The sequence below is a fragment of the Maniola jurtina genome, chromosome 2 (assembly GCF_905333055.1).
Source record: "Maniola jurtina chromosome 2, ilManJurt1.1, whole genome shotgun sequence".
NCBI lineage: Eukaryota > Metazoa > Arthropoda > Insecta > Lepidoptera > Nymphalidae > Maniola > Maniola jurtina.
In genome coordinates, this window is record NC_060030.1 from 13,006,478 (window position 1) to 13,294,835 (window position 288,358).

The 288,358-nt window shown below is 35.5% G+C and overlaps 5 protein-coding genes, 2 long non-coding RNA genes and 1 other non-coding gene across 23 annotated transcripts; 5 read left to right on the forward strand and 3 right to left on the reverse strand.

Moving 5' to 3' along the window:
• The first annotated feature begins 2,605 nt into the window (after positions 1-2,605).
• Positions 2,606-120,631, forward strand: LOC123876549 (mucin-4-like). Of its 3 annotated transcripts, XM_045922871.1 has the most exons (17): positions 2,606-2,741; positions 106,674-106,878; positions 107,394-107,601; positions 107,814-108,091; positions 108,175-110,898; positions 111,293-111,444; positions 112,125-112,276; positions 112,579-112,625; positions 112,727-112,936; positions 113,440-115,425; positions 116,143-116,238; positions 116,435-116,628; positions 116,737-116,962; positions 117,862-118,154; positions 118,469-118,613; positions 118,811-119,009; positions 119,096-120,631. In XM_045922871.1, exons 1-17 carry the CDS (start codon positions 2,693-2,695, stop codon positions 119,252-119,254), a joined length of 7,323 nt encoding a protein of 2,440 aa, XP_045778827.1. In that variant the 5' UTR covers positions 2,606-2,692; the 3' UTR covers positions 119,255-120,631. The 3 variants fall into 3 exon arrangements, with proteins under 3 accessions (XP_045778827.1, XP_045778812.1, XP_045778819.1); XM_045922856.1 differs by lacking the exons at positions 108,175-110,898; positions 116,737-116,962 and adding an exon at positions 117,360-117,585; XM_045922863.1 differs by lacking the exons at positions 108,175-110,898; positions 116,737-116,962 and adding an exon at positions 117,360-117,585 and having other exon boundaries at positions 112,167-112,276.
• Positions 120,632-120,814: 183 nt separating this feature from the next.
• LOC123872790 (ionotropic receptor 21a) lies at positions 120,815-129,838 on the forward strand. The gene is made up of 10 exons (XM_045917322.1): positions 120,815-120,818; positions 121,129-121,799; positions 122,335-122,531; positions 123,186-123,317; positions 124,296-124,457; positions 125,574-125,815; positions 126,557-126,697; positions 127,253-127,448; positions 128,073-128,271; positions 129,279-129,838. Exons 1-10 carry the CDS (start codon positions 120,815-120,817, stop codon positions 129,816-129,818), a joined length of 2,484 nt encoding a protein of 827 aa, XP_045773278.1. The 3' UTR covers positions 129,819-129,838.
• A 5,282-nt stretch (positions 129,839-135,120) lies between these two features.
• Positions 135,121-223,838, reverse strand: LOC123876561 (myocyte-specific enhancer factor 2). Of its 14 annotated transcripts, none has more exons than XM_045922937.1 (9): positions 223,626-223,838; positions 154,551-154,697; positions 149,902-150,039; positions 148,947-149,012; positions 147,852-148,140; positions 145,691-145,926; positions 144,682-144,809; positions 141,895-142,058; positions 135,121-137,309 (listed from the first exon to the last, which is right to left on the reverse strand). In XM_045922937.1, the coding sequence occupies exons 2-9, from the start codon at positions 154,602-154,604 to the stop codon at positions 137,185-137,187; spliced, it is 1,200 nt and encodes a 399-aa protein (XP_045778893.1). In that variant the 5' UTR covers positions 154,605-154,697; positions 223,626-223,838; the 3' UTR covers positions 135,121-137,184. The 14 variants fall into 14 exon arrangements, with proteins under 14 accessions (XP_045778893.1, XP_045778906.1, XP_045778835.1 ...); XM_045922950.1 differs by having other exon boundaries at positions 135,121-137,321; positions 141,895-142,070; XM_045922879.1 differs by having other exon boundaries at positions 135,121-137,321; positions 141,886-142,070.
• Positions 139,453-140,962, reverse strand: LOC123876659. The gene is made up of 3 exons (XR_006798391.1): positions 140,801-140,962; positions 139,736-140,451; positions 139,453-139,675 (listed from the first exon to the last, which is right to left on the reverse strand). It is a non-coding gene; the product is annotated as an uncharacterized LOC123876659 (long non-coding RNA).
• On the forward strand, positions 143,483-143,554 carry Trnah-gug. The gene has a single exon. It is a non-coding gene; the product is annotated as a tRNA-His (tRNA).
• LOC123876667 lies at positions 201,445-217,312 on the forward strand. The gene is made up of 3 exons (XR_006798395.1): positions 201,445-201,521; positions 211,330-211,338; positions 217,301-217,312. It is a non-coding gene; the product is annotated as an uncharacterized LOC123876667 (long non-coding RNA).
• An 8,309-nt stretch (positions 223,839-232,147) lies between the features above and the next one.
• Positions 232,148-234,734, forward strand: LOC123871778 (juvenile hormone esterase-like). Its single transcript, XM_045915721.1, has 3 exons — positions 232,148-232,341; positions 233,019-234,274; positions 234,362-234,734. The coding sequence occupies exons 1-3, from the start codon at positions 232,150-232,152 to the stop codon at positions 234,732-234,734; spliced, it is 1,821 nt and encodes a 606-aa protein (XP_045771677.1). The 5' UTR covers positions 232,148-232,149.
• A 29,507-nt stretch (positions 234,735-264,241) lies between these two features.
• LOC123872797 lies at positions 264,242-265,788 on the reverse strand. The gene is made up of 2 exons (XM_045917333.1): positions 264,636-265,788; positions 264,242-264,273 (listed from the first exon to the last, which is right to left on the reverse strand). The coding sequence occupies exons 1-2, from the start codon at positions 265,786-265,788 to the stop codon at positions 264,242-264,244; spliced, it is 1,185 nt and encodes a 394-aa protein (XP_045773289.1).
• Positions 265,789-288,358: the final 22,570 nt, after the last annotated feature.

Sequence of the window (288,358 nt, forward strand, 5' to 3'; positions counted from 1 at the left end):
GCGTGGATTTAGGTTTTTAAAAATCCCGTGAGTAATCTTTAATTTTCTGAAGTAAAAAGTTGTCAATTTCCAGAACGTAAGCTATCTCTGTACATACAAATCGGTACAACGGATGGGCTTTTAAGAATCCCATGGGAACTCTTTGATTTTTTCGGGATAAAAGTAGCCTATGCCCACTCTTAGAGTGTAAACTAACTCTGTACCAAATTTCATCAAAATCGGTTAAACTACTGGGCCGTGAAAAGCTAACAGACAGACTGAGATACACTTTCGTATTTATAATATTAGTATGGATAAGTATATATTGCACGTAGTCCGTCGTAGTAACATAGAAAATTAATTTTGATGTGGTATCGATATACCCAAATTCGCCGTCCCAGCCCTAGATGGTGCACACAGTGACAAAATGACTTACGCACACAAAAATAATTGTCACGCGTTTTCAGTTTATTATCGGTCCATAGTTATAATACGTCCATGTAATAAACTAACTGACTAATAATGAATCTGAATTAGTTGATACATTTTGTTGTCAACGGCTCTACAGGTACATTAACTTCCCACTGCGCTAAGAAAAGACATCAACGCGTGACAAGAGTCTACGACTAAATAAAATATTTACTTGCCATAATCTATGTATATCTGATATCAGTGTTGTTTGCTCATTATTTTTTACCCCATTACGGCAAAGCGAAAAGGAAGGGTTATGATTTTAGCATTTAGTTCGTTCTAAGTATGTACGTATGTATGTACCTATGTATGTACGTAAATGTTTGTACCAGATTCTGAGTGTTCCACCGTAGCGCCTAAATTACTGGGCCATTTTATACAAAAAAATCGAACTGACAAATGCTACATCCAAAAAAGTGGGGGTCTCCAAATTTTTTTATTTGCTATTGTATCGAAAAGGAAAATTTCTGACTTCATAAATATAAATATACCTAGTACAATATTAAAATAGAACGAGCGACAGAAAAACAATTTTACTCTATCAATCGCAATCTATTGGAAGTTCGCGGGTTGAAGTCGGGTTTTAGTGCTGTTTATCTTGTATTAATAAGGAGTAGGTATAATGAGTCATTATTAATATTTAATTAATAATTAATAGTATTTAATGTTGCGTTACCCTGCCCGCTGGACCGATGACTTGAAGAAGGTGGCGGGGAGCGGGTGGATGAGGAAGGCGGAGGACCGTGTTTGGTGGCGCGCTCTTGGAAAGGCCTATGTCCAGCAGTGGACGCATACAAGCTGATGGATGGATGGAATGTTGCGTTAAAACACCCAAAAAGAAAATTGTCTATCGTTCATATCATTCCTCTTATTATTATTAAAAATTGTGAAAGCATGATTGTTTGTTGGTTTATTGTCCTTCAATCATGTCACAGAGGAACAGCGGATCGACGTAATTTTTTTAAAACGCTAAATCCATACGGATTTAGTCGTGGGCATAATGTCGCTGACTATGATACATATATTATATTATGTATGTACAGCTTGGAAAATTCCAGCGAAGTCAGAGTAAGTTAATTAATGTGAGATTTGATAATATAAAAAGTAAACTTGAGTTATAGAATCATTGAAAACTTGAGTAATGGCATCCTTAGTATTTAGAAATACGACAAACTACATAAAATTGGACATACTTACTAATGTTATTTCCAAAGCTTTATTTCCGTACCATTGCATTTCTAACGTTTATATTTCACAATTGGAGCGAGCGATTTCCAATCCATTCACTAAAGATAGCGGATTTAAGAAAATTTAACACAACCATGATTGGATATTTCGTAATTCTGCAATTTTAAATTGTTAGAACAATAGTATTAAATTTCAAAATGTATGCTGAATTTCATGGTCATGTTATAATTTGGGAAACATTATTTTCATTGGTATAATTGCGCTGCAATCATCGAAGCTCTACACTTGACGGAGCTTTTTTTGTGATATAAGAATATCTTAAAATTGTTCCTCATGAGTATTATAAATTAGATTGCTTTGGAGATATACGTATTTCCACAATACGTCCAAAACCCTATTTCCCCATCCTCTCGTTTTAACATTTTGCTGCAAACCCTTGCTAGGACTTCGTCTGTTGTGGCGTTTGCTGGCGCGCGTGTTGTGACTTTTTGGAGTGTTTTTTTGTTAGAAGTGGCCGGTTTTTGTGTTCTGCTAGTGTTAATGGTGGTGGAACTGACCAAGGAACTGACTGGGAAGCGCTCTAAAGGGGCGCCGCGTGTATGTCGGCGGGCGCCGGCACAGACGAAGTCCATTCTTATTCATATAGTTTTCCTAACTTGTAAATAACTACAAACTTGACATTGGCTAATCAGTGTAAAGCCAGACGAGAGAAAAAAAACCCTCTACGTGTGTTCAACTATAGCTAACAATTTATTGGAAAGGAATGACTTTGATTTGTCTCATCATGAACATTAATAACACAGTTATTTTCAAGATACTCACAGTTCCGGAACACTTAAAATCGCTTGTAGCTATACCTACAGCCAAAACCCAAACTCCCCATCCTCTCACCCTGACATTTCGCAGCAAACCCTTGCCCCACTACTTACCACGTCCGAGCGCGGAATCGCAATCACTTGCGCGCTGCTCTCCCGCGCGTCGAGTCGTCATGCGTCGGTGGTGAAGTGAAGTGCAGTGTTTTCGTTTACGTATTCGTGATAGTGCTGACTGTAAAATGAAGTCTTTTGGCGCGACTGCGCTGTCTGTGCTTGCTGTTATGACAGGTGAGCGAAAATATTTGGCTACTTGACAAAGTTTTGCGGAAAATTTCAGGAGATTTTTTCAAGTATCATTCAAGGGTTTTATGAGATTTACGGCCAAGTACCATTTAAGGGTTTAAGATATTCAAGAGAATGTCCACAGGTTGTTTTGGCAGCACGGATTTGAATCCTGAGTTTTACTGTCTTACTATTTAGAGCTACTTTTATGAAAATTATTATTAAAATAATCTCATAAGATTCTAAGTTCTCGTAGTTTGTAGCTACGACTGCTACGAGTAAGTTTTCAGAGATTTATTGGTGGAATTTCTTTTGTGAATTTTCTTCATTATCTTCAATATCTTTGAGTAACTACTGATTATTATATGGGGCATTATCGAATGCTAAAATATGAACTATTTAGAAAAGGTAACCCAATGATTTGACGGTGGCATACAATTAGAAAGTTTTCTTTGGCTATTTATTTCCGTAGTTTGAGAGAGTAAATTTTTTTGTCACTATATGATGATTTGTCTATAAGCATTCGATATAAAAATCTTAATTTTTTTTTATACGAATACTAAGAAACCAGTACAGTTCTGGTTGTTGTTGTTAGGTAAAGGAAGGACTGGCCGAAGTAACTATTACCGAGGAGCGTATTATTTATTGCATCAAATAACTGCGGTTGTAATTTTCGTGCTGCGTTTGTTTCGGCCAATTAAATACGGCGAATAGGGAAAAGAAACATGGTTTAATTATTATTCATTATTGCTTTGGATAAAGGAACTTTGTAATGAATTACTTACATTAAAGCAATTATTTTACTACATTGGGATGGTTAAAAACGAGGGATTTAAAAATTAACTTCTCGTGTATTAAAGAAAAATAGTGATATATTTTAAGGAGGTAGATACTTGTTTTTTTTTAATATTTTTTGGCAACATTGATTTTAACGAAAATACAATTTGTTTCAAACAACTACACATCTGGATATTAAAGTATAGGTAAATTAAAAAAAATATTTAACACAATGAGATTGCAAAATTATTATAATACTTACTACAAAATGTTATAAATAAATCGACAAAAAGGTGCAAGTTCAACAGTCCAAATTCATTTTGATCAAACAGTCGAAACTTTCTTCGGGGCTCTTGCGTCATGCCAAGCTTGCAATTCAAAAAACTCTCGTTTGAATATTTAACATAAAGTCACAATGAATACACAACTATAATATGCTATAATATTTCGCAATGTCATTAAATGATAATTGCCGAGATTATGTAAGTTATATAACTGTTTAAGCCTCGAATTTTTCGATTTACGCTTATTTAAAATTATTTAATGAATTAATGTAAAAACTTGTTATGCCTATTATAACTAGGTATTTATATAATGTAGGCATTTAGTCCGGGGTGGTCCGAGTGGCATTTTGTGTTAATTGGTCATAACGAACTTGCCACTGTAATAGGCATTGTGAAATTTATTGTTATAGCGCCAAAAGAAATACACATTCTGTAAAAAATTCCACTCTCTACTTATTACGGTTCATGAGATACAGACCACTGACAGACAGATGGACGGACAGTGGAGGCTTAGTAATAGGGTCCCGCTGGTACCCTACGGTACGGAACCCTAATAATCAGAGGCCCTAATATTAGTTTAACTCATAGACTTACGATTTTTTCGTTTAACTGTAACTTGAAAATTGCGGTTTTCATGGAAAATAATTTGCATACATTACGATTTTTTCTACATTTATCAAAGGTACACTACAAAAACTAATGAAAATACATGAAAACAATATTGAATCAAAATACATTTTCAGTTTCTTAGTCACAATATGGCAGAAATTAATTAATTAATAATTTTTAATTTGGACGCCTAGTATCTACCTTCATAATAAGGTGGGTTCCCAACGACTCACACTGAGTTGTGTAAGATTAGTGTGACTCGTTGGGAACCCAATATGCGGTTATCAAATGACAATAATATAAATTAGTGACGGATTTAGCTCAGTCATGTATCAAAACCTTGACAATTTGCTTGGAAGGCCAATTGCCATTCTCATACAAAATATTTACTGGTTAGCATTTGGACTGCAGATCACGGGGTCCTGGCTTTGATTCCCGAGTCGAGCCAAAAATAGGTATTGAGTTTTTTGCTAAAAAAATCTCAGTTACAGCCCGGAGTTACGAAGTTAACAGTCATCCTCGTGCCTAGTAGAGGACGTAAAGACGTCGGTTCTGCGTCTGATCTCTCTCTGAACGTGTCAAATTTCCGTCCCATCGAGCTATGAGAGCGAGGGAATAGAGAGGGCGCCTATGTTTCGCACTTGTGCACTATAATATCTTCCGCGCAGTTGGCTAATCTCTATGAAGATTTCCGCAGTGGCCAAAATTCGGTGGGAAGGATATTATTATTACTGGCTTTTCTCATTAACTCTAGTGAGTAGTATAAAAGGCCACTTTGTGCGTTTGCCGCATCTACTGTTTGGTCTAGTCCACTCTCTATTTACTAGTAAGGAATACCTCATTAAGGCGTCTTATCTGGAATAATTTGCATCTTAACGATGCCAGTTACTTTTTTATTTTACGCTAACATCTTTTACACTGTTTCCTATTTACTTTAACTTTACTGTAGAAACTAATTATATAATATGTAATTAAAGATGAAACTTATAGGCAGTTAATTTTCCTTAAATTCTTGAAAAGTTATAAAATTTCAGAAATAGTTATAGAATAGTTTAACAATCTCTATCTCAATTTCCTTAGACATTACCTATACGTTTCGTTCTAAGTGAAACTTTAAAAATAAAGTAATTAACTATCTAATACTAATAGACTACATATTATACAACCCAGATCAATTAATAATAACAAAAAACAAAACTTTTAATAGTTAAAGTTATAATATCACCTACTTCGAACATGAGTTCCTATTTGCATTTAATAGTTTATTAGTTAACACCTAACAATGAAAGTATTAAAGTAGCTTTAAAATTACCAATTAACATAACATCGGGTTACATGGTTTATACAAGTGTAAATTTAAATAAAGTGTCAAGTTAAAATTTATAACACCCCCGACAAGTGAAGGTTACGGTAACTAGAAAAGAGCTGATAACTTTCAAACGGCTGAACCGATTTTCTTCAATTATAGCTAAGAACACTCTCGATCAAGCCACCTTTCAAACAAAAAAAACTTAATTAAAATCGGTTCATTAATTTAGGAGCTACGATGCCACAGACAGATACACACGTCAAACTTATAACTCTTCTCTTTTTGGGTCGGGGGTTAAAAAAAGGAACAATATAAAAAATGAAGCAAAGCAGATCTCTATCTTCCTTGAAAAATCAATTATTATATTTCTGTCGCGTTTATATAAGATCCGTTTTAGAAACCGCATTTTATCTAACCCAATGGATTCCGATCACATAGGTACTCTGTACAATTCGACACGCTATTCACTTTCGTTCTAATAAAGTTGACAGTAACATATGGCTGCATGGCGGTACGGGTTTACTTGAATGGGAAAATTGCGCACAAAAAGCTATGTCTTGGGCAATTCAGCGGATATGTCTCCGTTGCATTGTAACGACACGGGTTTTTAAATCATTTACAAGATCAAATTGCGTCAAATCAAATCCACCTGAATTTAGATTAGTATATAAAAATCCCATTGTGTCTTTTTGATTTTCCTGAGTTATATGTAGCCTTGTTCATCTCCGCGATGCAAGCTATCTCTGCTACAATGTCAAATGGATAGACATACCTACCTACTTTCGTAGGTACATATTATTAGTATGAAAGTATCGATTAATTATACAAGTTGACAAAAGGCTCTCTAAATACATGTAGAGCTAATAGTTTTGCATTGAAGTTTATTATTTTAAAATGGGTTGGTATATATACCTACTTAATTAAATAGCCAGGTACTTTTTTTAGATCGAATAGGCACCATTCCACGCGGGCGCTGCTTTTACAATAATTAGATAAGATTATCTTTAAGTTTTATTGTAACATTTAAAATAATTATATCGAATGGCGTAATAATCCTCCATACTAATATTATAAATGCAAAAGTGTGTCTGTCTGTCTGTCTGCTACATTTTCACGGCCCGTGAAACAGTTTAACCGATTCTGACGGGTACAGAGTTAGCTTATATTCCGGGGACGGACATAGGCTACTTTTGATCCCGGAAAATCAAAGAGTTCCCACGGGATTCTAAAGATCCATCCGCTCAACCGGTTTGTATAAAAGGTACCGAGGTAGCTTGCGGCCATGTTATTGACATAGACAACTTTTTATCCCGGAAAAAAATTCAAAAATTTTGATTGATAAAGCGAACATAGAAACATGTAAATAGGCCCTTATAATTAAACGTGAAATTGAATAGGTGCAATTAATTAATTCATTAAAATAGTAGGTATCCATTACCGTCACGCGAAGGTCGCCGTGCCGTGTCGTTATCGGCCAGTGGAAAAACGGCCAAAGTATTTGGAAACCAGTTAATTGTGCTATTGCGGACCAGTAATTGTGATGGCGCAAGTCTGTCACGAGCACTACCGTGAATGTTAATCGGGTGTAACAATGACAATGTATAGCCTTCTAAATGTTTTGATAATCGATTTAGACATTTTAGGGTTCCGAACCCCAAAAGGAAAAACGGAACCCTTATCTATAGAATCGCTTTGTTGTCTATCTGTCCGTCTATATCCGTCTGTCCGTTAGTCCCTCTGTATTTTCAGTTTTCAAAGTAAGGGAAAATATACCCGAGTACGGAACCCTCGGTGCGCGAGTAGACTCGCACTTGGAAAGTTTTTTACTCCGATACAAGTTAGCCCTTGACTTCAATCTCACCTGGTGGTAGGACGATGCAGTCTAAGATGGAAGTGGGCTAACTTGGAAGGGGTATGGTAGTTTCATTAAAGCCATATTCTTGACCAACCCTGATGGCTAGAAACCAAAACTCTAGTTTCTAGGTGCCATTGTACCCGAACTCAGTACAAACCGTGCAACTTTTGCAGTAAATAAGTAAACAAGTTTGAAATGGTTGGGGTCAGGTCATTTTTGCCTATATTTTGAGCACAGGTCTCCTCTACGATGAAAAGGGTAGTAGGCCATAGACCATTTTTGAGAACATTGTGAAGAACTCTCAGTCATGCAAGTTTCCATACGATGATTTCCTTCTTAAAACGCACATAACTCCGAAAAGCTATTTACTAGCTAAAGTGTGATAGGCAACTTACTTTTAAAATCGTTTGTAGTAAATAAAAGAACTTTTTAAATCTACACTCTCACAAAAGAAAAATACTTATATATTTTTAACGATAACCAATAATTTTTCTTAGAAAATCCCAACTGTAAACTAGTACCTACCTATTTAAATCTTTGATAACAGATGATGTTACAACTGTAATCTCTAACATCTAACATAACAGTATCGTTTTTACCTTTACACTTTATAAATAGTATCGTTTGACCTTTGAGTCTATACTTTATGAGTCATACATAATATTTTGTTTTTCTGAGGTCATAACAGGTCAGGATATCTTCATGCCATCAATTTGATCGCTAATGTTTTACGGTCGTAATTTTCGAAGAGGCGTTGAACTATAGAACTGGTTATTAAAGTTTTTACACCCTTATATTGCTTTTGTTTAGGTTTTATTAGACTGTTATTATTTATTGAAAAATGAACAATGACGTCAACTTTGTTGCATGTTGCAAATCAAGTTTTATGTCCTCGAATAATTAGGTAGTTAGGTATTCGGTTTTTTCATACCCTTGTGTAAAGTTAATCTCTAAAACATTAATGTAGGTATTTATGTATGTATATATTACATAGGTAGGTACTAATTAATACTGATTTTAGAGACGAAATGGAACATAGTATTTGGGGCTATAAAAAAATCTTAAATATGTATGTCGATAACCAATTTAACGTTGATTAGGCAAACCACGAAAAAAGTAGCTGCATAGTACACGATAGGTCGAGATGGCAATCGGGTATGAGGCAGTGGGACGCCACGCACACCCGCACGTCACCCGCGCTATCCCGCACCGGATTAGCAAAGGGGCTGTGCGGGTGTACGGGGCGTCTCCGCACCGATTGCCATCTCGAGCTGTCGCGTAACTATACTTGGCAGAGAACTTTCATGCACAGTTGGACAATATTCTAATTTTTCACATAGTAATATGTAGATAACAGAATGTTTTGAAGAAAAGGATGACATTTATCCTTGTCAATAGCTCTACAATGTGCGTTTCATTCTTGGTTTCACTTTTACCGTAGACATTGCAGGCGCAGACATGTTGGCGGGAGCGTCTGTAGGTATAGAACCACCCAGTTGCATACGTACATATATACAATTCACAATATACCAACTATTTATACATAGGTTAGGTACATTTGAGTTTTCGCAAGAATATTTGTCCCGAGGGACCCCATATTTAATGTTTCATAAGTCCTTGAATATAACGTCCACGAATTGACTTACACGCACCCCATAGATCTACTTAGGTACTTCACTTTGGTATACGGTCTCAATTTATAATACAAAATTGTATGCCAAAATTCCTTCGAAATTGTTATTTTGGGTCGAGGTGGTTATTTGTCTGCCCCTATAAATCGATTTTCCGCTTTCCATCTGAAGTTCTTGTCAAGAATCAATCATACAACATAAAAAATCTCACACGAATTTCTTTACCCCTCCATTACCTAACAATCACAACTCTGCAACTCTTTATACATCAACAGTGTAGTCTAGGTAGGTATATTATCTTCACAGCACAATTATCACGGTTATTTTTCAACTAGAGAAGCCACAGAGCAACAGTTACTTCATAGCTTCGGTTGGATTCCGCACGCTATTGTTATGTAAACAATTTCGGAGCCTAATAGATATCAAGACCGCGCATTGTGGCAGAGATTTGCATGCTATTTAGGATTGAAGGCTGACTTTCGTGCGTTTGGGAGGTTGGTAACATACTTAAAAAGGCTTCGTTGGTAGAGGCTTTTATTTTATTCAATATTCCGAAATTGCGACTTAAATTTAATTTGCATTATTTATATTAGGAGTGTTTATATGTATACAAAATAGTATTTATCTGTTTTTCTATCTATTCCTTACATACCTACCTATTATGTTTTCGACGCATTGTTTCTTCGATTGAATTGAAACTTTGTACAGTTGTTGTTAGCACCTGCGTAAAACTTTTTGTTAGCTACCTAGTTACTAATGTTACTAATGTAAAAAATGTTAACTAACAGAAGGTGGTTTTACAATTTGATGCTAGGAATTTATTTTTGAGTACATTTGCGTTTGTGTTAAATTAAATAAGAGTCCAAAATTAACTTGATTGTTGATATTTTATACCTGTTATGTCAGAAATGGCCAAATTTTATGCTTTACTTACTATTTCGACTCGTGAAAAATTAGTCAATTGAAAAATTATTGAAGCTGTAAATTGGTTTCTTCTCAATCTTATTTAAAACTAGACCATCATTATGTACCTAAATGAAGAAATCTGTGGTTCAATCTCCAGGTGGTATTGATACCTAAAAATAATTGCTTAGTCTAATGAAATCATTATATCTTATTTAGGCATATGTTATCAAGCGAGCAAAGTCGTGGGTAAAATCTTAGTGCATTATAATATAAACTCGGCCAAGGCTTCAGTGTTTCACAAACACATTAGTAATTCCGTTCGCATCCACCAGTTTTGTTAGGTTCATACTAGGAACAAAAAGATCTAGGTTTTTGTTACGAATCTAATTGTGGAATGCGTTGCATTTCTAAAAAGACAGTGTTCAAATTCACAAAAATCTGAGGAGGTCTATGTAATATGATGCAGATCTACATGCCTATACCTGTAAAGATGAATGAGACTTTTTGGAGAACCAGAGTGAACGACATAGTTCAACGAATTGTGAAGATGCAGTGTCAATCTTTGATGTTTAGGTCCCAAGATGCGGGATACGGACCTCACACAAGAAAGCGCAGCTTATGCAGACCCCCTACTAGGTGGAAAGGCTACAGTAAACGAGAGATCTATTAAGCTGAGGACATCTTTTGGTTCAAAAAGACGACAACGATAAAAAAATTCATAAAAGCAAGCTAACTCCGGTCTGTAGATAGTTACTGTAAAAGATAGTCAAACCATAATCCCTCTTCTGGTTTGCTATAAGCATAGATATGTATATAAGTGTAACTCATTTAAATTACATCATATTTTGTACAGAAGACTAATCTAAGAATCAAATTTATAAAACCTAAGTTTGCAATAAATGAAATCCTATCTACCTATTTTAAAACACTAGGTATACAGTATAAAATTAAAAGACGAGATGAAAATGCATCGTAATCAAAAAGTTCATTATAAATTGAGACATGTTTGTGAAATGTAACGTTTTGCGACGACGTCTCCGATAAATTTTGTTGTAAATAGTGTTTTTGTAAGCGCTTCTTGAAACCTAATTTTCATACTTTTTGTCATTTTAAACATCTTGCGAGTGATTTTAAAAGAAAAAAACTAAGTCTTGATTATTTCGGATTTACTGAACTTAATTGATATCCCGGTAGTTAAATATTTAAATATTTGATTTATAGAGTGTTACAATGAAAATTTCAACAAAATTTTAACTGGGACGGACATTTGGATAAAAGAAATGCAATAAAATGTGTAGGCATCTAGTTTTTCAGATTCTTTAAAGCTTGTTTTCTATGCAGATAATAACGGACGTGGAGAGTTGATAGCAACTATTTATTTTTAAGCAGATGTCATTTTAATTAATGTACGGAATGTATATTTTAAAGATGACGAGTTTGATCCTTGAACTGACTATAAATAGTCGATTTCAAAATATTTGTATTTGTAATTAACACCTGTTATTTGTGAAGAATGTATAAAATGCAGTTCGTAAGAACGTCGTTAGTGGCATTTACTAGAAATGGAATGTTCATTAGATAAGTAGGTACTTACATCAAATAAAGATATCATAATATAAAAAGCTTGTGAAACTAATGATGCAAAAAATAAATAAATTAGTTTACAAAGGTGTTCATATATTTTGTTTATTTAAATTCATTTTAGAATCACGACTTGAATTGGAATTTGATAGGATACCAGAAGTTCATTTTCATAATTATTAAATTAAGACATAGCTGATTAGTTTCAGTATTTTATTCAAAACGTTTTGACGCAGTTGCAATTTTTTCATACGGACGTAATATTTTAACGGAGCCATTATAGCTGCTAATGGAAACACGCCTGAGCTATTAATTTTATTTATGTACTGCATTGTGGCGCAAAATTAATTAAAAAACATACAATTCAAACTTTTTTATTGTCATTGAGTGAGATTCATATTATAAAACATTAAGATTTTATTTTTACATTTATATTATTTGAATTATCTTGATGTATATATATTATATATATAACATTTTTATGAATGAACTGATTTATTATGATTAGATTATGTTCACTTTTCGAAAAATATTTTTACTTAATAAAATTAGAACATAAACTCAAGCGAAGCTCACGCGTTATTTTTCTTTAATCCTTTAAAAACAATCTGGTATTAATTTAATAACCTTTTCCGTCTTTGATTTTAGCCTTTGCCTAACATTGGGACAGTTCGGGCTAACAATAACAATAATAATTGTGTACCGAATTGATATATTTGGGATTTCATTATAGAACTTTTCGAGGTTTGCAGGTCCCCTACACACGAGCCTGGGGCTCAAAAGCGCAACGTACACTGGCAAAGCCGAGGTGCCATTTTTCTTGATAACAACGTAAACTAAGCCTTATTTACTTTGCCATAAAGGTGACGGCGCGTCCACAAGCGCGCCACAAGTCTGCCGTGTTTTAATTTCAGTAGGTAGGTATATCAATTTCATCGGTATGCCAAAGTACTTAGTTTGGGACATGACGTTGAGTTTAAGTATGAAAAATACTCTCCTCGACTTCGCTCCGTCTGTATACGCTGGCCCTTAGCTCGCTACTGACAACAATGAACGAGTTATTAAATTTAAACTCCAACCTTGTAAACCTTTCAAAAACCCGTTATTGCGTTCTAGTTGTTACAGGTCAGCGGATCGATTTATCTAAATTATGACCCTAATGTTACATAAGAGGTCAAAGGTTACACAATTGTTCACATCTGCATATTGTTAGCCAATTTACCTCCTCACAAGGTTACTAATAGTGGACGAACGTTATTTTAAGTATTGATCACAAATTTATGATTATTGAAAGATGGAAACTTTCGTCATGATTGTGAAAGCATTTCTTAACCCGTGTCTTATGAGTTACGACTGTATGTAATACTGTAACGGTATGGTTTGAGTTATGATTATGGAGTAATAATATGGTTTGTTCAAAAATGCCATACCTATTGAAAGGATTGTAACGTGAGATACTTACCAAAATTTACGCATCCCAAAAAATTGTAGGATATCGTCTAAGATCTTATATTCAAAGGTATCTACGTGTAAAATAATTGAATAATACTATTTTTTCTATTTCTGTTTCTAGTCACAGAGTATGTACAACTAGTATGTACTTGTATTAAGTGCAACATTTATCGAGGTGATCAATGAATCCAATCGATCTACTCGAGCGTACAAATAAAGCATCTTATCCCCATACATTATTTCACGAACATTGTTTACCTAACACCAAACAGAACGTATCCAATTTATTGTATAGTCGTAATGCACTAATTGCTCAGCCTCTGTTACGCCGTAAAGAAATGATGTTACACAATGGACAAAAATGGCGGAATCGCATTTTTGTATTGTTTCACCGTTGCGCACACTTTCACGGTCATGAATGGACTTGGCTTTCTTAAGGAGTTTGTCGCACCAACCGCGGCAGCGGTAGTTTTGACCTCATACGCTAGTGGTCGTGGACTAAATATAACTAAAACTTGATGCTATACTAATTTGGTACAATTAATTCCATAATCGCTATGCTTTCTATTCGATGACATAGCTGAAATTCAAGTTGCAACAAACACACCGTAAATTCAGACAATAAATGAATACTTACCTATCAACAGTGTCGTTTAGGTAGAGGATGGGATGTAATTGAGCTGTGATTTTGGTATTTCTAGTAGATACCGTATTTATTTAGTCAATTTGTTTGATATGGTGCACACGAAAATCCTTCCTAAAATTTTCTTCTTATACTTTTAACCATAGCTTTAATGAAGATTAAGTTGTTTTTCTCACACTTGATTTTAAGTTTTAAACGCAGATCCGTGGTGTACCTGCGCCGTTCGTAAACGTGTTTGGTGTGACTAAGCCTTTACATTGTAGGTACAAGCTTGTTAACCAAATGATGCAATGGCATGGTCATAATTAATTTCATGGCAGTTTTGGGCGACTTTTCCGCAACAGGCGAATTAGTGGTTTGTATTGTGTTTTAATTTGTAAGTGAAACCTTATACCATGACTGATTAGTGAATAGGTAGCTACTAAAGACTTGACTAAAGTAGTGGTGTAAGCAGAAAGCAGATTATGTATACTCAGTAGTCTTCATTATTATCATGATCAACCTATCGATGGCTCACTACTGAGCACGAGTCTCCTCAGCTCTCAGAGTGAGAAGGGTTTTAAGGGAATTTAATAATATTCAAAACGGAAGTTTATTAAATTACTAATTTTATATTATAGCTACCTTCAGATCGGGAACGAACAGTCATTTTCTAGACAAGCATGCTCTACTTTAGGCTACATTATCACTTACCTTCTAGTGTGATTGTTAAAAATAAAGGGCTAGTATAATAAAACACCATGTTATTTACATTAGACGTGAAATGCCGACCGCTATAAAAACACATGGTTAATAAAAAATGGCACAATTAAGTTTTTAACAACTTGTAAACATACGGAAGCTCTTAAGAGATTTTTAAACAGCCAGTAAAGATAACAATAAAATATGATGAAAAGGAAAGTGTCCGCGTATAAAAATGAGCCATTTATAAGAAGGTTTCCCTCTCAAGTCTCAAGAAATTACGTTTGACGCCTAACACCGTAACTATAAGTGCGGCCACACATGTAGAGTTGTTGAATCGGAATCTACACTAATATTGTAAAAATTTAGGCTTGTTGGACCATGGATGAACGAATAAGCGGAATTCAACTTATTATGATTTTCCCCAAATCTCATATGAACCGAATTCTTAATGTTTTACTTGAAATCATTAGGTAGATAAGTAAATTGATTAATTAGTCATTTTTATTTTTTCTGAATTAACGCAAACTAGGCTAAAATAGCAAAAATATCAAAAAAGTGTCTCCCGCCCTAATTTTGACCGATATCCGCCTTATAGTTTATGAACTAATAAAATTAAAAGGCGAAATAGGATCCATTTTTTTTTTAAATTAATGCAGTGATATCGCAGATCTTCTGGTATAATGTTGGAATCCGGTACGTGTGTATCTACTCTAAAATATCGCAAACACTTCCAGTTTGTTCACAAGTGAAACCGCGCAAGCGCATCTACCCACACACGCCCAGGTGTAACGATGTAATTACAATTATTGGCAATGTGTGCGTGAGCTCTCATTTCTGCATAGAGAGACAGGTTGATTGGAACAAAGTACCTACTACCTACTTCATTGTTTTGATGTATGTAATTATTGTTACGTGATATGAATTGGTCCGAATATTTGAATAGATACATTATAATTATTATGTTACATGGCTAGAGAGTGGAGCTGAAAGCCTTTAAATTGGTTATTTCGAACTATTAAAAAAAGTCAGCTCACTCGTATGGCTCTACATAACAAGAAATTTAATGTTAGGCTCAGTGAACATTGAATTGAAATTGAAACAAACTGACGCATTTTTTCTAAAAGGATGTAAAATATATTCTACTTTATCTAAACTATGAAATTTTTGAAAAAAAAAGCCGCGCGTCTATTTGATTGCATTTTGCTGAATTGGTGGCTCACAAAAAGTATGTTTATTTCGTAGTGATAAACTTCAGTTGCAACTTTGCAATATTTTTAAAAAGATGCGTCGGTATGTTTAGAGCCTAACTCGCCTACCATTCAATTATTTTTGCTTGCCTTTGAAAAAACTGTAAATGAAAAATACAGTATGATAAAATACAGTGTTTCTGTAATTGTTTAAGTAATGTGCTATACATAGGCACTTAAAAAGATGAACTCAATTTGATAAGAATTTATACCCTTGAGAGGTGTAATTGTCGGGTAGGTGGACTTTATGCCAACATGACCTTTAATGTACATGGTGATTCAACTGATTAAATCTCTACTGCACAATAACACTTTAGGTACATATTTTTTTGGTCACCAATAAAACAGTGCACAAAAACATTGACATGGGTTCCGTCTACAAAGCACTTGGTATGTTTCGGTAATCAGTGTAAAGTGACATTATTTCTTGTACATTGTAGGCTTGTAGCGACATAATATTGTGGCGTTTATTTCGTAAAGCATAGAGTTTATTTTTAATTGCTAAAACGAATAATTAATTTCTGTACAATATTAATTAGAAAATTCCATTCGTTAATTAAGTGCGACTATGTCCGTTTCTTTAATCAGAAACTATCAATTAGATTTGTCGGCTGTCTTTTTTTTTGAAGTTTAATATATTCCCAAAACTTTGAAACCGAGATTTAGGTTCGGGCTTAGAATTTGGATAATTATGCAAATTCCAATTCTTCGTATTTAAGCATGGCTGTGTTTGTTATCTGATTGTAATCGTAAACGATTTATAAAATCGACCGAATGTATTTTTATCGCTTATCGACGAAGGAAAACATCTTAAACCTGCATAATATCAGGGAAATAGCTTTGAGAAATCCGCAGTCCAACTTGTTTAGCTAATATGAGATTGGAAAATTTTCCATGTTTTAAGGCTTAAGCAAACTCAAAGCGTGATAAAAGCTTATGTTTCAGGACGTCATACAGAATGCGCGTATGCGTTTACGATTTGTAATACAAAGGAACTAACCTAAGCCGTGTATGTTTGATAGGAATGTTCAAAGCTTTAACCGTGATTGTATTTTATACACACAGACATTCGTAATTTTTTATTCTTTGGATGAATATCTATAATCGATTGAAGTGTTAACCATCATTTCACTTTCTTTCTTTTAAGGCTGGATGCACATTGATGACTATCCCCTGAGTGTCTAGCCTCTATAGTGTTCAAAAAAGAAGTGAAAGCTCTGAAGCAACTAAAATGCTCAAATGCTTCCATTAGGACATCCGAGTGGCCCCCGAGCATACCTCTATCGTGATAAATCCATCATTAGCCCAATACTGAGCGCAGGTGTCCTCTCAGAATAATAGTTGAGGTCATAGTCTGCCACGCTGGTCCAGTGTGGATCGGCAGACTTCACACATCTTTGAGAACATTATGGAGAACTCTCAGGCATGCAGGTTTTCTCACGATGTTTTCTCTTCACCGTTGAAGCAAGTGATGATATATTTTAATAGCTTAAAACGCGCACATAACTCAGAAAAGTTAGAGGTGTGTGCCCGGGATTGAACCCCCGACCTCCAAATAGGAGCCCAGTGTCTTAACCACTAAGCTATCACCGCTTTACCTCTATAATAAGCTGCTAAAAATCGTAATTATTGCTCAGGCGAAGGAGCCAATGAGCGTATAGCCTTAAAAAATAAAAGTTTAACAGTTGCAATGCTTTTATTACTTTGTGAAGTATGAAGGAAATCAACTACGATAACTGGACCTCCAAATGTTTAAATTAATCTTAAAAGAAGAGGTCATTTTAAATTAGTCAATGTCATGAAGTAATCAGATGTCTTTGGTTGCATAACTTCGGTGCGAAAGTACATTTCTCCGGTGTATACGAAATGTTCGAAACCCGATTTCTCGCTGACTTTGCATATATGTGGCAAAGTTATGTTTGTTAATGATTCAATTATCTTATGTTATGGAACGGATTGTAGCTTCGTTCGCGTGGAGACAGGTTTTGATAAACCCCGCGAGAATTCTTTGATTTTTCTGGAAAAATTACATCTGTTCTGTTCTGTTAGATTGTTAGTTTGATTGATCGGATAATCTGAAAAAAATAATCCGGTCTTTTACTTAGAAAAAAAATTATTTTCACTAACGACTAATCTATACATACTTTCAGGAAGGTTTTAGTAAGTATATATTACACTTAGTTATCATTATTTTTCCCTCTGATACTTCGATATTCGCACTAACAGCCAACAGAATGGAATAGATATTGTTTTTCGTAGGGACGGATTAAATAGGTAGGTAGGGTATTAGATACTTTTCCTATCTATTAGACCAAGCAGTTGAACAGACCGGTTTTTTTCCAGATTTAATATTTATAACTTTTAAAACTTTTAATATTTATAATATTTTATTAGGATAGTTCTGTGGGAAAAAATGAGTAAACTCCTAATTTAAATTCATAACACAAAAATATATATTTTAAAAATATTATGTACCTGTGAATTTCCATATTTAAAATAAACTTTATCGACTTAGGTCTAAGACAAGCATTAAATTAAAATTAAGCGTTAGATCCCCAGGTATCATCTTTAGAAATATAAATGTAAATCTGGGCATTGAACTTATGAATGGATGTAATAATTATAAATCAATAAATCTAATAATATACATACGCTCTGTTTTTAAAAAAATAACATTGGGTAGCTATGCTGTAACTTTTAGAGAAAAAGACACGAAAAGTCAATGGTACACAAAATCAGGTTCTAACGAATTGTCGAGAAGAAGTAAAGTCCAATGTTTTTGCTATTTAACGCACTTAATACGTAAGTAACTTAGGTAATTATAAGTACTTATTCAGTGCACATACAGTGTCTACCGAAATTAAGACATTGTTTTCGTTGATCTAGTAGACTGTAGTTACATAAAAGTGGGTTGCTGCAGAAAGTGAGTAATCAATTAGAGTTGGTGTGCTATTGCTCTGTTTCGCGATCACACGTTTTTGTTAACATTCTGAACCATAGCGAGGCTGGTAAATAAAGAGTAAAAGTGTGACTTTGTTATTAACAATTTTTCATTATTAACATTTATCTTTTATTATGATCTAGATATCTATAGATCGCACAAAACAAGTAGTCCGATCTGAATACGAGGCGTATGACTGCACATTGTACAAAAAACAGAGCTCAGATAGGCTTGTGTAGGTATTTAATCCTTAGTCTCAGACTTGGGCGCGTTTGGAACCCTTGTAGCTTTAGTTTTAAGTTACGTAATTAATTATCACCACTATATCGTACAAATGTAACAATTTCGACCATCAAAAGGAGTACAATTGTACCTACTTTGGAAATACATATGATTTTGACTTTGACTTTGACTTAGTCGATGCCCTGCGCAAACCATGTTGCAACTTCAGATTGGACCACTCATTTGGCGTGCACTGTGGCAGTAACAAAGCCGATTCGATACCATAACGTGTAGAAACCGAAGAAGGTATAGATCATCCAACCATCGTTGCCCAACTCTAAGCACCGGTTTCCTCTAAGAATGACAAGGCTTAGGCCGTAGTACACTACGCTGGCCAAGTGTAGATTGGGCACACCTTTGAGGGCATTATGGAGAACTCTCAAGCATGCAGGTTTTCTCACGATGTTTTGCTTCATTGTTAAAGCAAGCGATATTTAATTGATTAAAAGAGATGCGTGCCCGAGACTGAAACCCGGGACCTTTCGAAAGGTGGCCAACGACGTCTTGAGCACTAGGTTTTGTTCAGTGAAATGTAATGTCAATAAATGTTTATGTCGTCACATTTCACTATTTCATAACAGGTTCTAAGCTCTCACACTCAGCGCGCGTTTTGACGTTTGATAAAGAGTTGCTGATTTGATAAATTGGTAAAACTGCATTTCTTTGCCTATCTTTGGTCCAACTTCTGTGTGTCGTATGCTTAATCGACTGGACTTAATGGTCGAATCTACTAACCACGAAAACTAGACGGAGCAAATTGAAACCTACCGCAATGTTTATTTAACCTTCCTATTACATAATCATCCTGGTTTCAGCATACAAGCTTCTGCGTTTAGTTAGTTAAGACTTAGACAACCAAATATTTATGAGCTTTCGTTTAAATACTTTGTTAAGTTACCAATGTGGTTAGCATGAGATTTTGCATCTAACCAACGTTGACAAAATTCGAGCGTCGATACATTTCAGCGTTAAAGTAAAGTAGACTATAAAAGGCTTTTTACCTGACAAATTTTCAAGATAGTGTTTGTCCACACATCTACATAATATAATATATCCAAAGAGCGGGTAACTGCGAAATTAGTTTTTGAATTATCGTCAAAAATGTGGGAATCTTCTAGACCTAATGTTTCTAAAGAAGAAAGCGACGTGACGTAGGACCAAAGTTTGTATTTATTTTTTAATTCGCTCTTATGTAGCAAACTTTTTTAGAAACATCAGTTTTTCTAAATTCCCATGTTTTTCCGCGATAACCACTAAAATATTTTTATCGCTGACCGCCACGCTTTTTGGAAATACATCCGATACAATCAGTTCTCGAAAGGAAAACTTTGACAAATTAAAATCGATGGTGCTGAATTTTTGATCTCTGGTCCATTTTACACACATTAAAAAGTATAATTTTTTTTATAAATATGAACGTTTATGGTTATGCAGTCATTTATGCGTGTCCGACTTTCGAATTCTATCAACATTGGTGAGATTTAAATCTCATACTAAGAACACAGACCAAAATATTACGAATAACATAATATGAACTTCTCATTGTTAAATCGTTAATTATATTTTTCTCATTACAGGTACTTAACTCGAATAAACAACAAACAATGCACCCAGGAAGGTAGTGTAAGCGGATATTTGAGTATATTTCACACGTATAAAAAAATATAATGCATTCATTGTGGCCGTTAAGCGTTTGTTTTGAAATCTCTTCAAGAAAATTTTCCCAAGCAAAAGGTTAATAGTTAAAATCATCTTTAGATTACTTGGCGACGTTATTAAGTTGCCTGTGCATTACGTAAACACATTATACCTAGTCTTTTATGGTGGGAAATGTGTCAATTTCGTATGTACCTCCTTTGAATCGAGGTGCTTTTATGCAAAGCAATTAGAATAGCAATACCCGAAGAGCTGGCAGCTACCTCGGACAATGAATTAGTCTAGCCATTCAAAGGGGGAACGCTGCCAGTATCTTCGGAACCTTGCCTAAAGGGATTTCTTTTAATAATTTATTTTAGTTATTATATTATATTTTTTAAGGTTTTTAGTTTTAGGTTCAATTGTTATAATAATTTAGATTTTAGATGTTCTGAAATAAATATTTATATTACAAGCAATTATACAGTTGGTAAAGAATTCTTCTCCTTCATCCTATAAGTCCTAGCATGTTCTCAGTTTTAGAGCATATTTTTCAACATCCCATATTATTTTGACTGACTACTTACTATCAACTTTTGATTCAGTAAATGCGAAGATCGATCCGGCGATCTAAAGGCATCCCAGTTGCAGTACAAAAAAACCTACTTCACCACAAACATTAAAAAATAATTTAAGAGTTATAGGTATAATTGCAGTTCTATAATAATATTTTTTGGAACCGGTGCCAATTAGCCGCACAGTATCTCTACTCTTCATATTATTTTTTGTGACCTTACATTGCCACCTCATTGCCACATCAAACTTGTCTTCAGTTAAAGAAAATCACAGAAGTCGAATTTTGCCAACACTTTGTAAAAAAGATATCACGAATGTCGTGGCTATAAGTAATAGAAGTTAAAAATATTTTTCTCAACATGTCGATATTCGATACGTTTGCATGGTTGTATCATATTAATTTTTATGGCCAATAAATTAGCGGGGATGCGTCAAATGGTTTTGTAACTGTAAAAATAAAGTCAGTGACCACTGTTGAGTGTCCTGTAATATTATGTTTTATTTTGATAATAGTCTCTCTATGATGCAATAATGCAAAGATTAGAGGACAGTTAATACTTTTGTAAACTAATTTATAAGTAACCTTATTTTAATCCAATCATACTTTAGTAATATCATAATAATATATAAAAAAATATAATAATTTGTTTGTTGGTTTTGATGTGATTTTTTGCATGTTAAATAATATTGCATCAAAATAATATATTAGAAACTGTTTTAATCATCAAAACATCCTAACCACTCCTTATAGAGAAATCTGAAATCACGCAAGAATTAAAGTAATTTTTATTCCTGCAAAATAAAAACGTTGAATTTTAATTACACAAAATACACAATTATTAATATTTATAAAAAAACCCATGGAGTATAGGATTTTAATTTGTTCGAAGATAATAATTATTCGCCTGCAAAACAATTACCATGTCACGCATAAAGTAAGTATTTTAACAGGGCTCTCTCCGTCATTTACTCTATACAATCGTAGTTCAATTTCATTTGTCCATGAAATGTAGACATATTCTAGAAACTAATATCTGCGCCTGTGGTGTTTTAGATTTTTCTAAAAATATGAAGTTTTAAAATTACAGGGGCTAAAAGATTTGTATGTGAATTTTTAAGACCGCGTAACTTTGAAACCGAATATTTTAACAGAAATCTGGAAAACCACAGGCATAGATATTAGTTTCTAGAATATGTCTGCAAAATTTCATGGACTTTTGTTGCTTAATCACACTAATATTATAAAGGCGAAAGTTTGTATGTGTGTGTGTGTGTATATGTTTGTTACTCCTTCACGCAAAAACTAATGGACGGATTTGGCTGAAATTTAGAATGGAGATAGATAATATCCCGGATTAGCACATAGGCTACTTTCAAAGAGTTCCCACGGGATTTCAAAAAACCTAAATCCACGCGGGCGAAGTCGCGGGCATCGGCTAGTATTCAAATAAAATTGGGACTACGATTGTATGGAGTAAGTGACGGAGAGAGCCCTGTTAAGACACGTTCGTCATTGCGTACATGCATCTAAGTTTTTCTACCAACACATCAGGGTTATCATGGGCTGCGTAGGCCAAGGTTGAATAGGAGTGTTAAATATACATGTCACATCATGGGTTTGCACAGTTAGACCGGTTATACATATCTTTCTAGGTACCGTCAGCAAATAAATGCTTAGATATACGTGTAATAATTTACATAATTATACTGAAACTACTGTTGCTGTGCAAATCGAGTCATCTGGTAGAGTAATATGCACAGTTAAATTTGTAAGCTTGTACTCTACATTATATGTAAGTACTTGAAAGGAAACATAGGAATAGACTAGAACGCGCACTTTATTTAATTTAGGATTTTACGCTTTATTTATTACAATGAGTTAAGAAAATAGTGTGATATCATCTATAAGGGGTTATTTTATAGACTAATTAAATATATTTCCAATAATTATCACGGTACACGACTATTTATATTGATACAAATAGAACACGTTAAGAGGGGTCTCTCCGTCACTCGATCCATACAAACGTTGTTCCAATTTCATTTGAATATTAAGCAACCAAAGTCCATGAAATTTTGCAGACATATTCTAAAACCTAATATTTATGCCTGTGGTTTTCCAGATTTCCGTTAAAATATTCGGTTTCAAAGTTACGCGGTCTTAAAAATTCACATACAAATCTTTGAGCTGATGTAATTTTGAAACTACATATTTTTAGAAAAATGTAAAACACCACAGGCACAGATATTAGTTTCTAGAATATGTCTGCAAAATTTCATGGACTTTGGTTGCTTAATATTCAAATGAAATTGGAACTACGATTGTATGGAGTAAGTGACGGAGAGAGCCCTGTTAAAGCGTTACCTAAGTTTATAGGTCCTCAATCATAGTTACTGATTTTTATATTTAAATTCTAACATTTTGTTGTTGACGCTACATGTAAAAGTTTATTCATATTCACATCTCGTGCTCCCAGAAACCGGTTTGTTTCGTGTGGGTTAATTTTATGAATTTGGTTAGTTTAAGAACTTCGAATTATCTATTGAAACCACGTCTATCTAATCCATATGAGATTTATATACTTCCTAAGTTTGCAACATGACAAGATATACTAGAAATCTTAGAAAGTTTAATTAATGTAAAAAATAAACAAATCATTCACAACAGAAAACTAAATTGATATAAATAATTGTTTCACTAAAAAGTATTTTACTTAATATTAAAGTAATACAAGAGTGAAGATTTCGAGGTCTCCATGTACCTACTTACCTACTATGCGTTGAGGATGCGATTAAAATTTGGAAAAAAGATAAAGTTATTAAAAATTAAATCTAAGATGCTTAAAAAATCTATGAAGATAATATTCCAACAGAATCTTCACCCAAAATTTGTTTGTACTAGCCATTGTTTAAAAACCATGATCATAATATTTCAATGCTATTGTGGTTACAACAAATGATACTGGGAAAAGCGTAAATCAATGAAATATAATACCTATTGTTTATGTAGTAAAGTCTATGGAATATCTATGATTTAACAGATATGAAGCCTTCGCAGTATGTTAGCGAAGTAGAAAATTAGAAGCTAAATGCCGATTGCAAAACGCTAATGGTACGCAAGTTCGTTTGGAAGAAGCATTTGCGATGATACATCTTGTTGAATTTATTTGTTTACATTAAGTAAATGTTTGTATTGGTAATTGATTCGATCATTGGTTTAAGCTATTGGAACTTGGTAAATAGGTACATATTATTTTGACTGTTTTATGCAGGTTTATAAGAAAACGTTGGTCTATATCTACAGAATTATAATAAATTAAAATAATTTTTTCAGATGGATTTCAAGTGATAACTTCTTTATTTTGGAGTGATTTAAAAAATTGTCATTTTTTAACCCCCGACCCAAAAAGAGGGGTCTTATAGGTTTGATGTGTGTATCTGTGTAAGTATCAGATCTGTCTGTGGCATCGTAGCTCCTAAACGAATAAACCGATTTAAATTTAGTTTTTTTTGTTTGAAAGGTGGCTTGATCGAGAGTGTTCTAAGCTATAATTGAAGAAAATTGGTTCAGCCGTTTGAAAGTTATGAGCTCTTTTCTAGTTTTCTAATAGAGGTTTTTGTGTCGAGGGTTTTTAATTTTTGAGTTATCGCTATAATACAGTGATAAAAATTGTTTCAATTAACTTAATAAATTGTATTACATAGTATAATTTGTTTTCCTCGAATTAATTAAAAATTGTATGGGTTGCGGTTAAATTAAAAACTAGTTAGCCGTGGAGATTTTTAGTTAAGATTTTTGCAGACCGAATAGTTTTCTAGGTTAATCGAATGCAATTTCTGCGAAGATGGTACTTTTATTTTATATATATGGTAAAGTCAAAGCTACGTTGATCGATTTGTCCTCGAGGATTCTTAGAATCATCTGTGCCAAAGAATTCTGTATCTCTCCTTAAATGTACAATGTTTATCGTTCTAACCACCTTTACGGATTATTCACGGTGTTGGCTACTATGAAATTGTATACAACATAATATTATTTTTGACCTTTGATATAATTTTATCGAGTTATTTCGATAATCTTGTCGCACTTGTAACCAATAAAATGAATGAATGTGTCTAAGTGTAATATGAAATTGATAAAATTGATCAAATAGAAGGAGATAATGTCATTTTTAACCCTTGACCCAAAAAGAGGGGTGTTATAAATTTGACGTGTGTATCTGTGTAAGTATCTGTCTATGGCATCGTAGCTCCTAAACTAATGAACCGATTTAGTTTTTATGTTTGAAAGTTGGCTTGATCGAGAGTGTTCTTAGCTATAATCCAAGAAAATCGGTTCCGCCGTTTGAAAGTTATCAGTTCTTTTCTAGTTACTGTAAACTTCACTTGTCGGGGGTGTTATAAATTTTAAATTTACACTTGTAGTATAATAATAATCATAAGCCTATTTGAAAAGTAAGTTAATGCAAAGCATTACCAAAATATACATGACTACTAAAAACGGGTTAAAAAATGCATCAAGATTGCTTTACTTTGATTGTAGTTATTAATTTCTCTACACCGTAACGCGTAGCTTTATCGCCACAACCGACAGTGCAAGTGTAGTGTTCAGTGGGAGGATTGTAATCACCCGATTACTCTCTCACTCGATTACTCTTTCACTATTAGTATTAGCCACAAGTGTAAATTAAAAATTTATAACACCCCCGACAAGTGAAGGTTACAGTAACTAGAAAAGAGTTGATAACTTTCAAACGGCTGAACAGATTTTCTTGGATTGTAGCTAAGAACACTTTCGATCAAGCCACCTTTCAAACAAAACAAAACTAAATTAAAATCGGTTCATTAGTTTAGGAGCTACGATGCCACAGACAGATACACAGATATACACGTCAAAGTTATAACACCCCTCTTTTTGTGTTGGGGGTTAAAAATACACAGTCGCAGCAAGAATACCATACCTACATTCAGCCATTATTGCGATACTAACTTTCGCGTTATGCTCCATAATAGCTTGATCATAATCCTATGGCTGGCATGGCAGTAGGTAAGGACTAAGGAGATTTTTTGGGGTTTTCAAACTATCCTGAAATCCCAGAAATGAAGCGACATAATTTTTGAAAATTACTGTAATCTATTCCGCGTAGGCATTTCTAATTTTATTACTTAAAGGTACTCGTATAAAATATAAACCTGTTCGCTGCATTTTAAAACACGCACATATTTGCTTAATCATAACCTCGTTAATACCTCGTAATAGCATGCGTTACCTACATTAAAATGTCAGTATGATTCAATTAACACTAAACACTACCTAAGGTTAAATAACATGATGATTATATATATTTTGAGACTGCACAGTTGGGTGTCACTTCAACCATAAACTTGCTAAAAACTGATTATCTTTTTAGGGAGTGTAAGTGCGAAAATCCTCAGATTTTGTGAGGATTTTCGTACCTAATTATTATATAGTCATCTATTTACTACGAGATATGAACGAACGGCCTTTACTAATCTGTTAATTAATGTGGTTACCTTTTTCGTAATACTTGAAGGATCATGAATGGCAAATAGTCATTTTTAGCTACATTGTGTTTTTGGGTCTGGTAAATTTTCAATTTTGAATTTTAAAAATTATATTTGCTAAATTGGATAAGAGATAATTGAGAAGTAGAGTAATTAGTATCAATTGAGCTTTTTCGTGAAATGTTGTGTAAAACCTGAAATGAAACGAAAGTAATTCAGTCAGAAAAATTCTGTAGTCAAAGCGTGATCCCACGGACTTGAAGTAGGTAGTAGGTAGGTGATTTAATCAAGATTTATTAATTTTTCAGCCTAAATTTTCTTTTTCAAAAGTTTCAAGGAGATTTTCTTAAATCATATCTACCTAATTATGGACATCTATGCAATTATTACCTACAAGGCATAGCTATGAACTAATGAAGTTTTAATCCACCGTTGCATAACCCTTTGTATGCAAAAGGCACTGTGAAATATTTCCGTGGCATTCATTATGCGCTTGCGCAGTAATAGCAGGGGATCTCCCAGGGGGTAGGAAATATTGTGACATTGCTTCCTACTGAGCGTATTGGTAAAACAGCTGTGAGACTGTCTCTTATTGTCAGTTCCGCACTGCGAGAAAGTAAGATAATCGTTAAATCATTATAGGATCTGAAATGAGTAATTATTATTTTAATGCCCGCCAATTTGATCGTCTAGGTCCGTGGTAGGGAACTCATTGGTTTTCCGGGATAAAGTAGCCTATATCCCCCTCTCCAGATCTTTAATTATACCTACCCATGCAAAAAATCAAGGCAATCCGTTCGCGTTGTTCCGTTGCGCCGTGATTGAAGAACAAACTTACTAATAACCAATATTACTAAATATTTGTGTGGTAATTTCTGCACTAAATTCGACTTCCGTTAGAACGGCTACGCACTGCATCCGATCCGAATCCGTGAAAATACTGATATAAAAAACTCGGACTGAATTCGGATAATATTGCTTACGCACTAATGCGATCTCTGATCCAAATCCAAGCTATTCAGGGAACATCTCTGGTAAAAAATATTTCATTTTTTAACTATATAACTAACTCCTTTTAATTTTGTAGTAATCTGCTTTTTTCTATTTCAGAGCTTTCTATCTTCTATTAGGAATCGGAATATGATATCATTTTGTGTATTAACAACTAAAAGTTGTTAGATAACCTAAAATATATTTGCTTTAATACTAATTTACCTTATTAAAAACCCACATTCATACAAAATGCCCATTTTGTTCGTATGTAAGGAAGCGTAACAAAGTCAATTATTGATCATTGGTATTCGCGTATCACAAATAATAATTATGTGTGCCTACGTGTGAATAAAAAGTAACGTGACAGTTAACTACTAGTGCAGAAAATCGATTATTTATCGATTAATTATTATCTTATTCTTTAGACACAAAATAACTCTTAATAGGTATCTATATTGCAGTATCATCAATATATATTATTATCGTAGTGTTTCATTAGTACAACAATACTTAATCGTTAAAGCAGCAGCAGTGACGGCTGTCGATATTATCGAGACTAATGTTACTAGTTCCTAGATATTATCGACAGAATGGATCGATTGATAGATACTCTATTAGTCGCTTAGTATTGCTATAATAACTAATTACTATTAGCACCAAAGTACACGAAACCTACAGTGGAATTCTGTCTGAACACCTATTTTATTACTCTACCTAGATTGAATAAGTAGCTGATGCCCGCGACATCGTTAGCGTGGTTTTAGATTTTTTTTAATCCCGTGGGAACTCTTTAGTATTCCGGGATAAAAGTAGCCTATGTCAATCTATAGGTCTGTCACTATAATCTCTTTCTCTTTCACTCTATAGGTCAAATCCACTGTCAAATCCAAGCAAAATATCACGTCAATCGGTTTCGCCGTTGAGGTGTGATTGAACAAACAAGCCAACAAACCTTCGAACCAATAAACAAACACACTTCGCATTTATAATAATATGGGTAATATGGGAAACTACTATAATAGCTAATTGTGTCACTATTGAAAGCAATTTTAAAGCACATTAATTCTATCGATATCGATTAGTGGCTAGGGCCTTGCTGCCTATATCGATAGTATCGATTTACCAGCAACACTAACTACACGACTGAAGTTGAAGTGTTCGTGACGACATCAACTGTTCCGTGGTGAATGCATCCTGATCTCGTTTGGTTATGATTGATGCCAATTTCACATGAATGTGTGGAAAGATGCTCATTGAATTTAATCTTCGAGTAGTTTTCTCATACGTTCGGAACTTCTTTTTAGGGTTCCGTACCTCAAAAGGAAAAACGGAACCCTTATAGGACCACTTTATTGTCTGTCTGTCTGTCTGTCTGTCCGTCGTGTCTGTCAAGAAACCTATAGGGTACTTCCCGTTGACCTAGAATCATGAAATTTGGCACGTAGATAGGTCTTATAGCACTAGTACAGGAATAAATCTGAAAACCGCGAATTTGTGGTTGCATCATTAAAAAAAACTTAATGGTGTTTCAATTTTCAAAGTAAGATAACTATACCAAGTGGGATATCATATGAAAGGGAAAAAATACAGGAAATACCTGTACAATATACATTCTAAAACAGATCTTTATATATTTTTATGTACTTATAATAGTTTTTGATTTATCGTGCAAAATGTTGGAAAAATTCCCGAGTACGGAACCCTCAGTGCGCGAGTCTGACTCTCACTTGGCCGGTTTTTTTTAATTTCACACACCCGCCGCTATAAATAGGCACGCACAATGATAAATGCGAAAGTTTTTTCTAATAATAATATAATTATTCGCTCTTGATTTTTAGATGCTCTGGTTGTGAGAGGTGGCACCAGCATACTGATTCGCTAACTCAGTGTCTATAAAATGATAAGTACATTTGATTACAGCCACTGAGGTTATTTGACTATTATTTTTAATCCATTGAAGGTTTTCTACTAAAAGTTATTCTAATATCACTGTGTGAAGCAGCAATGTAGAACCAACCAATGTCAAATGAAGTCGGTGGCTATCATTCACTGAGTTAATGAATCACATCGCAGATTATGTAAAATTTCTAGATATTTAGCAATTTTTGTGCAAGGCGTCATTATAGTCAGGCGCAAGCCTATATAACATAGCTGTATATTTATAAAACATCCCATACAAGAGTCACGATTTTGGCAATGACTGCCAGGCTTCGCGTGATTTTTAACCCCCGACCCAAAAAGAGGGGTGTTATAAGTTTGACGTGTGTATCTGTGTATCTGTGTGTCTGTGTATCTGTGTATCTGTGTATCTGTGTATCTGTCTGTGGCATCGTAGCGCCTAAACGAATGAACCGATTTTAATTTACTTTTTTTTGTTTGAAAGGTGGCTTGATCGAGAGTGTTCTTAGCTATAATCCAAAAAAATTGGTTCAGCCGTTTAAAAGTTATCAGCTATTTTCTAGTATTCTTGTAGAAAAGAAGGTTAGATAACCCTTAGGTTCATAATATTCAAGTGTCAATTGACAAATGTCAAGCTGTCAAGATGGACGTTGCCTAGATATACATAATTATTTATTTGAAAATGATTTGTCGGGGGTGTTGAAAATTTTTAATTTATACTTGTTATATAAGGTTTTATATAGTAGGTTGCGACTCTCGTGTTACAATCGCTAATAAATGTATAAGATAAAAAATAAGCGGACAGAAAACTAATTAACTGAAAACTTAGTTTCGTACTATTTGATTTTAGCTCCCGTTTGAGTAAAATTTCAATTGATGAAATGGAATACTCTACCGATAAAGTATTCTCCGATATTACATCCGGTACATATTTTATCGAATGATATTATATTGATCCATACTTATTAATTCGATTATTTTCCGTTGCTAAAATATACATTGACTATATGAAGTATATCGTTGCAATTAAAACAGATTGCAGTAAAAAAATTATCGTATGTTATTAATAAGTAATTAATTTAACGATTTCCACAAATTAATCTCATTTTATAGACATTTTAGTAAAAAAAATAGTAATCGCAATTTTTTTTACAAGCTATAATATTTATTTTCTCAGCAGTTATGCCATGCTATAGGTATGCCACATTTTTTCTCATATTTAATAACTTAAATATCAATCATTTAATGGATCATACCTAGTATTAATTACAGTGAATGTATCTATTTCGTAACAGATAAATACTAAACTATTACTTACTATAATACACTTAACAGGGCTCTCTCCGTCACTCGCTTCATACAATCGTAGTTCCAATTTCATTTGAATATTAAGCAACCAAAGTCCATGAAATTTTGCAGACATATTTTAGAAACTAATATCCGTGTCTGTGGTGTTTTAGATTTTTCTAAAAATATGTAGTTTTAAAATTACAGGGGCTCAAAGATTTGTATGTAAATTTTTAAGACCGCGTAACTTTGAAACCGAATATTTTAACCTGGAAAACCACAGACATAGATATTAGTTTCTAGAATATGTCTGCAAAATTTCATGGACTTTGGTTGCCTAATATTCAAATGAAATTGGAACTACGTTTGTATGAAGTGAGTGATGGAGAGACCCCTCTTAATTATATTAGATACAACTTAGGTATATATATCTGCAGGTGCACGATATTTACGGAAGAAATCACTATGCGTGCATTTCGCATTCTTCACTATGCAATTGCACGCAATAATAAGTGAATGTACTGTACTATGTGCCAGGTGACTTTGTAATAGTGAAAATTATCCATACCAATTTAATCCCTAACGCTATTAACTTAAGTATTTAATTGGCTTGCTCTTATTTTGTTCTACATAGTCCTTGTTACACATAGTACCTTCGGATTCAGTGTTATAAAAACGAATACAACTAATATTGCTTCAAATGGCTCCTGTTTGTTAACCGTAAGCTATATAGATCGCTTATCTATTCTTAATAGATTACGTTTTGTTCTTTACTTATTACATATCATACATTTTGTGAATAGAGACTCTATCACGTACCATTATGGTTGTTTTTAGATTAAACATCATTCGTTGTGTTCAATAGAAAATCGCTGTAATTGAGGACAGTAAATTATTATTATGACGGAAAATACAAAGAGTATACGTATTACACTAGAAGCGACTTTATAGAACTGTAATGCAACAACCTATTTCAACAAATTAATACAAAACAATATTAAACTATCGCTCTATCTATTTATGAAAACTGCATTAAAATCCGTTGCAAAGTTTAAAAGATCTAAGCGTACATAAATGCCGGAATATTTTTAACCCCCGACCCAAAAAGAGGGGTGTTATAAGTTTGAAGTGTGTATCTGTGTACTTATCTGTCTGTGGCATCGTAGCTCCTAAACGAATGTTTAGTTTTTTTTGTTTGAAAGGTGGCTTGATAGAGAGTGTTCTTAACTGTAATCCAAGAAAATCGGTTCAGCCATTTGAAAGTTATAAGCTCTTTTCTAGTTTTCTTATTATACCGGTTATTACTATCCGACCAATAAAAATTAGCGGCCAGCCAAATTCTAATAACAATGTGTCGGGGGTTTTTTATATTTTGAAAATTTTATAATATAATAATGTACTTTAATAAATGTAATTGATCTTATTCATTACTCATCACGCTTTAAAAATCACTATGTAACCCAAAGGATTGTGGTGTCGTAAAAATGATTAAAATGCCATGATTTCGTAAAGACGATGTAGCACCTCGACACGCGCTACCTCTTGTTACCTAACCATACGATTTAATACTTAGGCATTCGCGCATATTATTATCTTATCCAATCTATACACAAAGAAATAAAATTGAAGCGTCTGTCTGTGCCTTCTAAATGTTGACACAGAATAATATAATAAATAATACTGCCTCTTATGGTTATTTCATTGTCATCGTCATCATCTCAACCCATCACCGGCCCACTACTGAGAACGGGTCTCCTCCCCGTTCTCACCACGCTGACCAAGTGCCGATTTGGAGACTTCACACACCCTTGTAAACATAATAGAGAACTCTCAGGTATGCAGGTTTCCTCACGATGTTTTCCTTCGTCGTTAAAGAAGTAATATTTAATTGCTTAAAACGTACGTAGCTCGTTTTTAACATACACAGCTCAAATGGCTAGGTCTAAACTTTGAAATTTTATAGGTTCCCTATTAACATGAACTCTACGAAGATTCTGGATTTCCTGATCAGAGAACTACGTATTAAAAAAATATATTTGACGATGATAAATAAGCTTTGACTGCGAACTCAGCTGGTTATAAGTGACGGATGATGCAGATAAGATGGAAGCGGATTAACTTGGAAAGGTTATGGTAGTTTTATTAAACCCATCTCTCTTATTCATCACTACACAACATCGTACCGAAACTTTTACGAGTAAATCACTTGACGGCATTGCTGTGCCAGTAGGATGGTAGAAGCCTCCAACTCTGATAAAAGTAATTTTCTCTGATCTGAATTGAAATGTTTCTTTTTCAACTTGTGCTATTCCTAACATAAAAACATTTGTGTTAATAAAGATAAGTTTGTAGAGATAAAAGCGCAAGGAACGTCAGTAAAGTATGCAAATAAGATTTCATCAGTGGCTAACGTTTCGTTAGCAAGTTGCATCTTGAATAAAGGCTTGGGTAGGCACAACGCGAGATAGTGGCGTTGCATGAAGCCAAATAATTAGTGCGACATATACCTCTCAGGTCGCGCATTTTAGACACATCTGCGTAGGGGACCCTACCTTACAAAGTTTTTAAGTTACCTATGAGACAAACTGAAGTCACGTAGCAGTACCTTCCCTCAGATGATTACTTCGGCGAGTGCCTATGTATTCAAGCTATTATTAATTACCAAGCGTGAAGCGACATATCAAAATGCGTTACGTGACCGAAAAAAGGCGTAGCGCTTGGTACATACACGTAGACATCATGTTTTGTTGTGTAGCGCGCTGAAAATGACATCGCGTAACGCACGTTTCAGGGCATTTTTCACAAAAGGTGTTTCTTTCCAAAAATATACTGTGATCTGCAGATTATTCTCACTATTATAATCCCGCAGCGAGAGCTACTGTAATCACAAGTCGACAACGGCGCAAGTTCTATGCGAACTCCGTAGTATAAACTGTGAACTTCTTCACCCAGTTCCTTGTATTACTAGCTACAACTTTCAGGAGCCGCATAGGATACTGTTTGCCCAAGACTTAGGTACATACCCGTCTTCTCTGTACAAGATGCATCATGCAATACACTGGGTCAGAGTCAAATGCCACGGAGAAAATAACTTACGCCCCTTAGTATTAATTTCATAGTGCGTTGATATTTTATGGTCTAACGAGATTAACAAGTGAAGTTCAAAACTGATTATACCATGACTATGCCCTAACTAATATGATTGATGGTGTAGGTACCTATATTACGCGACAGGTCGAGATGGCAATCGCGCTCCATCTTAGACTGCATCATCACTTGCTAGCAGGACTGATTGCAGCCAAGCGCTAGTCTATATAATTTAAAAAAAAAAAACGGGTTATAAGGCTGGGGGACACCTGGTACACCCGCACGTCATCCGCGCTATCCCGCACCGAGTCAAGCTCGGGGGCTGTGCGGGTGTGCTGTGTGTCCCCATCCCCACCCCGATTGCCATGTCGACCTGTCGCGAACTATACATTTGTGGATCATTCGATGTAATAACTCATGATATTCTGCTGCTTAATGATATTAATTTATATGATTAAAATGATGATATAATATCAAGATTTAATTAATTTTAGTGGAATTTACGAAATTTAGAAAAAATATGTAAATTTATGTAAAGTGACTTATTGCAGTGTTATTATAAATCCGGTAATATCTGTCTTCTGAATTCTATATTATCTATACTAATATTATAAAGAGGGAAAATTTGTTTGTTTGAAAAGCGATAAACTCTGAAACTACTCAACCGATTCTAATAATATGTAATCCTTATTTCGAAATTGTTTTGTTAAAAATTCTGTAGGTATTTTGTATGTATATAAGGTGCTAATCTAGACCCTAGACCCTACTGATGCGCGTGGATTTAGGATTTAAAAAATCCCGTAGCAACTCTTTCTTCGGGATTTGCCTTTCGTCAAAATCGGTTAAACGGATGGGCCATTAAAGGATAACAGACGGGCAGATAGACATACAGAAACATCCATACTAATATTATAAATGCGAAAATGTGTCTGTCTGTCTGTCTATCTGATACCTTTTCACGGCCCTACAGATTAACCGATTCTGACGAAAGGTACAGGGTTAGCTTATAATATTCCAGGGACGGACATAGGCTACTTTTATCCCGGAAAATCAAAGAGTTCCCACGGGATTCCTAAAGACCCATCCGCTTAACCGATTTGTATGAAATTTGGTACTGAGGCAAGGTGTCTTGCGTCCCTGTTATTGACATAGGCAACTTTTTATCCTGGAAAATCAAACAGTTCCCACGGGATCTTTAAAACCTAAATCCACGCGGACGAAGTCGTGGGTATCCTTTAGTTATAATATTAGTATGGATTCGTAAGTATTACTGTATTAATAAAGAAGTTAAGTTATGCAAAACCTTTAATTTGATACTGCACTCATATACATAAAATGAATATAAATCCTTCAGATTTACTTCTGTCGGACCAATAAATCATGCAAGCTAATGAAAATGCCAAAAGGTTCCATGTTAACTTCTTTATTACTTTTCTGCATTTTTATTTAAGTCTCTGCAAATTCTGAATGGAAAGGGACAGGGTTAACGAACTTCTAACCATCTCTCTACCTGGGAAAAACTGCCTAAAACCCCTGAGCATATTTTGTACCTATACCTACTATGATGCGGTCATGGTTTATTTTAATAGAGGAAAAATAAAAGAAAAACATCTCACTTGCTTGTTTTGATACATATAAATGTGAACAACAAACTTGGTTTGATAAATTATACAAAACACATGCGAAGGAGGTGAAACCATCAAAAAATTAAATTTCGGAAGAATGAGATGAACGCAGAGTATCATGAGTAGAATTATAGTTTTACTGTAGAGTTTATCTTTCTAAATAGGTATATAAAATGAAAAGATGGTAATGAAGTTTTCACTTCAAGGAGCACTGGAAAACCTGGCTTCAAAAATTAATCTGTATTAACCTCTAGTAACCACGGCACACCTGATTTAGTACCAATATTTTTTGTAGTAAAATGAAACACTCCTATTCAAATCATTCACATTTAAAACTCAGCATTATTTCCTCTTTATGAAAGGTAATCGTAATCTAAAGCGACAGTTCATTCGCCGTGAATTGATCACGGATACTCTGTGGCTTTAATACCTACCTTAATAAAAATAAAAGATTTACACACACAATTTACCTAAAGTCATTTAAGTAATAATTTAAGGGTCTAAATCGATGAGGGTCATCGTCTTAAATTGTAATTTTAGGTTTCAAATTACAGTAATAAATATGAAACTTGTAGCCAAATATTATTGTGTCTTATTAATATTTAAAATATTAATTTAATTGCTGTCCAAAGAAATAATATATCGTATAAATTTTTAATTTACACTTGTTCATGTTATCGCCTTGTTATCGCATCGTCATTGACGCGATTGAAGGGAACTTCTGAAATTATATAAATTTTCAGTACTGCAAAATGATTTATTTACAACATGTCACGTGCAAAGTGGCGCGTGCTTAGTTAAAAATAGATACAAAATATACCTATTACCTGTCTAAATAAAATCAAAAAGTTTTTATATCCAAATAACCGTGTTGATGAACTCTTAATACCTATCCAGTTTTACCCAAAACACGCTTTTCGACCCGCTATATTTGTTTTGTGGACATCATGGCACGCGATTGAGCATCGAAAGTGGTTTTAGAGTCCGATATCACTTTCAATTTTAATGGACCTTGATATTATGTAGTACTTTATTGCGGTTTCGTATATTTTTATGTACACGAGATAAAAAATATATTCCAGTGAATTTATTGGTATATCTACCTTATTATTTTGACGTAGTTAGTGCCCGCGACTTCGTTTGTGTGGATTTAGGTTTTTAAAAATCTAGTTCTAGCAGGAACTCGGAATAAAAAGCAGCCGATGTCACTTTCCAGGTCTTTAACTATACCCATGCAAAAAATCACGTCGATTTTACTGAATACTATTACTATTGGGTACTATTTTAAGTCTTGGGGCTATATAGATCTTTAAAAGTTTACTAACGAAGACTAGATTGCGAATTTACTGAGTGAAACGAAAAGAAAACATAATTAAAATTCACCTGTCTAAGGAAATACCATGTATTGCAGCAAAGGCTATAATTAACAACACTTAAACTGATCTTTATTTTATTAACCGACTTCCAAAAAAGGAGGAGGTTCTCAATTCGTCGGAATCTTTTTTTTTTTTTTTTTAGAGTTAGAAGAAATGTAAAATAAGATTACGTCTTTTACCATCTGAAACGACGGTTCCTGATTAAAGAAATACAGTACCTAAGTATTTATGTGAAAAAATATTTTTTTCGGGTCCATTTAGTCTAATCATTAAAGCGGTTTGTGCCTTAAAAAATTGTCCATCTACTAGCTACAATACTTGCTAATGCCCGCGATTTCGTCCGCGTTGATTTAAGTTGTTTTAAATTATTTCTTTGTTGGTTTTTTGGCTTATTAAATATTCTATGCTCGTTTCCGGGATGCAACTATCAAACCTTAGAATCGGTTAATCGAAATAGTCCGTAAAAGATAATAATAATAGGTATCTCTGTAACAAACAGTCATATCAATCGATTCGCATTTATAATTTAGTTTGGATTTTGCATGAATCAATTCTATTCTAGATACAATATATTGTATGAAATACTAGGTAAAATATTTCCAGTAGATTGCTAACTAACAATTTTAAGGAAATCAGGATATACACAAGGCTGTAGCAATTTTCCGTAATTCCTAAATAATAATCAGGTCTTCCTCTCAGCCTTCATGGTTCTACAGTTATCGGTATTAAATAACGTTATGCTGTAATAAGTAGGTACGTATATATGTACAATTAATTACCTACGTACAGTTATAACTTTTGATGTATGAAATAATTTTAATTACTGCGAAATATGCATCGTTTGGTATAATGAGGATAGTCTTTCAGTACAATATCGGGAAAATTCCACTAGTAGTAGTAACATTTAGAATATTGAAAATAGTTACGATATTTTTGTCAGAAACAGTGTGAGATGGTCTAGTTCCATTCTACTTGAAAGCGCCGCTGATTTCTTGAAGCCATTTGCGAGACCTCTAGAAATAATATGGACCAGAGAAAAATAGAGGTGCATAGTTAAGTGTGCCCTTCTCAGACTTGGGCGCGTTTGGAACCCTCGTAGCTTTAGTTTTAAGTTACCTAACTAATTATCACCAATCGTAAAAATTTAACAATTTCGACCATCAAAAGGAGTACAATTGTACCTATTTTTAACCCCCGACCCAAAAAGAGGGGTGTTATAAGTTTGACGTGTGTATCTGTGTATCTGTGTGTCTGTGTATCTGTGTATCTGTGTATCTGTCTGTGGCATCGTAGCGCCTAAACGAATGAACCGATTTTAATTAACTTTTTTTTGTTTGAAAGGTGGCTTGATCGAGAGTGTTCTTAGCTATAATCCAAAAAAATTGGTTCAGCCGTTTAAAAGTTATCAGCTATTTTCTAGTTTTCTTGTAGAAAAGAAGGTTAGATAACCCTTAGGTTCATAATATTCAAGTGTCAATTGACAAATGTCAAGCTGTCATTTGTCAATTGACATATACTTACATAATTATTTATTTGAAAATGATTTGTCGGGGGTGTTGAAAATTTTTAATTTACACTTGTGAATAAATGATTTTGACTTTGACTTTTTTGACTTTGTGCCATAATACTGCAGGGACTATCACGGTCACTTAGCCAAGAGCGTAACGACAGATAAGAGAAAATAATAAGATATCTCTCTGAAATTAAAACAAATATAGTTTGATAGGCGGTGAATGTTACATTACAAACGAGTGAAAATATAATAACAACAATGTATTGTTACAAGTTAGGACTCCCAAACCTTCACATCCGTTGATGTAACAAAACGAGAGCTTGATTAATTGGGGTATTAATTTCTTACTCTTCTTCCCGCCATCCATTGTGTTCGGCCATCTTGAAATTACTTGACAGACTTGTCATGTAAGTGAAAACAGATTATGTAATAATTTCATTATTTTAAAAAACTTAAGCTATCAGCCTATTTTGAACTTTGTTAACAGGGTTCTCTCCGTCACTCGCTTCATACAATCGTAGTTCCAATTTCATTTGAATATTAAGCAACCAAAGTCCATGAAATTTTGCAGACATATTCTAGAAACTTATATCTGTGTCTGTGGTGTTTTAGATTTTTCTAAAAATATGTAGTTTTAAAATTACAGGGGCTCAAAGATTTGTATGTAAATTTTTAAGACCGCGTAACTTTGAAACCGAATATTTTAGCAGAAATCTGGAAAACCACAGACATAGATAATAGTTTCTAGAATATGTCTGCAAAATTTCATGGACATTGGTTGCTTAATATTCAAATGAAATTGGAACTACGTTTGTATGAAGCGAGTGACGGAGAGACCCCTCTTAAATTCTATCCGATGACGCTGACACACGCTGTTTTCCATATTGAATTTTAGTTGCCGACTCGATTTGAAATTAACGTGTCATCATGAATATTCATACAAGTAGGCATGTAAATTTTCTCGCACTTTCCTACTAAGTATAAGTATAATATAAATACTATAAGTATAATAATTAAAAAGTTTCAAGCATAATTATTGGCTAAGTAGTACCAGAATAGATAGTGGCATAAGTGGAAATTTATCATTGATGAAATTGAAACTACTAATAAAAAGAATAGTTAGCCAACAAGCAAACGTACACCTCATCTGTTTAACCGTGACCCTTTACTAAGCCTATTTAAATATTTATGCATTTCTAACAAAGTAAATTAGACTCGACTGCTTTATATTAGGGTTTGAATTCGTTTGTAGTGAAACAAATGTAATTGTCAATCGATTCGTGCGAGTATTTGTGAAATATATCGCCAGATGGCTAGATTAGGATGTGTTAGGTTTCTGGCATATAAATCTGCATCTGATATGTATCGTTGGATGTATTGTATTGGTTTAGAAGTTCAACTATTCCCTAGATTATCTATATTTCCTAGATTGCTATTTACCTTTTACAGTGTTTATTTATATTTATCAAGTTGTTACTTAGCTTACACCACCGAATACTGAAAAACAAAAATATATCAACATATAATAATAGAACATAAATTAGTGTTTCATAGTATGATATATTTTGAACTAATCTATACTAATTCCTTGTTTGTCGTAAATTGACCGCCGCGCCGTTGCGACAGTGTAATTATTTTTTAATGCCACAATGAAGCATTAAGAGCGATTTCACGTTGTGTAACCACAGTTTAGACTAGACAATAGAGTCACTGTAGTCTGTAGACCAATGCAACAGACTATTGCATAGAAGATGATCCTAGTTACCTATACCTACTTACCTGCCTAAGGCTTAGCCGTAAACACTTAAATATATCGCGGCCGCGCGTTTTTTCTCGCGAAGGCAGAGTTACAGTTCAAAACTTTGATGATGACGTGTCGCCTAGACTCTAACGCAGTAGGTATGCCTTGAGCCTAAGCTAAGGCACAACGTTCACACACAATTTACTTCTTCAGTCTTCAGTCATGAATTAAGAATAAACCAGTCAAGAGTTGAGTGAAGTACACGAATTAGGGCCAAATTATTGTAATCATCAATCAATCAATCAATCAATCATAAAATCCAATACCCATTCACGACTAGGACAAAACAGGTCGATTAAAACAGGTGCCAAATCGATATTGAATTGTCGCACTAAAGAACAGGTTCAACGCCCATCTATTGTGTAACGTTACTGGGTCACTTACAACAGTCGTTACATCTTAATCGGTAACATAATCGGAAGGAACGAATCAGCTACAATCGTTGAATCGATTCTGATGTAAGATTTGTAATTCGACCATTTAAAACAATAATAGGTACGGACTGTGAACATATCAATTCAATAAGAATCCGTCGCTTTTTTATTTTAATTTTGCCAATAAAAGCTCCATCAAATGCTAAAGTTACGATTACTCTTACTCTTAGGCCGAGATTTATAGAGCGCACTTTGACTTAGCATAGACTTAAGACACTGTTAAAATGAGATAGAGTTATGTCACTGGCATAAATCTGTCTCGTTTTAACAGTGTCTTAAGTCTGAGCAAAGTCAAAGTGCGCTCTATAGATCTCAGCCTTAGTATTTGATTTGTTTATTGCTAACAAAATACTTAGCTAAGAAATAGATCTAATACGATAACAATATTATCTACGAAATCACTACGTATAAGAAAGTTGCACGCAAAATAATACTATGTACCTATACCTACATAGGTAGACATAATTAATTATGTATATTACATACCTAAATAATTACCCCTTTAGAGATCATTTTATTTTCCTAAAATAATTTGTTTAATTTTGTAAATGTAATTTAATTTGTTTATCCATTGTGCAAATTGCATGTCAGTTGCCAGCAAATAACTATAATTGGCCAAAATAACTTTATCAAGGTATTTTCGTTTGAATAGTTGTTTATGCTCATCAAATACAGCCAATGTTAACAAAAAAGTACCTACCTAAGTGAAAAACTGTTACAGACAGTGAGCATTTCACAGCATTTGTGAAATAAACCTAGTGGAAACATCACTGTTACATTAAGAGGGCTATCTCCGTCACTCGCTTCATACAATCGTAGTTCCAATTTCATTTGAATATTGAGCAACCAAAGTCCATGAAATTTTGCAGACATATTCTAGAAACTAATATTTCTGTCTGTGGTGTTTTAGATTTTTCTAAAAATATGTAGTTTTCAAATCATAGGGGCTCAAAGATTTGTATGTAAATTTTTAAGACCGCGTAACTTTGAAACCGAATATTTTAACAGAAATCTGGAAACCACAGACATAGATAGGTATTAGTTTCTAGAATATGTCTGCAAAATTTCATGGACTTTGGTTGCTTAATATTCAAATGAAATTGGAACTACGTTTGTATGAAGCGAGTCAGATTGAATCACAGTCACAGAGATCGATGGAGATTTATAATTATTATTTACTTATATATGATAAAGTGGAAATATCTATTTGGTAAAATATGGTAGGCACAGACGTTAATAAAAACACGCACATGATGTTGATAAAATAAAAACATATTGTATGGTTGCCGACGTCCAAATATTAATTTAACTTCATAATATTATGTTAGTCTGCATTAAAAATGTTTCGTAAACTTAAAGTCCGAAAGTAAAACTATAAATACATAATTATTAAAATTGGAGTTTGAGCTTCCTTTCGTTTGTTATCTAAATTGAAACTTGCACTTTTTCAATACTTTTTAATGCACTTACAACAGTGCCTTAAAATATATGAAAAAGTGTCAAAATTAACTCAAATACCTACTCTGAATGCTCAAAAGACAGATAAGTAAAGAAATCGACTGGAGTAGGCTCGGGAACGGAAAATTAAACTTGAAATAAATAAAAATCACATAAATAAAATATCAAAGTTTAAAAAAATATGTTTTAAAACTATTGTTTTTTTTTTAAATTTAATTTTTTTTTATCAGTGATCTTGACCCGTACTATATGTAATTGAAAGCGAAACTAGTTTTTGCTATGGTTTTGATTGAAGCACTTGCTCCGGCCACTTTTGCTACTTTTACTTTTAGTTATAACAACTTTTTTATTTTGTTTCAGGTAATTGCTCGAGATTATAATGTATCCCGACTTACTCGTCTGTATGCTGAAGTCAGTGAATTATCACATTACGAGGAGCAATGGCCCACAAAATTGATTTAACCTGATTAGTATATGAATTCACCAGACGTACAATAAATAATAGCATATTTAAAATTTAATAACAAGAATTTAATAAATTACATTTGACACCATTTGCCACTAATACTTCAATTTAAGAGGGCTCTCTCCGTCACTCGTTTCATACAATCGTAGTTCCAATTTCATTTGAATATTAAGCAACCAAAGTCCATGAAATTTTGCAGACATATTCTAAAAACTAATATCTATGTCTGTGGTTTTCCAGATTTCTGTTAAAATATTTGGTATCAAAGTTACACGGTCTTAAAAAATTTCATACAAATGTTTGAGCCCCTGTAATTTTAAAACTACATATTTTTAGAAAAATCTAAAACACCACAGACACAGATATTAGTTTCTAGAATATGTCTGCAAAATTTCATGGACTTTGGTTGCTCAATATTCAAATGAAATTGGAACTACTATTGTATGAAACGAGTGAAAACGAGTGACGGAGAGAGCCCTGTTAATACGTACATTTCAATTGACATTTACGAATAATACTTTATAGTAGTTATCTGATAAAGATTTACGTATAGTACATAATTCAAGGTTGATTTTTCCCCATGACATTTATGTAATAGTTACTACTAGGCAGCAAATTGTTCTAGTAGCAAACGCAAGGGAAACCAGTAGTTAATATATAATTGAAAAGCCTATTATTTATAATCAAGAGCAAACTGGAATTGCTTCTAGTAGATATAAATAATATGCTTAGGTATTATAATAAATCTAACAAGCAATGCCGACGACTTCATTCTTCTAGGATTAATCTAAGTACTCGACATAATATTATCATTATCCTAGAGCTGCTTGAAAAACTTTATTTCACTAATAGATTTTATCACCCTAGTATCTTATTAAACATACCGATTATTATAAAAACTACATTCTATAAATTCTATTGGCTTGTTCTCACGCATAGGTAAGTTTTATTCAAAGTAGACAGCTACATAATTTTATAAGTCGGATATTAGACAAATATTTTCTATTAAGAAATAAGACTTTATCGCTCTAGGGCTACAAATGAAAACAGCACGTTTCTAGAAGTTGAGAATTAAAAATTCTGTTCTAAATATTATGCGACCCCAAGTTTATCTATGTAATAATGTGTAATGCAAGAAAAGTTAACTTAATTTATTTTCGATGTTTTGAAAGCCCAATGTATTGTATAGTCCGTGAAGGTACCATCTAGTTACAAGTTAGTTATTTAATATTTTATATTTTTCACAATTTATAGAATACCACATTTCATTACTATATTCATACATCAATAATTCAAATATTTATTTAAAAAAAGAGTTTGAAGCAACTGTTGTTGAGCCACTCTTTAAGCACTAAGTTTAACCTTAATCTACTTTAAGCAACATTTACAAATTTTATATCACTCGTGCGTAATATGCATAATAATGCTATTCATTACTTTTTATACACCTACTTACGAATTAATATTACAAAATCTTTTTCGTACATGTTATTCATACATCAATTAAACAAGTAAAATATTTCGAAAGACAGATTTACAGGCGAGTGTGACAGCTAAACTTATTGCAGCCTGTAGCCTTAGTATAAGATTTTATACCTCATCGAGGTTGATAGAATGCGAGCGTCAAAAATTTTAAATGGACTTTTAACTACCTAACTAACTTTTTTACGCTTAATTTTGTCCATACTCTACTGATAAAATCAGAAATGAGGAGAACGTAAGAGAAGCAAAGTGACGTTGTGAACCTGAAATGGCAATCATGGGCAGGGCACACAGTTCGAAAAACTGAAAGACTGTGCGGGTCCCAAGGTGCTAGAATGGCAACTTCGTACCGGAAAGTGCAACATTGGAAGACCTTTCAATAGATGGACAGACGACATCAAATGAGTCTCAGAGAGCCGCTAGATTCAGGTGGCATGTGGAAGTCTCGACAAGAGACTTATGCCCAGCTGTGGGCGTCTGTCAGTTGACAATGATGATCATGATGCATATCGGTGGTACTGAATTCTTGACTTTAAATCATGGGCCTTCAGTCTTTAGGTCCATATTACTCTGACATTATTGTGTTTCGCTGCTCGAATTCTATCAACGTTGGTGTGTTGCAAAATCTCATACTAAGCACATCGTACCAGAGCACTATTTAACCTAGATCTAGATAATAAGCTCATTAACATTTATTGCACGTGCTTAATGACTTCATTAATTATCTACTATTAACACTGTTTTTTTTTTCTTTTTTTACCTACTCTAGTGTAGTAATATTATCATATATACATAAACATATATCATATTAATATACTTAGGAGTTACGCTCTCATAAAGAAAATTAAGTTTATACCTACTTACTAGAGTTTGGGTTAGAAGGTTAATTATCCTCCAATGAAATAATGTCTACATTATCGCATTGGAAAGTGATTTATTTCAGTTACAGGTAATATTATAGTAGCTCTAATCTGTGTAATAACCATCACCTATTCGTACATTTGCAAACGTAAATAAGTTATACAACATTACGGTTTTTTTAAGTTCATTGTCATACCCCTATAAGTAACTATTGCACTTGCCCCGCTTTACAAGTATTGGTGACACTTGTGAAAATACCTGTTCTGCTTGAAAGGAAATACTTGCGACATCTCTGTCTGATTTATTGTGCTATGATTTGGTAGTTGCTGAATAAATCGGTGATAAAAGCTTACATAAATTATATTATGTACATTATACAGGCTGCAAGGTTCAATTATTGAGAAAAAATATACTAGATAATTTTCACGATACAATCAAAAGAGGTATATATTATAAAAACCGTTTTTTTTTTTTTTTAAACCTTAATATTTTTCTTTAGGTGCTTCCACATAATATCACTATAGTGATAAGATCGCCTTTTGTTTGTAAATCTTTCCTGTATTATATTCTTTGTCTATAATACCTAAATCATATTATACAATATTAATCACAATAACTATATTATTACGAGTATCTAACAATTATTTATAAATTAATAAGTGGCTCTTTTTAGCTGTAAAAAGCTTAGACGAGCATCGAAATTGATACTACGCAAAAAAATCGTCCCGAAACATTTCGGAATACATAACTCGTCTATGGCATTGAATTCGATACAACTTTGATTGTATATCTTGCCTCGTCAAAATCTTATATTGTCTGTATAAGATCTTGACTACAACAAAGTAGTGCTCGAGTTTCACAAGTCACTTAAAAATATATAATCCTTTAAGGCATACTTATTACTGCTCCAGTTTGAGCCTTTGGCTTTGGGGTCCCAGGCCTTAGGCAATGGTATCAGATAGCCTGCCTTATGTAACGCGAAACTAGGGCGGTTGCAGAATAAGTATACACTTGTCGCCAGACCACTTGAGAAAGGCGCATACTAGGATATATGAAACTTTCGACCCACTTCTGTCCCAATGCAGTGTTTACGAGTACTTCATAATTTGAAACTCTAGGTTTAACATCAAAGTCTCAGCCACATTGCGACTATCACAATCACCCCCTTGTCAGTTGTCCGATCAACGACGATGAGCGAAAAACGAGTTGGGCTAAAAACTAGAAACGAGTTGGCGAGCACCAAGAAGCGTGTATGTAGTTGAGATAGTTTTGACGATGGGATATGAGCGAGTGCAACTGCCAGGAGAGCGTGTTTTTCTTATAGCTTTTGTTGCTGCGACAAAGTAGGACCGATGACGATTAGCGAAAAACGAGTTGAGCTAAAAACTAGAAACGAATTGGCAAGCACCAAGAAGCGAGTATGTAGTTGAGATAGTTTTGTCGATGGGCTACGAGCTAGTGCAACTGCTAATAGAGCATGTTTTTTTTTGATAGCTTTTGTCACTGCGACAAACTAGTGGAGAGATAGTTTTCGCCGGTAGTGTGCACAGTCAGCGATCAACTATTAATATTTTTATCCCTTTGTATGTTTCTGGAGCGAGAAAATAGTCGATATCTTGTCGCCTATATCTGAGTAATGATTATTTATTATTAATTAAATAGGAAGCCATTTTCATTCAAACAGTCCGTTTATATGAAGGTACACAAACAAACATTTTCCATTTACCAGTTTTCAGTAGTTTGAAATAATTAATTGCCTATATAATAATACCTCCATAAATAATTATAATAGAATAGATAATTTAAATTGGTGATATATTGATGGTACGTCATAACTCATAATAATATAAGGTACCTACCTACTGTGACATTATGAAATTGGCTTTTTAGAAATTGTTATTAAGTAGACAAAGGTTAATTTAGACTGTTAACATACCTGTTTAGGCAGATTTTATGGGCTTGTCCAGACTGTGAGTCATTTTTCATAGACTTTATGGCAGTTTTTAAACGGAACTAGATATTAGGCGTATAATCTTATCATGTTATTAAAAAACCTGTCAAGTGCGAGTTGGACTTCCGCGGAGGGTTCTGCACCATCGTACAAGAAATAACACTTTTTTTGATGTAACCATATTTACGGTTACAAATCTGAAACCGTCATATTTTTCTCTTTACTTGTAACATTGCTACTTGCCAAATTTCTAAATGCTTTAGTTATTCGAATTGAGCATTAAAGCAAAAATAATGAAAAAGTAACATTTTCGATTTCTGCGCAAAAGTTGTAACTAAGTATAAATAAATGAAATAATTACATAAGATTTTTCCCATTTTCTATTTCATTCCGGCGTTCTTCCGCAACAATAAGTACTAACTCCAACTTAGTGATAAAAGTAGCTAATTATCTCACAGATATAGACTCAAACTAAAAGTGGCATCGTTGTAGGCATCCTACACGTTATGAATAATTAAGCTCACAAAGAGTCTATAGAAATGTTAATTGTTTTTATTTTATTTATGTAAAAATATATTACCTCACTAACTTTGCTCTCTGAGGGTCAGATCCCTTGTTGAGGGTCGTGATCTTTTGCTATTGATTTAATTGTAATGGTAGGGATTTTTTGGAATAGTAATGCGGAGGGTTCCCGAGCATAAAGTATTGGGTAATGTTATTTTGGGCAAGCAATTTTTACAATATTAATAAAAATATTGCCAATGATATTATTCTTTACCAAAGGACCGTAAAGAATCAGTAAATTCATGATATCTCCGGAATTCACCCTTCCTTTCCAAAAGTCTTTTTTTAGCATTTCTTCATAATATTAGCATTAACTAAGTAAGTGTTATAAATAGACAACGCCTCAGACTGAATTTACTTTTCTCTTCTACTTTTCTATCTAGTGTTTATGTCAACGATGGTGGTACCTTTATGATGCCCGCGACTTCGTCCGCGTAGATTAAGGTTTTTGGGAATCCCGTGGGAACTCTTTGATTTTCCGGGATAAAAAGTAGCCTATGTCCGTCCCCGGGATTTAAGCTAACTCTGTACCTTTCGTCAGAATTGGTTAAACTGTTGGGCCGTGAAAAGGTAGCAGACAGACAGACACACTTTCGCATTTATAATATTAGTATGGATATGGATTTCATTATATTTCCAGCATTACGTTTAGATAAAAGGTGTCTCTACTATAATCTCTATGTCCACGTAAAATACGCGGTACTCGAGCGAATCGATCCGCTTTCCGCGTCCCCACGTGGAATGTATTTTCACTCTTGTATCTCGACACCACTCTTCCGTGGTCAAAGAAATTATAAGTACCAGCTACTGGTAACTTGTAACGGATACGATTTTCCGCTGTTTGACGTTTATTGTAATATTATTATTTACACTGTTGTTTTACGGTTTTCATACAAGTAAACTAACAAAAGTTTAGGAAAAACTTCCTCTCTGAGATAAACACTTAATTTTGTTACACATCATTTATGTTTTACATATAAAAAAGTGTAAATTAAAATTTATAACACCCCCGACAAGTGAAGGTTAAAGTAATAACTAGTAAAGAGCTGATAACTTTCAAACGGCTGAATTGATTTTCTTGGTTTAAAGCTAAAACACTCTTGATCAAGCCACCTTTCAAACAAAAAACTAAATTGAAATCGGTTTATAAGTTTAGGAGCTACGATGCCACAAACAGATACACAGATACACACGTCAAACTTATGACACCCCACTTTTTGGGTCGGGGGTTAAAAAACAAAATGACGCTTTCGATCAAAATGCAAGTATACGAAACCCATAATAAACTACCATTTTTGATTCACCAAGGTAATTCTTACAACTAGCTATCTGATTTGGGTTAACTAGTACTTCTCACGATACTTTAGATTCTCTTATTTGATACCAATTAACTATATTTGTTTTATGGGAAATACAGAACGTTTGAATTGCGTTTTTACTTTGTGCCATCCTTGGCAGTTCGATCCAACTTTGTACTGACGCATGTATGGTAGGTAACTCCAGTTAAGGAAGTTTCCAAAAGGCTATAAAATATAAAGATAAGTCTATAATGTCACTTGGAGCGCCCACAGACTACTTACAGACAAAAACGTATTATGTACGACGATAAATTAGTCGAATCGGATGGGACATGGATGGGACTTTTATTGATTGTTTTACAGAACCATAGATAAATAAATAAATAAATAAATCTTTATTATCTGAACAGAACATTATTTACAGACTTTGGTGTGAGGTTGGAGATAGTTTTATAAATTGTATGGAAATCAAAGTTTTCTGTAGATAGATATAAAATATGAATCGTATCATTCACGCTTTCCTCCAGATTTCCAATACAACTATAGTTATGGAAGTTGAAACAATTTTTATATATCAATTTTTATCTAGTCGTAGTCCTTTTTTTCGCTGTCAAAAAGTTCCAGCCTCTTTAAAATTGTACTTGGCTGAGTTTTTTGCCAGTTGCCTGATCTTTTCAGTAGAATTTGCTTTTTAAAGTCGTTAGCTTTTAGAAGTAGATACAGAAGAGAATACTCCAGGTATGAAGTTTGCTTATGTACCTACCCTTTATTCTATTTTTGTTTCGGGCAATAAATTTTTTGAACTGAAACAAAAACAAAATGGCTTTAAGCATCAGTTTAATGGACTATTTAAGTCACACGTAATGTTATGTGCTATTATCGACCAATCCTCTAAACTCTAGTCTGTGGAAGCCCTTAGCCCTATAAGGCTCTTATCTTAGACTTCCTATGTTAGGACTAGGTTTTGGTGAGGCGTTTGAATGTGTGCTTCGTGTCATATTGTTATATTGTGTGTCATGTCCGTGCAGCCTGATCGCGGTACAGTATAGGACAGTTCCTTGCCTTTCGGTTGTTTATTGGTTGCAATTTCCCACGCTATGTAAGGGAACTGGGAAGGTTTCTGTGTTAACTTTTTTTGTACTAAGAAATACTGTCTTGTATTTTCTTAACAGAGAAGCAAACTGCAGGGACCCCTGCATGTAGTCCCTATATCTAAAATCACCAAGCCGTCGCCATGGATCGAATCATGTCTCTTGAAAGGATTTTTACACAATTTTAATATACACAATACACATGTATAGGCAGGTTATGCTCATGACTTCATCCACGAGGATTTAGGTTTTTTAAAAATCCCGTGGGAACTCTTTGATTTTCCGAGATAAAAAGTAGCCTATGTCCGTCCCCGGGATATAAGCTAACCCTGTACCTGCCAGAATCGGTGTAACTGACAGACAGAAGAGATTCCTAAAAACCCATCCGCTTAACCGATTTGTATGAAATTTGGTACCGAGGTAGCTTGCGTCCCTGTAATTGACATAGTCATTTCATCCCGGAAAATCAAACAGTTCCCACGGGATCTTTAAAAACCTAAATCCACGCGGACGAAGTCGCGGTCATCCTCTAGTATTAAATAAAATGTAGTTAGTACTTTCTTTCTTTCCGCCGCAACATAGTCACCATTGCAGTACCTCTACCTTTATCGATAATTTGAGCCATGGACCCTATATGTAGGTATGTGTGTGTTATCTATCATCAGATGTCCAATGTTAGAAGCTGCAGCTCTCATTACCCTAAATAACTAGTGGTAACTACGTAACTAATCCATATCAATGTGCCGTTCCCACGTACATAAAAATGTTCTCAACCATGTATGGCCATAACTTTAGGCTAAAGACGGGGACCGCATTGCAACCGTCTTGGTTATTAATTATTCATTTAAGCGTTGCCCATTACACTATACGAACGAGAAGGTACGAGTAAGTTAAATGTTGAGCAATTATCTATAAATTTTGTGCGTTAAATAGGTATTTGGGCTAGTTTAGATTAACTTTTAAAGAGATAAACTTTTAGGATTGAATTTAAGAGTGTATGAAGTAGGTACCTACTTCAGTATCAAATTAGCACTATTAATTATTATTCTTGTCAAAGTGCAAGTACTTATATGTACTTAGAGTAGGTAATAAGGTCCATAGTTTTTTTTTTAAATTTAGAGACATTTTTCGGTAGATTTTTATTCATCAATTGTGAATTATTATGTATGGGAATTATCGGTCATTTTCCCACCATATTGTATGCATTTTGTATGTCCATAGAATTGTGTCTAGTATTAGTAGGCGTTGAACTAATTTAGTACCTATAGAAGGACTATTTCAAACTAACTGATACCGGACATCAAGTTGTGAGCAAAAACTAGTGACCCGTAGTGCGTAGAACTAGGTAGCTGTATGTGCATTGTTCGAGGTGGAATTCCAGCGTCAGGTTTTAATTCTTCAATTAAATATTTATTAAATTAATATTTATAAAATGGTTGAAGCTACGAATGAATTCCACTAACCCGTCCTTTGTCAATATTATTTGTTATTTATGGGAGGTTACTTTAGATTCCATGCGGAAGACATTCAATACAAGTAAGAGCAAAAAGTGAATTAAATACTATAAAATATTATGCTTATGTGAGCTTGAAGCTTACATTATTAATAACTAAATGCCCGCAACTTCGTCCGCTAGGGTTTAGGATTATTAAAAATCCGCGAGAACTCTTTGATATTTTCGGATAAAAGTAACCTACCTAAGTACTTATATCTATTTCAAAGCGAAGCGGTAATAGCCTAGTGGTTAGAACCTCAGCCTTTTTTTCGGGGGTTGGGGGTTCTATACCGGGCACGCACCTCTAACTTCTTGAAGTTATGTGCGTTTTAGCAAATAATATCACTTGCTTTAACGGTGAAGTAAAAATATTGTAATGAAACCTGCATGCCTGAGAGTTCTCCATAACGTTCTGAAAAATGCGTGAAGTCTGCCCATCTACACTGAGTCAGCATGGCGTACTATGGTCTGAAACTCCTCTCATTCTGAGAATGGACCGATATGGATCATGATAATTGTGATGATGATATTCATTTCCGGGATGCAAGCTATCCTTGTGTAAAATGGATAATACCTGCGAATTCATCCACGGGATATTAATTTGCCCAGTAGTTTTCCAGCCTACGCCCGTCCCCAGGTATAAGCTTTCTCTGTGCCTTGCGTCAAAATCAGTTCAGATGGGTCGTGACAAACCATCAGGCAGACAGACACACTTTCATTTATAATATCACAATATCACTAGCTTAATGCCCGCGACTTTTTCCGCAAACCTCTATTTTATCTCCAGGGTTTGAATTTTCAAAATTTATTTCTTAGCCGATGATTAATTTACGTTACATACCTAGCTGTCTGCATGTTCAATTTCAGCCCGATCTGCCCCTGTGCGTCTAGTCAGTCAGATTAGTATGGATTTATACAAAATATGTCTCTGCGATAAAAACAGATAAGGCAATAAATATATTAATAGCAATTGCGAGAAGAATGTCATTATTCGCGTAGCAGGAATTCCGGCGTACTTCATACAACTACACACGAACGATCATTTTTATTGCCGCTTTGAGAGTTTTACTTACCATTGCGTAATGTTTCCGTGGAGAATGGGTACAAAATACTTCATTACAAGGTCATATCGTAAGACCGTAATATACAATTTGATACCTGATTTTCTTTATTGGTCAACTATCGATTTTTACACAATTTGCTATGGCTGTAGAGTCGTAAGTCTAAATGTATTTTGTACAGTCAAAAAGGGAATTATCGAAAAAAAGCTCACCTTTTAGAACTGCTGGAAGAAATCACTCCAGTAGGTAAGTTGTCCTTTGTGCATTTCTGTATAATATGTTTTAGTTTTAACTTAAGTTCAATGAATAAATAAGTAAAGTAAGGGTATACTTTAAGTTGGTAAATAAGTATTATTGTAATTTAATATTGTAAAAAAATATCTGAATTAAAGTTTAAAAATATTCTGAAATTGAAATTCATCCTTTGTATTGAAATTTTAAACTCAATCATAAATTGTACATACCTACCTAAAAGTTAAAACAAATCGATATATTTTATTAAATAGAAATAGTAACACTAATATGATATTAAACAGAATGTGATTGCATTTCGCCGGAAGCTAAGGTCGACGAGGTAACCTTGAGTTGTTATGCATTATAGGTATGCCTTTTCCATCTACAAAATGCGGATAGCTATCGTTAGAGATGCAAGGTCGTATAAATACCGGCTCTATGCAGATCGCTTTATAAGTATTATGTTAACTTGTTTTACTTATATATAACCATCTTTTTTTATGAATTTCAATGAATGAATTTAATGAGTTTAGTGATCACATTAACTGAACACACAGAAAGAAACAGGTAGTTAAGAATTAGGGTACTGAATTTTGCATGCAAAGCCGGTCTTATCACTTGTAAGTTGTAAGTAAGTTGTAAGTTATAGCGATCTCTAATAGACAAACAAACCTGTGGTGAGAGGAATAGGATGAAATTGCTGTGAATATTATCGCTATTTATCTAACGAGCTGATGCGCGCGGCTTCGTCCGCGTGGATTTAAATTTTTCAAACTCCCGCGGGAACTCTTTGATTTTCCGGGATAAAAAGTATATGTTAATCCAGGATATAATCTATCTCCATTCCAAATTTCGTCCAAATCCGTCCAGCCGTTTGTCGTGATTGAGTTACAAACATCCAAACATCTACACTTTTACATTTATAATATTTTATTAAGATTAGGATTATTGAAATATTTGCAGGGTAAATCTAAGTACAGTTTTCAGTAAATTACTTTAATAATTTAATTAATTTTTGATCTTAACTTTAATAGGCAGGAACATCGATTTAGGATTTGGCAGTAACGGCATTACGAACCAGTGGAAAATTATTTTGATAAGTTGTGAAAGTTTATCTGAATAAAAATATATTCTATATTCTATACGAATAGGAACACTTTAAATGGAAACAGTGAACTATGTGAAATTAATATATAAGTATAATAAAAAAGTTATAATATTTTATTTGCCTAAATATTAATAAATGATTGTGACGTTAGTACCTACCTATTAAAATTACGAAAACTAAATCGTGTGTGATCGACGTGTGACATGTGCTAAGCGCATAATGATAAGGCTTCGGTCAATTTAAAGGCCATATCGTGAGTGCAGTGTGCTGATCAATGGTTGTGATAATATGCCACGTTCTGCATACGTCAAATATTATATCGATCATGGTCCTCTGAATGTCATAACAGCTATTTATGACATTCAAATAAAAATCACGCGTAGAATGAACTTTCAAAAACAAATAAATGCAAAAGACCTTATGAAATAACATTATGTGTTCCGATAGCACTCTCTATGGGGTTTGCTAACTCACTAACGTACATGTGTAAAATATTTTATGATAAATTAGTTAATGCTCGGCATGCGTTAAAAATTGCAATGGTACTTGCGCGCTATCTATTGTACGTTGTTAGTACTATGTCAAAAACCTTTCCATAAATTTCCATAGTAACTGTACTGTCATATAATATAATCACTAAGAATATACTTACCTATAAGCATAGGTAACTGATTCCCCCATAATATCATATTTTCTAATTATTATTTTATGTTATTTCTGTATCAAATTTTTTATTTTTATAAAATGTTTCAATTGTATTTTTTGTCATCTTGTAATTTTGTAAGATCTTACACAAGTCTAAACATAAACATGAATTGAATAGCAAAATATGTTTTTATGCAAGTACACATGCATTTAGAATAGTATGTCACAATAATAAGACTCTGTTAACAATTTAGAATATTATGTCACACTGATAAGAGTCATTATTATAATGTGTAGTGAAAATACGGCGCGACAATGTCACGTCGTTGGTTGTAAGGCCGCTTGACGCAAGGGCGAGCGTGTGGAATATGTGAACGCGGCCTACTTCTCCAAATGTCGACACATACCTACTAGTAAAGTTAATGTTTTTGTCTTTGTTTCAGGTAATTGACACCATCGCTGATGTTGACCGGTTGGCCACAAGCACGGTCAATTTTAATGGTAACTAGAGTAGAGACCTTGAGACCTTTCATACAATCTTTGTATGAAAATGTCAAAACAATATTAAAACATTAGGGGTGGTAGTAAGGCCCCTTGAGGGAGGGTGGTCTATGACCATGCGTAGAATATTTGCAATATCTACAGATCTTTAGCCATGAATATTGATACTATACATTAAAAAGCGTATGTCTTCTGTTTGTTTATTAGGTTTTCACACCAAACGGTTTTAATGAAATTTGGTGGGTAGGTATCTATACAAATAATTTGAATTATGGAGAAGTTTACAGAAAACTTTTTATCCTCATTCATCTTCACCAGTATCGCAGGTGAAGCCGCGGGGCACAGCTAGTTTTGATTAAAATTAAATATTGAAATTAGTATTTGGTACAGGTTATTTTTAATGTGTATTTGATGTGTGAAAAAATTTTAGAAACAAACATGGTAAATAACAACAATTGTGATTGTGATTATAATGGATGTAGGTTTTACGGTATCAAGCTACCGAAGTCCAAAATATTGTTGTTTCTCGCTGCGGTCTCGTTGATGGCGGCGGTAGAGAAACGCCCTAACACCAAACCGGAACTTCAGACCGGGACTTATCCCGATGTACCGGGACGTATGGCAGCCCTAATCTAGTCAGATGCGATCTTTTTGATCGTTGTTATAAGTTTATGAGTACTTATGTGACTTTGGCTCATAATTCAAGCCATAATAAAGTAATTTTAACATACCTTATAGTCGCCAATAAATAATTTTAGCAGTAATTTTGGTCGTTACGTTTAAGTGAACTCGTTAAGAGATTTTACCATAACCTTACTTGGTAAAGCGGATGTTATTACATGGGTAGGTAGTGAAATAAAGTTCATTGATACACATTACCTACTGGTTATTTACGCGGAAGCTATACTATGTACATTACATATCATTATTTATATAGCTACAATAAATAAGTAGGTATAGATACGTGATATCAACCTTCAGTGAAGGTCGCTCACCAGTTTCATGACAACCTTTCACCAAACTTTTTTATATCACTAGTATCGGATTAAAGATATATTTTTCCATCAAATACGATACTTGATTTTTATTGATTTACATATTAAGTAATTCAATCTTATATCAGTCATATAGAGTTGCATTTAGAGGATTTTATCACTAACTAAGTATAAATATTGAACCCTGAATACCACCTATTACTTTTGATCACAATATTGGCGGGGGCACTGCCGTGCTCCCTGATATTAGGTACTAATAGATACTGTTATGAAAATCTTGATAATTATAATAATTAACAGTCTAAAGTCTAAACCAATTTTTCCTTTAATCTTTGCTAAAAATAGTATGATAGTAGATAGGTACCTAATTCGTTATCATACCAAAGATTTAGGTATAGTTATTATTTATATTTGTATCTAGTAAATTAAAGTAACGAGTCGAAATATAATATTTTTGTAAATAAAATGGACAGAGTTTTAATGTTGCCTTTATGTATCTTTGGGCTAAAATGCTGTAGTTTTTTAAATTCTCCATATTTTTTATTGAAAAAATTTATTAAAAATTTGATTATACCTCTCAAACGAATAATAGATATATCACTCAAAGTATTTTATTTAAATTAGCATCATATTTAGATACTGTTTTGTTCAATCGCATAAAATGCTTACTTACCTTCATAAAAACATAATATATTAGCATAATACGACCTATTGTTATTTATAGTATACCTATACTCGTACCTGCATAAAAATATATCAAGCATAAGTAATAAATATATCATAATATTATATACCATTGAACAAAATTAATTTATTATCACCTACGATCACACAAATCTTTACGATTACCTACTAAGCTTAGTGTCACATAAAATTAGCTCAGTAATTTTTTATGATGAGCAATCAACGTTGTGGTTTTTAGGGTTCCGTACCCGATTGGTGCCAACGGAGGCCCCATTACTAAGCCTCTGCTTTACGTCTTTTTCCGTCCGTCTGTCAGCGGGCTGTATCTCATGAACCGTAGTGGTGGCGAGTTGAAATTATCACATATTATTATGTATTTCTATTGGCGCTATAACAAAAAAAAAAACAAGTGCGAACAAGGCTCGCGCAGTGAGCGTTCCGTACTCGGGTATTTTACCGACATTTTGCACGATAAATCAAAAACTATTTTGCATAAAAATAAATAAAAATCTGTGTTAGAATGTACAGGTAAAGCCCTTTCATATGTTTCCCCCACTTGGTACAGTTATCTTACTTTGAAAATTGAATAACATTTTTTTTTTAAATGATGTCACCACAAATTCACGGTTTTCAGATTTATTCCTGTATGTGTGCTATAAGACCTACCTACCTGCCAAATTTCATGATTCTAGGACAACGGGAAGTACCCTATACGTTTCTTGACAGACAGACAGACAACAAAGTGATTCTATAAGGGTTCCGTTTTTCCTTTTGAGGTACGGAACCCTAAAAATATCAAAATGGCTGCCGTAAATTTAAAAATATTTAGAAAAGTACTATGGTACCTACTGAACCTTTCGTGTGCGAGTCAGAATCGCACTTGGCCACTTTTTTTGTACTCTTCAGTAGATAAACACATTCATCAAGCTAAACTCATAGCGCGTGGGTATTTCGGCCAGTTGTCTGCAATAACAACTTGAGGCTATAGTGCCGCGTGATAGGTTAAGCCCATTTTGGAGCATGGACAATATTTTGCGATAGATAGGGCATTAGGGTGTTGCGAAATTTAGGTCAATAGTTTAGATCTATAGCTTTCCACTATAATTGTAGGGGCGTTTAACAAACTATAATCTTGCTTAATGTTCTGTAAATATGCTCTTAGGTAAGATTATTATCTTACACAGATTAATGTAGTTCAGTTATTTAGCACAAGTGCAATCAATGCCACAATTCACTTTTTTGTGGTGTTATCATCGATTTAGGGATGTAATTAAGCAGTGGTAGAGATGTGTCGCCCTGGTTGTGCTTAGACTGTCTGGTCCCGAAAATGTCCTGAAAATACCTAGATGAAATTTGACAATTCAAAAGTACATGTAAAAGTTTAATTGAGTAAAAATATTTTGAATTTTTGAATTTGGAAAATTTTGTATGTTCTTAAAGGTTATATTATCGCCGAGCATTTTAAAATGTTACAAGTCTTCTGAATATATTCCAGTTCAATTTTCTTACTAAGTATAAGTTTTTTTTAATAATTAGGTGATGCCCGCGACTTCATCAACGTAGATTTGGGGTTTAAAAACCTCATGAAAATTAAGCAAGTAATCTCTGTGCCTTAAGTTAAAATCGTTTAGTCTGATGAGCCTTCAAAAGCTGACAGAAAAAGAATCTCTAGGCGTCTTCTAGGCAAATACCCGTCTCTATAGGTTGCAATATCATTCTCTATCAGGTATAGTAGCACTAGTTTGTACTCTATGTACTTATTTAAATAAGTAGGTGTATTTACTTATCAAGCACTTACTTAAACAAAACCAAGCAAGATTGATCGTATGTTCAAGTACCTACCATTCAAAAAAAAAACAAGCTAGATTGATAGAGTGCTCAAATTATTCTGAAACAAAAAAAAACTCGTAGGTTTTCATAACACAAAAAAAATATAGAATAGACAATTTTTTAAATAGCGACACTTACCTACCATGCTTCTTGCAATGGGTACCTGTGAATTAAAAACTTGTTATACGAAATTAGGCTCATGCCTTAAACTTTGTATCTGTAAAAAGTGATCCACTTTTTGTTAGTCACTTTGCCCAATGGTCTAAGGAGACTGGGGCTATGCGTGGTATCTGGACCAGTTTTCGCACGTTTCCGCATGGCAACCCTTACAAGGTGTGGCGAAGGCCGACGCCGTTCACTTGGCCGGGCTGCAATTGAAGCATTAAAGGCTTGGACAAGCTCGACGCGAGACAGCAGTGATGTGGGACGGTAACTTGTCCAACAAGACTCCCAGACTTTAGTTAGTTTTACGTAAAAATAATGTGGACGACAGTGGAGTGGATGTCTATGCTTAGTTACTCTCTCATACTTCGCGGGAAACGAAAGGTTGACTAAAGAACTAATCATGCATCCGCCTAGATATCCCCTCGTCACATCTCACATTGTAAGTAGGTACTACCTAATCAATAAATATAAAACAGCCTAAGCTGGTTTATCTAGAAAGTTGAAATTTTGACGGGATCCTTAAATCCTTAATAAAGTCTACCGAAACGAAGTCGTGGAATTCACCTAGTAGATTGATAAATAATAATACTGCGCAGGTTCAAGATCAGGGTTCTTTTTTTCGTAACGCGTAAATTGGAGCTTACGTAGAAGTTGCTACGCAGTCTGGTTAGCTTTGTATGGTTCTTTGCTTTGAAAGTCATATGTACGCGTTTAGTAAAAGATCGTTTCATATTAGTGCCGCAACGCGATTGGTCTGTTTAACCCTTTATTGGAAAATAACCTGCACGTTCAGGTCTAGTGCTATTGTGGTTACCACAAAATAAATCAGTTTTATTTTTTTCGGTCATACTCATATCAGTTTCATTTTTAATAGCTGTGAGGTAGTAGGTTGTTGTGAAAATATCTGCATAAAACTACTTTCTCATGGTTAGAATAACTACGTATTACGTAAAGGTTTATTTTTAATGTGTAGTGATTACAATCTTGCAATTTTTTTTAATTAAAATATATAAGTCAGGTACTGACATATATAGTAGATAAATAAAATTAGATGACATTGTAAAGTAACGAAAAAGTATCAACTTTTTACATAAAGACGACTCCATATAAGTACATCGGACCTACAAGTTATAGCAACAAAAATGCAAAAAGATACTCCGATCAACCAGTTTAACATAAAACAACAAATTGTACAGAACTATGCAGGCACGCAATAAGGAAGACGTGATCAAGAACTGGATTTTATTGAAGACACGCCTAAGTAATCGATTTAATACGCTTTGGAAACCTTTATCGTCTCAACCGTAGCAGGGTGCAAGTGGTCTGTGACCTTAAAATTCTCTATTTTTTTTAATATACATTTTATGGATAGATGTTTTATTTCGATGCGGGACTCGAAAGCGCATATCAGTTGATCACGCTGGTTAAGCAACATAAAAGTTGGTCACTAGATGTGGAACCGCCTTTAAAGATCCGAATTTAGCCAAAGTCTGTTACTACTTAGAAGGAGAACCGCCTTTGGAGATCCGATTTTGGGCCGTGACCTCCATGCCGCGGAGAGCACGCTATTGGTCTCAATTACCATCTGATGATAACTGCAAAAGTGACCGACATACTCGTAAGTCAAAGAATTACCAAGCTGAAGTGGCAATGGACAGGTCATATCTGTCGTAGAACCGACGGCCGATGGGGCAGACGTGGTCTGGAGTGGAGAGTGCGGTAAACGCAGTGTAGGATGATCTCTCTTTGAACTCTTTGATTTTCCAGGATAAAAAGTAGCCTATGTGTTAATCCATGGTATCCCATCCCCCATTCTGCATTCTTTTCAGCCAAGTCCGTCCAGTAGATATAATTTAGTGTGATTTTGTTGTTTTAGTTGGTGTTTCATGTGGGTGTAGGGATTTAAAAACCTAAATCTATGCGGACGTAGTTCCAAGCAAAAAGTAGTCCGTGATTTTTTTGGAGTTATTTTAATAACATGATTGTCACGTCTTAGGTCAAGGCTGATGTCCACATTTTCTAGTTTTCCTCTTACAAAACTCGTAATACATGTGCATTAGTAACTAAATAGGTCTTTGACAGAAATTAATAGGTCAGTGTTCTGATTTGACTTTAAAATTCGTATCCATACTAATATTATAAAGAGGTAAAGATTGTAAGTTTGTTTGTGGGAAAAGTAATCTGGAAAAGAAAAAATTGAAAAAATTTGAAATCACGTCATGCATTGCCAGACATATAGAGTTGTGGCAACCTCTTACTAGACACCCTCAAAGTTTAAGTTTAAGGGAGCTGGCAGGTGGTTACCAATGCAAGACGTGATTTCTAATACTATTCCGACGAAAAAACAAAAAAAATTGACTCTAATGTAAGATTTTTTACACTTTTGTTATCTCGCAAATGTATGTATGTTGTTTTGTTATCTCCCAAAGCCACCATGACCCAAACATCATAGTCACTGTTCGTTCCCAGAGAAACTTTCGGCTTTTATAAAATAACGGATGTCTAGCCCTCGCGGGCTCTTGGTCCATCAGTCATTATGTCATCGCGAGGTTGAACTTTCGCTCCGCGCGTCATTGAACTTGACCGATTAAGCAAGCTTTCAGCTTCGGAACTTCATTATTCAAATGGGTTCTTAAAATTGAGATATCGGATTGTGAATATTAAGAGGTCATAGTTCAGAGATGGGAATATTTTTGGACCGGTTATCGAACGGAAGCTTTTCATTTGCATTGAAAGTTAATACAAGTGAACGACGTTAAACTCGTCTGAGTGATTTTAATTTAAAATTATGCACAAATACTTAAGATTCTTATTAAATACCTATATGTATTCTCAATACTCATAATACAAGAGGTAAGACTAAGAACCTTAGAAGTGAAATATAAAAAGTATTAGATACAACTAAATGATTTATTAAATTGGTACAAAAATTCTCATTTAAAATTGCACTCGCAAGTTTAAAAAAAAATATTGGTAGGTATATAAATATTGATAAATCAAAAGAAAATAATACTTAGTTTTAATTAAATGAGAATAATCTATGTAATTTTTATAAGTTTATTTAGTACCATTAGTATTATTTAATACTAAAATAAATACTAAACCTTTCCCCTTCCTTTTAAATGTTGAAATGATAATAGTCAACAAGTTCTTGAACTTTGTACTCAATTATAATTTTTTACAATTACAAAATCGTACGGGTTCCATTAAATAAACTTATGGTAATTTGATTTGACGTAAGTACATGCCTAGATGAGCATGTAATGTATAGATTTATCCAGTATGGTAAATAAAGTAGACATAAATTAATCAGATGCGTGGGTGCTGATTCGTCCTTGTGTGGTGTGTGTGGGGGCATTATAAGTTATTATGTTACCAATTATTTGTATACAGTAATAATATTTGAACATACTTGAGAGCAGACATTAACTCAAGCCATTTTCTATATAATTAAGTAGTTAAACTGAAATCTCTAGAGATTCCGAAAAATACAAATATCTATCAAAGCGAAAAGCAAGCAGCTTAGTTTCCAAAAGCAAGTGCAAAATCATTAAGGTGTTATTTCTTTCATCCTGTAAAGTTGTTAAAATTTAAATAGTAGAGTAGGTACCTACCGGTTGTCAGTTCACAGTGGCCGAAAAATAAAACTGAATATTTATGTCTAGAACCTAAATAAAATGTTATTCCCACCCAGATGTTAACATATTCTACTCTATGACCATTCAAAAATACATATTGACAAGCCTAAAATGGATTTATTTAAATACCCACTGTTATTATAATCCTACAGAACCAGAACTATGATTCTAACATATTGAATACAAAATAAACATGTCAGTCATAAGTTGATAGAAGATATTTTTTTAAGATGATTGATGTATCAATTACTGAAGTGGATTTATCTTATACGTAAGTAAGGTCGCCAAGCTCGACATGATCCAAATAAATGAAGTTACCAGGAAGTAAAGCAACCCAATGACAATGATATTTCTAAAAATAGTCAAACCAATACTTGGTTTTTTGTAGTTACTTTTTATGTTATTACAATAAACCTTCAAGCATTTTGAAATTTGAATGCAGTAAAAAACATAAACATTATTTACTTTGATTACGTAATAATAAATGTTTAATCAAATCTGAATAATTTAACTACTTATCTAAATACCTGTTTCGTAAAGGCCGAATGCCACTGCCTTAAATAGCTTGAATGATCGTTTCTTTTCTCTATCCACCTTGTCAGACAGCTTGTGTTCCCTATGTTTTTTCTACGCTTCCTAAGCCTTGTAAGAAAATAAGAAGAGACACTCTCGATATTTGATGCAGGAGAAATTTTTGAAAGTATCTTGAAATTAATTTCTAATCAACAATCCCATTTGCGACGACTCGGCATCAAGCAGCGTCCATCCTCAACAGAATATGTAATTTTGTAACCAACAATAACCAATATCTGTATACTATACATATTTGTATTTAAAAAAAAAGAATATTAGCCATGCTAATCATGACTAATACTCCGCTTTCCCCTCCAATTAAGCGTAAAGCTTGTGCCAGGAGTGGGTACGACAATAGTGCAACGGGTGGGATTTGAACCGCCGACCTTTCGGAATTCATTCCACTCCTCAATCGTTGAGCTATCGAGGCTCTACATATTTTTATGATAGATATTTATTGATAGTTGCTATCTCGCTGATATCAAAACAGACTAAGCTAATATAGAATTTAGAATGAAACTTAATATGATAAAGGCGAAAGTTTGTATGTGTGTGTGTGTATGTTTGTTACTCCTTCACGCAAAAACCGCTGAACGGATTTGGCTGAAATTCAGAATGGAGATAGATAGTATCCCGGAAAATCAAAGAGTTCCCACGGGATTCCGAAAAACTTCGTCCGCGTGGATTTAAGTTTTTCGGAAAACTATTTCTAAATTATGAGTGGAAAACTAACTATTGAACTATTTCTAAATTATGAGTGGAGTGGAATGAAACGATTTCTAAATTATTTATTTATCAAAGGCCTCCGCAGGACTTGTCAGTTCATAATATTATTAAGACTTGACATTCGAATTCGTTTCGGTCTAGATATTTGAAAGTTGCGTAAAGGTCAGGCATAAATAGAATAATAGAGCCGACAGTATCACCTTACGCTAATAGTCCAATTCAATGTTTTTTATAAGTAAGCAAGACCTTGCCTCTCGATAGTTTTTTTGGTCTCATTATTCATATATATTTACTTACTAGATAATAATATAGGCTAGGTCTATAGTATTATACGCCACTATTGTGAGAGTCACTAGTTGTTTAATTCGATTTTTAATTATAATTGACTTCGCATATCAACGCAGGCACGTTCAATTTCGCTAATTTATTCATCTTCCGTCTTAGGTAGGTATAACTCCGCACATCAGGAGAGTGGATCCTAATGTTTCTTACGCTACTCGCATTTTTAACTCAGTTCTTGCAGCCCTTTGCAATTTACACCAGATTTAATTCGTTTGTTATCTAACTGTCAGATGTTGATGGCGCGTAAAATTAGAAAATGAAATATTTTTTGTTTTGTACTGCAGAGATCGCCAGCACCTGCTATTATACAACGAGCACGCTAACGAGGCATTGTCTCAACGAACGGAAACTATAGCTCAGTTCCGTCTTATAATTTCGCCTCCAGCACTTAGGGCTGGACCACACAATATGATAATGTTAACATCTGAGATCAGTGATTTTTGAGCATCACATTTCAGTGATTAAGGGTAAAATATTTTCATCGCGCAATTTTTCATGCGTTTGTTTCAGCATGTTTTTTCTCTAGTACTTGCGTTAACTGGGATCGATTCTGGCAACAAAATGACATAATGTTGGTTTTGTTGCTCTTTTGTAACTGGCTGCAATTCAGTGTGGTATTAAAATAACAGATTAACCTCTGCAATCACACCTGATGGTAAATGGTAATACAATATAAGATGTAAGCGTGATTACCTGGAACTGGTGTAATAGTTTATACTAAACTCATACCCGTTCCGTAGTAATTGGTTCAGCAGAATTATACGAAAACGATAAATGGCTTGGCAGCACAGCTTAGTGGATAGGATGGTAAGTGTTGACTAGTCCTGGCCAAAATCTTTCACTAAACTAGATCTATTATACTAAATTCCTCCAGGACCTCTTACTTATAGTTATAAGACCACAGCGCTCACCACTGCATATTTAAGGAGCTCGTCTAAATTGCCGATACTAAAAAGTATCAGTGTGTGCTTTAGCCCTTAATACTTGGCAGTGAATTTCTGCCTATTGTTTGAAAATACATCGACAAGACATGAAGACGCGAGGCATTCAATCACCGTCCCTCCGTCCAAGGTTTAGACAGGGCCGCAGCTTCCTCCAATACTCTTTAGTGGGACAGCACAATGGTTGTGAGCCATTGTTATAGACGGACGCTGCAAACTATTGTGCTTGCTATCTCAATGACATCTCGTACCATCATTCATCTAGCTAGTAGCTTAGATGTCAGGTTTCGTGATACATCCGATTGATATGAGTTTAGATGAAGTGGTTTTGGAGTTGTTTTATTTCGCTAAGGATCTAAGTATCTCAATTTTTTTTTTACTGAGACAAATCTTCTTCTTCTATTTTGCTTTTACATCTATTATGTTCCATCTATTTTAATCTTATGAGCTGTAGCAGTTGTATGTATTGCAATACGATTCGCATGGCGTTTATTGTATGTTGCGTTAATAGTAAGTACTATGTCAGAAACCTTTCCGCAAGTTCCTACTGTACAAACTTTCAACTCAATCGGATGGATAATGCAAAAATGCATAGGTAACGAATAGATAGACCGACAGATAAACATTAATCTATACTAATATTATAAAGAGGAAACCTTTGTATTTTTGTATTTTTGTATGTTTGTATTGAATAGGCTCAAAAACTACTGGACCGATTTCATTACTTACTTACCATTACTTAGAGGGATTCTTCCGAATCCGTATAGGCTATATTTTATCCCGGAAAATAGATAGGATTTTTCGTGGTAGTGAAAATTGTGGAGGAAGGCGTCGAAAAAACTGCCGTACGTTAACGATTCTCGCGAACGCTGCCTAAATGGTTAGAGATGTATGGTTCACTTCTATAGAAAAGTTGTAGAACTCAATAATGCCTACAAAAAAGTCCGCGATAGTATAAACCAAACATTTATATTTTAGCCATTATAACCACTTTTCCATAGAACACCCGTGCGAAGCCGGGGCGAGTCGCTAGTATTAAATAAAATTGTAAACATCTAGAATTTCTCAATTCGAACAAACTGTATCTTGGTCTGCCGCAACATCGCCTGTGGTGAATAATTCAGAGTATACCATACTAAAATACTTTTATTGCAGTTTGAGGTTACCGAATATTTTGTGCAGTTTTATTTTTGCAATGCATCAGTGTCATGCACCGTTGGTATGTCAAAGATGCTCGGAACCTGCGTTCGAAATTATCAAGGGGCATTTAAGTATGTCCTGGATTCCTGGTATTGCAAAATTTCCTGTTTGCCTTAAAAGTCGAAGATACTTTTTGATATTTTTTCCTGGAACGTAGCATTTAGGTGATTGCATTAAATAAATGTATTAATATAGGTACTTCATAAAACAATCCAGGACGGATTGTTTTATGAAAGTATCTCAGCCTTTTACTTTTATATTTACATAACTAAAATGCTGCAAAAAATATTTATCCGCAGAAATTACTCTACTTTTATGTTAAAAACCTAAATCATATTTGTCGTTTATCGCCTTGTGACGATCACCTGTCGCATATTTTGTGTGTTTCTTTTCTCTATCAATACATTTGTTTGTTAAGTTTGTGCTCATATTACAAAACTGCACTGAACCTTTATGAAAATTTGTCAGTGTAAACAATATGCAATAATCCTTTTTTTATTACTGAGTTGGCTTGCGCTTCATGACAGCCATGCTTTGAGGAACAATTGAAAAGAGCAACCGCCGAGTTTCTTGCTGGTTCTTCTCGGTAGGAACGGTATTCCGAACCAGTGGTAAATTATTTGACGATTCAAAAGCACTTGTAAAAGTTTATTTGAATAAAAATCTATTCTATTCTATTCTATTCTAAATAATCATAAGTCTAAGTTGGAGCGCGCTTGCCTAGAATGTGCCTATTCTCTTTTGTCTGAAATGTTGTGCCAACTTGACTTAATACAGTTAAAATAAATAATAAAATAAAATAATAAAAGTTCAATTTTCACGCAGGCTATAAATAAAACTATTGTAAAATTAATTCTAATCAATTTCTAATTAATTCTAATTTCTATCAAGACTATTGTAAAATTAATTCTAATCGTGAGTAGTCCTAAACTAGAACAAGTCATATGACAAATGTCTAAGCACTACATCATTGTGATCTATCGCAAGACATTTGAAAAAACTATTTAGATATAAATTGGAGCAGCACGTTTCGAGTCCAAGAACGTTACGGGCTCTAATAAACCTTTATCAAACAACAATCGCCTGTAATAGACAAAAAGTGCACCGAATAATCATTACATCAAGCTACCTAATAATTTCGTTGTTGTAATCTTTACTTTCACTCAAATCGATGCATCGGCGGCGTTCGGTGCATTCAAAGAACTTTTTTTTTTCAAAGATGGGAGATATGAGATGATACGATGGGAGATGGGAGATAGTGTATGTATAATCCAGTTTCATATGAACCATGACATTATGTAATGAGTTGAATATTACAAAAACTAAGCATCCTTGTCGAATTCCTCAAGATGGCATATTATAATATCTTTATTCGACACTGATGATAGTATTTAGTCTGTACAAGGAAGTATGGTCTACTTTATGCATTAAAAGTACCATTTACATAAATGATTATGGTGTAAATATTTACGACACGGAGCGAAAATTCAAAGGAAGCGAACGCGGAGCGAAAATTTCCCTTGCGGCGTGGCGCAAGACCGTGGCGTGTGGAAATCCCTACAAAAAGTCCCTTTGTCCAGCACTAGACGTCTACTTACTGATTGATAATGATGATCTTCCTAATAATTTTATTTCATATGTCATATTCCTTCATTTATTTAAAATCACTTTTTAGTTACATATTTGCTTTGAACAGATGGTGTGAAAATTTACCTGAGGATCTTTGTGTCGAGAAAGTGCTAAAAAGAAGCCTTCGATCGCGTCTGGTAAAGATATGTGCTAGACCAGGCCAACGCTCACAAAAATACCTAGTGGTAGTATGTAGTTGCATTTTCATATTTATCTTTATGTAGACAAACCATTCGGTTTGTCTACAAAGGTTGTCCATCGCCATTCAACGGGGCAATGCTGCCAGCTTGATGGGCACTTTTGGTCCAGGGGCAACCAGGGGTGGTCTTTTTGACGAAAATTTCTAAAAATATTCGGTTTTGTTTTATTTTTTTTACATGGTTTTCGTTTAAATCTATGTTCGATTGCCAAGTTCCTCTTAGATAGGTACATTACATTCATCAAAAAAAAAAAACAGAACCATTTTGTACTTTACATTAGTTTCATCTAAATCTATATTGGATAACCAAGTTTCTCTTGGATTAATATACTGCGGCCTTGCACCACCTTTATATGGCAAACGAAGTGTTGATAGTAACAGATTGCTTATAGATTCAATAGAGGTCGATTGTTGATCATAAGTTAGTTAAAGATTTAACTTTGTCAGATTAATTTAAGTTCTTTCAACATCAATGAGTTAAATATTGAGAGTACACAAAAGTGATATCATAATTTTAGTTTTATTAAAATTAGTTGATATTATTAGTTTATAGCTTGATAGGCATAATTGAGTTAATTTTCTGTTATCAATTTACACTCTGAATCTGCACTTTAAAATGCTAGTTTATGCTTAGTATGTGGGTAATATAATATTTCCTAGTAATGAGAATTTTACTGCGTGCAAGGAATGTCGATTACCGGGAGATGGTAATCCATTAATGAAGTTAAACTAATCATTTTCCACACTCAAAAGCGAGTCTGCTATAATAAATAAACAACTGATGCAACACGCTGGCCGCAAAACATTCACCAAAGTGCATCGACCCGAATATTTAATATTATGACCCATTGGATGATTTAGAGGCTCTGCGTTTGAACATAATGATACTGTTTTGATAAGATGCTCAATAATCCCTAAAAGCAAAACTGTGTTTTGACAGAGGGTCTTAAAAAGTGGACAGACAAAACAACAACAAGAAAATTGTGATGGAACAAAAGTAAGCATTTTACTTCATTCAATTCATACATGTTTGTTCAACGTTATTTTTAGTTTTATATTTCAAAAAAAGTTTATACCAGATATTATTTCTGCAGAAAATATTTTACCATTTACGTCCTATAGACCAAAATTATCAACTTCTATTTAAAAACAGTCATGTCGACTTTTTTAGATAATGGTCAATTATATCCAAGCTTGTTTATCCTGTATAAGTAAACATTTATCGGTAAATAGTTTTATACAATCAGTCTCTATTTCAATCACGTAGGTATGCCATTTTGCTTTTAATGGCACAAATTCAATATTGCTTCCATTCAATATGTCCTTGTTCAGTATTGCCATTAACCTTGATTCTAATGTTTTTGCTAAGCTTAGTCTACCCTAATATTTGATGTAGATCCTTTTTGTGGTTGGCTAAGTGCTACTTCAAGAATGTGTTAATTTATTCTACAACAGGCTGAGTACAAAACCGACAACCTCAATTTTCCATATCTACCCATAATTAAAATCATAATTCGTAAATGTATTCTTAATATGTTTAAAATTATGTTACTAATATCATCAGGCTATTTAATTGCTGAGTAGGTATGCTAAGGTAATGGGTTCGCGTAACTAATGTGTTTTGCGAAGACACTAATTGTAAGGTTGCGGCCTTTCGCACTTCTAATTAATCGTCTACATCAGTAACTTTAAGAATTTTCAATCCAAGTATCTGCAACATTTTGAACGTGTTATTTTATAGTTTTAATTACGTTTCTGTTTACTGTATCACCGATTTTAAACATCATTTGTTTTTAATTGGCGATTATTATTCGGTTTCAGTCCCGTAGAATTCAGCTCAAATTTTGATGTCTGGAATTGCAATTGATTTTTTTTATATCTGACTACAACATACTCTAAGTTTTTGAAAATGTTAGGCCAATTTAAAATTGCTGTTAAAATTCTCATATCCTCTAATAAAGAAAATCATTATTATGGGTAACAAAATTAATAACTGCTCGATTATTATAATTTTTTTCTATAATCGAATTCCCGTCAGCGATATTGGGTAATTGTCTCATCGATCGTGCCATCATCCGTCGCTCCCGTCAATCAAGATGCAGGTCGATGCACCCAACTGCTTTGCGGCGGACATTGCATCTATTTAACCCTATTGCATCATGTCTTTGATGATATTACGGTCAAATTGATGGATCAAGTTGCTGAAGATGAAAATTCCAGATGCTGACCAATTACAATGATAAAATTACTAGATGAAATAAAACAATAACTCTTATAAATACCACACCAAAAATGACTCATGCAGATCTAGAACGAATAATAAAATTTGCGGGAATACAAATTCCTGCCAACTGTCATAAGACGGGGATATTATTATTTTGCCGGTGATCTCGGAGAGTCTTTTGATGAAAAAGTCTTTCAGTAATTTTAGTCTCTATTCACTCAACAAAACATTTTATATTACATCATAGACGTCATTAAATTCATTGTTCATTACCAATTACTACATAAATTATCCTTATTTCAAAATTCCTGAACTAAATTCTGAGCCAATCAAATGCAGAGCTCAATAAATGATAAAAAATCAGTGTACCATAAAGTTACATAAAAAGATAATCACGATTCAAATTTATTTAATAGTCCAATGCTGCTGTGTAAATCGATATGCCTAGAATGTTGATTTTGTAATACTTACTGGTCAATTCAAATCAGTTCGTTATCGAATGCCATTACGATGTAGGTTCCCTAATCGAGATTTGTAAAATCTGTCAAGTATAAAATACCAAGTGGTTTGCTTTGTTTAGATTTAAGCAATGTAAATGCCACATTGTCTATAACCTTTCCTTAACTTATTTTCATTTAATATTTCGGAATTCCAGTATATGTGAACGCGAAATCGAGAAACGTGATAAGTTTAGATTTTGTACAAACCATGCAGAAACTTGACAATAACTGCACTTTCTTCAAAAATAATGAAAAATTTTAAGTCTTCATTTTTCTGTTTTGTAAAATAAATCTTTTGACAATTTCTTTTTTATAATTCATAGACCTTAGATTTAATCCAAGGTGCATATTATGAGCGCAGATTTAAGAGTTAGGTATTGACCCAATAGATCAAAAAATTTGGAAAAATACCAGGAAAAATTCGTTTGAAAATGCTGAAAAACTTCACCTGGAATTAGATCGACTAAATTAGTTCTAGAAATTGATATTTTAAGTAAAAGGAAACTTTGTTGAACATGAAAACAATGAAAGTACTCTAAAAGATAATCTAGTAAGACTAGCCTCCTTATTTTCTTCTTTTGTGAAAAAGTAAACCAGTTTAAGGTAGGATTTAGCTATTTTGCGCATATTGTTACTCATTAGCAGTCGATTTGTTAATTTCCGTCGTTGCCTTAGGGCCGCGCCGATGGCTATCAACAGCTAAACACTTATTATGTATTCTGGTTGCGACATTGGATATATCCAGTGCAATCATGTGTAAAGGTTTTGTAAGCGTATGCTGGATTATTGGTGAAACAATTTTTAAATGATTAGCTTGGATTTATGATGAGCTATATCGTTAAACAAAATTATGTAAGTAGGTACGTAGGTACTTTTAGAGATCGCCTTGGGGAGATTTAGTAAGCGCTATAATAATTTTGGTATTAAGTATAATTAGGCAAAACTCTTTTCAAGTTTTTTTTAAATAGTTTTTACATTTATGTCCTATATCTTTCTTTTCGGCCATGTTTTTTATAGTTATTGTTTTGTGTATAATATAATCTGTTTCGAATTATTTGAAGCTCTTCATCAGTTTTAAATAAGTATAAACAGTTTTCAAAATGGACAAAAAACGAACCTTGACCTTAGTCTTGTGTATAGAATTATTGTAGAATTTGTTGAAGAAGATCGTCCCTGAAATATAAAAAGATAGGTGTAAGAATCAAAAGCTTTTTTACAAAAAATGTAAGTTCCAAATGGAATAGGTAGAAATGCAACTTAAACAACTTATTAAGACCGGAACAAGTCAGATGCAGCTAACGTTATAAATTAAAAAAAAAAAATTTAAACAGCAAAAACACCATTTAAGCAGTGTTTAATTTTATATCATGTAGTAAAGACCTAGTAAAGTTATAAGTAAGTATCAGTTAGATACCGAAGTAGGTAACCCGTGAAAGTGACAGTAGTTTGATACAACTTTTCCAATGGCAACGTAATATTGAAGGTGAAAACACTGTCTAGCGTGATAGCTCCTCCGACATCCGGTAGGTGGCGCTTGTTCAAGGTCATGCGCATTCTCCGTAAATTGTTGCGACTCGTGTCTTGTGTTGCGTGCATAATAACGAGCGAATTTTGAATTACGACATCGAATTACGAAACTCATGTTAAGCGAATTCTTTAATTCATAATGAGAACAAAGTTTCTTTAACCGTAAATACGAAATAATAGTAGGTAGATATCAACAGAAGGTAGGTCATTTATACTTTTTTGATTATAAGTATTTCCAAATAAATAATGATGTTACTTACTTAGTGCTTTGCTATTAATTTCTACTAAAGTTTTCTAGCCATAATGGCGACGTACATTACAGTCGATAGGAATAATAATAGAAACGGTTTTTTCAATAAAATATTTTTTTATACTTGCCTGCTTACAATAGGAATATTATGTCTAAACCCATGAATTCAGATTAACAAAATTACGTAGGTACAGGTAGTACACAGGTAGGCTGATAGTAGTACATTATAATGTGTTACAATAAGCAATGGACTTTAAGCTTGGAAAATTACAAGCTATTTTAAAGATTTCTTGTTCTTTCTACTTATCAGGTATTAAAATGCTGCAAATTGTAGATAAATAAATTCCTTGAAGAGTGCATAATATACTAGGTACCTAGCTAAAAATATAATGTGCCTAAAGCAATGAGAAATTGTGTAAAATATTTCGATTGGAGAGAATTATAGTTTTTACTGCTTTCAAGTTTTAAAGCGTATACTGAAAATAAACATGGAATGCAGACATTGGGCAAGTTAAGGCTACATGCGTATGAAACCGCAATGATCGTGTAGATTTACTTATATGGACTGGCTGACAGGTAATACATGGTATAGCAACCGAATAGGTACACGTAAAAATCGGTTTCGTTATAATATATTAGGGTATCAAATTATAAGAGTTTAAAATTATAGTAGTTCTATTTGATGTCCACTAAAGTGACGCATGCCTGAAAGTTCTCCATAATATTCTCAAAGGTGTGTTAAGTCTGCCAATGTCAGAAACAAAAGAAGAGAAATGCCAGTCTGCAAAAAAAGGTGTGTTAACTTGGCCAGCGTGGTAGACTATGCCCAAAAGCCTTCTCACTCTGAGTAGTCGGTCATGATGATGAAAGTAATGCACAGTACAAGACCACTGACGGTGAAAGAATTAAAGGTTTTCATTTACCTATTAGTTTTGCCACTCCTAACTGAAAGAGCAACCGCCGAGTTTCTTGCTGGTTCTTCTCGTTAGGAAAGGCATTCTGAACCAGTGGTAGATGCATTTGACGATTCAAAAGTACCTACTTGTAAAAGTTTAATTGAATAAAAATATTTTATTTATTATTTAATAATAATTATAACAGCTTGATAGCATTCTTTCGGGAAAAAACCTAGAGTTATACGATTTGTTATGGTAAACGTTTCTAGCATATTGAGACTGAAACTGATTGCTTAACACAATTAGTGTCTAGATTACGTTGCACTATTAATTATATTTATTATGAGGAACACTGCGTTTACTTACAGGATGTTTGGCTGGTTATGATCTACGGTTATGGTATAAATTACGACAAACGATTAACATTTAGTGTTTATTTCATGTCAATCGGTCCATAAATAAAAAAGTTATGTCAATTTAAAGAATCAAGGCGAACATTTTTAACGTACAGAGTATATTTATGCTGCCCGAAAAGTCACTATTCCACGCGAACGAAGTCGCGGGCACAGCTAGTCTTGCATAAATCTTTTCGTTTCTGTGATTTTAGGCCCGGTTCCTACCGTTTCGAAGCGAAGAGGAGATGACTGTGTTCAGTCGACCAATCAGATTTTTAAAAGATGATAATATGATAATTTTTTCACGTCATCTATTAAGAATCTGACTGGTCAACTGAACACATCTCTTGTACGCTCCGCTTAAGTGGAGACCAGGCCTTAGTCTTCCGCTACAAGTTTAATGAATTGACTATTTTATTAGTTTGCATATTAATGACTTCGATCTTCATTGAAACCACGTGGGTGGAGCCGCGGGCAGGAACTAATATTATGACTACAATATTATTATACCCATATGTTTACGCAATAGACATTAATCAATATAAAGATACATTATTCAAATTGAACTTTAAACTTTTAAAGATTTATAAGCTCTTTTGATTTGATAAGAGGCCATTGAATCTGTGAATTTAAAAAATAATTCTATCAAAAGAGGGAGACTTTTTTGTATTAAATAGGAATCACTATGGCAGGATTTTTAGATTCGTGCTCGGTGATGAGTAAGACAGAAGATAAAAACGCATGAGAGGTATGTGAACCAAGTGTCTTAAAAACTCTTCACTTTAGACATTATAATAACACAGTTGGCTATGAGTAGGTATATTTTCACACTTTAATATTAAGTGTACGATAATTTTATTATTCAGTACCGATCTTACTGTATTATTGTTAAACAATCGCCAAATATCATTAGAAAACGATTTTATAAGCAATTAAGTAGAACTTGTTATTATTAAAATAATATATTGCTCTACCACGCCTCTACAATAATATTTTGGAGGTATGGCGTAACACGAATCAAGGTAAATTATAAATATGTAGTGCGGTTGACCTACCCGTGCCTAAAATGTTTTATCACCTTCTTTTGTCTTGGATACGACTTAAAGCCGCCACTTGCTAATGTGTAATTCCAAAATATATACATATTTTTTGTGGGTATATATAAGCAAACTTACGGTGCTTATCATAATATATAATTGAGACTTTATCACCGCTTCGAAAAGCAGGTTCTACTGAGAAAAGCCAGCAAGAAACTCTATTTTTTTTTTTTTGAAAGTCATTATCATCTCAACCCGTTGTCGTCGCCGGTCCACTACTGAGTAGGTACGTGTCTTCTTTTACTTGTATGAAGTCTACTAATCCACACTTGGCCACGCTGCCGGTCAAGTGTGAATTAGCAGATTTCATACGCCAATGAGAACATTATGAAGAATTCTCAAACATACCGATTTCATCACATATTTTCCTTCATCGTTAAAACAAGTGATATTTATTACTTCCGTGCAACTTTGTCATTAAGCAAGCGGATCAGACACGCTCTGATCCGCTCACTTTAGTAAGTACCTTCTCCAAAACAAACCAAATCGCTATTTTTCCGGTTGTTCATTTGATGCCCTAGGAATTCCACATTACAGGTTATAATTACTATCCATTTTATAGGTATCATACCTGCATATTTTCTATTACTACCTAATGAAACCTGTGCATTTACAGCAGCTTTCGCTGACGGTCAATGCCATCGGACGAATCTCGTTTCACATCGCCATAAGATAATCTAGCAATGCAACACAACTTGTTTGATTGAATAATATTTAGTATCGTAATAAGTATCATGGTTGGCGGAGGATGTCCTCAATGGTTTGTCTGTCCGTTTGTCCAACTGGGAAATGAGCTTTTAGTGCGATGTACCTACCTGAGAACATTTTGAGAATCTCATTCCCAAGGTTTTTGGATTGTATATGAATAACTGGACGTAATAATGCGTAATTGGAGTTGATATGCGGAGCATTCCGAACCAGGTGGTAAATTCACTGAGCGATTAAAAAGTACTCGTAAAATATTTAATTTTTTTCTATTGCAATCAAACTTATGTCAAGTTTAATTGCAATAGAAAGATCTGATATTTTTATTTACCTAAATAACATTTTACAATTTCGAAAACCTTTTCTACTACAAGTGTAAATTAAAAATTTATAACACCCCCGACAAGTAAAGGTTACAGTAACAGGAAAGTGCTGATAACTTTCAAACGACTGAACCGATTTTCTTGGATTAAAGCTAAGAACACTCTCGATCAAGCCACCTTTCAAACAAATAAAACTAAATTAAAATCGGTTCATTAGTTTAGGAGCTACGATGCCACAGACAGATACACAGATACACACTTCAAACTTATAACACCCCTCTTTTTGGGTCGGGGGTTAAAAAGAGTAAAGTGTAGGTACCTACCCATCTTGAGACATAAATAGGTACCACTAGGCCTTAGTCGCTTTACGCTTTACTTTTTTAGCAGAAGGGGTTTTCTAAATTATTGTAAAATTTATTTAGGTGTGATTTAGGTAAATTAAAAAAAACTCTACATAATAAGTCTCTATAGAGAGCGAAGCGAAAAATCATAGGTCTATGATAGAGAGGCTTATTATTTTATTCGTCATTTTTCTTCGTCATCGCTTTTCACCTTAGCCTCTTTATTATGACCTATCAAGTGAGGTTATATTCAAGCGCGAACACTGCAGCAAAAAAATCCACAAATCTTGCTCTACTAGAACTATTGGCACCGTACTATTTCCGCTCTATTTAATATCGAATTCAACCTGCAATGTCTTTATCGGAGCATCGCTACAGTTAAGGAATCGACGATCAGTGAAAGTCAACTATTGTCTTGAATACTGATAGTACTACTACCTCGCTACCTCCTTTTACGAGTAACTTAGGGTTTTATTACACAATTTGTGATAGTAGTCTGTTAACTGGTTCACTGTTGCATCATTTTTAATGAGGTTACGTTAATCGATTATTATAGTGGATTAACAATGATCGCGATATTTAGTGGATCTAAAGATAAGAAGTAGGTAACCGTGTAACTGGTTATCGTCTCAATCTGTGGTTTTGGAAGCATTTTAAAGTTAGAATAGGAAGTTAAGTTAGCTAATTGGTTACGTAGGTACCTATTTCTCTGATGTTGGATAATAATTATTATTAATGATGATTAGTTCGGAGAAAGGATTGGGAGGAAGAGTTTGCTTGGAAAAGCCTTGCCAGTTTTTGAATGAAAAATTAGGTTTATCTACTATTAATTAATAAATAGCGCCTAATAGCAAACAAGTTTGAAAGCTCAGGCACAGTTTTATCGTAAAACTGTGCCTCAGATTTCCCATACAAGTGTAAATTAAAAATTTATAACACCCCCGACAAGTGAAAGTTACAGTAACTAGAAAAGAGCTTATAACTTTCAAACGGCTTAACTGATTTTCTTGGATTTCTTGAAGAACACTCTCGATCAAGCCACCTTTCAAACAAAAAAAAACTTAATTATAATCGGTTCATTAGTTTAGGAGCTACGATGCCACAGACAGATACACACACGTCAAACTTATAACACCCCTCTTTTTGGGTCGGGGGTTAAAAACTGTGGCTCAAGTTTCCCATACAATACCTAAAGATATAAAATTAGATCACTGTCCAGTGGTACGTCGGAAGAAACTATATGTTGACAATTGATACACACAGAAACCCAACGCTCTGTGTATAATTGGTATAATGACCTGATTATGACACACTTTATACTATTATGTAATGTAATACGTACCACGCTAATTTGTCACTAACGATCATACGCTTGTTACAAAGCCCTCGATCATGCCAGCAGGCGTTTTGTAACACCTACTTTATTAGAATAACTAAGTATTGCACAAAATTATAACATAGTAGTTGACTGGTAGATAGTTCTTTCAACACAAATTGTTGTCGTGCGATTGGCAACAAAGTCCTTCAAGTTACTTATTTTTCAATTTACTTTTGTATTCTGCTATTGATCCCGTTGGATATTAGTAGATAGTGTCAGTTGTTACACGACAAAAGTCTGAAAACAAGTGTAAATTAAAAATTTATAACACCCCCGACAAGTGAAGGTCACAGTAACTAGAAAAGAGCTGATAACTTTCAAACGGCTGAACCGATTTTCTTGGATTATAGCTAAGAACACTCGATCAAGCCACCTTTTATTTCATCTAAGTTAGATACCTAACCATAATTAACCAGATTAACCATAGTTTCTTAGGATATAATATCTAGAACCAATTTTCAAATGATCAAAGTGTTCCAAAAAGATTAGAAAGCGATTCCTCTCTATGTTTATTACATGTCGTATCAGATCAGAGCATTTTATATTCCTGAAGAACATTTGCGACCGAAATTCATAAATATTAATCAATTTATTTGAATTCTGTCGACACGTAACAATAACGTTGTCATTTGTCACAAAACAAACTATGCATTGATGAATAACAACATGCAAATCACATATTCTTAGACTGACAATTTCGGCTTTTGGTGAGCGGCCTCTCGATCTAAACAGCTGGGTTGTAACAATTAGCGCTACACATGAGTATTGTACTCGTGCAAGTTAGGTTTTACCACGCAAATTGTATCTAATCACGTACATACACTGGTTGCTGACGTCCTTCCGTCCGTAGATCCACTTTCTCTGAACGTGAGTGCAATGTTTAGTATTGATGAGGTTACGACGCCGGTTGCGTGTGTTGCGCAACCGTGTGGCACTGCCCTTCGTGATATCAAGGTTTGTGACCAAACTAGGACAGTGGATTTCGATTAACAAATAAATGTCTTTTTTATGAATCACATAAAACATTCTTGTGGCATCTCATTTTTTGTTCTGTTTCAAATCTCGACAAATATTAGATTTGTTACTTGAAGTAACTACATATTATAATATGTAGCTTTAGTAATAAACTAGCTGTGCCCGCGACTTCGTTCGCGTGGAATAGTGACTTTTCGCGCTTTATATAGCCACGGACGCTCAGGCGCGAGGCGCCGTGATTCTTTAAATTGACATAACTTTTTTATTTATGAACCGATTGACATGAAATAAACACTAAATCCTAAGTGAAGCTTACTACAATATATTAGTGAAAACCGTATCTAAATCGAATAAGCCGTTTCTGAGATTAGCGTGCACAAACACACAGACAAACAGACAAAAAAAAAATTAATTACAATTTCGGGTTCGGCATCGATATAATAACAACCCCTGCTACTTTTTTTTTATATATTTTCATTGTACAGACACCACTTTTCTACAATTTTATTATATGTATAGATAGACTAGTTTGACTATAATTTTTCGTCACCTATTAGGTCATAAGTGTATCTATGTATTGTTGAAAAATAATTTTAGTTTCATACTGCGTACCCGATTCTTTTTTGTATAAGTCATTGACATTGAACTAAATTATTTATAACTAGGTATGTGTGATGCCCGCGACTTCGTCCGCGTAGATTTAGGTTTTGAAAAATCCCGTGGGAATTGTGCTCTCTTTTTAAAAAAGGAGCCTGTGTCAATTTCCGTGCAAGCTACCTCTGTACCTAACAAGTTTCATACAGATCGATTAAACGAATGGATCTTCAAGAATCCCATGAGAACTCCTTAATTTTCCTAGATTTTTATGATAGTGTTTTTACATAGACTTTCAAACCATTACCTGTAGAATGGCTACTTTAAACAAAAATGTATTCTATTCTAGGTTGTAAGCAAAAACACTTTGCAGCCCGGAAACACAATACCCAAGAAGCCGATGCCTTATGGCAAATACAGAGGGCAAATATAAATACTCGTAATTATATTTGGAAACATCTTTTTGAAAATATTTTTGATGTACGTTACATACCTACCTACCTAATAAAATTCACCCTACTTTTTAGAGTGGACTATCACGGGACTATTAAATTCTAGAGAATGTGCAAATTTAAGCTGCAACAGAAAATCAGTTCTAGGTATTAGATAATATTGTATAACACAACGGCTAATAAGTAATAGCTCTATCAAATAGGTTATATAATTTTGTAAACAGGCCCTAACCATAAAGCGGTTTATTAAACAAAGCTGTTACGTAAAGAAAACTGTAACACATCAAATTGTTTCCTAGACATAAAACTAGATACTATGTAATCTAGACTGACGATTGCCGCCAATTTGTGTCTAGATACAGGACTGTATGCAAATAATCACGACTTGGGTTGTGTTTATGCAGAATTATACATTTTCTCATTAGAATTACGTCATGTTGATAGGGCACCTAGTAACTTTAGTGCAAGCGGATATTACTTGATATAATAATCTGGTACTAATCAATTTTAATGTATTTATCTGTTATTCGAATTCCCACTTGTCTAATTTTTCTGTCAAACAAGTGTAAATTAAAAATTTATAACACCCCCGACAAGTGAAGGTTACAGTAACTAGAAAAGAGCTGATAACATTCAAACGGCTGAACCGATTTTCTTGAATTATAGCTAAGAACACTCTCGATCAAGCCACCTTTCAAACAAAAAAAAAACTAAATTAAAATCGGTTCATTAGTTTAGGAGCTACGATGCCACAGACAGATACACAGATACACACGTCAAACTTATAACACACCTCTTTTTGGGTCGGGGGTTAAATAGTGCTAACTGAAAAACTCAGTTTTCCTTCCACTTTAAATGTTAATATAGGTAACCTTCAAGTCAAGAGTAAATAAGCATCTTCTAGGCAAGCGCACTCCATCGCATGATGCATCACACGCATGCAAGCAGGTCTGATTGCAACCAAGTTCTAGTCAATAATAATATTACTTAAATAAAAATTAAAAAACATAATGGGTAGGTAGGTAGGTAGATAGGTTTGCATGATTACCTTTAGAAGATACATTACTTTGATTTGAATATGGTAAGTACCCACTCAGTAAGAATTTGAAATCCAGAAATTTCAAAATTCTGGAAGTAGTTCATGTCAATTCTTCAGAATATTCATCCACCTTGAAATTGATGGCTGTTAAAACCTGCTAAATAAAAAAGATTACTATTTCTTTGACTCATAGCAACAGCTGCATCACATGTGGAGTTTTAGTTAGGGCTTGCCAAATCCTTCTCATGCCGAGATTTGTCACAGTTATTCAAATACATAGTACCGTAAATGCCCGTTGCCATTGTGAGAAATAGTTTCAACAATAAAAGCAGAATGCTTTCGTAACGACAACCGGCCTGAATTGAAGCCTACTTAGTGCAGAAATATATAATCACATACCGTGATCCAATTTTACTTTACTTACTAGCCAAAATACTAGTAGGTAAATACCAGTTTTTCCTTGACTGCGACCGCACTTGATGGCAAGTGATGATGCAGTTTAAGATGGAATGATGGAATAAATAGAGGTAAGTATGTAGGTATACATTTCCAGAGTTGTGTGCGTTTTAAGCTATTAAATACCACATGCTTTAACGGTGAAGGAAAACATCGTGATAACATAATGTTTTCAAAAGTGTGTGAAGTCTGATAATCTGCACTTGGCCAGCGGGATGAACTTTGGCCAGTGGCCAAACCCCTTATCATTTTGGAGGAGGCCTGTAGGTACTCAGTAGATAGCTGGCGATAGATTGATGATATGATAATCTATTAGAAACAGCAAAAGCTTTTTACATAGGTATATAGGTATTATAGTGTGTACTGTATATTCGAGAACACAGAAAATATTGAAACTCTTTTGCGCTCTGAGCGTAAACTGGGTAGGTACAGACTGTCTATACAGTTTAACTAGAGTTGCAAACCACTGGCTGTGCTCATTATAGTGTCTTAACAAATACTCGCTCGTCTAACTTCAACGTACAAACACTCAAACTGGATACGATCTCATTGGCACGATTGCAAAAGTGCGTTCGCTAAAGAAACGCGTGTTTCTCAATAACTATCTCTGATCCACATCTCTAGCAGTATCTAGTGATATTTTCACGCCTTGTCACTATCTACGTAGTTACGTGCGTATATAACTCCATAAAAAGTTTGATGGCATAATAAAGCCCTTTATTTCCCAAGCGAAAACTAAATAGCAATGTAATAATAAGTTGTAGACATCCTTGTAACAACAAACTGTGTAAGATTCGCTCGTTAAGTTAGATACTTTGTTCTTGGTTGCTAAACCAACCACAATAACATAATATTTTCGTTGTTGTCAACCGATGTACGTGCATCTACTGCTGGAGCTGGACCAGGGTCTACTGCTGGACAAGGTTCTCATGTAGGGACTTTCACATGCCACGGTCTTGAGCCGCCTGAATCCAGTGGCTTCCTGTGCCTCGTTCGATGTCGTCTGGTCACCTAGTGGGGAGAAGTCTGCAAACGCTGCGCTTTCTTATGCGAAGTTTCAGGTCGTCATTACAGCACTAGCCTGGTAATTACGCGGAAACAAAATAACACCGAATTTAGTTCAAACCTTGCAAAAATAAAATTAAGCTCTGACATTTTAATATGTAGTTGTTAGATAAGAAAAAAGACTATATTTAATGTCCACCAAGAATAATTACTGTATGATAGAGTTACTAAAATACGCGATTAAAATCTAAACGGGGTAGTTAGTGACTTGCTTAACTTAGCTCTACTACCTAATAGGGAAGGAAAGTGTAATTTTTTGTCATACTTATCACATTATCTATTTTAATGTTATGAATGCAAAAGTGTGTTTGACTGTCTGTTACTTTTCACGACCGACCGGTTATCGATTTTGACAAAAGCATATGTGTCTTTTGCATGTATATATGTAGTTTCATATCTAGTTTGCATCCTAGAGACATAGGATAAGTTTTATCCCGGAAAAACAAAAAGTTTCCACGGGATTTAAAAAAAACCTAAAATTACGTGAACGAAGTCGCGAGCATCATCTAGAAAGCTCTTTATCTAGGAACATAGGTAGATCTGGCACAGCTAGATGCTTGAATAAAACTATGTAAACAAGTATAATTTTGTATATTATACCTTACCTATTATGATTGTATAATATTGGTCCAATATATGATACCCAATTGAACAAGTTTATGACGGTGAAGACAGGTTAGACAGATGGGCGTGATATGATTGTTGTGAACGGTGTCATATAAATAATATGATAGCGAATGTATGCCCGTTTAGATATACTATCACGGATGTATCAAGATCATTGATAAAGAGTTTTGGACAACGTGTCATGTGTCGTATGGAAATTGAGCAAGAGATGCTCTTATCTACTTGTACGTTATGTTATATTACACGAAGATTTGTCTCACGACTTTTAAACCACTTTTCTTCTTATTTTGCAGCCATTAAATTATGTAGGGCTTATTAAGTACTTTGTAATATCGTAGGTATACTTAAGTATCATTTTTTTTAATCGTTTTACCACCCCTTTCATTGATTTTCAAAAAAATCGACAGACGAGACGGGTTAGCGGGGTGATTCGCAAACTCAGTGATCCATACTGAATGATAAATGTTATATGCTTCGCGGTAGGAAAAGCTTTCTAAACCAGTGATAGATGCTTTTGACGATTCGAAAGAACTTGTAAAAGCCTAATTGAATAAAAATATTTTGAATTCGATAGCCACCGAGCTCATTTTTGACATTTATTTTTATCCATTCAAGGTTTTCTACTGAAAATTATTTAATATCCACTCAGTGAAACAACAATGCAGTAGCAACCAATGTCAAATGAGTTTGATGGCTATTAGTGTTGAATCACTCGCTCATACTGATGTATGATAAAATTTTCATTAGAATTTGAAAAAGTAGGAGGCGTATTTTTTTAACTAACAAAATTTAATTGCTATTAATAAATCAGAGCTTGTAAATCTAAGGTTTACGCAATTGTAGTGCACGTAACCGGAGCCCGTAGACTGATCTAGTTAATGCGATCGCTGCTGAATACAGGCCTATAAAATATACGCACGGCCCCAAGTTACAGGAGTATTCAGATCAATAGGTATTATTAACTCCCGACCCAAAAAGAGGGGTGTTATAAGTTTGACGTGTGTATCTGTGTATCTGTCTGTGGCATCGTAGCTCCTAAACGAATGGACCGATTTTAATTTAGTTTTTTTTGTTTGAAAGGTTGCTTGATTGAGAGTGTTCTTAGCTATAATCGAAGAAAATCGATTCAGCCGTTTGAAAGTTTTAAGTTATTTATAACTCTCATATTTGGACATGGGAGTCGAGTCATGTTGAGCCGGGATAAAATCCCGGGCACAACGGCTCGACAGCGCTACCTAGTATCAGTTGTACCACAATCAATGTAAAACGTGCAACCTTTCCTCGCAGCTTTTTCATCGACTACGAATTTTATTAGCAAGTTTACAGTTTTCAGTACGCATACTAATTTTCAATTAAAAAAAAAAAACAAACGGTCGAATTGAGAGCCTCCTCCTTTTTTTGAAGTCGGTTAATTAGCTTCTCCGTTATCCATATTAAAAGTATTGGTTTTTAAATAAGCTGAAATATTATTCACTCAAAACTTGCAAAATCCGAGAAATCGTAAAACTTCTAATTTTACCTAACTGTATAATTTATATTTCGATTTTAATAAAAAGTCCGGAGCAAGAAGTTGAATATTAACAAAAACGCTAGTAAGAGGGTACCTACTATAAAGATTTATGTAAATTAAAAATATACACCGCCCAGGTTATATTCATGGGCATAGTGACCAATATACTGATGCTATTTCTTCCCTGGATTTCCAAACAGCCTTAATTTTCTTACATAAATATTATTTAAATAAATCGCTATAAGCTTATGCTTGCACCGATAAGACTGACTGCGCGTGCGCAGACACGTAAGGGGTTTATCATTGAATCACATAACAGCTTAAGCCCTACGTGCAACCCATAAAGCTTACGATAGCGACTTAGCTCGGTATTATTGAAAATCAGCCTAAAGCATATAACAGGAAAATTATTAAGCAACTGAAATTTATTATTGCGAGTTTCCAATCAACGATATTGGTTCTACAAATCAGTATCAATCTCATACTTGTTACGAGGGACCTAATATTAATTTCAATAATCAAAGATTTGTAGTGGTTCTAATTCGATTGAATACAAATTTCTAAACTGAACTGAGTAAATTGACAGTTCTAAATGAAGTGCCATCCGTTTCCGTGTAGAAAATTGTGAGAAAGATGACTCTAATTCATTAATTATATTTTAACCTGCCAATTTAGTTATGTTTAGAGATTTTGTACTCGAAATAATAGGTACCATTACGTAACTACTGCCTACATGCTATAACTATACATACAGTTCCTATATATACGTATGATCACATAAATTATAATGCATTAAACTTTAATACTTTTCATAAAGAGTAATTAATATTTTATGTACTTATCGAAAATGTAGATCAAGCTAGTAAATGCACGCCATTTCATGGCAGATTGTGATAATATGTACATTGTACCTACTTAAAATTTATGAAACATCTTTTTTGTACTTACAATCTTGCAATAAATGAAAATGAAATGAAATGAAAATGAAAATACCTAGCTATAGCCTTCTGGACATAAAATATCTTTTACAAGATTTTTTACAAAATTTCAACCCTTCAGGGGATTGGAAAATACAAGTAGCTGTGACTCACGACTCACAATGCAAAGTATGTTTACATTCCAAAGACGTCTATTACCATGATTAAAACATAGTCCATAGCTTAACACAAATGCGCTTCCTGAAGTTGGCTTTGCTTTTCTTTTATTCAACATCATCATTAAGTAACAAAGAAAACTATACGTCGGCATCTAAGACGATCTATCTACACACATACCTACATATGAAATTGGACTCTACTCTCTATATTAAATCATATTCCCAATTATCTAATTTTCTTTTACCCATCTTTCCAGCTTACTTCGGCCTTGAAGGGCGCTACCATACACACTACACAGTCCTCAGTCTTCCACACCTAACCATTACCCACCACCTTCTGGTGATCATCTGCAGTCCAGCAAAGTGGACCTGCACTGCACGTCTCCACTCCAAATTGCCGTGCTGCCTCAGTAGCCACGATTCTGCGACATACAATAATGACCTACCCCCTACCACTTCAGTTTGATAATCCTTAGGCTATGTCGGTTTCTTTGTTTAGCTTACGGTTTCCACGTTGAGGATTTTATTCCATACGTTTATGAGATACATAGTCCTCTGAGCGATTTTAAATTGGATAATGTCAATGACAGTGATTATTTCTGCTCCATATATTATCACAGGCAGGACTTTATTCATTCTAGTTGCTTATAATGCTTTTAGGGCTTTGACGGAGCTGTTCCCTTTCTGCAGTACGTCAGGAATGTTTGCTGATGCCAGAATATACCGCTTCTTTACTGTCATGCGCAAAAATTCGTAATCCTGCTGTGGCAGGTACGGGCCAGTTCCAACAGAATCATGAACGTGATAGCTAGCAGGCTCAACTGCTGCGCTGTTATGTGAACAGGTCCACAGATGAAGGTTTTACCTGGTGTAGAAACCATGCAGCGAATAGTGACGGTTCATATAATGTTACATTTAGTTTTATTTACCGTCTTATTTTACTATAACCATACTTTACACTATGCGTAATTCCCTTTATTAGTCTTCGTTACTTGAAATAAACTTCTGTTTATTTATAGGCCACTTGGTTATTTAATGTTACATATATTATTCAACATGTTTTGCATACATCGTTACACAAAGACAGCGGCAAATCAATATGGTTACGCCATATTACGGATGCCGTGGAAGTCGGAAGGCTTGTTTATTCGTTTCGCGCTCCAATGACCATTATCATCATCATGTAATGAATGATTGAGTATTGACTCAATTGTTTGTGGGCAAGTGTTAAGACATATCGGTTGTCTGTACTTTATTCGATTTTCTAGTTACATCATATTGTAAATTGCATTTTGAAATCAGCTGTTCTTTAGGTTGATACGGGCTAATGGAAACTGCAAAAATATGCTTAGGTACATAAAAGCGGTATGGTAGTTTTTCACTACACGTAGATACATTCAAAATCTGTACTGCAATATCATAAATGCGAAAGTGTGTCTGTCTGCTAGCTTTTCACGGCATTATGACGAACGTTAGTACAGATATAGTTTGCATCCGGGGAAGGACATAGGCTACTTTTTATCCCGTAAAATCAAAGATATTAAAAACTGAAACCTCCGCGAACGAAGTCGCGGACACCATCTCGAAATCTAATAACCTATGTAACTTATATTTTGTAAGCCGCGAGCAAAATTCAAGCGCAAGCGAAGTGAGTGAGAATATTTTACATAGTTATTGCAACATTTTCTTTGTAAATCTTTTTTCATCCCCGTTCTTAAGTTTTCCAAGCTCTATGGCCTCAGTGAATCGCTCCAGTTAACCCAGTCATATCTAATATGATCAAGGGTCGTTTAAAATGATAATCCAAAATGTTACGTAGCACTGGTATAAACGTAACATTTAAGATATAGTAATCCATTCTTTATCAAATAAGTAATTATGTATTATTTACTATAAATTTGAATTGCTCAATATTTAAGCGTTAAATAAAATTACGTGAACGTGTCGATAAATTCGTGACGGCGCGGTACAGCCATACCTACGTGAATTTTCGCTACAGGTCCGTGTGTGTGATAAATGAGCCATAATAATTTGCCCCGGATCCGCCCGCGCACGTGCATGGCAATTTACGATCTGAAGTCGTGAACTGGCCATTTGTTCTACCTGTTATTATAAATATACGAATAAATATACCTGGTTCAAGAGTTGGTAACCTTTGCTGTTTTTGTCCTGGCGCAAATGAAACCAATAACTTTGTGACATTCTACAAAATAGAAAATTGAATCTGGAACTACTATTTGGCTATACCTACCACCTAGTCTAATTGCATAACAAGTGGTTAAAGTCAATAATCGAGCAAAATTGAATGCACAAGTTAGGGGTTGCCCACTTTGATCTTTATTGACGGTCAAAAGTTTGTTTAACCACCTATCATGCGAATTGAACCTTATGCACAATTTTATTAAAAAAAAGTTAAGGTGCCAAAAACTGCATTTTCCAGCAGCAGCGGGCGGGGTAAGGTTCAAGTTCTGCTGTTTTCATCAGGATTTCTTCGATGTGCCTAGTTATTGCTGCATACACATTTTCAATACTAAAAATTGCGTTGTATACGGTTTTTGGCTATTTTGTTGGTCGTCCCATAGTGTGCGATCCACTTTAGACTACATCCTGATTCATTAGGTGAGATACGATCTCATCCAAAGTTATCTAAGGTCAAGCCCAATAAATTACCTCATCCGTAGAAAAACGTTATAACTCCTACTAAATATTAAAAAAAACTCATGTTTAAAGCGCGAAATTCTTGCAAGGCTTTGTTTTGACAGTCAGTATTTCGATTCCAGAAAACCTGCATCAATCATTATAACAATTGCAATTGTTGTGATTGACTGAGTTTATAAATAAATAAATAAATGTTTTATTATCATATAGTGAGACTTATTGGTTTATTTTCTTTTTGTTACAGGTAAAATGCCAGATGCAATTTCATCTTACAAAAAAACTTCGTAGTTATACAATACCTAACCGAAAGATAAAGGTAGTAATAAAGGTAGATATAACACAAAGTAAGTAGCTACAAATTCTGTTTTGAGAGTGTAATTCACAACTTCGAAACTACTTTGTAAGTTTCAATGTGATTTTTACCATCATTTAGACACGAGGAAGAACCACATTCACATAAGGGCCTATAGAAGTAGATAAATAGATCCACCCATGCGAAGTATGAGTTCTCATTAGTACAAATTAAACGGGTTATTAGCTCGTCATATCTCTAGTTTTCTTAAGTAACCAAGTAAAACATATAAGTAACCATGTAAGTATCTATTACGCTGGTCATACACGATCAAATTTCCCGTCAAGTTTTTTTTAAATAAAAAATAAATAGTTAGCAAACAAGCAGGCGGGTCACCTGATGTTAAGTGATTACCGCCGCCCATGAACATTTGCAGCACCAGATGCGTTGCCGGCCTTTCAGGAATCAGTTGATCCTCTTGAATAACTTCCATGTTGTAGTCCAGTGGGAACACCGCCGATCGGAGTTGATTCCACAGTTTGCATGTGCGTGGACAAAAGGCAACAATTTCAACCATCAACAGGAGTACAATTGTACCTACTTTGAATAAATTATTTTGACTTTGATTTTGACTTTGAAAGGATCTGGCACAACGCCGCCGACTATAGCCATACACCGTCAAGTTTATTGAACGCCGCGCGCCAGCTTCAAGTCTGCTGCATACTTGACGGTAAAGATTGTGTATGGGCAGCGGAAAGTATGTGATTATTGTTACGATATTTTTTGCAGCTTTTTGATTGGCAGCTACATTTAAACGGTACTTGTCTAAAGGTCAAGAAGGTACCTAATTCTTACTCAATTGTACTATTTTTGTATGAGTAGTTAATGGCGTAATGTGGTATTCAAATTATGAATGTTTTAATTAAAGCCGTGGGATTAAAACTTTAGGTGTAAGTTTTATGAGTAACGTATAACCACCTGATGCTATCCGGACCTAACTGCAATATTTTGAAGTTATATGATATTTGAGCAAAGATCAAGCAAAGCAAATAGGTACCTAAAACGAAGATAAAGATATTATCGACCTAAAATATTGATCTCTCGGTCTCTAAGAATTTTGCTCTTATGAGATTATGATAACTATGATTACCTATTAGGTGTATGTGAGGTAAATATTGACTTATTATAGGTATTAATGGAGGTAAATGATAATATTTTGTAAGAAGAAACAAACAGGTATTTTTTAAGTATTGGTAGAAATTCATTCTACCTAATTTTTAACAGGAATATAGTCAAAAATTGTTGCAAGACCATCCATTTCATTTAGGTAGGCATTTGACATGGGTGTTATATTGTAAACATTTCTTTTAAAAAAACTGGTTGCTATTTGCACATCTGGTATTCTTCGATAGGTTACTCTTTGTATGTTAGTCACGGATTTTTTGATTAAATAATAGTTTATTCGTTAAAGGTCACCCAAAGTCGGACACCACACCGCTGAAGATGTACCATGACGCATTTGACGACCACTCGGTCAATAGGTCGTAGGTCAGATGACGTAATCGTGACATATCATCCTCTTTATAAAACCTCTTTAGTATTGTAATAATCTCTATTGCAATAATAAAGTTATACTCTTCTAGCTGATGCCCACGACTTGTTTCCCATAGATATAGGTTTTTTAAAATTTCGTGGGAACTCATTGATTTTCTGGGATAAAAGTAGCCTATGTATTAATCTAGGGGATAATCTATATCCATTCCAAAAAACCAAATCCGTCCAGTAGTTTTGGCGTGAAACAGTTACAAACATACACACATACACATAAACTTTCGCCTGTATAATATTAGTGTGATTATTGTAGCCTCTTTAGTATATTGTAATAATCTAGAAGCAAAGCGATGTGCTAACTATTCACTATCCACGGAGAGAAGTTAATAGCGTGCTTTCTATTACGTTATCCCATACAAATGAAAAAGTTAATCAGAATCTACTTAATTCAAAAAGTTTTCAAAAATCTCGACTGCGGTTTGCACTGCGTCTTTTTCACCCCGCACATTTTAATGTAGCACATTTTAGCGCTTTAGCGCTTCAAATCCGTCATTTTAGTTTTTTTTTAATTTGAGGTGCCAACAAAACGAATCTTATGACATATCATTTATCAAAATCGATTGAGCCGTTAAATAGCTAGCGGACATAGGAACGGACATAGTTTACATATTATATGCAGATGAAACACATACTTAATCCTTCTTTGGACTTCAATGCAGTCAGGTAAAAAAGACAGTGGGTGTTTACCATTTTGAATGACCAACTAATCACAAAGACAAGCCTATGTTTTATTTATTACTCTATCCACGGAAGCAAGCCAGTACTTACTGAAAACAGGCTCCTTTGTGATTAGTTGGTCGCCATCTAGCTTGCGCCTGCGCTTTCTACGTGAACACGCACTGAATGCAGAATCGTCGAAAAGTTTTTATAATTCCTTTTTATTATCTAATTGATCTATCTGAAAAAAAAAAATTGAAAGTTACCTACATGTAGATAATAAGACCATTTGATACGATTAACTATTCGAATCGGTTTATATAATTTGAAAGTGCTACATTTCTCTATGTAGATCTGAACCAGTCACGTTCATTAAGTAGCCTTAGTACAAGGTTTTTTATCTCACAGGGGGTGATAGAATTCGAGCATCGAAACATTGCATTTTAATTTAGTACTAGAATGTTGTCGGAAGTGGACCTTAGCAATCGTATTTTAAAGCTGAAGTTCGTCAATACATCTGCAGTCAGCTGTTGTCCAACCATTTTTAACCCCGACCCAAAAAAGAGGGGTGTTATAAGTTCGACGTGTGTATCTGTGTATCTGTCTGTGGTACCGTAGCTCTTAAACTAATGAACCAATTTTAATTTAGTATTTTTTGTTTGAAAGGTCGCTTGATTGAGAGTGTGCTTAGCTATAATCCAAGAAAATCGGTTCAGCCGTTTGAAAGTTATCAGCTCTTTTCTAGTTACTGTAACCTTCACTTGTCGGGGGTGTTATAAATTTTTAATTTACACTTGTACTCTGACGTTATCGAAATCGAAAATCGAAATCTATCAACGTTGGAGGATGTAAAATTCATACTAAGCATACAGAATTCGTGACGGGTAACTATCAGCTGTATTCTAATTAGGGTGATTGAGAACGTATTATCTAGTTATCTTTCAATTCTTTTGCACTCCCATTAAATGGTCGTAACCAAGTTTCGTAGATGGATAGCTCACGATCTGGTTAAGTAGTTACTTAACGAGCAGTTGCTTGTTTGGGTGGTAGTTAGGTTAATTGTGGGTGATAAATAAATACAGTACGTCCAAACAAAATAAGGTATTCACCCAGTAACATCCATTTAGCCTTTCTGTCTGTCCGTATATCCGTCTATCCATCTGTCACTGTGGCATAGCCTTTTAAAAACTAAACTACTTATAAGAGCTGTAAGGTAGAAATTCATCTATCTCTGAAACAAGTTTTCAAAACTGGAACTAGTTTTTTCCCATTTGCAACCGTGAAAAGATATAACAGACATGCAAATAAACAGACACACGTTCGCATGTAAAGTGTTAGTATGGACAATGGATCATCTCAAACTTTTAATGAACACAAAGTTTCATTGAAACAAGTGTAAATTAAAAATTTATAACACCCCCGACAAGTGAAGGTTACAGTAACTAGAAAAGAGCTGATAACTTTCAAACGGCTGAACCGATTTTTTTGGATTATAGCTAAGAACACTCGATCAAGCTACCTTTCAAACAAAAAATTAAAATTAAAATCGGTTAATTAGTTGAGGAGCCACAGACAGATACACAGATACACACGTCAAACTTATAACACCCCTCTTTTTGGGTCGGGGGTTAAAAAAGCGGCCGGTCCTTATGTTAAATAAGCATGACAATAATTGACAACAGGTACCATATTATACAGGCACTGAAACAAATGCTAAAAGCATTTATTGCAAAGTCCATTCCTACGTTCCGGTTTCGACACAAGCCAGCGTGCAGGCCGGTTGATTTCGCAATCGCATTTCAGCCACAAGTGGGCGCAACCAGCCTCAACCTGTAACCTTATTGCTGGTTCCTGGACAGTAACGCAGGCGTCGTGATCCGACCGTTGCGATAAATAGACAATGGTAATTGGAATGTGTAGAGTCCAGTTAGTTCACTTGAGAAATATTCAGCGGCTTTAGGAAACCAACCCGAGAACGCTATGTCGCGGACTTATATGGGTTCTGTCGACTTAGAATCTACACACATACACACACACAGTCACAGTTATATAAGTATTAATTAGTCAAGAAGTCATTAATGCCAACAACCGTATCACATATTATGACTGTGTTTCAGACCAAATCGAAACACGGAAAATGATTTTGTCGTCGCTCAATTAATTCTTCGTAATTAATTTCAAGTTAAACCTTGTGAGTGAATTGATGATGCAGTCTAAGATGGAAGCGAGCTAACCTAGAAGGATATCGTCAATCCATATCCAATATCCATACTTATAAATGAGAAAGTCTATCCGTCGTCTATCTGTAGCTAGATCCACGCGGACGAAGTCGCGGGCATCATCTAATTAATAATATCTTGCCTGTTATGTGCACTCAGTACCTAGGTACTAGTAGGTACTACTATTGAGAAATAGTTCTGTAGTTTGTAATTTGAATTCAAATTGTAAGTGATGCATAACATACCCTACGGCTACAAATATTTGTGATAAATTGCGTGTAATAAATGATTGAGAAATTTAATAGAAGTGACTTAAGCTTAGAAATTATTTTCAACATCTTCAGTTAAACCTAGAAATATTTGTGATAAATTGTGTAATCACTGCCTAGATTATAAATGAGAAAGTGTGTTGTTGTTGGTTTGTATGGTTGCATGAATGTTAAAGACCCTGGGGGATGACATAGACTATCTTTTATCCTGAAAACCCAAAGAAATCTGATAGAATTTTTAAAAATCTTAATCCACGCGAATAAAATCGCGGGTATTAGCTAGTTATAAATTAGTTGGTTTGTCTGTCAATCACGCCGCAGCAGAGCAACAGATCTATGTGTTTTTTTGCAGGGAAAATGACATAGGCTTTTTTATCCCGGATAATCACAACAACATTTTCAAAACCCTAAATCCACGCGGATAAAATCACGGGTATCATCTGTCTATTAACTAATAAATTATTTACTATTAAGAAACGTATGGTAAATTGGCTCTGGTATGGAGAAAGGTTGCTAGGTAAGTATTTACCTACTTACCATGATATCAATTAATTTAACGCGCTGCCAATTTGCTGCCAAATGATTTAACGGCCTGGTTTGATCATTGCTTTATACTAGGTTAGCCTGCATCGTCATTTGAATCAAGTGAATCGCAGCCAAGGGCCAACTTGTCACCAAAAAAAATATGATTCAACCGGATCCATTTCGACAAAGATGCAGTTCAAAACTCACGGCTATCAAACATTGAGCAATTTATGCAAATATACTAGGCATAAAGGAAAACACATTACGGCCTTCAAGGCCTAAGCTGATGCGCAAGATTGCGCGATTTTCCCATACTTTAACTACTACTGTTCGTAAATGTAAATGACTACTGTGCAACCAGAATAATTGTTTAGTACGACCTAAATCTCGGTTGGAAATTAGATTCGGCATGTGAATCAAAGTAGACATTGCTCGAATTGCTAAACTTTTTTTGTAACTGTTTAATAGTTCTAAACAATTAAATATCACTTGGTTTAATAGTGAAGGAAAACATCGTGAGAAAACATGCATACCTGAGAGTTCTCCTTAACATCTTCAAAGGTGTGTGAAGTCTATCAATCGGCACTAATTGCTCAGCTTGGTGAACTATAGGGCCTAAGCCTTTCTACTTCCAAGCGGAAACCCGTGTTTTTGATAGGATAAATACCCGTTTGCAATCACAATCAGTAACCAAAACATAAATGCAATGATAAGCTAACTCTGTACCGTCCAAAGTTCGTCAAAATCGGTTAAACGGATGGTGAAAAGCTTGCAGACAGACACACAGACACTCTTTTGCATTTATAATAATATCAGTATGGATTACAGCGAAACAATATATCCTTGTTAGAAATCTTAATTTATATAAAACTCCATTATAAAAAGCTTCTTTATTAACTCACACGAGTAGACAAGAACTAGTATAGTGAAAGGATTTGATAGCTTTACATTTCAAGGATTTCGATCAAATCGCCTTCAAATAGCTAATAATTCATACTCGGCCATTGTGTTTTGTTATATTTGAGTTGCTTTTATATAAAACGTGACTTTAATCGTGAACTTAAAAGCCGTAATAGGATTTGCTTAATGCAAATGCTACGCCAGACTATCGAAATTCTTTGTCAATACAAAATCTAAGGTCTATTCGGAAAATATGGATTTAGCACGCAGCGGTAACTTTGAAAAAGTGTTTTGCCAATAATGCTACAAATCGTCATTTTTGGAGACTCATGTTTTTCCGGTTCCGTCTATTGTTAAAGACATTTTTGATTGATTTTTGCATATAAAAGTAGTTTTCATCGGATAAGAGTTTTAACTGTAACATACGTAAGGCCATAGACAGCTAAATGTAAGCCCACAAATGCATAATATTCGCTAATGCGTTCTCAAGAGGTTTGAATAATTTAGTGATGACGGTATTGCAACACCTCCTGCCTGCATCATGATATTAGCGATTCCACCCACTTGACGACATGGATACAAGATGTTTGACATTATCCTTCTCATAAGGAATTGATTTCATCCTTTAGATAGGGGATATCGTTTATGATAATATGGTACCTAATATTATTTTGTGGAGAATGAAATTAGTGCCATTGTGCTATTTCTGCTATCTATACATGAAAAAGACTTACAACTGACTGACTGACTTATCAACAGGCTGCTGCATCAGAAACTTGAAATTTTAACAGTAGGCACTAAGTTTTTTTGTTTCAACCCCCAAGGGAGTTGAATAGGGGATGAAAGTTTGTGTTAAATCCGTATTTTTTAAATAATTCCATGAAAATTGGTATTTTGGCTTCTAGTCGAAAACGAAGAAGTAAGTATGTAGGTTGCTCAAGTTCTGGGTGTAGCTTACATTAAAAAAACTTCAGGAAGTTGCGTGTTTTTCTAACACTAATTAAAACTCGTACGTCGTAAATTCTAAACTCGTTAAAATTTCACGTAATAAAATAAACGTTACAAAATGGTCATTTAATACTTAATTGCACCTGGTTGAATTAAAATTGTTATTTATCTTGGTAGGTAAGTACGCAATTCTATATAGATCACTTGAAACCAGCAAACCTTGGCATTTGCTTAAGTACCTACCTACCTACTGAATACCTAGGTACTGACTGTTATTATAAAGCTCATAAACTGAACCGCACAAAGTATTACCACAGTTTTTACATCGTAAAACTGTGGTATTGCTGACAATAGCCAGCGCTTGCTTTTAAAGGAAAATTGTGGGAATTTTCCCATAATATTAAAAAAAAAATTATTAAACACTGAAAAAAATAGGTAGTAAAGCAGGGTACTCATGTACGCACTGTAACATAACAGTTGCAGATAAAGTTTGAGGTTCTGCCGTCTTACTAAAATCTACGACCACTAGGTAACCAAGCAGGCCTAAGTACTTGTAACACGCTAGTTTTGAATCAGCAAAAGTCGATAAACATCGAAACTCTGAAACGAATCGTTTCTCTGTTTTTCTTTTTCTCTGTTTTTTTGGAAACAGTCACATGCAATTGTCTAGGATAGCTCGCTACCTGGCTGTACCTGGCTTAAAGCTAAAAGTGCACTAAGTACCGTTTCACTGAGAAGGCTTATGAGGTAGGATGCGAGTTGCGGGAGGGTGACAGCGACATTGAATTCCTTGAGTTTTGCGCCAAATATCACCCTCCCACTAACCTCACGAGCTGTCAAGTGAAACGTAAACTTAAATAAAGAAAATAAACTTGCTAAAGTCAGCTGTCATTGTTATGTCAATGTTAATTTTTAAAAGTTTTAGCGACTAACGCCCACGTTCACGAGGGCAATTAAGAACTGATTTAGTTTTTCCACCCTGTCGCTTTTTGGCAACACCATTATGTTCATGCCAAAACGTGACTGGCATTACAAAATGTAACTAAAGCTGTAAAATTTGCAAAAAGTGACTTGCTTATAGGTGTTTACACGATGAAAGTGACAGAGTAGAGGTCTGTATTTTATTTCTAGTGTACACTTAGCCTAATAAGCTCTTTCCAATCGTTTTCGATTTAATATCTCTCGCATTTTTATACAATCGGTAGGTATACAGACTGGCCTTGAACAGTAAGTTAATCTTGCATATTAATTAATGTTTAATTAATAACTACATACAATGATAATAATTTTATTTTAAGACTGACACTTAAATAAAAAAACCGGCCAAGTGCGAGTCAGACTCGCGCACCGAGGGTTCCGTAGTCGGGTAATTTTTTAGACATTATGCATGATAAATCCAAAACTATACGTAAAAATAAATAAATAAAGATGAATGTACAGGTAAAGCCCTTTCATATGATACCCGGCCCACTTGGTATAGTTATCTTACTTTGAAAAAAACACATTTTTTTTTTTTTAATGATGTCACTAAAAATTCAAGGTTTTCAGATTTATTTCTTTACTTGTGCTATAAGAGCTACCTACCTGCCAAATTTCATGATTCTAGGTCAAAGGGAGCTACCCTATAGGTTTTCTTGACAGACACGACGGACGGACGGACAGACAAACAGACAGACAACAAAGTGATCCTATAAGGGTTCCGTTTTTCCTTTTGAGGTACGGAACCCTAAAAACGCAGTAAAAATGGTAGCAACCAGCAAGAAGGTAGAAATGCAAGGTTATGTACCGACTATTAAAATTCTTTGTCGTATTTCGAGCGTAAAAAATAAGATTATTAGTCCGAGGCGTACCTGTAACATTGTATTACATTTAAATAATACAAATCTCACCTCGTTTTAAATTTTTTCAGAACTTTTTTACATAAAATGAAAAAGAGACAAGTTTAGTGTAACACCATACGCATAAAAAATATTTACCATTTTGAAATCCGGAAATTTATGCAAAAGTGTGTTTTTTGTTGATTTATTGGTTTATCCTTCAATCACGCCGCAACGGAGCTACGGGTTGACGTTACTTTTGGCATACCTATAGTTGAAGACCTGGAGAGTGACGTAAACTACTTTTTAATACAGTTGCTCAAAAAGTGGCGTATTGCAGGGACGTATAGCGTTCGGGATGTGGGCTATTACATAATCGTGCTTTTTTTTTACCTTTCCCGCACTCGTGCTTTTTCTTTCCCAACTGTCAAAATATTAAAAAGAAAAACCAACCATGAAGTTTTTACTAAAAAAATTCATAGAAGTTTTTATGATTCATGCAAATACGTATATTTCTAAAAAGGAGCTACTAATTTGTTTCAATATCAGATTTAATGATTTGATTGAATGAGTTTGGTTAGGTTTCATTTCATTTCATCTCATTAAATGTCATTTTCATTTCATATCAATAAAAAACTTCTACTGAAGACTTGGCTGTATGGGCATAGTTCCCTTTGCCTACCAGAATGGGTGAAGAAGAAAAAAAACTCTACTTATATTCTACGGTTGGCGCCATTTTTCAGAAATTTTCTTTGCAAGTTTAGTTGTTGGTTGCCTAAAATGAGTAATTTCGACCCTAGTTTTTTATATATATTAACAATAAAGTTGTTTTAAATTAAATTAAGTTAGTTGAGTTTATTGTGTTTTTATTATTTTATTAAATTGCTTCATTTTTTCGCAACTGTATTAAAAATAGTCGTTCAGTACACGTGCGGAACCGTCATTGCAACTCGTTCCGACTGTCAACCCTCGCCTTCAGCTACGCCTCGGCTCGGGTAGACATTTGTCGGAACTCTTTGCAATGACAGCCTTTCCGCACTTGTAATGAAATATACTATTTTATACCGGGAAATCAGAGCTCCCATGGAATTTTTAAAACCTAAATCTACGTCGACGAAGTTGGGTCAACAGCCAGTTTCTAATATTAGCAGTATCTACATTAAGCTTGGCAAAGCAAAGCCCTCCAGCTTGCGAGACTGCCCTGTTTCTATAGATCCCATTGGTTGTTGCTAGTCCCTATTTTCTCTTACTACAAAGAAACCAAATCTTTATGATATAATTTGTTCACCGGCGAGCATATTGTATTAAAAAATTTACGTTAGAAAAGTCAAAGGCTTAACCAGGATCTAAACCTGAAACCATTTGGCAAGATTCTATACGTTTAATTCACTGCTTGGATGTATATTAGTACCTACTACATAATATACAGTCTCTTAGATTACATAACTAATTCTTTATTAACACTAACAATGATGTAGGCGTGATTTTCGATCAATAACCGAATGACCACTTACTATCCAATTAAAATCTCTCACCCAAATCTATACTTACATCATCGAATCACGAATACATGACATTTATTGATTGCAACTTAATTGCGATTATAATAGATCCTTGACTTTATGAATATTGTTTTGAAATTAACTAATGTTCTATTACAACTGGAATATTATAGGTAAAGTCATATATTCAAAACGTATCAAAATTCACCCTCATCCCCCGTCAAAAAGGGTTGGTTAGACAGATATTACGGACGGATTAACAAACTTCGATTTATTTTTTAATCCACTAGATGGACAGACTGACACACATTTTCGAGTACTTATACACATAGTAAGACAAAAGTTTTAGGGGTTTTTTAAAAATTCAGATACAAGTTAGCCCTTGTCTGCAATCTCACCTGGTGGTAAATGATGATGCAGTCAAAGATGGAAACGGGCTAACCTGGAAGGGGTATGCCAGTTTTTATTAAACCCACACCCCTTTGGTTTCTACACGGCATCGTACCGGAACGCTAAATCGCTTGGCGGCACGGCACGGCTTGTTTCGTCGGGCACTGCTCTTTGCTGGCAGGGTGGTAACTAGCCACGGCCGAAGCCTCAAATCAGACTAGACCAGAAATTTAGAAATTATAAAATTCCAACACACCTACCGGGAACTGAACCCGGGACCTCCCTCTTATAATACCACAGGGCTTACGACTGCGCTAGGCAGGTCAATAATAAACGCCAAACAATGGGCTCTCTCCGTCACTCGTTTCATACAATCGTAGTTCCAATTTCATTTGAATATTAAGCAACCAAAGTCCATGAAATTTTGCAGACATATTCTAGAAACTAATATCTGTGTCTGTGGTGTTTTAGATTTTTCTAAAAATATGTAGTTTTAAAATTACAGAGGCTCAAAGATTTATATGAAAATTTTTAAGACCGCGTAACTTTGAAACCGAATATTTTAACAGAAATCTGGAAAACCACAGACATAGATATTAGTTTCTAGAATATATCTGCAAAATTTCATGGACTTTGGTTGCTTAATATTCAAATGAAATTGGAACTACGATTGTATGAAGCGAGTGACGGAGAGACCCCTCTTAACCGTAAGTAACAAAGTAGAACAATGACCGCAGCAATGTCGCAAGCGCAGCAGTCAAGCCAATCATTTGCATATCGTCATTTCATATCAAATGACATATCTGAAACAAGTTGCAATGCCCTTTACTTGTCTGCAAAAATAAATTGCATAAAGAAACGTTCTGACTTGATACAGTCAAACAAAACCGCTCTATCCTTGGACTTTCTAATTGCTATAATGAGTTTTTATTTCTAGTAAATAGGTAGTAAGTACATGGGTAATAAATAAACACAATATCTTATGCACAATAGGTCCACTAACTAAAAAATCATGTCAAAGTATTGAAAAAAACGTTTTTTTTTTGCACTACAATATTGTACACTGTTAGCTAAGATAGACAAAATATAATACTTGAACAAATAGAAGCCTTTATTTGTCTAAGAACAACAACTTTAAGTTTCAACTTAATATAAGTAGGTAATAACGCGTACAAAAAAAAACTTGATAAGCACCTATCTTTGCAATTAATATTAATAAAAAGAGATCTCATCCACATATTTCGTACAACAATTTCGTATTAAGTTTTACACTTCTACTTTGTTCATGTTACACGTGGAACTGAAGGCCGAAGCAGAGCTTGCCCAAAAGAGTATCAACAAATACTATTAAGTATCATAAATACTGAAAAATTGGGTAACCAAAATGAAATCTAAAATTTTACGATCAGCTTTACAAAACTCTATTACAAAGTCTCTAATCTCTCTAAAGGCTCTATTACAACAATAAATGAAGAGTTAATTAGGTACGAGTAGCTATGTATGTCTACAGCAGGCCGTATGAAGTTTCCTCTCTGCCTTACTCTTTGGTTAGGCTAACTCATGGTACCTTTTCGTAAACTCTCTGTGTTCAAAATATGAAAATAGTGATGGGGAATACTTTTTTAAACAAACAGTAGTGAGTCACAGCTTGGCTGCAATAAAAATCTGAATACAGGTAGCTCGTGGGATGCGGATCTTATACTGATCGTCCGCAGACAAGTGGGCAGACCAGCACCGACACATGAACAAGCACTGAATAAATAAATAGCTATCAGTGATGTAACGTATCTTCGCATAATGATCCATACGAATCCTTTACATCACTACCTCAATACCCTATAACATTATAAATGCGAAAGTATGTTTGTTTGTTGGTTTGTCCTTCAATCACGTCGCATTGGAGCAACGGATTGACTGATTTTTTGCATAAGTATGTTAAAATATATGTACATACAAGTGTAAATTACAAATTTATAACACCCCCAACAAGTGAAGGTTACAGTAACTAGATAAGAGCTGATAACTTTCACACGGCTGAACCGATTTTCTTGGATTATAACTAAGAATACTCTCGATCAAGCCACCTTTCAAACAAAAAAAACTAAATTAAAATCGGTTCATTAGTCTAGGAGCTACGATGCCATAGACAGATACACACGTCAAACTTATAATATCCCTCTTTTTGGGTCGGAGGTTAATAAATATGTTAGTATGGAAAACGCAGGTTCTTTGTGATTGCTTGGTAACTCAAAATGGTTAACCGCTGGTTTTTTATCTTTGTCATTTGTATGGGATTGAGTTAGTCGAAAGCTAGAGGGAGGTAACAGTCCTCTATCAAAGTGTGTTCCGATCAAACCTGCATATAGATGACCATAGGGTAGGTCGTTCTCTGCCAATATAATGTGTTTACTAGCTGATGCCCGTGACTTCAAAGACTTTTTCGAAAATCCCGTGGGTACTCTGCGATTTTTCGGGATAAAAGTAGCATATGTAATGTATTAGTTAGTAGTATTTAACTATATCCATGTAGAAAAAAACCAACAGACAAACACACTTTCGCATTTGTAATATGGGTAATGATTTTGACTTTGACAACCCTATTTCAGCCGCCCACAACAACTAGATGGCGCCTAATGCAAGACCTGTATTTTATACTGAGAACTACAAACACGAACAGTATAAAGATAATATGGAAATGCGTAGAATTGCTCTATTTGTCCAGTCTATTTATTACGCCACGATTTTGTACCGCCTGGATCCAGCGGCTCCTTGATATCGTCTGTTCACATGTTAGGGTCCTATGCAGCGTGGGACGCTAACATGTGATGTGTGATGGTGGTGGAGCTTCAATTAGCACCAATAAGGCAATAAATGCAGAAAAATATCCGTGTTTAGAAATATTATTAGACTCATAGATACAATTAATGTTTACTTAAATTATAAACATACAAATAATTACAAATAAACAACAAAAGAAACAGGATACTTAGATATTTGTAGTTTTGAGTTTCAGATACATATACTAACATTTGTCATAGCTTCCGTGTGTTTGAGTACGGAAATTCCTTCAAATTATTTTAAGCCTTTGAATTCAAATTATTTTATCAAGTACAATATTATATATACACTTTACAAGTGTAGATTAAAAATTTATAACACCCCCGACAAGTGAAGGTTACAGTAACTAGAAAAGAGCTGATAACTTTCAAACGGCTGATTATTTTCTTGGATTAGCTAAGAACACTCTCGATCAAGCCACCTTTCAAACAAAAAAAAAACTAAACTAAAATCGGTTCATTAGTTTAGGAGCTACGATGCCACAGACAGATAACAGAGACACGGATACACAGATACATACGTTAAACTCGGTCGGGGGTTAAAAATAGATTAAGATACACACATTTTGATACTTAGTAGATTTACAGGTCTCAACTATATGCTAATCAATTAACTTCCCGCGGGAAAAGTATTCTCTCAGGAGTGAGACCTAGGTATCTAGATAAACTTGGAAAGTAAACATGTAGGTATGTCGAAATGGTTAGTGCTGATTCCGAGAACCTAACAAACTTCTTTACCTAATTAAATCCATACAAAAATTATAAATGCGAAAGTGTGTCAGTCTGTCTGTCGGTCTGCCTGCTACCTTTTCACGGCGCAACAGTGTAACCATTTCTGACGAAATTTTGTACAGGGTTAGCTTATATCCCGGGGACGGAAATAGGCTACTCTTTATCCCGGAAAATTAAAGAGTTCGCACGGGATCTATAAAAATCTAAATCCACGCGGACGAAGTCGCGGGCATCCTCTAGTGTTTTCATATATCCATGTGGATCTTCTTCCTACCATATCCCAATCCTCTATATGGGGGTACGCAGTGTCTTACCTCTAAGATACTAAGTATGAAGCATAGGTAAACTAAGTTCTTATCACTAAGAGCAATTAAGTTGCATGCCCATGGTTTACGAATATTTCGTCATATCATACTGCAACGGTTCTAAGCCGGCGAGCATTTCCCACACAATATGGTATTATTATGAATCTCGGGTATGATTAAATTTTGTTCAAGGTGAGAACACTAAGCGCAGTTAAGCACTAGAAATCGTTCCACTTACGCCATATCTTGGTCATGGAGGGTGATTGATGCCTTAATCGTCATAGGTGGGCGCCTGCTTTGGTTTGTTTTGTATCAATCAATCAATCAGACTGTTTGCGTCCACTGCTGAACCAGTAACCTCTTCTATTCACTTCCCACTACCTTCTTAAGGTCGTCAGTCCAGCGGGTTGGAGGTCATCCCACACTGCACTTGTTGGTACGCGGTCTCTAAATAGGGATGGATTAAATGGATTGTGTATTAGTTTCTGTAGTAGATAGTCAGTCGTCATGATTTCCCAAATGTAATCAATGTTCTTCAGTCAACTATATCAATCCATGGCTACTTCACACTGAGCACGGATCTGCTCTCAGAATGAGAAGGCCATGGTTACAACGCTGACCAAGTGCGGATTGGCAGATTTAACACACCTTTGAGATTAATACGGACAACGCATGCAGGTTCCCTCACGATGTTTTCCTCTACCTTTATCTTTTCGGAGTTATGCCCATTTTAAGCAATTAAATGTCACATGCTGTAACTATTATCTAGGCATAATGTGTGATAAATACTCGAATTCGAAATCAGGGTGACATTAAAGCTAGTGCTTAAAACTAAAAAGCTTATCAAACTATGTTCTCCTCCTTCATCTCCACTATTGGCCGTCATCTCGACATATTTTTTTTTATTTTTTAAAAAGAATATTAGCCATGTTAAATGACTAATATTCCCCTTTCCTCTCCAACTAAGCGTCAGGCTTGTGCTAGGAGTAGGTACAACAATAGTGCAACGGGCGGGGTTTGAACCGTCGACCTTTCGGTTTTCAGTCCACTCCTCTACCGGTTGAGCTATTGAGGAGCGATATTATCTTTAGTCAAACGGAAAACATGTGCTACGTTGGCTATTCTGATCTATCCCCAGATGTTCCTAAGCCACAACTTTATTTGACACTCTCTGAGACTCTCGAATTAGATCTGATTAGAATACCATTAATTGAAACAAAGAAGCATTCGATTGGTTTGATAAATTGACTTCTTCAAAACGTACCTACTAAAGTGATTTATTAACGCCTTTCAGATTAAAAGTAGGTACTACAGTTAATTGCTACTAACAAGCGTTATTAAACACTTTTACATGATTGTTCAATAAAAATGCCAATCTCAAGGGCTATGTCTGTGTGCCAACAATATATACCATAAAACTTGCATACAAGAATGGCCCTTATACTAATCAACTTAAAAGGTCTTTTCTGATGTTAACTTCATGTATATTGACACGCTGAATTGTTTAATGATATTTAGTTTCATGGGAAAATGGCGCTTTGTTCAAACAATACTATTAACTATTGTTTAGGTATACTTATGTCTTTGTTACGGTGGAATTTTGTATTTTGTGTAGAGTTTTATTGCAACACCTTGGTGGATTCATTATTGTGTATTCACTGAAAGATTTGGGATTACGTCCGTAATGCTTTGACCTAAAATTACGGTAGTCAAATGAAATTAAACTTGTTTATACTTGTGCATATATACGATTTTTAAAATTGTTAATTTCAAACTTTCATTTTTCCATCTTGAATAGACATTTTTTTAGATTTATTCCTGAACTTCAATTATTTACCAGCCCCCAAATAGTTAATAAATAACTTATTTTTAAAAGTTGTAAACACTTGAGTAGCTTTATGCAAATGTGTTTAAACTTTGAATCTAGCGTGAACAAAAGTTAGCAGCTCTCCAAAATCCCACGTAGCTCGTGATGTTTAGACATGACTTAAATTAAACTTAAGTTCTCTAAGATCCTGAAGATTAGCTCGATAAATATCTACCCGAATGAGTGCCAATATAAAAAAAAAGATACAGACCATGATATTACTGAGAAAAGTTTTATCCGTGTACATTTTTTAATAAATCTATGTTTTAATACTAAAATTCTATGCGAAAATCTCTGTGAATATTTCACAGCCCCGTTTGCTTTAGTGATTGATTGCACCCCGGAAATGGGCATTACTTTTTAACCCGGAAAATCAGAGTTCATACAGGCTCTTGCTCTATATGACATTATTTAATCAGCCAATCAAACTAATAGTGTTAAGAAACGTTCTCTGTGTACCTACTAATTAATGGCAGAAATTTCACTTTTTTCAACATATTTTTTTTTTTACTATTCTTACTCCTAGGTTAACTTTACTTTACTATAGTTTTAGATTTATTCAATTACCATTGCACCTTGAATAATTTTTTTCATGTTTTCACTATTTCGGAAAGTTTTTAGCTACTTTTTGTATCATTTTACTAATGTGATTAATATAATTATTGTTCCATGTTAATTGTGTGAATGTGCATGTAGTGTTTGCTTTAAAATGATTTTACATACAACGTCATGTAATTTAACTTTATTTAATTTAAGATCATTTTTGTAAAAATCGCTAGCGAACCTTATTAATAAAAATAAAATAAAATAAAATTTCTCGTCATTGAAACGAACGTTTCGAACGAGTTAAGTTCTCAAAAACTGAATTCGTTCACTCAGGTGTGATTCGGTTCAGAATATTTATTTATTAAAGGTTAGGTGTGGCTCTATTTAAAGGTAGTAGGTACGAGTAGGTATCTCTCTAGTGAGTTTAAGAGAATGCAACGCTGTCGGTTCGTTATCTACAAGGCCGGTGGAGCAATTGTTCTGAATAGCTCTGGGTAAGTATGGCTATTAGCAGCACGCTCCTGATTACATGGCTACGTGAATTTAGGCAATAAAAACAATACACGCGAAACCATTGAGGCTGTATTTATTTCAATAAGTATTTTCGGTAGTACTAATGAGCTGTCAATGTTCTATTTATTTGTGTTCAAATTGTCTTTTGTTATGAGCGAATCTACCATCAAAATAATAATACGGTGGATAGCACTTGGGATGCGATTTCGTACGAATTTGACTCGTGCGAACACGTACACACGAACAATCTCGATTTTACAAGTAACATGGGATTTCAACCTTAGACCCAGTCTGCGTGTTCGTAGACTTGCCTATATTATATATTGTATTCTGCATCGCTAATGTCGCGATTTTAACAGGGCTCTCTCCGTCACTTACTCCATACAATCGTAGCCCAAATTTCATGCAACCAAAGTCCATGAAATTTTGCAGACATATTCTAGAAACTGATATCTGTGCCTGTAGTTTTTTAGATTTTTCTAAAAATATGTAGTTTTAAAATTACAGGGGCTCAAAGATTTGTATGTGAATTTTTAAGATCGCGTAACTTTGAAACCGAATATTTTAACGGAAATCTGGAAAACCACAGGTATAGATATTAGTTTCCGGAACGTTTTTACAAAATTCCATTGAGTATGATTGGTTAATATTCCAATGAGAGACAAACTACGTTGTATGGAGCGAGTGACGGAGAGACCCCTCTTAAATCGCGTCCAAGTTACGCGAAGCTATTTTGCTACAAAAGGTCGCCGTGAGTATGTTCCTGCGATGAGTTTAGTTTCATACTCATGATGTTTTTTTTTGTTCCAGTATGCCTCGCAGCAAAAGACCGCTCACGGCAGCGTTCTGGCCCGATCAGGAGCGTTCCCGTAGGGGCGAGTATCAAGAGGGAGGTAAACTTTGACTGCCCTGAAGAATTTGGCTACTACCCTCATCCTACCGACTGTACGCTATACTATGTTTGCGTATTCGGCGGCGCGCTACTCGAGTCTTGTACTGGTGGCCTTATGTACAGGTAACTTCCATTCTTCTTTAAATTATTTATCATCAGCTATAATATTCATATATTTACTCTCACATAAAATCTTGCCGAAAATAATAGTCCAGAATCAATAAATAAGACTTCGGCCGCGTGGATTTAGGTTTTTAAAGATCCCTCAAATAATCTCTTTGATTTTCCGTGATGAAAAGTAACTTATGCCCATCCCCGGAATGCAAGATATGTACCTTTTGTCAAAATCGGTTTAACGGATGGGTTTAACGGTGACAGACAGTTAGACATACTTTCGCATTTATAATACTTTAGTATATTATGTGTGAATTTTTTCGCTGCTATTAATACCTACTCTACCTTCTTTTAAATCCGCTCTATTGATATTAAGTTTTTTTTTTAATATTCAGGTGATATAGTTGATAAAGAAACTTATTCACTTGTACACAGTAGGATAGTAATAAGACAACGTTTTATATAAATTATTATTGGGAAAAGTATAAGTACATATTCTAATTCTTTTGCATCACTCTTTCCAGCCACGAGCTCCAAACATGTGATTGGCCGCGTAACGTAGGCTGCGATGCCACCGGTGCCGTGGTTGCTGAACAGCTGGAGCGGATCCATGAGAGAGAGCCACCGCCACCGCCACCACGACGCACTGCCCCGCCGCCGCAGCGGGCTCAGCCCAATCCTGTCATCACTTCGCGCGGACAACCGAAGTTTAACCGACAAGAATACGAAAAGGTATATTCAGTTTTTAATAAAACAATCAAAAATCAAACCACAACAATATAAAATGGTGCGGTAAATTTTTATAATCGAAAAGATTTTAAACTACCTACTTACTAGCTACTTTTAAGGCAGAAATTGTAACGCAAATAATATGTAACCTAATCGAAAATTATAAAGACCAAGACGGAATATTTTAATTAACAAAAAATGATCGTGTTTTTCAGCAACAACAGCTGTACGCGGAGGTAGACGACTTACCACCTGTTGAAGAAATCGAAAGTGATAGGCAGCAAAGAGTGTACAGAGGACAGCCTTCAACAATAGGACAAGTTCAAAAGGACAGAGATGGTTATGTTTCCCAATCCAGCTCTGGAAGGACATTCAATTCAAACATCATACCTTCGTCTATTAATCAAAATAGCAAAATAGGATCTTTCTCTTTTGGAACACAAGTTGATGACCGAAGGACAGCTACTGCAACGCAAGCACCTCAAACCTATAGGTAAATTACGTTTTAAACTTTCAAATGAATTGTTAACTTCAGTTAAGTTGATATAAATACTTAATTGACTATCGTGATTTCAGAGATGAAAAATATGACGACGTAACTGACTCTATCGACAGACCTAAAGACTTTTTGACAGATATAAGTAAAGTTAAAGACATAACTCAGAATACTCTTTTAAGAAAGAAGAGAGATATTGTAGTTACAGCAGAAAATGTAACCAAGACACCAGACAAATTATCAAAACGAAGTGATAATGAAGAGGAAAATGAAAATGAAAATGATGAAGTGATGGAATACATTGAATTTGATGAACCATCAAGCGATGATGAACTTGACGAAGAAGATTTAGAGGACAGTGAAAGGGGAAAGAGACAAATACGGTTTTATTTAAAAAATGGTTTCAAACCACCTGATAAAAATTGGCACAGTTCCAAACCCATAAAAGTTAACTTACAGCAATACAATTACAATCCTAATGTTCAAAACCAAAGACTAATTTACAACAGCGAACATAATAATGGAAATAATCGTAAACCCTTTTTCAATAATAATTTGTTTTCAACGGCAAATTCTTATGCGCCATATCAGATAGATAATACTCAAACTCGACCATTCAAAGCAAGTACACCGGATCCTACAAAGCAAAAAAATCCTCAATTTAGTGGAGGAGCTCAAATAATTACAAAAAGCCCTCCAATATCGTCTTTGAATAATAATCAAAATCCTTTTTCTACCTTAGCTGGAGGTTTTTATAATAATGCTTTAAATATTCAAAACAATCAGTTACAGGCAGTACATTCAACACAACAATCTGCTAGGCAACCTGCAGTATCTTTTTCTGACTCGTCTCATTTATCCAGTGCCATCGTTACTGGAAAACCTATACAATTCACATCTGTACGATCGCCGAATGTATATCATGAAAACAATGTTAAAAATAATAATCAAGCTTCTAAAATTAATACTAATGGTAATAAACAAATCAACAAAGATCAAGATTATGAGGAGTATGAAGATGTTGAGTCCAGTGAAGAAGAAGAATCTTCACATGAAGACGAAGATGACGATAATTATCAAAAATTCCGAGTACCTTTTGGTCGTCCTCACGGTTACAATAATCCTAGTCATAAATTTACCAAAATAGAAAATCCTTTCGCTAATCCAGACTTCAATTTTGACACATTTTTGGAAAAACTGCGGGACGACCACAACGCTGTTATCGGTATAACTACACCAAACCCTAGACCTAAAGAAAATGTAAATCCATCTAAATTAGTCAACAACAATGCTATGTTTACTACTGCTGCCTACTCAGATAGAGATACACATTCGTCAACCTTTAGAAATGGATTAAATACGCCAAAACCATTTACAGTATCTGCAGAGGTTACCAATAATGGAGGTTCACCTCAAAGATTTATAAATTCGACTCCTAAACAAGTACAAACATACCAACAACAGTTACTTCAGAGGCCCCAAACAGTACCTCAAAAATATGTTCAAAATATTCAAGAGCCTATAGCAGTAAATAATAATTATAATAAATTACCTCAAGCAACACCTGTAATTCAAGCAGAAAACATTAGACCCAATATCAAGCCACCAAATTTTAAAGATGATCGTCAACTGCCATTAAGTTATAATTTTAATGTACCTAATGAGAATAATCTTCAACAGTCTTATTCTGTAAGACAACCAATATATCCCCAGACAACGCCCACGGTTACACAGAAACCTTACTTAACGGGACCAGGCACAGCACCACCAACTGCGTTTTTAATACCTAAAAATCATAATCAAGCTACGTGGCCACAAATATCATCCACTCCGAGTCCAAATTTTGTGTCAACCATCCAACCTCAAAATGTTAAACAGTTTTTAGCATATATACAATCTACGCCGAAACCTACAATATCATTACTAGATGAACAACTTTCTGCATTCCAAAATTATTGGAAAACTCTTTCTACTGGTGTAACTGATCCAATCACGTTACTTCTTAAACCAAGTACAGTGACTGAAATTCCAAAACAAGGAGACTCATTCTCCCATACAGTACAATCTTCGACTCAGTTACCTATTAAAATTAAAAGTAAGGTACTAACAACTACAGCGCCTCCTAAGCGCAGACCGATACCAAAACCCTCACCCGAAATGAATGATTATTATTATGATGATGAAGATGAACAATATTACTATGAACCTGCTGTTAAACCTAAATATATGCCAAGTTCAGAAGTTAAGCCACAGAGACCTCCAATGGCACAAAACTATAAAGAATATGATGATGTAGATGATGAAGTCCAAAATCCTGGAAATACAAAGTTCGCTCATTCAACACTAAGGCCGGGTGAACATAACCTACTTAAACAAGATTCTGTTACCAAAAATCATAATGATTTATCTGTAGTTACAAAGGTTCCTTATAAACAACAGATCAAAAATATAAATGGAAAAATTCCAGTACCAGTAATGGTTGACTATATTAATCCTTCCAATATTCAGTATGGTCCTCGGAATACAACAGTTCACATAAGAAAGCCGAATCATAATCCAAATACCTTGAGGCCTCCCAAATATCTTAACCAGACTACTTTGCGTCCGTACACCGTTAGGCATAGATTGGCTAAGCCAACGACACAAAAATATCATATTAGTCATGGAGATGATAATAAACAAACTAGGGGACGGGTTCGTCATCAAAACATCGTTGCACAAAATATGAAATTCACTACACCACGGGACAGTTATAAACAAGAGACTCGTTTTACTAAGACTAGTCATGACGATAGAACCAACAGGTAATCAATAACTTGAACAAGCTAACTAACGCTAGGTTGATGTGGTATAGCACTTAACTTTGATTGTAAAGCACATTATTTTACCTCTATACTTTGTCTTCTTATTCCTTCATATAGCTCTAACACAGACTATATAAATATTCTTCTTTTATTTTCTTCTGTTAAATCACCTAAACTACTATTAAATCTCAAATGACTTTACTGGTATGAGTATGACTAATTTTGACTATGCAAGACTGTAAATATTGACCATTTCATATGACAAGACTACACCAGCTTGTTAGTTGTTACGCTACGTTGGTACGGCTATACGTTAATTTTTATAATAAACTCTAAATTATGTAATATATCATTAATATTTCCTTAATTTTACATTCCTTTTTAAATGTTTCAGTTTGGAACCAACGGAAAGTATTACGCCGACCTCTTATTCTGCTAGTCCGCGACCCAAAATGTTGTACAATGCATCCCAGACCTACAACGCTGATCAATACGATCCTTATTACGCTGTTTATGATGAAGATGGTGAATTGTACAAAGATACAGGTGAGAAACAAACAATTCACTATCTTACTCGTTACCGATCATGTGAACAGACTTGTAAAATGTTATTGTTAACTTTAAAACCATTTATGTAAAGTGTATTACATTTTATATTTCTATTTTCTTCTAAGGTAATACAGTTGTTATAAATAGGCATGTCAGTTAATTAATCTGCTATAATACAAGATTTATTACAAACAATAATAGTAATTTTCTTTTTCTCACACTTATTCTAATACTATTGTAATTTAACATTACGAAATAAACTTTGATATTTTGTTATTTATTTCTAAATAATCACTTCAATTGAAGACTTCATTAACAGCACAACGTTATTTCAGCACGAATATCTTATAATCATTAAAACAATAAATTTTTAGTTTTATAATATTATTATATAAGCTCCAAAAAGAAAAAAGCCCCCGTAATATTTTTCATCATGTCATTTGCTATCTATAACTTAAATGTGGCTCATAAAATCCAAGCACTTACAGATTTTAGTTAGACTGTTGTCAGGGTAACTATGTTAACATTTGATATAGATTCCTAGATATTCTAATATTGTATAAGTTCAAACTTGTAACGTTGTAACTTAATCTAAACTATGAAAACGTAAAATTTATAACGTAACATTACTGATATATTTAACGGACTAACGGGTGATTGGTACCGGGTGTTGGCAGACTATGTTCAGCAATATAACCAGGCTTCGCTTCGGCCGGCAGTCCAGCAGACGTACCGAGGCACGCCTCCGCCAGCTCGACGACCGGTTGAAACTTACACAGCGAGGCCAGTTTTATCTGATGATTATGACGACGTCCTTATTCAGCCACAGGTACACCATTATTCCTTAATAGTAATAAGTTAAATGTTTTAATTAAAACTACGTACTGAATATCATTAAGTTTGAAGAAGCTCCTAAAGATCATAATATTAGTATATAAGATCACTTGGACCAAAAATTAATTATTATTGTAAATAACATTATATTTTTGAAATAAAAATGAGCCCCAGTACTCTTAAAAGGTTCCATTTTTCTTTTTGAAACGTAGATTATGATTATAATAAGAAATACTAGCACAGGGACGAGTTGATTAATTTAGATTTTTATGTTAAACTTTTTTTATCCAATTTCAGATAAACAACCAGAATCAGTACCAATCTTCCATTCGCCAGCAGACAAGGTAATGTGTTTTTTAAATCAATTATATGTTATGTTCTTTTACATTATATTAACTGGAAAAGAAAATGTTTGAAACATAATATTATGATATAAATAATCCAGGGGCGATGGTAACGAATTGGGCTATGATCACATTCCAAGCAGCGTGAGGACGACAGTTTACGAAGCTAGCTCCCTCCGCACCACTCCTTCTACAACTAGCACAAGCACAACCACCACTACTACTACCACTACCACAACTACCACACGACGTCCAACAACTACTACCGCACCCTATACCGCAGCAATGACCCCGGCTCGGTATAGCCCAAGGTACTACAAAAGAATGATTCTATTAAATCATAAATCATCAAGGCGTAAATCATAAACACTCGTAGAAACTCATCGTCATTCAATTCATGTGTTATCATTGTGTGTTTCATTTTCACATTCATTTCATTACATAACTCATGGCATACAACCTTTAGACTGATAAGTACTTTGTGTTACTAATCCAGGTTTGGTACTAATTTTACCGTGTCGGTTTAAAGGTTGTCCGATATCAAGGAAGCCAGATATTTTATACTTATTTATCTCTTATCTCTTCTCGTTCTTCTTTGTGTAGTCTGCCTGAAAATATGTATTATTTTATATCATTTCGCTTTTGTAGTATCTTTCGAATAGTAGGCGATTACTTACATGAGTCAATACGCTTATGCTTTAGAACATTTAAAATTCCTAAACAATTTTTTTCTCTAAGTTCAGTTTATAAAAATTATGATGCATTTTTTTTATTAGTAGAGTTGAATTTAGAATCAATTCTTTATATTTGACAGATCATCGTCCGATGAAAATCGCATTCGCAATCCTGAAACCTCTACAATCCAAAATTCTTTAGATAAGTCCACTTCGACACTTCCGTCGACATTGTCACCTTTCATTAACTTTTCATCCCTTGCTAAGCCTTTCGAAAAGACAGATAACTCATACAGGTCCGACTTAACATCGACTGAAAAAATACCGACTCGTAGAAACCCATCTCGTGTGACTAACAATAATAATAATGTGAAGTTGGTGCACCAGTCGCCTGCTGCAAGTGATAAAAAGTTAATTTCATTAACAACTGGTTTCTCAATTCGTAGAAACTTTAACAATACTAAAGACCCCTATACATTAACGTTAATTTCAAGACCACAAGAAAGTTATTCAAATTCTAGAAACAAAAATACTCGTGTTCCAAATAAAAAGCATCATATTCAAAAGTTAATTAATATCGCAGATGAAAGCCAGGATATTAGTGAGGCTTACAATGATTATAAAGAAGACGATACAAAAATTAATGATAAAAGGTCTTCTAGTATTATAATACCGAGAACTAATGCTAGCCCAGGAACATTTGCAGATAAAGAGACGTCAATTTATCATAAACCATCTATACAAAGACCAAGTATACTACCAAGAGTACGAATAACAACAACACCACCTGCAACAGATAGTACAAAGTACTATTTAAAAACAGTGTTAAGACGACCAGCTACTCCTTCCAGTATTGAAGAGCCTACTGAAAATGCTATAAACGTTCAAACGTTCAATGAAAGGAATTTACATAATGGTAACAAAGATGAAATACCAAGTGATAACTATAGTCCTCATCCTAATGCAAATTTCTATAGTTCAGATAACACAAACTTTAATGACAAATATAGTGAACCAGTTATTCTTCCTTATAACACTTACAACGATCAAAAAAGTGTGGTCAATAAAGAAATTATCAAAGGAGACTATCCGTTTAGTATTGAAAGTACAACTGAAGACACAGATACAGCAAAAGAATTAACCTCAACAACTCCAAAATTAAACCTTCTGAGGACTGAAAACCCGAAAGAGAAAAAACCTTCGTACTATGTTTATCAAGTAGAAGATGATGCTGTAGCTGATCAAACGACCGAAGTATTTAATGTCAAAAATATTATCAAAAATATTATAAACAATTTATCTAGTTCTACCTCGCGAATTGAGAAAATTACTTCTACCGCTTCTTCGACAACATCTACAAGACCTCCTGTTGATGAAAAAGTTGTTCACATAGGTCAAAAGAAAAAAGTTAATTTTTCAGACGAAAAACCTCTTAAAAGTATGGTAAAACACTTGAGAATTATTACAGAACCAAGTGTAGTTCACTATATTTCACCTACAGTGGAAACTATAACTTTTACTGGTCCAAATACAGAATTTAAGAAAGAATTCGTATCAACTACACCTGTAATGTCTCGTGTAACTGAAGCTACATTTATAGATTCCATGACACAAGCGGGTGTTCTTGACAATGCACCTAGTTCTGAGTTTGCGCCTCGTAAAGAACCTTTTAAGTCAAAGTTTAATAGTTTTGTTAAAGGTAAGATAGAAAATGAGAAATCGCGTAAATACCAAAAAATTATTGATACAGAAGAACCGTCTTTCGATAGCAGTCGTACCAAACAATACAACGAAGAAAGTGACTTGACTCAGACGATCAAAGAAAATCATGACGTTATTGAAACAACAACAGTAACTGCAAACGAACGACTTAATGACTTTGTACATGACATCGCTTCAACAACTAGTACTACTAAATCGACAACAACTTTGAAAACTGAGGTAGAGACCAAACCGACTACTAAAAGTATATCCTTCCCAACACGAGTCTCTCGTATCAATCCTGCAATAAAATTAGCCGTGGAAAACCTTGGAGGTGGGCGCAGGAGTTACCAATCATCGTCCAATTGTTCATCAGACAACAGTCTGCAAGCGAATTCAAAATGCAACGAAATCAAATACCAGAGGTACTTGCCGGCCAGTAGTCTTTGCAATATAATGTTAATTCATCTCTACTTACTGACGGTGGAAGCTTCATACTCCTTACTTTCCGCATCGCGATGTAACTGGCATGTGAATGACTCTTTTCAAAACATGATAATAGCACCCATGGCTAAACTCTGTCGCTTAGCATTCTTTCTATATTTCATTCTCATTGGGGGACTTCCAGTCGGTTGAGTTTCTTTTCTGTATTGTTAACTCCTGACGCGACCATTTCCATTTCCTGCACAGTATCTATTCACGTGTTTTCCGTAACGCATGTAATGCAGTGTAATGTAAGTGATTTTTAATGTTACGCTAGTTATAAAATCCTTATTTATTTTTAATTTACAGTAAAAAGTTCCTCAATGTAGTTCAACATTCTTCTAGCACCACATCGCAAATTATTCATTTACTCGTAGTTCCATCAGTGCACTTAAAACATCCTGTATATCAAACTGGTTTTCAGTATTTTGATATACTATTGCATGGCGGCACTTTGTTAAATTTCATGATTTAGCATAGTAACTGAGTATGCATTTTAATATAAAATGCTTATTAATTTAATTCCTAACTGAGATTGATAGATATAATTAATTTAGAAATAAATCATGGAGAAATTCGTTTCATTAGCTTATATCTAAATTCACGCATACTAATGAAAGCTTTTAAATGAACATTTTACTAGATATGTTTTTTTACAGGCCAAGCAGTACTAGAGGCCGAGGTTCTGCACATTTCTCAACTTCGGGTGGTTCCGAATCATCACAGCAGACGCCGAATAGAGGAACACCTCCAACGTTAGAAATATATCATACAAGAAAATTAGTTTCATGTGCTTTATTAAATATTGGAATTCACGATTGCTTGTTCATGTACAATCTAAGTCATATGTTGCATTTCTTGGATATTTAAGTCATGCTTCTCACTATCAATAGGTACTATAAAATGTTAGGAAAAAATAATATGTTAATTTATTTTTTATTTTTGAAACAGTCGCAGTCGTCCAACGCTGAAACCTTCGACAGCTATAGTTTCTAAAACTGCTGAAATAGCTGACATTTACCTTAATCCACCAAGACGACCAGAAGCAGTTTACCCACAACCAACTCCTGATAAGACAGCCGCTAAGTGCCGTAAGGATGTATGTCTCTTACCTGATTGCTTCTGCGGAGGAAAAGATATACCCGGTAAGTTAACAATAAAATTGAAACTTGACTGATGGCTTTAATTAAGTATAATAAATACATTTGTAGTAAAATGAGTAGAATACATTTCTAATCAAGTATCTTACTCAGGAGAGTTACGAGTCAGCGAAGTACCACAAATAGTACTCATAACATTCGACGATGCGGTAAATGATTTAAACAAAATTTACTACGAAGAACTCTTTGAAAAAGGAAGAGTTAATCCCAATGGGTGTCCTATAACAGGCACCTTTTATGTCTCACACGAATGGACAGATTATAGTCAAGTACAAAATTTATATGCAGATGGCCACGAATTTGCCTCACACACTATTTCGTAAGTCGATAATATTGATGAGTTGATTGCTGTTACTGACTTATTTCTTCGGGTTTCTTTGTGTATGTGTAAGGGCGTTATATGAGTCGAATATTTATCAGGTCAAAATGGTTCTTATAAATAATATGAAATCCTATAACTACGTAACAAAAAATAGACGACTCGAAACTTATAAAACTAATGGCCATCTATATATATTATTATATATCATATTTCTTTATAAGTATTTACAGGGACTTTAATTTTTAATAATCCGATGTTTCTTTCTTTTCTTTTCCCCTTTCTACCTCTTTGCCTCTACCTTCTATTGCCTGTCATGTTCTTCCACTTCCTGACACTCGATTAACACACCCAAAACCAAATGCACAATCACAATCCGTATCCCGTGACAAAACAGGCGACATGCCGGTGGATAAGATCCCGCAAATGGTCCTGCTGACATTTGACGATTCAGTAAATGATTTGAACAAGGTATTGTACGCGGACTTGTTTGAGAAAGGTCGCGTCAATCCGAACGGGTGTCCCATTTCTGCTACATTTTACGTATCCCATGAGTGGACGGATTACAGTCAAGTCCAAAACCTTTATTCGGCGGGACACGAGATGGCTTCTCATACAGTTTCGTAAGTTCATGATAAGCGTTTTGGCACTAAGCTTACATTGCACAATTTTGAAATATTATCAAATAATATTAGGACAATTTATGGTTTATTTGAAAAAAAACCTATTACTTATAGCAAATATCTAAAATTTCTAAAATCTATCATAACAACTTATTTTTCTACATAATGGTGTATGGCTTGAATAACTTTATTTTTAACTTAACTTTTAAAAGCACAAACAATATTTAGTGCTTCTTTACTAACTAAACTTAAAACAAAACCAAATATTATTTTCAGACATAGTTTTGGTGAACAATTTTCCCAAAAGAAATGGAACAGAGAAGTTGGTGGTCAAAGAGAGATTTTGGCAGCTTATGGTGGTGTTAAACTTGAAGATGTCAGAGGAATGAGAGCACCTTTCTTGTCCGTTGGTGGCAATAAGATGTTCAAAATGTTGTACGACTCTAACTTTACATACGACTCGTCTTTACCTGTGTACGAAAATAAACCACCCAGCTGGCCTTATACCTTGGATTATAAATTATTCCACGATTGCATGATTCCGCCCTGCCCAACAAAATCATACCCAGGTGAACTTTATTCAGAAACTTTTTTTTTCTCTCGTCTGGCTTTACAAAGATTAGCCAATGTCAAGTTTGTAGTTATTTGTAACAAGTTAGTTAAACTATACAAGTATGGACCCCGTCTGTACCGGCGCTCGCCGACATACGCACGGCACCCCCTTAGAGCGCTTTCCAGTCAGTTTTAACAACAAAAAAAACACTCCAAAAAGGCAGAGCACGCCCGCGAGCTAACACCAACACAGACGAAGTCCCAGAAACTCTCTATTCTCGCGGTTGAATTTGTATATTATCTGTTACTAACCAAGCCCAATATGTTCCAGGAGTTTGGGAGGTACCTATGGTGATGTGGCAAGATCTTAACGGTGGAAGATGTTCCATGGGAGATGCTTGTGCTAACCCACCTGAAGCGGAAGGCGTTTACAAAATGATCTTGAAGAACTTTGACAGACATTACACGAGCAATAGGTAAATGAAACGTCTCTTATTGTTTACCAGGCTAAGAATATAATAATTGTTTTTTCAGCTTACTATATGGATAAAATGACACCAAATCTTTTCTTCTCATAATACGAGCGTTAGTCTTATTTATGTCTGTGAGCTTAATCTTTTATATTTGCCTCATTGTAGTTTTGGTCCATATTAACTTAATTTATTTTTTCTAGGGCTCCATTCGGCTTATTCTACCACGCAGCTTGGTTCACCCAACCCCATCACAAAGAAGGTTTCATCAAGTTCTTAGACTTCATCAATAAAATGCCCGATGTATGGATTGTAACAAATTGGCAAGCGCTACAGTGGGTTCGAGATCCAACTCCAATTTCAAGATTAAATAACTTCCAACCATTCCAATGCAATTATGCGGTAAGATTTCTATCAGAATTATGTTTCTTGTGAAATACCGTTTCTTTATTTACTTTAATTCATTGACATAATTTGTAATTCTTCAGGATCGACCTAAGAAGTGCAACAATGCTAAAGTATGCAATCTTTGGCACAAATCCGGAGTACGATACATGAGAACATGTCAACCTTGTCCTGAGATTTACCCTTGGACCGGCAAGACGGGCATCAGATCATCACGGATCGACAATGAGATTGAAGAATAAGCAGATACTGTTATTAGTTATTAACAAATTACGCCCATCCTGAGTAATGATCCATTAGAATTTGCTTTTTAATTTTAAGGCAACGAGGCAAGGATCATTCAGCTAGTAAATTATTGTCAGTAGAAATTGTTTTGTCACCTTCACCTAGTGAGTGCCATTTAGACTTGATGGTCACAAAGCAAAAATGTAAATTGTAAACAATTTCATCGTAGTTAAGGAGAACGTTTTGCTAGTTCGTTAGTGTAATTAACTTCGCTCCTGTTAGTTAAAGTTATGTAATGCATTGGAAGCTGTGATATTGTGTCTTTTCAATCGTCTTAAAAAATCTGCTTTCAAACAATCTGTAAGTTCCGTTTGACGAATTTACGTATGATGTTATCGATCTTATGATATTCTGCTTTATACAGGTGTCCTTTCTCATGATCGTTTTAATTTTAAGTGTACTTCAAATACTCTCTCATTTTGGAATGGAAAATTATATTTAGATGTAAGATTTATAACAGCTATAAAATCACAAAGTGATATTTTTACATACTCTGAATTATTGTCATCTTCAATACTTTTTTTTGATAACCATTATTGTTCATAATTTTTAAAATAAGCCATATTAAAAATTAGAAAAAAAAAGATTTCTTATCTTGCCAGCGTTGTGGTTGACACTGCCTTTTTATACAATTTGTAAATATAGTTATTAGAATTTAATTTTTTTTAAGTGTTAGGATATAGTATTTTATGAGTTGTAAGCGCCCGTTAGATGAAAATATATACTTAGCTTTTCAAATAATACTACGCTTAATATGAACAAAGGTTTTCAAAATTTTATTTATATATATTTTAGCGTCGCGCAGACGTCTGTCTACATCGCAATAAGTGATGAAGCACATGTTTATGTGACTGCTAATAAATATTATAATTAAAACAATTTTACAGTGCTTTATGAAAATAAAGAGACAAACTGAAGTTTTTAATTTACAGCGTTCTATTATGTAAAGAATCATTGCTTTTCAGATCATATATTTTTCCCTTTCGAGTTTTCATTACTTTTTTATATTATTAATATTTAATGCTGCGTGCACTAAATATAGTAGAAGCGCTTACAAATTTATCTACTTATTTAAAACAATTTGCAATATTTATATGTCCTATTAATGTAAATATAGGTTTAATATTTAAAATTGGAAGTTCCATCCATTTCCAAATAATATTCGATTGATGTTTGTCTATTCTCTCGGCTGATTCTATGTAACTTGGACGTGAATCTTTTTTACTGGAACCCGTTTTTGATGCTGTGTCAAATTTTGCATTCATTTTGATAATAAATTATCTGGTGATGTAATAAATGCCACCAGTGCAAATGAATAAAATAATATAATGCTATTTTTGAGTTTTATTGTACCTACTACCAATTCATCATCATCATCATTACAACTTTATAACTTTGTAAAACATAACTTTTGGACCCTAGAAGTGGCTGAAGTGTTAACAGCCGCAGTTGCACCTTTTTTACTCATATTAAAATAAGAGTTATATGAATCTACCCAAAATTGAATCAAGTCGCAGATGAGTATTTCAAGGACAACGATAAAAATCTAGTAATTTTTTGGCCATGACATTAGATTTGGTAGACTGAATACTAAATACGATTAGTTCATAAAAAATGAAATTTCAATCATAACACTTGTTCGAAAACGACGTTGTGCTGTTAAAGGTCATGAAAACTAATAAAAAGACGAGACTGCAACAGAAAACATTTATTTCTAACTTTTGTAAAGATAAGAGACGCCAAAAAATGTTCTTTTGATTTCCTGAAAAAAATATGAAAATGAAAATATTGATATTTTTATTGTTACAAAACTTTTACCATGTGACCTTAGGTGAAGAAATTGAAAATTACCAATTAATACTAGGCCCCCAAACACGGTTCTCCAACCATCGTCTACAGACCAAGCCTTTGAAAAGTAAATATTCAAAATGTAGGAATGGTGAAGTGGTTCGACAAACGTTTGAAGAAATACGTGTTAATGGGACAAATAGAGTTCTTAATAAACGTTTAGCGGACCCTGTTTTTCACGGACACCCAAAAACCAGAGAAGAAGTATGGCATGAAAATTTTCTGAATAAAAGTCCAGTCTTCGATCAAAACCCTTCTCTTATCAAATTGATCCATAATGTAACCTTAACATACCTCAGTGATTGTACACCGGTAATACTGTACGATAGTCAAATAAAATCGCACGAAAACCAGTTATTTCAGGACTTATTCAAAAGTTTCCCTGTAACTTTCGTACATGGATACATAAACGAGAAAGACAATTTAGAAGAACCGAGATTATTACAAGCAAAACGGCAGTGCCTTCATTTCATATTATTTCTTACTGATGTACAGAAAAGCGCCAAGGTTTTGGGTAAACAGTCCAAAAGTAAAGTTATTGTTGTAGCCAGATCTTCTCAATGGGCAGTTCAAGAATTTCTGTCAGGGTCTATATCGAGATCTTTTGTCAATCTACTTGTTATTGGTCAGAGCTTCAAAGATGACGAGAACTTGGTAAGATATGCATTTGAATAGTTAGTAGAATAGGTAGGTTAGACAGAATAGTAATAAGTGCAGCGGTGTATAAAAAAATATCCAATAAGAACCAAGACCAAGGGATTTTTAACGCTTCGGCAATAGGCATTAAAGTTTTAAGAAAACAAATAAAGTACGCAAGAAATTTATATGAAGATAAATCTGACAAATCTACACAGGTTCAAGAAGTATATTTTTTGGAGAAGTAGGTACGTAATAGTTAATGCCTAGCATGTTTTTATTTTACAACTACGAGTAAATAATGCCCGGCATGCATTTGTACTGCAACACACGCATCACCTCTTGTACGTTGATGATACTACGTTTAAAACCTTTTCGCAAGTGCTAACAAAAACGGTATAAAGTTTAACTCACTCGGACCAACGATGTTTGAATGCATAGGTAACGAACAGACCGACCAACGTTATGTTTTACATAATGTAACGGATTTACGGAGACTGTCTGCAGACTTCAGGGTCAAAAGAAATGAAAACCCAATAAAAACTGATTTCAGGAAGTCCCATACATACTGTATACTCATATTTTATACGTCGATGGGCTCGGTGCCAGCAAGCCGCAAGTACTGTGTTCCTGGAACAACGGGAAATATTCCAGAAATGTTGATTTGTTTCCCACCAAAATGACTAAGGGTTATGCTGGACATCGGTTTATTATCGCTGCTGCAAACCAGCCACCTTTTATATTCAGAAGGTACATAAATATCCTAGGATAATACCTAATTATGAGAGATAGGTAGGTAGTTAGTAAGTATAAAGTATTTTTTTCATATTATTTGAAGAATTTTAGTACATAATAGAAAAGTGATGGTCGACGACAAAATTAGATGGCGTAGGTACGGTCAGCCTCAGAATTCGAGTAGCAAGCAAAACCTTAATTATGACCTTTTTCTGTAAACACGCCACACACAAATAAATACAAATGATAGTTTAGCACTGGTGGAAACAGATTCAACTAAGATATGTTTTTAAATGGAAGGATGCGTGCTATGGATGCATGCTATGGCTGCGTGCTATGAATGCCTGCTATGGGCCGTCGACAAGGGTGCAGAGCAGAATACCTACAGTATGCGCATCTTCTTCGCGCAGCTACTTTGCGGCGGCGCATCTTCCTCGCATAGCTACATAGCTTAGTATTGGTGGAAACGGTCACATATTTTCGTAGCGTAGATTTCACATCTTCGCAGCATAGCTGCATAGCACATCTCTGGTGGAAAGGCACCCTAACACTTGTGTATAACTAGTTACAGTGCCACGCAAATATGATCATTAAGGTGCTACACGACTAAAGGTCTTTAACTGTACCTACAATACTTTTAAGTCTATAACAAATTTATCTTTTGTCTAGAATACAAACTGATTCGGACGGAGGCAATCCTCGTGTGGTCTGGGACGGTTCTGAAGTTAGAATCCTCAATTTACTAGCCGCGAGAAATAACTTTTCCATCGAAATAGTGGAACCTCGTGATCTTCATTTGGGGTAACCTTCTTAATTTTACTGAAGCTCGTCGACGATGTCAGTCAGTCAGAAAGTCAGTTGTTCCAGAAACGCTGACTTTTAAAAATAAACAGAAGCCAAATACTAATTTGTATATTTCTAACTTCAAAAATGACGGACTTCCATCCGCTGTTTAACCCATAGGGGATGAAGCCAAATACCAGTTTCTATATTTTTAAATTCAAAAATGATTTTTCACCCCCCCTTATAGGATGAAGTTTCAAAAATCCTATCTTAACCTACCTACTGAAAAAGTCAGATGATTTCTGAGATGTTGTTGTTGGGAAATCCCATCAGGCATACATACAGTTAGCCAGATACAAAGTTTTATAAAATTCGGCACAGAACTCAGTAATCATAACCGTCAGAGCTGTAAAAGGCAGTATTGAAAATTAAAAATTAAAGTCAAAAGAACTAGCTAGCCGCATCAAGCGCGTCAACATGAGTGCATTAGGGTCCCAATAGTGATTAACTTTGCGGACATCATCCGCATTTTGACGTTGCATTCGATGCAGCTGACTCGTGCATGCTTCATGTACCACAGGTTGCAGGCCATTTCGTGATGGGGTTCATTTATCAACTAGATAATACCCGCGGCTTCGTCCGCGTGGATTTAGGTTTTTGAAAAATCCGTGGGAACTCTTTGCTTTTCCGGGATAAAAAGTTGCCGAAGGCAGTTTCCCGGGCGTAAGCTACCTCTATACCAAACATATAAATCGGTTAAGCGGATAGACCTTTAAGAATCCCGTAGGAACTTTTTGATTCTCCGGGATAAAAATACTTACTTAGCCTAAGTCCGTCTCTGGGATGTAAGCTAACTCTGTACCTTTCATTAAAATCGGTTGAGTGTTTGAGCCGTGAAAATGTAGCAAACAGACAGACAGACATACTATCGCATGTATAATCTGTATGGAAGTATGGATTTTTTATCATACCTACTTATATATTTTGTCTGTGTAGTCCAGGAGACGCCGTTTCAAGAGAAGTAGCTCTTGGTCGAGCGGACATAGGCGTAGCTGGATTGTATGTGACTGACGAAAGGATTCGCGACATGGATATGAGTTCCTCTCATTCTCAAGACTGTGCAGTGTTCATTACGTTGACATCCACAGCCCTTCCTCGGTTGGTAACTATATGATAATAAATAAACATAAGTAACTAATATTTTACCTACTGATCATCCAATTTTTATATTGAGTTTAAATCATTCTGAACATTTTTCATTCAATAAAAAAGTACAAATCCCTGCTCTACAATTCTGATTCTGCCGGGGTATTCCGTGACGGATCTGTCCCTTGTCAATAAATAACTGATATTGCCGGCACTATAGTACCTAATCTGAAGTTCAATGGCTTTGTTATTGAACTTCGAATTCCAATTCCTTGATCGTGTTCCTTATAAATAAATAAGTAACTGGTGTTCATTTCACGTGTCGTGACGTAAAATTTACCACGTCCCTACATAAGTACTTACCTAAAGTAAAATTAACAATATTTTATTTAAGTAGGTATAGATATGAATTAACCACTATTTCGTGACTTTCAGACCAGCTGTAACTTGTAGCACCAAATATTAAAAATCTCGAACCTATGCTGCAATAACTTTTAGATACAGGATTTCGTTGACGCTAGCCTTCACCTGGTGCACTTAAGAGGGCTCCTCCGTCACTCGTTTTATACAATCGTAGTTCCAATTTCATTTGAATATTAAGCAACCAAAGTCCATGAAATTTTGCAGTCATATTCTAGAAACTAATATCTATGTCTGTGGTTTTCCAGATTTCTGTTAAAATATTCGGTTTCAAAGTTACGTGGTCTTTAAAATTTACATACAAATATTTGAGCCCCTGTAATTTTAAAAGTACATATTTTTAGAAAAATCTAAAACACCACAGACACAGATATTAGTTTCTAGAATATGTCTGCAAAATTTCATGGACTTTGGTTGCTTAATATTCAAATGAAATTGGAACTACGATTGTATGAAACGAGTGGAAACGAGTGACGGAGAGAGCCCTGTTAAGGGTAGGTATGACAGCAAAAAGCATTATATTCTAGTATATCTGTAAGCATGCGTCTCTGATGTGATACAAAGACGGACCAGCTACATCATGACCTCAGGCCCTGAAAGACTTATTAAATTGCATGCTTTGCATGTCAATATTACACGAATGACTGTCGATGACTTTCTTAATAATATCACCTTTTCCTTCTTGATAAAAATCTTCTATGTTTCCAGATATCGAGCAATCCTCGGTCCATTCCATTGGCACGTTTGGGTCGCTCTGACATTCACCTACATGTTCGGCATCTTCCCTCTGGCCTTCTCTGACAAACATACCCTACGACACTTGTTACACGATAAGGGGGAAGTTGAGAACATGTTCTGGTATGTCTTCGGAACGTTTACGAATTGCTTCACGTTCGTCGGCAAGAACTCTTGGAGCAAAACCACCAAGATCACTACGAGAATTTTGATTGGCAAGTTGCATTTACCTAACTGTATGTATACTTGTCCACACGCAATGAAAATTTGTGTTTTGAAATTGCGGTTTTTGGTTCAGCAGATAATTGTGATACTTATAATAGCAATAGTACAAAGGTATATTTGAATACTACTTACCTAGGTATTAGTTCAGACATATTTTCATTGGTACAAGACAGTAAGGGGTATCTGTCAAGGGGTAACGTAAGTATGTACCTACCTACGCACCTGAAGAATATCCGCAGGATCAAAGCGTAGGCGTGGCAATCAATGAAACCAGCATTTTAGAAATATTCCGCATAATATTCCTAAGTAGTTTATAATTCAAATGTAAATTAAAAATTTATAACACCCCCGACAAGAGAAGGTTACAGTAGGTAACTAGAAAAGAGCTGATAACTTTCAAATGGCTAAACCGATTTTCTTGGATTATAGCTAAGAACACTCTCGATCAAGCAACCTTTCAAACAAAAAAACTAAATTAAAATCAATTCATTAGTTTAGGAGCTACGATGCCACAGACAGATACACAGATACACACGTCAAACTTATAACACCCCTCTTTTTGGTTCGGGGGTTAATAAAATGCCAGGCATTCGTGAATCGCAATACGTTCTTTAACGGCTAACGCAAACATGAGGGCTTTAGTAGTTATGGAATACCTTTTAGTAAATGCATAAGTACACCCAATGCATTTTCTTTCGACCAATAAAAATTAATGTACCTATATTTTCTAGGCTGGTATTGGTTATTTACGATTATAATAACAAGTTGTTATACTGGATCGATCATAGCGTTCGTGACTCTACCAATATTTCCTGAAACAGTGGATTCGATAAAGCAACTTCTCTCAGGTTTCTATCGCGTGGGAACTTTAGGTAAGATTTTTTTAATTAATGTAGATACAAAATCATCATCATCATCTAAACCGATCCACTCCTGAGCATGATTCTCCACTCAGAACGAGATTGGGTTAGGCAGTGCCAGATAGAATAACGCTTCATAATTAAAATCCTTATAATTATTCTACGTAAGTAGGTACTTATCTAAGCTACAAAATACAATATTTGCTTATTTCTAAAAGAACAAATTGACTGACAGACTTATCAACGTATCTAGTATGTACCTACATATTTATAGCTCAGACCACTGCACTAGGTCTCGAAACTTATGAATTTGCATGCAGGTTTTTATACAGACACCCAATGTAGGTACATCCCCACTAAGAAATTTGAGAGATCAATGGGGGGGTATTCAAAAACCTAATGCAGACAAAGTCGCAGTAAAAGGATAGTAATGTCAGATTTCAAAATAATCTAAACAACCTGACGGACGAGCAGTCATTTTGAACAGCCTCAGATTGCCCCAAGTCAATGCTGCTTGACTGATTGAATAAAACGAAGATTTGTATGTTTTCGGCCTTATTCTAACAGATCGAGGTGGCTGGGAGCGATGGTTCTTCAACTCATCTGATCCACTAACAAATAAGCTTCTGAAGAAAATTGAACTAGTGCCCAATGTTAGAGCCGGCATTCGGAACACTACGAAGGCATTCTTCTGGCCTTACGCTTTCTTGGGGTCTAAAGCCGAGCTTGAATATATCGTGCAAGCTAATTTTACGAAGGTGGAGTAAGTGTGTCTCTCTTTTTAATTGTGCCTCAGAACTCCTTAATAAGTAGTTTCGTTCAGTCCGTCTGTCCGTGTGTCAGTCATTTTAAAAGTCATTGAGCCCGTTCACGCAACACAAACAAATTTTGAAAGAAAATTTTCAGAGTAGGTTCCTCCTCGAGTGAAATTTCATCACACTAATATTATAAAGGCAAAAGTTTGTATGTGTGTGTGTGTGTATGTTTGTTACTCCTTCACGTAAAAACTACGGGACGGATTTGGCTGAAATTTAGAATGGAGATAGATAATATCTTGGATTAGCACATAGGCTACTTTTTATCCCGGAAAATCAAAGAGTTCCCACGGGATTTCGAAAAACCTAAATCCACGCGGGCGAAGTCGCGGGCATCGGCTAGTTGAAAATGTATTTTAAAATGATTATGAGGTTTCTTACGTTGTTACGTTTGTTAACGTATGACGTTACTTTTACAAAATAATGACCATCAAAGTTTTTAGCAACTAGCATGACTAGGTTCCTACTCGCTTGGTCAGTTTTTTATCCGGCATCAACCAAAGTTAGGTTTAATATGTAGGCACGAGCTGTAGGTTCAGTTTATACCTAGGTACACCTACCTACTGTTTCAGATCAAAACGTTCCGTCCTCCACATATCCAACGAATGCTTCGTATCGTTTGGGGTCAGTATGGGCTTTCCCAACAACTCACTCTACAGCGCAAAGCTAAGCCGTGACATAAGGAGGATGTTGCAAAGTGGAATCGTTGATAAGCTGATAGACGAGGTGCGCTGGGAAATGCAGAGATCAAGTTCGGGAAAGTTGCTATCGGTAAGTAAATATACCTGGCTTCTTTTATCGATTACAATGCGATCTCACCTGATGGTGAGTGATGGAAGCGGACCGACTTGGCCAAAATACCGCCTGCGTTGTCGTATTAGTTTACAAATTGGGAAAAACCAAATTAAATTTGAATTTCGCGGGCAGACCCGTCGCATCTACCTTATAAAAACTTCCATATATATCTCTTCCAAGTTTAAGTTTTTAACCGACTTCGAAAAACGGAGGAGGTTCTCAATTCGTTAGAACCTTTTTTTTGTACCTAGTTTTTCTGAAATCCTCCTTTTTTGCGAAGTACAATTTAGTGTAGCCCTAATCTGTTCGTTTTATTAATTTTTCCACCTGACAACCAGCAACGATGCTAGGAAAAAGCAGCCTAACCAATGAGTGTTATCAGATTTTGTTTAACTACCCTTGTTTTCTACTCACCATTGTAATTTGTAACGGAATGCTGAAACTTATCGGTACCTACATCTTTGCCGTTATAGATCCCTCTGTACAAGACGAAAAAGTGCAACTCTGTCGTATACGAGTACCTAAATTAAATAATAATCTTCGTCCACGAAAGAATAAACTTTTCGTGGTACCAGTTCATCGTACTGTTGCTCGATCTATGGCACCGATACCGCGTTCATTGGCTTCCTTCAACGCGCTCTCGGATATAAATGATCAATGGGATCCATTCAATGACGGGTGGGCATCGTTGGTTCAGGAGTTACTGAGGTACGCGGAGAGCATTGAATGAACAGGATCATTCAGTGCTCTCAGCGTATACATTCATTCAAATTTTAAAATCTTTTATTGTATCATATTTTGTTCTATCTTTACCTTTTATTTTTCTTTTTGTATTTGTATAATAATTAATCATCTAGTTCGTGTAAGTGGCTCTGCCGTTCAATTAGATGTAAATAAATAAATAATAAAGCGTTTCACGTAACAATAGGTAGGTACTAAGGTTGAATGATTATTATTAATAATTATGATTTACTTAATAACAGGTGGGACGCGATTCATCCTCTCATCTAGGCTCATTAGAAGAGAGAGGATTGACTCTAGAAGATACCCAAGGAATGTTTCTCTTACTTGGCGCAGGATTTCTTATCGCAGCGACAGCCCTTTTGTCTGAATGGATGGGAGGATTTTCAAGGCGTTGTTGCATGCTACGTAAAAGACTCACATCCAATAGGAGTTCCAACCAATCTTTGATACACAATCCTAGAGCGTCTGTCCTAACTAAAAATGATAGCATTGATAGTATTTTACATTTTGGTACAAGATCTTCAAGTATTGAATCTAGAGAGACACTCGACGGACAAATTATAGATGTTCCCCAAGAAAATATAACTATACATAACGATGAAGATGTAAAGACAGATTCTAGGCGATCCAGTTCAGTTGATTTGGACAGACAAGTGCAGGAGATTTTTGATAAAGACGAATACAGAAGACGAATAGTTTTGGAAGAAATTGTGTCTATGGAAGATAGTAGAGAGAATACTGCTTCGAGGGGTGTATTTGGAGATCGCATTACTAAATAGAGAAATAATAAGATAGATATTAGATAAAGGCCTAGCACAAACTGTGGTCCTAGTGTTTTATGAGCTTTAGTTGTTCATCTTTTGCATCCGCTTTCTTGTGTTTTAGATTAAATAAAGTATATTACTAGATTCATCCTAGTTTAATTATATTGTTATCAATTAATGAGATATCGATGTCTTTGCAAAAATCCGCGTTGTCTAAATTAGTGCCTATTGCTATTCATTATTATAAAAGTCATTGACATAGATATCTGCAAAAATCCGCGATGTCAAAATTAGTATTTGTTACCTACTGTTTTTATAACTAATTTTTGGAAATAGTGCAACATGGCTGCTTTCTGCACAACTAGTTCCAATTGCTACGTTGGGTATCTACAACTTTGGGTTACGGCCTGCGCACACGAGGTATTGTTGTCTGCGGAGGACAAAAATGGATCACTAAGAACTGCATCGCATAAGGTACACGATGAAGTAATATTACGGCGAAATAGAAAATTATGAGGGATTTTTGTTCTCCGCGGACAGTTGTCCCTCGTCTGCGCAGGGCCCAGAATTAGTTCTTGATCATGATCCTTTAAATTTATACTAATTACAACAGATTTCATGAAATAATAAACGACACTGACATCCAACTCTTTATTATCCTTCGAACAGTCATCAAAATAATTTATAACAATTTTCTAACACTGTCCATTAACATTAATATTTCAATCAATGAGATGTTACTTTCAATACTCATTTATACACAGGGCAGAATTGGCTGCCACAGGCGCTGTTAGACCTAAATTAATGCAATATTTGGCCCGGCCTCTTCTTAAAAATAAATTATACATTATGACTTAAATTCCCCCGAGGCGCCTAGAAAAATCATCGGCACCCCGTCGGTATCAGTAAAAATATCGATAAAATACAACAGGTTCTGCATTACGTTTTGTAAATTCAAACAAAAATATACCTAATACCTACCTAAGCGATTGTTACATTATGTATTGCACAACTGATGTTACAGAGAAATAAGTGTGAAATCGACTTGAGTATTCAATAAGGATATGTATTCATATACCTAATCTACCTGGGTTGTTCACGAGCGCTATGAAACAATAGCAAAGAGGCATGGAAGGGACGAGAGGACTATTAATTATAACATATACTAAGTCGAAATCTAATCTGATTTCGGATGCTCTACGCTTATGACTACAACATTTAAATGCAATAATGTAAATTGAATCGACTCTTTGCTATTGTCACAGAGCTGTATAAATACAAGTAAAACATACACAAAAAGTAGAATATATCTACGAAACAAACGAAGCAAACCCTTTTTACAATACCACACAACACAGTTGTGCGTGAAATGAATGTTACGGCCCGTGTACACGAGGGACTACTGTCCGAGGACAAAAATGCACCACTAAGAACTGCATCGTATAACGTACACGATGCACTAATAGTACCTTCAGCGAAAAAATGTAGGATATAGGACTTTTGTCCCCTAAGGACAATAGTCCCTCGTCTGTGCAGGCCCTTATAATTATTTAAATAATTATTATCATTAATTATACAGTGAAATCATTCCCGATAGCAAAGCTCACAACCTCGGAAATAATGCTCCCAATACCAGCTTACTGTTGATACTTTATACAATAAAGTCGATAGATTAACAAAAGTGCAATCGACAAGGTCTTCTCAGACATAGATATTTATTATAATATGTGATTGAATAACATAAACTGATAGATAAGTATTGTGGCTAATTCTGTACTACATAATTTCTAGATTGACAGGCCTAACGACGAAATTAAATAATCAACCTATCCATAATCTGGCTAATTCTCGAAAAAGACCACAATTCTTGACAAAATATAACAATGATGCTAAGTAACCTGCCAACAGACTACAGATAGGATTATTATTGTTATTAATTTCATCCGTAAATCTAGTGCTATCTTTTTCCGCAGAGAGCGTTCTGAAAGGGACAGCAATATATTAATTAGACTTGTCATTTCAGTTCAGTTTTGAGATACAGTGCCTACTACAGAATTAGCCACATTATTTCTTAATAATATAGTATTACATGAAAATATGTATAAACAGGTTTACTGCAATTTATACATTTACATATACGTAATTATGGATTAACAACATTTTGAGTGCAATCTCAGATGATAGGTATGTAGGTAACAACGTGTGTTAGATATTTAAATACCAACCGATTTTTAAGTAAAACTATCAGTAAGTACAATTGAAAAATTTGAATTTTACATAATAAGAATCAACAGTTTGTGATAAAATGTCAAAATTCCCCAAAACTTTTCATCATGATATTTAAATCGAATGAATGAAATAATTATAAAAATAGGTAAGTATGTCGTTAGGTACTAATTAATATAAAATTTTATACCAAAATACTCGAATGTTTCCTACTTCGTTATTTCCCGAAAATATTGTACTGAAAGTTTTACTCGTAAATCGCAATAGGTATTTTTTTAAATACCTAATATTTTGATGTGAAGTGAAGTCGTTCAGTGATTTCATAAAATTGAAAATTAATGAAAATCAACATTAGTTTTTGATCATTTTCTCTATTTGTTTTCAATAGTTTCGAAAACATTGAAACAATAGCAGATCGATTTCAACAATCAACTTTAGACCTTTAACAGGGCTCTCTCCGTCACTCGTTTCCACTCGTTTCATACAATCGTAGTTCCAATTTCATTTAAATGTTAAGCAACCAAAGTCCATGAAATTTTGCAGACATATTCTAGAAACTAATATCTGTGTCTGTGGTGTTTTAGATTTTTCTAAAAATATGTAGTTTTAAAATTACAGGGGCTCAAAGATTTATATGAAAATTTTAAGACCGCGTAACTTTGAAACAGAATATTTTAACAGAAATCTGGAAAACCACAGACATAGATATTAGTTTCTAGAATATATGTGCAAAATTTCATGGACTTTGGTTGCTTAATATTCAAATGAAATTGGAACTACGATTGTATGAAACGAGTGGAAACGAGTGACGGAGAGAGCCCTCTTAACGTCTATGATAGGTCTATGGGTAAGTACCTAATTACTTAGATTTTAAAGTAACGAATTGCACATAATAAATTATTTAAAAACGGCCAAATGACAACGGTTGAGCAAATTTCAAAAAATTGGAAAGCACACAAAAGTATTGAAAGGAACCTTATTTAAAGGCGGTCTCTCCGTCACTTGCTCCATACAAACGTAATTTGTTCCTATTTGGATATTAACCAATCAAACTCGGTGTAATATTTAGTAAAGTAAAGGTGAAGTTTGTAGACACATTCTAGATTACCTATATCCACGAGTATGTTTGGTTTGTCAGATTTCCGTAAAAACAGTTTTAAAGTTACGTTTAAGTTTAAAGATTTGTGTGTAAATTCTCGAGACTGTGTAACTGAATATTTCAGTTTCAAAGTATGGAAAACCACAGACAATTTATAGATTAGTTTCTAGAACGTGTCTACAAAATTTCAGTGAGTTTGATAGATCAATATTCTAATAAGAACCAATATTTGTTTGGAGCTCACTAGGAATAAACTCCACTTAATTGTGTCATAGGTTAGCAATTTTTGAAGAACCAATATTTAAAGATTTTGCTAAATAAAGAGCTGAGATTTCCAGACGAGTCGGTAGATTTTAAAACTATTTGAGTCATCTGTAGCTTCATATGCACCAATGATATGCTATCTCTTCTACTCTCGTGCGTTTTTTTATATTCTGTCTTACTTATCAGCGAAAACAGATTTAATATAACGGATATTATGGTAAGTTTAATAAACAATATCATCGGCATATTCCACACATTTATGCGTATGCCTCAAGTCAAGGGCGCTCGGCCTTGGGGTGCTAAAAATTTGTAAGAAGTTACTACTTTTCGTTCTACCGTCTCATCCCAAAATATATTATTACGTATCTTTTTACTAATTAAAATGCATCGCACCACATTGAGAAATATTGCTGACCTAGGACAAAGTTTTAGGAACAAACGACCGAAAACGATCTAACGCTAGTCGCCCATTACACCACGCGAATACCAGCGAAATCTCAGGAGTTCGTCGTGTCGTGTAATGTGAGTTCAGCTTAAATGGGCATAACGGATTACGGAACTTTAGAATTTGTTAAAAAACAAGAATTTTGTAACAGTGCATTGTAATGTTATCACATTACAATTTAGACTTTTTATACTACACATACCTATTATATACGGTGTACTAATATTATGTATACTCCCTCAAACAAGGGACAACATTCATTATTATGCTCCAGTATTAAAATATTAATTCGTATTATATACTAGTGGTGTATAATATTTTACAATGCGAAAATACATTTTTCTTCGTTCAGACTTTTGAACTTCAAATTGGTTACCTCCCTGTACAAATTTTAACAAATATACATTCAACATTTTGTCACTGTGATTTGAAGGATTACATAATAATTTTGTTACTTTAATTACAGTGCTCGGTTTACATTAAACAGTAACGATATCTATATTTTTTATAATATATACCTACGTCATATAAATTGTTTTTATTCTATCCAACGATCCGTGTACAGTTGACGAATCATACTGCCTATGTATCGTACTAACACTAAAGGTATTTGCAACTGTACATTTTGTACAACATTCATAATAATATTCTTGCAATTGAAATACTGTTTTTAGAGTGCCAGTTTTTCATTCGCAAGTCTTTAAGGTTGTAATAATAATATTTGTTTATAGTTTGTAAATACTTATAAATATAAGGATGTGAAAAAGTCGATGCAAAAAATCTATACGTATGATACAAATTAGGTATATTATTATGGTACATTTAGGCACTGTGAGTAAGGCATCTACAGTGAAAGATATGAGGGGAAAGGTAACCTAATACTTGAATATATGATTTAGTGTACAAATGCCAGATATAAGAATATTAAATGTTTAAAATTTGAACTTTAGCGAGTGTCGTATATACTTACGTATAATATCCTATGTTTAAATACGAACTGTGATTACGAACCAGCCTAGTCATATTATTGATCATTAAAGGCCCAAATTAATAAATATTAATCTATTTATCTGTAATTTGTGGATAAATTACTTAGAAACGTTGTTGTAAGTACAAGTAGGTATTATTTCAAAAATTATGTGTACTTTTTAACAAATAACAACTTTTCTAAGTATCTTGTCGACAGATTACAGATAAATTGATTATATTAATTTTGACCGAAATTGAATTTTCATGTGAAAATTTTATTTAATGTAATTGACAACATTAACTAAGCCATCCAAAATATATAAAGCAGTTTTCTATTCCAAAAATATATCTGTGTAAAGTTTGATTTCAATTTTTAGTAATTTCTTGGTTTTGGCAACTGACTCAATTTAAGTAACTTATGTAAAAACATTCACGTATTAGGTTAAGGAATTCGATAGTTGACTAAATCTGAAGGCCATTAGCAATATTATTTTGAGCAATTTTCAAAGGAGGGAAGCAACGTCACCTTCAAAGCATTGTAGAAGGGATTTCTGCCATATTTAGGCTATTAATCGGTCAGACCTCTAACCTAAGTAGGTATAACATAAATTTTGCAACAGTAAGTACCTACCTACGTCCGTAGAAACTCTTTGATTTCCGGGACACAAAAGTAGTCTATATCCTTCCTTGGGATGCCCACTACTATGGATTTTAAATTGTACCGAAAGTCAACTATCGAGTTAAAGAATCGGTCTACAGTTAAAATGGTATGAAATAAAAAGGGCCATGAAAATTGGAAATTCATATTTGGGTAACAAATGCTTTCCTTAGGACATATTATTTGTTCATGATTTACAACAAAAATCGATTTTTATTATAAATGATACAACATTATCTAAAAATAGGGCGTTATGTGATTTTATAGTGCTTTACGAAAATATGTTATGATTTTTAGTGATAAATATATTTCTGTGTATGATTAAAGCTGAGAACTTTACATTTAGTATTGTAGTTCTTTGCAGAGGTTACATTTGATGCAAACAGGATTTCTAATGCAACACTTCAGATCACATTAACAAAATAATAATTTACTAACAACAAGCTTTCCTTTTACTAGTAACCAATTATAGCGACTAAATATACTATCGTGGGTACTTTAGAAGTACTGTTTTACAATTTACGATATTCAAAATTGACTTTATTTTTGGTCTGGGAAATGAGATACGCTCGCACGTGCTCTAAATTAATTTTTGAGTGATTTTGTTTCACTGTGTAAATTAGATTACAGTTATATTGTATCGTAATATAAATTGCCGAATGATGACTTGTAGAATCTTTAAGAGTCCTAAATTATAATGTAAATTGTGTTCTTTACTTACAAGACTGCTTAGAGTGCGAGTGTTATCATAAGAATTTTAAAGCTTCGTGTGGTACCTTTATAGTAGTCAACTCTAGCTAACATTACCTACTTACATTACATAACATTCGTTCCTAACGGGACGTGTATACATATTATGTAAATATTATTATGATTCTCATGTATAAATATGTCAATAGATAAAGTACAATATCCAATACATAACTTATTATCTTTTGTGATGACGCTACGCTTACTTAATTTACAAAGATTCAAAGTTCGGATGTCACACTAATGATATATTAAAATGGCACAAAAAAACTTTAAAACACTAACACAAAGTCAACAGTCGTTTTTGTTATAGTCTTGGAACGCACTTGCACTAGTTTATTACAGTGGTCTTTAATCCACATTTCCTCCGGCTGATCGCATTAGTCCACGCACCAAACCTCAGAACAACTCGCGTAATATTACCACTAATCAACTATAAGCTAAACAGATAATGGCACGGATTGCACATATAACTTCGCTATATACAAGGGTAGTTAGAAATCTATCTATTTCATAGATACCTTTAAAATTGATCAGGTTTGCATCTATACAATATTGTACTTAATTTTAAACATTAAACCTTAATCTTTAGTGTACTCGTATGTGCAATATTACATTATTTAATTACGTATCGTAGAAGGGTACAGTGAATATGAACATTTAGTCAACGTCTAAGGGGAATCAAGGTTTGTAAGGGAGAGTAAATAGCACTAGTCTGCCCTTTTCCAGCCTGAATCCGTTATCTAATACCACTAAAGACCGTGCCATATTTTTCAAAGCACCTTGTTCAACTCTATATAAATTCTGTAGTTAAATATGCTGCGGAAAAGAGCATTTTGTGTAGACCAGGACGGTATAGTACCGAAAGCTCGATGGAGGAGTTCGCCACGTCTGGGGGCCTGGAGGTGGCTGGCGCCTAACAGTGCGGGTGGAGGGGCCTCGGGTAGGAACCGAAGGCCTCATAGCCTAGCTATGTGGCCCAGCCGTCGATCCTCGGCCGCTTAGTGTGGGGCTGCTCGTAGTCTAGTGGGACGGTGTTGGCGTGCCGCATGTCCTGCCCGGCCGGTGACCCCATGTTACTTGACGTTACCGATCCTGAAAGATAAACTGATGTTAAAAAACGTTAGTCAAAATCATTAATGTTTATCTTAAATTTATAATGATAGAGTCAAAAATAAATGGAACTACTAGTTACTGAACTCAATAATTATTATTTATTATAACAAAGGCAGTCTAATAAATTATATAACATTTAACCTAATTTGAGCTGTTTTTAAAATCTCTAGTAAAACTCGATATGATTTTCTATTACAATGTCACCATTTGTGATACCATAGAGTTGATAATAGAGTGAAGCGGGAACATTACTTGAAGTCCGACACATAATTTTTTTTAACTGATCTGCAGTGCGATTGTGTAAAACTTGACGATGAAAATGGTATTCATTTGATGGCTTAAACTATACGATTTCAGCTGTCAAACGGCAAATTCGAATTGTGTATGTTGTTCATAAATGGTTAGCGATTGGATGGTTATCATGGTTGATCATAATGGTTATTTTAGACGATGAGTGAACTATTTGATACCATTTGACAGCTTAATTCGAATTGTCTAACTTTTTTGAGCCATCGCTTATGTCAAATGATAGCGACGACTCGCGAGCCATGATTATCGTTGATCATTTTAGATAGTTTAGTGGTTTATGTACGTATTAAATTGATTTAAATATAATTTTCTAACTTTTGTAAGCTAATTCCAGGAAGTTATGATTTTAGCAGTCTATGTACCTAGGTGTTTACGTATTTAAGCAAGTATGTCCCGGTGTATGGTGCCTAAACTACTGCCAACTAGTTAAGAGTTTTATTTACTTAATTAATTGCTGTTTTAGTTAGTTTTCTGTTTCATCATAGTTTAAATTACCTTGTAAATATTTAGTGACAATGTTTTTTCAATTAAATCTATTCATTTCATATATGGAAAGTTTTGTTTAATTTATAGGTCTTCCCTAGGTAGCTCTATATTTCAATAGGTAGGTACCTACTATAGGAAAACGTAACGTAAATTACCTATAACGTAAGATAACTACTTATGCCAAGTGGGGTATCTTAAGGAAGGGTTTACCTACCTGTAATGTACCATTCTAAAACAGATTTTTATTACTTTTTATGCATGGTAGTTTTTGATTTATCGTGCAAATTGTCAATAAAATACCCAAGTACCTATATGGAACCCTCGGTGCGCGAGTCTGACTCACACTTGGCCGATTTTTTCCTTTGCTTGTGCTATAACACTTACTTACCTGCCAAATTTCATGATTCTAGGTTAATGGAAAGTACCTTTGATACCTAAGATTTAGTTCCTTTTTCTTGACAGACACGACAGGCAGACAGACAACAAAGTGATCCTTATAAGTTCCTTTTGAGGTGCAAAACCCTAATATAGGGTGTCTCTGAGAATTTTTTGCTATGGTATCAAGTAGGATATCAAAATGAAAGAGGAGAAAATTCTGTTCATAAAATAAAAAGTATGTAAATTACTATACATATTTATTTAATTAAACATTTTTATTACTAACTACAATATTACAACTACATTATCCATGAATAGAGGCAGAACCAAGATTATGACCAACTCCCAGAAAAAAACTGTAAGGCTAAGTTCAAATATACTGGAATATGTAGATGAATACATATATCTAGGACTAACAATATCACCAACAGATCAAACATCAAAAGAAGTAGAAAGAAGGAAATGCGTATTGCATTTCTGGAAAAGATACTAGTCTCTAAAGGAAATTATGAAAAACAAAGATAATACCATATCTGAAAAAGCCAAAGCATTCAATGTATGCAACCTTCCATGTCTGACTTATGACTACCAGACATGGGGTCTGACTGAGAAAACTTTAAGATTATTCAAAATAGTATAGAGAGAAGTATGCTTAAAATTAAAAAAAAGAGTTAAAATCAGGCTCTCTACTATTAGAAACAGGACAAAAGCAAGGAATTTGTCAGTCACCATTAAAAAACTAAGTGGTAATTAAAGGGCACGAGAGACAAGAGAAATAAGTGGATGAAAGCACTTATAGAATGGTACCCAAGAACGGGAAAAAGATGAGGATGACATTTGAGAAAAAGCAGGAAATACATGGAGAAGAAAAGCCAAAGAAAGACTTATATGGAGAACCCTGGAGTTGCCCAAGGGCAAACTGAAAGAAGAGGGAAAAAAAACAAAACACCACTGTCAACAAATATATTATAATATACACAGCATTAACGTAATTTAATTCAATGGAATTCAGTGAATAAAGGCTTAACATATTATTATACAATATTACAAAATAATAAAAATACAGTGTACACTAATAACTAAAAAGCCACACTATAATATACTAAGTGACAGATGATTAGGAATGGTCTACTTACTAGGCAGATGCTATCTATATGCAGTTCTCACCACCCCTAGGTACCTAGGGGTGGTGAGAACTGCACTGGGAGAACTGAACTGAGACTACTAGGTACCTAGTAGTCTGGCTTTAGTTGTGTTTAACATATTTTACTGTTTACTTATGACCATAGGAACATTGAAATATTTTACCTAATAAATACTTATAATATGCTAAAATGCTAAATATACGCAGCCAACTTTGTATTAAGAACTAGCATTATGTCTCACCTAAACATCATAATAAAAAATTACATTTTCATCATCACCAACCCATGACCGGTTTATTACCAAGCACAGCTTTCCTATTAGAAGGAGGCCATAATCCACCATGCTGGCCAAGTGCGGATTTGCAGACTCTACACACCTTTGAGAACATTACAAAGAACTCTCAGCCATGCAGGTTGTTTACCTTCACTGTTAAAGCAAATGATATATTCAATTGCCTAAAACTCACATAACTACAGTAAAAGGCTGGGATCGAACACCCAACCTTGGGAAGAAGTCTTAAGGACTAGGCTATCATCGCTCTTAATCAAAGATTACTTATGAACATAGGAATTATTAAATTATTTATTTACCTAGTTAGTTCTTATATGCTAATGTCTTAATATGAGAAAACTTAACACTCTGGGGTGTTTTATTACACCAAGTAGGGTTTTAAGGTTAAGGATAATATTTTCGCAATTTCTGCATCGCCTGTTCTGCAATCTCCACTTCCAAGCAGGTGCACTCGACCTTTATCGATTTCAAGGTGCTGCTCCTCCTTTGTGTTATTGTGCTTGGGTTGTTTCTGGAATTATTAAAATTTAAGATTGTTATTTCTATGTGAGTGGTACCAATATCTCTTATTTGTAAGTAAAACAATATGAGGAAATCTACACTGCGATAACTACTGCAACTTTTTTCAGCTCTCACTTTAAAGCTCATAAAACCGGTAATATCTATTTTTTAAGAATTTTAGTTTGCGCTATCAAGATGAATCTAGTGACGTATCATTTATCAAAATCGGTTGAGCCGTTGAGTAGTTACGAGCGGACATAGAAACGGACGTACATACAAGTCAAACACATAACCCTGCTTTGAACTTCGCCGCAGTCGGATAGGTGATAAAACTTATTAAGTAGTGTGTTGTAACTTACGTTCTTGTCAATTTCACATAGCAAACGCTCCACTGTTAATGTTCACGGCTTTCCATCCTTGTGCCGTCTTTGACCTTTGTGGGTTCATCTCCTATACTTGCTGACGTGCTGGCTGGCCAAGGCAAACCTCATGCCAATAGGGTCTACCAGAGACTTCTTCAGTGACGACTGACGAGTGGAATGGAGACAAGCGAAAAAATGGTCGATACTAATAGTTGAGCGCCAGAAAGAATTTTGTTATTTGTATACCTAGCTTTTAATCACTTTTATTTGGATAATTAGGTAATTAGGTATTGTTATTTTTATTTCGTAACTTGTCAGTTGTCACTTACAGCGACACTGACATCGATTTAACCCTAGACAATATAGAAAAACATAGGAAAATATAGGTCCACTAACGCCATCTATTGTTGAGAAGCAGTAAGCTCGAGTATTGTTCATTCTTTGCGTTTAGTTATTGATTTTGCATAACTGATAATAACGTTAGAATTCAATGTTATAAGCTATGAAAGTAAATTTTTATGATAAAATATCATAAGTTAGCCTAAAAAGTTGCATTGTTTTTATATACATCTTAATTCATATCAACATAAAAATTGAGTTTTAAAAATGCTATTGGTATAATAAAACGCAATTCTATGATACGTTTTTAAGCCACCGGTCACTTTTCGGTCTTCATTTGATGGCCATTTTTACACAATTCGAATTGACGTTAGCGATCAAATGACCAATCGTTTTGAATAATCATGATGGTCTAAACCTTACACAATCGCACTGCTGACCAATCTGATAAATATAGCCTATGGCCATCTGGAATAATTATATTATCTTTCATGGCGAAAGAATTATTCAAATAGGTGCAGTGGTGGGTAGATTACCCTTCACTAGATACACACACAAAATTCCCTCTTTTGTTTATAATATTAGGAATAGATTGTGTTGAGATTGTCCCTTACTATCAATGGCACCGAACTGAGCGGGCCGAGGCGCCGACGACGACATGCAAGGGGTAGGGATTGACAAAGCGCCATGGGTTCTACTTTGTAATACATATTAGTATAGACTGAGTTGAGTTTGTCACTTACCGTACTTACCATCAATGGCACCGGACAAGTGAGCGGGCTGCGGCGCGGCCGGCGGCCCTCGATGCAAGTGGTCAGGCGCTCGAGGAGGTGACACGGGTTCCGCTTTGATCTTCACGCTGTTGGGCGAGCCGGCAGGCGGCGGCGTCCCTCCGCCCAGCACTGGTAGACTGCTGCTGTAAGGGGAACTGCAGTTTAGAAAGAAAAAGAGTTTAGTAATTGGTTAAATTCATTCAATGTTATTCTAGTTACTGAAGTAAGCTCTTATCTAATGGCAACACTGGAATTCATAGTCAAGATAGGGGCTTACCCTAATTCATTGCATATTTAAGGTTGAATATGACACATGTCGTCTGAATGGTCCCCATAAAGAAGCCCCTATTTTGACTATGAATTCCAGAATGTTATTGTACACATGGAATGATAGGTATATGACAGCTTATCTCACATGTTTGTCGGAGTATGCCCAACTAGTGTCGAACCCGTCCAGTGTCTGTCTGACTGACCGGTTGACTGACGGACGTGGGTTTAAAACCAGTCGGGCATACTCCGACAAACACGGAAATTTTATCTAAGCCGTCATACATTTATATTATTATCATTCCATAACGGTCGAATTTAATCAATCTATCTGTAATCTGCCGATAAAGTTACTTAGCAACTTACTTATTTTGTTGTCATTTATAAAAAGTTCAATAGTTTTTGACAAATAACAATTAACATTGTCTACAAATTACATGCAGATTATTTTCCGACGTAAATGGTAAGATCTGCTAGCAAACATAATCTATCATTTGAGACTTTTTGCTATGAGGGCGTGGAATTAAATGAGGTTTACGCGGTGTTTTCGCTAACTATTTTTTTTTACTGTCAAACAAAAAACTGAGTTCAGCTTACTCGTGCGTAACGCGCTTTGCATCGCTTCTGGTTACTTGGACGATTTGAGAAGTACCTACCGACATTTATATTCAGCTGCTAGAAATGGAAATAGACCAGGCTATATTATGATAGGTATTAAAATGGTCTTTAGATGATGCTTAGTGCTTAAGTATTTTGTATAGAATAACCTTTCGCTTGAACACAAAGCTGTGGATGTAGTTAATGTATGTATGAAAACTTTAAATTCGCCTGTCTGCCAATTTGACAATTTTTTGAGGAACTTAGTAAAAAACAAAAATGAAGTCCATCTCTATCTTGAATGCAGCTCTAATAACCTTTTAAAACATCTTAAATCCATTCTATTTACCTAATTAATAACATAATTAATGTAACTTAATTTATTATTACTCTGTAACCACAATTTTGGTACATATAAAATAGAGATAAAATAATTAATGATTAATGGGATATTGAGCACACGCGTCTCCTACCTACTTACGTGATTGTAATTTTATTGACATAACAAAAACTAATTTTCGTCTATTTTGTGAATGAAAAACTATTTAAGAGTTTCTAAGAATTAATTATTATTATTCAATTGGCGAAATTTCACGCCATTTAATGATCAATCGATGAATTGGGAGCCGGTCGAGCGTGAAATGAAAACTGACGTTGATGGAAGTAAGTAGTAAATTCGGAGGTTATACCAAGTGCTCCGATAGCCGTGATCGTCTAGTGGTTAGGACCCTACGTTGTGGCCGTAGTAACCCAGGTTCGAATCCTGGTCACGGCAGCGAATAGCTGTCTCGGCGGAGCTTATTTTTTGTTATTTTTTCTTAATTTCTATCCATATTATGAATGCAAAAACGTATTTGTCAGTTTATTGGTTTGTCCTTCAATTACGTCACAATAGAGCAACGGATCGATGTGATTTTACTTACTTAAATAGTACTTAATACTTAAATACTTAAGAAGTGACATAGGCAAATTTTTGTCCCGGAAAATCAAAGAAATCACACGGGATTTAAAAAAATCCACACAGACGAAGCCGCGAACAGATTATATCTTAAATAGATCCTAACGCCGAATTACATGTAACCCATTAAAAAACATTTATGTCAAAATGTGAAATCTAAATGAGTTTTAGAATGGTTTTAGATTTCACTTTTTGAAGTTGATTATAATAATTGAGCTAGGTAAGTAGATAATATTTAACTTTATAAGTATGGTTTTGGTTGAGTAATCTACTTGTTATAATTATAATTTTTGTTTGTTATTTAAATTTAGAATATTATGTAAGAAATAGGAGCCTAGAACAACAAAGTCTGTCTGTACTCTTAGTCTTAAAAGAAACAAGAGAAAGAAAAGTTTCACATTCATATTATTTTGTAAATCAAAGGAAGTAATAAAATAGTAAAATCTATTGATTACATAACGCTTTGTACTATAGATCGGTCTATTGTAATCTACACAAAGTTAATTGAGTGAGCCACGAACCTTTTCCCGAAGGTTAATTTTTTGTCAACAAATGAAAAGAAATCGTTTAAAAACGAAGAGGCAAAGTATAATTAAATAGCCTCAAAAAAGTTCTTAAAAAGTTATTTAAAAATCCCATGGGAACCACTTTTTAATTTGATTAGATTTTTTCGATTTTCCGGGAAAAAGTAGCCTATGTCCATCCCCGGGATATAAGCTAACTGTACCTTTTATAAGAATCGGTTACACTATTGGACCGTGAAAAGCTATCAGACAGACACAGTATCGTATTTATAATATTAGGATGGATTTACCAGCAAAGTTGTCAATTAATTACGTAAGCTAGGTACTTACGTGAGTAAAACTTACAGGTGTAACCGCGGCCTTAAGTATAATGAAATGAAAATGAGAGAAGCTAATAGGTAAATAAAATTGATCACAGACATGTACCTGTTGTGCTGTAGAGTCTGCAGCTGGTGCGCGCCCCACGACAGGCCGATACCGATGTCCGAGCTCATGCTGAAGTCCTGCGGGCCGCCGAAGTTGCCGAGTCCTGAGTAGCTTAGTGGCGTCTAGAAAAAAGTACATACGAATAAGTAAGGGTACAAAAATCTTACTTTTTAGGGATCCGTACCTCAAAAGGAAAAACGGAACCCTTATACTGTCTGTCCGTCCGTCCGTCGTACCTGTCAAGAAAACCTATAGGGTACTTCCCGTTGACCTAGAATCATGAAATCTGGCAAGTAGGTAGGTCTTATAGCATAAGTAAAGGAATAAATCCGAAAACCGTGAATTGGTAGTTACATCTTGGCCGGTTTTTTTTTAAATTTACAGACTAGCGCTTGGCTGCAATCAGACCTGCTAGCAAGTGATGATGCAGCCTATGATGGAGCGCGCTTGAAGTCGCCTATTCACTCTTGACTTGAAAGTACCCATATTAAAAGTGGAAGGGAAAACTGATGCTGGAAGGGCGTTGCATATCCTAGCGGTTCGGATTAGAAACGACGGAGCAAATCCGAGGAATTTCAACTACGTACGGATGCAGACCTTGACGATGGCTTGCAGTACGATGGTAGAAAGGTGGTGGTAGATGGTGAAAGGAGGAACCAGGGCAAAGAGCTCTTGTGCACACTCTCCGAAATATATTCTGTAGAATACTGATAGATTGGCATAGAATAGAATCTTTCCTTCAAAAACGTAATATGTTCTTAAAATGTCTGATTATGGTTTTGCCACAATTTTCACAAAAATTTTGAGATTTGTTGTTCCGAGTTCCTACTTGAGTTGTTCCGAGGCGAGTAATGAGGCGGCGGTGGGTGTGTGTGATTTGTATGGATGCCAGTTCGGCGACGGCGCTGGTCCGAAAAGGCGAAGGGTTACTTTATTCCGCCATTGGAGTAGTTGTAGCAACTTTCTACAAGGTGAAATGATGCTAATAGAACATATAACTCACCTCCCCAGCATATGATATATCATCCTGCGGTGGTGGCATTGAACTGGGTATAACGACGCGTAAATTGTTCCGAGGCGAGTGGTGCGGTGGCGGTGCGTGTGCGTGGGATTTGTGCGGATGTCGGTGCGGCGACGGTGCTGGTCCGGGGGAAGGCGAAGGGGTACAGCCGGCGCCTAGCGGCGACGCAGATCCTGGATAACCATTTGACATCTCTAGCATTCCGCCACTGGGGTAAACTGGAAGAGAATAAAATAATTTTGGAGAAAAACACTCAAGAGGTACTTACAATCAGGTTTTAATTGAATTTCATTACAAAAATTCACGCTTTAGAGGTCTTTTGACGTTACAATTCGTCATTATACCTACACATTGGTAAGTACTTTGACCAAAATTTAAAAGACTTCATTTTAAAAGCTTTCTATTCCACGTATTTTAAACATAGCTTTGAACAAATTAATTATTACTCTGCGTAATTATTTAATAATATTTAATAAATAAATAAGAGTCTTATAAAGTTATGTAGGAGCAAGGTTTTCAACTTGGTAGAAATATAATTATTGATTTTCAGATTAGTTTTAGACTAGCTTTTTTAATCTTACCAATAAGGATCGAGCTATCATAAAATAAAGGATAAAAAACTAGGTCAAGTTCTTTGGATTAGATAAAACATAAATTGAAAACTTTCATAGTATAGTTATTATTTGATTCGATAATTTGCAAACATTGCATTCCAAAACTAAACGTTGACACATAATCGATCACCAAGCAATTTTTATTTATGAATAGATTATAAGCAGTTGATAGATATCTATACTAATAAATAAAATTGGAGTGTCTGTCTGTAATTTCGAAATAACTACCTCATATTAAGCTCATATGGTTATTTGAACGATACTATAACTGAATCACACGTTTTTAAAATTTTTGTCTGTCTGTCTGTCTGTCTGTCTGTTTGAAAAGGCTAATCTTTGGAACGGCTGAACCGATTTTGACGGGATTTTCACAGGCAAGTAGAGGATTGACCAGGGCGTAACATAGGCTACTTTTTTAACCGACTTTTAAAAAGGGAGTTGTGTTTTTCTACCTATGTACACCGAAATCTCCGAGATTTCTGAACCGATTTGCGTCATTTCTTTTTTAATCGATAAAGGAACTTTGCGACATTGTTTCATAAAAAATTTGGAGTCCAACTCCTCAATCCTGATGCTGCAGGGGATCTGACCAATCCACGCGGGCGAAGCTGCGGGCATAAGCTAGTTATTCAATAAAATTTAGCAAAATATAATATATGTTTTAATTTTCAGTTCTTTCTTAGCTTTATTGAAAACTGGGATAAATCCATAATAATATTAATAGGTATGTCACAAGGGTAGACAAGGTCTATCTACACTTATAATAATACTGTAACTGGACGATTTCTGTAAAATATATTTTGAAAATGTTAGTCGGAGAAAATATTATTATCGATACAGACCCCAAAACTATTATATTTTCGAATTTCTGTCTGTCTGTCTGTGTGTACGTGCATCACGCAAAAACTAGCTACGAGTCTAAACTAGTCTATATACTAATAAATAAAATTGGAGTGTCTGTCTGTAATTTCGAAATAACTAACGCATATTAAGGTCATATGGTTATTTGAACGATACTATAACTGAATCACACGTTTTTAAAATTTTTGTCTGTCTGTCTGTCTGTTTGAAAAGGCTAATCTTGGGAACGGCTGAACCGATTTTGACGGGATTTTCACAGACAAGTAGAGAATTGACTAGGGAGTAACATAGGCTACTTTTTTAACCGACTTTCAAAAAGGGAGTTGTGTTTTTCTACCTATGTACACCGAAATCTCCGAGATTTCTGAACCGATTTGCGTCATTTCTTTTTTAATCGATAGAGGAACTTTGCGACATTATTTCATAAAAATTTTGGAGTCCAACTCCTCAATCCTGATGCTGCAGGGGATCTGACCAATCCACGCGGGCGAAGCTGCGGGCATCAGCTAGTCATTAATAAAACTGGCACCCATTGACTTAGATAACTTTTTTAAAATATCTTAGTTCCACGGGAAAACATATATAAGTAGACAGTTTTACAAATATAGCCAGAGACCGGTGAAGGTAGTAAAAAATAGAATTTTTTCAAGTTTTTTTATTTTTATTACCTGAATCGGTTTCTGAAGACGAGGGCCGTGGACTGATAGAAGTGTGCATCTGTGGACTGGCTTGCAATAGTGACTGTTCGTAGCTGCCCACCGGCACGCTCACGGGCAGGTTGTAGTTGCTGCCCGTCACGCCCACTCCGACCCTACTGCCGTTCAACTGGTTTCGCTGCATCATCATTTGGAATTCCTCGTCAATCTTTGAATACTTGGCCTCGGTCCGTGGTGTCAGGTTGTACTCGGGTTCCGCCTCCGGGCTGTCCGGCGACATCACTCCGTTCTTATGCTCTTTCTTCGTGAGTGCCTGTAAGTGTCAGCGAAACCAGCTCAGGTGGCTTGACGAGCCCAAAGTATAACATTACTCTACGTCGATTGCATGCAATTTAAACTCGAGTTAAATATTAGAATCACCCTCTATACACACTGTTACTGTGCGGTTACTGTTAGTTTCTAACTCGACTTTCAATCCAGTTTGAAATATTAATCGGCTCTACGTCGAGGCTCTACCAGTACAGCATGTAGTGGAGGGTAAATCAAGTGCTAATACAAAACTACGAAGCGATATCTAGTTGCTAAGGTATACGTGAAAACTTTTTAGCGTACATTTGTGTGTTGTGTCGAATGCAATGGTATACAACACTGACTTTACCCTTGTATCGCATCTCGGAGTCAGGTAGGCGCGCTTAATTCAAATAAACACAAAAATATTTATAAAACCCATGCTGCACAAGGAAAAAATAACATAAATATTTAGGGTGGTCATAAACTGTTAGTATAAAACTCGGTGTCTGGTATTTTATACTTCGTATTTTTTTTTTGTAACAGGAAATAAACGGGCATGCTGTTTGTTGGTGGGACGTGTTCTATTCTTACGACTAAATTAAAGTGATTTTTGGTACAACATCGATTGGATTTTCTATGGGGATAGGTACTCGATTAGTTTTACAAGTGGACTTTCCTATTTTTTGGGGTTTTAGTAAGAGATGTTTATATTAGGGGAGTATGTGAGTATAAGCACGCGGTTAGCGGGGTAAGTCAAGTTTGCATGGACATTGCATTGCGATCACGGGCACACAGATGACGCCGTACTTCATGTACCTCGATGATGTTCCGGTTCGTCAGCGACTCATGCGGTTCGTTGTATTCCGTGTATTTCAGTAACACCTGCAAAACGAGGGAAAACATTAGGGATGCGGCCAATCATCTTAGATTGCGATTGTTTTTCATACGCTGCTTATCCTGCTGGACTAGCACGGAAATTGTGACTATTGCGTTACTAAGATAGCTATTTTGACATAACTTTATGACAGCTGTTGTACTAATGCCATACCCCTACGGTATCTCATTTAAACCCTTGACTAGTAGTATCTAGCCAAGGTTTCTTATCAGACCAGACATGAGCATATTAAAAATTACTACTATTAAAAATACCTACTAACGTATTTCAATTTATAGATCAGCGCTTGGCAGTAATAACACTTGCATGCAAGTGATGATGCAGCCTTAAATGGAACCTTGCCTACGATATGCCTATTCACTATAATACCAACCTAGCCGCATACTGTATGAAGTATTTCTTTACACTGTGCCCTTTTTCCAGTCCTTTAAGGCCTAAACTGTGCTTTGATTTTAGATGGCAATCCGATGATAAAAGGGTTACTAACGCTTAGAAGGCCGATGGTAGTAAGGTAAATACGGTAAGGTTTAATAGAAACTGCCATACCCCTTCCAGGTTAGCCCGCTGGCATCTTAGACTGCATCATCACTTACATCAGGTGAGATTGCAGTCAAGGGCTAACTTGTTAGTTGTTTCTGAGTAGAAAAAATTGGTTGTCTGTCGGTTACTGACGATAGTTGAACGTGAGAACAAAGGCCGATTGTGCTTCTTTGTCGCTCGTTCCGTGCTCTCGCTTGCACTTCAAGCCTTACATGGAACGCCTCAGAGCGAGGTAACGCCGCATGAGTCATGTTTTTTCGTGCGTGCAGCCGGCTCTATCGAATTATAAGACGTTGTCACGTCAAAAAAAAAGGTAAATCAATGATAGAAGCTGACCTTGTCCATATCCGTGCTGGCATACTGGTAGAGTTTGTTGTTGGAGCTGAAGATGATGAGAGCGATCTCGCAGTCGCAGAGTACACTCAGCTCGTACGCTTTCTTCATCACCCCGAATTTGCGCTTGTTGAATGTCACCTGGAAACAAATTGTTTTTTGTTAAGCTTGGCTGTTACCTACCAGGATGGCTATATACTAATGTTTTATAGCCGCGCCGGTGATCAACATAAATGCATATGAAGGTATGGTGTCGCTAAATCTTAGACATAACCTATGAATAGACATACTGGACATAGACATACTGGTAGATGGACTTAGTCCGGGTCTACAAACAGGTAGCTTTGGCTGCAAAGATCTCCTGAGTACCTAATGAGTGTAGGTACCGCGTTGCGTGACAGCTCAATCGAATAAGGAGAAATTGAACAGCATAGGATCAGGAACTTATGACAAATATACCTAAACACTTGTGAAATAAAACAGATGTAGGTACTTCTAGAAAAAGCATTTTGTATGGAGCTGAATAATTTGAATCTTAACATCCTGTGACGCAATGGTGATGTTTGAAATTTAGTTTTTGTAGAGTTGGCATGGGTCCAAAATTGTTCCAATTTATATTAGAACAATGAAGCACGACCAAGATGCCATCTGTAAGATGAGCACAAGCATTTTCATTAGGCCATTCTAAGGGCATTATTTGGAGTTTTGCCATCGTTCATGATCCGTCCATTATTTCTCGGGTTCCGTACCTCAAACGTAAAAACGGAAGCCTTATAGGATCACTTTGTTGTCTGTCTATCTGTCCGTCTGTCGTGTCTGTCAAGGAAATCTATAGGATGCTTCCCGTTGACCTAGAATCATGAAATTTGGCAGGCAGGTAGGTCTTATAGCACAGGAATAACTCCGAAAACCGTGAATTTGTGGTTACATGTGGTGGTAATAAAAATAAAATATCTCATAACACCCCTCTTTTTGGGTCGGGGGTTAAAAATTATATGAGTGCAGCCAGTCAAAACAATGACCAGGAAGTAAAAGGAAATGATTTACATATCTCAAGTGTTTGGTGTATCGTGAATGCGCTTCATAAATGCACAGTAGGTACACAGTTTGCACGAAACAAAGAAATTATTGTGTTGACGTTTAACGCGACGCAGAAAGTTATCGCACTCAATTTATGGGTCATGGACATCGCAATGAGCTAATGGAGGACTTTTATATATTTTTTTTAAATAGTAGCTTTTCTTTGCAAAGTGTATCGTTAGTTAGTGTGTGTGTTGATTTTGGAGTCCGAACGCTGAAGTAGGTTGTCTCTACTGTAATTTTCTTGTAGCATGCAGGTAATTTCGTTAAGGAAATCTTGTGCAATTCTGATGATAATATAATATTGTATAGTGTTACTGAGCTGGTATGAGGAGGTAATAGAGAGTCAACAACTGTTTGACTTGTCTCAGCGCGTCATTTATGTAGAGTCCGATGATAAGAGATGATGATGAGAGTAGTAGAGAGGTAATCATGAAAACTTCTTTATTCCTAACTTTTTAGTAGGTTAGCTATCGTATACAAATATGTACACTAATCAAATCTAATTTTTTAGGGTTCTGTATTTCCAGGGAAAATAAGAACCCTTATAGGATCACTTCGTTGTCTGTCAGTACAAGGACAATAAAACCTATAGGGTATTTTCCTTTGATCTAGCATCATGAAATTGTGACGGATGAGAACAGAATTAGCAATTTTGTTATTAGATCTGACCTGAACACAGTATTTAGTTCTGTCATATTTTGTTAACGGAGTTTTGATAAATACAATCAATTTCCGGGATTCGCTCTCAATTTGTATCCTGTTTTTTTTTGTTTATCAATCGAATACACACAATTATATTATTGATTCATTATGAAACTAATTATTTTAACTTAACTCGCTTATGTTCATAATTTTTAAATAAGCTGTAAAAACATGCGACACAACTTTCCTAATAAGAAAATATCTAAAGTAATCAAAAAATTCGCAAAATGACCGAGAAATCGCTAGATTGCTGCTACTGCTATTAAATAAATACTCACACTTAATAGATGTATTTGTTTTATAAACAGGAAAGGAAACGAACAGCAGCTGTTTATATTATTTACTTTTCTAAATCGCTTTATATATTACGATTGTTCAACTAATCACAGGTTATTATTACTGCGTAATAATTTCTAGATATTCACATTACTGTCACCTATATTCATAGTTCATACAAAACGTAAACACTAGGAAAAGTGAATTGACCTTCGCAACTTTTAGCTGTCTGATCCTCTATCGCAGGACCACTTTAGAATGACCTCCTCCTACCAAGATTTTTTCCATCAGATGAATGGATTATAGGAAGCTCCGTGGATCTAAGAGGACTGGGCAAGGGCATGTAGTCGTATAATTAATAAATTAGTTGTTGGCGCGGTCATTGTCCTTAGCGATAATGTTTGCAGCGAGTTCAGTGCTGATATGCCCCATCTGTTAGGTCAGACCACTAAGGTCATCTCCCTCGCTCAACCTTGTGTTTGATTTTTTATTTCATTTTTTTAAAGACCGGTTCCTCCACTTCTTTTCCTTTCTTTTTTTATCCTTTTTTCAGTTTCTATACGGCATACTGTACTGTACTGGAATGCCTAATCGCTTGACACTATTCTGTCGATATCATCATCATCATCACCAACCGATAGACGTCAACTGCTGGGCATAGCCTGAATCCAGCGGTTCCCTGCTACTTGCCAGATGGCCAGATGTCGTCCGTCCACCTAGAGGAGGTCTTCCAACTCTGCAGTTTCCGGGGCGAGGTCGTCATTCCAGCACCTTGGGACCGAAACGTCTATCGAGCTATGTGATAGCTTGTACGTAAACAAACAAGAAAACAAAGGCTAAGCCTCCTACTAGAACAGATACCTACTTATACCCATTTCGGTTTCTGTAAGGCATCGGTATACTAACTTGAAAAACTTTATCAAAACTCAAAAGTAAATAAACCAGAAACCAACGCCTGAAAGCCTCCTACCAGATTTGGTCTATAGGTCAATTTAGAGAAAATCATTTTTAGACCCTTCCTGTGTCCCTTATTGAAAACAAACAAGTCACACGTTTTATTTTGACAACTCCATACAAAAAAGAATGCCAACATGTAAATTATAGCTCAAGGCTCTTTTCACCTGCTAGAACGTTTCTAGTCTGAATTGACGTGATTTATGTTGTTGCCACACTGCAAAGACACAAGGACACCATAAACACATACCTATAACAGCTTTTTTGGCAACCTGTGGGGTGATTCGCTAACTCAGTGTCTAACACTGAATGATAACCACCGAGCTCATTTTTTAATCCATTGACGGTTTTCTACGAAAAAATATTTTATTCTCAGCCAGTAAAGCAGCAATGTAGAACCAACCAACCTTGGTGGCTATCATTCACTGTTAGACACTGAGTTAGCGAATCACCTAGCTGGTCGCCCAACCTGGCTTTGGACAAGTCATTTCTAGATCAGCCTGAAAACCCATAAGGCAGAAGCTGAAGCTTTGGACTTTGCTGGATTCAGGATAGCTCATTTAACTTTCAAACATGGACGCCATTCCAATGATGGATGCAAAACAGTTGTGAGTAATAAATTCGCCTAGTTCGAGAGTCATTAATTGGTATGCAGTGACTTTTGAACTTACTTTGTAGTACAATTTGCATCAGTGAGTAATTTTGTTGTTTTTCCATTGCTTTAGGCTTATCACTATTCTGAATAATAAATGGGTCAGTAAAGTTATACTAAAATAAGGTTCAAATTATTTGGAATATTTCACTATATGATTTTTTGATACTACCGAAAAACTACCATTTACATTAAATATATATTTTAAATAGCTACTAAAAAAAAACTAAGTATAAGTAAAAGGTATTTAATACAAAAAGATCTTATCCGGAAAAAACAATTATATAAACACCTTTTCAACGGAAAACAAAGTCTACAGAAAAGTTTATTGACGGAAAAGTACATGTACCTATCTGCCTATATTACGAAACAATTACATAACGAAAGTAACGAAAAAAAGTCAATTACGAAAATATCGTTGACACCTACGTCTACGTTACCAAAGAATTTCATTCTGGAAAAGTCTACGATAAGGGCCACCGGACGAAAATAATAAAAAATCGATCAAGTGCGAGACTGACTCGCACACGAAGGGTTCCGTACCATAGAGCACGCAATAATACTTTTTAATTTTTAAAATTTTCATGACGGCCATTTAGGAATTTTTATTATTTGCTAGAGCAAACCAAATAACTACGCATATTTTATGATATTTCCACTCCCTACCGTTCACGAGATACAGTCCGCTGACGGGCTGAGATAGTTGGATGGACAGACGGGCGGACAGCAGAGACTTAGTAGGTAATAGAGTCCGGTTGGCACCCTTAGGTACGGAACCAGTGGCGTGCAGCTCACTGGGGTATAAAAGTACTGCCTACCCTAGTTGTACTAAATCAAAACTTATTTTCCATTATGGCTTGCCAGAAAGTAAGCTCATACCTTAATGCTTACCCTGGCTTTTAACTCTCGCGCCACTAACGGAACCCTAACAATAAAATTAGCAACTCTAACCACATCTCTAGTTGAGCTTGGTAATTGTACCAACCTGTCGATTCCGTTCATCCGTAATCCGTGATATTTGTATTTTCTTCCGTCCCATGGTGGCAGCAATCTTGGAGGGGGTGTGAGGAGCGGGGGGAGAACAAGAGTGGCCGGACGGCGGGCTGCTACTTCGGACGTCAACAGCTGCTATCTGTGGCCAAAGAAAAATAAACATTAACATTTTTGGGATATGGTTCATATCAAATTGAACTTTGCTGGCGTCTTGTGGCGATTATGGAACTGAAGCCGCCGAACTGAAATCGTTATAAATGCGAAATTGTTTGTTTGTTGGTTTGTCTGGCTACCATTTTTTTAGCTATTCAGGCTTTTTTTTATTCTGGAGTTTCAAAGAGTTCCCACGGGATTTTTAGAAAACTAAATGCACGCGAACAAAGTCGCGAGCATCAGCCAGTAAAAAAGATATCCTTCTCCATCGAACTATTGAAGTTTTGATGACTTCATAACTTCGATCTTGGTGGTCACAGATACAATGAAAATAAATGCAAAATCATTACAGATTCAATACACTGTCCCCTTATCAATAAAAATGCAATCACAAACAAACCGCGCAGGCATACAAGCGCCGTGCAACATTAGCGTATCCATAATACATCAGTTAGGTCACAGATTTGCATAATGACCCCCACTGTAGAGCCCCTATAACCTCGTTTTTTCTGATCGAACGATTTCAGACATACTCGTAAGATTTCACTGAGTTTCAAGCATACTATTTTTTGTCGGAATGTAAATATATTGCTCTAATCAGAACGTGTGCCTAATTAGAATTTTTGAAAAGCTACCTCCTGTTTAAAGGAATTAGCAAAAAACTTCTTGCTACTAAGTAGGAAGTGTACCTACCTAATTAGAAAAGAGCAATAGCTACCTCCTGTTTAAAGGAATTAGCAAGAAACTTCTTGCTACTAAGTACGAAGAGTATTCAGAATCAGCGGTATATTAGTGGTAGAAAGGACTGTATTTTATGTGAACAATTGGATTGCTTAGATTCGTCTGTCCCAAAGATTCTTCAGTAAATAGCGAATTCCGTTAATGGGCGAGTACCTAGCTTCTTAAACACAAATCTGCCATCCACGGCCTAATATCGCAACATAAACCGAGAAGCAGAAACAAGAGAACGAGAGAGAGAAGAGAAGAGACGAAAGAAGAGAAAATTCACAGTTCAGACCAGATAGACTGATACAGCGTCGCCGAGTAGTGCGTTAGGTGAGCGTAGAAGCCAGATATTGAACTTTTGGTCTTGAAGAAGTCAGGGTTTGGACGTAGTAGGCCTTACGTAGCATACTTAATCCGAAAATATCAAATATCAACTGTAGATGAAAGAGTACCAGGCAGCCCAGTGGTTACGGGGAAAAAATTGGCAGGTCTGACTAAAGTACAAGGAATGTCAGTTTAAATCTTCAACAACACATCAGTACATTCCCCAATATAGAATCGATAGCTTATTCTAGCAGCTCTATGCTGATACTGCGTAGACTTTATTTGACAAGATCATTGCAAAAACCACTTCATCTACTTATTACCTACATTTAATAGTAGGCAACAACTTACATCACAGTGATATTGCATAGTTTTTGAATGAAATTTTCGCTAATTGACACAATTATCTAGAGTCTAAATTTAGAAACTTTATTCATAATTGCCACCTTATCTTATCAATCCAAAATCTCAATTATTAGTCTATTGACAGTATAGTGATTAATGAAGCAGACATTTAATTTCATGAATAAATATGAGGTATAACTTTAGAGAGCTTTTTTTTGTGTGCACTGCGAGGTTTTGTCAGACTACGATCTCACCTATATATAGTACACGACAGGTTAAGATGGCAACCGGGTTGAAGACGCCCTGCAACACCCGCACAGCCTGAGCGCTAACCCGCTGCGGGTGAGCATGGGCGACGTGCGGGTGTGCGGGGCGTTCCCCGCTTCATACTCCGATTGCCATTTCAGCCTGTCGCGAAAACCCCATCGCCGGCCCACAACTAAGCACGGATCTCCTTTCAGAGTGAGAAAGATTTGGGTCAAAGACTGTAGTTCACAACAGGATTGGCAGTTTTCACACACCTTTGAAAACATTATGGAGAACTGTCATATATGTAGGTTTCCTCACGGTGTTTTCCATCTACGTTAAAGCAAATGAAATTTAATTGCGTAAAACTCTCTTCGCCTACAAGTTAGAGAGGTGCGTGACCGGGATCGAACCCGACGTTTTACCCACTTATCCCCGCTTTTTAACCCCCGACCAAAAAGAGGGGTATTATAAGTTTGACGTGTGTATCTGTGTATGTGTATCTGTCTGGCATCATAGCTCCTAAACAGATGAACCGATTTTAATTTAGTTTTTTTTTGTTTGAAAAGTGGCTTGATCTAGAGTGTTCTTAGCTATAATCCATGAAAATCGGTTTCAAACGTTTGAAAGTTATCAGCTCTTTTCTAGTTACTGTAACCTTCACTTGTCGGGGGTGTTATAAATTTTTAATTTACACTTGTTTTAATTATAAGTTGGTACCACTAGTCAGCTGTTTCACTAAGTCAGTACAAAAAGCTTTATACTCGTAGTTCGCAGTACTCTCAAGTCTATGCAGTAGGTTGTGTATGCGTTAGATTTTCCTTGAAGTTCATAAAGTAGTGTTTACGGTTTGTACAGTTTCCCCTACATTGTGCGCGTGTGCGCGTGAGTCACACACACATGCTTACACCGTATATGATGCATCAGTGAGACTTGCACTTACGTAGGTAGTAGTGACGGTCAATGTGTGGGTCAAATATATAAAGCCGAAACTACACTATGGAATAAATATTTATTACCACATACATTTTTCATCTTGTGCTCGCCTTTGTAATTCTTCATATAATTATTATATATTCTTAACATAATTAATAATTATCTTAATATAATAATTCTTAATAATATTTTTGGAGTCAATTTGCTGCTTTGTTGACTTCAGCTTTTATTTTAAGAGGTTGTGTATATAGTTAATAGAACATAATTATATTAGGTAAATCTACTTATTATTATTATTTGTTAAATATAATAAAAATTAATAATACAATTATTTAGGCAAAACATATCATTAATTTGTACGTAATGGATATGTTGTTCAATAATTTATTATAAAATAATATAATTTAAGTTAAACTAAAACTAATTATATCTTCTGAGATCTAATCCACTCTATCTGTAGAGTAAAATATCTTTTTTTAAATAACAAAGGCACCTTTTTGAAAGGATATTTATTAATATTTATCTCATTGTAAAATTGTAGGCTTGAGCAATTACTTTTTTTTGTTCAGTAATTAAAATGTCAGTTACAATCCCGACGTTGAAATGTGATTAAAATTTTTGGTTAAAATTCAGTCCTTCCAGTTATCGAGTAAAAATACAAAAATAACGCCATGAGAGCCTTCAAGTTTATCTTTTCGCGTAAATTTTTTTAATCAAAATTTATAGGGTTAACGCTAAGACGATTTCTTAAAGACAACCTAGAAAATTTGACTAACGGTCGAAATTAATAATAAAATCAATTTATCTGTAATCTGTCGATATATTCCCTAAGGCAGATTTCACCAAAGTAAAATAGCTCTTATCCAAGAGTAAATTTGATATTATAGCAAGTTTTCATGACAACTGTCAAAACGTCTAAATTTCTTAGATAAATGTTATTTCACCATTGAAAAGTCGGCCTTTAGTGAATGCTTATATTTTGAACATTACCGTCGCGTCGTTTATTTAAAGTATAATTTAAAATACGCACAAGAATGACAGATAGTTAATTAACGTTAAAGTGAGAGTTTGCTCACCTTAAAACTAACTTTGTTAACTAAACTTGAAACGTGCAACGCAACCTCTAATCGGCAGATTTATTAACGTTAGCCTTGGCACATGCATTAAGCCTATAGTAAACGTATATTGCACGTGTAAACGCAGCTTAACAGTGGGGGAGTAGGTAATAGGTATGTAGGGAAGAGGGTGTCAGGCACTCAGGTCACTATGTTTATAGGTGGCTTGTTAGGTGGCATTGCGTTTAATCAGCCATTATCAACCGCTCGCCATGAGTGACGGTAAATCTTTTTTTTTAATGGCGACATTTATATTTTTAGCTTAGAAATATTATTTAAATTACGCCACACTATGGAATTGTGGATTCTGATATAGATGTATTAAGTATGATGTTCATATCAAATTAAGTTCTTCTAGGACGTTTGGGTCAATAGTTTCTATAGTGTTATTTCCATGGATGAGTGAGGTGTTAGGTACCTACTTAAAAAAATTGGGAAATATTACAGTAAAATGTAAAATATCCTCAATTAATTAATATAATAATAATAATAAGCCTTTATTTCATTTTAATTAATTAATATGTATAAAATAAACCGTTCTTTTACAATTATAAGATGATCCAATAATTTTCAAGGTAAAAATTTCGCCGAACTGAGTAAAAATAAGATATACTTAAGTACCTTTGACGCTTCGCGTAACTCAATATTGAAAAGTTATAAAACCCTTATAAAATTCCCTACCATTATAAAAAGATTTTTAAATCCCATTATCGTACCTAAGATAGTTTTTTTCAAAGGTTCAAATACAACTAAAGTATCTAGGTACATACTTATAGTAGGTACCTACTATAGTCACACAGAAATTTCGTGTTGAAGTCTTTTTGATTTTGTAAGGAAACATATAACTGTCAGTAGGTATAATCGCAGGCCGCAGTTTTTTTAACCTTTATAAGAAAAAAAATTGCAACTAATTTGCGTGTAAAAAAAAATGCTAAGTAAGTTTGTCAAGAAAATCGTGTTTACGCCAACTTATAGGTAATCTATTTTAGTACAGCGAACGGGAACTTCTCTCGCCTTACCTTTTTCTCATGGCTCATTACATTTTCCTTCAAAGGATAACATAGGCGTGAAGCGTAAAGCGTGAGTTTGCGGAAAATTGTGGTAATTTTTTTGTAAGCCGAGAGCTCGGAGTTTACCTACTTACGATTTGCTTATCCAAAAAATTGTCGTTATATAGAAAACTAGATGTTGCCCGCGACTTCGTCCGCGTGGATTTAGGTTTTTCGAAATCCCGTGGGAACTCTTTGATTTTCCGGGATAAAAAGTAGCCTATGTGCTAATCCTGGATATTATCTATCTCCATTCCAAATTTCAGCCAAATCCGTCCAATAGTTTTTGCGTGAAGGAGTAACAAACATACACAGACACACAGACACACACACACACACACACACACACACATGCACATAAACTTTCGCCTTTATAGTATTAGTGAGATGTTTATATCTACCACCAGCAGCCTTAGCACGACGACAAGACAATGTATGTATTGCACTAAATTGGAAGTTAGAAACCGAAAAATCGTGTTCACTAACTTAGAAGTTAGTGTTTGTAAACGCCTTTTCAGTTTTTTTTTACAGTAGGTACTCTCGAAGCAAAGAATGAGGTCACGCCATCGTATTACGTCATCTCGCGGTCAACATACAAAAACAAATAGAAAGAACTTCATGTTAATTGATAGGAACAAAAAGTCTGTTTGTAATTCATTATTCACACTAAAGATAGGTAATTAACTAAACGCTAGTTTTTTAATCATAGTACATTGGATACTACTAACGTACGCTTATAAGATATCACATTTTTCTATTCTAGGTCTTTTATTCTAATTTAAGTACCTAAGTAATTAATTGTCACCTGCGAGCCGATCTCACCCGATGATATTCGATGATAAGTTAAGCTCAATCTAAGATGTTTTCAACTAAAATTAAAAATCTGTAAGATTTCAAGAAGTTAGACGTGCGTGGCCGGGATTGATCCCCGAATAGGAAGGAGTACGAAGTTTTAACGACTAGGCTATCACGACATGTAGGCAAAGCCTACTGAATGTTTAAAGATGAAACCTGAAATACGGTAGAGTATCAGTCATTGAGAGTAATGAAAGCTCAATAGTGGAGCGTGGGTTGACACCGCACCACCCACACGCAACGCCTGTGACGTACTTCCCAACCATAGTGAGAGCTGGCCGATGAATTGTGCTAGGCATTTGTACCGGCAGGGTGCGTTGGGGCTAGCTAACTGGCTGAATCCAAAATCCTGTAGGAACGCTTTGATTTTCTGGAATAAAATGTAAGCTGAGTCACTTCTCCAGGTATTTAACGCAAAAAATCCCGCCTCTCTATCTATTATGGTTTACGAGATACAGCCCGCTGACAGACAGACGGACGGACGGATGAACGGACAAACGGATGGACGGATGAACGGACAGACGGACGGGCAGCGGAGGCTTAGTAATAGGGTCCCGTAGGCTCCCATCGGGTACGGAACTCTAAAAATTAAGTACTTACTATGAGAAAATTTTGTTTTCAGTTTAACATTTTAAAAGAACGATAACACAAATCAACGCATAAAAGGTCGTAATTAAACGACCATTTTGTAAAAGGCTTTTACAAAAATGTCTCATTATTCATCCCAAGGCCTCATTCACAATAGCGTAATATCTAGTGTAGTGAAAACTACTGAGGCTTTTGTAGCCTTGGAAAAGCGTTTTTTTTTAAGTTTTACACTTTCATTACCTGTAAGCTTTGATATGACCCTACAAATATAACTATTTTTCACTTCTCATGTTCTTGAGGTTCTTGTTTAAGTATACTAATAATTGTAAGGAGACTAAGTAAATGTTTTTGAAAGACCACAATTTTACCAGATGGGTGCAGTTGCGTCTAGATATTACACGTTTTATATGAATATGTATGTGCTGACCAATTTGACTGCAAGCTGCAGAGGCCGTGGTACGCACCTCACTCAGACCTTAGCCTTAGAGCATATTATAGCTAGATAACTTATCGTCCTTCCTCAGCAATGTTGTTTTAAATTTTTAGCAGCTTAGGATTCTAGTCGAGAATTCGAAACCCTGGGAAGGGGCTCAGGTTTTCAAAGTTATTTTTATATAAAAATACCGAGCGAACAAGCAGGTGGGTTCTGATGTTAGTGACTACTGCGAATCATGAACATTTGCACCCCTTGAGGAACCACCAATGTGTTACTGGCCTGTTAGGAATTAGTTGATCCGCGCCTTTAATAACCATATTGAAATCTAGTTGGATTATCGCCCAAGAGAGTTATGGTTGCACAGTTCTAGAAAGCTTCTTTTTAACCCCCGACCCAAAAAGAGGGATGTTATAAGTTTGACGTGTGTATCTGTGTATCTGTCTGTGGCATTGTAGCTCCTAAACTAATGAACCGATTTTAATTTAGTTTTTTTTTGTTCCAAGAAAATCGGTTCAGACGTTTGAAATTGAAAGTTATCAGCTCTTTTCTAGTTACTGTAACCTTCACTTGTGGGGGTGTTATAAATTTTTAATTTACACTTTAACGCTATGGCGGCTAGAGAGGCTGGATGACCCGGTAGTTAATGTGTGCCCAGCCTAACGGTTTATTGGTATCGCGTGTATATGTATGACACAAGCAAAAGTGCATCTACCCTTGCTCCGCCGTTTAATCTAATATTGTAACACAATTATGTGACTTACACAAGTGTGTGCCAGGGTCGAGGGTGGCGTTAAGTTATCTAACACCTGTTTGTTAGTAGGCATTGGTACTGATTGTGATGGCAAATAAAATTTAGAGTATTCGCATCTTTTTCTTACCAATGTAATAAGAAAAGGACAAAATTTAATTTAGTTTAAAACTGTCAAACCTCGTGACTTTATGTGCCAGTCTTAGATAGTGTATAGTAGCTCCCTAAAATTTGGTCTTTAATTTAACATTCATTTTCCGTTTTTTTTTAGGAATATCGAAAGAAAAAATGCAGATACTCAGCTTTAAGCAATTAAATATCACTTGCTTAGCGGTGAAAGAAAACATCGTGAAGAAACCTGCCTGGGAATGTTCTCAAAGGTGTGTGAAGTCTCCTAATCCGCACTTTTCTGAGAGAGCTCAGAAAAGTGCGGATTAGGATCAGTCAGTGAGCTGGCGATGAGTTGATAACGATGATGATGAAATATTTTTTTTATTCAGATACAAGTTAGCCCTTGACTGCAATCTTACCTGGTGGTAAGTGATGATGCAGTCTAAGATGGAAGCGGGCTAACCTGGAAGGGATATGGCAGTTTTTACTCGTTTGGTTTCTACACGGCATCGTACCGGAACGCTAAATCGCTTGACGGTAGGGTGGTAACAAGCCACGGCCGAAGCCTCCCACCAGACCAGACCACGGATTTAGAAATTATAAAATTCCAAATCCCTTCCGGGAGTCGAACTCGGCATTTCCCTCTAATAAGACCAAGAGTGGTAAGAGCGCTTACCACTGCGCCATGGTGGTCGTCTAAGGTCAAAGTGATAGTTGTAAAAATAACATAAATGTTTTGGAGGCAGCTTACATAAAACAAAAGCTATAGGTATTAGGTACCTAAATCTAGCATCAAAATGTCGAAAATGTTCCTCTACCAATACCTATTTAATCGAGCAACCTGTCGTAACCAGAGAAGTTTGGAAACCTTTGTTGGCGCGATCCGATCGAATTTACAAGGAGTAGGTAAGTACATAGGAGACAAAGACTTCTAGATAATGGATTGATGTTCAGCGAATGCCTTTGTGCCTTTACTAACTGAATCGTATATTGAAATTGTTTGTAGAAGCACGGAATTACAGAGACACATACTTAGAAATACAAGATCAATTATTATTATTTCCTACTAGATGGTGCTAACGAGTCTTGGGATGGACCGCGAGTTTGTGGCGCCCAGGCCCCAAGTCTACTATTGCAATTGTGTTTCAGTTGTCTATCAATGACATCTTAATTGTTACTTTTAGCAATTTTGGTAGTCTACTAATTCAATGGCGTCACAATTGTTTTCCGATGGCGTGCCACTGGCACTTCAATGACACAATTGTAAATAATTGGTAGTCCCGTACTTAATGACAAGTCAATGATCGAATTTAAGCGTAGTCTGCTAATAGTTTGACAGTTGCAATGACCATTGGATCGCCATTGAACTATCATTGATGCGCCATTGTGCTGTCATTGCTTTTAAGCCAGTGTTTGTTTGGTTTTACAAGGGTTTTTCATCATGTTTAGCAATAGTTTGGGTATTTAGTTGTAAATTTTTTTTTTCAGATGTTTGCTCAGAGCACATGCTTTGCATTACAGTCCAATCACCACAGGCAAGATTGTAAATGCATGTTATATTTTGCACAGTATTGCAAACAAGACCAACACACGTGCCTCCACTCATGCCTGTGGAAGCTCTTCGTCTGCAACAGGCATGTGATTTAATTTTTGTTTATTTTTAAAAAAAAATACAAATTTCCACAAATATGTTTATTCATTTAACATAAAAAAGAGTAAAACATCCTTAATATAAGAGTAATATTATTATGAAATAAACAACATTATTGTATATTTTAGGATGAAAACAATTCAAGGGCCGAGTTGGAAAGTGCTATTGAAGCACAGCATTCACAAAGCCATGGAGTCAACCAAGGTCTGCTTGAAGGTAGGGTGCTGCAGCAGGCTCTCATCAACAGGCTGTGGAGAAATACATGAAGTTAATAATAAATAATTGAAATAAATGATTTTGAATTTTGACTAGACTTTGATTAGATTTTTAAAGAAAAAATAATATTTCTTTCCTATAATCCGCATAACTGTTTAGCGATTATAGCGCCACATAGGAATATTAATTTTTCTTTAAATAACATGGAATTCCACAATGTAATGTCTGTTTCTATTCAATATTTGATTAGATTAATATTGGAAACTCCAAGCATAGTAATTGATAATAATTTGCTGATCTGACACCATTACCAGAGTATTTTCCATTTAATTTCTTTGAACAGACACTAAATTGTACCTTGAATGTAGTCATCAGATTCTGATCCTGATAGCTGTTTTGTGCGACATCTCTGAAAACAATAAACTACTGTTTATTCAGTTTAATATAATGACTAAATTGTTTTTAAATATTAAATGAATAAAAAGGCAACCTTTTTCGAGGGGAATGCAACACTCGTTGCATCTCCTGCTCCTCCTGCTGTCCTGCTAAATACAGCAGCAAACTTTTCAATTGCTGCAGCCAGCCTAGCAGCAGCTTGGTTTGTTGCAGTCCCCAGTCTGACAATTGCTGCAGCCAAGTTCTCCGTCGCCTGGGCTTGAGCCAAAATGCGTCTGCATTTTGGCCTCGATATCTGCTCAAGCCTGGCCTGCGAACGCCGCTTAGCCAGGCTTTGCCCCGTCACTGGTGCGGTTGCAGTGACAGGAATGGCTCTCCAAATAGTCTAGCAGCGACGAAATCTGCTCCACTACTACCATTTTCGCAGTTCCTTATAATATTCACACTTCACAGATTTAAATATTCTGTCTACCTAGGTAGGTATTCGCAAGTCGCCTCAAAAATCAAAAATCAAAATTCAAATTGCAGAACTATCAAATGATATTGACATTTAATGTCAATTCGACAGTTACAGATGAAATATAATTATTTTTGACATTTTATTTTTTTAATCGCACTTAAAATTTATCTTTTTGGCTTATTATGATCATTTTACTTAAGGCTTAATCTTTAAAACACAAATAGATAACATTTATAATCGAATCTAGCTTAAATAAACGTTTTTAATATGTATTATTTTTTTTGGACTCATTTTGGCAAACGCTTTTTGAGCAAATGGCAATACCAACTACAATGCAACTGCAATCCAATTACAAGACCATCGGTCGGCCATTGTGAATTTAGTAGACTACGAAATTATGAACCAATGGTAATTGAATTAAAATTGCATTGTAGTTCAATGACAAATCATGTAAAATAGCAGACTTGGGGCCCGGCTAGTACTACTTGGGCCTGCCTAACTAATTGCTATTTTGTAAAAAACTTTTCGATAATTATGACAGTACACGACACGATGGCGGGGAGTATATTACAGGTATTATAGTAGTATAGTATTGTAGGAGAGAAGAGCGTAATAGCGAGAAAATACGACCATTTGCCAGGAGCTTTTGAAAAAACCTACATCCGCGAAAGAAGTCTCGGGGTTCATTTACATATATTATGTAGTTGGTTTATTTAAATATAGAATTTGTTGATAGACTACAGCGCCACCTATCAGATCTTAACATATCCACTACTTATGAACCAAGGCATTTCCTTTTGAAACAAAAATTACTTACTTAATTGGTCAAGTTCAGAAGTTACCTTGATTACTAAAGAGCACTCACCAACGATTATTTATTATTATAAAAGATGTATAATTCTGTTTTCATTTTAATAATAATAATATCATGTATAATGTAATATTTTAATAAGGAATTATATTATGTAGTAGGTACCAGGTAGGTACTTCATAAGTGCAAAGTAATATATAACAAAGGAACAGCAAAATACGTCCCCACACCTACGCGTACTGATATATTTACTTTTTACTTATATACCTACCTATAACTTTATCATCATCTATATCGATACTTAATATTATAATAATATGAAGGTATCTACCATGTTTACATAAGCAGATTATTCTTCATACAAAACTACATACTACAGCAAATAATGCGACATCATTCCTTACACCTCTCATGAACACCTGTTTTATCTCCCCGCTCTACCCGCCCTAGTCGCGTGACCTTGCAGGGGAGGCGGGGGGAAAAGCGCCCACGTGAATAACACGAATAGATCAATCTGCACCGTATTCCCTACACAATAGGGTTCGTTATCAGATAGTCCTACGTCCTGAATCCCAGCGAACAACAAATCGAAACTCGATTAAGCTTCGCCCACAATATATTGGACAAAGCGACATGCGTGCGGCAAAAGGGAATTTCAATAACGTTTGTCGTGAATTAGAATCTGGTATGTGATGGCTAATCATTGTCGGTCTTATTAAAACGTTTGCCGAAACCAATTTTATTACACGAATAAGTGAACATACTCGTACATTCGTCTCCTACTTCTCGGTGGGAAAAGCATTCCGAACCAGTGGTTCTTGACGATTCAAAAGAACTTTTAAAAGTCTAATTGAATAAAAATATTTTGAATTTTGATTTTTTTTTAAATTAAGTACGTAGTACGGGTTCGAAGTAGATTTAAATACAAACGTGGAATTTATTGCCAACGATACGTTTAGATTTTAGAGTTTTCAGCAGGATTCGAAATTATCAAGATATATGCATTATTACATATACATTATTATGACAATTATTATTATCTGATAATATTTATCAAACAGATAAGGAGTATTAACTAAGCTGCCCTTATGTAACTGGTATATTTACATTAGAAGTAAGTGGTTTAAAACATATCTATGGGTTTAAAGCGATCTAAAACCTTCAGCATTTCTTATTGACACTTTTTGGCGGCGAATCCCAAATAGGGCTGCTTTTGGTTTTAACCTAATTTTAACACAGTAAAAGTTTGACCATTTGGTAAACTTTGCTATAAAAATAGGTACAGGTCTTACTTATATTGTATAAAAAACGTTACTCGAAATAGAGACCCTTAGTCCCTAGGTACCTAATGTTTTTATACAACACAGGTCAAGAAACCAATCTTACATTTGTTCCTCAATATTCATCAAAAATATTAATTTATCGTCATCAAGATTATCACACTAATATTATAAAGGTGAAAGTTTGTATGTGTGTGTGTGTGTGTGTTTGTTACTCCTTCACGCAAAAACTACTGGACGGATTTGGCTGAAATTTGGAATGGAGATAGATAATGTCCTGGATTAGCACATAGGCTACTTTTTATCCCGGAAAATCAAAGAGTTCCCACGGGATTTCAAAAAACCTAAATCCACGCGGGCGAAGTCGCGGGCATTGGCTAGTACCTTTATATCTTGATAATTATTATCTTAATAATAATTGTCAATGATAATATTTAATAATATTTTGATAAATGATTTTATGAATGATATAATAATTTTGTAACACTCGAAGATAACATAGTCAGTGATAGAATTTTCAGGATCGAATCTCTTGAGTTAAAAAGAAAACTAATAAATTTTACCTCTTACAATATTTTTTCTATAATTTTCAGTATAGAAAAAATATCACCTTATACCTTAGCTTCTGTTCAGGTAACACAGATGTGGCCGCGGCTTTATACCTCGTTTACAGCAAGATGATATCGCCTGTTTGCCAGCGCCAGTGTCATTATAGAAGAGTAATCCATTACTCGTATGCGGCTCAGGTTCACTTTGGTTTGGTTACCTTTATACATTGTTCCTACCCAACATAGTAGCAGTAAATAGTATTTACTAGAATACAAGATGAATGCAGCCCAAGCACTAATACTTTCTGAGATCTTTTTAATCGACATAGCGCGTGCAAAACCCGCGAAAGAGCCTCAATAGCTCAACCGGTAAAGGAGTGGACTGAAAACCGAAAGGTCGACGGTTCAAACCCCGCCCGTTGCACTATTGTCGTACCTACTCCTGCACAAGCCTGACGCTTAGTTGGAGAGGGAAGGGGAATATTAGTCATTTAACATGGCTAATATTCTTTTTTTTTTGAAAAAAAAAGAGATTACGAACCCTAATGCGGCTATTTGGATTCTTAGGATTGGAATTTGGTTTTTTCTTGGAGTTAGTTAAACGGAAACAGGAATATCATTTAGCTTTGTAGAAATATAATATCTACTAAGTATGTATTTTTTTTAATAAAAATGATTCTTTCAAAAAGATGTGATAGCCTAGATGTTAGAACGTCCGCCTACTAATCGGAGGTCGGGGGGGGTTCGATCCCGGGCACGCACCACTAACTTTTCAGTTATGTGCGTTTTAAGCAATTAAATATCATTTGCTTTAACGGTGAAGAAAAACATCGTGAGGAAACCTGGATGCCTGAGAGTTCTCAAAGGTGTGTGAAGTCTGCCAATCCGCATTGGGCCAGCGTGGCAGACTATGGCCTAAACCCTTCTCATTCTGAGAGGAGACCCGTACTCAGTAGTGGGGCGGAAATGGGTTGATCATGATGATTCTTTCAAAGACGTTTATATCTCTATCATATCTACTAATTAGTACAGGTTTTTAACCACTTTCAGGCTGCACTCAAATAAGTTGACATAAATAGTACAGAAATACATGTAAGTATAAAGATTTTTGAAAAGATCCACTCGGATGATATTGAACTAAGTTTTCCGTTATAAATATGATGATCCATTCGTAACCACGAGTAGGTACCATTTTCATTTTAAACTTGACGTTTCTTAACTGCAATAAAACGGCGTACTATTAACTGAATTTCAGTGCTCACAAAAAGAAAGAGTAGAGTGGGGAGTGCATTTAAATACACGTGTACCACCCTACCCCATCCTCCATTGAATTACTCTCGAACATGAATAGATAGAAAGGGAAATTTAATAAAACTAGTATCGCGATAAATGGCTCGAAAATTTTTAAAAGACTTCGCCCGATGTTTTTGCTGTTTAAAAATGTTTTTATTTTTTATATAGGTAACTATGACTGATGCCCGCGACTTCGTTCGCGTGGATATAGGTTTTTATTCTTTTTAATTATCCCGTGGGAATTCTTTGATTTTCAGGAATAAAAAGTAGCCTATGTGTTAATCTATGGTATAATCTACCTCCATTTTAAACAGCCAAATGTGTCCAGTAATTTTTGCGTGAAAGAGTAACATACGCACATTCATATACACACACTTTCGCTTTTATGATATTATAGGATTATAGTGTGATTTCCTGTTATTAGTAGATCACTCATAACCTTTTCTTTGTGTATCAGCCCAAGCTTTGTAGTATAAGTAACTTGGGACGAGGAAACGTTAGAATTACCTACTTATTCTAGTGCTTGAATAATATACTTAATTTTAATAACTAGGTATGACTAAACTAGTTTTCACTGGTTATAAATATTTGTGATTTTAACTTATTAATCATGATTTTAAATGTTTTTAAAATCAGCAACAAAACTTAATAATAATATATAAAACTGGTTTTGGACAGGAAAAACATAATAGACATTAAAATTTTCCACGATGGATAACATTATATCTATCTACGAGTATAATATAGTTAAAACTGTGGAGACTGAACTCAAATTCATCAGTCAGTCAGTAGGACAAGGTAAAAAAAAAATTATAAGTGAGTATCAGCACGTATCAGTATCGTTCTAATAACAACAATTTTTTTCATGGATATTTTCCAACATGTCTGTCACAGAATCGATGGCTGTTGAGGATGTTTTCTGGAGTGGAGACCATATTAGTATTGTATGTATTGGTAAATATACGCAGTGAGGGATGACCTTTAGTTCGCTGGACGGTCGAGGAATTTGAGGGTGGATGAGAGAGATGGACGACGTAACCAGTGGCGATGCTCTCCGAAATACCTTTGCCCAAAAGTGGTCGCATATCGGCTAGTCGATGGATTATAATCCATCGACTAACCATATAATAATTTATTTACAACCTACATGGTACTTATATAATTTTACATATAGGTACTAACAGCTAATGCCCAACATGCCAATAACAACTGTACAAAGTTCAGCACTAAATTATGTTTTCATTCAAGGATCTACTACTGGATATACTGTAGGACAACGGATTAACTGTCTACATTTTCAGGTACCTAAGTAAGCACAATCCTTCTCACCCTGAACAGTTATCTTACAATCAGTTGAGGTCGCCGTCGTGCATATAAAACCAGTCACAATTATTATTATTTTCAATTAATACAATCAATTAATAATTTTTGTAGTTGAACAGGATTATGAGACATTGAAATATCAGTTCGACTACAAAAATGTGCACACTGACTACATATACAAAATATGTTTATTGTTTAAGTATAAAAAATTACACTGACTGAAAATTTTTTTCGTTGAAAAATTGACATCTATAAGTATAATATAAACAAGTGTAAATTAAAAATTTATAACACCCCCGACAAGTGAAGGTTACAGTAACTAAAAAAAAGCTGATAACTTTCAAACGGCTGAATCGATTTTCTTGAATGATAGCTAAGAACACTCTCGATCAAGCCACCATTCAAACAAAAAAAACTAAATTAAAATCGGTTCATTCGTTTAGGCGCTACGATGCCACAGACAGATACACAGATACACAGGTACACAGATACACACGTCAAACTTATAACACCCCTCTTTTTGGGTCGGGGGTTAAAAAGATTTATTCCGACTGACTGTTTGATAGATCTTTCAAGGCACAACCGCGGAGTAGAAAGTTGAAATTTGACGTGCGTACTTAGTTCCTTTTATAACGTACCTAGGCGCTTACTAAGAAAGGAATTTGGATTTTATTGAATTCTACCCCCAATGGAGTTCAATAGATCCCACTAAAAACATTTATCCCACCAAACTAGTTATTTGAGTATTTCGAGCAAAAATGAAAAAGTACCTAGTGTTTCAGGATTTTTGGAAATTCCCCTCACCGATTTTCAAAAATTCCACTCGAGCGAAGCCAGGGCGGGTCAGCTAATTAATTATGTTGATAATGACGATTAAATTCTGGGATCTTTTCCTACAAACCTTGGGGTATGAGATAACTTGTATTTTATCTACGTAAAATTATATCGTAAAAGGCGAATTGCTTGTGAAAGTTGCATTGACTTTGCCCTACTTGATTTTAAAGGATATTCTTAAATTCCGTTCCAAGTATTTAATGCAGATTTAATTAAGGTAACCGGAATACGTTTACTTTGTATTTGCAATATTTACTCGTATATAGAATTTTTTCAAGCTAGTTCTTACCTCAATTCCACTCGTAATGATTTGATTATTCAGGAAAGTTGTATTCATGGCTGACTATCTCGATTTTAATGCATTATAAGCTTTGAGATTTGGATAATACCTACGCTAAAAATAAATTGTTCAATTTGAATTTCAATCAATTTATTGCAATCCCATAAATACATTCCTTAAATAATAACATTTGAAGTAAATACTATGATTATACAAGTTAGTATTATTATGAATACCCAGTTTTGGGTTTCGCAATTTGATTTGTTTGTTAGTAAAAAGATAGAATTCTGAAAGAAACATTTTCAATGAATTTAGAATAAGTAAATCCGAAGTGTAGCATGGGCGTAGTCTGTTCTAGAATCTAGACGCATGTTATCTAATATCAAGTAGATGATAATTAGCAGAGAAAATTGCAAGGAAAAACGTTGCTGTGGACTTTGACGCAATATTACAGTAACCATTACCTGTGCCATTATACAGTACACACTACACACCCAGCAATAACATTTGGCATTTAGGTGCTAACACAAGACTTTGCAGACGTCATCGTTCGGTGCATATTTTCTAAAAATCCCGTAAAAATCCTTTGCATTCCCGGGAAATAGTAGTCCTATATTATGTTTTGCGTACTGTCGTCCTTTATCTAGAAGCCGATATTTTTTGAGTTATTGTCAAAAAACGTGGGAATTCTCAAAAACTAAATAATGTTTCTATAAAATAATAATAGATAGGGTCAAACTAAAAACTAACTAAAACCAAGGTTGGTAAGTAATGCTAAGTAGTATAAATAATATATAGATTCTTGTCGGTATTTTTGTAATATATATTTATAGAAATTATTAAAATATATAAAATCAACATACTTAAATCTATTCACGAGTCTCGAATTCATGACCGTCTCGTGGCCGTCTCATTAACAATGCTGTATTACGTTATACCTACGTAGTAGACCGTATATTATAATATAATATACAGTAGGTATGATAGCAACCTACTCCTTCACATATATAGGTACATATTATATCTGATGCATATAAAATAAAGAAGTATCTACCTACGTAGATACTCGGACTCAGAATATAACTAGGTACATTTATATTATTGCACCTAATGTTATTAAATAACATAATATATATTATGATGCATATATGCGGTAGGTATATTAGTACCTACGTAAACACTCCTATCAACTAGGAATATAGCCCAGCTACCATCGAATATACTAATTTATCGTACCGATAAAAAAAAGTTACATGACATATACTTATAGGATTATAATCAGAAGGCATGTCCCCACTAATATACCTATGCTAGCTGACCCACCCAGGCTTTGCTTGGGTGAAATTTCTGAATAGCCTTTTTAGTGGACTTCTATTTTATAATAATACGGAACCCTAAAAATCTATTCAGGTACTTACCTCGATGATATTATATTACTTAATGTAAGAAAGATGTAGATAATATCTACTTAGTCTCCTGTGGAAGGTATAGGTACGCGTTTGCACACAAGCGTACGAATTTGTGTTCACTTTTTAAAATTTCAAGTTTTTAGGTTTTTAGCATGGCTTTCAGCAGGTTTTTAGATGCTTTATCTACATACTTGTAATTTTTAGCTGTATCTGGGTAAGTCAGATATTTAGTAAATTTTTCGTTTTAAATTTAAAAAAAATAGTTCATAAATAAAAGTAAACAATGTATTATTCTAGAATATACGTGCATATTGATTTATGTCAATCTGCCTTTACCTACGTAGCGCGTGTTCGAGTTGCCCAGCAACGCGTCACCGGGGCAAGATGGCGCGGATGACGTCACCCCACTCGGGCAAGGGGAGGGGGACAAGGTCTCGAGCCAAGCGTGTCACTTCCCAATGAAAAAGAGGCCTGAGACCCGAAAAGAGTGTCCTTGAAATGATCATGCGGAAGGTAAAAGTACACGAACGCAGAAAATTCGAAAAACCTGCACGGAAAACATCGTATCTCATTTTTTGAAACTTTACAAGAGAGCCCGTAAAAGATTTACAAAATTAAAACTATTTATGAATTCTGTTAAGCCATAACGCTATCCAATCATGATAATTTTTGTTAACCAGGGAAAATCTACACGTTTAATTACTATACGTTATTAGGTAGGCAACTACTTTATTATTTTTTGTGAGTTCCGATTACTTTCTCAACGCAAAATTTACAAAATGGCATTGTAATTTGTAATTCTGACACACAATTAATGTTAATGCAATAAAGGCAACACTTTATTATTAAGTAAAAAATAGAAAGTATGAGATACTTACAATGGCCTGAGGTAACGACGGAAGTTAAATACGAAATAAACCTTACACGAACAACTAAGGGTATCTTACACTACAATTATTTTAGTTACGTAGCATTATTTACTTTTTATAAATTACTTTTATTCAATGGATGCTGGATTATAATCTTTTAAAAATGACAGAATCGTAACGCGTATGAAAAATAAAAATAGGATTCGGGAGTGAGCGAAATAAAGAGCTTTTTTAACCCCCGACCCAAAAAGAAGGGTGTTATAAGTTTGAAGTGTGTATCTGTGTATCTGTCTGTGGCATCGTAGCGCCTAAACAAATGAACGGATTTTAATTTAGTTTTTTTTTGTTTGAAAACCTTTCAAAGGCTTGATCGAAAGTGTTCTTAGCTATAATCCAAGAAAATCGGTTCATCCGTTTGAAAGTTATCAGCTCTATTTACTGTAACTTTCACTTGTCGGGGGTGTTATAAATTTTTAATTTACGCTTGTGTTTAGTAAGAATAACAGGATTGTAACTCAAAATCGCTAAAAAGTGAGTTACGATATTTTTCCTTGCAGGTGTCGAAACCACGATACCGTATCCTTTTCCATAAGGTCTACGATTGCGTGACAAGTCATCAGCCCCTGCCTGGCTCGCCTTTCAAGTGTCATCGCAGAATCGTTTGACCTATGTCAAGTTCAGCGAAAGCGAAAGTTGTTAGGCTCTCGATGTACCTACCTATAACAACCTTAAATTTGATACGGCCGGGCCTTACGCATGTTTGCCTCCTCTAGTAGGTACCTGTAGTATTGAGTCAACAATACGAACACCAAATCTGTGGTGTGTAGACGACAGACGTAGACGGTGTGTCGTCTTGTTATGCTGTTCGGACAAAGCAAACGTGACTGATAATAATTTATACCTACTATCGTAATCGTGTTCTGTTGTCGTCTAACTTATAGATAAGTGATAAAGCTAGAAAAGGATGCAATTGCGATTTTTAATCTTTGATTGACGATACTTATTAGTTGTACATATTTTTAAAGGATACATTAATGAAGTTAATGATGTTACGCAGAAATCGACCGACTGGCCGAGTGTTGCTCGTTAAGCCATGACAGCGATGAGTAGATGACAATTGTGCATGACGTCATCTACACACACGTGCGCATACTCGCCTGTACACGTACAGAACTGATAAGGAAACCGCAAGTGTGTGCAACGCGTGCGCTAGTGTGGGTGTCAAAGATTATTCCTTGTTTGTTGTTCTGATCGTAATGTTTTAATTGGTTTGTGGATACATTTGTTATAACATGAACACTTACAATTTACACATACCTTTTGCCTGTAGTGGACTAAGAGTCAGCGCGTGCCAGACGTCGTTATTTTATAAAAGCTGTAAGTTTCTCTGCATATTGTCCCCAACCACTCCCCAACACACGGAAGAACGATCAGCGACTATGAAGTTTGGATCATGGTGGCTTTGGAAGATAACAGATAATAAAGGTGTAAAATAGGTCAAAGTATAAACCTATTTTATATTTCCTATCCTACAAAGTATTTCAAATATTTTCTTCGAATAATAGTTTTCGAAATCACGTCATGCATTGCCTATACCTGTTATCTCCCAAAGCCACCATGATCCAAACTTCATGGTCGCCGATCGTTCCTCCCTGTGTTGAGGACAATACACAGAGCAGCTTTTATAAGATAACGAAGATTTGACACGCGCTGGCTCTCTTTCTATTGCTTGTTGGGTGCAAAAAATGCTGTTTATTATTTACCTAAGGCACCCAGCATTACCTATCTATTCTCTCATTGGAGAGAGGAATAAACGTACAATTTATAATATTAAATACACAATTTAGAGCGGTAAGACTTGCAGGCTGCATATTATCCAAGAATTTCCTTTAGAATCGAGATAATAATATGCAAGTTTCTTCAAGATATTTTCCTTTACCTACTGACGCTTCATTTTGTTAAAAATATTGTAATTGGTTATTGAATGTCAATGATGATTGATGATTTATAATTTTCCTCCGAAGATTGTTTACCATCAGCGTACCTACTCAACGGAACTGTCTACAGTTTACACTCTACAGCATATTATTATACCTGCTAAGACTCTTCTTGTAGGAATTTCTTCTCTCTAGCCCTGTGTACCCTAGCATAGTTTGGCGGACAAGTAGACTATGGCTTGACCCTGGAACTCAGATTTTTTGTAACGTTGGAATTTCGAAAGATTAAGGATCGTTTGTAAAACTGGAGTTGTAGCGAGCATAACCAGAGTTACGTATTTCAGACATTGAGATTTTTTTTTAAAGCGGACCGAGCTTTTACAGTGGTACCTACATTTTTAATCATTTTCCGTAAATGCTTTCTTATTTTTAAGTGGCAGTATTTTTTTTTTGAATAAATTCTATATCATCGTTATAACCTGTTATTCACAATCACTACTGTTTTTGTTTCAATATGATGATAGACCTCTTGGTTCCAAAATTAAAATTCCAAATCCACAATTTTGCTGATAAAAAGTTGAAGTCTACATCGAATTTTTTTTTTTTTTTTTGATTTTCAAGCGGCATTTTGAAACTTCGGAACTCCGGAACAATGAGCACCGAAACCAAACTTACCTGATAATCTGATTTTCAAATTCCACCACTACAACAGTGCGTCTTCCTGCGCTTGCGCAAGTTTTTTTTGCCGTGGCGGAAATTCGCTTAGAGGCCGACACCTATACTTTGTAGATCAATATTTGGTAATAACTAATTAATATAACCAATCGATGTCTATGTGGTTAAATATCAAAATTAATGACAGATGGAGGGCGGCAATATGACAAAATATTTTTATTTTATTAATAGCCTATGCAAAGTAATTTTTGTTAATGTGAATAATTTGATCGTTATCGGTTTGTAGTGATCTAATAAATTAATGAACTTTTAAATATGAAAGTAGTTGCTGCCATAGGCTCGTTGTTTTGATAGCCTTGCTTGGTAGAACTTGGACTCGATTTTTATATGGCCATAATAATTCATGCTTCGATATAACTATTTGAAATGTAAGGAACTAATTAACTATAACAGTTATGACACCTTTGCATGCACTGCACCTTAGGCAAAAAGAAGGCTGACATAATAATAATAATTGCTAAACTGAGTAAAAATAAAAATAATAATCTAGCGTCAAAAAAATATAATACGTATGTAGTTAGTTATGATATGCCACTTTGCGCTTTTAAACAAAAAGCAGGTTAACCAAATAATTGCTGAATTACTTAATAAAAATAAAATAAAATAGACTAGTATTTATACAATTTATATCTAGGTACTTAGAATTTAAATTGATGGTTCTTTAGAATATTTTTTACTTTGTAATTACTAATTATGCATATAGGTAAGTATATGATGATTTTAAAATTCTTTCTCTAAATTATTGTTAAGTATTACTTAGATTAGACTAGTTTCTAAAGTAACCAAACTTTTGTTCTTGTTGAAAATAAATTCTCTTGATTTCTCGGGATAAAAGTAATCTCCGGAATGCAAGTTCTTTCCTTTCTTTTCTTTCTTATCTCTGGGCTGATTTCCGGACTTAAACTCTTGCAAGTTTATCTCTGTACCAAATTTCATAAAAATCGGTCAAATGGATGGGCCTTTAAGAGTCCCGTGGGAATTTTTTCATTTTCCGGGACCAAAGTAGCCTATATCCTTCCCATGAATGCAAGATATCTACGTACCAAACGTCAAAATTAGGAACCAGGTTTACTTATAGAATTTTATTGATTTTTGCATGGTGTTCCGTAGGAAGGCAAATATTATATCTAAGTACCTACCTAATTACAATTCGATCTTTGAAAAAAAAAAAAAAACAATTCATTCAAAGATCGAATTGCCCCTGTTCCATACAAACAATAGGTACCTACTTCTTGTTCTTGCCTACTTCTTTCGAAGCAGGATGTGTTTGTCAGATCCTCAAAACAAAATTAGTTTTGCGGTCCCAGAAACCAATGCCAAGCCGATCTGAGACGTATTACAGTGAAATAGGATACTATTGCGTTAGTTGTAACTGTGTTTAACGATGTAACTGATAAGGTGTCGGGTCAGACCTTTGTTGAGATTACAATGTCAGAGCGGAATTGTCGAACTGCTCCTGTTGTGATGGTAATAACACGAGATGGCGCCAGATCTGATGTTATCGGAGGCTGTGGAAATGAGCCGCTTGTATGGAGGTGTTTATAAAAAGTGGGTACTTATTTGTTAAGAGCCTTGTGAACAGTCCAACGCCCCATTTGGGGGGCGTTGGACCCCTTCAAATCGCTATGTGTGACCAACGCTGACTAGATTGTTAAGTTTTGTGAATTTTCATACGAATATAATATTCAGAGGTTTTTAATTTATAGCCTAGCGATTAGCTGCAATCAGACTTGCTGGCAAGTGATGAAACAGCCTAAGATGGAGCGCCCTTGCCTAAAAGATGCCTATTCACTCTTGACTTGAAGGATCCTGAAAGAGCGTCTTCACATTGGCCGGCACTTGCCAAACGCAATGGGGCTATAACTGTGAACAAACTTAAGTCTTTATGTGAATAATACCTATAGCTATATTTGTATAGGCACAAAATACGTAATAGTATCAGGGAGTTTTGAACATAAAATTGTAGGAACGTCGGAGGAAATTTTTCATTTGGAAACCTGATTAAATTATATAAAACAAGAAACATTTTGTACTCGCCTCGCTCGTGTTTTTAAAACCAATACATAAAATATTGAAATGATTATTAAGGGATGTATCAGCCATATGAAAAAAAAAATCTCAAGTCTTCTCAGTAGATCTAATGGCCAATATATCCATTTCCAATACTCAGTCTCTAATTTTGTACTGTAGTGTTACGAGTACGTCAGATAATTCATGGCTAACCTCTAAATTGCCCATAGATACGAAATTTCAGTTTTGACCCCTTTTGATGTTGCCTCAAAGAGAAACTACTACATGTATGCAAATGTAAAATGTTCAAACATGTGCTGAAATACTTTCTCTGCTTTTCCCCGTCTGCATCGTTAGCGCAACGTTCAAGGACAGGAGCCCAAAGACGTAGAAACGCTCCCCATGGGCGGGCGGTTCTTGAAAACTGCACTCTATCACTCTGTGTTTAAGTGCCATTTCGTGTGTGGTTCACATGAGAGTCTCAGAGGCGGTAGATTGAATAAACTGCTTGACACAGTTTCGCGTTTCGGGTCAGACTTGGTGCCCGGTAAACAAATGCCCGTTACGACACAGAGATTGGTTGAAGAAATCAAGCCGTGGAGTGATTTTGTATTCAAAGTGCGTGCGATTCCGTACGTTTTACAGAATTATTTCGGTGTTCGGCAAAGCAAGATGGATTGCGTGTGCCATAGATTTTGGTTACACGTTTACGTTGTGTGAATAACAAGGCGATAGAATGACAAAAATTCGGTCTACCAAACGGACTAATAAACAAGTGTAAATTAAAAATTTATAACACCCCCGACAAGTGAGGGTTACAGTAACTAGAAAATAGCTGATAACTTTCAAACGGCTGAACCGATTTTCTTGGATTATAGCTAAGAACACTCCCGATCAAGTCACCTTTCAAACAAAAAAAACTAAATTGAAATCGGTTCATTCGTTTAGGCGCTACGATGCCACAGACAGATACACAGATACACAGATACACACGTCAAACTTATAACACCCCTCTTTTTGGGTCGGGGGTTAAAAAGGGGGGAACACTTTATTTTTAAATTCCTCCCGGTCCAACTTCGGCCACGGTGGTCTATCTCAACGGATATTGGCCAACTAAGCAGGAGATGTTATAGTGCACAAAGTGTTTACCCAAGCACTGCACTGGTGCACACGCTCTCTTTATTCACATAGGCCGACGACTTTACATGCTCTTCGAGGCACGGGGATGTAACTATCAACTTCTAAAGTCCAGTATTTTTACCCGACTACGGAAGCCAAGAGGAAGGGTTATGATTTAGCAGTATATATAATATATATGTATGTATCTTTGTATTTATGTGTGTTCGTTCCACCGTAGTGCCTAACCTACTGAGTCGAGTTTGATGAATAAGGTGTCAATCAATTATTATAGTCTGGGTAACATAGGCTACATTTTATATGAATAAAACCAATATGGCGGATGTTACATCCAAAATAGGGGGATCCAAAAAAAATATTTTTGTATCGGGTGAGATAATACAATATTTAAACATATTTTTTTGTAAAAGCCACAAAAACCAATTCTTCCCTATTTCAGTGTTTATTAAGAGGAGGAGGTTTTAGTTTTGAACTTCATTAGGAGCATAATTTTAATAGATTTTTTAAACTTGATTAAATAAGTCCTAAATATGTAATGTATGTTTTTTTTTTAGCGTTGAGAAATGCCTTTCCGCATCCCTCCCGAGAGACGGGAAGGGTATGTGGGACTCGCCAGCCGAGAGGCGGCCGGACTCATATCTACGGCAGAATAAATTGTTTTCATCAAGCAAATTAAAACTCTACATTGCAAGTCAACCCTATTTATTATATTACAAAGTCGTTTTCATTGATTGTTATCATGCTCTACCTACATGCATTACGGCTTTAAATGTGATACAAATAATATGATTGGATTTTAATGCGCAACATACCTACCAATTTCAAGCTTATAAGCTCTCTGCGATTTTTTTTCATAAGAATAACATTGGTTATGTCAGAGAATGTACTTAATTAATTGAAAGTGATCTAATAAATAACAAGATAAAGAAATGAGAAATACTTATTATTGCGTAATAATATTGCAAAAGCTGTGATAGCCTAGTGGTTAGAACGTCCGGCTCCTAATCAGAGGTCGGGGGTTCGATCCCGCGCACGCACCTCTAACTTTCCAGTTATGTGTGTTTAAAGCAATTAAATATCACTTGCTTTAACGGTGAAGGAAAACATCGTGAGGAAACCTGGATGCCTGAGAGTTCTCAAAGGTGTGTGAAGTCTGCCAATCCGCATTCGGCCAGCGTAGCAGACTATGGCCTTAAAACCCTTTTCACTCTGAGAAGAGATCCGTACTCAGTAGTGGGCCGGCAATGGGTTGATCATAAATAATATTGCACAGGCAGGTCTGGTAGTGTGCCCCTCCTATAGGTTATGCATCAATATCGTCTAAAGAACGCCTTATATTAATTACTAGCCGATGCCCACGACTTCGCCCGCGTGGATTTAGGTTTTTCGAAATCCCGTGGGAACTCTTTGATTTTCCGGGATAAAAAGTAGCCTATGTGCTAATCCAGGATATTATCTATCTTCACTCCAAATTTCAGCCAAATCCGTCCAGTAGTTTTTGCGTGAAGGAGTAACAAACATACACACACATACAAACTTTCGCTTTTATAATATTAGTGTGAAGTGTGACTTAGTTTATATATATGAGTTAGGTTGTCGATGGGTAGACCTTAATAAATATCAATTTCGCGGATCTAAACGGTTCAGCGGTTAAACTCGTCACAAATCCAGTACGTGGCATCCACTCCGGGGGATGGATTAACGTGTCCCATCAACCGTGATATAGATAACATACGTTAACGTTTAGCAGACCAGTTTGGAGGGTTTATTTAGGGAACGCTCTAGGCCGGTAGATTAAAATATTTAGAACCAATTTTCAGCAAATTACTATAACAGGCTAGATTTTTAACGTTTTTTTGTTAATTGTTTTTATATTTACATAGATCAGTATTACGTATGTGTGGTACATTAAGAAAAAATTAGCAGACTGGTTTCATATTTTAGAAATTTCAGTTAAAAAAATTACCCAATAAAAACTGTAATTTAGTTAAATAAAATAAAGAGTAGAAAAGTTGCATAACAAGATCCGAGTGCCTTTAATGAAATAAAACCAAGTAAAAGCGAACGCACCGCACGCCGACATGTTGGCAACATTGAACGCGCACAAAAAAAAGCAAATAGCCGGCGCCAAGGTCACAAGAAGCTGTCCTAGTCACGGAGGGCATTTACATTTTTTTATAATCGCTTCAGGGGTTTGCAAAACAGGCTCGTTTTTACTCGAATAGGTGAGGATATAAGTGTTTACCTAGCAGGTTACATTGTGTGTGTGGGTTCATTGGTTCCTTTATAATAATTGCTTATCTACTCAATAGGTCTTCATCATCTTCTATCTTTCTTTCTGGGCTGGTTTCCGCACTCAAACGTTTCCGTCTGTTGTGCTTGCGTTTCCCCTCCCCGCCGAAGTCTTTACTCCACCCATCCAAGCTCGCTCCCGAAGCCAAGTATACCGCCCAGGTTGCCGAGGGCTTCATGAAGTGAGGTTGGGGTGAGATCTTCATCATTTTCATCATGATCAACCCATTGCCAGCTCACTACAAAGAACGGTCTCCCCGCAGAATGAGAAGGGTTTGACCATAGTCTGCCACGCTGGCCAAGCGCAGATTGGCAGTCTTCACACACCTTTGAGAACAATATGGAGAACTCTCAGGCAGGTTTCCTCACGACGCGATGTTTTACTTCACCGTTAAACCTAACTCTGAAAAGGAGGTGCGTGCTCGAAATCGAACTCCCGACCTCCCGAATAGGAGGCCGACCACCATACCGATTGCCATGTTGACCTGTCGCGAACTATAGGCAGGTACTTATTTAAACAATAATCTTTTTAAAATAAAGAAATTCCGTTTATCACCACATCCGTGCCACAGTAAAAATTAAACAAAAAAATAAATAACGTATTATCAATAATAATTATTTAACTAACGTTTAGTTAAATACCATGTTATGTACCTACTTACCTAGAAATATTAACATTAAAAAAAGGAAAAAATTACGATAAAATCGAGCCTATGCTATCGAGTATCGAGTATCAATATTGCGAGTTGCCTTGCAAAACCAGAATCTTATTGTGGACCCGTTTAAGAAAAAAGTTAAAAACCATCGTGCAGTACGAGACGATGGCATGGGAACGTTGCGCATCTTCTCGCTAGGGTTGCATCCCACTACTATAATCCATATCCATACTTATCCATACTACTTAATTATAAATGCAAAAATGTGTCTGTCTGTCTGTTATCTATTCAATGCCCATTGCCCATCCGGATTAATCCATTTTGTCAATTTTTTTTAAATAAATTGAGGTACAGTGAGGCGTCGTCCTAATTGGCGACGATCGTACGATGGCAAGATACGTTTTCATCGTGCGATGAAAATGGTCGTACGATGATCCAAAAGGGGATCATCATACGATTGTAGAATAACTAGTAAGTTTTCCATGGAAATGTGTATTAATATGTTGCCAATTGCCATTTTATCAGATTTAAAAAAAAATCTTAGTTCATTTACCCTTGCCCATAATTTTGTGTTTAACTATGTTATAGGTTACGCATACCTAAGCAATTTAATGAATTTTTAAAAATGTGTCAACCCTATAGCCAATAGCGTTTTTATATTGCAATTTTGGACTCTACACCAATGCACTACAGAATATTTTAGAAGCTTGCCGCGACAAAAAGTTGCCTAACCCGTAAAGGGCTTGCACCTGTCACGTTACAGCTAGGTATTCCTAGGAACGACGGGAATTGAAAAGTCGATTTGCGATAAACCACAATTATTAGCATCAGAAAGAATATTATAATATTATACTCGTAAGTTAAGTTTGACTTTAATTTATTAAGTTAAGAGATGCATTAAAGCTCCATTCTTTTTAAAAACTCCCAAGATATTTTGTTTTTAAACAAATACATACTTAATTTTTAATACAAGAATACAATATACTTACTTACAGACTTCCTTACAAAACAGTGTACTTATATAAAATATAATAAAGCAAATAGGTATTTACCTACTTAAAATTCTTGTTGATAACTTTTACTACCATAGATTTTGTTATAAGCATATCAACAATGGGATTTTTAGAATACCGTACTTAGTTAAAGTTAATTCTAATGCCGAGGTCTGAAAAAACGACAGCTTTTGTTTTTTCAGTACGCCCTTTTCCGCTAAGCTACTGAAGTTTTACTGCCATGTGATTATGGTATCCCAAAAAAATGAATATGATATTGGTACTGATTCTGAGTACAACAAAATTTTCGAGTATTCGTATCCTCTGCTTACTAATGTAATATGAAAAGGACAGACATTTCAAATCTATGATATTAAATGAAACTGTAAGGCTTAACAAAACAAAAATATTTAATATATCACAAAAATTAGTTTAAATAAATTTTGCCGTGCCCATATTTTAAAGTTTTTAAACAATTATAATAACGCAAAAATGTCATTAGGACCGATTAAGATTTACAAAGATAAAAGTTAGCTTATCAGACCTGGAGTTTAGGTAAAAATAATAATAAATTAAACATTTCGTGACAGTGTCCTCTAAAATAAATATAATTTTTAACAATTTGGTTACGTTATTTTTAGTGTTTGATTATATTTGTACAGCTTGTAGTTAAACTGTGCGTGTAGAAGTTTTAGGTATTACACAGCTGTTTATATTGAACAGTATGCCAGTTATTTTATCAATTAGGTAATTATTTTTTTAATTAAAGAAGCATTTGTAAAGGAAGCAATAATTGTATACTTACACATTCAGACACGTATTTTATTAACCCCCGAGTCCCGACCCAAAAAGAGGGGCGTTATAAGTTTGACGTGTGTATCTGTGTGTCTGTGTATCTGTCTGTGGCATCGTATAGCTCCTAAACTAATGAACCGATTTTAATTTAGTTTTTTTTGTTTGAAAGGTGGCTTGATCGAGAATGTTCTTAGCTATAATCCAAGAAAATCGGTTCAATCGTTTGAAAGCTACCAGCTCTTTTCTAGTTACTGTAACCTTCACTTGTTGGGGGTGTTATAAATTTTTAATTTACACTTGTACATAAATGACTACACTAAACTTAAAGGTTCATAAAATGTACATAAAACAACTAGCCACTGCCCGCGGCTACTTGGCGAAAATATAAATCCTCTTTATTCCCTATTCTGTAGGAATCTCCAGAAATCCGGCCTTATTCCTTGTCTACATTAGGAAAGTTCTGTATAAAATTTCAACTTTCTAGGTCTTTCTAGCAAAAGCAAGTTGGAACTTGGAGCTAAAAAAAGTTAGAGCCCGTAAAAAATTTTTTTCGGAATAACCCAGCTAGTGCAGAGTAAATAGTGTACATATATGTATGTATATTATGTAATGTATGTATGTATGTAATAAGTAGAGTTGATATAGGTATCACAATGTTGAAAGTTTAATATTTTTATCCGTTATTTTTTCCCAACGAACGGAAATCGTTATAGATTAGCCATATAGCCTTGAGTAATTGCGAATGTTCGAAGGATTCCGGTAATTATGGTGACAATAATATTAATAATACTTGTAGCACGCCTGCGCTAAGTGAGCTACGGAATTGCTCAGTACAATGTATACAAACTAACTGACTGATCCCGGTGTCGCTCGGGTGGAATTTCGAAAAATTCTTATTGGTAATCAACGTTAGAGAAAACCTGCATACGTGTACCTTTGTCTTTAAATTTCAAGTTATACATTGATACTTCAAATCCGTTAGTTTTACTTACTTTAATTAATCTTATTTATCCGTACTAATATAGTAATTATTCGAAAGTATGTCTGTCTGTTAGGACTTTGTCGGGGTCATCTGTTTAACCGATTTTGATGAAAGGTACGGAGATACGAGTAGATTTGGCGCATCTCGGGGAAAGACAGGTTAATTTTTGTCCAGAGATCTCACGGGATTTCTTAAAACCTAAATCTACGCTGGCATCATGTAATGGATAATAAGTACAAACTTTATTTGTAGACGTACTTACACTTTATTTATGATAAAACAGATTTACCAAGTTTGCACACTAGATTTATATGTACAAGATTTTTCTTAGCATTTAATAGATACCATTCAGATCGCCTTTAAAGATTGGCTCTCATATCCTAAGAGAGTCTGTCGAGACAAGTAAAAATATTATACTTAATAGCTGCTTTTACTGTGTCACTTAATTGCTAAGACCGGTCCGGTCTCGGTAGCAACGACTTCAAATTGCTACCCGTGGCGATGCATCTGCACTTGATTAACCGACTAAACGCCTAGACAGGGCTTGAGTAGAAAATATGCAGCTAAGTTTTTTTAAAGAGGTTTTTTACAGAGCCCTTATTTATATAAATATTAATACTAGATAGCACACGCGACTTCGTCGTCGTAGATTTGATTAACTTGATTAACCGACTAAACGCCTAGACAGCGCTTGAGTAGAAAATATGCAGCTAAGTTTTTTTTAAAGAGGTTTTTTACAGAGCCCTTATTTATATAAATAATAATACTTTTATATAAATATTAATACTAGATAGCACACGCGACTTCGTCGTCGTAGATTTGACTAACTTGATTAACCGACTAAACAGCTGGACAAGGCTTGAGTAGAAAATATGCAGCTAAGTTTTTTTTTAAGAGGTTTTTTACAGAGCCCTTATTTATATAAATATTAATACTAGATAGCACCACGACTTCGTCGTCGTAGATTTGATTAACTTGATTAACCGACTAAACAGCTGGACAAGGCTTGAGTAGAAAATATGCAGCTAAGTTTTTTTTAAAGAGGTTTTTTACATAGCCCTTATTTATATAAATATTAATACTAGATAGCACCCGCGACTTCGTCGTCGTAGATTTGATTAACTTGATTAACCGATTAAACAGCTGGACAAGGCTTGAGTAGAAAATATGCAGCTAAGTTTTTTTTAAAGAGGTTTTTTTACAGAGCCTTTATTTATATTAATACTAGATGGCACCAGCGACTTTCTCCTCGTAGATTTAAATTTTTAACTCGTGGGAACTCTTTGATTTTCCAGGACGAAACAAAAAAAAAGTGTCCTTTGTCTCTCCATAAAAAAGGCTATTTACTGAGCCTCTTTAAAAAACTCTTTGCTGCATATTTTACATTATATAAAAATAGAGTGTTTTTAAAAATTGAAAAATATTTGTCGTAAGACGTAAGCCGTGTGATGTCATTAACTCTTTAATCGCCTTCCGTACAGCGTGACGTCAATAATTAATTATGTTAAAAATAACGGAAAAATCCAATTTTTTAAATTATTCTCTTTAGTAATGAATTTCAGCCCCATAAACTACCGCTATATAAAACTTCACATCATCCTCCCTACCTAGACCCTATAATTTTATTTACTAAGAAAAATGTACATACCTACTTACGTAATCAAGTAAAGTTCGAAGAGATCGTTTGGTTTTTTTTTCCAGCTTCTATGTAACAATCGTTTTTAGACAAGCTATGGTTCAGTCGAGAGAGTTGGAACATAACAATAAAATATCGTCTCTCCGATAAAATTATTATCATGTTTTCCTCTCTCTCAAGGGTATTCGTACTCACGTTACTATCAACTTGGAACGCAGAGGTCAAATTACATCCTTTAAATATAAAATGTATTTATTCTATTCTATATTCTATATCTATTAAGTATTGTAAAGTACCTAGTCTCTGACTGAAAATAACACACGCCCTTAACTAGTAGATCTAGAAACCTGAAATTTTGTATTTAGATAAATTCTATGTCCTAGACCTGCACTAAGAATATTTAAGGGATCCTGGATCCTTAAAAAAACTTAAGAACACAGTTAGATGACACTAATATTGAAAAAGGTAATATTTAAGTAAAACTCATAAGTTTGGATGTAAGGGGTAATCTCCGTAACAAATTATCCGATTATGAAAATTCTATCACTGACAGAAAGCTGTCTGTGTACTGTACTGACAGATAGTTTTATTATCCAAAATTCAAAATATTTTTATTAAATTAAACTTTTACAAGTGCTTTTGAATCGTCAAAATAATCTACCACTGGTTCGGAATCCTCTAGTGAGGCTATAAAATACGCAAAAGAAGTCGCGGAAAAAATTTTGGTAGGCTCATAAAGTTATAAATCATTAATTAATTACAGAGTAGGTATGTACATTTTAATTAAATAATAATTTTGTTATTTATAAACAAATAATAAGTTAAGATGTTAGACGTCTAATTTAGGAAAATTCCTGTTATACAATATGTTTATTTACTTTACATAAAAATGTAGCAAAAACCAGTTCGTTATCTGAGTTTAACCAAATAATACTGTGTAACCAAGATAAAAATTTAACAGTATACAAATTTTTTTTTGTACATACATATTTACATATCTAGTTTTTCAGTATACCCAATATAATCTATACATCTATATAAAAAGACTTGTCCTGTCTGACCGACTGATCTATCAACGTATAGTCTTAACTTGACGACAGTAGGTTTCTTTTATAACGTATGCACGCAGAGATTTTTGGGAATTCTACTCCTAAGAGGATTAAATAGGGACTTAATTTGGTATGAAAGTCTGTCATTTTTCAAGTTATATCCAAGAAAATTTATATAATATATATATAGGCTGTCGAAATAAGGAAACACATGTTTCACGGCTTTTAAAAATCAACCCCCAATGGGGTTAAATAGGGGACAAAAGAATTATATTTATATGAAAACTATTATTTAGGATTTCAATTAATAATGTAGAAATATGTGTTTCAGGATTTTTGGAAATTCCACTCCTCTTGCTGATTTTCAAAATTCCACTCGAGAGAAGCCGTAGTTAGTAGGTACAGCTTTGAGTGAATAAACAGTAAATTCACTCCTATGTCAAGGTGAAGGGTGCGGAGAATTGTAAATGTCGAGGTCAGTAAAAGACAATATACCTACTACATACCTTAGTAACCTTCATTAATGACCATTTAATGACACATCAAAACTGTCGGTTTTCAATTTTCATGTATTCAAGAGTTAGACTACTGGCCCATGCCCAAAAAATTTATGGGTCATATGAACCACCAGGCGACGTATACAGGACGATATAAGAGCATAAAATAATAAGATTCAGCACTATGCCGTCACTTGTAAGCTGTCCAACTGAGTGCTGGTGAGAATCTTATTATTGTGTTGTTCAAATAATAATAATTCACTGATTTTTAATTAATATTTTATTTCTTTTTTATTCATTTTTTTCTGTTATTTTACTTTTTGTTGTTTTGTTATTTTATTGTTAATTGTTTGCTATTTTATTTTTGTTATTTCTATATTTTTTTTACATGGCAATAATCGAGCCTCAATAGCTCAACCGGTAAAAGAGTGGACTGAAAACCGAAAGGTCGACGGTTCAAACCCCGCCCGTTGCACTATTGTCGTACCTACTCCTAGCACAAGCCTGACGCTTAGTTGGAGAGGAAAGGGGAATATTAGTCATTTAACATGGCTAATATTCTTTAAAAAAAAATGAAAGACTTTTTCATTAGAATATGTCCAAGAAGGGACTTCCACAGGCTGACGATGTTGATATTATTGGTCTGTTATCTTGTAGGTATGTGTATTTAGTAATGGGTATGTGGTAATGAGCCTATTAGGCACAACTATTAATTAAGGTTTGAAAGAAGTGGTGATACCCTAGTGGTTAATGCTGGGCGTCGATACTGGGCACACACCTCTTACTTTTCAGAGTTATATTATACTAGCCGATGCCGATGCCGATGATGATGGATTTAGGTTTTTTGAAATCCCGTGGGAACTCTTTGATTTTCCGGGATTAAAAGTAGCCTATGTGCTAATCCAGGATATTATTTATCTCCATTCTCAATTTCAGCCAAATTCGTCTAGTAGTTTTTGCGTGAAGGAGTAACAAACATACACACACACACACACATACAAACTTTCGCCTTTATAATATTAATGGGATAATGGGATTAAAAGGTAAAAAAAATGTATCGTGAAGAAACCTGCAGGCCTGGGAGTTCTCCATGATGTTCTTAATGTAAAGTCTGCCATTCCGCACTTAAATCTCCTTAAGATACCCGACATCCTGCGGGAGACAACCGATATCGGGTTATGTAGAACTTATCTACTAAAACCCTTCGGTGGCCACCTTCAGCGCATATAGACAGGCTGGGAGATCTCTTAAGAACACCATTTAGGCTAGTCCCAGGGAAAATAGCCCTCTCAATGCATGCACCTAATTACGAGATATAACTGTCTGTTTGTGCTTATGCACTCGCAAGCCGCCATCTTCCCAGGGTCATAAAGTGAATGCTGGAACCTCCACTCGCGACCCTGAGGTGAGGTCCACTCTCCCCAGGAACTATGGGATTTGTAGTTCCATTACCTACTGATTTGTAAAACCTCAACTGCAGTTTCTATGGATGGAAGGTTTCGCCCTAGGTATAAATTACTGAGGTATGCTAATTTTATTGACATTGTGAATGCGACATTTTTCTTTTCATTGTCTTTGTATTGTGCGCGTTAATCATTGATTCTGAACAGACTATTAATTATAATGCATAGTACTTAATTGCGTCACAGATTGTTTAGATTGACCTACGGTATAAAATAAATATTTTTTGCTGAAGTGTTGTGGGTTCGTGCCATAAACGGACACAATTTATAGTCAACTAGCGTATTCTCGCGACTTTGTCCGCGTGGACTACACTCAAACCCCCTTTACCCCTTTAGGGATTAAATTTTCAAAAATCCTTTCTTAGCGGATGTCTACGTCATAAAGCTATCTGCATGCCAAATTTCATCGCAACCAATCTAGTAGTTTAAGCTGTGCGTTGATTCAGTCAGTCAGTCCGCTTTTCTTTTTATATATTTAGATTTAGATTAACAATAAATAAAAAAAGTAAATGAGTAAATTTATAATTATCTATTTTCTTTCTCTTGTCCCTGTCCTACTCCATTGGGGTCGGCTTCCTTGAACGTAAGCGCCAGGACTTTTTGTCCATTATGAGGCTTTTAGGGAACGGACCCTGGAAAGTGAGTTATTCAATGTAAGTGACTTGCCAGAGCAGCCTACTGGTTCGCTAACTCAGTATCTAACACTGAATGATAGGTGGCTACCGAGCTCATTTGACATTTATTTTTAATCCATTGAATATTTTCTATGAAATTTATTTTAGTATTACCCAATGACGCAGCATTGTAGAGCCAACCTATGTCAAATGAGCTCGTTAGCGAATCACCCCGCTGATCTCTGCAAGTTTTATTGCCAATGGACTTGTTCTTAGATCGGAAGACTACTTAAAGTATCATATTATGCTACAGGCGTGTTATTAGTATGTTTTCGGCGTCATACAATAAACACGTACATACATGTTGTGATGACATCAGAGGTTATGACATACCCCATTATGGTTGTAGAGTACGGTAATTTGTAGTACCTAGTCGTTTTCCTGGACGTAATACCTACTTAGGTATTTCTATGATCATAACAGATTTAGAGACAGTTACTAGTAAGTATAAAAAAAAAATTATGGAGTAATCTATGTAAAAAAGTTCTTTTCGTTAGTTACTTACATGAAAAATGTAAAAAAATAAATTTGTACTAGTAGATGGTAAAGAAAAAATATTACCCTAAATTCAATTTTTTTATTGAAGTAAATAATTTTAGTACCTAGATATCTATCGACAATAGCATTGAGCCAGACGAATGCGATGTAGTTACCGAGACATTATGTCAACAAGTGTAAATTAAAACTTTGTAACACCCCCGACTAGTGAAGGTTATAACTAGAAAAGAGCTGATAACTTTGAAACGGCTGAACCGATTTTATTGGACTATAGCTAAGAACACTCTCGATCAAGCCACCTTTCAAACAAAAAAAAACCAAATTTCATTTCATTAGTTTAGGAGCTACGATGCCACAGACAGATACACACGTCATACTTATAACACCCCTCTTTTTGGGTCGGGGGTTAAAAAATAGGGCTGTATTAGGGCTACCTGTGTCAAATGTACTAACATTTAACGCCTGCCAGTGACGTTGAAGCCTCGACGTTTTGTTAGAAGTTCCCTAACTGGCATGAACCGTGACGTAGCGCCAATTGAGTCGAATATGATTGTTTGTTATTATTGATATACAAAACAATACTATTAGCATTAAACTACTGATACATTAACAAAATCCACGGTCAATAAGCTACCTGTGTACATTGTTTCCTCGCTTAGAATGAGATCATCATAATCGATCTGCGACAACCTTCGAACCTACCAGTCTAACATTTTAATGAGAACTATTGTGACTTAGGTAAACACCACGCATAGACGGAACGGCTCATGTTAAAGCTGTTTTTTATTTAATGCTACTTAGCATAAATGTCTATCAACTACACACAGCGCTAGCACGACACTTATCTAGCGGATTTTAGTGATTTGTTTATAAAAAATCCGCGTGGTAGCAATGGTTTTTCTTGGGCAAAATTCAATTTTTCTTATTAAAACTTGACTGTGCTGTTCATCATAATTGTTAAAATTATCGAGTATTTACTTTTTTTTTTAAATCTTTATTTTAGACGGGGCTTAATCACTTCGTGATTATGTCGCCCCCATGAGCAAATCAAGTTATATTAAATCTTAATAACTAATTTTAGAGTATTTACTTGTAAGTGTTACAGTAAAACTTTTAGCACTTGTAGGTAGGTACCTTGTCATGCCAGAAGCATGGAAAGATGCCAAAAATACAGACCGCATCTCCGCGCTGAACAGTCACTAATTTTTTACGCTAAGAATCTCTTTATTGTCTAGCTGTGACTCCTTACTAAAGGATTGTAATCTTAAAATAAGTATATTATTAAAACTTGGACATAATTATTTTTTTTTAAAAAGGAAAAAGATTTAAAAACAAAATTTGGCTTAAAGTAAAAGCTTTGTTGAAGAGAATAGAAAAAGTGATTTTTCTTGTTTATCCCTGATATAGTATAATTATTTCTAACATGTCCACGACATCCTCCGTGTGGATTAAGGTTCTTTAAAATCACGTGGAAACACCGATTTTCCGGGATAGAAATTGGCCTAAATCCACTTTTCATTACTCTACCACTTCAAGTAATTTTTAAGTAAATCCATGCAAAAAATCACGTCGATCCGTTGTTTCGTTACAACAGACTAACAAACAAACATTATTTAGGTTTTGGAGTTATAATAACGAGGATAGTAAGTGTAGATAATAAACATCAGATCTTTCGCATTTATACGTAATTTATAGTGATAAGATTAAAATTCATACTTAGACCACTAGACCGCACAACTAGTGTTGGTAATTGAGACGTAACCTTTCCTAACCTTGCAACTGAATGAGGCGTTTGATTCGGTTTAACAGTTGCTACACATAAGGGCATTGTTCCAAAACTACGATCGTGTGACGTAAGCACAGCCACAGAGTAAACTACGCCCACGCAACGTAAGTTTTGGCGCCAATAAATACAGATCATAACTAGTTCACCCTGTCATAACTCTAGTAGACCCTGAGTAGACCATATTATTATTTAATATTTTAAATAAAGAACGTGCCATTTATTAATGACACCAAATTATTATGTCTTATTTAATTCGTTGCTGAATAATTTACCTACTAAGTACTAGTTCGTACATGTGTTCCAAAACAAAATAGTATATTTCATTACAAGTGCGGAAAGGCTGTCATTGCAAAGAGTTCCGACAAATGTCTACCCGAGCCGAGGCGTAGCTGAAGGCGAGGGTTGACAGTCGGAACGAGTTGCAATGACGGTTCCGCACGTGTACTGAACGACTATTTTTAATACAGTTGCGAAAAAATGAAGCAATTTAATAAAATAATAAAAACACAATAAACTCAACTAACTTAATTTAATTTAATTTAAAACAACTTTATTGTTAATAGATATAAAAAACTAGGGTCGAAATTACTCATTTTAGGCAACCAACAACTAAACTCGCAAAGAAAATTTCTGAAAAATCGCGCCAACCGTAGAATAGGTATAAGCAGAGTTTTTTTTTCTTCACCCATTCTGGTAGGCAAAAGGAACTATGCCCATACAGCCAAGTCTTCAGTAGAAGTTTTTTATTGATATGAAATGAAAATTAAATTTAATGAGATGAAATGAAATGAAACCTAACCAAACTCATTCAATCAAATCATTAAATCTGATATTGAAACAAATTAGTAGCTTCTTATTAGAAATACGTATTTGCATGAATCATAAAACCTTCTATGAATTTTTTTAGTAAAAACTTCATGGTTGGTTTTTCTTTTTAATATTTTGACAGTTGGGAAAGAAAAAGCACGAGTGCGGGAAAGGTAAAGAAAAAGCACGAGTATGTAATAGCCCACATCCCGAACGCTATACGTCCCTGCAATACGCCACTTTTTGAGCAACTGTATTAAAAAACAAGTTTAATATTGGCCTCATATTTTATTACTTACCTTCTGCATATTTTTTTTGCTAATTATTACTATTGTACTAACATAAATAAAGATAAATAATTTAAATCCACAGATAACTACGCCCACGTAACCCGCAAGGAACTGGCATTTGGCGCCAACACAGTTTCAGTGGCGCTTTATTATCATAGACCACATTTATTTAAAAAAAAGAACTTACAATTGTAATAAATTCGCACATGACAGCCATTTTACGTTGTAAAATGTAGGCCATTACATTTTACACTCTTGGTGTGAGTTTCAAAAAGAACAATAGTTTAATTTATTCTTCAACTAGAGGATGTCCGTGACTTCGTCCGCGTGGATTTAGGTTTTTAAAGATCCCGTGGGAACTGTTTGATTTTCCGGGCTATAATGCCTATGTCAATTACAGGGTCGCAAGCTACCTCGGTACCAAATTTCATAAAAAATCGGTTAAGTGGATGGGTTTTTAGGAATCCCATGGGAACTCTTTGATTTTCCGGGATAAAAGTAGCCTATGTCCGTCCCCGAGATATAAGCTAACCCTGTACCTTTCGTCAGAATAGGTTTAACTGTTGGGCCATGAAAAGGTAGCATACAGACAGACACACTTTCGCATTTATAATATTAGTATGGATAAGTCTCCATCGGGACCAGCAAAGAACTATGACTATAACAGCTTAGTTTCTCGTTTATTTACAAATTAAAATCAAATAAGTACTGCGCAGATTAAGATTTTTTTTAATTGCCTTTGTGGCTCTGGATTCAAGCTCTTTTAAAACAGTAGCGAAAATCTTATTACTAAATCTACACAAAGTAAAAATGTTAGAAAGGGTACCTGGAGATGATTTCGATAAAGTGAGTAGGTACTTTGATGCAAAGTAGATGAAAACAAATCAACCATACCTGGAACAAAGGAAAATCAATTGAATTAAATAGGAAATAAAATTCCTACGTCGCCAGAATGAAAAGTGCTTTTTAAAAGGAAACATGAAAACGCGGAAGAGAGTGTGCAGAATGTAATTAGGTCTTCAATAGTGCACTAACAGGCCATCTATACCTACCTACAATCTCTAAGTTGCTAGCTATGTTTTCCTAAGGAGTTCATTTTGTAATTTTTCTTGTTGTCCAACAGTTTAATTTTTAGGGTCGCGTACCTCAAAAAGAAGAAAATAACCCTTATAGGATCACTTCGTTGTCTGTCTGTTTGTACGTCTGTCTGTCGTGTCTGTCAAGACCCCTACAGAGTACTTCCCATTGACCTAGGATCATGAAATTTGGCAGGTAGGTAGGTCTTATAGCACACGCAAGGGAAAAAAATCCGAAAACCATGAATTTGTGGCCACATTAAAAAAAATTAAAATGTGTGCATGAACAAATAATTAATTAGTATTTTCAACAGTCAAAGTAAGATTAATATACCAAATAGGATATCATATTATGAAAGGGCTTTACCTGTAAATTCTAAAACAGATTTTCATTTATTTTTATGCATAATAGTTTATGATTTATCATGCAAAATGTCGAAAAAATACGACTGTAGTACCTACGGGACCCTCAGTGCTCGAGTCTAACTCGCACTTAGCCGGTTTTTTTTCAACTAATTAGGTATAGCAACTTAATTGACAAAAACTATTACGTAAGGATGTTTATTTTCCCACTAATCTAACAGACTATGAATCGTAATAGCTCCTTAAAGGTATTATTATCGCGCACAATACTCATTAGTTTATGATAACGTTATGACATTATTATAAAATAATAGTAACTTACTTTAATAACAACGAGTATTTATACCTATTCCACAATCTATAATTTATTGATTATTATTGGTTATTGTTGGCAATAGCAAAAAAGACATAAAAAGTAACATACCTACCTACCTAGTACCTACTACTTACTAAAAATATCCTAGACAACAAATTTAGTAATACATAATGAATTTATATTGTAATCGTATGCCTTTATCATTGTTAAAAAAATAGGCTATAATATACCGAATCCTCTTCTTGTCTTATTTTTTTGGATTTTAGTAGTGTAAAATATAATCAACCACTTCATCAATGTTGGTTAGCTTACAAGTGCAGATTAAAAATTTATAACATCCCCGACAATTGAAGGTTACAGTAACTAGAAAAGAGCTGATAACTTTCAAACGGCTGAACCGATTTTCTTGGATTATAGCTAAGAACACTCGATCAAGCCACCTTTCAAACAAAAAAAAACTAAATTAAAATTGGTTCATTAGTTTAGGAGCTACAATGCTACAGACAGATACACATATACACACGTGAAACTTATAACAGCTCTCTTTTTGGGTCGGGGGTTAAAAACAGCAGTCAACAATCAACAAAAACAAATATGGCGCTTCGAAACGTCACACCACTATCGGTCTCGGCCCGCGCGTTATCACCAGCGCGTAGACGATCCATTTTTAGAAATATTAATTCAGTAATAACCGTTGTACAGTAAGCTATTTTTAGTGCGGCCTAGGCTAAAAATACGCGGACGCCGGCAGTGACGCTTACTTGATAATACTAATGTTGCTCATGTAATGTAAGTGTCGTTGACTTGCTCTGCAGTTAGACTCGCGATTGACATTCATAGAATATCGTTGAGGTTATCTGTGTTTACGCACAGACTGTGGTATAGGGCTTGAAAATCGGACTATATCTCAGCTCCGGAGGCGGGGTTTGATGCTCAGCGTTCCAACTCCGGAGCTCCGGAGTTTCGAAGCTTCATTGAAAATATTGAATGTGATTAAATAATAGGTTAAATTAGAATATTTCTTGCGCATCAATTGAATGTTCAAGTCTTTTAAGTATGAAATACAATAAATCAGTTATAAAAATGAAAAGGAAAACTTTATTATACGACTAGGTAAAATTAATTAGTAAGACTTTATTTACTCCCTCACATTAATAAAGTGCCAAGCCTCTCATTTATTTTACAAATCTCATTCATACCTATTTTGAAAAAAAAATTACTAAGTTTACAAAAAGTAAAATACCAGAAACAACAAAAAATAAAACAACAGAACCATTAAAGGTTATTATTACATATTCATAGCACATAGTTTTCAATTAAAAAGGTTCCAAAAGTCGCAAGTATCAATCAATGCAAAGAACCGGTTAACTTAAAAATTAACCGGTTCTTTGCATTGATATAATAGGCAACTTGTCGTAAAATCATTAGATAATTAATTAGATTAGAACAGTACCAAGTACTAACAGCGCGTTTAAGAGGTCCCCAAAAACAATATAGTACTTATTACAACATTTAAAGTAGGGATATGTTACCACTAAACTACCGAAACCAGTAATAAATGAGATCACCCAGTTATTCCGCAGATTATCTAGCTTAATCGGTTAAAGTCCGAAATTTTTAAAATCGGGGCCCACCTACTACTTTCTTTTGACACAGCTGTAAATATACCCTAAATAAGCCGTTCTGCAATTTTAACGGTATAGTAGTTAGTACCTTATCATTAAATTATGGTGCACTAGCTAATGCCCGTGACTTCGTTCGGGTGGATATAGGTTTTTAAAATCCCGTGGGACCTGTAGCCTGTGTTAATCCAGGCTATAATCTATTTTCATCCTTAATTTCAGCCAAATTCGTCCAGTAGTTATTGCGTGAAAGAGTAAACTTTCGCCTTTATAATATTAGTGTGATAGTGGATAATTCCAAGTTCTAAACTGAAAATTAAATCGTAACGGCCAAAATTAATAAAATCAATCCTATCTGTCGATAAGTTACTTAGCAAGGTTTGCGAAATTTGTTTTGTAAAAATTGAATGGACTTTAGTAACAAACAACAATGTTGCTAAGTTATCGATAGATTACGATTAAATTGATTATCAAATTAGTAGATAAATCGATATCTGCTATCCCTTTTGTAATAATTGTCCTTTTGAAAGAGGATAACATAGATTAAGACGTGGCAATTTAGTTTAGAAATTGTGTACAGCATTAACCACATTAACCAGGTAATGATCGGAAATACGTTACTTTACGTTGCTGTTTAATATCGATTATATTAATCTCAAGATTATGGTCGCAAAAAACAATAATTATACTACAACATTAGTAGGTACATTAGTAAATTAATCGATGGCTTACATAACCATTCGGACGACAGCGCGCGCGACGTGCTCGGCCGCGCCGCAAGGTCGACCTGTCGACATTGACCGTGAAGTTACGACATCGTGTATAAAAAATACTTCACACCGTTTCCGCAATTCGAGACTACGCTCGAAAAGCAATTTTTCCACAAGAAACATAGTCTAAAGGCCATCTATAGTGTTCGCGGAATCTTTACAACTTCAACACTTATACTTTACTTAAAAACACGCCTAAGTACAATGGAAATTGTAGAAGAACATTCGCCATAAGTAAAAACTCTTAACAATACCCACAGACACTGTTTTTAAGTTCTACTTTTTAGTGTTTTACCGAACTTCAGGCAAGGACCGCTTCCCTAACATATTTTTTTTAAACTAAATAGTTCACGTTTTAATTAATGCTTTAGAGTATCCACTAAGTATTTAAAGAATTTACTACATCTCACATTCACTTTTAGGCATCAGAAGACAGTGAAAGTAACTTTTATCCATTCAGATATTACGCATGAACGAATTCGACTCGGTTTCTGGGCAGCTGTGACATTCGTATCGAACATAAAAACAATTTGTTTCTCGATTATCTCTTCTTAGTTTCTTATTCTTACCAAATGTATTAAAAGGATTTTTTCTACTTATATTTTTTTTCAAAAGCCTATTTTTTAACTTCTTTAGTTTGTAATTATAAGTATAGAGTGTAAATTTAGTACTATACGTATTATTAAGTTACCGGTATATTAGGTAAACAACTTCATCTGCATAATTTACAAAAGACTGAGCTATGCTCTCGCATATTTTATTATTTCATAGTGTGAAGACTTGCAGATACATCAAAACGGCAGTATAATAAATATTTTATTTAATTATAATTAATGCGCCATTTATATGCAGTAATATGCAAAAACAAAAGATAAGGAATATAAGCAGTGTGAGATAATATGCGGTGGAGTGTATTGTTTCTTAGAAATTAATATTGTGGGTAATAAAACGTTACGAGTATAAAAGTTGGACTATCGATTTTTCAGGGAAGCTGTGCTTCAGCATGCGTCGACTGGCTCTCTCATAATATCTAGCACGAGATTTTATAGTTTACGAATTGTTTACGGAAACGAAATTCGATATCGATTTCGTTGAACTAAATTAGTATACACATAGAAGAGTTATTTCCAGCGATATTAAAAATCCATGTCTGTGGTTATTTAGGTTATTCAAAAAAAATAGTGTTTCATGAAGCTGTCAAAATTAGTAAGTATGACTGGAGATCAAGTTGTAACTTTGTAAGCAAAAACGATGACTCCTCTCGCACCTGTGACCCAGCTGGATTGCTGTCTTTTTTTTATATACAAATAAGTACAAGTTAGCCCTTGACTGCCTGACTGACAGGTGGTAAATGATGATGATGATGATGCAATTAAGATGGAAGCGGGCTAACTTAGAAGGAGTATACCTAGTTTTTGTTAAATCTATACATACTCCTTTTGCTCCTACATGGCATCATACCGAAACGCTAAATCGCTTGACAGCACGGCTTGGTAACTAGCCACGGCCGAAGCCTCCCACCAGACCAGACCAAAGACTTAGAAATTATAAAATTCCAAACCCCTGCCGAGAATCGAACCCGGGACCTCCCACTAAAAAGCCACTGCGCCCGGGAGAACGTCTCCGTCGACCGATTGTATGCATCTCTTTAGGCTGAGGGCACTAGTAGCATGCACATGCCAAATGCTCTAATGACATTAGAAAGGCCATTAGTTATAGCGTCCAACGGGTGCGGGCCGTCATTTAGCAGCCTTGCGGTAGCCTTGCTCTTAGTGTACCGATCTACGGTTTGGCCAAGTTTTGCATTAGGCTACCTAATGACTACAACTAGAGTGAACTGTGAGGAAACTTTCGGTTTGAACCTGAATCGACGATCTGTCAAATATTAGGCTATGAGTGACGTGAAATCAAAGAAACCTAGTCGTTTCATAGCCTAGCTAGCGTCAAATGTAGGTAACATTTGACGCCTGCCAGAGACGTCGAAGCACAGTTCACGACAGTTAGGAGACTTCGTCAACAAAACGTCTAGGCTTTGATCCTTTTAGGCCACTTTTAGATTAATTTATTTAAATAATTTTCTGATAAGTTAAGAATCGTTTCATTTATTGAATTTGGTACCATTACCGTCCTTTTGAGAATCTGTCGTTTTAAGAATCCGTCTTCTGTGATACAGTCCTTATGCGAGCAAAGGGTTGCAACAACTGTCTGTAGTTTTACGTATTCTGCAGATTACGGGCGTAATCTGCAGAATATGCAGGTGGCCTACCGTGGCAGTTTGACAGCTATAGTATGACGATCACAATCACCTCTGATTGGCTAACACTTTCTCACTGTTGGCTACAATGTATCCTAACCATAAATTCAACCAGTCCCAATAATTGAGATTGTAATAATGATTGATGCAGCTTTTCCGTAATCGACCAGCTAGTGGATTTGACAGTGTCAGTAAAATTATTTGATGATGTGTTTTGCTTGGCTAATATACTTTTTACGGAGCTTTCGAGAGGTAGGCAGTGACAAGAATTCAATCAACAATAACTAAATAGCAATTTTGAAGGTGATTAAAATTCTTATCAATACGTATTTATATCAATTCAAGTTACATAACCATTATTTCTGTGTTAATCTTAAAATATTTTAAGCTTTAATTGCTAAAAAATTCCCAATGTCGCTAAAATTGTAAGAGAACGTAATACCAGTATACGAGAAATTATACCAGTAGTTTTTATAATAACCCCCAAATAAGTACTTAAGTCATTACAAAATATCTCAGGTTTCTGTTTTATCCCGAGCAGATTTCACTTTCACGGTTATATAAATGATTATTATTGATTAACCTTCGCTTTACTGGTTCTGCAACCAATCATGTAAACATTTTGCTGTCCAAATCACAATGGTTAAAGGTAAATAAAATTTATTGCAAAAGATAATCGCGCATTTTTAATTTTTAGGGTTCGGTACCTCAAAAGGAAAAACGGAACCCTTATAGGTTCACTTTGTTGTCTGTTTGTCCGTCTGTCGTGTCCACAGAAATCCAAGTCGTGACTGTCAAGAAAACCTAAAGGGTAAGTACTTACCGTTGACCTAAAATCATGAAATTTGGCAGGTAGGTAGGTCTTATAGCAAAAGTAAAGAAATAAATCCAAAAAAACGTGAATCTGTGGTTACATCACCGAAAAAAAAATGAGTTTTTTTAATGCAATGGCTATAGTTAGTCAGAACTCCATCAGGCTGGGCTATGGCGTTCCGACTTCCGACTACGCGTTGATAACTTACGAGGTTATTATATGGACGAACCATCGATGGACGAACCAAATGAATAACCACAACCAGCCTAGGTATTGTGTACTTAGGTGTCCATATCCTAATAATAATATAGAGGCAAAAGTATGTCTGTTGGTCAGTTAAGGGCGCGCTTACACAAAAATCAAAAGATTTAAACTTTCAAGAGCTAAATTTACCATTATAGGAAAAACTTTCACATTATTGAATATGTTATGTGGAAGTCTTTCCTATGATGGTTAATTTGGAGCTTGAAATCTTACATTTTTTGATTTTAGTGTAAGCGGGCCCTTAACGTTACACGCCACGAAATAATCAAAAGGTTTCAATGGGGATTTAAAGACCTAAATCCACACGGACGAAGTAATAATAATTACTTGTACCTACCTACAAAAACACTTACTAAAGTAACTTTCACTGAAACAAGCTATGTTTTTCAGCTGATAACCTTACTGAATGATAGATGTACTCTATCAACTAAGTGTGGTTAATTAAAGTTTTATGTTTGAGTAAATTAGTGTCAAGGATATAGGACCCTAGCGACTCAGCATTGCAGGCTTACTTTATTTTTATAGACGGCTTACAGACAGCAACTAAAACCTCCTACAGGAAAAATAGCGCCACTAACCTTGATATAAACGTAGAGAATACGTATAGACATAAGACGTGGGATGGCAAGAAATCACAGGTTAAATAATTTATTTAAACAAGTGTAAATTAAAAAATTATAACACCCCGGACGAGTTAAGGTTACAGTAACAAGAAAAGAACTGATAACTTTCAAACGGCTGAACCGATTTTCTTAGATTATAGCTAAGAACACTCACGATCAAGCCACCTTTCAAACAAAAAACTGAATTAAAATCGGTTCATTAGTTTAGGGACTACGATGCCACAGACAGATACACAGATACGCAGATACACAGATACACACGTCAAACTTATAACACCTCTATTTTTGGGTCGGGGGTTAAAAATCTCTGCATCGTTGTGGGTAGTGAACCCCTAGTTTGATAAAAGTGACGAGGACATTTGCAAAAATCTAACGCCGGGTGTATGCAGCGTGTTTGCATTGCGTTCATACCGCTCTAAGAAACCACTACCTTGTACGAAGGAATTCGGTGAAAATGATAAAAACGAAAGCTTTTAAAATAAAAGTAACGAGCATGTCCGCAAAAAGCGTTCAGAATGCAGAATATGGCATAAAAGTGAAGCACTTAACGCGCCGGCGCCGACCGTCCTGCAGATTAATGTTAATAATCTTAATCATTTTTGTTAATTGGGACAAAGCATCTCTCGTGCTGACAATTGTTGACAATTTTAGATCTGGAGCGGGCTATTTTTAACATTTCATTCGTACGTTATTAAAATAATATATTATTCATACTATCTACCTATAAAGGGCACGAACGATATCATAATGCCTTACTTTTTCAGTTATCTTCTTTTTCTCTTCTTTGTCAACCAAAAGACTTCCACTGCTTGACAAAGGTCTCGTGTAGGGGCTTCCAAACGCCACAGGGATCCAGCGGCACCTTGGCGCAAGTGGTCCCTTTGATTAAGTATCTACGTAACTTGTTTGATGATAGCCGGTTAACCTAAGAGAATGGCAGTTATATTAAACCCCATTCCTCTAATCGTTTTCTTCGGGAAGTCGTGCTGGAACGCTAAATCGCTTGGCGGCAAGCCTAGAGTGTTATTGTTAACTAGCTTTAGCCTTCTAACAGACCAGACTATAAAGAATATTAGCCATACTAATCATGACTAATACCCCCCTTTCCCCTCCATTCCTCTAATCGTTTTCTTCGGGAAATCGTGCTGGAACGCTAAATCGCTTGGCGGCAAGCCTAGGGTGTTAACTAGCTTTAGCCTTCCAACAGACCAGACAATAAAGAATATTAGCTAGAATAGATTAGTAAATCATGACTAATACCCCCCTTTCCCCTCCAATTAAGCGTAAAGCTTGTGCGAGGCGTGGTTACGACAATAGTGCAACGGGTGGGTTTGGCAGTTTGAATCACCGACCTTTCGGAATTCAGTCCGCTCCTCAACCGTTGAGCTATCGAGGCTCTTGAACCAAACCGACAAAATATAAATTTTCAAACTACCCCAACGAAATCATACCAAGGATCTCCCACTAATGAGACCATCGTTCCCCACTACGCCAGGCTCATCTATACAGAGACATTTAAAATTAAAATTATAATAAAAATTGAAAAGACGAGAATTTCAATCTGGTATAGAAGAATCACAGTAAGCCAAGAATGTAATAATACTTATCTAAGGCCCTAATATTTTGTATCAAGCTCAATTTTAAAGCACACAAAAAATATAATTTATGGTTATGTATTTTAGTTCCACTTTGCTGCATATTTGCCGTGTTTTTGAACAACTCTGAAATTAGTTATAGTATTATTAATACTTAAAATCTTTAAAAAAAAGATACTTAATATGTATACCTAATTGCAATAATATTCACAGTGAATAATAAACAGGAATACATCATAATTTACATATACTCGTATGTACTTTAAGGTACATTGTGTGTTACATTTATTACTTAATTGGTTCCACAAAGTAGCAGCTGATATTAATTACTTTCAGCTTTGTAAAGTATGAAGTAGGTACCTAACTACTTACATGACCCGAGCTTATATAAAACGTTGAAATATAATTATATGTTTTACTAACTTTTTTCCTAGCAATGACATTTAGAAATGAACGAATTTGATTTTGAATAAATTCATTGGCAATTACCATCAGGTAAAATCAAAGTCAAGGGTTAACCTTTCATCAAATTAAAAAAAAAAACGGTCAAATGTGCGTCAGACTCGCACACGAAGGATTCCGTAGGTACCATCGTACAAAAAATACTTAACACATTTTTTTCATGGTGGTAATTTAGAATTTTTTGTATTTGTTGTTATAGCGTCAATAGAAATACACATTCTGAACAATTTCAGGTCTCTACCTATTATTATGGTTTACGAGATACAGCCCGCTGACAGATAAATGGACGGACGGACAGCGGTCTTAGTTATAGGGTCCCGTTGGCTTCCTTCGGATGCAGAACCCTAAAAAAACATCACCAAAGACGTCACTGAAGGTTAAAACGCGAGGAAGCTAGCAGACAATGCGCGCGCGCCGGTTTCGCAACGCTTTACGCTACAAAACGAGGAAGTCCTCGGTTATCTTGACATTTACTTATCAGACTAAGCGATTGAGTTCTTCTGTGCCACACTGTGGTACACGAGTTAAAATTATATGAATAAATTTGAAACTATAGAATGGACGGCCTGTGATATGTAGTATTCCGTACCCGAAGAGTGACTAAGACTCCGTTGTCCATCCGTCCGTCCGTCCATCCGTCTGTCCGTCCATTCGTCTGTCTGTCTGTCCGTCCGTCTATCCATCCGTCATATAGCCCGCTGCCAGCAACGGGCTGTATCTCCTGAACCGTGACAGGTAGAGAATTAAAATTTTCACAGTATGGGTATTTCTATTACCGCTATAACAACAAGTAATAAAAATTTCGAAATAGGCGCCATGAAAAATTAAAAAAAAAGTGTTATATCTTGTACGATGGCACGAAATTCTTCATGTGCGAATCCGACGTGCATTTGACCGATTTTTATACTCAATCTGCAATTTACCTAGGCTCTATTTTATTACCTCATCTCCCATGTCATAATATTAGCTAGACCCAAGGTAACTTGAAAAGTTACACTAGTGTTTAGAGCCTATAGGTTTTGAGCATAGCCTAGAAATATACGGTCGTAGCACCTACGACATCATAAAACAGAATCGTCTACAAACATGAAGGGCGTCGCGTCGTCTTACTGTATGTATTTACACTGTACCCTGAGTGTAAGTTTTCAAGCTAATACGTAACATCGGCCTTGAAATAAATCAGCCATTTTATATGGACGGCCTGACATTGCAATTTGACAACTCCATACGACATAGTTAACTCTGGCTTTGCTTAGAAACCAGGTACCAGACACGTAGACGTATATAAATATTTTGATATAATGAGACATAAAATGCAATAACTTGTCAATTGAATACGAAAAATCACACATTTGATTTAGTGATAGACAAAAAGTTTCTAAACATTTATCTACTTAATTATAAAAAAATGATTTAGCAACTGGTATTTAAAGTTTATCATAGGTAAGGTTGTTCTATTGAAGGCTGTTTTACGACAAAGCAACAAAGTGCGACATGCCACAGGGCAGCATGCTTGAATAATTTAAAATGTAGCAAGAAGCAGCGGCAGACTGTCATAGCGTAATATTTAAATTCTTCAGCATCATGGTTGTCTAGACGTACAAGTGTAAATAAAAAAATTATAACACCCCCGACAAGTGAAGGTTACAGTAACTAGAAAAGAGCTGATAATTTTCAAACGGCTGAAACAATTTTCTTGGATTATAGCTAAGAACACTCTCGATCAAGCCACCTTTCAAACAAAAAAAAAACTAAATTAAAATCGATTCATTAGTTTAGGAGCTACGATGCTACAGACAGATACACTAATACGCACGTCAAACTTATAACACCCCTGTTTTTGGATTGGGGGTAAAAAAAGACTACCGTATGATGTTTAAATTCAATAGGTAGCATGCGGGATGCCGCGCTGTCGCATGTTGTTGCTCCGGCGTAAAACAGCCTTTAGACAGGACCAAGTTGGTTACCCTTGCGGCTAGGCTACATGAGCTCACGACTTTGGACCTTGAATCGCTCGAATCTAGTGTCGTGTTAACCCGATACCTTGTGACGTGATTAAAGCCTGATTAATATCTTTGATTGCAAAGATAAATTGTACTAAAACTAGCAGACCCACCCGGATGGAACTTTTGATAATAATAAAATCGGTGAGGGGGTCGAATTCCTGAAAGTCCTGAAATACGAATTCCATTCATTTTTAAGTGAAACCCAATTTTCATGGATATAATTTGAAAAATGACGGATTTTGATAAAAACTTTTAACCCCCATTTTACGCCCTCAGGGGTTTTTATTGCCAAGCCTATTGTTAAAATTTTAGCCCACCTCAAATATTTTTTTGGTCGAAGTATACCAGGCAGCTAGGTGGCGAGGGTGCAATAGGTTTCGGTGACGTGTGGTGCGGTTGTAAAAAAGGGAAGATGGAATTAGGTCAAACTACTCAGTAGGTCAAACTGTCTCGATCTTAATTCAGTCAATATTGTTAATAACGTCGTGAAAAACGCCATATACTTAGTTAATATCACTAGTTAGTTATCGACGGGATCACGAATATTGCGATATCAAGTAGTTATTGATCGTAGTCTTTCTCAAATATCGCTTTTTTGCATGTAATCGGTTATACGAATATGCGTCTATCAATCATTTTTCAAATCTATATTGAATGCCCCTAATCGACTGCAAATATATCTTATAAAATTTGGATCAAAACAATTCTTCGAAATCGAAAATTATCTTTGTAAAATAACTTATATAATTATAAAGTGCTTTTGTAATATAAAGTGATTCCTAATGATTACTATTTGATCATTATCAAAATAATGATAATATGGGTAACCTTGTAATACTCGCTTTTTTCAGTCTTCCAGCACGATGGATAGACGATATAGGGGCGGAAGTTTGCTAATCTGCACATGGAATAAGTCGTAGCATCGTTGACTGAGGTTTAGATCCATAGAGCGCACGCACTCTGACTTTGACAGAGTTAAAACGAGACAAATGTTTATCTCTCACATGAATCTGTCTCGCTTTAAAAGATAGTGCGCTCTATCACCCTGTCCTTCTCATTCTTAGAGGAGACCCGTGCTCAGTAGTAGACCGGTGATAGGTTGAGATGATGATGGAGAATGAATGATGATGGCATTAATTGCTCATGTAATACCAACCCACCTACAGTTACACTTAGGCAAAGATTACCGACTGCAAACTATGCAAAAGCCAAAATCCATTTAAAAAAAATGAAAAAGACGGAACAGCAAATGTTAAATTTAAACAATATTCCAGGTAGGTACAGAACAGGTTTTCATGGTGTGAACTCGACCTTCGGAATGTGATTTCCTCGTAAAATTCATATTTTACGAACTGTAGATGGAAAACATTGATTAAAGTAGAGTTATTTACTTATATTTCCAAACTGATTTTAATTAGGATTGGCCAGGATTTCTACGTGGATTTAGGTTTTTAAAAATCCCGAGGGAACTCTTCGATGTTTTAAAATTACCCTATATCCGTATACGGGATGGAAGCTATGTCTGTCGCAAATAGATGGTGCTTGCAACTTCATCCACGTGGAATTAGGTTTTTTTTTTAATGTGAAGAAACCTGCATGCTACTGAATTCTCCATAATATAACATTATAGAGAATTGGCTAGCATGCGGTTTTCCTCACATCGTGTGAAGTGTGTATGCTTCAAGTTGTGTGAAGTCTGTCAATCTATAGCCCAAACCCCTTCTTGTTTTGAGGGAGTAATGTGCCGGCGATGGGTTGATAACGATGACCAGCAAAACTTTTTATCTATACTATTTATACTTCTATACTAATAATAATATTATAAAGAAGTAAAGTGTGTAAGTTTGTTTGTAGGGGGTAATTTCTGGAACTACTGAACCGAGTTTGAAAATTCTTTCACCAGTAGAAAGCTACATTATTCCTGAATAACAAGGCTATATATCTTTTTAATTAGAGATCCTTACGAAAATTGTAATAAGCTACCCGTGCGAGGCGGGTCGCTAGTCTATAACTAATATTATAAAGAGGAAACCTTTGTATTTTTGTATGTTTGTATTGAATAGGCTCAAAAACTACTGGACCGATTTCAAAATTTCTTTTACCATTACTTAGAGGGATTCTTCCGAATCCGTATAGGCTATATTTTATCCCGGAACACCCGTGCGAAGCCGGGGCGGGTCGCTACTATTAGATAAAGCGCGAGTGACAAATGCATTAGTTATGGCTTTAGGTCGCCAAAGACGCAAGTGATCAGACGAAATCTTCGTTTCGAAGCAGGCACGCGATGATCATGAGTAAGTACCCAAAACCTCATAAATAGGTAGGTAGGTATAAGATTTTCATTTCGATATTCAACTGTCATTTTTTTTATCTAAGCATGACGTCATGTTATCAATACAACCTAATGCTAAGGTTGATATCCGATAATCGGGCGATATGACACGATAACGTGATTACAGTAGGAGCGGGCGAAATTCGGCCTTGATCAATATTCAATTTGTGTTTACCATTTACATTTTTCAAATGGTACCTTTCAAAGGTTGCTCAAAAGCATGCTAGATAGTCAAAGCCACCAGAAAATAGTTCTAGATAAGGAATCTATTTTTTCTCAACTGACTTAAGCACACAGAAATATGCGTTTTACCTAATTGTCAACTTTGTCTCAGTCTTAATCCATAGACATAATTTCTTCAGTGATGTTAATATTTTCAAAACAAAAATTATAAGCATCGAAATAGGAATATTATGTAACTATACATAAGTAAATAGTTCTTACTTAGGAATCAACAAGAAAGTCAAGAAAGTTAATTATTTTCCTAACAAAAGTGCCTCGAATGCATATTAAAGTATCTAAATTCTAGTAATATACCTATCATATCGGACAGTTGAATAAAAAGTTTCAAATGAGTTTAACTACTAAATACATAGTAGTATAATTTACTTGAAGAGCTTACATTTTTGATAAGGTGATCGTACATCATATAAAAGATGCACCGTACGCATTCAAAGTTCACTATAGCTGTGTAGATAAAATGGAATTGTATTCCATGTTCATGTGGATAGGGTACAATGAGGCTGACATACCGACATGTAAAAGCTTCTAAATAAAAGTTAAAAAAAAAAAACGGCTTAGTGTAGTTTTCATTTAACGTTAATCATATAATTTTGACAGATTTAAGCACAGTCAACGCCAGAGAAACATATAGCGACAATACGGCATGCCACAGGGTCGCATGGTATAATAATAATTATCATGTAGCAAGAATCATCAGCAGACTGTCGCACGGTAAAATTCCAATTCTACAGCACGATGTTGCCTCGGCATAGTAAAGAATGCGGCATGCTGTTTAAGGGCCGCATAAACAATGTTTTCATTTGCAGCATGCCGTATTGTCGAATGTTGTTACTCTGACGTTAAACAGCCTTTAACTTTACAGTAAACGGTGTATTCAACATACAGATGATGATATGCGAAATTTTGAGCAGTAAATGCGTTCAGACTAGACTGTGAAGCTCATGCGGCGAATGCTGCTAAATATGCGATTACCTTAATACGGATAGAAAAGGAGTTTTAAATTGTCTGACGTACCCAATTAATTTAAACACAGCCCTACGTGGGAGAGGGCGCATAGGTCGTAATATCAAAATACCATTACAAAGCATTATGGTTCTACAGGTATGGTTTATAAGTCTATTATAACATGGTGAAAGCTTCCTTCAAACCACCTTCCAGCAAATGCTGTACCTACTGATATAAAGTGTCTCGACAATTGCTAGTTAAGTTTAACGCGTTAATTTTCAGCCTACATCAATTAAGTTGCAGTTTTTTTTTTTAATAATGTGATAGTCGCCTATGATATTTAATGTTTTGTTCTTTTTTGTACTAAATTGACTTTTAAGCACATATCTATGCTTTTAAGTCATTGTAATGAGAATGAAATTATTTTGAGTACTTAGTTTAAGGTGTATATACCTATATAATATACCTATATATGTATATACCTATATTTATAATAACAAGCGCATGGTTTTTAAATATTCATTGAATACTATTTCTGTTGTTTAATAATGGATCTTAACTCAACAAACAAAGCTAAATCCTTTCAATAAGTTACTATAAGTAAATACTTATTATGCCTACAATGAATTTAAGTTTAACAACTATAACTTCTGTCTAAAATACCTAAACAATGATTTACACATTCATTCATTATAAGCTCAATATTTTATTACCTCTGTTTATACAATATATCCTAAATATTAAACATATCATTTACACATTCGTTGTAACGTGTGACGAATTGCAACAATTTGTTTAATAATAACAATCGAAAGTCACGAAATCAAGCAATAATCAACATTTTCAGCACGGGCGGGCGGTCTGACATTGAAAACGCACGAACATTGTAGCTTGAGGCAAGTTTCAGGGGTTTTTGGGGCACCCATCGATCCTCCTGGAAGTGGGTCGAAATGGGTCGCCCACTCGCTCCCCCTCGACCTTGGCGAAGGCGTACGAGCTTCGCCGAAAGCCGCCGAGGCGTTTCATTCAGCGTTTGTATTGTAGCATACTTTCAATTTTGACTTACGTTCAGTTGCATGATACAGTTAAAGAAACGTTAAGTTTTTAACCCCCGACTCAAAAAGAAGGGTGTTATAAGTTTGACGTGTGTATCTGTGTATCTGTCTGTAGCATCGTAGCTCCTAAACTAATGAACCGATGTTAATTTAGTTTTTTTTTGTTTGGAAGGTAGCTTGATCGAGAGTGTACCTACTTAGCTATAATTCAAGCAAATCGGTTCAACCGTTTGAAAGTTATCAGCTCTTTTCTAGTTACCTACTAACCTTCACTTGTCGGGGGTGTTATTTAATTCACACTTGTCTCAAAAAGAAGAAACTTACTATTATCTATTATGTTGATTGCACCCTACTACTATTAAATTTACTTATACAATTACCTACTAATAAATATGATCATACAATTTAAGAATAATGTACCTAAGTTTATATCCATATTTTATTTTTTATTTAAATAAAATTAATGACAATAAAATGCGCTCAAAAATTTCCGCTATATCAACATAGAATAATATATTAAATACTCAATTGAATTTAATTGGCAATTTATTCAAAATTATGCAGTAGTTTTTATTTAAATAAAAATATTAATTTAATTAAATTGTTCGTCGCTATGAGACTTGAACAAAAAGTCGAAATACCTACTCAAATACTAAAAAATGCGCCATTCCGGTAGATTACCTAGACCGTAATTGTGGGGCAATTTTTGATATAGAAATTTTTATCTTATAAAGTAAGTATATAAGTAATTTGTTTCATTGTAATAAAAAAATATTTTACTTTATAACTGAAGTTTTAGCGCGTGAATTAATTGGTAGCTACCGGATGTGACAGTCTACATAATATACAAGCTACCTCGGTTCGGCTTCGCTCGGCTGAATTTCTAAAAAATCTTCCTTAAGGGGAATAGTTAAACATAATAAACATGCATGTAAAATCTGATGTTTTTGATTTCTGAGACCAAGTTTGAGAAGCGATAAAAGAAGAAACTGACTTAAGTTAACATACAGATGGTTTTATACAAACTTGAGATTTTAAGTTATCTAACATATTCCCACTACTTAATAATTTCTGAGAGTCTAAAGGGTATCGATTAGCATTCAGAAAAAATTAAACAAAGTATTGATACAAAGACTAGTAACTATGTCAAAAATAGTAAATCAGAAAGGAACAGGCCATTTTTGTATGAACTCTGGAATCACTTTCTCAACAGTAATGAAAGTTGAGAGCCATGTACCTATAAATGAATGTAACTTAATTAAGAATAAATCCGTTTTGGTACCATTAAAGTATTAATTAATTTAAAAGGCATACTAAAACACCATTTTCACCCAAGAGCAATCGTATGCTCCAATGGATGGGTCCAATCACTGTTGAAAAATTAGGTCCAAAATGACGCAAGGTCCTTTATAATATAAGGCATGCACAGTGCAGGGTCAAGTTACCATTGAATGACATTCTCTCTTCTTCACCTTTGTAATAGTTAGCGAGAATGTAAGTGGTTCGCTACTGGATGACGTAATGCGTCAGTGAAACAGTCAATATTTGATATGCAGTCCCCATTAGTAACAGCGTGCGATAAGCCAAGTTTACTAATGAATCGAGGAAACAGACATGTTTGTCGCGGTTAGTATGGTGACAAACACGAGCCCACGAGGCTAATTGTTGAAATTTCGTACAAAATAAATACTGTGACAGCTAATTTTGCAAAGTGTCAATATTTTGTATACAGGGTTTAACCAGATCGCTAGTAAAAACAATAGCAGGTGATAGTACTAATGATACCATAAAAAAACTCGAAAAAAATATATTATGTATTCTTCAAAAGTTCACAATGTATCACAAATTAAACATCTGACTGACGTTAGAAGTCAATGCCGCGTCGTAGTTGGGGCATTGACCCGTGTTTTACTCGCTGTACAATGCGGGTTTGAAAAATACTAAATCACTAAAACTACGTGATAAGGCAAATGGTTATTGGTATTAGATTTTGTTTACAACTGGATAATTAGGCATAATACTTATTTATTAACTTTGGTAAACGTAACATCGAATGTTGGGCATAAATTTTGGGCTTCATCATTGTCAACTGATAAACCTCCACTGCTGGACATACTAGGGTATCTTTAGGGACTTCCACACTCCATCACCTGAATCCCTACGACTTGTTTGATGTCCTCTGTCCATCAGTGGGGTCGATTCCAACGCCGTGATTTCCGGTGCGAGGTCGCAACTCGTGCAACTTGGGACCCCAAAGTTTATCGGTTTTTGACCTAATAACAATGATGCGAAACCTAATTTGTGACTAAAATACCCTAAGATACCTAAACTTCGTTAATAGAAAGTTACGAACTTCTTAAATTTTTTCCTTAAATAGGTTATAAGAGGGTAGGTCAGCTGGATATAACACAAACTTGTCTACAAATGAAGTAATAGGATTCTACTGAGAAATGAAAGACACGTGGCAAGTTTTAAATTTGACAGTATAAAAGCAGCAAACGTTTTGACGGTTTCCTCGATGTATCAATGAATAAATGAATACTAAACGCAGTCTTTACTTTACTCACCCGATCACTAAAAATAAGGGTAAAACAAAAAAGTGTGTTACATTAACTGAGAAACGTTATTTGTTTACCTATATTCATGCATCAGACTATAACTCAATTTTGCCCATAGTAAATTTAGGTCTAGACAAATTACGAAAGTAATTAAAGTAACTTAGATGATCTAGTTGCCAAAATTAAGAATAGCAAAGCTTAAATTTGCAGGAAATGCAGCCGGTATTCTTGGCACCATTTTAGGTTGCCCTGGGATGATACAGTAACTACAAAAGCCTATAACATAAGTTTTATCGTCAGTATTTGATACTTATTTTAAAAAAATACTATCATTTAAGTAGTTAGGTTATGCAATGCATGCAACTTTCGATCAAATAAGTAGCAAAGGTATTAAAAAATATTGTAATAATATTGTAAAGGATTAATAAAAGAAAATAATGTTAAATAAAAATTGTTTTTACTGGAGTCAAAATTCTAAATGAAGTAGGTATGTAACACTTATTCTAAAATCTAACGAGTATAATAAAAAGAGATAAATACATAACTTAGCCTAAATAAAGGAAAATAAATGCAACAATGATTACTGTACTAAGTAAATAAAAAAGAAACCGCATTTCTTTTCGCGGGGGAGTAAGAAGTGATAAAGAGGAAGGAGGGGGAGACAACGACAGAAGGTTATCAATGTTGATAAGAGCTCATCCATCACCCGTCGTATCTATTACAATGGGTGAAGACACTGTGTGCGGAATATTTTGAATTTGCTCACGCATCTATCACCACCCTGACGTGACGACGCCAAAATCCTTTTCGAAAACCAACTTTGGAGAAATTTTGATTAAGTGAAAGTTGAAGAAAATATTTTTTGTCTTTCTACTGTAAATCGTTTTACTTATCTTATGTAAAATAAATACTCGTATATAAAAGGAAAAGTTCAAACTATTGAATCGATCAGGCTGAGGCATGCAGATACTCCTAGTTATTATGACGTAGACAATCGCTAAGAAAGAATTTATAAAAAATTCAACCCCTAAGCGGGTAAAAAAGGGGTTTGAAATTTGTGCAGAAAATAAAATGATTGATTTGGTTTTAACAAAAACTGAATAAAAGTATCAAGAATGAAAAGTTTATTTGGAAATAAAGATAAAAAATAAAATACCGAAAGTTTGTGGCGTCAAAGTAGAAAAATATAATTAATTCCTTACTTACTGCGTAACAATTAAAAATTTTGGAGCCAAAACTGGTAATTTTATTAAAAAATGGAAAAGAAAAAGTTATGAATAATTAAGTACATAATGATTTAAGTAGGTACCTACCTAGTACCTACCTTACTACCTTCATAATCAAGAACCTCCTATCAAACTAAGTTTTAAAAATGAGGTAAAATATGCTTACCTATTTGATAATAATTTTTATCGTTAATGATAAAACAAGTAAATCTGATAATATGTAAGATAGTTTTCACACCGCACCATTATCTAATCTAAAACTATCAACGCAAGAGTGTAATTTATAATCACTTATCATTACAAATAAACAGCAAAAACAGGTGAAACAGGCAAAGTAATTGCATTTCATTAAGTATAGAGAAACAGATAAAAAATTACTTTCATTGTGATGCCAAATATAAGTTATATGGATTAAGATACAATGTTGAAATTAAAACACTTATTAAGTGCATAGCACCTGCTCTGATTAAAATTTTCAAAAGAAAAATAAAACCGACTTCAAAAACCAAAAACACTAAAAAGTAGAAAATAATTTTTGTTTAGCTACACATGTAATGTACCTAGGTATGAAGTCGAGCGAGCATATTAAAACAAAATTAGAAATCCAAGAGTGAAGCTCGCCCGACTTCATACCTAGGTACATTACATGTGTAGCTAAACAAAAATTATTTTCTACTTTTTAGTGTTTTTGGTTTTTGAAGTCGGTTTTATTTTTCTTTTGAAAATTTTTTATTTCACAATTTTTAGTGGCCCCACTGTACTATAATATGCTATGCCCAGTTAAAACCCTACTGTTTACTAAGCTATTACAGTGATCGCGAGCAATTTGCTCCTATCCATTGAGGAGTTCTGTTCTCCATCTCCGAAGATATTCATCGGATCTTCACCAAATTTATATGGGACCACCTGCACAGTATACCCTTTCAAACAAAAAAAAAATTTTCCAAATCGGTCCAGGGGCCTTTGAGTAATCGGGGAACATACATAAAAAATATAAAAAAAAATAAAAAAAAAAAAAAAAAAAAGATCCCGACGAATTGAGAACCTCCTCCTTTTTTGGAAGTCGGTTAAAAATAAAAGAGAGCTCATCGATTATTACAACAAGTACTTGTACAAAAAAACTTTTTCAGGAATCCTTGAGAAATGTTGAATGAGTAATATTATCTGCCTGCCAATTACTTAATTTAGAAAAATTATTTAGATGCTTTCCAACAGTTTTTTCTTATAGTTAATTCAGATTAGTTTTGGTGTTTGATAGTTACAAAAACTTATAAGATTCTAATAAGGAAATTTTTACATACTTAAGTATTATTCTGCTTATTATTAAAATCGTTAATGCTAGTCAGAGCTTTAAAATATAATTTATTGTAACAATTTTTTTTAAATTTTATACAGTCTGTGAATTTCTATACTAAAATCTAGCTTCTAAGGAGCATTAAAGGAGTGTGCGTCTACTTCATTTGTTTTATAATTTCTGAATTTATTTACGAGTACATGTTACAGTATAATATGACTTGTTGAAATATTCATTTATTGTATGCAGACAAATTAGTAATGAATCTAGACAGCGCTAACAACCGGAAAACAAAATCAAAAGGCGATAAATAGACAGACATAGTATGCAAAAATGCTTATGTATTCCACGTGAATGCTATGAGATTGTTCGAGCCTCCCGATGTTACGCAATAACTCGTGACTCCTATTACAAGGGCCTCAAATAATATACGTTACAAGTCTTATCATTTATCAAACAAATGAACGCCTTTCACTGCTACTGATAAGGTCGCGAATCGAATAGCACCCAATTTCGACGCTTCCTTATTTGTAATGAATACTAACACGCTTTTTCCTGCGTTTTTTGTGTATAGTCACAAATTATCACTTTATTATTGTTCTACAAGTTCTACAACTCCATCGTAATATTGAACTTTAATCATTACAATCAAAGTGGGTCTGTAATATTTATGTGCATTTAAATTAAAAATAACCTGCTTCCCATACTCTTTTTTTTCAACTCTGTTTTTTTACGATAGCAACACTTGTAACTTAATTTGCATAAAAGTCTAATAACAAAATTTTAAATGAGATTATTTAGCAGTCATGAATGAAAATTAACTTAACTTGGTATATATTTGTAGATATAAAGTTTTTGGATTAAATAAAACTATTTACACAGTCAGGCATTGGCAATAATTTGAACAATAATGTTGAAGGCAAAAAAAGAAAAACAGTTGAACACGCACATCGTGGTGCCTACGGAGGCGATGGCTCGCATTGACGCAAAAAAGTGTCTGTACACACACAGGAGCAAAAACTCCACAGATGTGGCTCACACGCAGCGACGGGAAAAAAGTAACCCGCGACTCTTGATCTTGTCTTTGCACAACATGTTTCGCTAGCATGTAATATGAAATTCATTCCTTTCTTTTTTGCGTTCATGAAATTACTAAACGCTAATCCATTCCACTCAATATTCTGTTCTGCACTAATTATAACATGGTTTGGCCGATCTGGTTGTAAAATGCTTTCGCCCCGCAATTTTTCCTTATAAAGACCGTCTAGCTCCTTGGAACTTCACGCATATCAAACTTCTTACGATCTCCGTAAGACCTGTTTTCTCTGCGAGTTTTATTTATTATTTTGTATAAATTCTTAAGTCACATTATTCTGCAAGAACCTGCGCAATTAAACCTTTATTATCTTTAACCCTTGCACGAGTATGGAAACTGGTTTAATCACTTATATCACTAAGATACCGCCTAAACTCTTGTTTGTTACAACTTTAAATTATGTATGACCAACCAGGCGTGACAAGGTTATTATCCATCCCACATAAATATTGATATTTCACATATTGTTAAGTATAAGATGAACATCTATAGCTATATTACATACAAATCTATAGGAAGCGTGTATTGTGTGAGTATCTTCTAATATTTGTTAATCGACATTAAATTTTGTGTGATGAAGTAAGCATTAGTTTAAAATTCAAATGAGACTGATTCTTGTCGCAGCATTTTGCACATCAAGATATACAAGTTTTAAGAAATCAATACAATATGCTAAGCATTTCTGTACAAAGGTTGTACACGCTACAACTTCAGGTGTGTACAGTAAAATGATACTTCAGGTCACTGGTTATATGGTTGTTTATTTCTTAACTCGTATACAACTGAGTACAACAACGATCGATACTGCACTCGATACTGTATGCTTCCGCAAGCATCAAACTACCGCGCGATGCACTCGGGCGACAACGCCATCTATCCGCGGTTGGCGAAACCAAACACACATGACTACGAATTTTATAAAACATTTTAGCAGATTGTACATTCCGCCCACCATGAACCGCTGCTGGTTCATAAGTAACTAGTATAACAAATATAGAACTTAACAATTTGATGATCATTAATCACTAGTCCATGGTGGCTCTACAGAATAATTTCATAGAAGTAACACATTATGACAACCTTGAATTTAACTTACACTAGAAAGCAATTTGCTTACAACTTAACAAAATACTTAGGAACTAAATTACAAAATTCTCAAATTCTTGGCTACAAGAGATATCTATAAGATGGTTGTAAGTCAGTGACTAATCGCTAACAGCAAAAGTGATCTTGTATCTACCTATCACATCATGCGTAACATTGTCCGAACCAGCATGCTTGTCAACGATTACGTCCTATAGCCATCTAGCTGAGTGAAAAAACTGACCCATCGGACGTACGATGGATTGACTAGATGGCGAAATACGACAAAAAGATTTCGGTGATGTCTGTCTGTCTTTCTCTACTAGTTTGGTATCTTGGCACTCTTTATGTGGACTGTAATTTATTTTAACCTTGCTTAGCCAAGAGGAACCTTGCTTCCACAAATTCAAACTATCGCGATCTTCGACAGCTCTCAAAATATCCGATCTACGATTAGCATTGAAGGTCTTCCATCTACTTCGCTGACTGCTACGCGACGCAAGTACTACGGGAGAGTCAGTCCGAGCGTGAAATTTCTCCTTGGATGAAATATCATGTGGTTCTGGCTCCCAGAATTTCTTCAACGTATCATTCTCATTTATCTGAGTGTGCATGCTGACCATAACACTGTTTTCTTGGCACAACTTAAATTTTTGAGGATTTGCATGAATCTGGCCATATAAGATCCATCCAAAGTGAGTGTTTTGGACCACAGGGGACCCAGGAGGACCCTTGATGAGACCTTCAGCTAAAATCTGACTATGCACTTCTGCACCAAGCAGCAAATCTATTTTATTGGGTATATCAAACTTCGGGTCAGCTAACTTCAACCTAGTTAGTTCTGGCCATAGCTGAACGTTTACCTTCTTTGAGGGAAGAAAAGGCGTCAGTTTGTTAACTACATGAGCTTTGACTACCAAAGTGTATTGAGGATCATGGATAGACTTCAGCTTGATTTCTACCATCGACATAGAAGCTACAGACTTGTCCTGATTACCAACTCCTGAAATGTAAACCGTGTTGGGAGTTTTCTTCAGTCCTAATGCTTGTACAGCTGACTCGGTTATTAGAGAAGCCATTGAGCCTTGATCCAACAAGCATCTAACAACTACATCAGCACCTCTTCCCGACTCTACTTCAACAAGAGCTGTAGGCAAGAGGACTTGGCTACAAACCCTTGAAAAACGGGCAATTTCTTCGTTTTGTGATGTGGTTGCTGACGAAACAACTACATCTTTCTCACTCGACTCTCCATTCTCTGACTCTACCTTCTCTGACTCTACATTCTCCGTTGCTTGGGGATGAAGTAGAGAATGGTGCTTCCTTCTACATACTCTACATCTAGAGGATTGACGGCATGAAAAGACAAAATGGTCCGGGCTCATACAATTGAAACACAGCCTACTAGTTTGGACAAAGTTATGCCGGGTATTATAGTCACTCTTCGCAAAATCTTTACAATTCATTAACTTATGATCGCCTCTACAATATTGACAGCTAAATTTGGACAGATTGGGTGTATTAGAACCATTAAAATTCGCTACATGAAAAACATTGACCTTATTGCTCACATTAGAAGGCTTAGGTTTAGCATCCAAAAACTCTAGAGATCTAAACTTATGTTCAAGAAACTCTTTAAAAGCAGACAAAGTAGGCAATTCATCAGATTCATTTGCCTTTGATTCCCATTGCTTCCTGGACTCAGGATCCAGCTTTTGACTCGTAATGTAAATGATAATAATGTCCCAGTTACTAATGTCTATCTCTATATTTTGTAGAGCACTAAGACATTCGTTCATATTGTCTAATAATTCTCTAATAGCACTAGACGATTCATCTTGCAATGCTTTCTGACTCATGAAACGCAGTAAAATGCTGTTAGCCAAATATTTTTTATTATCATAACGATTAGTTAACTGAGTCCAGCAAACACAATAATTTTCATCCGTAATGGGAAAATGTCTCAAAAGCTGCTCTGCTTCTCCAGACAAATGACTCTTAAGATAATGTAGTTTCTGAACGTCATCTAATTTAGTATTGTTGTGTATTAATGAAGTAAAAAGATCCCTAAAACTTGTCCACTCTGTGTACTTTCCAGAAAACTTTGGTATGGAAATTTCAGGCAATTTAACAAAATATTTAGATTTACTATCTTCACTTGACAAACTTACTGACTCTACGGGTGCTTTAACTTTGCCTTTTAATTTTAGTAATGTTTCTTTTAATTCAGTTTTATAATCAAAATATATTTCTTCCGTTCTATCATAGATTGAATTTCTAGAATAATTAGACGTTTCAAATTCTTCCTTAGTTACTTCTGTAATTATCTGTCTATGCACGTCCACAAATGATTGCCATTGATTCTCTAAAGCCTCCAAACGCGTCTCTACATATGAAACCGTTATACGATCTTTAGGTGATTTCCTAAAGTTGACTTTACCTTTAGAGATAAGCTCCTTATTATCCTCCTGAAGTTTATCGAAAACTTCCATGGCTATTATATGTGGTGCATAAACAAATAACTCACTAATCAACAAATAGTAGTAGTACAAACATAAAACACAACTTAAAGTTCAATTTTGAAAATTTCACAAGTCCAAAATAGAACGCAAAATATTTTACAAGTTAGAGTTCAACTTAGAAAATCACAAGTCCTTATTATAACTTAACTAATTCTATGTTACAATCTACAAGAAAATTTTCTAAGTGTTTGAGAATTACAGACATAGACGAAATTTGGGCATGGATTCCCCGTCACTTCACTTTTCTTCGAGAATTAGTCTATGTCCATGCACTAGCTTTAATTTGTTAAAGTTAATTTCTTCTTTGACTTAAGGTCCAATTTTGCTTGAATTTATTTCTTTGACTGAAGGTCCAAATTAGCTTGACAAATAAGTAATTAGTAAAGTACTCACAATTTATCACGGCACACTTCACTCACTATATTCCGCACCAACTTCGCACTCCTGGTCGGGTCGTGTCGTCATCGGGTCCTCGTGACGTCCTCGGTTGAACTTCCCTCTCGCTCCACCACTGGCCGCTGACGTCATAGCCTGGTCTTCCTCTTCAGGCTGAAACCCCTGGCTCCAATCTCCAGGGTTGACACCATCGATGACAATCCGCCACCACGTCGATGCCGACTAGGTTGTACAAACCACCAACCCTATAATCCGCTATATCCGGATCGCAGGAACATATGTACACGCTACAACTTCAGGTGTGTACAGTAAAATGATACTTCAGGTCACTGGTTATATGGTTGTTTATTTCTTAACTCGTATACAACTGAGTACAACAACGATCGATACTGCACTCGATACTGTATGCTTCCGCAAGCATCAAACTACCGCGCGATGCACTCGGGCGACAACGCCATCTATCCGCGGTTGGCGAAACCAAACACACATGACTACGAATTTTATAAAACATTTTAGCAGATTGTACAAAGGTCGAGAGCAAATAAACGAAGACATGCCGCTTCCGTTGTTGATATTGGCATCGCAAATAGACAAATGCCACTAATTTATTCTTACGATTGATGAATATCATAATTTAGTTAATAATCATTAGATTAGAGATCACTAGGCCATCAAATTGTATCTGATTTAATACTTTTGTTTTGCTTTTTATGTGTTTTCTCTGTACTCATTTTTGTGATTTACAATAAAAGTAAATTCATTCATTCAATCATTGTAACTTAAAATGTCTCTTACGTTTAGGTTGTTAATATTGTGAAATGCTAATCTAAGGTAAATAATATTTTTTAAATTGTGAGCTACAAAACCATTTGTGTCACTGGTTGGTACCGGATTCTACATATAAACCTAATTGAAGCGAATACTTCCCTACAATAAACGCTAGCACAAGTACCATCAATTGCTGAAGACTGTAGCTCTGCATACGTAAATGGTTACTCGCATTTATTATGCACTTTAGAATAATCGCTGACATCTAATTGCTTTATGAATTCGTTTAAAATTACTAAAGGAATTTACCATACAGCGCATTCTCCAATCACAGAGAGTTGTAGGGCAGGTCATGGCTGAATGCGTAAGCGCAAACGGATGTGCACACGATAACTTATTATCTAAACTTCATAATAAATATAAGTAGGTATCTACTTAATTTGTATTTACAACAGAACTGGTAGGGAAAGCCAATATTTGTTGAGAGATTTTTATCTATTTCTCGAACAGTAAACACTCTATGACATAAAATGTCCTCAAGATAATAATAAGAACGATTTATTATTGCGCCGTTGTTATAGCTCTGGGTAAATAGAATAAGGTTTTTAAGTGCAGTGATGTTGATGATTGATAATTGTCACGTTAGTAGTACAGACTAGTCTGGCTCCTACACAGCGAGTACCAGGCAAGCAGCGGATTGCAGTGGTATCACGTTACGCGGTGGCTGTTGACACCAGCGCCTGATTAATATTTATGATACGACTGAGCATCTCGCATGGCCGGTTCGTTCGTTCGATGCGAATTAACTCCGTCCCGCTTACACCCACGTTAGCAAATATATATCCGAAGGAGAAAAACGTCCACCACTCATATGCCAACCGCTTTTTCAAACAAACGTGTGTGAGTAAGTGCGAATGAGAATCCCAAATCTTCTTAATTTTTGTACAGTTTTGTTTTTGCTTTCAGATTTTGTGTTGGAACGAGTCTTGAAGGTCACGGATGAATATGCTAATCATCGTTTTTACTACACATTTGTGCATTAATTGAATAATACTTATTAGATTTCCTTTAAAGTTTCTTAATACTGAAGCGGTAGTTGTATAGTTTCAAAAAAACAAAAGTATTACATATAATCAAAAGGTAATTGATTAAAAAGTAAAGAGTTATTTCTACGGAGAAGGGCCGCACGCCTCGAACCTGACCGAATCGAGGTAACCTAACCGGACAGACTTGACTGACATATTACAAATCTGCAGCCTATAAAATTGTGGCCAGACAGAGCTCCGCGTATATTTTTCGCAAAATAATTTAGCCCGATAATGTTCTTTGAATTCAAACATTTTCCTGGTAAATGAATTGTGGAATAAAATATGATAATTTCCTCAGTACACTGGCTACAAAATTGTGTGAAACAGTGACGAGTAACTACATTTAAATTACTCATTGAATGCCATTAGTCATTTAATTTGATGCAGTCGTTTGTAATTAATTTGATGCAATCGTCTTCAGAATGCCAAAGTCAACTGCACAGATCTCAGGCCGTGGAACTTACTAGTTCCACGGCCTAGTATCTAAGGAAAGCGGAAATCATTTTCATTTATTGTACTGTTATTAAAGTCTTCTAAATAAATTGTACTAATGTTGGTTGGATATAAGTACAACTGTTTAACATTTTGTTTGTTTTTCAAACACACCATGTAATTGTATATCGCGCACATCGTTATCATTGTGCATGAGAGCGCCATTATCGTTGTTTGTCTGAATATTTTCCGTGAGCCGCGCGGTGCGCCTCCAGCGCCGGCCGGCATCGCGGCTGCTTCAAGGTCACGTTATCAAGCTGTCGCCAGCCAGCCGACGTCGCGCAAGATACGCGGCCCGCAATAATTACCTACGCATTCTACTCCTTCCATTCTCATCTAGCCACAATTACGCGACACTAGCACGACCGTCTCACAGGAACTCGCCAATCTGTACCTCCGCAATCTCCATTACCCAGCGGAGTTCTAATGCGTGCTCGCGCTGCTGACCACCAGCACCGCAATACCGTCTCAAATCGAATTAGCGGCGTGTTTACATTTTATAAATAGAGCGTTCACGTGGCGCCGTGGAAAGATAAGCGGCCGCCGACTCGTTCTCCATCACTCACCGTGCGCTGCTAACATCCTCCGCGGCGAATCTCAAGTTTCTCCGTCACACTGACACTCGAGCGGGAACTAAAGCACTCACAAACGGCGCACTGAGTTCTGCGGCACACGCGAGGACTGCACAGCGCGACACCCACGACTAGAATGCGGGCGAAACGGCGGCGCGGCGGGGTGCGGGGAGGGAATCGACAGCGACACACGACTCGTACGAAGGCGCGGCGACGAGGACTGCGGCCGGGCAACAGCGCGCTCCCCCCCATTGGTCGGAAGCGGCGTGACGTCAGGCACACCGGCCAATGGCCGCGAGACGACAGTTGCGCGAAGCGGCCGCTTGGAGCGCTAGCGCGGAGCAACTCGCCCGCCCTACAGAGCTTTCTTCAGCTTGGGCGTATGCTTTGCGGGCGGAAAACACTGATTCAGTATCATTATGAAATTAAATATGTGGAATGAATGTCGTTATCCATAAATTATAGGGCATTAGATCGTAATTATTGCAACACCGCTTTTCGTTTCACAAACGTATCTAGACGTTTGAGCGGGTTAATACTTTACGTAGTTTATTGGGCAGCTGCCAGATAAGGTGAATATACCTATGCCGTAGATAAACACAATAATAAATCAGGGCTGAAAGCAAATTGATGGTGTCATCGAGAAAATGAATGATGTACCTAGAGCGGGCTAATGCATAAACAATTTTGAATTAAGATATTAAAACTACGTCATATTCTTACATGATTAACTTAAAATTAAATATACAGACAATTATCATTTAGTTCATTCAGCACCAGAAATATCGTACCTATCGATGAATTGCTTACTTACTTAATTCATATTATTCGTACTTAGACCTAAAATTATTGAGAAGTCTTCGAATAGTGCGTGTTGCCAGTAGGTACTTACTGATAACATATAGATCCGAGACGTAGTCGCTAGATAACCATGGGCACGGCCATGGGCCTTATAAGAAAGCTCAGTCACTCAGCGGGTGATGGAGAGAGCTATTCTTGGAATGGAGTTACTCCACATGATCAAATCAGAAATGAAGAGATCCGTAAGAGAACCGGAGTAGGTAACCGACATCAGCTGAGCATCGAGCTCAGCGTGTTGCAAAGCTGAAGTGGCAATGGGTATATACATAGTCCGAAAAACCGACAGACGTTGGGATCCCGGATGCTGGAATTGCGACCTCGCACCGGAGGCTTCGTGTTCGGACCTAGACCCCCTAGTGGGGGGTCTAGGTCACATCAAACGACTCGCAGGAAGTACTTAGCTGGATTCAGGCGGTTCAAGACTGTGGCGTGTGGAAATCCCTACAAAAGTCCTATGTCCAGCTGTGGGCATCTATCGGTTGACGATGATGATGATGATGATGATATAGATAATAATTAAATTGAAAAAGTTCCAGTGCTCAGAGCTTCATTAGAGAGCTGTAAACAAACCCCTTGGAGCCCGAGGGAGCGACAGCTGTCCCCAAGCCTCAGCTCTGCCATTAAACTCCCACGGATTTTGAAACTCTATGCAAAAGTAAACCTTATGTCCTTAACTTAAAACTTAATTTTCACCTTTACTTATAGGACTTACTAACGTCTCCAAGATGCTGTAAAATACGTGATTGGAAAAGGACTTTAATGTTTGGCAACTACAATTTACTTTCGAATTCTGTGATTATATTGTACAAGAAAGAAGAGATTTAGACATATTACTCGTATATTCTAGAAATGGTCTTAGATAAGACCAACATAGGTTCCTACAAGAAAATGCGAGTAGGTAGATACTTTAAATACCTACTGTAGTTTTCCGATTTATTCTTTTTATTTTTATTATATTGCACTTTTTCCGGGATAAAAGTACCTAGCGGTCATTCCCGAGATCCAAACTATCTCTATACTACATCGAAGTCGCTTAAACCACCTGCTAAGCCCGTAAAAAGCTAACAGACACGCAGACAGACACACCTTCGCATTTTAAATATAAGTTCTTATGGATTGTAGATATTTCGAACCGGTTCACGGATCGATGGGATGCTGCTACTGCTGACAAGGCATGAAGTTGAAGAGTTGAAGCTGTCACGTGTAGAATCAAATAATAATATTTTTTACCCCTGACCCAAAAAGAGGGGTGTTATAAGTTTAACGTGTGTTCTGTGTATCTGTCTGTGGCATCGTAGCTCCTAAGCTAATGAACCAATTTTAATTTATTTTTTTGTTTGAAAGGTGGCTTGATCGAGAGTGTTCTTAGCTATACCTAATCCAAGAAAATCGGTTCAGCCGTTTGAAAGTTATCAGCTCTTTTTTAGTTACTGTAACCTTCACTTGTCGGGAGTGTTATAAATTTTTAATTTACACCTGTATTTATTATAATACAACCGTAGAATCAGTTTCATTATTATGTAAGTAATATATAATATAATATAATAACTTTAAAGACTTTATAATTAAAATTTAATAACACAGAAAGTCGCGCGAAAAGTTTTCAGTCTATAACTTTCAATAACAATTACAAAATAAAATTACTGCTCAAGGAGGCTCTATTCCATAGAAAATAGCTTTAATATCTACGTGTTGCCGTTTAAATTATGTGAACTAAGCACGTGCGAACATCCAGGACAAAGGCGTAAAATTACAGAAATAATCTGCAATTACAGTATTATTCACAATCAAAATATGTATTTTGTGTTCATGTTTTTTAATTAAAATCAAAAATAACTGTGATCTAAGCGACAGTGATACACGCGTCTCGTTTTGATTCTCTCGCAAAATCTAAGTGCGCTTTTAGATTCTAAGCCTATTACTTAGACTCTAAGGCTTTTTTTTTAAACTTTAAGGCTATAACTAAGGTTTCGTTTAGTAATTCAGTTCGATCGATAGGTAACCTATCGCAGGCCATCAGTTATCTTCGTGACCTGATAAGTATTGCTTATTACAATTTAAATCCTTAATTATCTATCTAAGCTAGGGTCTTCAGAGGGTTTTAAAAAAAAAATAATGGTACCTGACTATTATTATAAGCTGACGCATGACCACAATCATGCCCCGTTAGCAAGCAATGCATTTATTTGTAATAATGAATCTAAGTTACTTAGCTGGGGTATTGCTGGTCGAATTACCTTGGAATTGACCCTTTAGTTCCTCTTCTACATACATAATATGGTCTCAACTCTTATAATATAAATAAATAAATAAAAGTTTATTTAGCTCAATCACAAAAAAAAAAACAAGAATAAGAATTAAGATACATTTAAACTTAAACACAAATTAAACTTAAAACTAGAGAATACTAAAACTGTTATTGTGTCTGTGAGCTAAAAGGGCTTTGCCTCAGCAAGATGCTGCAGTATTTGACTACGGCAGCGCTGATTTTCAGGCCTGGTGTCACGACCTGACAACGAAACGGTGCATCTGTATATTAGATGTAAAAAACAACTAAAAAAAAAAGAAAAAAAAAAAGAATATAGGTAGTCAGGCGACCTCCGACCCTTTGAAGACCTCCCTGGCGTAGTGGTAAGCACTGTGGTCTTATTAGTGAGAGGCCCCGGGTTCGATTCCCGGCAGGGGTTTGGAAATTTGTACTTTCTAAATTTCTGGTCTGGTCTGGTAAGAGGCTTCGGCCGTGGCTAGTTACCACCCTACCAGCAAAGTCGTATCGCCAAACGATTTAGCGTTCCAGTACGACTCCGTGTAGAAACCAAAGGAAAACTACCATACTCCTTCCTGGTTAGGCCGCTTCCACGCCGTATTAGACTGCATCATCACTTACCACCAGGTGAGATTGCAGTCAAGAGCTAACATGTATCTGAATAAAAAAAGGCCATAGCTATCTGCTGCGTCCGTAGTGCGTTTCAGGCCAGCGTTGACTTTCAAACAAACAACGTTGCACCGTTTCTCTTTCATTCTAATAATTTCAAAACGTATAAATCTCTCAAGAAAACACGTCCGTTCAACAGTGAAGTCCGTAATCCGAACGCAGGAATCCGTGTGTAATCTATTTTTGAACTCCCCTCGGCGCGTGCGCAGGCAAGGAGAGGAATTACCGGGGTTTAATGCACTGAAATCGCAGTTTAGCAATTACATTACGGCAGAGAAATCCATTTAACTATAAGTACACCCTCTCTCTTCCCTTTGAGTCATATTCAGGTCCTCCTTCCTAAATAATCACATGATGGCAAGAGTTTTCTTGGGATAATAATGCAGTGCGCTCCTATATTGTTCCATAATACTTACAACTCGATTAAGAGAACGAGATTTCGACTCTTAAGTTCTTACAGAGTCTTATTGCTAAAAAACTAAAAAAAAATCTTAAAGTTTTTATCAGTTGTAAGTGCTGACCGATGAACAAACGTGCTCTTCATGGCACAGGGGATGCCGGGCCTCTATATTCAGTCACCCGTCCAGGTATGGACTTGGGTCAACGTAGCTTAACAATGGCAAACGATTTATACACGTTGTTACAACTAGGCCACACGTTATCTATCTTTAGTCTGCAGTACAGACTCTGTATCTGTACCTAAGATCTATAGCTAGAGACCCGTGATACATAGACAGACAGTAGAGTGACATTATAGGGCTCCGTTTTTATCCTTTGGGTACGGAACCCTAAAAACGCTGGATAGTTATTATTCGACATAATTGGAACTTATTTTGAAAGTACATTCTTATAAAGTTATAACTGAATTCGTCTGTGTTGGTGTTAGCTGGCGGTCGTGCTCTGCCTTTTTGTTAAAACTGACATGGAAAGCGCTCTAAAGGGGTGCCGTGCGTATGTCGGCGAGTGCCGGCACAGACGGGGTCCATACTTGTATAGTTGAACTAACTTGTTGTAAAATAATTGTTATCTTTGATTCAATGTAACACAAGAATTGGCCTCAAAAAAATGAAGAAAAACATCTAAATAGCCGCGCCGCGCGCTCCTTAGGCTGCTTTCTTACTTACGTAAGTATTATTTGATGGGATTGCAGTCAAGCACAAGCTAATTATAGTTAAAAAAATCTAAGAAGGCAGTATGCAGTGGTAGTCCCCCACGTTCAGGCATTTTCCCACTGAATGATTGCTAAACTGTGACTGGAAATCGCTCGCGTTGATGCCGAGTGGTGTATGAACAATAAAATATGCTGAAGTGGACGAAGCGCATACCTACCGTAGATATAATATACCAACTATTGTAGACCAGCCAGTCTAGTACCCAGCTTTGACTTGGAGTTTTCGAAAAGGAGAAATAAATCTTTTTATTTATTTTGACCCAAACTCTACACAATATTGGACAACAAAAGGAAAAAGCAACAGCAAGTGTAAATTAAAAATTTATAACACCCCCGGCAAGTGAAGGTTACAGTAACTAGAAAAGAGCTGATAACTTTCAAACGGCTGAACCGATTTTCTTGGATTATAGCTAAGAATACTCTCGATCAAGCCACCTTTCAAACAAAAAACTAAATTAAAATCGGTTCATTAGTTTAGGAGCTACGATGCCACAGACAGATACACACGTCAAACTTATAACACCCCTCTTTTTGGGTCGAGAGTTAAAAATAAGAAAATTGTATACTCAGAGTTCCTTTTTGTACCCAAATTGCATTAGAAATAATTATCCTTAAGACCTAATTATCTTCTCCATTTCAGAATTTTCTTGTTATTTTGGTTTGTCCTTCAATCACGTTACAACGGAGCAACACCAACGAATCGACGTAATTTTTTGCATCGGGTTGGTATAGTTAAAGACTTGGAGTTATCTCGGAAAATCAATGAATTCACACGGGATTTTTAAGAAACAAACCCAAGCAGACGAAGTCGCGGGCATCAGCTACAGAAATATTTTATTTACCTGTTCAATTAATCAATCTCTCAGGCACTTACTTATGTATACCTAGTTTTAAATTTTTGTTTTCTTAGGACTTTCGTAGACCAATCCTTAATCAAAGTTAAATGCTGTTATATGATTAAACCTAAGAACTAAAGCTACGGGCATTATTTTATCCTTCGTAATTTTCTTTTATCATGCCTTGATTACAACAAATGAAAACATAATTCAATTTCATTTCTTTTACCAAAGCCAATCCCGTTTCACTGATGTCAACAATAAAACAGAAATATTATTTTTTGTAACAAATTGTACATTTTGTAAAATCCCCAATGTGTTACGCATAATGGTAACCTTTTGCCTGTCACACTAGTCTCCCACAAGGTGAAATTGCGTATTCCAAACACCACAAATCCCATATACGTTTCAACCGAATTTGAACCTTAAACCTAAAAATTAAAGTCAGATTTGCATGAACATTATGTCGGAAATGAGTCGAAATGGCTAAATTGTTTTTTGTCTTAGACCCACGTGGCGATACCACATGTTTAGAAACATCGCATCCCATACAATCCGGGAGATAACACCGCTTAGATAATGTCTATGCTTTCTTTTCATGTAGGTATATTATAATAGCAATCTTAATACAAAACAAAAAAAAATGTTTTACCTATGTCCGTTATAGACTTTGAAACCATCCAACCGATGTTCCCCAAACCGGTTTAATTAGAAAGGCAATAATGCGAAAATGGATTTAGACCACTAAAACAATGCATTAGTCTTTTTTTATCTTTTTTAAACAGAAATACCAACTAATACCTATTTTTAAGGATATACTTAGGTTATACTAAGAAAACGATGGACTTTCATACACTTTCATTTTCTATGACATAAAAAAACAATGAGTAGGACGGACAGGAAATGCACAGTCTATCGCTAGTGTCGCAACATTGTGTTTCTTGCATGCGAGATTTGGCTGTTCTAGCGAAAACCCCAGGTTAAATTTTCTCTACGTCGTAGCACCTAGCTACTTGGTTAGTCGGATGCAATGTATCTATTAAATAGATATAATATAATATTATATCTGACTAACTAGTACTTAAATAGATTCTCCTTACTTAAAAATATTTTACCCTTCAAAGTTAACGATTCAAAAAGCGCAATAAAGTTGATGATTACAAAACATCATAAAAAAAAACAAATGACAACAGCCAATGAATCAGAAATTCTCATGAAGACCCATCGGGGCCATATGTCCCGCACATTGTCGCCCCCTCCCTCGGCGCACGTAACCTCACCCCTCTAAGGGAACCGCTGAAAAAATTGGACCACAACAAAAAATTGTGTCTTTATTCCGAGAAGCATAGGTTTCAATTTAGATTGGTGTTGTACGTCTTTATAGTATTAGGAGACAAGGTGGTTGAGGGACAAAGTTTTTTCTTGAAAATGTTTGTCGGAGTTCAGTGACCTCATTTTTTTAAAGTTTGAAATCTCATTTGCTTTTATGGAACGCAGTTTAAAATACGAGTACAATTAATTAATTATTATTGTGGTCAAAGTTTGAGTTATAGTGTTTTTCAGTTTTTCTTTTTAATTTTTTTTTTGGGTAATTCATGGGTAGGTAGCTTACTCTAAGAGATCTAAACTGCTAAATAGTATATTGTACCTACCTAAATGATAATGATATACGAAAATTTTTAATTTAATTAACGTATTATTTTAGTTAAAATCAACTAAGTATAAAAATAATACTAGATGTTATATATTATTTATGTATATGTTATGTGTATCGTTGCTCCTAGCAAAACAGCTGAAACTGGGTTTTTATTGTAAGAGCTGAAACAAAAATAAGTGTACCTAAGTACCTATATAAATCCAAGTTAGTTCCACATTTTTTTTAATGTTTTTATAATCGAAGATTTTAAATTATGTTCATCAGACTATCAACACGCGTGTAAGATACGAGTACAATAATCAGGCTTTAGATCAGAATTTAGCGACTCTGTCAGATATGAATCTAGAACATTTTTCTTCTCATTATACCTACCTATTTATCGCATTCCACACGTTATCCTTGTTAACAGGCTTCAAAAATAAAGGAGTTACAATTTTTTCTTTCAACATTTCTTCCTTGAATCTTATTATTTTGTTTTTGGTGAAAACTTTTTCATTTCTGGGGAAAAATGGACTATTGAAAATTAATGTATTTTCGATATGGCTGCAAGCTTTTATACCAAATATCAGAACTGTTTCAACGGAATAACCGCTCTTATAATAGGTATTAGTACTTTCGTATTTATACTATTAAGATGACTATAATACTACGCTACAATCCAATCCAATCCAGCAATCCACTGCAGGAAAAAAAATCTTTCTTTCTTTCACTGCTGGTCATACCTAGGCCTTTTAAAAAGTGCGCCACTAAACACGGTTCTCCCCTGCATCCATTCGCTTCCCGACACCTTCTTCAGGCCATCGTTCCAGCGGGCTGGAGCCCGGAGGTCGTCCTACAATAAGGACACTAGTATTAAAGTGACTACGGTACCCTAAAAAATATTTATCCGTTTATCAAGAGGCAAAATAAACTGATGCTGAATCAAGAGCCTACTATCAAGATAAAATGATGTTACTGAGAACAGTCTATCTGTCAGTATCAATACTAGATCGATAAGATAACTATACTGCATTGGAGATCGTTGTATTTCCAAATTATTTAGTCATTGTCCAAGAATCATGGCGTTCAAAATGCTTTTAGGGGGATTGCTTGTCCTAATTTGTGGTGTGCTGTGCCAAACGAAGGATATTTTGGAACCTAAATTGAAAATATCACAAGGAACCGTTGTAGGGTCCATTACTGAGGATGGCTATTATGAATTTTATGGCATTCCGTACGCTGATTCTACATCAGGTGCTAATAGATTTCAGGTATAGTATACGATTTCAATAACTAGCCATGTTCATACATACCTATTTTTAATTGATGACGGTAGACAGCTACCGCATCAATTTTTAACTGTTCTTGTTTGGATGGCTCTCTAGGCCTTTACTAATATTTATTAACCCCCGACCCAAAAATAGGGGTGTTATAAGTTTGACATGTGTATCTGTGTATCGGTCTGTGGCATCGTAGCCCCTAAACTAATGAATCGATTTTAATTTTGTTTTTTTTGTTTGAAAGGTGGCTTGATCGAAAGTGTTCTTAGCTATAATCCTAAAAAATCGGCTTAGCAGTTTGAAAGTTATCAGTTCTTTTCTAGTTACTGTAACCTTCATTTGTCGGGGGTGTTATAAATTTTTAATTTACACTTGTTATTTCGATAGCTCTCTAAGGCCTTTACTAATATTTGACCACTGACCACGGCAAATGACTGCAATGCATCAGAATACATACGTAATAGTAAAACGTTATAAGCCGTTATATGTGTACGGAGTGTGTATTTTAACTTTTGTTATTAATTAAAAATTACACTCCTTTACGGTAACATGGAAGCTATCCGATAATTCGATATAACACCAGTTTATAGTAGTGTTTGTATGTGATTGACTAAATAAAGCAATATTTCTTTATTCATTTAATAATGATTATGCACCTGTATTTTTAGGCCCCCTCACCTCCACCAACATTTCGCAATGAGTTCTTATCAAATAGAAAAAACGTTAAATGCACTAAAGCTGTGGGTACAGGCTATGAAGGAACCGAAGACTGTCTTGTAGCAGACATTATTACACCAACACTGGATAGCACGAAACGCTTACCTGTTATGGTATGGATAAAAGGCACAGAATTCGATGCAAGAACTGATCTGGACCAATCTTTAAGATTTATGCAGAAGGATGTTGTAGTTGCTCGCCTAAATTACAGAGAATCGATTCTAGGATTTTTATGTTTAGGGACTAAAAGCGCTCCCGGTAATGCAGGACTCAAAGACATAATTGCTGGATTAAAATTTATTCAAAAAGAAATTTCTGTATTCGGTGGAGATCCCAATAACATTATACTAGTTGGACATGGAAGTGGTGCTGCTGCAGTCGATCTAATTTCACTCTCGCCATTGGCAGAAGGTCTGGTGCATAAAGTAATAAGCCAAAGCGGAACCGCACTATCCCCATGGGCTGTGACACGTGATAATTTGAGATATGCCATACAAGTAGCAGAAGCTCTTGGTCATACAGTCACCAGTATAGATACTCTGTCAGAAATTTTAACACGAGCAAGTACAGCAGCATTGATGGCTGTTATAAGCGAACTTGAACTTACAGACAATTCACTAGCGTTTGCCCCATGTATAGAAAAAGAAATAGAAAATGAAGAAGCATTCATGTTAAAGTCACCGTATGAAATCATCAAAGCAGGAGAGCAAATGAAAATTCCTTTCATGACAGGATTCGTAGATTATGAAGGTACGATTCGAGCGAACGAGGGTGTTAATGATGATTGGCTGGAAAGAATGCAGAATAATTTTATGGATTTCTTACAATCTGATTTAGATTTTTCATCGTATGAAGAAAAAGAGAAAACTTCGGAAAAAATAAAATCTTTTTATTTCGGAAATCGTACAATTGATGAAACTCAAGTAAATAAATTTTTAGAGTATAATGGTGATACCATGATATTAGTATCTGCTATAAGAGAATCTCGTATGCGAGCGGAGACATCAAGCTCACCCGTGTATTTGTATAAATTTTCTTATAGAGGAAAACGGAGTGAAGAAGTACTTAGTAGGCCAATACAAGTAGACAGAGCGGGTCATACAGAAGAATTGGTGTATATGTTCACCAACGAAGATGATTTAACTGATTTAGATCTAACTATTGGAGACATTCTTATTGAACGATGGACAAACTTTGCAAAAACTGGGTTGGTATTGTTGATGCATTTGTTTTGATTTTTTACATTATAACACTAAAATACTCATAATGCTCATACCTAATTTTTATTTTACAGACAGCCAACAAGCGAAACATCGAAAGAAACGTGGCTGCCATATTATAATTCGACTCACAGCAACTATCTGAGGATAATAGATGATCAAGAATTAGTTCAAAGTGGAACCTCTAATTTAGATTTTAATTTAAGGAACCCTCATCCAGACATTGTAGCATTTTGGGACAACATTTATTCTGAGTATTTTGCAGATGCTCAGAGTAACTTCAGTTTAGAAGATAGGACCGAACCTAGTAGCCCAATACCACCACCAGAAGACTCCAGCCCTACGCCAGCACCAGATTCTGCCTCCACCGCAGTAGGATATACATTTATTATCATCTCCCTTTTTGCAGTTTTAGACAAAATTCACACCACACAATTACTTTCATAGGAACTTACTTGATAGATTTTATTGCTATCGCTTAAGTTCTACTATTGTATGTAATGTAACAACAGCAAAGGGTAAGGCAAATTGACGTGAATATTTGTATATTATTACAAAAAGCTTAGCTTCGAATCTGCGTCAGTATGTTGATCAACTACATGTACCCATGGTTTTATGCTTACTTGGGTTTTAAGGAAATCCAATTTAAGTAATACTTACGAATCATAATATTTAATGTTATTTTTAATTATCGTTATTTAGTAGGTACTATAATATAATGTAAGAATTAATAATTACTATCTCTTCTCAGAATCAGAAGGCAATCCAAATTATAATAGATATTAATAAAATATTGTCTTTCATTTCTTCCAAATCATTTTCAAAGTCGTTTTCAATATAAAATACCAACATCTCAATCTCTTATCTGTTTAAGATTTATCGATCGAGACCGGACGAACATTCCTGTTTATCGACAAATCTATGACATTTTTATCACTGTCAGATATGCTGGTTTGACGTAGCCAGAGTTTAGCTATCATGTTATTTGCACCTATTCAAGTCTACCTAGTTTATTTACTTAACGTAAATTAACATAAAACATAACTACAATTATTATGATATTACATAGCTAGATTTGTATATATTCATCGTTCCAAATAAGAAAAATCGATCCTCTCTCCTGTTTAAGTCTATGCAGTTGTACCTGCCACTTTAACTTTATTTATGCCGATATACCTGCGCAGAAATCTTATATTGAATGACGCAAAAATATCTCAGCCAATCATAGCGCGCGTTCGTCCGCTGTCATAATATGTATATCTGCCTTTCAGCCCGATCTGTCCAGTAGTTTGAGCTGTGCGTTGACAGATCAGTTAATCAGCCAGTCAGTCAGTCAGTAAGCTTTTCCGTTTATATATAATATACATAGATTATGTTCAGTGTGTGTGTGTGTTGTTTGTGTTATGTGTAGTGGGCAGGCCATGCCTGTCGTAGAGGCGATGGCCGTTGGAGCCGGAAAGTCCTTGAGTGGAGACCGCGTTTAAGCAAACGTAGTGTGGGACGCCCTCCAGCACGATGGACCGACGATATAAAGCGGCTGGCGGGAAGTGGCTGGATGAGGAAGGCTGAGGACCGGGTGTGGTGGCGCTCTATAGGGAAGGCCTATGTCCAACAGTGGACGTCCACAGGCTGATGATGATGATGATGATGATGATGAGATTATGTTCATTAGGAATGTATACCAAAGACGCCACGCCGCCGATGTTGAATGTAAAGCACTTATAAGGGAAGCCGTAAAAACTGCACACTTGCAGATTTAATACTCTGTATAGCTGCAGCTGTGGCAGATGTAAACATACGATTAAACTGTATGGCAACCATTTTTCGAGAATGTATTAAAATTGTATTTTTGAGAGCTATAAAAATATATTTAACAAGTGTAAATTAAAAATTCATAACACCCCCGACAAGATCACCTAAGCTGTTTCTTTTGTTTGTATATGGATTATCATATTATACTCGTAGATAACATGCTATAAAACTTTTGTTGCATAACATGTTTACACTGATACAAGTGTAAATTAAAAATTTATAACACCCCCGACAAGTGAAGGTTACAGTAACTAGAAAAGAGCTGATAACTTTCAAACGACTGAACCGATTTTTTTGGATTATAGCTAAGAACACTTTCGATCAAGTCACCTTTCAAATAAAATAAAAAAAACTAAGTAAATTAAAATGGGTTCATTAGTTTTTTTAAAAAAAAAAAAGAATATTAGCCATGTTAAACAAGAATAATATTCCCCTTTCCCCTCCAATTAAGCGTAAAGCTTGTGCCAGGAGTGGGTACGACAATAGTGCAACGGGTGGGATTTGAACCGGCGACCTTTCGGAATTCAGTCCGCTCCTCAACCGTTGAGCTATTGAGGCTTTAACGAGGAGTTTAGGAGCTACGATGCCACAGACAGATACACAAACACACAGATACACACGTCAAACTTATTACACCTCCCTTTTTGGGTCGGGGGTTAAAAAGAGAAACTGTTGACTGACAATAATGGTCCAAGATCCCAGTGCTAGACATTACTTAAGTATTTTCTGAGAAAATGTGTGGGATAGAGTAGTGCTAATGTTTACTTATAGTTTACATATTTGCTAACTTGTGCTGACGGCCAATTTACAATTATCAGTTGCTAAAGGTAGGTACGTAATTATAGCACGGGACAGGTTGAGATGGCAATCGGTGTATGAGATTTTATAATCAAATCATTATTTACAGTAAAGTTTAGTTAGCATTACTCATTGATTTATAAGTAGGTATGCAGTACACATGCACGGTGCATTTGGCTGAAATTGCCTTGCACACGTGCTGCCCACGATTTTTAACGTTACCTACTCTTTTGTGCGGCGATATAATGTGGATACACCCTAATATTTTCCTTTCTCTAGAAGTATTTGGTAAAGATCCATGCAAGAAACCTTCATTTAGCTGTGGACATCTATCGGTTGTGATTTGGTGTGTAAGGATAAAATTCCTGACCACATGAATACGATAGAGAGTAATATAGTGTTGCAACTTGAGGTCCTAACCAAGGACACAAAACACTGATATGCATCACGAGCTGCTATACCTACTGTCAGGATATTTATTTATTTGTTAGAAATTATATAAGAAAATTATTAATTTATTTAATTAAATCGATAATGGACTCATTTCATGTCATACGATCTGTTGTTAGGAGTGAATTTATAAGTATAAGATTGTGGCGTGTGAAAGTCCTTACAAGAGACCAGCAGAGGACGTCTATCAGTTGTTGATGATGATAGCAATCGCCCCAACTAAACAATTTACTTTGCTATTGATTTTTATTGATTAAAACTCTCAAATAACTTCTACGCGTTGATGTCTGTGACCCTCGCCTAGGTTTCGGAAGGGCATTCCATTAATTCGTTAAAAGTGTGATCGCTAATGTGATCATTAAGTGCTAAACGACTTACGGCCTTTGGCTATACATATCCATAACTTCGTACTAAATTAGTGCCACACTAAGTAGAAGTTTTAACTCTTAAGGATGTCCACGTATGGCTAACGGTACGCAGCGCCGCCCGTGCCGCAGCCGTCTCCCGCGGGCCATGTGGCCACATCCTGCGCCCCTCGTTCAGGTTACACTGACGGATATATGCTACATAATTACTATAAACTATAAAATCTGGTACTTTATAACGAAATCTTAAACTTTGTATCAGAAATAACTGTTCTGAACACGTTCTGAAACAATATTGTAGCCAAAATCACGCTAAATACATATCTTCCAGGTAGTTTTTTTAATTTTAGCAAAATCTTTCGGTTTTTACTAACCCCCGACCCAAAAAGGGGTGTTATAAGTTGGACGTGTGTTTCTGTGTATCTGTCTGTGGCGTCGTAGCTCCTAAACTAATGAACCGATTTTAATTAAGTTTTGTTTTGTTTGAAAGGTGGCTTGATCTATAGCTATAATCCAAGAAAATCGGTTCAGCCGTTTGGAAGTTATGAGCTCTTTTCTAGTTACTGTAACCTTCACTTGTCGGGGGTGTTATAAATTTTTAATTTATACTCGTTATATGTATAAAAAAGTAGTTACTCTCTAAAACACAAGCTTGAAACTCAAAAAGGATTTTAAATATGATAAATTCCATCCGAGTTTTCTGCAGCTGTCTAAAATGATACCGTAAATTAACTAGATCTAGACTAATCATCGTAGAGGTTGAAAAAGGTTTGTCGAAAATACCGGTAAACCAAACAAGATGTTTTAGCATAATTTCAACAAAAAATAAAAACCTAAGTAACCTTGCATAAGAGGTAGGTACTATTACTGAAATTTTATGCATTCTAAATCGTTTGTACCGTACAATGTACATAAAGAAATAAAAAAACCGAACTTAGTATTTTTTCAGCCAAATCAATCAACAAATCGATTAGATGGGGAGGTGACAAAAACACAATATTTTTTACTACACGAAGAATAGTGCCTTCTAACAATCTGTTAATGATCGTAGAATACAGTTAACGATTTTACACTGAAGCCGTGTTTATGAGTGCTCAACTATTAACTGAACGACTAATATTATTATACCTACTTCGATACTATATAAATTATTTATGTCGACAAAGTCAATAGACAAAGGCAAGCAAAGTTTCATATTCGAATCAAAGTTGATAAAATTGCAATACCTAAATTATAATTTATTTTTTTAATAAATGAATAAAAAGGGCACTTTTTCCGACTTTCATAGATGAAGCTCCTAAACTAATGAACCGATTTTAATTTAGCTTTTATATATTTGAAAGGTGGCTTGAGTGTAGCTATAATCCAAGAAAATCGGTTCAGCCGTTTGAAAGTTATCAGCTGTTTTCTAGTTACTGTAAACTTCACTTGTCGAGGGTGTTATAAATTTTTAATTTACACCTGTATCAGTGTAAACATGTTATGCAACAAAAGTTTTATAGCATGTTATCTACGAGTATATAATATGATAATCCATATACAAATACAAGAAAGACATATCAACATACTCGTAAGCGTCAAACCAATAGGTCTAACAACATAAAATTTTGCAGATTGATGTAGATCTTCGCTATCTTTCACTTTGCTTAGACTTAAGTTTCAGTTAAAACGAGTAAGATTTATGCCAGTGGTATTTAACGCTGACAGTGTCAGTCTTAGTGCGATCTTAGCCTTAGACTCCTACAAAGAAAATATATTATTTATCAAAAATTCCACTCAAGTGAAACCGGGGCGTCACCTAGTCAAATATACAAACAGAATAACAACATTAAGGTCACATCGTAGCCGTAGTCCCACAAGTATCGGTTAACAACTCATCAATACAATATTCAGTAGCAAAAGCATATTTACATGTAGATGGGAAATTATTCTCACACAAGGTATTCTCAGTAGACCCACGCAGTTCAACTTTTAAAATTAGATTTTTGTTTCTATATTTACTAAAAAACTTATAAACACAGACCTATTAATAATAGTTGTTTTGAAGTATTGATTTCCTTTTATTACCATTTTCTGCTAGCATTTACAAGTACTAATCAATTTAGTTTTGATATCCATTACACTCCAATCTTTGGCTCTTCTATTTAATGAAGTCTGTGCTGATCTGATACTACTTAAAATCATAAAGTAAAAAAAGAAGCAGTAGATATTTCTAAAGTAAAGAAATTTCAAAATCCGGTCAAGTGTGAGTCGTACCAAGAGCATACGAGCTGTACCAAGATTTTGTATGAAGATTATGTACCTACCTAGTACTACTTACTTTTTAATTTTTTTCAGTTACATCGCAGCCAGTTTGAAATTATTATTACGAATTCTTGAAGCGGCAATACAAATACACATGAGGTACACCCCACTCACAGACAGACGGATAGACGGACAGCGGAGTCCCACTCCCATTGGCACCCATCGGATATGCAGCCTTAATGGTACCTACCTATAATATCGTTTTACAAGCCATCAATGCAATATTAAGGAGACCTAGTTTTCTGAGTTTTTATGCAGTATCGACTTAAAAGCAAAAACTTCTAAGGTTTTTGATCTCTGTCTAGGCTTTTAAATTGGCTTAAATCTGGTCTGGAGTCAGTCTGGTCTGGTCTGTGAATTCTTATAACCGCCTTTAAAAAACGCGAATTGTTTGTGCAAAATAAAATATTATAATAGTACCTGGACCTTAGAAAAAAGTGACCAAAACAAAATTGAATATCGTGAAAATTTTGTATTTTTAATGATATATTCATATTTATAGAATAGAATATATTATTATTTTATTCTAATAAACTTTTACAAGTGCTTTTGAATAGTCAGTCGAAATAAAACTACTAATCTCATACATTTTCATCACTTTCCTGATTAACAGAGCTCTCTCCGTCACTCGTTTCATACAATCGTAGTTCCAATTTCATTTGAATACTAAGCAACCAAAGTCCATGAAATTTTGCAGACATTTTCTAGAAACTAATATCTGTGTCTACTCTGTGGTGTTTTAGATTTTTCTAAAAATATGTAGTTTTAAAATTACAGGGGCTCAAAGATTTGTATGAAATTTTTTAAGACCGCGTAACTTTGAAACCGAATATTTTAACCGAAATCTGGAAAACCACAGACATAGATATTAGTTTCTAGAATATGCCTGCAAAATTTCATGGACTTTGGTTGCTTAATATTCAAATGAAATTGGAACTACGATTGTATGAAACGAGTGACGGAGAGAGCCCTCTTAACTATCACGTCAAAATAATATTAATGTAACTTTTGCTGCCTAATAAAGTTTCTGAAACGTGCCACATACGTGTATTATATTTAGTAGAACTAAATCGATGGAACGTAAATATAGTTTAGTCTAGTACACAAAATATATTATGGAGAACTCGCGATCCTTGACCGAATCTCTGAATATCCTGTAACGAAAATATCACGATCGAAATATATCTACGAGTAAAATTAACCTAATCAGACTTTTCACTTTCGTGGAACAAAGAATAGAACGACGTCCAGGACATTTTTAAATCAATGCTTTTCTAACAACTGGGAAGATGCAACTGCTAGAAAGATTTAGCTAGTTATTTTGACAGAAGTTTTGATGAAAACTAGATACGTAAACTAAACTAATACAAGAAACTAATTACAAGAAATAGTATTGATTGTTGGCTGAATAATGCTAATACAAATTAGAAAGTACAAAGTACTTAGCTGAATAAGTACACTAAGAACAAAATATTTTTTGTTGATTTGGTTCATTTTGTGGAAAGGTGTCCCTATTAAGATATATAAGACGTTTATTTAAATCGTGATTGTATTTCACATAGATGTTTTTTTTTTAATATTTTTAAACCCGATAAAAACTCATACTACTGGTTCATACTTACGATATTCCGCATTTCAGAACGTTTTGTTTTTAAGTAAGTGCCATCCTGATTATTTCAGAAAAAAAATTGAGTATACATACTAAACATCAGATTGATTCAATTAATTTATCGTGTAAATATCCGAGAATTATTATAAAACTTTATACTATTTAAGTGTGGAGTTTACCATGACGAATGCGTCTTGGTTTTACCAATTCCTTCAGTTTGGATCTTATTGTTACCTAGACAGCTAGATCATAGTACAATCTTGATTTTTCATCCCTCTTGTCTAGCCTTCAAGCTGTCATCCTCAGAAAAATGTTCAGAGCAACCAGACCGCTGAATTATAGAGTCGGTAGTTCGACATGCTTTTAGATAAATGAACAGTTTGTCTGTTCGAACACTTCTGGAGCTTAGCCGTCTTAGCTGGCGAGATACGGGAGCTGAGTAATTGCTACTATATCGGTACCTACTCTAGCGATGTGGAATCAATGATGTGAGGGATTATGTGAACCTGTGTGGTTATGGTTGGATAATATCATTTTAGGTCAATATTTCTAGCAATACTTGTGGATTGCGAAGTTGTTATCGATCGAGGGGTTTCATAAGTTTTTGCGCTTGAAAGTTACTTTTAACAATGATTAGTAAAAAAAACAATAATGACTGATTTTTGATCATTTAATCTTTTATTTTGCCGCAGGTCTGATTGCAGCCAAGTGCTAGTTTATAAATTAAAAAAAAGCTTCCTATTTCCTATCTATACTTCCGCAAAGTAACGTCTGCTTCTTTCCAATATCTTACGCGAATCTCGTACCTAATGAAATTATTTTCAAGGATAAAGCTTTTACCTTTGAAGAATCAAAGACATACAGGCATAAAATCAAACCCATTTCCAGTATCGAAGTCCATCACTGGTATCATAAATTACTGCAGTTTTACCTACCGTAATGTTAACTTCTACTTAATGACTTTATTAAAGTGTTCCTTTTAAAGTCTCTACTTATAATAATATTAAGGAAACGGACTGAGGTTTTCTGGTCTCTTATTATTGAAAGTGACAGCAGAAAGGCAGCAATTTCTATAACGTTCACAAACTGAGTCTATTATTATTTTATGTACTTATCCGTATTAAATCAATTGAGTTACTGTACGAGAATTCAACTCAAAATCATTTTGCAAAAGTTTATTTGAATTAAAAAATGATTTTATTATATTATATTATCATGATATCATGTGTACTATACACAGTCAGTCATGATTCTATTTGTATTAATATCAGTCTGAATTTTTGATACCTAATATTAATATTCTATTCGCTATGCATAGTACATAATAAAACATATTTCATAACGATCAGTGTTTTCAATTGCTGTCATTTTAGTCCAGTCATTTGATGCTCAAAAAGGGGTACATTCTAAAACAGATATTTATTTATTTTTACGTAAAATAGTTTTAGATTAATGTGCAAAATAATGGAAAAAATATCCGAGTACGAAACCCTCAGTGCGCGAGTCTGACTCGCATTTGGCCGCTTTTTTTTTAATTTATAGATTAACGCTTGGCTGCAATCAGACCTGCTGGAATGTGATGTTGCAAAATGGAATAAGCTTGCCTCGAAGATGCCTGTTCACCTTTTGTCTTGAAGGTTACTATGTTAAACGTGGAGTGGAAAACTGATGCCGGAAGGACGTTTCATGTCCTAGCGTGACCGTGGAATTTTGATTACGTACGGGTGCAGACCTTGACGACGCCTTGTGGTACGATAGTAGGTGAAGGAGGAATTATATTAAAAAGTTACTGTGCACACTCTCCGAAATATTATATCCTGTAGAATAAGTACTGACAGACAAGCAACTTTGCACCGATGTTCCAAACTTTGAAGTTTAGATTTTTTTTCGCATTCCAATGCATCGAAAACCGATCCGGTTTTGAATGCACTGGGATGGATACTGAAAAATTACTATATTCAAAACATATGTTTGCTTTTAATTTTAAAAAAAAATGGACCTGCGCTTCGTTGTCAATGAGTATTCCCGTTATATCGGAAGGTTTGACAAAAGTGCAATTGTCTGATAATGGTAGTGTTAGTGTCTGATATAAGTGAAATTACTTACTAGCTAACGTCTGCGACTTCGTCCGCGTGGATTTATGTTTCTAAAAATCCTGTAGGAACTCTTTGATTTTCCGGGATATAAGGGAGCCTATGTATTAATCCAGGGTATAATCTATCTCCATTCCGAATTTCAGCCTTAGTTTAGTAGTTTTTGCGTGAAAGGGTAACAAAGATACACACGCACCTACATACACGCAAACTTTCGGCTTTATTATATTAGTGTGATATTAAATCTCACAACTTAGGTAATAATCAAGCGATTTCATCAAGTAGGTAGGTACAATCTAAGTAAGCACGAGTGAGTTTGGTGTTACGACAAACGCCTCACGTGTGCGAGGGGCATGTGATTCGCCTACCTACGACTTGCGTCCACGTGGATGATGTGTAATGAACCAGTGGAGCAAATGATCTCGGTTGCTTTGAAAATGATTAGATATTAAATGAATTAAATAACTTTTTATCCAATATTTTATCTCCTAGGCAAGCGCGCTCCATCTTAGGCTGCACGATCACTTGCCACCAGGTCTGATTACAGCCAAGCCAAGCCATGAAGATTAGATTTTAAAAAAATTAAAAGGAAAAGCTCACTGACTGACTGACTGGCTAATCTATCAACGGTCATCTAAAATTACTAGACGGAACGGGCTGAAATTTGGCATGCAGATACCTTTTATGATGTAGATATCCGACAAGAAAGGATTTTTGGAAATTCGGGTTGAATTTTTTAAAATCCTTAGCGGAAAGGTTCCAAGGGATAAAAATAGGGGTTCGAAAATTGTTTAGTCCACGGGCACGAAGTCGCGGGCGCTAGTTTATCATACCTAAATGTTAATGCATGAGGGCTAAGCTCACGTGTTTGTCGGATATGCCCGAGTTGTTTCGAATCCGGAGTCTGGGGTCCTTTTTAATGGGCCTCTAATCTCTATACGCGACGCGGGTTCTGTAAGCTTGCGTGTGAGGTGGACTGGGAGGGAGGTGGCTCCAGATCATCTCCCGACGGGTCCTGCAGATCTTCGTCACTGGCAACGTCCCCGCAGTCCAGGCGTGAGAAACATGCCTGTCTGGATACAAGGATGATAACGTTGTTGTCTTAGCTTTTAAAAGCAGTTCCCAGGCTGAGGGCATCACCTTCCATTGTCACGATTTTTTAATTGAAAATATTACAATAAAGCTTAAAGTTAGCCATGTTATGGCCATGCCTAATTACTATACAAATCATGCCATGAATGGTGCCAAGAATACTAGTTGCATTTCCGCGCTGGACAGCCTGGCTGATCCGTTCCGCAAAAAAAAATTACTCAAATTAAAGTTTAGTTTAGAGATGTACCTACCCCACAGCAAAATTAGCCACAAATTGTAATAGGAATACTTATAATAAAAAAATATTTATTTAAATTAATTTCCATTGTTTCCAACTATGAAAACACTAAGATCAAAATGCAATACCAAAAATACTCCTTGTCCTAGATTTCGCCGGTGCTGCAGGTAGAGTTATTTAAGGCATATCAGAAGCTGTAACATCGGATGTCGCTCAATTTTCATTAATAAACTACCGGGTTGAGCGGTTTTCTGTGTTGCACTGTCCAGAAATAATTTCTCGCTGCACTTCCCTGGCATTGCTATCGTTTTAAACTGTTAAAACGGCTGAATAGTTTTGCATTCGTTTTCACTAACTAATGGAGAAAGAGCGTGTGAGGGCCAGACCTTCGTTATTTTATAGAAACTTTTTGTGCGCATTGTCCCCAACACAGGGAGGAACGATTATAGCGACCTTAAACTTTGACAATTTATTAAAGTTTAGGGATGTCTGGCAAGGGCATTGCCTCGATAGTACTGTCTGGCAGTGCATGATATGATTTCTACTATACTACTTCAAAAATAATACGAAAAAAACTACACTTTATACTTTGACGAATGATGTTATACACCTTTGTTGTCTGTTATCTATCCAAAGCCATGATGATCCAAACTGGATAGTCGCTGATTCCCATCTGTGTTAAGGATAATGCGCATCTTAGAAACTTTCAGCTTTTATAAAATAATGAAGGTCTGGCTCTCACTGACTCTTAGCCCATAGTGGTTTTTGTGGTTGAAAGTTGTATATCGGCAAACTCGATTAATGCTACGAATTAAGGTTAGTATATGGCTTTTAGTAGGTACCTAATAAAAAAAAGGCTGTTATTATTTCCTAAGTTGAAAAGCGTATTCATTATGTATTTTTGCTTTGTTCACTTTATTTTCTTTGTGTTCAGACTGTTAAAAGTTCTTTGGCTGATTGGCAATTTGCTGATACACACGACTTCGTACGCCTGGATTTAGTTTTTTAAAAATCACGTGGGAACTTTTTGATTTTCTGGAATATAAAATATCCTATTCATTCTCTATCCTGTATCATTCTCCAGTATTCAGGTCTTTAACTATACTCATGCGAAAATCGCATTGATCCGTTACTCCATTTCGACGTGATTGAAGGACAAACCAAGAAAGCAGCACTCTTTCACATTTATAACATTGATCTATAGGTTTGTTACCGTTTCATAGGCGAAATTTGGTTCAGAGGTAGTTTGCCTTCCGAGGAAGGATAAAGGTTACATTTTATCCCGAAAAACAAACAGTTCCCTTAGGATTTTTAGAAACCTAAATCCACGCAGACGAAGGCGTGGGTATCATCTTGTATTGAGCCTATAAATTCTTTCCTGAGTATACCTACTGACAGTGAAAAAAATACATTTATGCCAAGACACTTTCAAACTATAAACAAGATAACTTCATTCGTAAAATTTCAAAAGAAACTTCTCAAACTAGCCAACTTTACTCGTGAAAGTTTTACGGGTACAAAATGACTCCACGTAACACGTTCAGGAGTTCATATAATTCCCCTCCATCTTACAACACGACGGTCTCCCCTCCCTAGCCGCGCTCCGTCCCTCTTCCGTTCTTTACGCGTTTCAGCCGCATCCGGCGCGACACCTGCGCGTGCGCCGTTCTGTCACGCATAGTCTACGAGTCGGTTGAAAGGTATATGATAGAGTTTAGTAAGGAACTTCATAATACCTAATATGACTGATCATCATCATCGTTATGATTAACCCATCGTCGGCCCACTACAGATCACGTGCTTCCTATCAGAATGATCTGCCACGCTGGCTCAGTACGGAGTCGGAGTGGCAGAATTCACACGTTTTTGAGGACATTATGGAGAACTATCAGGCATGCAGGACCTAACTACACTAAATAGGTATCGTTTTCATATTAAGTTTATACAAGTATCTATACAACATCGAAGTAAAACTTTTACACTAAATGTATAAAAAATATTCTAGACTTAACTAAGATAAAAACTTTGTTCTAGTGATCTTAAAAGTTTTTATTTAAAGTTACATTTTATTTCGTATTGATATACTAGCACAAAATTATAATATTCGCACAGACATTCTAATACTTCACTTTTTATACATTTTGTTCACCAGTAAGTTCTTTTTTTTGCTAGGCCTCGCACGAGAGCTTTTTAACATCCGTTAAAAAGCGTTCAATACGTTCAAATAGAACAAATGCATTCCCAAGTATCTGTTCACACGTCAACGCTTTTTTAACGCTCGTGCGAATTAGGGCTTACAGTAGTTAGGCACGTATTCGACCCGGATGAAATCTTACGGCTGTCTCTGGGACTAGCTAGAGTTATAGCTTTTTAATTTTCTCCAGCGGCTCTCTATAATGATCTTTTTATTTTTCACTGTTGATGTGCGTGATGTATGGTAGTATAATAAGTTTGGGTGTTTATGGTTCACTATAAAAATGTTATGGCTGTTTTTAGTTACGAAATAAGTAAACACGTTAAACACTGGCGCCTAACAAACAATAAATGACAATTAATAATTGAAAAGATAAATACTTGATAGGCAAAGTTGTCTCTGATTTTCTTTTGTAGACGAGAGAACTATCGCTCGAAATTTATCAGGTAGCAATCTCATAGATAAAACTGGTGAAGTGTGCCAGAACGTCTATAAGGGAGGGTTCCGTGGTCATGTAAGTTGCTAAAAACCTAGGCGGTTAGTATAATTCCTAAGCGGTAGTTTTATCAAAAACTATATAAAGAGGTAGGTATCACTCGCTTATCATGTTCATAATTTATTTTCAAAGTTGCTGTGATTTACAGACATACGGACAGATTATAAGTGTTCCTTGTTCTACGGAATCTTAGAAATGAAATTTAATTTCCTTTTTCGTCACAACACGTTCCAGGTATTGTTTAGGGCTTATAAAACTGTCTCCATTGACTAGGCTTGGTGCCAATATTGACTAGACACGTAAAACTTTTGAGAAAAATCTTTTGTCTCGTTCAAAACATCAAAAGACATAGATTTTTCCATTTACAATTTTGTAAAGTTCATTGTTCGTAAGGAATATTACAACCACAGAATTCTAAATAAGATAATAGAAATAGTATTACGTAACTCACGTACTTAGTAGGTACAGAAATAATTTGAAAGCAAATCTCTATCAAGACAATGTGAATTCAAATGCGTCAGTTATTAATTACCATGGAATTAGGAAGGACCCACTTCGTCTAAGTACTAAAATCTAGTACCTACTTAATTATTTTTTTAGTTTTTAACAATAATGCGGGCTAAAACGTGGCGAGAAGTTTACGCTCCCTTACTACTTCTATGATCGTCATCGTCACAACCGATAAAAGTCCACGCTGGACATGTCGTGCGTCACCATTGACTCCTTGCGATTCGCTTGATGTCGTCTGGCTAACTAGTCGTGGATCAGCCAACGCTGCGCTTTCTTCCTCTCATTTCTACCACTCTACTCTACACTATCATCTCGCCGTCATCAACCAATAGACGTCCACGCTGGACAAAGGTCCCTAATGTATGGACGTCTGCACGCTTCGGTTTTGCGCTGCCTGGTTCCATTGGCGCCTTGCAACTTTTTTGATGGGCCAGTGTGTGCGCTTTTTTCCTACCTCTTCTATCCTTCGAATTCCGTGATCACAACTAAGGCAAACAATATCAGACGCTACAGAAACTCCAGCTCACTAAACCTTTGTACACAAGTGACTCTCCATGCAACTGTTCATAAACCAACTCCATCGCTGTTGCATATATAATTCAGGCCCGGATAAGTGGCAGAGCCATCCGCCTACTCGGTCCATATATTATTCAACCCCCGACTTGACACGTCGACGCCTGACGTCCCCCTTACACTCCCCCACCCGTGGGGGTGGGATGTCAGTTCCGCTCCCAATTATGCAAGCTGAAATGTCACAGCCACTTAGCGAATGACCCTTAGACCTATTGGCCTTTTATTTTAGTGTTTTGTGGATTCGGGTTAGGACTGCGCGGGTTGACAGGCAAGGTCGATGTAACGGCCCTGGGCTCTTTTATTTTTAGGGTTCCGTACCCGAAGAGTGCCAGTTTTCGCTGTCCGTCCATCCGTCCACCTGTCTGTTTGTCAGCGGGCCGTATCTCATGCATAGAAAGCTGCAATAGGTAGAGAGATGAAAATATTTTCACAGAATCTTATAAAATAATTTATAAAATATTTTCTATTTATATATTTTCTATGACCGATATGAAAATTAAAAAAAGTCAAAAAGTGTTATTATTATACGATGGTCACCTTGTTGTTGTTGGTTGATGGTGGACCTCACCTATGGTGCTGAAACGTGGACACTGACAAACGGCCTTGTCCACAAATTCAAAGTTGCTCAGCGAGCTATGGAGAGGGCTATGTTAGGAGTTTCCTTGAGGGATAAGATCCGAAATGAGGAGATCCGCAGGAGAACCAAGGTCACTGACATAGCCCAAACTATTAGCAAGCTGAAGTGGCAGTGGGCAGGCCATGCTTGTCGTAGAGGCGATGGCCGTTGGAGCCGGAAAGTCCTTGAGTGGAGACCGCGTTTAAGCAAACGTAGTGTGGGACGCCCTCCAGCACGATGGACCGATGATATTAAGCGGCTGGCAGGAAGTGGCTGGATGAGGAAGGCTGAGGACCGGGTGTGGTGGCGCTCTTTAGGGAAGGCCTATGTCCAGCAGTGGACGTCCACAGGCTGATGATGATGATGATGATGATTATACGATGGTACGGATCCCTTTGTGTGTATAACCGTTTTTTTTCTGTTATTTGATTTATTGTTCATCTAGGTGTCATCAACCTGGTGAACAAACCAAACATTCAGGGATTTTGGACCGACTAAACATTTCCGGAATTGAAACAAACAGACAGACTGTGTAATTGCTTAAAAAGCACATGACTCGAAGTGATGATATTCTTATACCTACAATCAATGATCAAGATGATTACACTTAATCCATTCTTAGTATTTAAAATACGAAATTTGACGAAAGGTACAGATATAGCTTCCATGTGGGGACAGGACACAGGCTACTTTGAGTCCCAGAAAATCAGAGTTTCTTCAGGACTTTCCGTTTCCGTCCGACAGAACCTATCCGTTTAGCCGATTTTGACGAAAGATGGCTTATATCTTGGAGGTAATTATAAAGTGTTTTTTATCCCGAAAAATCAAAGAGTTCCCACGGAATTTTTAAAAACCTAAGGCATAAACTAGATAGTTTGTTATATTTACAAGTGTGTAAAATCGCTTCAGGAAAAAATACAAAAAGTAGCACTGGCACGCAACAATTTCAATTTTATTTCATTTCGCTCAATAAATTATTTTCCTGTTTGAAAAAAAAGTTCGCACAAACACGCAAACAAAACTAAACATTTACTTGAATAAAAAATTATGCTAAATCTAGGTCATTCTTATAGTACACTCTGCAATAATAATAGGTAAATGGCGTACTTTCCTTCAGAACTTGTAATGAATTCATCTAATGAAATCGCCTAATTAATTATTATTATTACCGATGGGAAATGATAGATAATTGTTGATAATTAAAGACCTTTGTATTATCGTCTAGAGTTTAGACTCTAGGTAATAATAGTATTGTACTGAGTGCTTTAAGCTGTTTGTAATAATTAGGTACTTACTTAATTGTTATAAATTACAATGTAGGAACTCCATTTTTACCCGACTGCGGCAAAGCCAAAAGGAAGGGTTATGATTTTAGCAGTCTATGTATGTATGTATATGGGTATGTATGTGGGTATGTATCTTTGTATCCAGATTCTGTGTGTTCCACCGTAGCGCCTAAACTATTAGGCCGATTTTGATGAATGAGGTGTCAATCGATTCGTCGTAAATGTCCAGGTGACATAGGCTACACTTTATATGAAAACAAGTGTAAATTAAAAATTTATAACACCCCCGACGATCCAAAGTATCTGAGTTTTCCAAAAAATCATTTTGAAATAAATAATTATGTATTTAGGCAACGTCCATCTTGACAGCTTGACATTTGTCTATTGACATAATATTATGAACCTAACGGTTATCTAACCTTCTTTTCTACAAGAAAACTAGAAAAGAGCTGATAACTCTTAAACGACTGAACCAATTTTATTAGATTATAGCTAAGAACACTCTCGATCAAGCCACCTTTCAAACAAAAAAAACTAAATTAAAATCGGTTCATTCTTTTAGGCGCTACGATGCCACAGACAGATACACAGATACACAGATACACAGACACACAGATACACACGTCAAACTTATAACACCCCTCTTTTTGGGTCGGGGGTTAAAAATTGACCTAACGGATGTTACATGAAAAAATTGTGGTCTCCAAAATTTTTTTTTGCTATTGTATCGGGTGGGATGTCAAATGAAAGAGGAAAAAATTCTGAGTTCATAAATGTAAATTACTACAACATCAAAATATACCAAGCGACAACTAAAAACAATTTTACTATAATATTACAGCGCTTATTAAGACGATCGCAGTCGGGTTTTAGTTTTCAACTTTATCTGGTATAATAGAAGATAAGTAAACGTCAAAGTTTTCCCGTTAAGTAGATATAGGTGTGTGAAGTCTGCTAATCGGCACTTGACCAGCTTTTCGGGCTAGCCTTCCCATTCTGAGAGGAGTCCTGTGCTCAATAGTGGGCCAGTGTTGATGAGATAGGTACAAAGTAATATCCTCCCGTACTTTGCAAATATGATACAAACTTGACACTAAGGACCGATTTAATCAAGCACAAAGGGAGAAAATTAGTTTTCTCTTGTAATTGAATAAAAGGAAGTCTGAAAGGAAGGTGTGGGATGATCTAACGCACTCACCGTGAAAATAATTGTTCTTTTACTTGTATAATAGGAGCATACTATCACTACTAATATTATAAAATGCCAAAGTGTGTTTGTTTCTTGGTTCTTTCAATGTCGCAACAGAGGAACGGATCGACGTAATATTTTTGCATAGATATAGCTAAAGACCTGGGAAGTGATAGACTACTTTTTATTCCGGGAACTCAAACACGAGATTTCAAGTACACGCGGACGAAGTCGAGGGCACAAGCTAGACCTGTACAATAAAATAGGTTAAGTATCTACACTGTGAAATTGTAGCAAAAGGGCTATATTTTGTCCCTTCTTCACTTCATAATATCACCTCTCCGAGCCGAAATTCATTCATTGAGGTCGAATGCAGGAGATTCTAAAAAAAAAAAAACAGAATACCCGGCTGAGTTTGCTGTGGTTTCTTCTCAGACTTGGGCGCGTTTGGAACGCTCTTAAAATAGTTTTAAGTTATCGTAATTATTAATTAATTATTATTATCACCACTACATCATTGTTTGACACTCAGAAAGTGTACAATAGTACCCAATTTGAATTAATGACTTTGACTTTGACTTTTCTACGGTGTGGCGCCGACAGGTCAATGACCGGAACATCAGGGTGGCGCAGATCAACGCCCTGATCCGTCCATCCAGTAGTCCCGGGTGCTGGGACCTCTAGGTCGCGTGTGGCTGGAGAGTGGCTCTGGCTGGCGACCCTGAGAAGAAGGCAGCTTGCTGTGGCACAAGCTGTCGTGTCCACATGCAAGGTGTATGAGACCAGGGGAGTACATCTTCCAGGATGACTCCAACGAGCGTCGTGCAAGAGAGGTACTCGGGCATGTTCTTTAGAGTTTCTGGATCCTCTTAATATGCGCTGAGCATGGCCTCTAAGGAAGATTTATGTTCCCCAGCTGCATTTCTGCATTTTAATAAATAATGTTAAAAAAGAGAGAAGACTTCTTTCCCTCAGTCAACAAAAAAAAAACCGGCCAAGTGCGAGTCAGACTCGCGCACTGAGGGTTCCGTACTCGAGTACTTTTTCCAACATTTTGCAAAATAAAACAAAAACTATTATGCATAAAAATAAATAAAAATCTGTTTTGGAATGTACAGGTAAAGCCTTTTCATATGATACCCCACTTGGTATACCTTTTGAGGTACGGAGCCCTAAAAAATGTCACCCGGACGAAGTAGCGAGAAAAAACTTGTAATAAAATAGTTTACGTACTATTTAGTTAGAAACTAAATAGCGTTTTGTGACATCGTAAAAGCACTTTACATTGTCCCCTCACTTCATAATATCACATACATAATACCTTTCCGAGCTGAAATTCACTCGTGGAGGACGGATGCAGGGGATTCTACGGTGTGGCGCCGACAGGTCAATGGCCGGGCGGATTTTTCGAATCACCGGCTGGCACCGTTTCCTGTCACAATTAGTTCTTTTTTGTTCACTTCAACGGTGTGTCGGCTTTCGGCAGCGGGGATGGCGGAAATGTAACGTAACGATATTATGAGGTCTCAGGGTTAGTGACGAAGCTTACTTAGCTTTTTTTTAATTGAATAATAATTAACATCACAAATATAGTAACATAGAGCCTTGTTAAATCGTCTGGGTGCTGCACAATGCTCTATACAGAAATAATAGTCTGTCTTTGTTTTTAAAAAAAACAAATATATACATAACGTCATAAACGAATCGGACTCTCACACGAAGGATTCCTTACCATCGTAGACTACAAGATGTGTTCAGATTTTTTCCTTTACTTGTGCTAGACATTACTGCCTACCAAACATGATTCTAGGACAACGGGAAGAGTACTCCATAGGTTTTGATTCCCCTGTTTGACAGACAGACAACGAAGTGATCCAATAAGGGTTCCTTTTTCCTTTTGAGATACAGAACCCTAAAAAAATGACCTTGTGCAAGTACAATTAATTAAATAGAGCTATTATCAGAAACTGTTAACCATTCGGATCCGTTGCATTGCTAATTCAAATTGACACATCAGGCCAGACGGAAATACCTCTACCGTCTGGCTTAAGTGGGGTTGGGAGGAACCCCCTCGTCTACTACCTCTAGAATACTGCATTGTCTGCGTGAAATGATTTTTTTCAATTTTTCATTGCACCTACTCATTCTATGTCTGAACTCTTACGTGAGGTAGCCTTTGGTTATAGATCGAACGCACTGCACTTGGTCAGTGTATTTGCTGCCATTTTCAAGCATTTTTGTAAGGCCTTGCCTTCTTTGCCAGCAGTGCCATAATGCCATTGTAGCGCGTTTTTCGCGTTTTAAGTTTTAATACAAATCATTGAATTTGATTGAATTGATTTTTTTCTTACAATAAAAAGAAAAATCCTTACTATAGGCGTCACTCAGAAAAGCAGGTATTATTTAAATATTTTTATCGAATTATTGGAATGTCCTCTCCAAAACCAACACAAAAAAACACAAGTTTAATGTGTAAGGTTATCCGAGAGTTTTAATCTAAACAAACTAATGCCAAAATAAATAATTTAATTAGAGCGTGATTGCTATCACAACATCTAATTATTCAGTTCACAATCCAAATACCGAAAATATGCGATATCGCTCCGAATCTCGGAAGGAGACTGAACTAAAACCTTCAAAACACCCGTATTTATGCCAGTTCAATCTTGTTGGCCTCCTAGTAACAGATTGTATGACATCGAATGAGCCAAATATCGATTTTATCAAACTACCTGCATTAGGTAAATTAATAATTTTATATAATTTTTGACAACTCAAATCAATTTTTAAAAATAACCTTACATTACTCACTAACTCATTGCAATGTTCAGCCCCAAACCGTTGGATCTACAAAACTGAAATTTTTCACGCAGGCCCCCTTTATAAGCAAGAAATAAGACCAGATTTTTAAAAATTCCCATGAAATGAACTTTCTCAGTTAAAATCCAATTAGACAGTATAAAAAAGGAAAAAATTGCAAAATTTTAAAATACCGTTTCTTATAAAAAGGAGCAGGAATTTTCAATAGAAACCTATTTCCATTCATACTCCTTTTCAGAAAAATGCCCTTCCCTAGCTAAAATATTATATAACATCTAGGACATCTCGGCCTATCCGCGCTCATGGCGCGCTGACCGGGACGCCTGCGCCGGATCAGCGCGCGACGCTTCTCTTTCGCGCTTCCAACGAAATCCTCGCGATCCAAGTATAAATAATCGTTTACCAATACGTCCGAAAACACGCAAACCACCGGCCGTAGTACGATATTTCAGGAAGGTATTCCCCCGTCCGTCAGACGCAACTACAGAACATCCTATTTATAAGCGTCTATGTATAAATTCACTAAAAGTTAACACCACAACACACGTAACGAATATAAACTCGGAAAAGCCTCTATTAATAATCGACCGACTGACTTTGCTACCAAAAATAATAGTCTAATTGTGAAAAGTTTATGCGAGATGGGTCGTGGACCGGGGCTATCTTGGGGCGGCTAAACTTAGTGGTGCGTACGAGCCAGATGGTAAAATTAGTGCTGAGTTTCTGAACGAGACGCCGTCTGCTCAGCTCCTCATGACGACACGGTCCATTCACTCAGCACACGCCAGCCACGGTGACGAACGCTCACCAACTGCCAAACTTATGACATTCCATTTTCGATTGTGCCGTCATATTGCCAGGTAAACTGCGCCACTGTGGGAGCTGTCAGCCGAGGCGAGGGCAGGGCTGATTTACTGCCTCGCTCCGAGCCCTGGGGGCTGAACTGTTGATGGCTGGCTTCATAATAAGGTTACCTGTTACGTTGGCGCCAGAATATGCTGCAAAGCGATATCATGATTTGTTTATGATTTTTCTATTGTATTACAGGTTAGCCCTAGAATGCGATCTCACCAGGTGTGAAGTGATGATGCAGTCTAAGACGAAATGAATGGTTTAAAGTAGAAAATATTTCGTGGGTCAATCTTTGGAATTAATTCTAAAGGTCTAAGCTAAATTATGCAAAGTACCATTAATTGAATTAATTAATAATTCTAAGGGTCTAGATAAAATTATACAAAGTACCGTTGTATTGCAATCATTGTCCTAAAAGAGGTTCACAGAGGTTATTGATTGCAAAAAGCAACCAACTGATTCTGAAGAAGCAATAGAATAAATACATCAATGAGAGATGTCATGTTTACTATAGAAATATGAGCAGGCGCACGAATTTTAATAATTTTCTCATACCTAATCTTTTTGCCTGTTTTACCCGACAGCTCCAAAACGAGTAGATACAGTTATAAAGTATTTCAACATAAGGTAGGTTAATGAAACAAACAATCACCCCGACTCAACATAATAATTGCCGCAGGTTTTAAGAAACATGAGATACTGTCAAAAATATTATGTTCATTTTAATACACTGTGGGTGTCTTTGATGACCGAGTTAATGATAAAAATTGGCAAAGGCTTTAAAATTGTTGAACACCGTAAAATGTGGTCGAGCGGCAATTCAAAGGGTTTTCAGGGGCCGCTTGTTTCATTCCTGTAATGAGAGGAAAATTAAGTTGAACGACCAGTGAATTTCAACAAGAACATTGGTTTAGAGCGTTGAGCATGAAATAGGCACTTAATTTTCGAGTAGACTAAGTAAAGAGATTTTTATATTCCCAAAGTCTGCTCAGTTTTTTCAGATTTTTCTACATTTACAGTTACCATTTTTTTCTAGTAAATAGCATAAAGTCTACAGCAGGTGTCTCGCATAGGTAAACTAATAGGTACCTACTGTAAGTTTTGTGTTTTTAAATACTTCATAATTTTTTTTTTCTTCGTATTTTCTGCCTTACTAGACTCTCACTTTAACTCTTAACTAGGCATCATTATCAACCAATAGACGTCCATTACTCGACATAGGTCTCTTGTAGTGACACTTCCACACGCCACGGTCTTGCGTAGCGGGCCGCCTGATTTCAGCGGCTCCCTGTGACTCGTTTGATAAAGTGTACCCACCTTTGCTTTCTGGTGTGAAAGTCTTTTGGGCCTCATTCGCACGGGAGCTTTTTCGTCCGTTAAAAAAGCGTTCAAATAGAACAAAATGCATTCCCAAGTATCTGTTCACACGTCAACGCTTTTTTAACGCACACTTTGTGTTTTCAGCGCAACGCCGGGTTTTGACGCAACGCTTTTTTAACGCTCGTTCGAATTAGGACTTACAGTGAGCGCGGAAAGCGGAACGCAGAACTTTGACTTAGAAATCTAAAAGCACTGGTTGTGACTTATAGGCCAATAACTTTTGATAGTGTATTTTAATCAGAGTGGCTTTCAAGTTTCTTTTCAGCCCTTTAAAGTTCTCTCAAAAGAATTTCCCAAACTATACATAGGCTCACAGGATATAATATTTATTGCTTTTTTAGGCATTGGTCCAGAGAAACTTATCCTGTCGCGTGACACGATTGACGATATCAAAATGACGACCGCAATCGCTCTGCCAAGATCGTACAAACAAAAGACGTAATAAGTTTGATCTGTACACACCTATGTATTAGATATTATTATAATTACATCTAATTAATAACAAGTGTAAATTAAAAATATGTAACAACCCGGACAAGTGAAGGTTACAATAAATAGAAAAGAGTTGATAACTTTCAAACGGCTGAACCGATTTTCTTGGATTATAGCTAAGAACACTCTCGATCAAGCCACCTTTCAAACCAAAAAAACTAAATTAAAATCGGTTCATTAGTTTAGGAGCTACGATGCCACAGACAGATACACAGTTACAGATATACACAGATACACAGATATACAGCAGATACATACGTCAAACTTATAACACTCCTCTTTTTGGGTCGGGGGTTAAATAATAACTACTTTTGCAATAATCTCGACCGCTGACAAGATTCAAGGCACATTGATCAAGTCGAAGTTAATACACGCAACTTTCTTAAAAAAATCCAAAAGCTTTCGTAGACGGTCCAGCGTCCCGCGTTCATGACGCGCAGTTGTGGCTGTAGCTTTAACCTTCGAGTCAGCAAAGCAATAATAATAATTCAAGATTAAAAGGATAAAATATCTAACTATATTACACGTAACCTTCCAAGGTACGGAATCCTCGGTGCACTGGACTGACTCGCACTAGGCTGGTTTTCTTTAGATGGTTTAAAAAAAAAAAGTAATTGATACAAAAAAGTACCTGTTATGGATATTTTTCTAGCTCAGATAAAATCGTGAAATATTTGGCGGAAGTACCTACTTCTAAAAGTTCAATTTCAGCAATTGAAATTCATAGTTTTTTACAAGTGGCTATGCTCGTATAGGCGCTAGAAATATTTTCGTCTCGGAAATGACATATGAATCCCGACGCTATGGTATGCTTGTTGGTTTGGAGCCACGCCAACTTGTACACAATCATCATTATCTGAACAAAATTAATACAATAATTTATATCCCTAACATAATAATATCTTCCCGTCTAAGTTTCGGCCACGTCGCGCGTCGGCCGAGTCCACAAAGATTAGCCGCGCGGGAGATATTATAGCATACATACATAGATAAGTATATGAGTAAACACAGGTGCACACTCTATTCCTTCACTCTCAGGTCAGTCACAGTCAGGTCAGATTGGCAGACTTCGCACAACTTTGGGAACGTTATGGAGAACCGTCAGACATGCAGGTTTCCTTACATTGTTTTCCTAAAGCAAGTGATGTTTAATTACTTACGTTACTTTGAAAATATATATTTAGGTAAGTATACGAAAATCTAACAAACTATAGATACTTACAGAAAATAATTTGTAGAACGTGTCTACAGAATTTAATTTAACAAGTACCAAACTCCGTTTGTAGTGAGATCGCTCCGGATACACTTTGTCTTAACATTTACCTACCCAAGTTGATAAATGTAGGTATGAGTGACCGAACTGTTATAATAATAATTACTGAATCATTTAATATTTAGTAGCATAGTCCAGTATTTCGTAGCTTTATAGGATGCATTGAATATATAATCGATTTTAAGTAGAATAGAATACAGCATTATAACAGATTTACAGCATATTAAGTAAAGAGGTGTGAAAGCTGTGATAGCCTAGTGGTTAGACCGTCCGCCTCCTAATCGGAGATCGGGGGTTCGATCCCGGGCACGCACCACTAACTTTTCAGTTATGTGCGTTTTAAGCAATTAAATATCATTTGCTTTAACGGTGAAGGAAAACATCGTGAGGAAACCTGCATGCCTGAGAGTTCTCCATATTCTCAAAGGTGTGTGAAGTCTGCCAATCCGCATTGGGCCAGCGTGCCAGACTATGGTCTAAACCCCTTCTCATTCTGAGAGGAGACCCGTACTCAGTAGTGGGGTGGAAATGGGTTGATCATTCAAGTAAAGAGGTAAATACGAGTATGTATCGTAAGTATGTTGGCCTTTTATTAAAGGTACAATTCTATAACAATACTAGGGTTACATACAGCATGTTACAATACGTTTCAATCACCGTAGACACAGTGCTACGAACATAATGGAGGTGCATTTTGTATTATTTTTATATTAGCGGATGCCCTGCGTGTGCTACTATGCAAAAAAAATGTGCCTAATGCATTGTTTTAGTGGTCCAAAACCATCTTCACATTATTGCCTTTCTAATGAAAGCTGTTTGCGGCACACTAGATACCTTTTAAAATTATCTAATAAAAAAGATTTAAAAGAATTATTGTGCTTTCAATTACTACCCATATTATAAATATGAAAGTGTATTTCTTTTTTGGTTTCTCATTTATCTTATCACACCGCAACGGAGAAACGCACAGATCGACATGAGTTGCAATGAATATTGTCCAAGACTTGGAGAGCTACTATTTAGGTATACCTACCGGAATATCAAAGAGTTCCCACGGGATTTTGAAACCTTAATCCTCGCGGACAAAGTTGTGGGCATCAGCTAGTATTACATAAAGCATTTTAGTAGTAGGTAAATAAAAATAGCGAGCTAACGACCAGGCGGGTCACTTAATGTTAAGTGATTATAGCTGCCCATGAACATAATTATTATAATATTGTAGTACTAGTGGAACCGCCCGCGCCGATGCGATATTTACTACAGCTTTCCCAAGTTATAACAACAGGTAAGGTTTTTGAGTTGAAACAGTTTTGATCTAGTGGTTCGCTATTTCCATAATAAAACAGAGTGAAGCTTAGGTAGACATTATAATTTCTTAGGAGCTCTTGTAACCTGCCTTGGTATTTGGATTGAGTCTTACCTCTTTGTTGTTCGGTAACATTTATCAGTTATTCATGGATTCAAGAGTGCGCCGTCGCTCCCACTCCAAGTTCGAACAAGTGTCGGACATGTTTGTCGGCTTCTACTTGTAACACTTTGATTTTGTTCGCTTTGATTTTGGAGAATCTCATTTGACTTTCAACGGACAAAATCCATTTAGCAAAAAATCTTTTTGCATAGTGTTATCAAGACATTTTATTGACTTCATTAATTAAAGAAATTCACATAAATTAGAACAAGCACAAGTCATTAAAAATGGCTAACATTCTCGTTTTTCCTCCAACCAAGCTTAAAACTCTTACTGGAATCATTAGGTAGGTAGGTAAGACCAAATGTAATTTAAAGATATTAGCGCAGAAAACATAGCACCTTCCAAGATATTAAGTAAGGTAAAGTAACTCTCTAGGTAAGTAACCTATTTACTTACGACAATAGTCGAACGGGTTTTTTTTTTTTTTTTTTTTTTTTTATTCTAATATTTTTAAGGGGCTTTTATAGGTGTCCTATATGCCAGCCCCATCGGTACAATCTAAATAAAAATTAAACTAGGTATATAACTAAAATTACAACAATTTGAGAGAATCACTAACAAATTCATACACTTTCATTGCCGAAACGCTCAAAGGTTTGTTTAAAATACAGTTGAAAATACCAATATTCATAAAATTTAAATTTAGTTCACACATTAGTGTTTCTCTCAAATTGTGATTCCGAACACATGCCATTAGCAAGTGTGAGACATCATCTACGTTACCACATACTTCACAATTGGGAGAATCCCTTTTCCTCATTAAATGTTTAAACTTGCCTAACGGCACGTGTCCAGATCTAAGTCTAAATGCTATAACTAACTTATTTCTACTAATTTTACTATTTACAAACCAAAGTATACGAGGAGGCTCGGATTGGATTGTTCTATACCATATTCCTTTGTCAAGCGATCTCTCATTAAAATATTCATCCCAATTTTTAAAACAAATGATTTTGAATTTTGAAAACACCTCAGTATAGTGAGGTTCTATGTTATAATTTTTCCCATTTAAAAGAGCCAAATTTGCCAATCGATCCGCCTCCTCGTTACCGGACAGTCCGATGTGGGATGGAATCCACTGAAACTTTATTGAAAATCCCTTATCTCTACAATCTTGTATGATACTAAGAATAGAATATGCTATCGATATTCCGCTGCAACCTTTTGTACATCTAATAATATGTTGCAATGCACTTTTACTATCTGTGAATATAACTGCTTTTCTCACATCAATTTCTAAAATATACTTAAGTGCTTCAAAAATTGCTATCAATTCGGTCGTTAATATCGATATATGCTCATTGTTAACTTTGAATATTTTGTGACTAATACGACTCGGATCATATATAGCCGCACCTGTACCTGATTCGCTCTTTGATCCATCAGTATAGACCTTGTAAAACCCACTGTAAGTATTATTAATCTCCCGCATAACTTCATACTTTAAACTATTGATTTCGTAGGACCTCTTACATTTATTAACACACTTTAAATTAATAATAATAATATCATCATATTTTATGTTACTGATCCATGATTTTAAAGTAAACATCTCCATTACTTTAGAAGAGTTAATAGCTTCTGTTTTGGTCTCACCATATGTGACCGCAAGCAAAGGTTTCTTTTTATTGAGCCAATATCGTGATTCACCTACGTTACTAAGTTTATCTAAACTATTTACAATGCCATTATCACGCCATGATTGTGCCTTAATACAATACTTATATGCAAGATATTTCCTTCTAATTAACAATGGAGGGATACCCATTTCATTTTCCATAACATGTATGGGTGTACTACGAATGAATCCTCCTATAATTCTAAGTGCTTGATTTTGTATTCTATCAAGCTTAAACAAGTGTGTTTTAGCCGAATTATCATACAAATAACAACCAAAATCCAATCTACTACGTATTAACGCAATGTATATTCTGCGCAAATGTTTAGGATGTACCCCCCAACCTGATCCAGCTAATATTTTTAAAATATTTAGATATTTAGTTGCTCTTTCACTAATCTCATTCAAGTGTCTCGTCCACCTTAAAGATTTGTCTAACCAGATACCCAAATATCTTATATTATTTACAATTTGTACAATTTGACCGTGAATTTTAATATTAAATTGCTCTGTTTTCCGCTGTCTTGTAAATAAACATATTTTAGTTTTACTAGGAGAGGGTTCTAAGCCAATAAGCCTCAACTTTTCCACCACTATATTAACGGTACATTGCATTTTGAAAATTAGTTCTTGCCAATTAGCTCCTTTTATGTAGAACACAAAATCATCTGCATATTGACTAATAGCTACATCTGGAATAATATTTTGTGTAATTCCTCGCGTTACTATATTAAATATTAGTGGAGAAATTGGGTCACCTTGAGCTAAGCCCATACTAGTCCATCTCACTATATCTGAATCTCCCTTATTATCAGCTACAATTCTTAAATACCTTTCACTTAAGTAACACCATAAATATCTGCATATTTGCGAACCTACACCAATTTCATCAAGTGCTTTGACAGCTTCGCTTACAACAACATTATTATATGCTCCTTCTATATCTAAAAATAAAGCTAATGTAGGTACGTTTTTAGAAAATCCTTCTTGAACACATGAGGTTACACGAGTAATACAGTCTAAACAAGATCGACCTCTTCTAAAGCCAGAGGTGCTTTGAGATAATAATTGATATTTTTCAACAAACCACTCGATGCGTTTCGTTAACATAGAATGAAATATCTTACAAATGCATGACATAAGTGCAATAGGTCTTAAATTATTACAGACAGAACCATTAATACCTGGTTTTGGAATTGGCACAATCGTTACCTCTCGCCACTGATTCGGTATTTGGCCAGCAACAATAATGGCATTATAAAGGTTGAGTAACTCTAATTTCGCGTTTAAAGGTAAGTTATAAATCATCGAATATGTTACTGCATCTTCTCCAGGTGCCGTGTCTTTCTTTTTTAAACATGCTATCAACTCTTGTAAAGTAAAAGCTGATTCTAAAATAGTGTTCCTAGATTTTAATTCTGGCATCGGTGCTACTGTATAATCTGGTGCTAACTTAGACAATAATTCTACTTTTTGGACATCCGAGGCATACACTTTCCGTTTTTTGTATCCTTTTACCCATCGCATCTTATCCCACATAACAGACGCGGACGTCTCCTCACAAATACTATCACACATATTCTGCCAATCAAGTGACTTATAACGACATATGACCCTTTTACTCTCTTGAATTTTTTCCTCTAATTTGTTAAGATTATCGGGTGTTGGATTGCGACGAAACTTCTTTAAAGCTAGCCTACGCTTAGCGACAGCCTCCGATATAGAATCACACCAATAAGACTGGGGTTTAAATTTTGACTTTGGACTAGTGCAAATTTTAATCTTAGGTATATGTTTATTAGCAGCATCATTTATTCTGTCTATAAAGGAATCATAACTTTGTTGTATATTTTGAATGTTCATAGGAGAGTTAAATGATTCTTGAAGTGTTTCTTGGTAGGAATCCCAGTCAGCCTTTTTAAAATTACGCTTTTCAACCAATTGTACCTTTTCCACATAATTGATAGTAAATTTAATTACTAAATGGTCACTACCTAAATTCTCTTTAGTTACCTGCCATCTAATGCCAATCGCTATATCCGAAGAGACAAATGTGACATCTGGAGAGGTTTCTTGCAAATTATTCTGATTTAATTTAATCCTTGTAGCTTCACCATCATTAATTGTAATCAAACCAGAGTCAAGACAAGCATCCTGTAACTGGTTCCCTCTAACATCACATTTATTCGCCCAATTAGTGTGGTGACCATTAAAGTCACCGGCAATTATGCTACTTACCCCGAATTTTGAGAAAATTCCATCCCAATCAGCCTGTGTAGTGTGAACAGATGATGGACAATATACAGAGACAATGTTTTTTAAATTATTACAGTTAAGAACCTTAATATATACTATTTCTATTCCTACATTACTAATATCTATATTACAAAGTCTAGCTTTTACACTTTTATGCACTATTATCGCTACACCACCATAACCATCAATTCGGTCTTTCCTAAATATATTATAACCGCTAACATTAAAATCATCCTCCTCATTTAGCCACGTTTCACTCAAAATCGCAATATGTATCTTCTCTTGATCCAAAAATGCCTTAAAAATTGTTGATTTTGGTTTTAAACTCTGGCAGTTCCATTGCATAATGTTTAAAGTGCACCTATTGTTGTAGCTATCCATTGTGAAATATACTAAAGAAATTTTTCAGCATGTCATTATCACTGATCAATCCAACTACTAGCATTTTAATCTCCTCTATGATAACTTTAAAAATCAATTTCATTTTATTCTCCAAACTTGTTTGTGAAAAGCACACATCCTTAATTTTTAATAGCAACCTTACAAAGTCAAATCTCTTACGTTTCTTCTCATATTCTTCTCTATTTTCTCCTTGGCGTTTTTCTCTTTCTGTATTTTCAGCTATATATTCTGTATCACCAACTACACGTTCTACCTTACTTCCTTTTTTCTTCCTTTTTTTTTCCTTCTGTGACCCAGTTTGTACCGTCTCAATATTCTCCATTTCTATTTCACTATCTGATGACTCTTCTTTCTTCTCATTATGAATTTCAGCTTCAGTAACTAGAACATCTCTATAAGTCTTATTCAAATTCGTCTCATTATAATTTACGTTACGATTGTTGAATTCTTCATTTGTTTCGTTCATATTATAACGCTGACGTCTATCACTTAATTTCTTTTTATCATAATATATAAGCAAAGCCTGTCGATATTTACAGTTTTCCTCACACATAATCCTTCTGATCTCCTTTTCTTTGAGAAAAACTGGACAGGACATTCTTTCAAGTGCCATATGATTCCCATTGCAGTTAATGCAAGAATATATCTTGGTCTCACAATTTGAGTGTTGTTCTCCACATTTTGGGCAAAAATCCTTCTTTCTTGGACAAAATTTCTTTGTGTGACCATAGCGCCAGCAGGAAGAGCACTGCGTGACAGGAAATGTGAATGGTTCCACCTTAAATCTGCACCCGTATATTAGTATATACGAGGGTAAGGTAGGACTCTTAAAACACACCCTTACTGATTCACTCTCAATCCAGTCACCATTATCTAAACATCTCCTTAATCTCTTAATAGATAAAATTTCGAATTCACTTTCAAAACTCGCCAGCATTTCTTCCTCTTGAACATCCAAATCAATATTTCGTACTACACCGAATATCATTTGCAACCCCTCTGTTAATTGACATCTATAATCTGCTTCCGCAAACCTTTTATTGCTTAGAAGCTTGTGAGCATTTTCTTTGTCACCAAACTCTATCAAAACTTTAAAAGGACTTTTATATTTAATACTCAATATGCTTAGTATATTTTCTGATCGTAATAGTTTCGCTAGTGCCATTTGTTTAGGCAAAATTTCCTTTGACGTAACACTCACCTCAATCTTCTCATTTTCTTGTGTTTGTCCCATCATATCGATGTCATCATTCAAATCACTACTACCCGACTTGCGTACAGCGAGACGTTTGGTACGCCGCCGCGCTACCATTGTAAATCCTTCTTCATCAATACTCGCGCCACTACTGTCACGCAAACTTTTTTCCCGTTGCCTTTTTTCGCATCGTACACTTTCGTCAAATTCATTTTCACACGAAATATAACGTTCGCACTCCATTTCCTTACTAAATTCACTCATATTCCCATTTTATTATTTTGGTGTGGGTAAACAAAAAACTTTTATCAATTATTGAGAAAGCGCCCGCTCCAAACGAGTGCGTTCGCACGAATGATGTCGAACGGGTTGAAAGTGCGGAAATGCAGCCAGTATACTTGGCACCATTTCACGTGGATATGACTTCTATAGTATAGAAGTCATATTCTATAGTATTAGATAGTCTATTATTATAGAATAGATAAGCACTAAAATTTATTTTAATAGATATATGTACTTAAGTTTAAAAAAACTCCCTGGCAACTCTTTGTTTTTTTAAACCACGAGCCCCGACCCAAAAAGAGGGGTGCTATAAGTTTGTCGTGTGTGTGGCATCGTAGCTCCTAAACTAATGAACCGATTTTAATTTAGTTTTTTTTTTGAAAGGTGGCTTGATCGAGAGTGTTCTTAGCTATAATCCAAAAAAATCGGTTCAGCCGTTTGAAAGTTATCAGCTCTTTTCTAGTTACTGTAACCTTCACTTAAGTCGGGGGTCTTATAAATTTTTAATTTACACTTGTGTTAAGAGTATAAGCTATCTCCATCCTTAATTTGCTACTCGTGAGATTTGAACCATAGGCATCGGTTTAGTCATTGTAGCGTGAAGGAGTAACAAACATCCAAACTCTCACATTTATTACAGTTAGTGACATTTTCAATTTAAAATAATTAAGTATGTCAATTATTTTGTAAATAATTAGGCGGCTAATACCTACTTGGCATAGGAATACAGCTTACTAGCGAGTAGGTATATACCGTCTGGTCGTCACTGCAGGCACCTCGTAGAACAGTACCACATGAGTATATAATGTGACACTGCGCTTGGCAACAACACGTTTATAATGTGAGCCAAATGGAACTTCAACAAAGGAATAACTACCTACCTACCTAATAATATGTAGAAATTCCATATTATGGAAAACATAATTTAATATGGCCTATTTCTTATACCTACCTATATTATTACGTAGTACGTTTCGTGAAATCACGTTTATCCCTGTTTTGTAGGATATTAATTTATAGAATAAAACAAAGGTGTAAAAATTGTAAAGTAAAATTGGCATAATAAGTAATTATTTATGTACAGTACAGTCTGGGCACCGTTTGTGAGAAAGGTGTGAATAAATGCGAATAAATAATAATATAATATGAGAAAATCGGAAATTGGATCAGCTAAAAACTTTAGGTCACCATAAAACAAAAACTGTCAATCGGATATATAAAAAGATTCAGTGAGTTATGAAGCGATCGTAAAGACAATTTTCATACAGATATACTTACGCATTGTTGTATCACTACCAATTACTACCCATATTATATTTATGCGAGAATGTTTGATGTTTTATTGGTTTGTTGGTTTGTCCTTCAATCACATCGCAACGGAGCAACAGATCGACGGGATTTTTTGTATGGGTATACATACTATATTACCTAAAGATTCTTATCTCCACGGAATTCTTCTTCTATTATTATTTCCACGGGATTTTAAAAATCTAAATCTACGTGAACGAAGTCGCGGGCATTAACTAGTACTTACTCAATATTAAGTAACTAAGGTTGCCGATTTGTTGAATTAATTTTTAATATCTAATTAAGGCACCGACGCCTATTTTCCATTAAATATCTAATTGAAAAAAATTAAACACAGGCCTTTTTTACAATTTAATTTGAGGAAAAACGAATATTTTCCTAAAAGCAAACACTGTATTGTAAAGCTTACTTACTTAATTATTATTTCATAGGTCATTTGGACCCTCGAAATCTCTGTTTGAATAGGTAGGTACAACCCTGTTACTTTATTAATAGGCTCTATCTACTGTCTAATCTCTCGTCACTGCTCAAACGGCTCATTAAAACCCACCATCAAAATAGGAAATGTGAACGAACGGATCACGGTTAAAGCTAATCGCAGATAAGCCTACTGCGACTACACACCGCAAGAACCACACGCCTGAGTTTACCATCAAGTGTTGATATTATGGGTGTTCCATAGAAGCTATTTGCATCTAACGTTATACCGAGAAACACGGGGTTCTCCTTTATTTTCAACATATGATTATTTATCAATGAATTTATGTCATTTAAGGTCCGGTATTGGGCAGTGTGAATTCAACACACTTAGATTTCTTTGCATTTGGAAGTGCGCCAAACTTCACGCATCGTTAGGTTTATACCTTATCCGCCGAATGGAGTAAGTATAATGCTCTCTCTCTTTAGCTCTATCATTTGAATGGGATTACGTAACAGGGACAGCGCTATTATAACTTTTACTCCGCGAATAGGGTAAGTATACCTAGACATGGATCATTTCACAGTTAGAATGTAAAAATCACGTGAAAAGCCTTTTCAATGTAATAGGTAATTGCTTAACTAAGTACTTAATTACAAAAACCATCACACAGCGCACGGTCTTGTTCCGCTTGTATCCAGCAGCTCTCATACTAATGGGAGTTATCTTAATACTGCGCTTTTTATAAGTTTTTTATTATTATTCAAACACTTTATGACTCCAATGTCTATCGGTTCTTTAAAATATGTGCACCGTCATTTCCACTTCAGCTACGCGATTTGCTGAGCTATGTCGGTCACTTCAGTTTATCATTAGATTTATACAATTCTGGTGCCTACTGAAGAAAGCGTTGCGTTCGGCTGTACCGGCTCCTTTCTAGTGTGCGATCAGCCTTACAACCCGCCATCAGACTGGGAAATGTGAACGAACGGTTCACGGTTTAGGCGTAGAGTAAACAAACACAGCTTTGTGCAAGCGGCTCTATTAAATTTCCTCTTTCACACTAAATGTGCGTGAGTGCTTGGAATAGTTCTATAGCCAGTATGAATTATGAGCTTATAAGAAAGGGCAAGTTTTATGCAATTCTAGCCAACTTAAACTTAAACTTCAAATATTCTTAAAATTAGGGCTGATCGTTTAATCTACCTACTTAGTTACACGTTAATTACTCACTCTAAGTACTAAATATAAATATAAATATAAATTGTTTATTGCAGCCAAAATTTTACAAAAGTTGATCCAAACAATAAAGAACTGTGCTAAGTTTTAAAAATTGATCATGTTTGAAACTAAATCATTAGAAACTGTTTCCTCAGCGTAACCTAACTTAAAGAAAAACTGAAGCTTGTCTAGATACCTACCAAGTAAGTATACCTACTATACACAAGGAACAAGGAACAACAAGCTTCATTCGCTGTAATCCGCCAAAACAGGTTAATCCGTATGGTTCACCAGCAGGGGATATACACCGCCCACCATGCCACTAGGTACTTAAAATATGGGACAAGGAAGTGACAAAGCAAGCATGCCTACGCACCACCGCATGACCAGCACCGCAGAAAACCACGAAAATGTTCTAAAACAAACTCAGGTTTACTGTGTTTCCATGTGTATCATGGACTTCCGCAAAATAACCCTGCTTCTATCCAACATTACCTAAATACCCTTTATTTTTCATGTCTCACAGATTCTTACTATTGAATTTTATTCTTTAGAACTCAATCAGGATCAAATAAAAAGCCGTTGATTTTATTGATGCCTCTCACTCTATAGGGTGGACGCTGTAATCATTGTAAAAAACGCTTTTGAAACTCTAGACATAATAAAAGTGAAGTTTACGCATTGAAAATCGACTCCCTGTAAACCGAGGCGCTCGCGCCGTAGGGCGGGGGGCATGAGCGCTTGCCGCCCAAAATAGCTCGCACGTGCCGTGGCGGCTGCCCACGCGCACCCAAGATGGCCGCCGCCGCCGCATACGACGCGCATGTGTGCGTGTGATTTATGCAAGCGAGGTGTAGAGCATGCCTCGCTCATTTAGAAATTACCAAGTATCCATCCATACTTCAACAATATTATATCATCTTAGTCGTTGCGATCGTATCAATCAAAAGAAGTACACCACTGAACATACGAGTAGGTCTTTTACAAGGATCTGCGCAAAACAAGATCTTTCGCTTGGGTCCAGCAAGGTCCAGAGAGAGGGGTTTCTTACGTTTTCTAGTGCGATTTGCCTTGGGACCTCAGTCTGTCAATCCTTCTATTGTACCTCACTCATTGCCATTAATAGTAGAGCCTAGAAGTATTATTATATCCAAAAGTGTACATTTTGTTGGTTTCGTAGCTACTTCTGTACACCTCAACTACTGAACCGATTTCAGAAAAAGGCGTAAAAATTGACTTGCATTCTCAGGTACTTAGTACTTATTTGAACAATAATTTTTTTCAATGATTACCTAAGTAGGTACCTAGTTTACTATTTCTAGTGCTTTGTTGCAGAAGAATTTAAAGCTACGAAGAATATTATGTTTGACTTTTGAAATTTCTATTTGACTCGAATGTATCTACTAGCATAGGTACTACAGTTTGCATAGCGTGTAAGTTATGTTATCTATAAAATATTTAAAGGAAAATAGTCCTAATTAAAATAGATTAATTATGATTTTTTTAATGTATTTTTACTATGAAAGTTCGTATATATGACTTAGTACATAAATGAGGAATTTTTACACTTGTGAATTATCTTATATTTTTTTATAATTAAGGCTATATTCGCTTGGTTATACACATATTTACTGTGGAGTGGTAGGTATACTTAATCACGTTGCCGTGATGAAAATCCAAACGCACATAGTGTAGGTAGGTATATGTATATGTTGTGTTTGTTTTTCGTTGAAGCATAGTAGAGCTAGGTACAAAATAATTATGTACCTACTACCAGGATGTTTTTAAGTTTTAGTACTTTGTACTGACGTCTACTACGCTGAAATTATAACAAAGTTAATGAGTAAAGTTCCTAGAATAAGGGTGGCTCTTTCAAAATCAATGGTAAAGTTCATATTTACCTATTTAATAATTCTAGTCCAAAAACCACAACGAAGGATGGTCGTTGGAGATCGCGTATAAGTAATCACAGTACTTAAGTAGGTACCTACCTATAGGGTGCCCACGATAAAGAGGATACAATATCTATAAAGAGAATAGGAGGAAGTAGCTGGATTTAGCAGGTTCATAAGAAGTCACCTTTGTCTAACAGTGCAAGTCCACAGCCTGACGTAGTGAAATCGTAAATTCTTAAATAATATGATAGAAAAAATATATTTTTGGATCTTAAAATATTACATTATAAAATCCTGTTTAAAACCCGCGACCTCGTCGGCGTGGATGTAGGTTTTTTCAAAGGAACTCTTTGATTTTCTTGGATAATAAGAAGCCTATGTCACTCTTTAGGACTCTAGTTCTTTATCTGTAGCCATGCAAAATCATGTCGATTCCAACCCGATATCCGGATATCCGAAACCAACAAATCAACACACAAACACAATTTAACAGTTATTAAATGGGTAGTGAAATAATAAAAACTACTTAGCTTCATAATTATGTACCTACTTCGATATTATTAGACTAATAAATAATCTAATTAATTTAAGGCCCTCTTTGGAAGACATCTAATTCAGACTAGAGCTCTAATACTGCGGCTTAAAATTGTTGTCTGGCTCCTTCTTTATTCCAAAATTTTCCTATAACAATTTATCAGATTGAATCCCTTCAATACAAATTAATGTTTTTGTTTCCTAGGTAGACAATATAGAGAGTACTAGGAATACCATACTACTATAGAGAATAAAAGGTATAAGACTATAACATCCATAAGGATTCCGCCCACCTTTCGTATTCAGATAAATTAAATGATCCTGTCTACACTAACTACTTAGGTAAGTATCTACTTATCTAATATTATGAAAATAATGAATCAATACTTCGGTATGTCCTGTAGGTGCACATCCTTTGTGCACATGTTCCTGATACTGACATTTTTCTGTATTACAACATTGATATACAAACCCCAAGATATGATCATAAACTTAAGCATAAAGAATTTGATAAAATAAAAAGCTGAAACCGGAGATCACTCACTTAGCACTTTTTTCGTCAATCTATTTGCTTCTTGCACACAGACATAATTTTATTTAGAAATTGTAAAAGAAATCAAGTCAATCCTAATGAGTAGCTCTTAAAAATCCAATCATTTTGGTGCATCTAAGCGCGAAATATGGGTGAGTTTCACGCTTTTGGAACTTATATCGTTGAAAGGAAAAGTGTGTATCTTTAGTTTTTACATTATGTCAGTGCTTTGCCCTGAATCATTACGCCAGACAAATTGATTTGCTCAGTTTAAGATCAAATGCGTCACCTGACGACAATATGTCTCAAAAGATAAAATTAAAACGAGTTGCAGTAAAAAAAAATATCTCGGAATAATTCACGTGGGTTCATTATGAATGTGTTGATTCAGTGATTATTTTTATTTCTATAGGTTGGTATACCTACCTACAAAGATATCTGTAGGAGAATTAAAGAATAGCAATCGAAGTGGCAGTGAGAGATATTATCTGACATAGTGGCCGCGGAGCAAACTTTGGAATGGGCAAGCGCAGCGTGGGAAGACCCCTGGCCCGTCATACGCAGGTACTTAGCGGAAAATGGGTGGATGACGTTATCAGAAAATTGTAGTATTATGTATTTATTGTATTGTAAGTAATTGTATTGCAGTGTAGTAGCGCCGGACTTAAGGTCTACATTGAGCAGCTGATTATGATGATAGTCATGTACTTAAGAGGGCTCTCTCCGTCACTCGTTTCATACAATCGTAGTTCCAATTTCATTTGAATATTAAGCAACCAAAGTCCATGAAATTTTCCAGACATATTTTAGAAATTAATATCTAAGTCTGTGGTTTTCCAGATTTTTGTTAAAATATTCGGTTTCAAAGTTACGCGGTCTTAAAAATTTTCATACAAATCTTTGAGCCCCTGTAATTTTAAAACTACATATTTTTAGAAAAATCTAAAACACCACAGACACAGATATTAGTTTCTAGAATATGTCTGCAAAATTTCATGGACTTTGGTTGCTTAGTATTCAAAAGAAATTGGAACTACGATTGTATGAAACGAGTGACGGAGAGAGCCCTGTTAATAATAAAAATAATCGACCTCAACATAAGATCGCGCGTAGGTACTGCATTTATATAAGCATACCTACTGTTTAACTAAGACGTTCGAGAGGTAGGCTTCTTTGCAGGTATTGGAGGTATAAGAACCTCCTCAGGATGTCCAATTTCACGAATATCTGTCTTCATTTGAAAATCCTGGTCAGATATTATTACGTACCTAGTAAATCTTTGCCCAGGTGCATGTCTGCTTTGTCATAAACGGGTAAAAGATTTATACTTGAAAACATCAAAATGAAAAAGATTGGATCCTCACTGAAACTAAATTGAAACTTACAAGAAATCCTACTGTTTGATTCAGATGATAGAGGACTTTAATTTATTGTAGAAAATAAATGGGTGTTCATTAAATGGGCCGTTGAAATGTATGCAGTCTAAAGGTTACATTGCATTTCAAAATGGATGCCCTGTCGAAAATCCAGGTTAGAATAAAATGCCATCCATGGTTCTAAGAAAAGATACAATGGGGTTCAATGCTCTTGTCCAGCAAATACCACCCTGTCCTGTCACACCTAGGTAGATCCATATATTATTATTATAGGTACTTCATAGTCAAGCGTCGTAGATCAGATGGTGACCATAGTATATTAGATTTTTCTAGGATTTTCCCCCTTAAATTTCAACGAAAGTAACCACAGAAAATATTACTACCTCACTCTAAAAATGCATTTCGCAATGGTAGATTTATTTAAAGGTAGGTAGAGAAAGGTATATTATACTAATTTTAAAAGAATATCTCTTTTTAGGATTCCGTACCTTAAAAAGAAAAAAGGAACCTTTATAGCAAGTAGGCAGGCTCAATTTTTTCCCAAATATCAATAATTTCTCCCTATTCCGTTATAATTGACATGTGGTCACTACCCGTTGCGATCACGCGTCGCGGCGCGCGCGCAGCTAAATATAGAGCCGTCTCCCGCCGAGATGTGGACCGACACTGGAGATTTCCAACATTCCTCCCCTTGGCTTTGTTTTTTGAAAATTTGAATTGTTGTGCACGTGTCTATATATTTTTTATGGATTTAGGGATTTAGCGTAGGAAAGGTCAAGATGATCCCAAAGTCCATAGCAAACTGAAGAATTAGGTATGTCATGTCGTTGTTCCACTCGACAGACGTTTAATAAGTACCTAGTCATGAGCCTCTTGCAAGCATTTCCATAGAACATGATCTTGTTCTGATACAAAACGCTGTGTTGAGAAACCACCCATCAGACAGTAAGACGAATTCAAACTGGGAGCTGTTAGACACTTGCCATATTCTGGTGTAATCTGTAGTTATTTTCCATAAGGCCAAAAAACTTGTACCCTAACACTTTGGCATTTTAATTTTTTGGCATTGTAATTAAAGTAGTATATTATGTATTTTTCTGGTATTTATTTTGTTTCTAACCCATGCCCGTGACTTCGTCTGGACTCTTTTATTTCCAGATTGAAAAAGTTACCATTTTCACTCTCCAGGTCCTTAACTACTTATAACCATAGAAAAATTACGTCGATTCATTGCTCCGTTGCAATGTGATTGGGAGACAACCATGAGACAACCAACAAACAAACACACTTTCGATAATATGGGTAGTGATGGGTAGTATTTTAAATTAGATTAAAATGGAACTGGGCAGGACATGTTATGCGCATGTCCGACGAACTGTGGGCAAAAACCGCTACACATTGGATGCCACAAAATATAAAAAGACGTCGAGGCAGGCTGAGGCGTCGCTGGCGAGACGAGCTCGATGCCTACATGTCAGCCTGGCCTCAAATATCCCTAGACAGAGACAGGTGGAAAGAAGAAGGGGAGGCTTACCCAGCATTGGGACAGTTCGGGCTAGCAATAATAATGATACTTGTTTACTGGACTTGGGGGTCATAATGCTGTATTTCCCGCTCTACATTTCAGCACTTTGAGACTCCAACATTTATCAGTTCTTCGAGCTATGTTGCCCGCTTATTGCCACGTCAGCTTTGCGACATATTGAGCTATTGGGTTGCTGTTCAATATGTAGTAAAGGTAGGTATTATTTTCTCCTGACAAAAAATATAAGTCACCCAAGCCCAACAATTAATGAAATCAATTTGAAAACTTTGTTATAGAATTCTGCCAATACTTTGCCACATTGGTAGATAATTGTTCCCGAAACTCGACCTTTGGACTTTGAAAAGTTATTGTCATCCTTCATTTCCGTTGATCCAAATCAATTTGTAAGAGCCTTGAGCTTTCTAACCTTTATCGGCCGCAAAAATGCCAGTAATGATTATGAGCTTTTCCTTAGGTAAAATTTCGCTGACGAATCTCGGTTAGGATATTTTTCTACAGGAATTTTTGTTTAAATTGAAGTTTCAAGATATTTCAAAAGAATCCCTCAAAGTCTATGTTGAAAATGGATGCAGGTACCTATAGTACGCGACAGGTTGAGATGGCAATGGGAGGCGGGGGACCCCCCGCACACCCGCACCAATTTTGATGAAGCAGCAATGTTGCACCAACCAATGTCAAATGAGCTAGATGGCTATAATTCGGTGTTAGACACTAAGCTAATGGATCAGTATGCAGTTTGCGCTTACTATGTAAACCTAAAGTATCGAGTGGTTTTGGGATCTGTGTGGTGCTGCGTTGTGGTGGTGCGTGGTGCTGGTGCGTTTGCTTTTCCTGCATGTTTAGCAGTGGGAGTGCGGGCGGTGCATATCGCATGCTGCATGTTGCACCATACAGCATGCGATTAGTGGATTATAGCAAATTAAGCTGTTGATTCCTTGTCTAAAGTATTTTGTTTTCGCAGTTTTGGCAGCCCTGCGCGACACGTGCGCCGTGCGCAAAGTAAGCCGAGATCCTTTGGCAGCTGCGGCTCAATATGACGCCCGCCACACCGCACCGCAACTCTGACTCAACTTATGCGACCGAATTAAAAAAACAAATAAAAGTTGAATCATTAGAACAACTTCAAGCAGATTGTTGTATGGGTATAGAAGAAAGCTTAATAAACCCTTTTAGATTAAACTAGAGGATGCCCGCGACTTTATCCGCGTGGATTTAGGTTTTTAAAGATTCCGTGGGAACTGTTTGATTTTCCGGAATAAAATGCCTATGTCAATTACAGGGACGCAAGCTACCTTAGTACCAAATTTCATACAAATCGGTTAAACGGATGGGTTTTTAGGAATCCCGTGGCAACTCTTTAATTTCCCGGGATAAAAAGTAGCCTATGGCCGTCCTCGGGATATAAGCTAACCCTGTACCAAATTTCATCAGAATCAGTTAAACTGTTGGGCCGTGAAAAGGTAGCAGACAGACAGACAGGCACGCTTTCGCATTTATAATATTACCTATAGTATGGACAGACACTACAGCTGTGCTGTGCTGATGTTACAGTAAATCGAAATACACAGATTCGATAAAGTACTGAACTAATTTTTTTACATTTCAATATAAATAGGTACACATTAGGCATTCATTCAAAAAGAAGCGAAATTTGTTAGGTAGATATCTTAATTTTCAACTGAAATTGTTGCAAATGCACTTATGTCTACCAAGTGATTCATATCTTTTCTTGAAAATGAAGGCCACTTTCATTCACAGTCATTGATGATGGACACTAGTCAGTCTGGAAGCTTCCAAGTACATATGACTCTTACGTATGATCAAGTACTTACTACGTATGATTTTTGTGACTTACACATAAATTTCTTGATCTCTATCTACATAAGTAGGTACCTACTTGGATTATTTATCACATGTTTCAGCTTTTAGCAGATATTTGGGCACCCCTAATAAAAAATCGTCATCATTTTAATTGTGGATGTTCGCTGCTAGTTTTTATCTCTTTTAAGGGTCCCAATCCATATCTCCCCACATCTTCGTTCACGCTTAAATTGTCATCTATTTGCGCCACGTTTTAAATGAAACACATTATTATGACATAAAGACGGTGATTCTACGTAATGACCGGTACATTTGGCACAATATTCAGCACGTCATATCCAATTCATTTTAGTGTTCCGCGCTCGTAAAGTTCGGATGGAAACTTCTCGCTGTATGTCTAAAGTGTTTGAAAAGCTATTGAAGGCATTCATTATTACCCGACTACGGCAAAGCCGAAAGGAAGGGTTATGATTTTAGCAGTCTATGTATTTAAATTAATTTAATACTAACAGGATCGACTTAAACAACTTCGGCGCGCGCGAAAGTCAGTCTGTTCAGTTCAGTTGGCAAAATTTTTATGTCGTTTATTTCAAAATTCAAGCATTGACTCAATTTTTATTGTTGTTCTATTAACATCAACCGACACTCATTGCCCACTGGGTGCCGCATTTTGCCATGCACGTTTTGAATGAATTTTAATTCTTACTTGTGTAATTTGAGTGAAATTAACTTGCACATCGCGAACAGTATAGTACAATTGGTATTATATAGGTATAATATTATTTATACGGAACCTTAATAATAGTTACCTTTCTCTCTTGTACCAAACAAGGACTCAATAATTCTCACTAATTTGTCCCTAGAGATAGGAAGCTTCCTCCGAAATGAAAGGAATGATTTGCAGATGTTTAATTATCTCGGGTACGATGGCCCATTTGTTGTTATTTCATGATTATTCTTCCCATTTAGGATCATTTTCGTCGATCTAGGTTTTTTCAGTATTGAAGTATTTTTCAGGGGGCTATGAACCTTTCCTTAGCCGAAAATAGTCCGTGAATGAAATGTTAACTTGTCATAAACTATACCTATATGTAATATTGAACTATTTCAAGAAAAAAATACTATAATATAGTTTTTCTTTTCAATTTATGATCATTTAGGTTTTTTCGTCCTACTTTTAAGATAACAATAAACATTAAAGTTTTCCTTTAAACATTCACTGTTACAATACTCACTCGCTTTTCAAAAAGGAAAACGTAGTATAATAATATGAAGTCGTAAATAAGTACCTAGATATCTAATAATGCTATAATATTGGATTTTCCAAGCCAGGCAATAATTTCAGCAGATTGCATGTAGGTACGGACTACGGGCGCTTTGTCTAATCACTTTTCAAGTGCATATTGCATTGTCATGCACCTGCCGCGGCTCTTCAAAGCGAGCCGAGCCAAATACTTGTAGGGACTGAAGAACATAGATTATTTCTTGAGAGATCAATTTATATAGGGTTGCTAGTTTACAAATTAATATCATAAAACCATTAAACTTTCAAAATTTTTACTTTTACAAAACTAAGGCGATTTTACATTAAATTTTAACATTGAAAATTCTAACATTACACTTGTGGTAAACCAATGCATCTTTTTTTGTTATATTGGTTTTTGGTTTATTGGTTGTTCAATCACCTTGCAGCAGAGCAATGGATCTTAGATGTGATTTTCGCTCGGGTAGATAAAGTTAAAGACCTGGAAAGTGACGTAGGCTACTTTTTATTCCGAAAATCAAAAGTCTTAATCCACGTGGACGAAGTTTGGATCATCAGTTAGTACCTACTCTCTAGTAGATAATAAATATTTATCTACTTAACTTTCGAGAAACTTTAGCTACGAGTAAGTCCATCTTACAGTTTCAATCAGCGGCACGGGAGGGTGTGGAGGGCAAGGGAGGGTGATCTTTTGGCTCCGTGCCAGGCGGCGTCTCTGGCCACGCGCCAAATCGGGAGCGTAGTGGAAAAAAATGGCCGTCGCGCATCTTTGATATGCGTCAGAGGCGCGCGCGCAACGCTGCATGAAAGGTTGCCTGCGCCTGCGCTGATAACTGAAAACAAGTGTCATCATCATCATCAATAGGTTATACAGTCCACTGATAGACTAAAAGCCTCTCCCAACGGGAGGTTTTGCCCATAATCACCAAGCTGATGGGTTGGTGATCGCAGTAGATGGTAGTAGTAGCACAGAGGACGCTGCTGCCCGTTCTCCGCTAATTCCCTTAGTCGCCTCGTATGGTACCTGCGAGAAGAGGAGGGCAGGTGACAACTGTAGTCTGATAAATAAGTACCTATGTACAAAAGTACCTACTTAAAAAACCGACTGCGACTTGCACTGCATCAGATCTGGTGTTTATTGAGTGAAAATATAATTGAAGCAAACTTTTTTTCATTATGAAAGGCGTTACGAAATGCATTGAAGAAAAATGAAGAAAAATACGAATGCGTTACGTAGATATGCGTTTGCTTGCTTGAAACAATTTAAAGCTATTGCAATACTATTTAATCCTATTCGAATAGTTTTAACATTTTGTAATACTGGTGGTATGTACCTATAGCCATCCTATGCGAGACACGGCCCACTTTTGGTATAATACCTAGTGTTCTTAACTTCTCGTTTAGTTCCTAGTAGGAACTTCATGCAGAATGTTCTGGAAGCCACATTATTCTGGATAACCCCTATTTCTAGGGAGTAACTGGGCAGTTCTTTCAGCAATGTGAATTAGATACAACGCAGAGAGCGAAGTTTAAAAAAAATTGCAATTGAGAAACTTTAAGTACCTACTTATAAGAAAACTTATAGGTACGTATAGGAGTTTAAAACTTCATTCAGTGTTGTTGTGTTTACTGCGTAGGTACGAGTAGGTATATTGGATTTCTACTAGTAGTTCGGAATTGTGCTTGAGCCAAAAACGTGAGCTGTCGAATCAACTATCTGTCAAAGTACAAAGAAAACGGATAAAATACCTACTATTGAAATAAATGGCTTTCGCTGAACAGCGCTGAATCTATTCAACACAGATTTCATTCACCATACCATCATTTGCCACCCGGGTAAGGAGGTCATGTCTTGAGGCCTGTAAGTACCCCCGCTTGGCCATTCCAGCCAATCGGTGAAGATCCGCTCAACATTTTGTCTTTTCTAGCGATAGATGCCCACTGCTAGATATAGTAAAGTTGTATAGTAAGTTTTATAATATGGATTTCCACAGAACACACTTTAATACCGCTTGTACGTATCCAGTGATTTACTTGAGATTGACCGTCCACCATCATCTATCTGCTGTGACTTATGAGTTTTGGAAGGCCATCTCTTCTACTGAAGGTGTCGCTATGCCAGCATCTTTGAGATTAATAAACGAACACGATGAAATTTTTGTACAGTTATTGTTAGCGTTTCCGTGAAGATTTCTGATATAGTTCTGCCCTACCTATACCATGAAAGTACAATAGATAGCGGCGGAGATAATAGAAGGCGGAGGATCGTGTGTGGTGGCGCGCTCTTGGGAAGGCCTATGTTCAGCGGTGGACGCAAACAGGCTGATTAATTGATTGGCAATAGATAGCATGTCGCTTCGCGTAGAGAAACTCCAGGCATAGCTCTCTCTGTCGCGTCGCACACTGAGGCTGAGATCTATAGAGCGCACTTTGACTTTGCTCAGACTTAAGACACTGGTAAAACGAGACAGCGTTATAGCGCTGGTATAAATCTGTCTCTTTTTAACTGAAACTTAAGTCTGAGCAAAGTCAAAGTGCGCTCTATAGATTTCACCCTTAGTGACTTTGAGCATTCTTATGAGGTTGGTAATGATGATGGTTAAACTCATACACTCGCTGAAGTTTCTATAGATAGGACAAAATCGAATAATAAGATCATTGAAAACCATTGTGCCGTTTACGTGACACCAGAATCGCCTGTTGCGCCTTGGCGTCGTTCCAGACACTTCGGTTTTCACGACAACATCGAGTGTTAGAATGCCCTCTATTAAGTTTTAATAGCGCCCCATAATACAGTAACTTTTTAATTTTTTTTAAATAAACCTTTGGGGGTTTTCCAAATAATACGCCAAACAAATACTTATTATTAGGTAGGGAGGTATACAAACCTATATTTTTACAGTAAAATCAAGTTCAATATGCCATATGGCTACCAATTTCGAGATTTTAGCATTTTTATTTTATTCGGATACAAGTTAGCCCGTTGACTGCAATCTCACCTGGTGGTAAGTGATGCTGCAGTCTAAGATGGAAGAGGGCTAACCTGGAAGCACTATGGCAGTTTTTATCAAACCCATACCCCTTTGGTTTCTACACGGCATCGTATCGGAACGCTCAATCGCTTGGCGGACGACTTTGCTGGTAAGGTGGTAACTAGTCACGGCTAAAACCTCCCGCCAGACTAGAGATCTAGAAATTATAAAATTCCGAACTCCTGCTAGGAATCGAACCCGGGACCTCCTACTAATGAGAGCATAGCGCTTACCACTGCGCCAGGGTGGTCCTCAAAAAGTGATAGGTGAAGTAGGTGATAATGCAGCCTAAGATAGAGCGCTTGCCCAGAAGAAGAAACAGCTAGAAAAGAAGAGCGAATGCTTCTGCTTTTTTGTCCATCATTTCTCAGCAACCCGCTTGATCGTCCATCCATAGGGATGCCAACGCTGCGTTTCCCGGTGCGGAATGCAATTCCAGCACTTTGAGACCCCATGGTACACCTACCTATCTGTTCTTCAAGCCTCCACTTCAGCCTCGTTACTCTATAGATTAATTCCTCAGATAAAACACAGCTAGTTTTCCCGGCTGAACGAATAATGAAATTCATTACACCGGGATAAGTCTCCAATACTTATGTGAAATCTTGGCGTGCGGCCAACTTCGGAAGCTGTAGTGATGAAAATTTACATGTGCGTGTGCTCTGAAAATGTACACTCAACTACAATTATAGTCTACTACCTAACTATACTATTAATTATATCTTCCCGTTTTGTGAAGGGCTTTTTATGGACGTCGAAAGTTTTTAAGTTTTTTAGGGTTCCGTAACTCAATAGGAAAAACGGAACCCTTATAGGATCACTTTGTTGTCTGTCTGTCCGTCCGTTCGTCGTGTCTGTCAAGAAACCTATAGGGTACTTCCCGTTGACCTAGAATCATGAAATTTGGCAGGTAGGTAGGTCTTATAGCACAAGTAAAGGAATAAATCTGAAAACCGTGAATTTTTGTTTACATAATTAAAAAAAGAATTAAAATGTGTTTCAATTTTCAAAGTAAGATAACTATACCAAGTGGGGTATCATATGAACGGGCTTTACCTGTAAATTCTAAAAAAGATTTTTATTTATTTTTATACATAATAGTATTTGATTTATCATGTAAAATGTCGAAAAAATACCCAAGTATAAAATACTGATGTTCAGACTGGCTAAGGTTATACAAGATTTAGGGTAGGTGCAAAAATAAGGTGTCTTGGTCGATGTTATGAGCGCCGAGTGTACCTGGTGAAGACGATGACCTCGAATGCAGTCTAGCCAAATGTCGGCGTACCGGCCCGCTGTTACGTCGCTAACACACATTCGCTTCGTGGAAACACTAAATATTTCACTTGAAAATCACTTTTTAATCACCTCACCGCTACCAATTGTTTCATTTACTCAAATTTTAATAGAATCTACCTTGTCAGTTATAATGAACAGTATTTAATCGATTTTTAATAAAATGCTTGATAAATTCCAGTTTACTTCTAATTATTATAGGTAGAAAGAAGTTCTTAAAACAAGTGTAAATTAAAAATTTATAACACCCCCGACAAGTGAAGGTTACAGTAACTAGAAAAGAGCCGATAACTATCAAGCGGCTGAACCGATTTTCTTGGATTATACCTAAGAACAACACTCTCGATCAAGCCACCTTCAAACAAAAAAACTAAATTAAAATCGGTTCATTAGTTTAGGAGCTACGATGCCACAGACAGATACACAGATACACACGTCAAACTTATAACACCCCTTTTTTTGGGTCGGGGGTTAAATATACAATGTTTTACTTTGTCTACGATCCAGGACCAGGCGGTTAAAGTTAAATTACGGTTATGGCTGCATGTCAGGATTTTCTAACTTTGGACCAAAATTTTTAACGCTAACCATAATGTAACTTTACTCGCTTTTCGTGCATTTCTTTTGCGTTCGTTAATATTATTTCAAATCCCACACGTCGCATCGGCATCCTCATTTTCAAAAACTAATCTCCAGTACTAACTTAATCACAATCACAACACTCCAGTACTAATAAGAAAGTGTGTCTGTCTGTCTGTCTGCTACGTTTTCTCGGCCCAACCACTGAGCCGATTTTAGTGAAATTTGGTACAGTCTAGGGATACATCCCGGGGAAGGACATAGGCTACTTTTTATCCCGGAAAATCAAAGAGTTCCTACGGGATTTTAAAAAAAACCGAAATCCATGCGGGTGAAGCCGCGGGCATCCTCTAGTACTATATATAAAATGAAAACTTTTTAGGCAGAAAAGGCATGTATGTACCTTACGTCCTACCTAGCTAAGTATACCTGATATGCGATCTCAAAATAATATAAAACAAAAACAATAGATACTTGACTTGTTTTTGTTTACGAATTTTTAAATCGGATCCCGGTAGATAATACCTATTACCTACTCTTCAGGCCCAAATTAAGATTAATCCCCTAAATGTTTTTTCACAGCGTTTTTTTCCTTGTTACTCGTTCAAGAGGTAAGGAATAAATTCAGATAAAAACAACTTATTTCCAAATAATTTTTCTCAGTATTATAGATATTTTTAAATTTAAATTTGAAGCCTGTATAAAAACTGTATATAAGTATATAAGCTACTGTAACCTGTAGGTATATATGTAAGATATCGAACTACGGTACCTAAATCGTAGGATTGGTATAGGTACAGACTCAGACATCGTCAAACGAGTTGCGTGGATTCAGGCGATGCAAGGATCTGTTGATGATGATGATGGAAGATGTACATTAGGAACGCCGTCAAAAATTTACCCCGTTACGTAAAAGAGGCCATTACATGCATAGGTTTAACAGTTCTTTTATTGAACGAATTGTTTATTTTCCATTGAATGTAGTGGAAATGACATTAGTGATAATAATCGAACGGGCATGACTGTTTCAGCAATAATATTTATGTTTCCTATGCCAAAAAGATGTGGTGGGCGTATTTGGTACAGGGCAACCACGATGCTGTCATAGACTTGGACAGTCCAGAAACATTTTAGCCCCATTTAATTTAAAAGCTGCAAATTGCGTACAAACCGATAAGTGGTATATAGGTAGTATACTGGTTATATGTAGGTAACAATTAAATTAATTTCAAAATGTATCGAGTCATATATTGTGAATTTTAACCCCCGACCCAAAAAGAGGGGTGTTATAAGTTTGACGTGTGTATCTGTGTATCTGTCTGTGGCATCGTAGCTCCTAAACTAATGAACCGATTTTAATTTAGTTTTTTTTTTTGTTAGAAAGGTGGCTTGATCGAGAGTGTTCTTAGCTATAATCCAAGAAAATCGGTTCAGCCGTTTGAAAGTTATCAGCTCTTTTCTAGTTACTGTAACCTTCACTTGTCAGGGGTGTTATAAACTTTTAATTTACACTTGTACCTATATTGGATGTAGGTATACGCAACGACGACGCGCGAATGCGACAGGACGGATGAGACGTTTTCGGGCTCGAATAAAATATTATGGTCTTCCCACTTTATATACCTACTTAGCTAAAAGAAAAATAATGTATAGTGAAAAGGAAACAGCTACATTATATTCGAGGTCGCCGTGACGCAAACATATTAGTAATGAGCTTAGAGCAATCAAATCGAATTCACTTTATTATAAATATTATGTTATTACCTACTTATTTTATGTCAATATACATATTTATATTGTTAGTTTTTGATAGAAAAAGTTACAAAAATGTTTTTTTTTTATTTTATTTATTAATTTTTCATTCAGATACAAGTTAGCCCTTGACTGCAATCTTTACCTCCTGGTGGTAGGTAATGCAGTCTAAGATGAAAGCGAGCTAACCTGGAAGAGGTACGGCAGTTTTCATTAAATCCATAAGTAGGTACGCCTTTGGTTTCTACATGGCATCGTACCGGATTGCTAAATCACATAGGGGCACGGCTTTGCCAGTACGGTGGTAACTAGCCACGGCCGAGACCTACCACCAGACCAGACCAGAATTCTACAAATTATAAAATTCCAAACCATGCTGGGAATTGAATTCGGGACCTCCCACTAATAAGACCACAGCGCTTACCACTGCGCCAGGGAGGCCGTCAAATTATTATGCCGTGTTGTTTATAAAGAAAGAAAATACCTACACCGAGTGTAGATAATATGCATGAATATGGAGTAATGTCTGCTCCTTATCCATCCACATGAAACCGTGAAATGTTTTGCCGACTCCTGTAAATATTTACTGCTCATCACGCACCTCTTCTTGTTAAAAAGCGTTATATTGAGGAATTCTACGACATAATTGGCTACTTTCATAAAACCTCAAGAATAGAAAAAAGATTCCTAATGGTAATAGATAGGTAAAGTCTAATGTCTAGATTTTTTTTGAAATTACTTCGTAGTCAATAGTGTAGAAATTACTTCGTAGTCAATAAAACGAGTCTCTTCTCTTCTCAGACCAGAGCGCGTTTGGAAAATTTTCACCTTTACCGACGTCACCTAGGTATTTATTTCACTTTCAAAATTGTACATTTTTAGGAACCATATTTAGGAAAATAAATGATTTCATTGCTTACAAGTACCTAGCTACCTTACATCTTTATATTCCTGTTTCCCTCTTCGTGTAAGATAATTAATGATAATGAATGGCAGACCGTTGGCCAAGGTGCGAGCAACGGATTCACATCATCAGTCATCACATCCCCGCGGTAGTTTACTCGTGTATGAAGTCGGGAAGTAGCTTTTACACTGCCCGTCCGTCAACGTGGATTAGCCTCACTAGCTCAACGGTCACAGGGCACACTTATGTCTGAAAGGTCGTAAGTTCAAACCACACCCATTGCATTACTGTCATTCCTACTCCCAGTACCTCCAGTACAAGCGTACAGGAGTTGGCCAAGGTGCAAGCGACGGGTTTCTTTCATCATTCAATACATCCCCGCGGTAGTTCTTGTATGAAGTCATGAAGCAGCTTTTACACGGCCCGTCCGTCAATGTGGATTAGCCTCAATAGCTCAACGGTCACAGAGCGGACTTGTATCTGAAAAGTCATAATTTGAAGCCCATCCGTTGCATTATATGTATTGTCGCTTCTCCTAATACAAGACAACAGAATGTCGCGCCGCTGCGCGCCGCGTTGTGGCGTTGGTGACGCGGATTCTGTTTCTTTTATGTTTCAGCTTAGTAAAGGGCCCATACTGCGAATTTTCACTTCACGATTTTATCTGCAGATTTCTGTGACATAAGGAACTTGTTTCGAGCCACACGCACTCAAACAAAAATACGCGCGAACGGTTCATACAATAATTTCTATGTCACAGATTTTTCTGCTGGAAAATGCCGCGGTGAAATTTCGCAGTGCGAGCTCACCCTAAGGGCCAGCACAAACAGACGGAGTGAAGTTTTTTTGATAACTATCTGAGCTCAGCTTCACGGACTTTAATATAGGGTTGAAATTGGTACCTATACGTCCTATTTACTGCAAACAAAACACGGAAGACGCGCGTTACGCTTGGGTTGGGCACGTTTGAATTTGTCGTCATTAATTTGAATTGATGGCAAAAAAGACTCTGCAAATTGACTCTGCCGTTGTATCTTGCGCCCAGAACTTTTATAATGCATAGAAATGTAGGTGTGGACAAATCACACGAATCATTTTCTTAAGAAAACCGTGTATAGATGTATTCCAAGCCAGTAGAATAGACAAGAAGTGTAGACGCGCGGTATATAGGTCGAGATGTTGGCCGGCCGCCAGCGTTACTCACCGCTGGGCAATCATCGCGACGGCCGCTAAAGGTTACGCTCAATACCGGGAAATTGTTCCCTACCAAAACATTATAATGTTACTCGTAAAAAATCCCCGCTTACTAAACAGTGACTTTGTTTTTTACCCGATTGCGGCAAAGCCAAAAGGAAGGGTTATTGATTTTAGCAGTCTATGTATGTATGTATGTAAGTATGTATGTACCTATGTTTGTTTGTATCCAGAATCTGTGTGTTTCACCGTAGTGCCTAATTTACTGGGCTGATTTTGATGAATGAGGTGTCAATTAATTCGTTGTAAAGGTCCGGATGACATAGGCTATATATTTTATAAGAAAAAAATTGACCTAACGGATGTTACATCAAAAAAAGTGGAGGTCTACAAAAAAAAAAAAAATTCTATTGTATTGAGTGGGATGTCAAATAGAAGAGGAGAAAATTCTGAGCTTATGTATACAAATGTACAAGAACATTAAAATAAGTATACCAAGCGACGGAAAACCAATTTTACTCTAATATTTCAGCGTTTATTAAGACTATCGCAGCCGGGTTTTAGTTTTCAACTTTATCTTCTTATACTTTTCTTGTAGGTATTAGATAGGTAGGTTATTCCCTACCACTGCGACCTAGGCCGAGATTTACAGAACGTACGTACGATGTCTTCCAGAATACAGTCTCTAAACTATAAATTTTCTATACCTATATTCTATAAAAAAAAAGTTGTGGGATTTAACAAAAACCTAAGTATACTTACACTCTTGAGTTCCAGAAAAGATGATTGTTCACAATTAATAGCCGTTAAATGAAATTCAGTGTGGTGGTGAAACTCAAGTGCGATGCAAGTGTGGGGCGCGTCACACGCAGAGTGGGCGGCGCGCGTCGCGTGCGCATTTGACACCCGGCGCTCTGGGTACCTGCGGCGTGAAAAGTGCTTGCCTTTTTTCAGGAATCCAAATATGGACGGCCCAAATGCAACGCATTTTCTAGTAACGAAATAATTCACAGAACGAGTACTTTAGTTTTCCTTATTTTATCTTTTAAGTTAAACAAATCGGAGAAACGCGTAAGTGGCACAATTTGCCTGGCGCTTCAGATCTTCTGGAGTTAGCTTTTTCACACGTATTTTCTTTGACAGGCGCGTAGATCTTCTGGAGTCAGATTTTTTCACACCTTAACAAGGGTGTATGGGCCGCGTATAGTGCGCCTCGTGTATAGTGCGCCTCGTACGCATTTCAGGGAGGAGCTACAGACATTAGATAGGTGTGAAATAAATTCAATAAAACACATAATAATATTATTGAATTCCTATATATTACGTTTTTTTATCTTTTAGTAGCAAGCCCAGCTTGCATTGCAATGCCTCTTTGTACAACCAACTTGTGTGCCGCGCTACGTTGAAACACGATCTACTACGTTTCATCGCAATCCGATGGAGGTACCTGAGGAACGCCTATAAGACAAACAAACAAAGATATCCCTTTTAATTTTATTCATTTTGTAACTTTTCTGCGTAAGTGTATAGACGCTGCGTTGGCGCAAGCCATCTACGGGGCGACTCCTCTCCGCGACCCCTCTTTACCGCCCGCCCTGTACCCAAGTGGCTCAAGTTTCGTTTCATTCTACGTAGGGCACTCCTAGGTAGGTAATTTTGTTTTTTAGGGTTCCGTACCTCAAAAGGAAAAACGGAACCCTTATAGGATCACTTCGTTGTCTGTCTGTCTGTCT

What these genes read in the sequence shown, in the direction of transcription:
- LOC123872790 (XM_045917322.1), top strand. An exon ending in CCTCGTGATCTTCATTTGGG is followed by an intron (nt 123,318 to 124,295) that starts GTAACCTTCTTA and finishes TTGTCTGTGTAG; the next exon opens with TCCAGGAGACGCCGTTTCAA. An exon ending in GTTCGGGAAAGTTGCTATCG is followed by an intron (nt 128,272 to 129,278) that starts GTAAGTAAATAT and finishes ACTTAATAACAG; the next exon opens with GTGGGACGCGATTCATCCTC.
- LOC123876549 (XM_045922871.1), top strand. Translation starts at nt 2,693, where the DNA reads ATGAAGTCTTTTGGCGCGACTGCGCTGTCTGTGCTTGCTGTTATGACA. An exon ending in ACCGACAAGAATACGAAAAG is followed by an intron (nt 107,602 to 107,813) that starts GTATATTCAGTT and finishes CGTGTTTTTCAG; the next exon opens with CAACAACAGCTGTACGCGGA. An exon ending in CCCAACAAAATCATACCCAG is followed by an intron (nt 118,155 to 118,468) that starts GTGAACTTTATT and finishes AATATGTTCCAG; the next exon opens with GAGTTTGGGAGGTACCTATG.
- LOC123872797 (XM_045917333.1), bottom strand. Translation starts at nt 265,788, where the DNA reads ATGGTAGCGCGGCGGCGTACCAAACGTCTCGCTGTACGCAAGTCGGGT. An exon ending in AGAAGAATATGAGAAGAAAC is followed by an intron (nt 264,274 to 264,635) that starts GTAAGAGATTTG and finishes TAATATATTTAG; the next exon opens with GAAAGACCGAATTGATGGTT.
- LOC123876561 (XM_045922876.1), bottom strand. Translation starts at nt 154,604, where the DNA reads ATGGGACGGAAGAAAATACAAATATCACGGATTACGGATGAACGGAAT. An exon ending in CGGATGAACGGAATCGACAG is followed by an intron (nt 150,040 to 154,550) that starts GTTGGTACAATT and finishes ATTTGTTTCCAG; the next exon opens with GTGACATTCAACAAGCGCAA. An exon ending in ATATATCATATGCTGGGGAG is followed by an intron (nt 144,810 to 145,690) that starts GTGAGTTATATG and finishes ACTTTTTTCTAG; the next exon opens with ACGCCACTAAGCTACTCAGG.
- LOC123871778 (XM_045915721.1), top strand. Translation starts at nt 232,150, where the DNA reads ATGGCGTTCAAAATGCTTTTAGGGGGATTGCTTGTCCTAATTTGTGGT. An exon ending in CAGGTGCTAATAGATTTCAG is followed by an intron (nt 232,342 to 233,018) that starts GTATAGTATACG and finishes CTGTATTTTTAG; the next exon opens with GCCCCCTCACCTCCACCAAC. An exon ending in ACAAACTTTGCAAAAACTGG is followed by an intron (nt 234,275 to 234,361) that starts GTTGGTATTGTT and finishes TTTATTTTACAG; the next exon opens with ACAGCCAACAAGCGAAACAT.